This window comes from Lepidochelys kempii, chromosome 1 (genome assembly GCF_965140265.1).
Source record: "Lepidochelys kempii isolate rLepKem1 chromosome 1, rLepKem1.hap2, whole genome shotgun sequence".
NCBI lineage: Eukaryota > Metazoa > Chordata > Testudines > Cheloniidae > Lepidochelys > Lepidochelys kempii.
Genome location: NC_133256.1, coordinates 151,089,755 through 151,360,946, shown reverse-complemented (window position 1 = coordinate 151,360,946; position 271,192 = coordinate 151,089,755). Strand labels below are relative to the sequence as shown.

At 43.9% G+C, this 271,192-nt stretch overlaps 2 protein-coding genes across 2 annotated transcripts in view; one reads left to right on the top strand and one right to left on the bottom strand.

The window, feature by feature from the left end:
* Window positions 1-49,180: 49,180 nt before the first annotated feature.
* Window positions 49,181-242,433, bottom strand: TSPAN7 (tetraspanin 7). The gene is made up of 8 exons (XM_073358333.1): window positions 242,149-242,433; window positions 85,798-85,986; window positions 83,988-84,062; window positions 76,527-76,622; window positions 74,176-74,331; window positions 66,709-66,792; window positions 50,544-50,616; window positions 49,181-50,225 (listed from the first exon to the last, which is right to left on the bottom strand). The coding sequence occupies exons 1-7, from the start codon at window positions 242,227-242,229 to the stop codon at window positions 50,548-50,550; spliced, it is 750 nt and encodes a 249-aa protein (XP_073214434.1). The 5' UTR covers window positions 242,230-242,433; the 3' UTR covers window positions 49,181-50,225; window positions 50,544-50,547.
* A 22,356-nt stretch (window positions 242,434-264,789) lies between these two features.
* The window catches only part of LOC140905222 (protein mono-ADP-ribosyltransferase TIPARP-like), a 13,203-nt gene continuing 6,800 nt past the window's right edge, over window positions 264,790-271,192 (top strand). The window contains exons 1-3 of the mRNA XM_073328153.1: window positions 264,790-264,944; window positions 268,803-268,854; window positions 270,131-270,531. Of these exons, the coding sequence (XP_073184254.1) occupies window positions 264,790-264,944; window positions 268,803-268,854; window positions 270,131-270,531 (608 nt within the window). The remainder of the gene's footprint in view (window positions 264,945-268,802; window positions 268,855-270,130; window positions 270,532-271,192) is intronic.

Genomic DNA, 271,192 nt, shown 5'->3' with positions numbered 1-271,192 from the left:
CCCTCTCTGGTATTTATCCCTCTGATATATTTATAGAGAGCAATCATATCTCCCCTCAACCTTCTTTTAGTTAGGCTAAACAAGCCAAGCTCCCTGAGTCTCCTTTCATAAGACAAGTTTTCCATTCCTCGGATCATCCTAGTAGCCCTTCTCTGTACCTGTTCCAGTTTGAATTCATCCTTCTTAAACATGGGAGACCAGAACTGCACACAGTATTCCAGGTGAGGTCTCACCAGTGCCTTATATAACGGTACTAAAACCTCCTTATCCCTACTGGAAATACCTCTCCTGATGCATCCCAAGACGACATTAGCTTTTTTCACAGCCATATCACATTGGCAGCTCATAGTCAACCTATGATCAACCAATACTCCAAGGTCCTTTTCCTCCTCCGTTACTTCTAGTTGATGCGTCCCTAGCTTATAACTAAAATTCTTGTTATTAATCCCTAACTTAAATATGGTCAGCTAATTTTATATTTCTTCAGAATGTGTAGGCATGTGTCCAAGCCCTTGACTTTGGATAAATCTATAAAGAGGCCAAACTTCATTGGATAAAACACACAGTGCTTCATTTTTTTCTACTTCCTTATATTCTGATCGTTTTAATAGACAGTATAAACAGTCTCTTGCAGATATGCTATCATTTGATTATTGCAGCACTCCTGCATCAGAATGAAATAAGGAAGCATATGTTTATGACTTTAATAACATGCAATTATGAAGTACCTATAGGTACAGATATTGTATGTGTGTGCAATTCCTTCTTTCCTGCTGTTGGCAGAAGGTGATCCCATGCATTTGTGGCACAAAGTTTAATCCTCAGTATCATTTGTTTTAAATATTTATTCTTTAGGGTGAGACCAGTGTGATAGCTATGCGCTGCATTGAAATCTGGGAAACCCAGCTTGTTCCTGTCTTTATCTGACTCCTCAGTCCAGCAAGGGCTGGGAGCAATGAGGAAGCTCATGCATCCAGTATCTGGTGGTGCAGGTGTGCCTAACATCGCTGTACAGCAAAGACTCTTGGGTAGATAAGGAACATACTGATAGGGAGGGTGCAAAGGAAATCCTGTCCAAACCTCCTCAACTAGAAGGAGAATTCCTGTCATATAAGGTCTTGGTGGTGGGCATTAAAATGAAGGTATCTCAAGATTCCATGAAGATGCAAAGGATGCCAGAAGACAGAATAAATTCAATGTCTTGGTCATATCACCTTGTACTCTGAGCTAAAAAAAATTCTGAAGTTAAGCTTAGTGCGGTTTGTTAGTACTACAAGTTGCACAGCATCACATGTAAGGTGCCAAGAAAGTCTCTTAATTCCCAATGAAGTCAATGGGAGGTGAGGGTGCTCAGCACCTTGCAGGATCAGGGTCTTTCATTGGAGACGTCTAAGAAACAGCAGGATCTACTGGAGGTGGTGATATGCATAGTGCTAAAGATAACTATATGAGGCATGCTTCTGATGTCCTCTGCTCTCGTGACATTAATAGTTACATAACATTTTTCAATAATAGGCTGATAAGCTTGGTGTCTTGCTTGAATTTCAGTATAGACCACACACTAAGGCCAGTCTTAATTCCCTCTTCAATGGTAATCAAAGAAACAATCTTCATTAACAGTTTTGCCATATGCATGCCGGCACAAAATAGCAGTTATTGGCCCATTCCAACCCATGGCTACACTTCATCAGTCTTGAAGTAGTTCTGCTGCACAATGTTTGTAAAATAACATGAGGTTTTGTGGGAGAAAAGTGATTAAATATGTGCATGTACTGTATTCAAGTGTTGTATTTTTAGCCCTGGGAGTACCGCTTGGATTGGTTCTTCAATAGCAATATCTCATATGGCTTAGGCAATTGACTTTTTCTTGTAATCGGTTGTATATATTATGGATTATAGTTCAGTATAGCCAGGACCAGATTTAGGGGAAGGTGACCCAGGCCACCACCTAGATGCTGAGAGTGGAGAGTGCCAGGCTCGGGGTGTTGTTTTCGTTGGTAGCGACAAAAGGGAAAATAGATTGTTTGAAGTAAAATGTTTCTCTAACTAATTTTTCACTAACTTCCTAGAATGTTCTGGACCTTTGTAGAATCTCGTGGAACCTTCCAGACTTTCTGAAAACTACGTTTTCCTTGAACCTCCTACAATGTTGTCAGCCATGCCCTCATGGGTATATCAGGAGCAGGGCATCGTCGCTCAGTCAGTGAGATATAAGAACGAAGTGAGAGGCCAGCTGCGATATGTGAACCTTGTTTTATTTTATAATTGTAAAAGGGTACTTGTGTTTTAAGACTTGAAGAGTGTACGTAGTGACTAATAAAAGACATATTTAATGAGTCACCAGAGATACCGAACTCCTATCTATGCAACATATAAAAGCAATACTGTTACTTCTTTTGCCATGCTTAACATGTAATGTTTGATGACTTTCTAAGACTGTGGAACATAGACTTTTGCTCTCCCTTATACTGTCTGTTTTTCCCCCTGTAGAAAATAAAAGATGCCCCTGAAGAAGCCTTCAGGAGCTCAGTATGGGAAGCGAAAAGTTCAACTGCAATCTAGCAAGGGGCAAATTTGACGGGAAAATATCTGAAACAGAACAACATAGACTGGGCCTTGGGCAGTAGCGATTGTCCCAGTGCAGAAGAAATTGAGGAGCAGAGCATAAATGATATAAATCCTATTACTAAGGAATTAGCAGATTTACCTGAAGATAAGGAGTGGAAATGCGAGGAAAGTGATGGAGAATCATCCAGTTTTCCTGGCGGCGTAAAAGAGATCAGGGTTGGAAGGGACCTCAGGAAGTCATCTAGTTCAACCCCCTGCTCAAAGCAGGACCAATCCCCAATTTTTGCCCCAGATCCCTAAATGGCCCCCTCAAGGATTGAACTCACAACCCTGGGCTTAGCAGGCCAATGCTCAAACCACTGAGCTATCTGAGTGATGATAAAGAAAAATCTGGCTCACATGAAAAGGAGAGAAGCAGCAAAGAAGAATCAGCATCACACAATGACAGAAACAGCAGTGAGAAAAATTGCACACCACAAATCGATACATCAGATCCCACTTTATGGCCTGCAATCCTAAATTCTGCCGATATTCATTGTACAATTTTGAACGGGCTGGGCAAAATCAAGGAGATGATATTTCCAGTAAATAATCAGATCAGAAGTGACACTTTTCAAAGTCACACTGTGAAAGAGTGCTCGAGAATGGTGAGAAACTGAATCAGCATTGGCTAGTTTCCTCAAAATCAACTGACAAAGTGTTCTGGTTTTGTTTCAAAATATTTTATAAGAATGTCAAATCATTGCCTGAGCTTTCCAGGTACAATTACTGGCATAACTTAGCTGATACTCTGAAGCAACATGAAAAGTCACCCAGCCATTTTACGGCCCACTCCAAATGGATGGAGGTTGAATCCAGGCTCAAGCTGAATAAATGCCTAGATGCAGAAAACCAGCACATTATTAATGTAGAAACCCAGCACTTGAGGAACGTGCTCGAGCATCTGATCTCAACTACCCTCTTCCTTGCAAAGAATAATTTGGCTTTCTGGTGCTTGTTGGATAAGTTGTTCACTGAACATAACAATAATTTCCTTGGTTTGGTAGAACTTCTTGGGAAATACAGTGATATCATGTGTGAGCACTTATGTTGAGTAATTTGTAAAGAAGCTATGGATCATTACTGCAGCAAAACAATTCAAAATTAATTGATTGACCTTATGGCAAGGAAGGTATTCGATAAGATGTTAATGTGGCTTGGCAAAGAGAATTACTATGCCATAATAATGGACTGCACTTCCAACATTAGTCACAGTGAGAAGATATCATTTACAGTAAGATTCGTTGACTATTAGGATGGCTGTATCCAAATAAAGGAACGTTTTATCTGTTTCCAGTCTGTGGACAATTCTACTGGAAAAGACCTAACAGAACTGTTTAAGAACATTTTGAATGAGAATAAAATAAAGTTCAGGAGTGCCATGGTCCAGACTACAACAACGGTGCGAACATGAAGGGAAGAAACAGCGACATCCAGGCAAGGATCCTTGTGCTGAATCCAAGAGCTTCCTTCGTGCCTTGTGGTAAATCATGCATGCAGATCGTGCATCAAAGTCATGAAATGGGCTACAAATGCCATAAAAATAAGGTATTCAAAAGTTCAACAAATGGGGGGTGAGGGGGTGGGGAAAAACATTTCTCGCCTGGAGCGCCATTTGATCTAGGGCTGGCCCTGAATATAGTCAGCTGGTGCAGGTGAGGGGCTACTAAGTTTCATTCTGTTCCTATTTAATCTATATTTTTGGTCTCTGTGTACAGTTGTGGAATGATTACTTCACTTAGGGTGGCAGTGCAAATGTATACAGTTAACATGTCCATCTCATCCCGTCCCTTTGTAACCTGTTGTCAAGGTATACTAAACTCGGACCCAAGAAAGTTTGTTGCTTCAAATCCAAAATGACCATAAGGAAATTTAACATTATAAATGATGTCTCTTGGTGAGTTTCAGATCATCAGTACTGTAGTTTCAGGCACCGATGACCAAGGTCATGAGAAATCAGTTTAAAACGTGAAAGAAATTTGTGGACCAATTTGTCTGAGTCCTGCTGAAATCCAGGGGATAATTTGTATCTGTTCTACAGAGATTTAGCTACATCTCTTCTAGTTTTCACATAACTGTTTTTTATGCCTAATCCTTCAAGCTCTTTGTAAGGGGACTAGTTCGTATGCCAAGGCCTTATAGTATTATGCCCAAATTTGGAGAAAAAAAAGTGAGAATATTGCAATGCCTCTGTAACATAAAATAACTAATGCAGAGAAAACAAACAACAATAATTTAGCAACAAAGCACAATTAAATAACAATACTACAGTGTTTTCCTCAGGCAAAAATAATAAAAAATGTACTAGAATGTCCTTGGAGTTAGAAGCAGCATTAGGTACGCACACAACCCAAGGAGGTGGGGGCGTGGGAGTGGCCTCAAAAGTATGGGTCAGTGAGCAACATTTCACTTGTGTTGGTGGAGAGGAACAGAAGCTAAAGGTAACAGAGTGCAGAGTGTGGATGCACGGGGAGAAGTGACTCTGAAGAACGATCCTCCCAAGCTGATGGAAACCTCCATGTAAGATTCTGAGCAGGCTGGGGCTCCGTAGCTCAGAAAAGAATTGGGAATAGGGAACAGCTGTTCTCTGTGGCATGTCCCCCTTCCAAATCTCAACTGGAATGCATGCTGCTAGGAGAAGAATTAACATCAGCTCCATGATGTCCCTTCTCCATTGAAAACAACTGTAATGAGCACCAATAAAAATAAAAATATTTAGTTACATTGCAAAAGGTTTGTATGAAGAGCATTCCCTTTTGGTCTAATAAAGCATAGGCTGAGAGTCACTTGATTTTTGCATTCCTTGAGGAATTCTCAAATTAAATCTTGCAAGGGCGTCTTAACATTAAGATAGTGACGTGCTATCGTCATTTTGGATGTGCAATCAGCAAGTGGGAGCATTTTTGTAGCATCTCCTCCTAAAGAGGAAGCCAACTTTGTGGAGTGAAGGCAAAATCTCCTTCTGTTTTTATCCCAAATAGCCTTTAGTTAGTCATAATTTATTTTCAGGTACTGGAATCAATCTTAAACAGTGCTCAACCAGCATTACAAGGACAACAAAATAAAAATAATAATAAACATATTGCAGAACCAACATGCCATTTGCTGCCATCATATTGTTCACTGTTTGTGTGTTATAGCCCTTCTCCCACTTTGTGTCTTGTCTTGTCTATGTAGACTGCTCTTTAGGGCAGGGATTGGGGCTTAGTCTATATTTGTACAGTACCTGGCACTATGGGGCTTAGTTCTCAGATTGCCCTTAGGCACTGCCATAATAAGCATGATAATTAATAGTATGGATTGAGCCGGAGAGCGCAGAATTGCCCAGAGATTTTTCTCTTTTTCATACTAATATGAGTTTACAAACAAAAAATCCCTTGGGAAGAACAGACCCCAGTATTGAGCATGATCTACTCTTAGTTACACCAGCATAAATCAGGAGTAAATCCACAACATCAATGTTATTTCACTAGTATAAAATTAGTGCCGGGGAGAGGAGAACAAAGACCCTTGTTTTTAATTAGCAAAACCCTTATTTGCAGGGATTTGTTTCATTCTGGACCAAAACATGGCTTGCAAACTCGTAGCTCAAGGTTTAAGGCATTTTTTTGAAGAAGGAAAAAAAAATCAATTTGGCTGTTTTCAAGTCTCCCAAAGCAGGGATTCAGGAATCTGAGTTAATCTGAACGGGGTTTGTGGAGATTTCATCCAGCCTTTCCTTCCGGCCATCATTTAAATCCCCTCCTACCATCCTCCATGCAAGCTGCAACGGCATCATCATAATAACCCTATGACCGAGAGGGATGAGAGTCTCCACCGAGACTGTAATCTCACTCTAAACAGCTCTCTAGCGGATGCTCATGAGTGGTGATACATCATGCAATTTTCTCCTTTAGAGACTCAGAGTGTCACCTCCACTGTGATCCCTGCCCTGCCTGGCAGATGCCAGTAAGTGAGAGCCCAAAGTTAGCCTCAGACCAGCATTTCTTATGTGACTGTGCACTGATGCTGCATGGCAAAGCAATGCTGAGTCTGCAGGCCAGTGATTAATATTTCCATATTGGCTATTATGCATTTGCTGGAAGCATTTTCCATAACATTATTTTAATATCTTTATTATTTCCAATATAGATAACAACATACATTTGAGTCAGAACTGCACATTGTAATCACGCAAACATATGAAACAGGTAGTGTCATGCAGAGCTCTGTATTACCACCTATGCAGACTTGTATTTGTAATAATGTACACATGCTAACAAAAAAGCTATACATTTGACTTGATAAGGAACGTTATTGGCATAATAAGGAACGTTATTGGCATAATAGAATAATCCCCAATAGACCTGTGTATTTCCATAATGCTATTTAATATGCACAGATGCAAACTAATGCCCTGATGATGGTTTTTAGTGGGCAGATCTATCAAGTTCTCACACATTCAAATGCAATACTGTGGCTCTAAGAGAGGAACTAGCATGCAGCCTTGAATAGTGTGTAACTCCACACTAAAATGGTAACCCAAACACAGTTTACCCCACAGAATTTTTCCTTCATATAAAAATAAATGCAAACTATTGTATTTATATATTATTAACAGTTTGATACAAACCCATAGGCATCCGGAACTTAGAGCTGAGCCTCCCAAACTCATATATCATTGTGTCTTCTCTCCCTCTGTCTAAAAGCATGATAAGAATGGAATGTCAACCTCAGCTTTTAAGTGCCTGAACCACATGCTGCCCTCAGTCCTGCTCCCACGTTCCCCCTCCTCTTCCATTCATTTGATTTCATTGACATTATGTGGATGCCACCAGGGACAGCATTTGCACCCTCCCTTTCGTCAGTTTGTGTAATAACCTGAGCATTGTCTACACACAGGGTTTTGTATTTAATAATCTTCCCAGCTTAACTGTTTTCATCTGACTCTCCCTCCTGAACTGATAAATCTAAATTGCACATTTTTTGAACAGCTTAGCTTATATCTTGCAGGTATCCTTAAATGACTGCCTAGTCTCTTTTGTACTTGTCTAGCACCATCTACTGTAACTATATTATACTGTCTTCCCTTTCTTTCGAGACTGCACGTTTATGATTCCTTCAGGAGTGTGCACTGGGGCTAAGGTGTTCACGGCAAATCATGAAGTCTGAATCCATTTCAAAGGCCACATGCTCTTATGGTAGAGAAGCAAATGCAACATGCACCCATCCTGTATATAAAATGACCTGTATTTGTCAATTTAAAATCAGTTTAGGTGAGAAGAGCTTCTTAGATCTGCCAGTTTTCTAATGGCAAGTTCTGCTCCCTCCTCAGCAGCTAGAGAGGACAGCAGAACAAGAGGAGGGGAGCATCCCAATCAAGAGGTCAGCACCCTTTGTGCACCACATAGCCCAGATTCACTGAAAGCCACTGAGGCAGCCTGCACAAAAAGCTTTAAGAGCGGGGCAGGCAAGGCAGGGCACCACACAACAACAGATCTTCTGGCCACTGCCATCTACAATGGGGATGCTAGTTCAGCTGGGATTTATGCAATCTGGGAGCCTCAAAAGGAGCTGTAGAATGGGCCTGGAGGTGGGAGGAGTTTCCCCGCAAAAAATCCTGTCCACTGCTGTTCTGTAGGGTGTGGGATGGGGAGGAACTCCCCATAGAATCCTCCTTCGTGCCCAGCCCTACAATGCAGCATTGACACAGGGGACAAAATGTAGCTTTACATATTCTTATTACATTGTATTTTTGTAGGTGGATTTTGCACAGCAAAGGACTAGTACAGGTAGAAAGAGAACCGAAACCTCCTAGCTACTATGACTTTTATGGATTTGTATTATTATTATTTAGTGGCATCACAGTAACACCCAAAGGTCCCATCGTCCTAGGAGCTGTATGTTATGCAGCTTTCTTTTTAAAAATCTGATTAGCTAAAGAGTATCATTTCTTTGGATGGCAGATTTAAACTCATAATACCATTCAGTCTATTCCAGATATGGGAACTCCTGCATTATTAGTGGGATTTGTATAACAGCCAGAGCATAATATATGTCATATATGCCTGGTGTGTGCACTTTTCATGGTGAATACCATAAACATGCCTTACAGAACTCCATTCCCAAATCACCAGGGTAAATTATTTGTTTTGATGGTGAGTGAAATATTTAGTTTTCTATGATTATGATAATTGTAAAGGGTAGAAACTGAGGAGATTTAGTGATTCATCTGGTAAAATATCATGACAATTTTGCAAGGCTGCCATAAAGGTAGCTTATTAACCTGATAGTGTTTCTTGATGGTGTTCTAAAAAGAGCTAAACTATGCATGCATTCCAGCCAAATGTATGCATTTGTTCTGCTGCAATGTTTTATCGCTGTTAGTGAATTTATCCTACCGTCCCAGCATTCTGTAAGGGAATGATGCAAGAGACTGAAGACTACTCTCTCCAGGATTACCTTGCATTTGCTAGTCAAAAATTATTACAACAGCATTTTTATTTGCATGTGTGAAGCGTCTCTGGATTTTCAGTAAATTTGTCTTTCAAAGCTGATTTCTTTGTCCGTCATCACTGGCAGTTTACAAGTGTTTTTTTCAGTTGGGGATGCTGGAGCAAATGAAATAAACCCACAATAAAAATAATTTTGTCCAGGTGGTGCATAAATCAGATGAAGAACTCTCGTTCTACGTGGCAAATGTAAAACATATGCCATGTTATTTAAAGCTTAGCCTCTTTATTTGCCTGCATGACAAAAATCTACATATGTGGTAAAACTGATGTAGGCAAGCAATAAAAATATTAGGAATAAAATATGATGTAGGGAGTGACTCAAACAGAGCCACTTACAGGGTCATGGCCATTCTCCATTTCAAGTGGGCATGGAAATACAGTGAAGGTTATTCTTCTCTAGAGATGTGCAGATAATAAACACCTGCTACCCAGATCTATTCTTTCCTTTTAACTGTTGATGTATTGAATATTTCTGGAAATTGTGGACAAGCTAGTGTCAGGCGATGAGGACAAGGGTGGTCTAGCCTAGTGGGCAGAGCAGGTGTAGTGAACCAAGCGTCGGAACCAAGGACTAGGATCAGAGCCAGAGTCAGTAGTCAAAGGGTCATGATGGAGGGCAGGAACTGGATACCCGAGCCAACAGACAAGCCAGAGTTGGTAGTCAGATGCTGGAGCCAAGGGACAAACCGGAGGGCAGGAACTGGATACCAGAACTGAGTGTCAAGCTGGAGTCAGGAATCAGTCACAGGTCAAGCCGGAGGTCAGGAACTGGAGCAAGCAGCATAGCTGTCAAGGAAGGGTTCAAGGCAGGCGCAGGACAGAGGAAAGGCTGGGTGCAAAGCAGGAGCAGCAGGAACATGGTAACGCAGGAGAGCTGGCCTGCTGACCCCTCCAGCCAGTCAAGTTGCGTGGCCAGTCAGGCAACCTCCTGCAGGCCAGCTGTACTGATGAGACTGTCTGGAGACTAGATCTGCTGCAGGCCCTGATTCCTGACAGCCAGTGAGGAATACAAGGTGGTACCTAATGGTAAAAAGTGGGGCAGATAGAAAAATGTTGACAGATTACATGGGAGTCCTTCAGTAGGGTGTTCCAGTGTAGCTCTTCTTTCCCCCCTTCCTTTGTGTATGTGTAAGTTATTGTTCCAAAGCCAGGGCAGTCAGGGAAAATCTGAAAGTACATTCCCCACCACCACCACTGGCACTGAAGTAGATGCTTCTGAAGAAATGTTTTCAACAAGAAACATCTGAGTTCTCAAAGTATTGGGGAAACCAAAATCTGGGATTTTTTTTACATTGTATTTTTAAAATCATTTTCAGATTATATGTTATAAATCTACACTTTTAAATCCTTGTTTACATTCCACTGGTGACTGTCCAAACTGTGAATATCTGGTCCTGATCCAAATTCTCCCAAGGCTCAGTGCGGTTTTGGACCATTCCCATTTCTAAGCAGAAGACAGAAATAGCTTCAGTTCTGAGGCTCTTTCTTGACTGAAAATAAATTAGTGTTGAACGTCATAGTCGTTGGAGAACTTTGAGTCTGTGTCATCGCAAAGAGACTGAATTGATGAGATTTTCCCATGTAATTTAATAAAAATAATTGTCCAGAGCACTTGTCCAGTGTAAATTATGCTCCTTTTCTAGTCTCTCATACTTTCCTCCCTAATGTATGGGTGGAGCTTCATAGTTATGGGCTCTTGAGACACGCAAGGCATGAAGGAAATGGGGTTAGCACGAATCAAACCACACTGGTTGGAATGAGACACGTATTTATTTAGAAAAAGAGGAAATAAATTTTTTTAAAAATTAAAAGGTGAATTCATAAGGTAGAGCTGCCTGGGAACTGTGCTCTTTACATGTATGGTTTTAAATAAAAAAATGAGTGCTCACCCTAGCAACTGGAGCAACACACGGTTCAGTACTTCCATGACGCTGAACAGCTTATTAACCTAGAACCATAAAATCACTCACAATGACATTTAGTAACATGAAATGTCTGACATAAATCCACCAGTGTATGGAAACTCACAGCCAGAGAGCCTGTCGCTTACCCTCTTGTGTCTACAAACAGCAGGACACACAACATGGAAAGTGAGCAAGAGGCAAGGGGGCATCTAAAGGCTCCAAGAGAAGGCTGGGAGTTTGGAACGCAGGAGTTCTAATCCCAGCTCTGCCACCGACTCCCACTGGGGCCTTGTACAAGTCACTTTGGACCAGATTTTCAGGAGTTCAGCAACCCCAACGGGGGCTAGGTTTTCAAAAGAGCGCCACTTGTTGGGTGCTGAGTGCTTTGGAAATCTGGCTCTCATTGAGGTGTCTAACAGGGAGCTGACTTCTTTTAGAAATCCTGCTCCAATTGTGGGTTCTGAGCACGTGACAATATGCCCCTGAGCGCTTTTGAAAACAGGTATCTTAAGGTCTGATCCTGCAGCTTCGAGGGGGAGTTGTGGGTGCTCCCAGGATCAGACCCATGGAGAAAATAATACGGTGGGTGTGGGAGAGGCCTGATTAGTTAAATCCTGATCCTGCAAGCAAGCAGCTCCCATATAGAACCCCACTGGCTTCAGTTGCCCACAGGGAGCTTCTTGCAGGGCCTAGGCTTGACCAGTGCTTTGAAAATGTTAAGGCAATACTGTCCATGTGAAGTCTAGTCACGTTTCAAAACTCAGTTACAAAGGAGTTTCAGGTACTACACCTGGCCCTGAGTCCTCCTGGGAATTCTTGCAGTTTTACAATCTAATTTTTCATGCTTGAAGAAATACTTCTCTCTTCCTTGTTGCTGTGTGAAAGCCCCACACAAAAATCAGAGAAAAGGACTCAGGCGCCAATCTCCTGTGACCACACGTACACTTAACTTTAAGCATAGGGTGACCATATTTCCCAAAGGAAAAATGGGATACCGTGTGGGGCTGGCCCGAGCCCTCCCCGCACTGTGGGGTTGGCCTGAGCCACTCATCGGAGCCCCCCCACATGGGGCTGGCCCAAGCAGCTCGCTGGAGCCCACCTCCCCGCGCGGGGCGGGGCAGGCAAGGCTCGGGTGAGCAGTGATGCACATCTTAGACAGGGTAACCATATTTCCCAAAGGCTGGGACTGGTATTGCAGCTCACCCAAGCCCTGCCTGCCTCCCCGTGCAAGGCTGGGACTGGCATCACTCCTCGCGCAAGCAAGCCGTGCCTGCCCCCTGCCAGAACTTGCCTCTTGCCCTCCACTCCGCCACATGGGGCTGGCAATGCCGCTGCCCGCTGCCTCCTTCACCCCCGCACCCGCATGTTCCTCTGCATCCCACTTTTTTTGCCAAAAAAAAGGTCAGGACGGCCAGGACAGGGCTTAAAAGGGACTGTCCTGGCCAAAACGGAACATATGGTCACCCTGTTTAAGCATGTGAGTAGTCCCATGGAAATCAGTGAGATTACTCATGTGGAGAGCTGGCTAGAGGCAGGTAATTCCACTGTACAGAGGATTTTGCTAGTTCAAAATTTGGTTTCGTTCCAAATAAGAACAAACCCCCAGATTTTTGAAATTCTCCCTGAAAGAGGATGAAGCCATGGTAGTCCACACGGTGAGGTGTCCCAGAGCCACAGACCCTAGAAGTGCTGGGGTCCCCGGCCCTGGAACAATCTGTGTGCAGGCAGTCCCAGAGCTGTGGATATTAGAAGCTCTGTCTCTCCAACACCCTGCCAGGCATGTTGCTGAGGAGCCACGCAGGCAGGCTGGCAGGAAACCAGACAGGTTTTGAGGCCCACCCAGCCAGCAAGATTCCCTCAGAATCCTCCTGGCTTCCAGAGGAACTTCTCTGAAATCAAACTGTCTTCACAAAGGTTTTTGATTTTGACAAATCTACTAATTCCAATGAAAAAACTCTTTTGTCTGAGTTTTTCCAACCAGTCCTATTCAATTGCTTAAAATTAAAAGCTTGAAACTGCAAGATTGGTGCATTAGCAACTGTATGGAAAGGGGGAAATAGCAAAACTGACCATGCAGAAAGCACTACCAAAATACACAAAGTAAACTAACTGAAAAAATAGGGGAAAGTAAATGTACTTTCTAATGTCTTTCAGTTCTAGTAATCTTAGTTGTTATTGGTATAAATAAAAGGAGTACTTGTGGCACCTTAGAGACTAACAAATTTATTTGAGCATAAGCTTTCGTGAGCTACAGCTCACTTCATCGGATGCGTTCAGTGAAGGTGCCACAAGTACTCCTTTTCTTTTTGCAAATACAGACTAACACAGCTGCTACTCTGAAACCATTGGTAAAAATGACACAATGCATTTTCCGACAGATGTCTTATCTTTTAGTTGATGGTCTCTCTCTTTAAGTGCTAAAGCATTGTTATGTGGCAGTTTTAATGTAGCCAAATGGGGACTTGATTGAAATCAGTAGCCCCAATTTGCTTGTCGCTTATTTAAGCTTGATTTGAACCCAGGTTTTTAAAGGCTCCTGCACTACATCATTAGCACATCTCCTATAGCCAGCACACCTTTCTGTATTTCACATGCCTGAATTTTAAAAAAAAAAGTGCAATGTAAGATTTTTTGTTTTAAAGTGTTTAGCTCTCCACTCCTTCCATTATTAGACTGAACTAAAATATGACAGCTAAAAGGAGATTAAACACATAGGCACATCTACCTTGAGCAGAGGAAGCCTTTCATAACTCATACAGAGTTATTGGGCTTACCCACAATATTAGTGATAAAAATTGATTAGCCATTCCCACTTGTTTCATGGTCCATAGCTATTTTTTCATTGGTGCTATAAGTTGGTTTATACAGAGGGAAATAGTATTATTAAATAGCAGAGTATACACATAATATATTGTACTTACTAAGGGCCCCAAAACAGCTGAAAGCAGCATCTGTGTGCCTCCTGGCCCACAAAAGCAATCTGAATGCTCTGGACTTTGCATCTGCTAAGGTTACGCCTTGCTCTGAAGAGGAAGTCTCTCTTTAGTGAATGTGCACTGCCCAGTCAGGCTTTCTGCTGCCTCTCTATTCCCAGGGGGGAAGGTTTGTGACTCTGCCAGCCTGATCATCATATATACCATCACACTGAGCTCCAGGAATGGCACGTGCGGACACGCTGAGCAATGTCATGGTTCAGAGTGGTGAGAGGAAAAGGATTGACTAGTATATAACTAGGAAAAAATTTAAAGGAGCCACAGTCTGAAGTGATTGGGAATCTCCCTGGCTGAAATCTGTGTTTTGAAGGTACAGATGGGGCCAGAAGCTCACCTGCTTTCAAGGAAGCAAACTTCTTATTAGTCATCAAAGGAAGCAACTTGATGGCCATTAGAGGCCAGAGCCCTCCAAGATGCTCTTGTAATTGGAGGCGTGGGAAGGGGAGCCCCTCTCCCCCACATCCTGACTCTGAGCCTAGACTATTTTAAAAAGATCATGCTGTCTTTCCAAGAACAGCTCATTTTAAAGACTGAACTGGAATTTTTCTGTCTCCCCATCTGAACCTGCACAGGGGATGTTCTCAGGCACCACAACTGCAGGTGAAGTAGGGACATAGACTGTCCCAAGAACTAGGCATACTGGAGTGCCAAGTAGTGATTAGAAGCTTATTGGTATGTACTCTTCTCACCTTGACCCAAACAGCCCGCCAACTCCCTTCTAAGGAACGGATAGGATAAGGTATTGGCTCTTCACAGGCCAGTGTTTTCCTTGGTTAGACTTGTTCTAATTTAGACTTTGGCTAGTTTATTCAGGATGAGGTCTCAAAGACTCAGTTTTCTACATGTGTAACTCCTATTAGTGGAAAGGGTCATTCTGTGCACATAGGAAAGAGGGGAACAGGCTCCTAAAAGAAATTCCTAACTACTTGGCTCCATAGCTGATATCTTTTCTCACACAATAAACAAACACATCGATAGATGTAAAAGAAAAAGAGAAGGAATTTCATAACTCCCAAACCAAAATCTCTTCTTTATGTGAGGGAAGAAGAAAAGGCATGTCTTTATATACAGGCATTGATGTAAACTCTTTAGGGCACGGACTGTCTTTTTGTTCCATGTTTGTACAGGACTCTAGCACCGTGGGGCACTAATCCATGACTGGGGCTGCTAGGTGCTACCACAGTACAAATACATAATGATACTATCTATGTATACCTACATATTCAGCTTCATTGTTTTCTCATCTGAGTTGTGTAATCACAAGAGAACTTTGGATCTGAACTCTGCAGCTTGGACCAATCTCAAATTAACACATGTAATCATTTCCCTGCCATTACAGGAGCTTTCAGCATTGGTGGACCTCAGTTCCTCCTCTTTTCTGCCCGTAGCACCTAATGGCCTAGTCTCCTGTAGGTCTCATTTACTTGGTCTCATTTCGGTTGTTGGGTTTAGCGTGCTGGTGGTGCCCTGTGATTTACAGGAGGTCAGACTAGATGATCTGGTGGTCCCTTCTGGCCTTAAACTCTGTGACTAACACTCTATACCTAGGTGTTACTGGTTCAGCAGAATCCATCTGATATATGGGAAGTAAAAGGGATGGCAGTTGAAGAGGTGAGTGTTACAATACCTGGAGAAAACAGACAGCTGGAAAAGATCATTTTAGCAAAATTAAGACTTCATATATATATAAAACTATGTTTTATGGCCCCATGTATTTGTAAAGCGGGTATAAACTAGACTCCTGAAATAGATCAAGTTCAGACACAGATGTGAAAAATAACACTAGTTTGCCATCTAGTGTTGTAGGCTCATATTACAGTTAGTTAACCAATGTGTACCTCTATCAGACCAATCTGTTCTAAAACCAGTAATTCCCGACTACTACCTGCTACTCATTTTTAATGATTAAGGTTTAAAAGAAATCAAGGAGTTTTATAATATAGCAAGGATTATAGGGTCTTCATCTTTTTTACATTAATTTTCTTCAAATTTTATGTATCAGACATAGGTACCGGAACTAGGGGTGCTGGAGATGCGACCACACCCCCTGGCTTGAAGTGGTTTCTATCGTATACAGGGTTTCGAGTTTGGTTCAATGGCACTCAGCACCCCCACTATAAAACTTGTTCCAGCACCCCGGGTATTGTAATGGCTGGAAAACTCTACAAAAAGGAGCTGTATATTCTACTTGTCAATAGTGATGGGGAGGGAGTAAATCAGCAGTGGACACAAGCCATCTGTAGTTCATTTCAAAACCTTTCTCTAGCTGATTAGCTATCTCCGAAAAGTAGATATTTAGTGTCACTCAGCAATAGGGGGTGGTCTGATTTAGTGCTAAAATTGTGATGGAACAGTAGCCATTAGCTCAGCACCATTGCTTCCACGCAACATGGTTGGCAAATAAGTCTCCTATTTGTGAATGACAACATCACTTAAATATTGTCTTGGGAGTAAAGCTAGGTGACTAATTTTCAGTGACAGTGAGTAACATATTTGATCAGTTTTGACTTTTTTTTCTCCTTGACAATTGTCTCTGGGCAGATCATGGTTTTCTCATATTTATTCATTATTCTAAATTATTCACTGAATAATGTCACCGAATCACTCTTGGTCTCTAGATTGTGAATGAGCAATTTATTTATTGTATCTGATATTCCAGATTCAAAGTAGGTTGGCTAGTTTGGATTCAATGCGTAGATCACATGGCACTGATTCTCTTCTTCAAGTGAATGAGTATAACCCTGTAGTCAGTTTCTCTTTGTGAACAATCAAGTTTATGAATTCACAATTCACTTTCCACAAATATTCTCCAGTATTCACTTAGAATTTGCCGTTTCCACAGCCATTTGGGCTATAACATTTGTTTGCTAGAATATATCTGGATAGCAAATATACCCTGGAACCAGGGGTGTGGGCACAGCCAAAGCTAATTCGTTACAAAATAGGAATGAATATTTGATTATCACCCCACCCCAAATTCACCCTGCCCTACTTACCCAATCTCAGAAGCAGAAAGGGAGGAGACAAATGAATTTGACTACACCATGCAGAAATCCCTGTTTGCAGAGTTAAGAAGTCTTGTGATATGCAAACTGAAATTAACAGGAAAAAAAGGAGACAGATTTGGATTTGGAACCCCATTTACTGGGTTAGTGGAAATCTCTGACCTGGCATCCAGCCATATGAGCTTTGCAAGTAATTTTTGGCTACATATGCAGGCCTTGACTCTTCAGTTAGATCCATGCACACCCTGCAGAATCTTACTGAAGTTGCTGGGGTTCAGCATGAGCAGTGCACAAGAATCTGCCTGCATGGGTATAGTTGTGGTATTGGGGTCGTTGTCATTCAGAATAAAATACAAAAGCATAAGACAAGTGCAGAGAATGCTTAAGATAGAAGATAATTGGGCAAGTGTTATGTTTATGGCATACAAAGAGAGAATTTCAATTAACAAATATAAAATTCTCTTTCTGGAAGATCGCAATGTAACAGTACTTTATTTCTTAAAATCCAGAACCTTAACACAGAAGAACCAGAAAAGAGAGAGAGAGAGAAAGCAGGCTGCTCCCTAGAGCAGACAGGTACAACTCACCCCAACTTACTCTAGGCTGGCTCTTTGCAGAATGACTACTGAAAGACTCAAATTGCAGGCTTCCCTACAGAGCACTCTAGCCTGCAAGCAGGACCAGGAAAACTCCTGAAATTTATAGTGACTGATTACCATTTTAACTCGGTTTTAAATACGGCACAGTAAGCAAAAAGAAAATGTTTATGGCTTGAATAATGTGCTGAGGTATAGCCAAGGAAAAATGAAGAAGATGATTTAAAAAAATGGTGAAATGTATTCAAACCAGCTGCACCACCAAATCTCACCCAGTAGGGTAGCTAGAGGAGTAAATACCATGAATAGTAGGGTGGGTTAGCATAGGTTAAGTTACAATCCAGCATCATAACCTTTACTTAGTGGCTTAATGGTTCCGTGACTGAGGGGGAAAAAAACAGGGTTAGAGCAATGCGGTGCTCAGGGTTCTAAGCTCCATTATGCAGCAGCAGAAAGGGTAATGTCTTTGTGACGCTGTCTGCGTATTTTGACACCTGCATGACTATGGGGATAATACCAATAATAAAGTAATGATAATAACACGTTAACATTTTGCATAGCAGCTTTCATCTCAAAGGATCCCAAGGTTCTTTGCTAAAAGTATACACACTCTGTAGTTTTGCACACTTACAACACCTTTCATCCAAGGATCTCAGTGTGCATTGCCAGCTATATCCCTTCAGCGTAACGTAGTCCCCTGTAGGACAGGATAACAGCAACTGCATGGGTAAACAACAGTGGAGGACAGGGAATAGTGAGCTCCGGAATGTCCTTTGTCAGGTAAGCTCCTACTATTACAGAAAATGCCATGGTATCTTTAATATTCACACAGATAAGCAAGGACTTCATTTTTAAAGGTCTTATTCAAGAGGATTTGGTTAGACTAGAAAACCTAAGAACACTGTGTCGGCTAACGCACCCCAACTCTGGTCTCTTGTCATTGGCTATTTTAGTAATGCAGGGAGCTGAATTGGGATCACAGTTGTGCTGTACGTGCATAAATGCAGCAGTTGTTTTGATCAGCTGTGCAGTGAAGTGCAATCACATTGATTCTAGAAGATACAGCTCACACAAAACACTTGCGATCAAAACCAGACTCTGAACTGCCATTGAATCCTGACTGTGGCATTCAAAAGCAGAGAAAGTTGCCCTCAGAATGCTTTTAGAGGAATTACTGCTCTGCTGATTTTTAGGACAGGACCAGTTACCTTTTTAAATGTGTGTTTATACAAGTGTTTAGGTATGGGCCCGTGTGAAAGCATGCCTACAGAGAGAGTGAGAAAGATCCATGCCTTTTGCTTTATTTTTTATCATTACAGAGTCTAAATTTGTTGGGTCATTATCTGTTTTAAGGAGGTCGAGCCTCCGTTCATTACTCATCTGCCATCAGCATGTAGAGCTGCGCATTCCCTCTGCAGTGTGGTAAACATGCATAAGGAGCACCATAACACTTACTAATTAGTTTCCCTATACAGTATCTCATCAGGATTTTTTATTATTATTATTCTGACAGTGAGTATGTACAGAGAATGACTAACTACGCTGAGTTTGAGAAACATGATTAGGAAAGAAAAAATGCTTCCAAAAATTTCATTCTTCTTTATTTTTTTTATTTTTATTTTTTTTTGGCAGAGATTAACTGCAAGAATAACCACCCACAATTTTCTTGCATAACCTTGTGCAGGGGATGGGCTGCAGGCAATTAACCATGTATTTCCCACACTCCAGTTTTGGCCTTGTCTAACTTGGAAATAGTTAGACCAGTTCAATAATCGGTGGAGCATCATGATGTGTCAGCCTCGTAGACAAGGCCAGCGTGTGGGTCAGCATCAGGGCAGCCAAACAGATCATTGACATGGCTCTACTTCCCAAGCAAAGGCAACACATGGAGGGGTGTATGTGTGTGTGACGTGGTGTCACGTGCCTTACCAGATTTCTGCCAGGGTTTATGTGCTTTGCCCTGAACCCCGCAGCATATCACCAGAATCTTTAAATTGTGCACCCCCTCGCCCTGACTATCAACAGTTACGCGTTGTCTCTGCTTCCAGGGATTTCCCTACTCCCCCCGCTTCCCCCCCCCCCGAGTTACATGCAGTGTTGCCAATTTAGTGATTGTTTGGAAATTTGAATTGAAATTGAAACATTAATACACACTTTAAAAGCATATAAAGTGTATGATAAAATACGTGTATCTGAAAAAGTATAATAGATTTGAAAAGTATGAACATAGACTAGCTTCCTTGTACAGCTGTTGTTTTTTAAGACGTCAGTGCATTCATTTACATGATGTTGGCCAACCTAATAATTTCAAATTATGATTTGTAAGCAGTGTCTAAATGAGCTGTCCTTGACAGCTAGTGATGAGCTAGGGGCTGGGGGGAAAGGCTTCAGGACCAGATTGTATTTACATTCACACCTAATCTACCTAGGTATCCAGCAAACAGAGCTGTGTTGCTCAAGTGATAGATTTTGGCTGGGGTTCAAATCACTTGAATGCGTGTGTGTGTTGGGGGGGGTAAAGAAATGTTGTTATTCTTATTGTAGGAGTAAAGGGCAGTAGAACTGTACTTAGCCTGTGCTGATTGAGGGCATGAAGAGAGAGGGTGGCGACAGGTGTTTTGCTTGATGGTCTGCCTGAGTCACAAGTACTGTCTGACCTGCCCCTTTCCACTGTTTAAAGACAGAGCTGATTAGGCTCCGTAGATAGTCTTTTGTTGCGTTAAGTGACCACTACAGTGAAATCACTGATAATGAGGTCTAAGTGCTTAGACCTGCTGTGGAACAGTGTTTCTGTGGAAGAGACGGCCCAGTCTGCTCTAGCAGCGAGGTTCCCCCACTGAGAGCTCAGCTGAAATCACTGGGTGGAACGTCAAGAGACCAACTCGCAGAGGTCATAGTGGCAGCTGGCAGCAGAAGGTGACGGCGCAGGGCCATTGGCAACAGAGCGATGGAGTGAACAGTGGCACACTGAACAACAGTGGCCAGAGCAAACAGTGAACAGCTGGAGGAACGAGCAAGGTGCCTTCTTGCCCCGCACCTGGGAGGTGAACTCATGTGAAAGCAGCTCTGAACTCTGAGTCTCCACTGACCAAGGACAACACTGATGAGTGTTAATGAGGCTGTTAAGAATGCTGGAGACACAACACAGTTCATGGGAACAAACATGGCCATGGCATCATACTTTCTATTTAAGCAAAAGATACCCCAACACTACAAACTGGAGGCCAATGTTAAGTGCATTGTCACTTGTTCATCCTGAAGTTGAACACTGGTTCCGAACAAGACCAGCAAATGCTCACTATCTTTCTGCAAGAAACTCAACTGACTGGTTAGACGCATGTGGTGCAACAGTGAAAGACTCATCAGTTGAAAAAGTGAAGAACTCTCTCACCACATTCAAAAAATTTGCATACATGGCTGATGAATGCACCAGTGCAAATGGGCATCAAGTATTAAGTCATTGTGTACGTTATCTTGATGTCAGTGGTAGGCCAGTAGATGCATTTCTAGATGTTCAAGTTATAGACGACATATCGGCTGCATCTGTGACAATCCACATCTTAGAAGAGTTAAATGCTTGTCAGTGGGACCCCAAACAGATGGCTGCTTGTGCATTTGATGGAGCTGCAAACTTCTCTGGAAGACATGGTGGAGCACAAGCTTTGCTCAGAGAAAAGTGTAACCCTAATCTCCTACACACACTGCAGAAGCCATCTACTCCAGCTAGTACGAGCAGCAGACTCTTCCAAAGACATTTAAAAAGCTATAAATTTAATGTCTTCATTATCTTCTTTTTTCAGCAAGAGTCCAAAAAGATGGAATATCTTGGAAAATATAGAAGATACACTGGGACTGAAGTTCAAATTAGTCCAACCTGGGAAAAGCCTCTGGCTTTCTCCTGAGCGATACTTGGCTGTTGTCTTAAAATTACTCCAGCTATTATTACTGGCTTTGGAAAGTCTCTACCAAGATGGGATGGATCTAAGTAGTGAGGCTGGTGGATTACTTTTGCTACTACATTCAGAGAAGACTATTCTCGCTCTTGTAAGTCTACTATTGAAACCACTTGGGTGATTAAACAATGCCATCCAGGCATCTGCTACAACAGTAGTAGATCTTTGTCCAGCAATAGAAGCTACATTTGGATCAATCAGAGAGCTATCCATTGAAAAAGTACTGGAAGAAGCAAAGACTTCAGTCCAGAATTTGACTAATGAAGGCATTTATATTGAATCCTTCAGTGAAGAGGACAAGAAGTGTTTGTTAAGACACCTGAAAAAGTACACAGACTTGATTCTTAAAAATCGACAACAGCGATTTCTAGATTGTAGCTTTTACAGATCCTTGTCTTATAAAACACCGACAGTTGAGTGGAGTGAGGCACTACCAGCAATGGGGCTGCCATGTGCTCAGGACAGAATAGAGAATTTGAACACAGAGTGGAATATCATATGACGAATGAATGAAGGTTTGACTTCAACTTCTTTTTTATCATCGCTAGTGGCTCGACCCGATCTTTATGCTATGTTTCCTGGGCTGAAAGAACTAGGAATTCATCTCTTGCTACTCCCAGCCACAACAGCTACAGCTGAGCGTTCTTTTTCATCATTGAATAGAATTTTGTGTTTTGAAAGAAGTCACCTGCTGCTTGATCAAGTGAATGAACTAATGAGCATATCAATTGAAGGAATGGAAGTACTGGACACATGAGAAGCCACCAAAGATGAACGCGTTGCGTTCAAGAAGTTAATTAACAGAGTTGTGCAAAATTATATCAAGAAACCAAGAAGGATGTAGATGTAGTGCTTCATAGAAGGCTTGAGTAGCCAACTTTAATTTGTGTGATGATTTTAAAACATGAGTTAAATCTAATAAAATGGTCATGAAACATTTTTCAGTTTTTCCTATGGTGCCATACAGCCCACCTTCACCCTCACAGTCTCACCCCTCATCAGCCCTGACGCCCCCCACCCCCTTAAATTCGAACACCCCCCCCCCATTTCAATTCCTGGGAAAAACACTGTCTGCTTCCAAGTATAGTTAAGATCTTAAAGATAGATCTTATCATGTGAATAGCGAAGAGTAGGTGAGTTTGTATAGAGGCCAAAAATTGAAAGCAACCTATAAAAACATTAAAGGGAGAAAATAGTGGCACATCGTAGCAGGGTGGTCTGTCCCTTCAAGGGTCTGAGGAGCCAGGGAGCAGCAAGCTCTGGCATAAGGAGAAGCCCAGCAGGTATGTGTTGAGAACCAACTGATCTAGCTAAGCAGCAGCTAATGCCTGGCTCTGATTCCCAGCTGGAAGATGTAAGTAAGGACCCAGCTCTGTAAGAGAGGGAGGAGCAGGACAGAGAAACACCTTTCTGAGAAGCAGGAGGGAAGGCTGCAACAGGGCGGGTAGGGCCTGTAGTTCCCCTGAGGCTAAAGGAGGGCTGTGACCTTTGAGCTACTGTGGGGTGGAGGACCCTGCAGTTTAGGTAAAGATGGTTACTTTCCCGCATTTCTTGTGACTGTGCGGCGGAGGAATAACAGAGCCTGCACTGCAGGCTAAAACAGAGTTGGGTGTGGCTGCCTATTTCCTCCCCAAGCTGGTTGACAGGCCCACCAGACTACACACAGCTTTAGCCTTCACCGCATCTATAAAGAAACAATAAAAGTTACAACCCCCCCTCCCCACATACACTATATACCAACACCAGTCTCCCTAAACGACCCCCAAGTCTGTCTAAGTATTCTTGGGCCGGGCCCTTGCTACACCACTAAGGACTGCTCCAAGTTAAACCAGCTGCAGTGGCCTCAGAGGGGCTGGTGAGCCAGCCAAGGAGCTGGTAGAGCACTCCTGACTGTGTCAGCTCTCTGACACTCAAAGATTCCCCTCTGATGGGTGGGCGGGGAGAAAGATCATAGGTACAGGAACTAGGGTTGCGGGGGGTGCTACTGCACCCCCAGTTTTTGTGGTGGGTCCTGCCCACCACCCCACTCCCAGGGTCCCAGTGCTGCCCGGGGCTCCACACCTGGACCCACACCCGGGGTCCCGATTCCCAGCTGCAGGATCTGCACCTGGGGCTCTGTTCCCAGTGCCGCACACAGGGTCCTGGCTGTCGCTGGACCCACGTCCAGGGCTCTGCTCCCAGCCCCAAACATGGGGTCCCAGCTGCCACCAGACCCGCACCCTGGGGCTCTGCACATAGGATCCTGGCTTCCACCAGCCCTGTGCCCAGGACTCTGTTCCTGGCCCCACACCTGGGGGCTTAGCTCCTGGCTGTCACTAGCCCCATGCCCAGAGCTGTGTTCATGGCCCCGCACCTGGAGTCCTCACGCGGGGTCCTGGCTACTGCTGGCCCCGCACTGGGGGCTCTGCTCCCAGCCCTGCACGCTGGGTCCCAGCCTTGGCCCCCTTACCCGTGTCCACATTCCCCCCCAGGAGCCACAGTCCCACTCCTGGCCCCAGCTTTGGGGGAATGGGGGGGCACAGACAGGAGTAGGGTGGGTGAGGTAAAAAGTTTGGGGTGGGGACCACCGGCATTCAGCACCACCACTGTAGAAATTGTTCCAGCACCACTGGGGGTAGGGGGGCTGCTTTGGCTGTTTCTCTTCTCAGCTCAGCCCATATTGCTGGTGATAAAGCACATGATGCTTTATCAAGTTCACATGTGCTGCTTCTGCTTGTTCCAAATCATCTGATTGTGTCTCATCAAGCCAAACATACAATTTTGACAGGGCATCTGCAATTACTGGGTGACAGCCTAGCTGGAACTCCAGAGTTATTTCATGCTACTGTACTTTCGAAAGCAATCACTGTATCCCCGGTGGTGCTACTCCATGTCTTTTCTTGTTTATTGCAATCAGTGATTTATGGTCAGTTTCAGCTTTGCAGCTATGACTTTAAGAGAAAATCAAGAAACTTTCTGCAGCCACATGCATGGCCTAGCATCTCTTTCTCAGTTAGCAAAAATACATTCTCTATCATTGTTGTCACCCTCACAGCATACATTACAGGCAGCCACTCAATACTTATCTTTATAGCAATATGGCTCCCAACCTTCCTTTTGTTCCATCTGTGGAAAACTTGGTCTCTTTCAATGCATTGAAGAATTGCTGCACTGGCACTGATGTCAATACATACTTCAAATCCTTGTAGGCGCGCTCATGCTCAGGCTTCTGTGCCTGTTACATATCTGTGCCAAGGGACTTTCTTAGGTGAGTTGTTTGAGCTGCATAGTTGGGTGTGAACTTACTGACCTATTTCAACATGCCTTGCAATCTCTAGATTCCTTTGTTCACCTTTTTGGGTCTCTGCATGTTCAGTATTGCAGGAATCTTAGAGGCATCAGGCATCATTCCCTTTGTGGTCACTTTCTCTCCTCTCTGACTATTTAAGTTGTTTGGGATTGACATTTGACTCTGCTGGGTATAAGGTTATGGCCTCTTGCATGTGCCAATGCTCTCCATAGTTTGTGATGTTCAATAGCAGTGCTGTGCCTGTGTATTATGTCATCAGTGTGTACTTTCAAATCCTGTGAGACCTACTTGCACCTGGGACATTGTGCCATTAAATATTTTTAGGGCTGACATGTAAGCTGAAAGGGAATCTTAAGGAGCCATGTGGTGTATGGAAAGTGCACATCTGGGAGTTTTCCCTGACCAAAGGAACATGCCAAGTGCCTGTCATTGCACCTAATTTCCTGAAGAATATGACCTCTGCCTTTTTAGCAAACATTTCATTACTTACAGCCAAGTGGAAATGTTCCCTTTTAATGTTTTTGTGACACTCCTGGGGGTCAATGCAAGATATGATTCCATTCCTTTTTTCCCCTACAGTTCTAAGGCATGAACCCTGCCTTTTGGCTCTTAAAGTCTATGGACAAAGCCATCCGTTTTCACGTTTTGAACCTCTTCCTTTGGTCTATTTATTTAAGGCTTGTGGAACATTTCAGGTGGCACATAGAATGGGCGCTGTGTCCTCTTGTAACTGTATCTTGTATTTCACAAGGGGACACCTCTTTCCTGTAAACAAGTCTTCAAAAAGATGCAGTTAGTCCACTTGTGTCGGTTACTGACTTGTCACCACTTATTATTCTGACTGTTAATGGCCAAGCACCTCATAGAATCATAGAACCATAGAACTGGAAGGGGCCTCGAGAGGTCATCAAGTCTAGTCCCCTGCACCCATGGCAGGACTAAGTATTATCTAGACCATCCCTGACAGGTGTTTGTCCAACCTGCTCTTAAAAATCCCCAATGATGCAGAATCCACAACCTCCCTAGGCAATTTATTCCAGCGCTTAACCACTCTGGTTAGGAAGTTTTTCCTAATATCCAACCTAAACCGCCTTTGTGGCAATTTAAGCCCATTTCTTCTTGTCCTATCTTCAGAGGTTACGAAAAACAGTTTTTCCCCCTCCTCCTTCTAACAACCTTTGATGTATTTGAAAACTGTTATCATGTCCCCTCTCAGTCTTCTCTTCTCCACACTAAACAAACCCATTTTTTTTCAATCTTCCCTCATAGGTCACGTTTTCTAGACCTTTCATCATTTTTATTGCTCTTCTCTGGACTTTCTCCAATGTGTCCACATCTTTCCTGAAATATGGCGCCGAGAACGGGACACAATACTCCAGTTGAGGCCTAATCAGCATAGATTAGAGTGGAAGAATTACTTCTTGTGTCTTGCTTACAACACTCCTGCTAATATATCCCAGAATGGTGTTCACTTTTTTTGCAACAGTGTTACACTGTTGACTCATATTTAGCTTGTGGTCCACAATGACCCCCAGATCCCTTTCCTCAGTACTCCTTCCTAGGCAGTCATTTCCCATTTTATATGTGTGCAACTGATTGTTCCTTCCTAAGTGGAGTACTTTGCATTTGTCCTTATTGAATTTCATCATCATGTGTAAGCCCAAGACTGGTTGCTTTCCTGTGTGCACCACAACTCCTCCTCTTGTACTGGTTTGCCTTTATAGTTCAGTGACAGTTCAGACTTAGCCATGGCTGGAATTGTCCCCCACTGTTAACTCTTCACGTTTTATACTTTGAACCAAACCTCCTGTTTTGCACTATTACATTCTCTTGTGCTCCTGTGTCACTCTAGTCCTACATCACACAAAGACTATTTGTGCATTAGCCATATTGGAAAAGTTTGCAGTTTCTTTCTTCTTTGTGTTTATAACTGGTTCATCCCTTTCATTTGAGGAATCCTCACGTTCTATCTTTAGTGTCTGCACATTGTTGCAAAGTAGCTGCGCTTACTATGACTAAATGGTGGACATTTTCTACATGCACGCCAGCTGCCATATTGCTGACATTATTCCTTGTTCCTTTTCTGTTTTGATTTTCAGTGTGCTTTTTCCTTACTTGCTTAACTCTGGTGCTTACAGTTATGTGCTCTCTGCAACTCACTGGGGCCTTAATGTGCATTTCTGGTTGTTCTGTTTCTTGGCATAGGTATATTCCTTTTTTTCAGGCCCTTGTCCCTGAGTAGACTTTCCTAGACCTCTTTATTTTTGCAGCTCCAACTTATTTAGTCTTGAATGATGGAGCCTGAATACTCCAAATTAACAAGACTAGCTTTTTAATTTTAAGTTTATAAAAATACCCTCAATTATTTCTCCATTTTTCCCAGGTCCTTATCCAGAAAATATCTTTCGTAGGTAATTTCTTTAGGGACACATTGATCCTCAGACCTTCTCATGACTTCTTTAAAGCTTTCTTCCCTTCCTCATCGTCATTCACACTCTGGAATGCAGTATTTCGACACCCAGCCCCCGTAAAAAAAAAGTCATTTATTTTGTTGTTTTTCATCTTACTAGCTCTCTTATACACTTCAGATTGCTGTCTTAGTCTTTCCCCAGTCTCTTCAGCATTTCCTGTGATTTTTAAGGCAGGTGGAGAATTTGTGTGTTGTGGTTCCAGGGGTTTTGCGGCAGCCATTTTTCATTCACCCTGTCACCTTGCTGTGGTCAGTATCCCTTTTATCAGACAGTTGCAGTCTGGTTGCCCTTTTCCCAGATTCACCAGCAATCTGTGCCTCGCATTCCTGGTACCAAGTTATATTTCGATGATGCTGAAGACAGGCTTTAGAATAAGTCGTTCACTTAACTAACAACAAATAACTTCTAATGTAAATGGAGCACTGTTGCTGCCAGGGCCGGCTCTAGGCACCAGCAAAACAAGCAGGTGCTTGGGGCGGCACAGTTCTAGGGGCAGCATTCCGGCGCCGGCCATGCCGCCCCTAGAAATGTGCCCCCCCCCGCAGCCCCAGCTGGCCTCTGCTCCACCTCCGCCTGCTCCCCTGAGAACGCCGCCGCCGCCGCTCCCCTTCTCCCCCCTCCCTCCCAGGCTTGCCGCGCACCAAACAGCTGTTTGGCGCGGCCAGCCTGGGAGGGAGGGAGGACAAGCCACTCAGCAGCGCACGACCAAACCAGTTTTTTCTATTTAAAGGGCTCTTTACTCCGATTTCTGTACTCCATCTCGGCAAGTGGAGTAGCGCTCAAATCGAAATCGCACTTCTGCGTTACAGGTACTGTGGACGCAATTCGACATTATTGGACTCCGGGAGCTATGCCAGAATGCTCCCTTGTGACCGCTGGACAACACTCTGAACTCTGATGCACTAGCCAGGTAGGCAGTAAAAGCCCCAGGAATTTTTGAATTTCCTGTTTGGTCACCATCACCACTGGTGACCATCAGCACAGTCCACCATCACAGGCGACCATGCAGAGTCCACCATCACAGGCGACTACGCAGTCCCGGATTCGCAGATGAGCTCCAGCATGGTCCAAACAGGAGGTACTGGATCTCATTGCATGTTGCGGAGACGAATCTGTTATGGCAAAACTACATTCCAAAAAAAAGGAACGCAAATATGTACGCTAAAAGTCTCCAGGGCCATGACGGAAAGAGGCTACTCCAGGGACACAGAACAGTGTCGTACAAAAATCAAGGCGCTCAGGCAAGCGTACCAAAAAGCCAGGGAGGCGAACGGGCGCTCTGGGTCACAGCCCCATACATGCCGCTTCTACCGCATGCAATTATGGGGAGTGACTACAATATTACTTCCCCACTGTCCGTGGACACCTGCAAGGAGGGAGTAGCACAGAGCGAGGAGGAGGAGTTTTTGGAGGAGGAGGAGGAGGAGGACAGTGCACAGGCGGCAAGTGGGGAATCTGTTTTTCCCCCCTAGCCAGGAACTATTCTTAACGCTGGAGCCAATAGCCTCCCCCTACTCCCAAAGCATGCTCCTGGACCATGACCCTGGAGAGGGCACTTCTGGTGAGTGAGAGCTTGATCGGAGCCATGTGGTGGGGGGAAACCCAGCCGCGCTGGGCTGTTAGCGTTTAGTTTAAAGGGCACATCCCTTCTCAGAGCCTCATCGGAGCCCCGCGGTGGGTGGGAAGCGGGGGAGGGTGTTGTGTGAAGCGATCCTTCCAGATAGCTCGCAGGCTGCCTGCAAGCTGAATTCTGTTGCCTGGCCGCATGCGATGGCTTACTCACACCAAAGCGGCAGGCACTTCAGTATAAGAGGCAAAATGAGACCTTGTACAGAAAGAACATGTGCTGTGTACTGTGAATTGCCAGTTTCACTGAGAAACAGCATCCCCTTTGTTCTCTAAAATGTATCTTTTAAAATACTACCCTCCCTTTTTCTCCTCCTGCAGCAGGTGCAAATGTTTCAATGCAGCCCCTATCTACTCCGTCCCAGAGGCTGGTCCAGATTAGAAGGCAGAAAAAATGAACTCAGGATGACATGTTTGCCGAACTCATGCAGTCCTCCCGCACTGATAGGGCCCAGTTGAATGCGTGGAGACAAACAATTGCAGAATCACGTAAAGCATTACATGAATGCGAAGAGAGGAGGGACGTGCGCGATGAGAGCAGGCAGGATGCTATGGTCAAGCTCATGGGGGAGCAAACTGACATGCTCCGCTGTATGGTGAATCTAATGCGGGAAAGGCAGCAAGACCACAGACTACCACTACAGCCCCTGAATAACCACCCTCCCTCCTCCCCAAATTCCATAGCCTCCTCACCCAGACGCCCAAGAACACGGGGGGGAGGCTACGGGGACCCACGCAGTCAACCCCAGAGGATTGCACAAGCAGCAGAAAGCTGACATAGCCTAAATTTTGATTTGGTTTCTGGACTTGTCCTTCCCTCCTCCTCCACCCCCCTAACCCAATACCCCCCTCTGCCATCTAGCTTCTGATTTCTCTCAATGTTTTGTGCAAAAAATAATAAAGAACAGTTTTTAAACAATTGTGACTTTGTTTCTCTTAAAGTTATCCACCCCCTATATATATATGAAAGGAAATAAACACAACTCTCACACCGTACCCTGGCCAGTCATGAAACTGGTTTTCAAAACTTCTCTGATGTGCAGCACGCCCTGCTGTGATCTTCTAATTGCCCTGCTGTCTGGCTGTGTGAAACTGGCAGCCAGGTGAGTTGCCTCAACCTCCCACCCTGCCATAAATGTCTCCCCTTACTCTTACAGATACTGTGGAGCACACAACAAGCAGCAATTACAATTGGAATATTGGTTGTGCTGAGATCTAACTGAGTCAGTAAACTGCGCCAGTGCGCTTTCAAACGTCCAAATGCATATTCTACCACCATTCTGCACTTTGCTCAGCCTATAGTTGAACGTTCTCTGTCCAGGGTGCCTGCGTACGGCTTCATGAGCCAGGGCATTAAGGGGTAGGCTGGGTCCCCGAGGATAACTATAGGCATTTCAACATCCCCAACAGTAATTTTCTGGTCTGGGAAGTAAGTTCCTTCCTCCAGCTGTTCAAACAGACCAGAGTTCCTGAAGATGCGAGCGTCATGCACCTTTCCCAGCCATCCCACGCTGATGTCGGTGAAATGTCCCTTGTGATCCACCAGTGCTTGCAGCACCATGGAAAAGTACCCTTTGCGGTTTATGTACTGGCCTCCCCGGTGTTCCGGAGCCAAGATAGGGATATGCGTTCCGTCTATCGCCCCGCCGCAGTTAGGGAACCCCAGCGCATTGAAGCCATCCACAATGGTCTGCACATTTCCCAAAGTCACTACCCTTGATAGCGGCTGCTCAATGATTCCGTTGGCTACTTGCAGCACAGCAGCCCGCACAGTAGATTTTCCCACTCCAAACTGATTCCCAACTGACCAGTAGCTGTCGGGCGCTGCAAGCCTCCACAGGGCTATGGCCACTTGCTTCTCAACTGTGAGGGCTCCTCTCATTTTGGTGTCTTTGCACTTCAGGGCAGGGGACAGCAAGTCACAAAGTTCCATGAAAGTTTCTTAGCCACTGGGAATCATCCCATACCTGCAACACTATGCTGTCCCACAAGTCTGTGCTTGTTTCCTGGGCCCAGAATCGGTGTTCCACTGCACGAACCTGGCCCAACAGCACCATAATCTCCCAATCGCCACATGCTGTACCGTCTGTGTCCATGTCCTCCTCAGTATAGTAATCGCGCTGTCGTCACTTCCTCGCCCGGTTTTGCAGGTACTGCACATACTGCTGGATAATGCGCGAGGTATTTACAATGGTCAAAACTGCAGCGGAGATCTGATCGGGCTCCATGGCTGTGGCGCCTGCACGGGTAATCCTGGAAAAAGGGCGCGAAACGTAGGAGAGCAGAGTGGCAGCGGAAGCTGTGCTGTTTGGTTCACAGTAGCCAAACAAAGGCTGAAAATGGTTGTCTTCTGTGGCTTTCACAGAGGTGGGAGCCCAGGACAGACAACATGGAGAAGCTCGGAAGCGTGGCAATAGCGGGAGAGCAGACTTGGCGGTGGAAGCTGTGCTGCTCGGTTCATGATGCCGAGCAGAGTTGAGTTGGAGAGGTGGATTCATAGTAGCAGGAGAGCAGCGGTGCACCGTCTGCTGAAAGCAGTATGGCGTCTGCACACCAAAAAGGCACAAAACAATTGTCTGCCTTAGCTTTCTGATGACACACACCCAGGAACACCCGCGAGAATGTTTTTGCCCCATCATGCACTGGGAGCTTAACCCAGAATTCCAACGGGCGGCGGGGACTGCGGGAACTGTGGGGTAGCTACCCACAGTGCACCGCTCCGACATTCAATGCTAGCCTTGGTACTGTGGATGCAATCCACCGAATTCACACACTTTAGTGGGGACACAGAAGACCGAATGTATAAAATAGCTTCCGAAAATTCAAATAGAATAATTTCGAAATAATTTCATACCGTAGACATACCCTTAGACAATTTTATCCCAGGTATCTGAGGTGCACACACAGGAGTTCAAGTCCGATAGCCAGTGCCCTTTTAATGAACTGGAGATGCAATACACTTTCAGACAGCATGGTCACTGGGTAGGACTTATGCTGCTGTGGACTTCAGACACTTGGGATGTGCTTGTCTAACAGCAAGAAGATCCAAGACCCTGGGCTAGCGCATGTGCTCATTCCTAGCTGCTGAGAATTCTTCTTTAGCTCAAGCTGTAGAAACCTTTGGTTTTGGTGCTGAAGTCTCAGGGTTGAATCCTCACTGATGATAACAGAATCTACATGTGCATTTAATCATGACTCATTTACACATAGGCTCATTAGTCAGAACAAGATTTATACAGATGCCAGGTACAGCAAGAGGGAATGCTCTGTTCCCCCCATGGACTTTACTCTCTACAGGTGCCATTTAGATGAGAGGAGTACACCCACAAATGTTTAGCATCTAGTACAACTTGTTTTCTGTCACGGATTTTGCAAACCAATCAACAGGAATCAAAGTGGGATCAATTTCAGGTGATTGCACTTGTTTCCCATGGATTTCAGGGCTGACTTCATGACAGAATAATGAGGTATGACTGATGCCAATCACCACCTGTGAATGCCATTGCACATCCTTCCATGTGATTGAGCAGGCCCCGCAGCCCAAGGGAGCGAGAACAACTTTGATAAACTCAGGAGGTGAAACTGCAAGTACAACTGAGAAGCTTGAAAGGGAAGTGCCAGAAAGCAGAGTACATGCCACTACTTGTCACTTAGCAGAGACAAAAGTGTGTGCAACAAAGGCAACAACATTATCAGATTAGCAACACCTGCAACAAACAGAAATATATCTGTGAAGACAGGGGATCTGTCAGCTGTCAGTATGACAGCATTGTGAGTACCACGATACATTAAGTGGGATAAAGAGGTGGAGTTCTAACAGACGTAATTATAATGGTGTTGAAAGGGACACTATCAAAGCTAACAGACCTGAAATTAGATCTAACAGTCTTGTGTGTGGGCGAGCACCTAATGCAACACCATACTGGGCCTCAGCTCTGCCTGATGGCTCCATCCTTAAATCCCAGAGTGCCATTGAAACTGACAGACACCCTGCTCTTGAGTGCAGAACTCTGATATAGCTCACTATTCCACTTGCTCACAAGCAGGGAGTTGGCAAGATAAGAAGATGGTCATTGTGACAGGGAATATATCGGGGAGTGCCTAGCACAATGGGGCCATGATCCACCACGGAGTCACTTGTGTGAGTGGGACCCCAAAACAAGTAAAAAATATGCTTGACGCATATCTCCTATTACTTCTGCTGCTTTCCTCTGTGGGTGAGTGCCTCTCAGAAACACTTTATCTAATGTTTCAGCTGTGACTTCGACCTTAAGCTCTGAAGGTTAGACTACATTCATCACACAAAGCAAAGCATTGAAGTAATATGAATTGAACCTCCATCAAACACAGAGCATAACATGTAAAGGTGTGTGTGGTGCCACCTAAGTGTTGTGATGACACATGGTACATTAACACACACACACACACACACTTTCCTAGCAATACAGAACATCCAATACATAAAATGTCACATACGCATAGTTTAATCAAAGCATAGCATTTTATTTCTCTTTTTGACGTACACGTGGTAAAAATAAAATATAATATACAGAGTATTGACTTGTTGGGAAATCAGGGTAGTTCCACCAATCCACTCAAAAGAGAAAAGATACAAGCCACATGAGGGGCTGTTGTGTCTTACGCATCTCCTGCTTTAAAGACTTTACAGGCCAGTTCGTTAAACTGTTACTAATATACTCAGGTTCGTCAAGCACCTGCAAGCTGTTGTGCTGGCTGGGGAGCGTGCATTAGAAGCAGAGATGTGTAACCCAAATAATACACTTCCCAGGTGGCCCAAAGTTTGGCCCTTATTGAGGAATCAAAATATTTTGAACGTTAATTGGAAAAAAATTGGGGCCTGAGCATTTGGAATTTCATTGTGCATATGAACATGGGGCTAAATGGGTCTTGCCCATAGCTCTGAAGAACATTCTGGTCAGTCAGTAGCTGCATTTAGGCTCTCAGGGTCCAAATCTCCTCTAACTGGTGTAAATCAGAGAAATTCTACTGAAGTCAATGGAATTACACAGTGTAAAGCCAGGGGGACAGAATAAGGCCCTCTGCCATCTGACCAACACCACAGGACTCAGTCATTTTGGAATCAGTGCTCCCGCTTTCACTGTTCTAGGTATTAGTTGAGAGGGAGAGCACTTTCCTGCTACCACGCACGAGGCCAGATTCCACCGTGGCACCAGAAGGCACAGCTTCTGTGATCTGCTTATGGAAGGGCTGAAACTGAAAGCCTTTCATTAATGATTGTTGTGCATGCTTCACATTGTCAACCACACAGCAAAACCCCTATATTAACAAAGTAACAACCCAGAAATCCACTTACAGAAGCCTACTTATTTACTTGGGGAGTGGTGGAGAATCGTGGCTAGACAGAGAGGGAGGGCACTGTACTAGTTTCTCCATAGCTGGCTGCAGGACCAGTGCATGGGGTCAGTAACACCAGACGGATTCCGGCTAGAACTCATATCAAACCTCAGAATATAGCTGGGCTCTTTGGCACGCTCAGACAGTCAGGGCTGGCCTAGACAACACAAGGAAACTCCAACAGGGATATGGGTTGTATGAAATCATAGGACTGGAGGGTACCTCAAGAGGTCATTTAGTCCAGTCCCCTGCACTCATGGCAGCACTAAGTATTATCTAGACCATCCCTGACAGGTGTTTGTCTAACCTACTCTTAAAAATCTCCAGTGATGGAGATTCCACAACCTCTCTAGGCAATTTATTCCAGTGCTTAACCACCCTGACAGTTAGGAAGTTTTTCCTAATGTCCAACATAAGCCTCCCTTGCTGCAATTTAAGCCCATTGCTTCTTGTCCTATCCTCAGAGGTTAAGAAGAACAATTTTTCTCCCTCCTCCTTCTAACAACCGTTTACGTAATTGAAAACTGTTCTCTTGTCCCCTCTCAGTCTTCTGTTTTCCAGAGTAAACAAACCCAATTTTTTCAGTCTTCTCATAGGTCATGTTTTCTAGACCTTTCATCATTTTTGTTGCTCTTCTCTGGACTTTCTCCAATGTGTCCACATCTTTCCTGAAATGTGGCGCCGAGAACGGGACACAATACTCCAGTTGAGGCCTAATCAGCATAGAGTAGAGTGGAAGAATCACTTCTCGTGTCTTGCTTACAACACTCCTGCTAATACATCCCAGAATGATGTTCACTTTTTTTACAACAGCGTTACACTGTTGACTCATATTTAGCTTGTGGTCCACTATGACTCTCACGGCCCTTTCCGCAGTACTCCTTCCTAGGCAGTCATTTCCCATTTTGTATGTGTATCACTGATTGTTCCTTCCTAAGTGGAGTACTTTGCATTTGTCCTTATTGAATTTCATCCTGTTTACTTCAGACCATTTCTCCAGTTTGTCCACATCATTTTGAATTTTAATCCTGTCCTCCAAATCCCTTGCAACCTCGCCCAGCTTGGTATCAACCGCAGACTTTATAAGTGTCCTCTCTGTGCCAGTATCTAAATCACTGATGAAGATATTGAACAGAACCAGACCCAGAACTGATCCCTGTGGGACCCCACTTGTTATGCCCCTCCAGCATGACTGTGAACCACTGATAACTATTCTCTAGGAATGGTTTTCCAGTCAGTTCTGCACCCACCTTATAGTAGCTCCGCTAGGTTTCTTGCATTACTTGTCCTGAGAGTGGGTTAGATTAGAGTTTCCCCCCAGCCAATATTGGGTTTGCCTGACTCTTCTGAAATGTGCATGCACAACATGCCTTGCCCACCTAGTCGGAGGATTTTCAGGCACTTGAAGCACTTATCCCTGTGTCTAGCAATGATCTCAGGAATAGGGGCTCCTGGTTCTTCCCAAAGAGGAAGGGACTGCGTTAGGAGATGGAGCCAGGGGGAACAAAGTGACATCTGCAGTCATCACCTGTCCACACTGGGAATAGGCCAGTGCAAAATGTACAGTTTCATCTGAAGCTGAGCTAAAGACTCTTTTGCAGCTATTGCAGCTACCCATCATGCCCAACCTCTGGAAGGCTCCTGGGATGGCTGATGCGTGTAGATGGCATGATGCAAGCTTAAGGTGTTTCCAAGCACTTTGACAAGTCTAAGCTCAGTTACTTGCTGGACTAGCCTAGTTTGGGGTTTATTGCAGAGGAATGGCCACGCTGCTATCTTAGTTTAGTCCAAGAGAAAGAATTAACGTGGTTCCCGTCAGGCAGAGTTTTAAACTACCCTTCTGAGTACCACGTCAACAGGTTGCACACAGTGACAGCAGCAGCTGTTTGCTTTGGGGATGGTGACCAAAGCCCAGTGTCGGCAGCTCTGCTGCTACAGCCAACGCTGGTGCTTGCTGGGCCTGAAGTTGCAGTACACGTATAGCAACAACCCTTAGCCCAGAGAAGGACTGTTATTGAGCGTGGCATTGTTCCAGAGAGAGCTGCATGCTCCATTCTTTAAACAAACTTCAGTCAACCCAGCAGAGGACCAGCACAGTAAATAAATAAAATCTGAGCTACAGCTCAGGATCCTGGAGTTAGTCTGGCTTCTTTTGAGAGGCAGAGAGCAGCTCCTGTTGCTGCTGGGAGCTGGGCTTGAATTTCAGAGCAGTTCCTACCTTTTTATGCAGCCTTGTGCTACGTACGGTCCCTCCCCCTTGCCTTCTTCTGGTGGGCAAACTGAGGCACATGGAAATTACATGATTTGCCTAAAGATATGCTGGTAGCCATTAACAGCATCAGGCAAAAAGAACAAAGGCAGCCTCCTGCCTGCTCCTCTGGTCCTTGCTGTCAAGGCCTCCCTTGGAGATGCAGATGGAGCAATTCAAATTAAGCCAGGAGGAGCAGAGGAGGCATTAAGCGAATTGCTTATCAGCAGTCACACCCACGCTGGAAAGGCAGACAGCTGCTCCACTGGGCTATCGGCACAGCTAGGCATAACACCTGCATGTGCATAGAAGTTGTCTGAGTGCAGCTCTCAGCAGTGCAGTGACTGACATGCCTGCTGCGGGGATACATTTCTAACAGGCATTGTCTACCCTGGGATTGTGTTCAAGCATGATTTTTAATACTCCTGCTAGCTCACATGGTGCTGACCACAACTTTGTGGTCAGTGTAGACCAGGGGTGTCAGACAGGTATGGTTAAAACCTGCTCTAAGTAGGGTTAAACCGTCACTCGTTGACTCGAAGGTGAAACCCTGTTTAAACACAGCACCATTTCCTGATGTACATACGGCCTTCTAGAAGCTGGATGCGCTGTGATAAATATCCACCAGGCAGCACTGTTCTGGAGCAGGGGAGTCTCATCTTACCAGTTGCCTAAAGTCAGTCAGTGTCCTCTGCTATTGAAAACACATGACAATCTACTGCCATTCTCTCTCCCGTCAGCCTTCTGACCAGCTGGGCAATGATGTGCGAGGAACTGCACTGTTTATATGCATGGATCCTCTTTGTATCTGAAGTTATGGATATTGGCTATATACTTTTATCTCAAACATGTGTTCTGATGCCTGGGTGATACCGCTTCAGACAGATTTACATCAGGACTGGCCAACTATGTGTGATGGCCCGTTAAGGATACACAATTCTCACAGTGGGCCATTGAAGAGACTAAAACACACCCAATGACCCTTTGCTGGAGACATTTCAGAAAGCACTGACGAAATGGCTGCCCAGTGACTCATCATGTCATGTGACCCAAGGCTCCATCTTTGCCAGTAATTTTCCATGCACCTGGGCTGAAGGTATAAATGGGAGCCTGAGACATCATTTCTTTGGGTTCATTTCCTGCTTCACATCTCTGGACTGGATTTCTAACAAGGAAGCTTTGAACAAAGGGACTGAATGGCCTCTAACCAGTTTAGGTGATCTAGAGAGAGACTTTTTTACAAGATAGCAGATTTACCATCCCTGCTATGGTCCTGACCTGCAATCTCTGAAAATCAATTGTAATGTATATGATTCTTCAACCATTTGTTTATTCTCATCTTTCCTTTCCTTTTTACATGAATAAACCTTTAGCTTTGCATTATTAAAGGGTTGGCTACCAGCATGATTTTTGGGTAAGAGCTAAGTTATATATTGACCTGGTTAAAGGTCTGATCCCTTGGGATTGGAAGACCCAAATAGCTGATTAATCTGGTTTTCAGTAATCTCTCATAATAAAGTCCAGTTGTCTGAGTGGTGAGCCAAGGGCTGGACTCGGGTTTTAGCTCTTTGTTAACCAGTATGGTGATACAGAAGCTCACTCTTGTTACCGGCTTGGTAAACTCTAATGATAGAATAACCACCGGTTTGGGATGTGTTCCCTGTTTAATACAGCCTGTCCTATTTGGAATTCTTATCTATATCCCACACCAGGAAACGGTCACACCATCTGTAGAACAAATTATGTTTTCAGCTGTTGTCATTTATTTCAAAATTTTCTGACTGTAATAGAATATAAGTATATCCCTCTCTGTTAGGTGGGTGATAGGCAGGTTGTGGAACCATCACTGTAAATATCCACACCTTCAAATGCTTGTCATTCATAAAGACTCAGGCTCTGCAGCACAGTGGATTAGTTTCTGAAAGGAATAGGAAAGGGACCATTCCCTCACGCTCGTGCTGCCTGGTCACATCCCTATGCGCTGGCGCATTCTTCTCCTCAGGCTCCAAACTAGGAGCGCTGCTAACTGTGTCTGTCACTCTCCTCCTCCGTGCCAGTTTCTGCCATACTGTGGAGCACTTCATAGTAAGCACTGGAGAAAGGACACCGTCATGAGTTCTGTTTTGTACCTGTATTTTAATTTCCAGTCTGGGGGATATCATTTTCCCGGGGCCTGTAGATGTTTTATATTGTCATGACTGGTGTTTGTTACATGAATTGCATGTCTTGCTACTACTTAGCGCTCTTCCTCTTTCTTTGTTGTGCCCACCTGTTGTCCCCCATCTTATATTTATACTGCACTGTCTTTGGGACAGAGAGCATCTTTTAATTACGTGTGTGTACAGTATCTATCAGGATGGTGCCCTGAGGCCTAGTTGTCCATCACCTTTAGGCACTATTGCAATCCAAGTGAAGTAATAACATTTATCACTTGTTTGGCTGATTTACTCTGCTGGATGTCGCTTTGGAAGGTGGTGGCAGTGACTATTCGGTGCTTTAGTCTAGCTCGCTGATTCCTAACGAAAAACAAAACAAATTTTTAAAAAATGGCACCAAGCCGCCATCAACAACAGCAAGGGTTTAACTTAACTTTCAGCAGCCCACGCAGAGGACTTGGAGCTTTGGCTGAGTCATGACTCCTGGAGCAGGTCTGTGTGTATGTAACAGAGGCTGACTCTGAATGTCACTGAGTGGGAGGGGATGCGCTCTGGGAGGGAAATGCTTTTGATCTGTTCTTTCTTTTCTAGAGCTTTACTCTGACAAGGAACACTTGTTTATCCTGCGTCTTACACTGCCAAGGAGAAAGACGACAATCATGCTAAACATGAATGGGTTGTCAGAGAATACAGAACGTTCACCATACATAACGACTCTCAGCACGTGTGGAGTATCTTCCTGAGGCTGTTTCCCATCCCCCTTCTCAGCCCCATGAAAATAGAACTTTGCTGGAGAGAAACCTTTACAGGAACTGTGCTGTAAATTAGGGGATGTGATTTTTGTATGTACTTACATATAATAAAAAATGTCAAGCACCGTGTGATGGGGAAAACCCCATTGTCTCCTGTTGCTTTCCTGTCATTTAAATGAGCTGCATGCTCTGAGGGGTTTTCAGGGATTCCCATGTGTTATATAGAACCCCCTTGACCATGGCAGTTGAATGCACCCAAGTCAGGGGCAATTGACATGCCTGGGAGTTAGTCGCCTCACAGGCGTGTTTTACCGTACACATTTCACAGGTGAGAACATGGGCAACTGCACTGACTTCAGGGCTATTACATCCACTGACATCAGGGATGAATTAGGCTTTGCGACTTTTTGTGTGTGTTTTACTCCACCCACTTTTGAATTCACACTTAATGAATTAACAGTTCCTTTTATTACACTTAACCCATCTGAAATTATTAATGGCCCTTCATTCTGGAAGCAATTTCAGCCCATGTTCATTGCTGCAAGATTGCCTGTTTGTGATCATTTTGGAGCCTGCATTTTCACAATGCAGTTTTAGAATCACATTAATCTCAAATGGATTATTAGTGGGTTGACAATCCCTTAGGGTGCAATGAAAAGTATTCATTCATTCTCAGGGCAAGAGGGCTAATTACTTTTTTTTAAAAAAAATCTGTGCTAATTGCCAATAACTTTTTTTTTTAAACTGAATTGGTCCCGTAAAGCTATTTTTGATTTCCTTTTCATGCAGTAATGTCTGTAATTCTTAGTCAGAACAAGAAAAGGAATATCTAGGTGATTCAGTTTAGCAACAGGAACAAATCACAAATGGGGGAAAGCCAAGGAGGCTAAACTAATCTTCTTCTTAGGAAAGAGGGTTAGATATTGATCTGGTGCTAGACTTGACTTTCAAAATCACATCCCTTCAAGTTGCCTCAAATATAAATGGGCCAAATACTGCTCTCTCTATTCATGCCAGTTATTCGTAGACTTCAGTAGAACTCCATGCAACTAGGACTTAAGTGGTTTATAGGGCTTATATTGGCTCCCTGCACAGAGGTGACTTTGACCCCAGGTGAGTGATGGAAGACAGGTTTGGCCCTGTCGTTGCTGAAAGTTGTATCCAGGTAAATTGAGAAGGATGTGATGAAGTCAGGACTCACAGCTCAGATGACATACAGATGGATTCAATATATACTATTTGGAATAAGATGCGTATGGAGTATTTAAAGAGTAAGTTTGGCTACAATTAAAAAAAGATTCACAAAGAATTTTGGGCCTAGAAATACTAATAATCAATGAGAGCACGAATCAGTTTTCCTGATCAGATGATGATTTATTTACAAATTGGATTACAAAACGAATAATGGCGTACAATGGCCAGTCCAATCAAAGCATATGAACATCTGTGGTAGGACCTTGAAGAGTGGAAAACAGCAAGACTGTATGGGTTAGGTGACCATAAGTGGTGCAAAGGTCTTGTGCTGCCCCCCCTGCACAATGCTGATTTTCACTCTAGCTGAGCTGGGGTACTTTTGGGGATTAGCTTTTCACTGTGACAGCCAGTGACAGTCTATATCCTTATGTTCACCCCGTTACAGGATTATGATACATTTTGTACAAAGTATGCTAGCTGGGCCTTTGGTTTGACCTAGTATGGCCATTCTTCTCTTCTTATGTTCTCAACATATATGTCGACATATACACATCCAAGAGCTCCAAAATAGCAAGGAGTGTTCAGTGTCATTTAGGTGTATGAATAGCTGTGGCTGAAAGCAGAGCAACAGCTTTACTGCTGCTAATGCAGAGCAGAGCCCAAAGCTTAAAGCTTTTCCCCAGTTCCTACCTTTTCACGGCACGGATTGAATCAGTTTGCAGGAACCAAACATCTAAAACGACAATAGGACAATGAAAGCTGATCACCATAACACATTGGCTGTTTGTGGCAAAAATCAGCGCAATGTGATGTGCCAAAGGAGGAGCCAACTTATTTGTCTTCCAAATTTAGTCCAGCAGGTAGGAAGAGCCTGCAGAGACTTCACCGGATACTGCACATCTGTAGGAGGGAGCACGTTCTCTCCGTAAAAGGCAGCGTTGTAATCTATACATCCACGCATCAAGATCTAATTTTTATGATATATTTCCATATTGCAATAACTCTAAATCAGTGATGGTATAATTACAGTGTCCAGGTGAATCCTGAACTTCAAATGTGAAGTCATTCATTTACCACAGTGCTGACTACGTATTACACAACTCTGTGTGCATGGTACCGTGATTTGCTGTCTTTCAATTATTTTTAACTTGGTAATAAGCCAGCACAATCAGTGTCAAAATCACAGCCAGTATAATTATGGATTTCTCATTTTAGGAGTAACTGGCTGAAATAGGGAAAATTATCCACCTTGCTGCGGAACACAAACACTCAGAAGTGGCAACTGCTGTTGTTGAGAATTGTTAATGCCAATAATTCAAACATTACTCAGAGTGGTAGCCGTGTCAGTTTGTATCAGCAAAGACAACGAGGAGTCAGTCCTTGGGGCACCTTAAAGACTAACAAATTTATTTGGTCATAAGCTTTCGTGGGCTAAAACCCACTTCATCAGATGCAGTGGGTTTTAGCCCATGAAAACTTATGCCCAAATACAGTTGTTAGACTCTAAGGTGCCACAAGGACTCCTCGTTGTTTTTGTCAAATATTACTGACTCTCCAGCTTAGCGATCTTGGGACACTGACCCCCAAAGAGAGGCAGGTGGGCTTTGGCTCACTGGCAGATCTCACCATCCTTCCCCCGCAGCTGGCAGAGACTAGACGCAGAGGTTGGGAAGCCCTGCCACAGCTCATTAGCATACTGTTGTATCACCCCATTGTGCTAGGCACAGGACATATGCATAGTATGACCGTGTCTGCCCTGAAAAGCTACAGTGTAAACAGACACGGGGTCAGGGGAAACAGAGACACAGAAGTGAAGTGACTTGCCCAAGGTGTCACAGCTAGTTAGTGACCAAGCCAGAAGTAGAACCCCTGTTGCTGGTTCCCAGTCCAGTGTCTTGTCCCCTAGAGCAGTGATTCTCAACCCGTCCAGACTACTGTACCCCTTTCGGTTTCAATTCACCTCACTTAAAAATGACTTGCTTACAAAATCAGACATAAAAATACAGAAGTGCCACAGCGCATTATTACTGAAAAATTGCTTCCTTTCTCATTTTACCATATAATTATACAATAAATCAACTGGAATATAAATATTGTATTCACATTTCAGTGTATGGTATTTTGAGCAGCATAAGCAAGTCATTGTATGAAATTTTAGTTTGTACTGACGTCGCTAGAGCTTTTTATGTAGCCTGCTGTAAAACTAGGCAAATAGCTAGACGAGCTGATGCACCCCCTGGAAGATCTCTGCGTACTCCCAGGGGTACACGTACCTCTGCTTGAGAACCACAGTACTAATGGGCTGCAAACAGGTTCCATCCAGGCTTCCTCCCTGCCCTGATGATAGAGCTCCACTTTGACGCTGGTGTGAAGAAATGGTGGGCTAAACGGTGCGGAGAACCAATTCTTTCTGGCTAGACGTTGTGGGCCTGATCCTGCACTCCCGAGCCAGGCAGGACTGATTGCAATGGGAGCTTTGCCTGAATAAGGCCTGCAGGATTGGATCAAATGTTAAGCAATGCCGCTGGCAAAACCTATACATACAGGCTGTGTTCATCTGCACAGTCCAGCACTCACCCCAGGTCCCAGACAGTATCTCACTGCCTACAGTGAATGTAACTTGTTAAGATCAGCTGCTTTTCTGTAGCTGAAAATGTTTACACTAATATTAACCTCTGTAAAATACTCCAAGGCTTTCCCTTGAGGTGAAATTCACTCCTGTGCAGAGGGCCAGAGCAAGGTCCCTGCACTATTTAAGGCCCACGGGATCTCTCAAAGTAGGGTGCAAGTGGTGCATAGGGCTTGTGTTGGCCCTTTGCAGAGGCGTGTATTTCACACCCAAAGAGCAGCATGTAGGATCGGTGGACTCCTGCCTCGAGTCAGCTTAGATTTGTTTTAGTCTGTTATTTTTGAAGGAACAGCTTCTCATTATCTCCTTGATCCATCTGAAAATGGCACAGCTATTTTTATCATAGTTGCTCCGCTTGCAAAATAATTAATGGCCCTTTCATTTCCCCAGACTTTGCTGCTATGTTAAACTACAGCGAGATTATTGTAGCCTGGGAGGGACCTGCATTTACAAAATCATTTGGTTTTACTTTTACATTAATCAGAAATTGATTATTTCTCTGTTTCCTGCACTTTGCTCATCTGTGAAAAGGTTAGAGGCTGGGGCAGCATGTAGAATAAGCCCAGTACCAGATTTTGGAAAGAGAAGATATGTGCTGAAAGAACTCCGCCCACCGCCAGTAACAGGTTCCCCCAAGGAGGCCATAGACAGCCCAGTATGACACCTCCTCACCCAGACAAGCAGGATCTCTGGAGAGGCTGATGGTAGCCCAGCAACGCCCTCTTCCTCTTCGGAAAAAAAGCTTTGACTTAGCAAAGAGCTTAAGTGCTTATTTGAAGTGCGCTGTTAGCGAGGGATGGGATTACGCACAGGGTTAAAGTTAAGCGAATGCTTTGCTGAATTGGGATCAGAATTCAGATCCAGTTCGGTGGCCTGGCACCCCATCAGTCAGCTTCAGCATCTTGGCCCAAACAGCCCTTGATTGGTAGGAAATTTGAGAGGAGGCTGGTGAGACCCACTTCCTCCCCTAAGCAGGTGAATCACAGGGAAGATGTTTGCAGTCCAACCTCCCTTCTCCTTTGGGCAGACGAATCCTATTGCGGAGGGAGTGGTGGGGAGAGACTGGGACTGCTGGTGGGCCAAATCCCCTCTGGGATTCCTTCACTGCAAGCTGCGATGCCAGGCAGAGATGACCCTTAATTCAGCATCACCCTTCAATCAGAGCAAGAGAGGAAGACACAACTTGGACTGAAATGAACTTAAAAGGCCACCTGATGTGATTCTTTGTTGGTTCAAATTTCCTGCTTGATTAAAATACCCAATTGAGTGGGGGAGGGGTGTTGTAGAGAGACAGCCCATATTATTAGAGCTGTCTGAAGAAGAGCTTGTACTACTTACTTTCTTACAGCTGCTGTCCTGACTTCCATGGGAGTTTGCCTAGGATAAAAACAGCAGGGTCTGGCCTGATTCTCTAATCCTCTGTCTACCCAAAGTCCCATTGAATTCTAAGGGATGAGGTATGGAGGAGCTGTCCCCATAAATCATATGGCTGACAGACAAGGTAAAAAGTGCACTTCCTACTACATACATGAAGCAAAGCCACTAATATAACACCAGGCTTACTGCAAATTGGAAACAAATCAAGCATACACTACTGGGGCAGAGAGAAGGGAGAGGGGGCACAGAGGAAACCGTGCTTGTAAACAGCATTTCCATAGCCTGAAAAAAAATTCTCCCTCGAGGAGTTACATGAAAGCTGCCCAGCATTTATGCAGAAATTGTATTGGCATTCTTCACATTAATTAAACTGTGAACATTGTTCTGCTGCATAGCAGAGCAGAGAAGCAGTGGGCTGCTTTGGCAGAAAAGGAGCAGACTTCAGCATGCCAAACTCAGAGCTGTCAAAAGCCAAGGGAAGGCTCCAGCAAGGAAACTACTGTTCCTGCCAGAGAGAGACAGCTCCCCACAGACTGAGCCGAAGAATGACCTGTTCTCTGAAGGCAGCTGTTCATTTGCCCTTTTAGCTGGAGGTTCGGCAATACAGAACGGCACGGGCAATATAAATAAAAGGTGTTTTTTTAAAAAAAGGCATACCAATCAAAGATGGGGCCAAGCTGCAACGTTTGGATCTTGCGCTGAACTGTTTCAGGTTTGAATTTGGAGCACATAGCATTTATAATAGAAAAATCAATACAGGGAAACAAACGAGACAGCAAATATACAGCAGTCTAGTGACAGGGCCCAAACAAAAACGAGGACACCGATTCATCTTCCATGTACTGTGGAGTGTACAAGGAAAAGCAGACATCAATAACAAAGGAAAGTTGGTCTGCTTGCTGTTCTGGTCTTTATGCAAAATCCAGCTTTTAATTGATTGCCCTCAATTTGACCAAATGCACAGTCAGTCATTTCCAGTGTTTGATTTCCTACAGCTATGGCCAGGCCTGCCTGATGGGTCGTGAAGCTGCAAAGCACAGAATCCACGTACTGTTCTGGAGGAGAACAATGCATAGGCCCTTTCTCCTGAACCAGCACAGACCACAGACATCCAGCAAAACTGAGCAGAAGGCAACTTCACTGCAGGACAAATGTTAATGGTTAACCTGTTTAAATATACAGGTTTCTTCTCTCTCAATATTATATACACACATTTTAAATACCACAGTACAGAACATCAAGAATACATCAGATTTGTATTTAATTTTCTGTTTTTGGGGGTTGGAAGCCAGAAAACCCCCATTCTGGAAGCTCTTTCCTGGCTCTAGAGATGCAGTAATTTGCCAGCTAGGAAAGTGAACGGAACTACCTGTGTGAATGAGCCAAGCAGGATTTAGTCCTTAGCATAGTACTTAGTTTTATAGCCTCCAACATTAGCCAAGGTTACTAATGTCCATGCACATTGATGGATGTGAAAATGCTTATAACTCCTTCCCCCATGACTAATGCAAGTTTTCAGCTCTTCTGAGAAACGACTCGTCAATCTGACATTTCTCTGAAAGGTCTGAGCATATGAAAACAGAGGGCTACATTGAAAGTCTAAATGTAATCATAGCTATGGTGGACCCTTGTAATAACCAGTACCCCCATCTCAACACACACACACAGTTCCACCTACCTTAAAAAATAAAAATAAGACCAGAACCGAGCAGTAGCAGGGAAAGCAGCTGTTACTAGGGAAAGCGGCACATAACATCAGCTGGTGACAAATAAATCTTAACTTAGAAATTCTATTGTTTAGTGAGAGGTGTCAAATAAAGCAGGGCTGCAGCTGAGCACAACAGACTCTGCCGCCAGAAAGTGCAGACTGAGACTCAAGGCCAAGGCGTAGCTATTGGAGTTACACGCATCAGTCAAATACAGCAGGAGGGAGAGAGTGAAGATCAGCTTTATTCTCAGCAATGGATCGCATCAGTCAAAATAATGATCTGTGGCTGGAGACTGACACCAAGTTCTGCCCCGACCCTGCCACAAAGTGCAAGATCCCACCCCAATAAAGCTGAAGGTGCCAGTGGGCATTTAAGGTCTTTTTGGGTTTTGTTTCCTTTATGTATTCCTTCAGGCCTGTTCATTCGTCAGCACCACTGCTGTTGCCTTTAATTTTGGAGGAGAGAGCAGGGATCGCTGCAGCCAACATCAATACCCCTCAATGGATTTATTGGCAGCGAATGCTGAAAAGCAGCGCATGCTGCCAGAGACCGTGTATGCATGCACACACCCGAGCCGTCCTCGGGCTCCTCTGTCACCACTGGCTTGGAACCTGGTATCAGGGTCTGATCCCCAGGGCAGGCACCAGGGAAGGCAGTGTAATGAGCGGGAGTCTACAGGATTCTCCTGGAGATCTCACTAAAAACCTGCTTCGAATGGTGTATTCCATACTAATTAGAGAGTCTAGTGTCCCTGATGCTAAGGGGAAAGAAAACACAAGCAAGAGGCAGAAGGAGGGTCTGTATTCTGCCAAGGAGTCCTGGTGGTTGTGTTTATAGCAGCACCAGCGCTTTCATGAACTGTCAGAGCATACGTTTTACACATATGTCTCTTTAATCTAAGATCTGACCAGATGTTTCCTTATTCTTTCAGCTGAGGGGACGTGAAAACCAAAAATAATCCTCTGCACATGGACTTCAGTTTGTGGCATTTTGCAACTTGTTTGAGTAAAGCCGAATGTGTGTTATCTAGGTTCAAACTCAGCCCTTAACCGGCCTGCATGGCAGCTTTGAGACAAAAACCAGCTATATTTTTGCACTACCTGCAAGTCACTCAGTGGTGTTTTGTCTTACTGGAATTTAGTCGGAGCAAAAATGTTTTCATACCTGGGTGCATATGCAAGGTGCAGACAGCAAAGGCACGTGCAATTATGGGGCGTTGTGTATGCACACACAATACTGAATGGCTCTGCAGTTATTAAGCTTTACAGAAAGACAGGCCTTTATAGTTTAGAGAGACTGCTGTTCATTGCCGGGTATACAATGTAGGGTTGAGGCACTGTACAATTACTTCTTGTCTTTGATCGTACTTTTCAGAAAGGCTTGAAAGTTTATGCCCACATATTCTACAGGAGGGGTGGGCAAACTATGGCCCGGGGGCTGCATCTGGCCCTTCAGATGTTTTAATCCGGCCCTTGAGCTCCCGCCAGGGAGCAGGGTCCGAGGCTTGCCCCACTCCAGAGCTCCAGCCGGAGAGCGGGGTTGGGGGCTTGCCCCGCCCTGCATGTGCTGTGGCTCCACACAGCTCCCAGAAGCAGCGGCATGTCCCCCCCAAGTGCCCCCCCACAGCTCCCATTGGCCAGGAACCATGGCCAATGGGAGCTGCAGAGTTGGTGCCTGGGGACAGGGCAGCACACAGAGCCACCTGGCCGTGCCTCCACATAGGAGATGGAGGGGGACATGCTGCTGCTTCTGGGAGCTGCTTGAGGGAAATGCTGCCCGGAGCCTGGACCCATGACCCCCTCCCGCGCCCCAACCCCCTGCCCCAGCCCTGATTCTTCTTCTACCCTCCGAACCCTTCGGTCCCAGCCTGGAGCACCCTCCTGCACCCCCACCGCTCATCCCCACTCCAGAGCCTGCACCCCCAGCCAGAGCCCACCCCCCCACACACACCCCAACCCCTTGCCCCAGCCTAGAGCCCCTTGCCACACCCTGATCTCCTCATTTCTGGCCCAACCCCAGAGCCCGCACTCCCAGTCAGAACCCTCACCCCCCTCCTGCACCCCAACCTCCAGTTTTGTGAGCATTCATGGCCCCCCCCATACAATTTCCATACCCAGATGTGTCCCTCAGGCCAAAAAATTTGCCCACCCCTGTTCTATAGCTTTCCTCCTTCATTTTTCTTTTTTATCCAAGTAACAAAGGGGGCTAAATTCTCTTCTCAACTTACAGGTAAATTACTGACTTAGGGCCTGAACAAAAGCCTAGTGAAGTGAATGGGAGTCTTCCTATTGATTTCAGTAGGTTTTAGATTAACAGGGTTTAGTGCCCAATCCAAAGCACATTGTAATCAATGGAAAACTACCATTGACATATTCACATGGAGAGAGACCCTTCCAAGGCCGAGAGACAAGTGCATGTCTTTCCACAAATGCCGCAGAGTCCGTGCTATGCAAAAACAAATGTAAGGGAATGCTTAACATCATAATACCGTGCAATACAAAGGACCGGGATAATTGATCACTGTAGATTTTGTTACCAGCCACAAAAGGAGTAATTGTAAAGCAGAGGGTATGTATTCAGACCATAGAAAAACCTTCCACTTATTCCACAATTTGTTTCACCAAGAGTTTGAAACAATTCCAGCAACTACCTCTCTTCCAAGGCAATATCATTTTTGCCTCATAAGCAAATCACAAATTAAAATAAACATAATTCTAAATAATGATGCACTTTGTGTTTCACTTACACTTCTCCCTGAGAGTCGTGTTAGGACTGAAGAACAAAAGTGAAGCAGACAGAAATCTGTAATAGTTCCATTTATTAATACATATTTCACAAATACAATATCGACGCATTCTTGTTGGCATGCTAGACAGAGGCATTATTAAAAAAATCCCATTTTTTTAAAAAGGTTTTACACTTTTGCTCCCCCCCCCCCAAATATTTTGTATGCTTGTTTATGTTTTGTTTTGATAGATCTGATAATATATTTGGTGGCTGCAACGTCAATGGGAAAAAAAAGAAAGAATAAAAAAAAGGATGAAGGCCGCATTACAGCACAATTTGATTAGTTCATAGTTATCTAATAAAAAAATAAAAGAAGCAAAATTACTGCCTTCACAGTAAGCAACAACACAGCTTAATAACAGTATTACACAGGTTCAGAGGCAAACTGCACTAGACAAAGTCTACTGGCATACGCACTAGGCATACAACATTGAATAAGAATCAAAGATGTACTAGAACATCAGAAATAATAGTTCCCTTCAAGCACAACATTATAACATTATTTTTCAAGTATCTTTATGTTATGTTACTGATTTCTTGTGTTTTGGGGGAAGGGGGCATTTGTGGTGAGAAGATGGAAACCTTAGTAAAGCAGTAAACAAAACAAGAAACTAAGATTTAATAAAGCAAAAGAATATATATTGAATATACTGGTTTAAATGAATGTGTGCAACACTTATTAACCATGGTGAAAGGCTAATTTTGCCCTCCAGTCACTACATGCACAGCCTGATCGATGCTGTTAATGGATTACCATTGTTCACTTACAATGCAACTACTGTATGACCAAGAACATACATATAGTGCCATCATATGCAGAGCCTTTAAGATGGAGTGTACAGTACTGGATGCTGAATGGTTCAAGCTACTCTTGGTGGTGCAATAGTACTTGACGGAATGGTACTTCACCTGGTACGGAGTTTAGAAGATGGGGTGTGTGTGTGTACGCGCGTGTGTGTGAGCGAGCGAGAGTGTGTGCTCTAACATTCTTTAAAGTCTTCCTAGATGTCTGCAGTTCCTGATTTTGAGACAGGCTCTGTATTTCACACCTCTGAAAGACTAGGGAAGGAGAGAGAAAAAGAGATGAATTGTTTTAGCTGCTAACAAACTTCTCAACAGAACTTTCTCTTTTTTTAAAAATATATTTAGAGGTAACAAAATATTCATACATTATATGTTCAAGTGATGCTGCAATTCCCCTCTTTCCACCTGGCAAAATACTGGGGCGGAGGAAGGCAGAACCCACAACTATAGGCCCCGTTCTTGATAAAAACATAAAATACCCAAAATCTACTATAATGAACAAATGTACAGTAGCGCATGGCTACTGAAATACCTTGTGGACAGCACACTGTATACAAAGAGATCAAGGCTCACCTTGTTACACCATCTCATACTGATTGGCAGTGATAAATCGGGACAGACAGCATGCCAGCAGCATTCCAATCAACTATTCAAGGGAAGAAAAAAAACAGACAAGGAGTTAAGAGACATTGTGATACATAGTGACTTTGCCAAATGGAATCTTTGGTAACTTCTTTAGAAAACTGAAATGTGCTGTTACGTTATAGGAAAGCAAATGTTTACATTCCTAAGCTATTATGAGCCTCCAGAATTACTACCACATTTTAAGTGCAGCTCTAATCTGAAAAGTGGTGTAAAAATGGCACCTCCATGTTCATCAGATCTTCCTCCTGTTTGTAATCAGAGTCCTATCTGCTTACTTTGGCAACAAAGTATGTTTTCACTACCTTTTACTCCTATTTTCACTCCCCGGCCAGCAAAGCTGAGGGAGAGTGAGCTGAATCTTATTCTGGCATATGCATCAAGTTATTGACTGAATTCTAATGTCAGGGTCTCACTTGGTTATAGAATCATAGAACCATAGGTTAGAAAGGACCGCAAGGGTCATCTTGTCTAACCTCCTGCCAAGATGCAGGATTTGTTGTGTCTAATCATCCAAGACAGATGGCTATCAGCATCCTTTTGAAAACCACTAGTGACAGAGATTCCACAAGCTTCAAAAGCAGTCTGTTCCATTGTCTTACTGTTCTTACAGTTAGGAAGCTATTCCTGAGATTTAATCTAAATCTGCTATACTGTAGTTTGAACTCATTGTCTCTTGTCCTGCCCACTGTGGCAAGAGAGAACAACTTTTCTCCATCTATTTTATGGCAGCCTTTCAAGTATATGAAGCTATCATATCCCCCTCCCCTTAATCTCCTCTTTTCCAAATGAAACATACCCAGTTTCTTCAGCCTTTGCTCATATGGCTTGAGTTCCAACTCTTGGATCATCTTTGTCACTTGCTTCTGGATCCTTTCCAGTTTCTCTACATCCTTTCTATACATTGGTGACTGGAGTACTGGACACAAAATTCCAGCTGAGGCCTAACTAGCACCGAGTAGAGCAGTACTATCTGCTCCCGTGACTTGCATGATATGCTTTTTTGCAACAGCATCACATTGCTGATGTATGTTGAAGTTGTCAACCACCACAACTCCCAGATCCTTCTCAGCAGTGCTGCTGACAAGCCAGTTATCCCCCATTCTGTACTCGTGCATTTGGTTCTTCTTCCCTGGGTACAGCACCTTACCTTTGTCTTTGTTGATTTTCATTTTGTCGTCTATAGCCCAGTTCTTCAATTTCTCAAGATCCTTTTGAATTTAAGTTCTATCCCCTAAAGTGTTTGCAACCCCCTCCCCCCCACAGCTTTGTCATCTGCAGACTTGATCAGTTATGCTCCCTATACCTACGTCCAGGCCATTAATAAAGATGATAAATAACACTGGACCCAGAACAGATCCCTGTGCTTGTTACTGCTAATGAGCAACACCACTGAAAGATATGGGGGATTGGCATAGGGATAATGAAAGGCAGAATTTGGATGGCAGTATCTTTATTACTGATGATTCTGAGTAACCGGGACAGCAAGTAACTTGACTTCTAGATCCCACAGCGAGTACGTACAGCCGACACATTTTAATTAAACACACATTCTTAAACATGCATCTTTATTAAATAAGAGTCAGAGTTAAATGTGCGTTGAAGTGTGGTCCATCTAATGGCCCAAACCGACATTTCCCTTTCTTTACAAAAGTTATACAATTTGTGACTATACTCTGTCCTTGCCTCCGTGGGTCCCGCGTTTCCTGGCAGATTTTGCTAGCCTCAGAGGCTCACTGTAACCCTACACGTAACCCTTCTCTCTCTAGAGACAAGGGTCATAGTCTACTGAGCCATTTTCATCATAAGCCAGTGAGGGAGGTGAGGAGAAGTTATTCTTCCTTGCACAGTCTCTGTTGTCTCCCAGTCTCAGTGATTAATCAGGGGGCAAAGGTGGGGGGGGGGGGAAGCCCAGGCTGATCCTCTACTCCGGGCTCAAGCCCAGGGACTCTACTGGTATCAGCTATGGTAGCTGACCTTTTAGAAACATGACATGTACAATTCCCTGGGCTACTTCCCCCACAGCAGCCCTCATTCCTCAAGCTCCACTTCACCCTTACCTCAGGGCCTCCTTCCTTGTGCCTGATATGGTGTGTACTACTCAGTCTCTCCAACAGCGCAACTTCCTCCCACAGCTCCTGACATGCACACCCACCTGACTAACTGGGAGGCTTTTAACTAGTTTCAGCCAGCCCCTGATTGGCTTCAGGTGTCCCAATCAACCTAGCCTTCTCCCTGCCTTCTGGAAAGTTCTTAATTGGCCCCAGGTGTCTTAATTGACCTGGAGCAGCTGCCATTTCACTTATCCTGGTACCAGGGATTTGTTTAGCCTGGAGATAATATATCTATCTCCCGCTACTTTTCTATAGTCATCTGGCCTTGCCCCGTCACAAATTTCAAAAATAAATGTTAAGACATTTGGAAATGAAGAGCTGAAGATCTAGGTGCTTCTCACTGCCATGTAGTTCTTCAGCCACTCAGACTTTACTCAACGCAACAGTAAGTAACAAATTAGTAGGAGATTATTGGAAATGGATCCCTTGAATAGGAGTATTTTCCTGCATACACCAATCACATTAATAACCACACTTTTCACAGCTGTGGTGGTGGTCAATCAACTCTGAGCATATAAAGATTGTTACAGTTCATAACCACCTACAGAGGCAAAGAGACATAACTGCCTCTGCCGAAACATCAACCTTTTTACTTTGTTTCCAATAATTACAGACACACTTTTGCCAAAGAGTAGTGTCTCAAAACTGATCAATCTCATTCATTTGTGCCTGTTGGGGTATCCTGTAAGTTAGGGGCTCCATGAAGTTCCCTGTGCACATTTCCACCTACTGCATGTGAAGGATATCAGTGTAATGGATTTCAGAATGTGAACAAAACTTATTAGCAATGAAAGCCTTCCCTTCTTCCTTGAACCACATGGAGTGCACCCAGCTATCCCCTGGCTGGTTACCCTTCCAAACTAGCTCATTATTCTGTTTAAAAACTTACACTCAGGATTCTTAATTAGTTTACTACATAATTAATGCTCCCTGTATAGTGATCATTGCAACAACATTAATCTGTCCCACCAAGCTGATTGTTTAGTCCCTACACTACCCCAAACCTGTGTTACTTCCCACAGTGAGTATTTATAACCCCGGAGAATGAATGTATACACATATGCTTAAGAGCACTACCCCTCCCTAAATGTTGAAAATCTTGGGACGTCACTGTAAAAAGGACAACTCAGCAACGCATCCCTTACTTCATAGTGATGTCTGCTAATTTGGAATGTAAAACGTAGCAATATCAGCTTTCAGTCCAGTCATACTGTTCTAGTTGTCACAACATTTCATACTATTGGCATAAGCACATTTGGGTCGGCGAAAAACAGAAGCACATCAATCTGTACGCATGGCTAGATGAAATTCCCACCATCACCACCTTTTCCTATTTAAATGCTGGAGATATCGGAATCATATCCTATCAGGGCTCTAAGGAAATGCTGATTAGGACAGGTTGTGTCACAAACATGTGCTCTCTTATTAAGCAGAAAGACGTTTGGGCAAGACCCAGCAATCAGCAGTGCTGCTCGAGGAGTGTCTCACATTGTCGGGATTCGTTTTATAAAATGGCCTTAACTCCCATGAACTCCAACTAGTATAATGCATTTTTAGCATTAAGTGACCGTATCAATCTTAGCTCAGGTATAAACTAGACTGAATGCAGGTCATGGATAACACACCCAACATGGTCCTGATACAACCTCCAGTACTTGGTCTTTTTGGGTGGGATTTTGAAAATTAATGGGACTTGGCCATCCAAATCCCCTACTCAGCTTTGGAAATCCCACCCTACATCAACAACTCACCTTACTGACGCCATAACTATTAACTAGTATTTTTAGGCCCGTGTTAAAAGAGGGAGTTTAGGCTGTAGCTTGACCACTCAGTCAGGAGCCTTCCTTCCTTTGGGCAAATAGCGAGGTTGGCGTTATCTGGCTGTGCATTGTAGCTCAATACTCCAGTCACTATAGGGGTGATATTATCAACACAGCAGTTTGTAAAATCCTATTGGGAGTCCATCACGTGCTGCAGCTTTACCACTCCAAGGGCTGCTGAAGGTGGCCATTACTATTTCCTGCTGTGATTTTTGTTTTAACTCAGTCTCACTTTTTGGGAGTTGTACATGTGTTTCCCACAGGGTTATAGAAACGTTGACATAAAGAAGAGAACAAGATGTTCCCAGTGGGCTCTGGGTCATGGCTGTCCCTCCCATTACTTTTTAATGCCTGTGGTATTTCTGGGTTTATTTCTTTTTCCTCAGTTGACACACTAGTTCCTTCTGTGCTTTATTATCTTTTTCATTGTAATAACAATAAGTAACTCTGATCGTGTGTTCAGACCTATTTATTTTCACTAAACTAATTCCTCCCCAGACCCTAATCAGCTGCTCACTGATCTTTTAATGGCTAATTTTGCATGCACATCCAATTTTGCTATATTTTCCTGGTACCATGAGATGGATGTCATTTCCCCCCCCAGAGTTAGCTGTATCCAGAGTAAGCAAGAGTTGCTCTTTGAGAAATGGTTAAATTGCACATATTCATCAAATGCTTTTACAAGGTCTTAGACTACCACTGTGAGATCCTGCAATCGTCAGTGTGACTCTGGCACACCAGCTGCCAGCTTAGGCCAATGGGCTTACGTCTCAAATGAACGCTGACAAACGTATAGCTGGGATCAGCCTCCCTCACCTGTGTTGCTAAAATAGTTGTTAGAATTATAAGAATGTGTTTAGACTTTATGAAATGCTTGTAAGTGGCTGGATGCATTAATCTCATGTATATCATCTGCATCCCATGTTATCAGGTAATATTTAAGGGTTTGCTCTGTAACTGTAAATCACCAGACAGGGGAGGAGTATTAACCAGTGAGATGATGCAGATGATATAAGCATTAACCAGTGTGAAATACTAGTCTGCAACAGGAGGTGTTACCTTCTTCCCAACAGATAAGGCCCATCACCACTAGACGCACTATTGTGGATCATCAGAGGACAAAAGACTTTGTTGACTCTCCTCCCCCAATGCAGAGTTGTTCCTCCCATCAGCTGAACTGGCAGCTCAGAGAATTGGAATGGGATAAAAACCCTTAACAAGACGAAACTGCATCGCTATGCTGCTTGGACTCAAGTGCAAAGTTTTCTAGGCATAAGCAGGAGATCACCAGGGTTTAGCTTGGGTTAGCGCTAAGGGACAACTTATTATAGAAGTCTATCTTACTTTTGAAACTTAAGACGGTAACTCATTGGGGTGTGTGTGGATGTGGATGTGTGTATCTGCGTTAACCTTGTGAATAACTTTTCCTTTTCCTAGTTAATAAATCTTTAGATAGTTTGTTATAGGATTGGTTACAAGCATTGTCTTTGGTGTGAGATCTAGGATGCAACTGATCTGGGGTAAGTGACTGGTCCTTTGGGACTGGGAGTAACCTGAATATTACTGTGATTCTTGGCATAAGGGACCATCTATCACAAAGGCTGTCCTGCAGTGGCTCAATAGTGAGAGTACCAACCTCAGGGCAGACTGTTAAGAAGCAGGGATGTCCTATACTTAGTTTTCACCAATTAATTATTAGGTGTAAAGTCCTCAGGCACCAGAATAGCCTTAACATGGAGTCACAGACAGTCCCCTTGAATACGCTGATCTATCTCACCACCCAAGTGAGCCTACCTTTGAGATAGATGGTCCTTTAGACCAAGAATCACAGCAATATTCAGGTTACTCCCAAACCCAAAGGACCAGTCAATTGCACCTCAGATCTCACAACAAACACAATGCTTGTAGCCAATCCTATTATAAGCTATATAGAGATTTATTAAAAAGGAAACAAGACTTATTTACAAAGTTAAAGCAGGTAAACATACATACACAAATGAGTTACGATCTTAGGTTTCAAAAGGTAATAGAAGGTTCTATAATAAGCAAGATCTACATGTCCTTTAGGGATACTCCAAGCAAAGCAGCTGGAAATCCCTGGCTTACGCTTAGAAAACCTTGCCCCCAGAGTCCAAGCAGCAGCCCAACCCTCCTTGCAAGGGTTTCCCCCCCCCCCTTCCCTTCTGTGTGCTCTGAGCTGTGAACTTAACTGGTGGGAGGAATTCACTTGCATGACTCCTTCATGGTGGGGAAGACCAGAACAAATTCCTTTGTTCGCTTTAATGTTCCACAATAGTCCATGTGGTGTCAATGGGCCACATTGACTAGGATGGCTAGGATGTAACACATTGTTGTTGGCTAGGATGTAACACATTCTGTTGGAGACCAACACTGTACACTAGTTGATCTCTCTCTGCTGCCTGGTGATTTGCACAGTCACAAAGGCGCACAATACAAATACTTAAATATTACCTTACAATATGGGATACAGGTGCTATAAGTGAATTTAATGCATGCAGCAACTCACAAGCATTCAGTAAAGTGTAAACACAAAACACATTCTTATATCATCTTAATGCCAATTTTAACAATACTAAACATTTAGGTGAGCCAGACTGATTGCAACTATGTGATTGTCAGTGTTCAGCTGAGACATGGGGACCTTGGCATGAGTGCTGGCACCTGGTCTTCCAGAGTCACAAACCCCATGTCAAGTTGCTGAGTAGGTTCGATATTTGCTATTGTCATTTGCTATTGCCTCGGGATCAATGAAGAACAGGCCTCCATTGTGTGTAGCACTGTACATGCAGGGTGGTACACAGTTTCTGCCTCAAAGAGCTGACGATAGTAGATTTTATACCAGACTTGTGCATATCATCAAAAACAGGAGAGCCCCTTTATTGAATGAGGGAAGATTGGTGAGGTGTAATATCTTTTATCGAACCAACTTCTGTTGGTGGAAAAGACAAGCTTTTGAGCTCCACAGAGCTATTCTTCAGATCTTCTTTGTTTTATTGAATGGCAGTGGAAATACACAGATGTCACAAAGTCACCAACAGACCATTTTTCCTGTAGGCGATGGTGGTATATTGGTACCTGCTCCAGAATGCTGCTGATTGGCCAGGAACCCCCAAGCCATAATAATGAGAGTTCTAGCTGAACGGGGAGAGTAGGTAGTATATAATCTCTATTTAAAAACCTGTCTGATACTGAATTTGGGCCACAGATCACTATTGTAATCATCCCCCACCACAACCTTCTTCCTGCATTAGATTTCTGGGACGAAAGGGAGGGCAGGAGGAGGAGATGTCATTTTAAAGCAGAACGCTGACAAATAATATGCCATTAAACGTAGTAGACATCTCCAGGTCATCGATGAAGTTTGTTGTGTTTCAGAGATGGCATATGGACTTCCAGTAATGACAACGTTCAGCTTTACAATACTTCCCAGGATATGGTAATGTGTTTATACGAGATGAACATTTAAAGAGACAAATTTACTCAAATCCATCCTCCATAAAGCAACAGGTTGGCTTTCCACTGAAATTCAGATTACAAGTGTGTGCACCTTCTGACCTTCAGGCTATTGATTTCTCTTTGGCACTGCCTAAATGCTGTTTCATACCTTTAAGGGGTAATGTTACCATCACATAAACTCATGTATTTCACAGAGCATAGCATAAAAGGGGCAAGCCATTATATAAATGGACTTTGTACAGTGTCTCTGGATATTACTAAGATTTGTCCATACAAATGTCTCCACCTTTTCCATGATAACAAGTGTTACATTAACAAGTGTTAATGAGGAGAGGGCAGGAAAAAACAGAGAGAGACTAGAAAAAAAGAATTAAGGATTTTGAGTAAACAGTACAAAGAACATACGTGCTGGTATGGGATGCTAGAAAGATTTAATTGTCACTTACTTGGTCAATCATGGTTGTGCCATTTGGGAGCAATTTGGTTATCATAAACCAGCTAGTCAAAAAATCTTTATAAACCTCCACATCTTTACAGTCTACTTACACACTCTTTACCCACAGTACAACAAATAATAAACTAACTCAAACAGCAAACAAAAAACCAACAACCACCACAAAAAAACTCTTCCCCTTCTCACTGCATCTCCACACAAACCCTTTCCTCCACAAGAAACAGTCACATTTATCCACCTTAGGGTTGGTCTTCACTACGGAGCTAAATCTGCACTGCTGCCATCGATGTAGCGGCATTGATTTAGCAGGCCTAGTGAAGACCTGGGGGGTGGGATAGCTCAGTGGTTTGAGCATTGGCCTGCTAAACCCAGGGTTGTGAGTTCAATCCTTGAGGGGGCCATTTAGGGATTGGGGGCAAAAATTGGGGATTGGTCCTGCTTTGGGCAGGGGGTTGGACTAGATGACCTCCTGAAGTTCCTTCCAACCCTGATATTCTATGATTCTATGATTCTAAGACACACGCAATTGATGTGAGAGTGCTCTATCCTATCGATTTCTGTACTCCACTTCAACGAGAGGCGGAAGCAATGTCGGCGGGAGAGCGTCTCCCATTGACATAACAGCGTGGTCCCCACAGTAAGTAGATCTAAGCTAGGTTGACTTGAGTTACGCTACTAACATAACTCAAATTGTGTCGCTTAGATTGGGAGGAGTGGTAGATACACTGGAGTGGAGGGATAGGATACAGAAGGACCTAGACAAATTGGAGGATTGGGCCAAAAGAAATCTGATGAGGTTCAATAAGGATAAGTGCAGGGTCCTGCACTTAGGACGGAAGAACCCAATGCACAGCTACAGACTAGGGACCGAATGGCTAGGCAGCAGTTCTGCGGAAAAGGACCTAGGGGTGACAGTGGATGAGAAGCTGGATATGAGTCAGCAGTGTGCCCTTGTTGCCAAGAAGGCCAATGGCATTTTGGGATGTATAAGTAGGGGCATAGCGAGCAGATCGAGGGATGTGATCGTTCCCCTCTATTCGACGTTGGTGAGGCCTCATCTGGAGTACTGTGTCCAGTTTTGGGCCCCACACTTCAAGAAGGATGTGGATAAATTGGAGAGAGTCCAGCGAAGGGCAACAAAAATGATTAGGGGACTGGAACACATGACTTATGAGGAGAGGCTGAGGGAGCTGGGCTTGTTTAGCCTGCAGAAGAGAAGAATGAGGGGGGATTTGATAGCTGCTTTCAACTACCTGAAAGGGGGTTCCAAAGAGGATGGCTCTAGACTGTTCTCGATGGTAGCAGATGACAGAACGAGGAGTAATGGTCTCAAGTTGCAGTGGGGGAGGTTTAGATTGGATATTAGGAAAAACTTTTTCACTAAGAGGGTGGTGAAACACTGGAATGCGTTACCTAGGGAGGTAGTAGAATCTCCTTCCTTAGAGGTTTTTAAGGTCAGGCTTGACAAAGCCCTGGCTGGGATGATTTAACTGGGAATTGGTCCTGCTTTGAGCAGGGGGTTGGACTAGATGACCTTCTGGGGTCCCTTCCAACCCTGATATTCTATGATTCTATGATTCTATGACCGGCAGCTGTAGTGTAGACCAGGCCTTAGCTCCCACTGTTTCCCATCTTCTCCATAGTAATATGCTGTAGCTCTTATCTACTTCTTACTTACTTATTTATTACTTCTCTTTATACTCCCAGTTCTATGGTATTCAGCATTTTGAATAAGAATGTTCAAACAACACATAAATGTGCAAGTCCCAGGCTCCCATCTGAATTTGAATTTTACCCTATTCTTTATCTCCTTTTCTCCAGATTTTCTCCTGGCAGTGCCAAACATTTGCCCGGGATAAACCTCTGGTCTGGCCAAGGATAATCTGAAAAAGTTTGCAAATTGTTGGGAAACACTGAAAAATTTAAATCCTTCATGATGAAGAACGATCATTCTAGTGGTCAAAAAATCATCTGAACATGTGCAATTCAATGTGTGGTGTGTTCACATCTCTGCCATGTGGTTTCTAGTCTCATGTCCAAATCTATGTATAATCTGACCATTCAAGCCCAAGTGTAGCAACTTCCTAACAGTCTTGGTTACAAGGAATACACGATGACTTGTCTTACGTACTAGATCACAGGAGTGTTGTAAGGATTAATGGTCATAAAGTGATTTGAAGATGTAAAATGCTATAGCCTGTAAGTGTTCCCTGTTATTACAAAGTACAGAAACGGAACAATGATTTCACCTCTACTTGCAGGTTGGGTCTCTCTAGGTCATTTGTGCTGTTTCAGCCTCACAATGTGTCCCTATTTACGGCCATAAATACAAATTCAGTCCTGCGTTTGACTAGCCAGGGACTCAGCTGCTGGAGCTGATACTCCAGTTTTCTCCATGTGGAATGACACTTCACCTTTTAGCTCCTTGATTTCTCTTGCTGTGTTCTCAGTCCTCAGTGTTCTGGGCACACAGCTCTCCATGCTCTTCTGGAAAGGACTGAGTTTACCAATCATTGTGGCATTAGTTCTTCTGATTTCACTGGCTTCATCTAAGAATGTCTATGAAGTTTTCATGTCCTGGAGTGTTTCTGCCAAAAAACCTGTTCCTCTTCCTGACCAGCATCCATTCACAGCTGTTTCTACTCAGCCATTCTGTTCTTCTCAGACAGAGGAAGCTGTACACTCAAATCAGAATCAGGGTAATAGCTTTTACAGATTGTCCCTTTAAAAAGGGGTATTTTTATGAATGTACTTTTTAGAGCATTTAGGAATATTTTTTCAATATTTTCAAATCCAACAGAAACTCTGCTTTGAGTCTGACACATTGGCACTGAGCAAATTGACATTTCAAACATTTCTTATTCTCCTTAATGTATTTTCAGCCAGGCTGTGGCCCAGCTTTCTTGTCGGTGGGTGCAACTTCTGTCCCAAACATGAGCTATGGGCACAGATCTGAAGAGTTATGCCTCCACCTGAATTGTGCTCCCAGTCAGGTGCAACTACTCAACTTTCTGCTAGAAATTAAATTGCAAGTGCTAAAATATACGCACAAAGTGGATGCTGCACTGGATTAGAGGGAAACCAACCACAGACCCTTAAATGAATCGGTATTGTGCACTCTGAAGGATTGATTTTTAGTACGTGGACTGTACGCTGTCTCTGCATCCTGCAGAGAAGCTGGAACAATATGGCTCTAAAGCTGCACTACAATCCCCTCCTACTTAATGAGTAACTCAATGGTAATTCCAACCTGAAAAGGCTATCCCATGTCCTTTAAACCAACATCTGCACTGTAGTTTTCCACAGGCAAAAATCACTCCTCTTAAAGGCGACTTGGACAGTTTTTATTTTATGTTGTCCAGTGTATGGGGATCATTTTCATGAAGAGCACCTGCTAAACACAAGTTATTCCAGCTGAAAATCAACGTCAGACTTCGATTCCAAAAACAATTTGCTTTTTTAAAAATTATTATTTAAACCTCAACAAGCAAAGTCTGGGCTTCCCAATTGTGCAGACATCATCAGTCCCAAAGCAGCTTTTCAGACACTAATTGTGATTGAGAAATCATGCCAGAGTAATAAGACACATCATACCATTACATCAACTTTTTCCATTTCTGAGAACTGGTACATTCCTTATACTAGTCAACACCTAACAAATTATGCAAGGGAAAGGCCAGCACAACATGCTCTACTGCAGAAGAACAAAACAGTGCAACTTGCCTTTTACTTGATTAAAACTATTCTAAATAGAAACAGTGAAACCTCACCTAAAGCTGTATCTCTGCCTGCTACATTTCTGTTAGCCCTTCTTATCTGAAATCAGTCCAAGGATTCCCTTCTTATGTGGATCAAGCAAGACAGATTAATAAGTAAATGGTAACCAACTTTATTGTATTCTTCACATATTAGGCTACATTCAGCTGTCTGCTCCACCAGGCGTAGGGGCTAAGTGAGGTAGGGAGTCACTTCACACACACAAACAGGCCAGATAGACTCTACAGTGCACAAGTGTGGGCTGGGAAGTATGCCTGCCTGAGTGTCATGCCCCCACCTCCTTAATGGTGTAGGGGTGACGGCATGCTGGAAGTGAAGAATGTCTAGCCCCCCCAGTTGGCTGGAGTGGAGACTGCCATCAGCAACAAATACTTGCCAGCAACACATCAGGGTGCACTTTACACTTGCTTGGAGCAGCAGCAAAGTGCATTTCACATTGTGTTGCCTGCAGCCTGTCATGATAAATCCAGCCAGTGCTAGCATGATTCTCATTGCAGAGGATGCATTGGTCTGCATCTCTGTTCTTCTTTGCTGCCCTGTCCGATTCCATCAAAGACAGAATTTAGCCCATAAATTATGGATTGCCTATAGTAAATATCCAGACAGGTCAAAATTCTGACAAACAATCCCAGTTTGGCTTCTTTCTATATTGTCCTCCTAGCTGCAAACAACTTCCAGCCAAGTTAAAATGCTACATGTAAAAATACAGCACGCACTACAGATTCATTAAAGATGTGACTAGGCTAAAGCAAATTTGGTGATTTATACTTGGTCCAGATCCTTATCTATAAAATATCCTGCAATTTGCCTCAATCCTGTAGGGCTGAATAATCCAACATGTTACCTCCCGAGTCCTCAAACTCTTTTGGATGGATTTTTTAAAGATATCAGCACTGAACACAATTCTGACTACCTAAAACCAGATTCAGATAGAGTACAGAGAGCACTTTATAATGGTGCCATCAAGGTTAGGAACAAGAACAAGTTGACTACTACTGGTTGTCAAGAAGTGAAATACAGTAGTAACAAGTTAGTGTTATCACATCTTCTGGCTTCTTAAAGTTCTAATATCTGAGGGTTTGCTGTATGTCTGTTTGAAGGATGAGTCAATGCTTTGAGATGGTTCAGGTACAACTGACCATCAGCACAGAATGCAGAACCAAAGCATGAGGTTTCCTCACAATCAAGACTCAGACAAGAAAATGTTAGTGTGGTTCTTTAGCAAAGACATCATGGTCTTCTGGTGACAAAGAACAGACAGTAACATCCAAGAGAGAGTAGTCAGTCAGAAGTCTTAATCCAACTAACCCAATTCAGGCTACCTGAGCCTGGGTTTCTGTGGATAATGGATCTGCTAAAAGCTTTCCTCAATACTTGGAAGCAATTATACTAAAGAATTTAGAGATAGGCTCGATTCAGCAAAGCAATGAAACTTGTTAATAGGGATTTGACTAAAATAAAATCATAGAAACATTGCCCAATACGACAATATTCTAAACTAAATAATGCTCAAAAATACTGAAGCTTACAACCATGGCACAGTACAGAGAATTCTTTTTCTTGAACCAAAACATGTAGCCATGCATAAGTCACTCCTAACTTCACTCCCCCAGTTTTAACAAAGTCTGTTCACACTGTTGAACCTCTATAATGGACAGTCATACTCCCTGTTACAATTTGCCACAGAATGACAGGATGTGCAAGTCAAGCAAAGAAAAGAGAAAGGGGCTACACTGTAGTAAACTACAGTCAAAAGAGGAGAGTGTTGCTGGTCTTTTAGCAGATGAGAGCACGGTCTTCACCTGCAGCACATTGACTGAATTCATGTGTTTTAAGGTGAAGCAGAATAAACTCATATGGCACTTCCCATTTTCAAAGCAGTGCACAAATATTTTAAAATGTGGTGCCTCATGCCATCAAAAAGGTTTACACTTCTAAAAAGCCTGATGCTGGATTTTTCACATTAAATGACCAAAGCAAATGCCAGGTGTAATGATAACTTTCAAGTGTAGTGTTTACAGTCAACCTGCTCCGGGTCTAGAAGAGAGAAGGCAAATACTCGCTCAGATGGAAGTAGTTTAATCCCATGAATGTGCATGCACCTCACTGTCCTGTTTTGGAAATGGTTTGGCACTGGGCTTCTAAATGTGGTTTTCTTTCTCCTATTTCTGCACATTTTGAGGGGATTCTCACCATTCGAGGCAAGTGATTACTACAAAGAAGGATCAAGATTTTGTGGAAGATGCAGGTAGTATTCCTGGTTTTCACTGGTGTAAGCACCATAAGCAGCTTTCATAATTTAGAGCGGTCCCTAGGCTTCTTTTAACTAGTCTTTGCTCCTTTTCGACCCAAATAGCTAGTCAGAGTTTGGGCTCTGGGGATGTTCCAGCTGAAAGTAGAAACTGATGGAGTCTGGTATTTTCTTTGATGGAATCTTGTTTATTTACAAGGAATGCATAAAATCCTGCTTCTCTGAGTGCAGAAGGAACTGAGAACAAAATGAGCAGTTTCTTAGGGCATGGCTACACCTGCAGATGTAGAGCACTTTGAGTTAAACCAGACTTCGTAGAGCGCAGTAGGGAAAGCACTGCAGTCTGTCCACACTGACAGCTTCAAGCGCACTGGCATGGCCACATTTGCAGTGCTTGCAGCGGCATTGGGAGCAGTGCATTATGGGCAGCTGTCCCAGCATGCAAGTGACTGCAACGTGCTTTTCAAATGGGGGTTGGGGGTGGGGTGGAGTGTGACAGGGAGTGTGTTGTGTGTATGTGGGGGGAGAGAGAGAGTGGGTTTGGGGGGGCTGAGAGCATGTCAGCATGCTGTCTTGTAAATTCGGACAGCAGCAGACTCCCCTTCCCCCTGCCTCTCTCTCTGTCTCACATACAGCATTCCACACTGATGGCTTGCTTTGTCTCAGAGTAGATAAGCAGCCGGCTGTCAGAAACGGAGCTTTGAAAGGGCATATCTGCATTCCTGCAGCGATTCCAAAACAATGACAAGAGCGGCCACTTGACTTAAGGGGATTATGGGATGTTTCTGGAGGCCGATCAGAGCGAAGTAATGCAACACCTCGTTCATACTGACGCCCGGGCGTTGCAGCCGAGGCACATCAAATGTCATTCCACTTGCCGAGGTGGAGTACCAGAGTGCTCTAGCCGCAGAGTCAGAGCCCTCTATGTGCCTTGCCAGTGTGGATGGGTAGTGAGCGAGGGCACCCGGGGCTACTTTAATGCGCTGTAACTCGCAAGTGTAGCCAACCCCTTAGCTTACAGCCCCCAACCCTCTCGTCAACATCAGACTCAAAAGCTCTCTAGCTTTTTCCAGGGTCACACTGTACTTAGAGGACACTGCTTGGCTTTCTTGCCTCCCCCTCCCTCCCTCTCTGTACTTCTGTCCTCTCTTTCTGTGTGATCTCGACATGCAAATACCCTACCCAAAACAATATTCAGTCAAAAACTCCTGGGCAGGTTCACACGTACCTTTTGTTTTACATTGGAGCTTATGCTTACAGTAATGTTAATTGAAGGGTAAATTCATACCTATCAATCTCACTGGGGTTTTAACTCAACCCAAAATTTCACCCAGCTCACAACAATAAGTTAGAACTGTCACTAGGCTTCTTTAACCAATGTCAGGGCCAGGGCAGTTTGAAAGTCAGGGAGCCGTAGCCAGCTTCCTAGTGTTCCCTGAATCCTCCGCATGCCAAAATGTATCATGAAAAGTGTGGCTTTTAGACTGTGGTTTTGGCATCTTTCTCCTTACAGCTGTGCTGTTGTTTTGTAGCTAGGGAAACTGAACTCCTACGTTGATTTAAGGGGTCTCTCCTCACAAAAATCAAAAGGTTTTGTTTTTGTTTTTTTTAGACAAGTTAGCAGAATGAACAGAGTTTTAACAAAAAGAAAAGGAGTACTTGTGGCACCTTAGAGACTAACACGTTTGACAGTTACTTCTCTTCCACCCTGAACTTTTTTCTTTTTACAGTGAAGCTGAAATAAGCAAATAGTTTGGGTCACCACATAAAAACCAAACCAAAACAAACGAATTTAGCCTGGCTCATTCAAAAACTATGTTCTTATTTTAAAGATCTTTGAATTTTATAACAAGATCTTTAAAAAAGAAAGCCTGAAGAGTGAAAAGCCTATCCAACATAAGGATCAGCTATTTAGCTTTTGAGTTTTTTATGCTCCATTTAAAACAATGCTTTATTGGGTTAACCTCTGTTTGACCCAACAGAGGGACAAGTGATTTTCCTTGAGCTAGTCATTAGTTGAATCATAACTGCATATTCCCAAGGAGAAACTGCATTTAAGTTGAAAAAAGAAAATCAATGAACAGATGACCAAAGGACTAATAAGCATTCTAAGCTCTGTCCCTTATTATAATCCTTCCCTGAAGTCAGGGGAAGAAGAAAAGAGAGAAAAAACCCACCTAGTTCATGTAATATAATTGTATACCTGTGAGAATGCAATTCCAAAAGCCACTCCAGCTATGATTCCCATATTTGTCTCCATAAAACTGGTTACCAGATCATAACAGCCCTGTAAAACAAAGACAAACATAATCAGCCTTTAAGCGTGTGTGCCCCTTCCCCCATTTCATTTGGCTTCAGTCAGAAATTGGGTATTTTTATCATGACTTCCAACAACATTTTAACTTATTTAATAACTATTCCTGTTAAGTGATGAGTGTACCCAACAATCGTGAAGACAGAAGCAGTACGTTTTAGAAACAAATTTTCTCAAATGGGAAAGACATCTAATGTGATGCTGTAATAAATAAGACACTGCTGTATTAAGGAAAATCTTTTTGATACTAAAAAAAAAAAAAAGGCGGCCTCAATAGAGTTGATCTGAAAACAAAGCAGAACCTGACAAGTTACAGGCAGTAGAAATGAATCATGATTGCTGTGACAATTTGGGAATATATCTGTACAATTTATGAATTGTGTGAGAGATTACGAACCCTTATGAGTACGTCTATACTGCAATCAAAGACTCACGGCATGGCCATAGTTGGCCCGTGCCAGCTGACTTGGGTTCACAGGACTTGGTTTGCAGGGCTAAAAATGGCAGTGTAGACATTTGGGCTCCACCTGGAGTCTAGGCTCCAAAAAGCTGCAAGGGGGGTGGGGGGGGGTCTCTGAGCCTGGGCTCAAGCCCGACCTGGAACATCTACATTGCTATTTTTAGCCTCACAGCCCAAGTTCCGCAAGCCTGAGTCAATTGACCCAGGTTCTGACATTTGGCACTGCAGGTTTTTAACAATATTGCACTGTAGACGTATCTTATGTGCCTGTGTCAAGCTGCAAACTCCATTCTGAATGCCCAGCCTTTTGCCTTCGCTATGGTCTATTTGTCTCCACATTGATTAAGATGCCAAAGGCTGGTGGCAAAAGAACAATAGAGGATAGTTTACTCTAAGACCCTAAACTGCTGGAAATCTATTCACTCTTCTAGACAACAGACGGTCCCTACGCAGCAGAACTGGTTTAGTAGGGGGAAGTCACCTTGGCAATGAAATCACCTGGTAGGGATTTGTGTCCACAGGGGGAAGCTGGCATGGGTGTCACCTGGGCCAAAGGTTTCAAAAGGGCAGGGGCTGGTCTTCTGGGTGGGGAAGGGGCATTTTCTTCAGTTCAGTAGGGAGAAGCAACCCAGCACATACCACCTCCTGAAGCAGTGGACTCCCTACCTGCCTGGACCTAGATGGCCCCCCAAGGACTCACAAGAGAAGGGTGAACTAGTGAGGGACATTGCAGTTTAAGATGCTTATTGTTTGATACGAGCTGTTCTCTCCTCTGCTTTTATATGATTAAGTAAAAGCATACATGTGTTAGACTCTGTGCAGAGAGTGCCTCTCTGTGCTAACTACTCCACAACCGTTACATGCCCCTGAGAGTTACACAGTAACCAGAAGCTTCACACCTTTGAGGGGAGTTCTGGGAGAAGGGTGTGTTTAAGTAACTGGGGCATCCTGGGGGTCAGCGCTGGTGCTGGGGGTCAAGGGCATGTGGGCCGAAGAGCCCCATATCTGGGAAAGGGATGACAGACTGAGTTAGGGCTAGGAAATGTGCCAGACAGGCCAAGGGAGAAACTGGTGCTGCAACCTGATGAGGCTCCAGAAGCTTGAAACACCCATGGGATCCAGAGCAAACGAGGCCTTGATTCTGCTCATTGCAGTTCTAGTGCCTGGCCAGGAGGGGGCGCTTTAGCACCTGTAACACTAGCCTATTTCGGAACATGCTGCTGTTTAAAATAAGCATGGCTTGGATGTGTAGGGAGGTGTCCTGCCTGGCAGTGTCCCTCTAAAGGTACCAGGCATGGTCTGGAATGGTTTATTACTTTTAATATATGACAGTACTGAAGGTTTGGGGTTTTTTGGGGGGGCGGGGGGCGGTTCGACTGTTTCCTTGAGTTTTTTTTTTTTTTTTTTTTTTTTGAGAGGAAAAGAACAAACAAGCCCTCTCCCCCTTCAAATACACATTTCTGGTCTACAGTCCAGACCTCGATCCCATCAGAGCCACTCTCCCCCCACCTCAATACGTGGCCTTTAGAAGTTAGGGTAGGAGGCAGAGAATTTGCATGCATAGGATGTCCTTCTCCTGGACATGCTTTTGAGATCCGTCTCTCTTTCTCAATACATATATTTTCTTAAATTATTTTTTTCCAAAATGTGCTTGCAATTAGCTTTTCCAGTTTCAGGTATTTAAAGGAATCCAAGTCACTAACTGAAAACCACAGGAACAAAGAGTCCGTCTTTTCCCCCTGATACAAACCCCACCAAGCCACACACAAAACAATCCATCTTTTCTCCCCAAACCCAGCAAGAACTTACTCTCAAACTGAGGCCACTCGAAGCGGTATTTTAGGGTAGATGTTAGATCTGTGTCAGTTCTATAGGAAGCTGAGACAAGAGTGAAATTCTACTTGGCTCCCCTTTCTCAGTCTTGACTCCAGCACTGCCAGTGTGACATAGGCACAGACTCTGTGGGTGCTCCGCGGCTCAAGCACCCACAGGAAAAAAAAATAGGGGGTGCTTAGCACCCACCGGCCACAGTGGCTCCAGCCCGGGGTCTGGCTGCTGATCAGCTGTTGGGCAGTGGGGCCCCTGGGGCTGGCCGAGGATCAGAGGAGCTGGCAGGAGGTGCTCGGGAGGGGCCTTAAGAGCAGAAAGGACCTGGGTGGGTGGACCTCGGGGGAGGAGGTGGGGCGGAGCACCCACCAGGAAAAAATAAAAGTCAGTGCCTATGCGGTGTGATGAGTCTATTCATCATACAGATGCAAGTGAATAAACAGGCTCCAACCCTGCAAACTCTTAAGCATGTTCTTAGAGGATATCAGGGCCTTATACTGCACACTAGTGGTCAGAAGAAGAAGAAAATGCCCTTTGTTAAATGTAGGCCATTCATGACCTAGATTACATGATTTCTTGAACCTCTTTTGTAATATGAAATACATTTTTTTTTAATCCTCAGAGTAATGAAGTGGTAGATAAAGTTAAGAGTAACTCAAGAGCAGGGCAGCCATAAATCAGTTATGAGATGTTTCAACATACATATTAATCCCTAATTACATCTTGCAGCATTATACTATACATCATTTCAAGGTTACTCGTTTAACATATCAAGCAACTATGGTTGTATGTCCTAAATATTATGAAACGAGGCTAGATATTTCAAACAATTCTTTCATTCTGCCAAATGTGGCTTCATATTTTTCCAGGCTTTCCCAAAGGTTCACAAATCTATTCTGTTCAATAGCCAGCACAAGATGTAACAGCTAACAGTTATGGTAATTTGAGAGAGACTTTAAGTCTTACTTGTTAAAAAATTCATGCTAGTAAGATATCTTTACTCATTCTCCTTGTTTGTAGAATGGTTTTCCAGGACAGCATACTTTACTGTTTCTGGCAATTTATTGTATGATTATGATTTAAGTGCTCAGTCCTTGTTGTTCACACTCAGAACTGGTGCACCCTCAAGAGCGGTGCAGACATTACCAAACAAACCTGAAAAATTCGGTATATCATAATCATGCAGCTATTGTGCGTGTGTGTATGTGGGGGGGGAGAGAGAGCGCCACAGGGGAATCCTATTTAGCAACTATCACTTCATTTGCATCCCTATTCTTGTTCCTTTATTTTAGAGAAAAATAATGCTCAGCATTTGTTTGTAATGCACTTTGGTTAGCGAATCCTAATGACATCTCAGAGTTAGCCTCATTTAATAGATGAGGAACCAGACACAGAGATTTAGGGCTAAATTCATTCAGCATCACCATACCTAACTTTTAGGTGCCTAGGAAAAAAACACTGGGATTCCAAAGCCTGGGTTAGGCATGCAGGTTCCCTATAAAATGAATGGGGAGAGATACGTGCTTCAGAATGGTATTACAAAAGCCAGCGTGCTAGGTGGGGAGCAGCCTAAATTAGCCAATGGAAGAGAGGTGTCCCAAGCCCCGCCCTTCTTAGGAAGTTTAGTGCTTAAATCAGATTGCAGGGAGGCGCCTCCCTCTGTTTCGGATTTACAGCTGCCTTTCTTGGCATCAGGTGCCCATGCCTTTTTTTTCTTTTTTTTAAATATACAAGACGCTGTGGGGTGGGGGTGGAGACCTCTCTCATAACTTTTAGCCCAGTGGTAAGGGTAGTCACCTGAGATGTGGGAAACCCTTGGTTCAAGTCCCCCCTTTATCTCAGGGGGAGCAGGGATCTGCCACCTGTCAGGTGAGTATCCTGGCCACTGGGCTACAGGGTATTCTAAGGTGGGGCTCCCTCAGCTGTTCCACTGTGAATAAATCCTGAAGAAGTCATTTGGGTCAGAGAGAGAGAGAGAGAGAGAGAGAGAGAGCACAAGAAAGCACACACATGAGGATGATGCTGTAGCCTGGCAGAGCACTCACCTGGGAGGTGGGAGACCCAGGGTCCTGTCACCCTGCTCCAATGAATTTTTTAATGATTTATTCACAATGGAACAGGAGACGGGGAGACTGAGGGGGACCAACATCTAGAGAGCCTCAAGTACTCCTTTTCTTATATCCCAATGGCGAGGGCACTCACCTGACAAATGGCAGATCCCTGTTCAAATGCCTTCTTCCCCTCTGAGGTGGAGGTAGCAATTGAACCAGGGGTCTTCCCCACCTCAGGTAGGTACTCTAAACCCCTGGGCTAACAGTTGTGAGGGAGGCTGTCCTCTCCCTTCCCCTGCTGTTCTGTGCATGTCAGCATACAGGGCCCAATCCAGCAAGCGAGTTCTGAGCACACTTAACAGATCGGGCCCCACAGGCCAATCAGGTGGAGGAAGACATATCTTCTTTTCACGAATCGCTCTGTGACTTAAACGTCCGGACACCTACAGTGAGGCTGCATCGATGTGTTCGGATGGAGTAAAATAAGTGTCTAAAGAACTTTTCCTGGAAAAAGTCAGGCATTGAGAGAGTTTAGGCACCTACACGCAGATTTCAAACAGCTGGATGGGGGCTTTGTGAATTCCAGCAGAGTCTGATTCTGGAATCTAGGCACCTAAAGCGACAGTTACATGCCTAGGTCCTTTTGTGACTCTAGCCCTCAATGACTTCCCAAAGTCACTTAGCTAATCAGTAGCAGAGGTGGTAAACACAGTCCAGGAGTTTCTGACCTCCAGCCGCGTGGTCAGACCACTAGAATAGGCCTCCATTGGTAATTCATTTGTACTCTTTGTGATCTTTTAGTAACTTATTTTACTTAACCTTTTTTGAAGCCTGTTCCTATTACTGTTTTTTGAAGATGAGGGAAAAGACTGCATTTCAAATGTATTTAATCTGTGTGTGTGAGAGTATGAGAGAGAGGGAGAGAGACCTCTACAACAAAGGGACCTGTATGTCCCCAGTCCTGCAAAAAAAAAAAAAAAAAAAAAAAATACACAGACGAGTATCATAAATAAGGTTAAGATTTTATCACAGTTATTTTTAGTAAATGTCAGGTCACAGGCAATAACCAAAAATTCACGAAGCCTGCGACCTGTCTGTTCAGAGACCATCAAAGCTGTTCCTTCCCTGTAAGCTACAGTACTCGACCAGTCACAACTCCTTTTGCTTTGCTTTTGTTCCTATTCCCCTACCATCTCTCAGAAATAGCCCACCTTGTTCAAGTTTCTTTGAGCAACTCAAAGATCTGGGACAGCTCCCAAGCAGAGAGAGTTCTTTAAGTCTTTGATTTAAATGGCAACTGAAACCGATTTCTCAAATGTGGACAAGACCTTCAAACTATCTGTGGACAATTCTGTCAAAATAATCAAGTCAGCTACTTCAGAAATAGAGACTCTATGGGTAAGGGCTGGTTGAAAATAATAAAATTAAAGATAAAACAAAGACTGGACCTCTGTGAAGTGAGAGTGAATGCTGGTCTACATAGGGGGGCAGGTTAGGTCGGTATAACTACGTCACTCAGGGGTGAGGAGTTTTCATACCCCTGAGCGATGTAGTTATACCCAAGTAAGTATGTAGTGTAGACCAGGTCTCAGTCAGAATTCCTCCTGGTGCAGCTCAGCCCCACTGCACTTTCCCCTCCTCCCTGTCTACAAAACACAGAATCTGGCACTAATTAATGAGTGTAAATTAATGTCTCTGCAAATCATTTAAACTCAGCCAACACAGCAACATTACATTGATGGCAATTATTTCAAGTTTCACAATAGACTGACATCATCCCTGTTCCAAATCCATTAGCACTGATTGGCTCACATTAGGCTATTATGACTGAAGGATAGGTTAGTGGAAGCTAATCCAGTATTATCCTTCTTCTTGGTATGGACTGGAAAAACACTCTATTTGACTGTTTTACAAAGGCAGAGTCGTAAATGTGACTTCAGTCCCCATCTCCAAGTCCCTGATGGACATGCAGTTGAGTTACAGTACCAGCTGAAAAAGATTAAAATAGAACACAACCAACCATTTCTGCATTTTTCTGTTACATACAAATAATTTCTTGTGTTAACAGTTACACTGGAAATACACGAGAAATGACAAGAGAAATAAATCATGAAACGTACTGGGGCGAATTCATCTCTGCTGTAACCACCGAAGTCAATGGGGTTATATCAAGATTTAATTTTGCATCAGGATTATTCCCTTTATGAACAATTTATTACCTCTCTTGAAAATCTTATGCAAAAAGTCAACAGGAAAGAAATTCTGTGCCAGCAATGAATGTCCCCTTGCACAACACAGTAGTAGGGGTGTATTTTCTATATGTTGCATTGTTTCCCTTTTTCCCTCTTTTCTTCACATTTTCTGCATTTTTATTCTATTATTAATTTATTTGTTTTGCTTTCTCACTCACTCTCTCTCGATACTACTCTCCCAATCGTCTTTTTGAAGGTGAGGAGGGGGGGTCAATGTTAGCTCTGTTCTGCCTGCAGCAGTATAAATCCAATGAGATTAGAAGGGGCACAGCAAACATATCTCACTACCCCACAACGCTTCATGTCAATCATCCCTATTTTCTCTGTTTGGGCTAACTGTTAGCATCCAATGCCTGAAATTTCTGACAGAACACAAGTTTGGGGGGGGGGAGAGGGGGAAGTCAGTGAGAATGAGTACGGCTGATTGACATAAGTATCGAGGTCAGCTGCATCACTTCTGTGTATTTAAACAGTTTTGCCAGCTTTGCCTCTGTGCAAGATGCTGTACCTGACCAAATGTGATGGGAACGGGAAGTGAGTTCACATCCCACCGGTTGGGTTTCTGTGTCTGCTTGTTTCAGAAATGTCAATTTAAGCGTTTGGTGGCAAGCAGTGGGCAATCTTATTCACCTCTCCATTCCCAGTTTCAACACTCTTCATATCGCTAGGCAGAAACCGCACTTCAATGACACTATATGTAGTAATGTGCAAACTAATTCACCAGATGGTTGCATCTCAGTTGCCTTTGGCACACAGTGGCCTGTACCTTCTGGTTCACTTTAGTGGCAGCAACAGTCATATTGCGCAGATCCTGGGGATTGCAGTCACTGGCGTTCATGCAGCAGCTTGGGGGAATACCGTGTTCAAAGAAGTAAGGGCTCGTGCTCCAGTTGGTGTAGTTCTGAATGCCACAGCATCTTAGCTACAAAGAAAAAGTAGATAATAAAAGAAGCCAGTGTTAAAAGAAGCATAGGAATAATTTCAGATCTTACCTCTCACAGTGACGTCAGACCAAGGGTTCTCACTGAGACTTATTTTCCAAATAAGCCTGGGTCTGATTCTGCTCACACAGAAGTCAGTAGCTTAATTCCCACTTACTTCAGTGGGAACAGGATGGGGCTCTCTGCTTATACTGAAGAATGGAGTAGTTGAACTACTGACAAAAATAGGTAAGTTACCGTCAGCAAACACTACTATACTGGAGGACGGGGAGAAGGCCAACAATGTACCTATCTTTTAAAAAAGGTGCTAAGCATGATCCTGAGAAATCTAAATTGAAAAGCCTTCCCTTGGTAATAGGAAAAACATCTGAGAAAAATGAGAGAGTTATAAAGCATGTAGGGGGACCACAAAGAGAGACAAAGCAGTACAGGTTTAAAAGGGTGAATCAAGCCTCTCTAACTCATAAGACTTCGTTAAAAGAGTTAACAAAATAGCAAATAAAAGCAGAACTGTTGCGTTTATATTTTCAAAATGCTTTTGGAAGGGTGGGAGGTGTGTCCTATTCTAGTTTAAAAACTGGTAAAGCCTGTCAAAGATGAGGAATAATTGACAAATTCTCAGCGTGGCAAGATATTATAAGTGGGTGCCCTGTAGGACCAGTGCTACAGATGGAATGAACATTTTTCCATGATGGAAGAACTGACTGATGACGCAAAAGTATCTAGGTTAGTCAATAATGGGTAGGACCGGAAGTAACATTTAAACAGTATAACTCTGCATTCTGGTCACTTGATTTGGCTGCATTTATGTGGTATCCAGTATTAGTTTCAATTGTTTATCTCGCCCTGTTGTGATGTTTCCTCATGCAGAGCACTCTGGCTGGAAGGCTGTGGCAGTCTCCCACTTAACTGCCATAGAATCTTCTGTGGACCATGTAGTACATCCTGCTGCATTGTGACAGAATGGATTTCATGATTCCTGGGTGTCTAGTCTAGCCCCAAATATCTCAAGTGAGAGAAAAAGCACTGTCCTTTTGGTAATCTTGTTCCACTGCCAAATTCTTCTTATAATTAAAGCCTCACTTCCATTTTTAAAACCTGCTGCATCTTTTCCTCCACTATTGTTTATTCCGTCTTTGTTTTGGAAGGACAATAACCTGTTTGAAAACATCTCGTGGAGCAACTGTAGGCAGTCATATCTGTCCTTCACCGTCTTTTCTCCCAATGGAACATGCTCAGTTCTCTTAACCTTTCTTGATAGGTTTTATTTTCCAGGCCTTTCATTGTCTTTGTAAAGAGAACTGCTATAGGTTATCAGCTAAACAGGATGCTAGATTACCAAATCCTGATTAATCATGTTTGAATTTGTAAATCTTTATAATGCTACTGGCAGAGCCCCTTTAGAATAAGAACTGCTCACACTTTATGATCCCAACTAAACACCAAACAACTAAAGACTAGCACAAGGGCTTGTCTGCATTATAAAACTTGCATTGTGTTTAACTAAATAAATGTAAAATGAAGTTTCTACATTAAACTAGATCATCTTAAGTGTAATTTAGACTAGCTTAAATGAGTCCATATTAAGGGTTTGCCCCAGGATAACTAGATTGATTTTAAACTGATTATGTTACAAGGCTGTAAGTTTTCTAATACTGACCAAGCCCAAGATTCGGGGTGAACTAAACTGGTTTTACAAAGTAGCAGTTGTCAGCAGATGCCTGCTAGATGCCATGGCAATATAGTGTGTGAAATACTGTCTTCTGGTGGTGACTCTTTCTTCCAGGATACTGACAGTATGGTGTCCCAAACAAGAACAGAGCACCCTTGGATAGACTGGTTATTCTGTGGCTAGTAAATACCAAAGAGGCGATCCAGGCACCATTGAGGTCACCGGCAAAACTCCCACCCACTTGGAGCCAGCATTTCACCCCAGGTGTTCAGAATCCTGTCTCTCCATTCTAGGTATTGAATACTGGAACCAACACCCCGAAGGGCTAATCAGTAGCAGCTGTGGGTGTGGAAGGAATGCAGGCTGAAAATCGATGTAATCAGTTTAGCCCCTAAAACATAACTTACTACCACAGATGTTTGAGCCATTGGCAATTCATGTTTCGTGAGCAAACAAGAATAGATTTTGTTTACACCTTTTTACAAATAGCTATTTTAAACTTACACTCTGTTGTACGTCATCCACTGCGCGGCTTCGCTCATCATTGCCGTTGTAATTCTGGATAGCTTCAGTGTATGTCCTAAGGAAAGTGTCCTTGATCTAAGAGGAAGAAGCCAGAGAATGTGATATTTTATAATTGACCAGCATATGGAATGGGCATTTACATACACAAGCTTTCAGTCCGAGTCTTTCCAAAAAATTTACCCATTTCCAACCTTAGCAGGATAGCCAAATCAGAGCGAGTGTATGTTCCTTTTGCCACTCTTTCTGGAGTGTATATTCAGAGTCTAAAAAGCTCTCCTTTAACATTCACAAGTCCTTTTGATGGCATTTTAAGATTGCCACTTGCAACCATGGACTCTTTAAATAGATCACCAAATTGCTATATCTTTGAAAACAGCTGGGATGGATTGGGAGCTGCCCTGTGACAATTTATGAATACTATATGATAGTCTGGTTATTGGGGTGTTTACTGTATGAATATATTAGTTTAGCTCAGTCAGAAGGCTGACTTGAAAAACAAGCAGGATGGAAAAGCACAGCTCAAGACAGCCAACTCTCAGGAAAAACTTGAGTTGTTAAGGGACAATGTCAAAACTATTAGCTCTGATGATTTCATCTGTCTTGAGCCAACCTGCAAACAGGGGGCACCATTTAGGAGGGGCAGAGGGGAGCTTCATAAAGGAGCTCTGGCTCCTGGTTCATGTCCTAGCCCCAGGCAGAGCTCTTAACTGCCCTGCAGCCTGAGTGTGCAATGTGAGTTCATCAGGGGAGAGGGGCTGGTCTCAGCTCCTGCCCAGGGGCAGGGAGTCAGTATTTTGTTTACAAACAGAGGCAGGGTGATTTTAAGATAAGAAAGGGCTGGTAATTAAATTACGGATCTGGAAGTCCTTAGATGAGCTGGTAAAACAGGGATTCCTCTAGGGGAAGGGGGCCAGGGGAGAAGGAGGGTGTTGAAGAGAGAACGCAGGGGACTCAGACAGTGTTCCTTCTAATTTTTTATGTCCATGTGTGGAATGAATTTTATTATGTGCACCAATATGGAGGTGATGTGTGACACATGACCTTCATATTGGTGCACATAACAAAATTCATGTGGGGGGGCCGAGGGGTTTGGAGTGTGGGAGGGGGCTCAGGGCTGGAGCAGAGCGTAGAGGTGTGGGGGGGAAGGGTGAGGGCTCTGTGGTAGGGCCGGGGATGAGGGGTTTGGGGTGTGGGAGGGGGCTCTAGGCTGGGGCAGAGGGTTGGGATGTGGGGGGATGAGGGCTCTGGCTGGGGGTGCAGGCTCTGGGGTGGGGCTGGGGATGAGGGGTTCAGAGTGCAGGAGGGGGCGGAGGCTGGGGATGCGGGTGCGGGCTTTGGGGTGGGGCTGGAGACAAGGGATTTGGGGTGCAGGCTGCCCCGGGGCTGCGATGCCGTGAGAGGACTCCCCCCAGCCCACTCTCACTGCAGCAGCTCGGGCCGGGGAGGGGCTCATCTCTCCGGCAGCTCCGGTGGGCCTGGGCCAGGCCAGGCCAGGCCAGGCCAAGCCAAGGGAGGGACTCCTCTCCCCTGGCTGCAGCAAGTCCGGGGCAGGTCCATGCTGGGCCCGGAGAGGAGGGGCACCTCTCCCTGACGCAGCAGGTCCATGCTGGGGGAGAGGCATCAGGGCTTAATAGTCAGCTGTGCAGCTTAGAGGGAACTTAGGACTCAGAAGAAATACAGCCAAGCCCTCTGAGCCAAAGTCACATCAGAAAAGAGGGAAATGTGAGGGGGAGGAGTGAAAAGAAGGGGCCAAAACCCAGGGAAGGGATAGCAGTGGTATAGAGAAGTTCCCCCTCTGCCTGTGGTACCTATGTGGCCCCATCACCGTAGTATCTGAGCACCCCACAATGTTGAATTTCTCCTCACAACCCCTCGGTGAGGTAGAGCAGTGCTGTTATCCCCATTGTACAGATGGGGCACTGAGGCACATAGACTAAAGGCCAGATTTTCAAAGGTATTTAGGCACCTAGTGGGATTTTCAAAAGCACCTAGAAGTTTAGGTTCTTTGTAAATCCCACTAGCTGCCTCGCTGCATCTTTGGGTGCCTAAAACCTTTGAAACTCTGTTCCTAAGGCAGGGGCCTGAAATCATACAGGAAGTACATGGGGGGCGTAGAATCCAGGTCTCTAAGGGCCGACACCCTATTCACTGGACCAGCCGCTCTCTTTGCTGCATGCTGAGGATGGAGGGTAGGGGGGAAAAGAGGACTGATAGCTGGGAGCAAAACCAAGGCAGCCAGTTCTCTGAGACTCCAGGAAATGGTCCCAGGCAACTGGGAAGGATGTCATGTTGACAGCATGAAAAGCAGCACAGAGGTCAAGAAGGATGAAGAGAGAGAATGAGACTCAGATGAGAGATCACTTAACTGCAAAGGAGTGGCAGGTTCTGCCCCATGCTGGGCCATAGAGCAACAACTGCTGCGCAATTTTATATTGTAACTGAAAACCATTTTGTTCTGTCTTTTTTTTTCTGAGTTCGAGAAAAAGAAGGAATGAGAAAGCATCGTATAAATATCAGATATGATACATCAAATTCTGAGGGTTTCAGCTGTATTCAGGTCAATTCCAGAACAAAGAACAGTAAGTGCGTCCATAAAGTCGACTATTATTGTCATGATTTGTATTGTCCATAATATTGTATTATCGAGTCCCGAGCCTCTGTTTGCCAGAAGCTGGAAATGGGCGACAGGGGATGGGTCACTCGATTATTACTTGTTCTGTTCATTCCCTCTGGGGCACCTGGCATTGGCTGCTGTTGGAAGACAGAATACTGGGCTAGATGGACCATTGGTCTGACCCAGTATGGCCCTTCTTATGTTCTTATTCACTGACACCATCTGTGTGCGCAGCGTTGTTCAGAATATGCCAGAAAGCAAAGTCCCTGAGCCAATGCATATAAAATGTGTAGCCCTGGATAAGATGGCTCAGATATTTATGTATGAAGTGTATAATTAATGAGCACGTGTTATTATATATGAGTGGATTAGAAGTATTACCTGATTAAGGACTGGAAGATTTGACCCTCCAATTTTTTTCAAGAGAAAGAGCTGCCCAGAGCCCTTGTGCCTGTTTACTTTCCTTTCCTGTTTGCAGTGTGCTGATATACCTCAGAAGACTCCATTTTTTTCTCAGCTTTAAAATATGGAATTTTCTTGGTGTTTGGTTTTAAACATTCTCCTGTGAGAACTGCAACTCAAATCACTGTAGTGTTGTTCTTAAGAGCTTTCTGGAAAGTAACTAGTTTTTAAAACAGAAGTGAAAGCAGTGTTGCCAACTCATGATTTTGTCATGAGTCTAATGATAATTATTGTTTTCCTTAAAGCCCCAGCTCCTGAAGTCAAGTGGAGATGTGATGATTTCAACCTTCATTCTTAAAGAAAAAGTAAGTTTCTAGCCCTCATGGCTGTGGAGAAAGCTTCAAAATGTGACCCCAGTGCACCCTAAAGGCTCAAAAAGCAGAAGGCAAATTAAAAAAAAAAATCTATTATTTTTACATAATCTTGTGATTTTTAAGACAGTCTCATGATTTTTGGTGAGCCTGACTCATAATATTTAAACATTTGGGGTTAGCAATAATGTGAAAGTGACTTAAAAGCGTCAGTTTCATTCCTGTTTAAAGTCAGTTTCTAGTTTATTATTTGTGGTATGATAACACCCCTAAAGTCCCACATAGGTGCAGTATAAACTCATGGGACTTATTCTAGTAGAATGTTTCCAAAAGTTAAATGATCTATTCCAAGCTTAGTGAATAGCAAAAAGTAAGTAGCCTAAATTATATAAAATAAGCTAGATTTTTCTACAATTGTTTCAATTGTTATAGTCAAGAGTAAGAATATACTTTAACATTTTAAACCTAACTAGTGTCCCTTAAGTGATTTGACACAAGATGTCAGAACATGTTAGTATTAGCACTAACTGGGTCTAATATTTATTTAATTTTCTTTTTTATATAGAAATTCATGTTCCTGTCAGCTAATTTCTAAATTACTGTCTGCAAAAAACCCTACAGTTTTCAGGTGCCTATGTAGCCCCTGGGATCATGGTTAAAGTTGCCTTCCCCCCAATCTGAAATGACGCCCCACCCACAAAACCAGTTTGGACCAGGAAGGATCAAAGCTCGGAAGACAGAAGAACAAAAGAACTATAGCAGATTTTAAAAGGGACATTCTCTTTTAAGCAGCATGGACGGGGGGCGGTGGGGGAGGCTGTGTGAAGGGAGGGAGGAAAGTTATTCAAAGAGAAGAAGAGGGAAACTCAGGGAGCTGCTGGGAGAAGCTAGGCTTACTTAGGTTATCATCAGAGGATGGGGAGACTTTAGGTAAGATGTATATATGTGTACTCCTTGTTATTTTAAAACCCTGTCCTTCCAAAAGCCTTGTTTCTGCTGCTAAAATAAGCAATACTTTGCTTTCAGAAGGCTGTCTGATCACTGTACACCACTGGTCACCAACTCCCTAGAGGGAAGAACTGCAGTTGGATCATAGTTGGATCTGTTTAGTAAGCATGGTTGATACATACGTCCTGTAGCCCAGGGAGAGGTCTAAGAGTGGGAGAATTGCAGACTTCCATCTGGGACAGGTAAAGGCATGAGGTCTGACAGCGGCAGGGATGCATTCATAGAATCAGTGAGAGGACAGAGGTGCAGCTAGCTCTGCAACCAGGAGAAGATCACACTGTGCAAATGAGTTCATCTGCTAAACAGAGGAACGTGTCAAACAGCTGGAAGTGTGATGTGAGAAGCAAAAGCAAAAATGGAAGTGGAAATAGGGAGAGTACAGAGTATTAACTAGCTTTCAATTTTCTGCTTTATTTCCCCAAATTAATTACATGTTTAGGTTTGCAAGGGGATACTTTGAGGAGTAAGGGCCCATGGTATGAAAACCTAAAGGAGCGATTTGTGCCAATGTACAGGAGGGAAGGTGAAGTATAACCTGCCAGTTCTCTATTAGATAAAAATAGCTAGAGAGAAGAGGAATTCCACCTTCAATTTGCCTTTTGTGTGCCGGCAATATGAGGGAGGTGAGCTTTGTGCAGAAGTAGGGGGCATTAAAAGGCAATGCCAATCCCATTGCTTGGCAGCAGCACTGATTCATTGCAGCACTGGAGCCCTCTGGATAAGGAACTACTGCTCCCCAGGCTAGAGAAGTTCAGGAATGTCGCAGAGAACATGTGAACTGGGAGGCAAGCAGAGCCTGGTGGCAGATTCAGGAGGTTGCCTTTTTTTGATCTTGACAAAAGATTGCCCATCCTTCCCAGCAAAAAAGAACAGGCATTTCAAAATCAAATCGGGAACCATCTACAACTGGTGAAGGTAGACACAAGAAACATACGGGGGAAATATCACAGCCAAAAAGGACACTCTTTCAGCAGAACAGGGTACTAGAGGACTACATATGGCAAAGGGAAAAGAGACAGAAGGACAGAAATTACTCCTGGGGGAATTCTGCACCACTGCGCAAGCGCAGAATTAATGTCCCCCACATATTTCACCCCCCTCGCCCCCCAATAATTGATTCTGACAGGGTGGCAAAGGAAAATTGTAATTATACCTTTCACCCACCAGGTGCTGATGTGGCACCAGGAGAGAGGGCAGCTGGCTCATGGGCTGGAGCAGCCAGCCATGGAGAGGAAGGGGTCAGAGGCTGCCTTCCTCACAGCTTCCTGCCTATGGAGCCAGGTGAGGAGGCAAGGGATATGGGGACACACACACACACACAGACAGAATGGGGCACACTGCTTCTGGGGGGTCACAGGAGCTAGTAGAGTGATTACATTGAGTCTAGGGATTCAAATAATGTTTTAAAAAAGTAAACGTTTAAACTATTAAAATTGTACTGGTTAAACATTTAACCGTTAGGCTCCGCTGCAGCTCTGCGCGCCCGGGATCCTGCTGCTGGCCCCATGCCGGGGACTCCGTTCGCTGCCGACTCCGTGCCTGGGGCTCTGCTGCTGCCCTGCGCAGACCTGAGGGCATGGGGCCAGCAGCTGGGACCCTGGGCTGGCAGCCCGGACCCCAGGGGTGCGGGGGTGGGGTGGAGTGGTGCAGGACCCAACAACCCTCCAGGTTCACTCCCAGGCTCCTTCCCAGCAATTACTTCCCTCTCCCTCAGCTCCTCCATTATCCCTGGTTTCAGAGTAACAGCCGTGTTAGTCTGTATTTGCAAAAAGAAAAGGAGGACTTGTGGCACCTTAGAGACTAACCAATTTATTTGAGCATAAGGTTTTGTGAGCTACAGCTCACTTCATCGGATGCAAGACTAACACAGCTGTTACTCTGAAACCTGTCATTATGCAAGGCACTGCATTTAGCCGTATGGAGTGGAAATCTATCAACTGCATCCGATGAAGTGAGTTGTAGCTCACGAAACCTTATGCTCAAATAAATTGGTTAGTCTCTAAGGTGCCACAAGTACTCCTTTTCTTTTTCCATTATCCCTGACTCCCCCAAGCCTTTGAACTGCTTTTGAGGGGTGCGGGAAATATGTTTGTGTACTGTAGTTTAAATGAATTATTACTCAAAGTTCTGTGTTAATATGCCTAGTAAGGAATCTATTTTTCAACAAACATTTCCTGGATCTTTTTTGTTGTCTGCATTGTTACGGACATACTTGCTGACAGGTATTTTGAAATAAACTACCAAAATAAATGAAACTGGTGTGATTATAGTGTGTCATTTTGACAAATAAAAGATGCAGAATTTTAAAATATTGTGCATAGAATATTAATTTTTTTTGGTGCAGAATTTTTAATTTTTTGGCTCAGAATTCTCCTACGAGTAAGACGTGAGGAAGAGATACTATAAAGTTACTGTCCTGGTTCAGTTTAAAAGATGCATGAGATCCTGGGCTTAAAACAAAGACAGTTCTAGGTAAAATGGACAAAGTAACAATGCCGCCACAAATTCAGACTGTATTGTTCTCACAAGGCATCTTTCTAACTAGTTTCCTATCTCTAGCTATTTCTAGCCTCACTCTACTCTCAGGACAGTGGCACACTGGAAAAGAAAAAAACGTTTTACACAACATCAAGGAAACTAGTTTGGTTTGGCTTTGCAGTCTCAGAAATCCTCTCTGCATTACACAACCAAATGCCTCCCTGGCTGAAGTAGCTGTATCTAAGCAAAGTATTTAACCTATTTTGCAAACCTCAGCATATGTAACAGGGTAAAGAAGATCTTACAAGATGGACATATAAAGAAAGATAGCTCCAGAGTAAATATCAGACAGCTAAGACTCAAAGCTTTGGCTAAATCCCTTCATTTGGAATCATATCAATTTTTAGAGGGCTGCACGTATTACTGCCGAAAAATAGCTACATCACTCATGATGCATATGGAATTGCTGAAGTCAACAACCAGTATATTGTACATGTTCTGAGAGGCTTCAGCAAATCCTGCTTAGAGAGGCAGCGCCATTTATAACCTAAATTCATTTCCACTCACCTCATGGCGAAATACAAATCCTGAAATGCCAGCCACTAGCTCTGCCAGAAACACCAGGGACAAGAACATGGCATACTGAAAGCAAAGAAACAAGATAAAACACAAGTCAGAGTGAGGGGCAGAGTTGTGTCTGAACCTTTTAGTTCTTATGCAAACAATTCCGAGTTTAAGCTTCTGCCTCCAGATTTCCTCTAAAGACAGGAAAAAACTAATGTTTTTAGAGGGCGAGATATAGGACACCTTGCATGTGGTGTAACTACCAATAACTGCAGGACATTCTCCCATTATTAGGTTGTTTGATGTGCATAAAATGACATTTCTTGACAGTTGCACATTATATATATATATATATATATATATAGTTTAGTTAGTTAGTTAGTTAGTTAGTTAAACATACATTCACACTGCAGAGAGGTGGTTCCCATGTTGTTAAGGCCCTGATACTGCAGTGAGATGAATGCAGGCAGACTCTCTGTATGTGTGTGGAACTCCAGTGAAGTCAACAGGACTCTGCAAAGGTACCAGGGTTCACTTGCATACATTTCACTGCAGGATCGGGGTATATGGCCTGATTCAGCAAGATACATAAGTGCATGAGTAGTCCCATTGATTTCACTGGCAATAATCATAGGTACCAAGTGAATCAGGGCTGAAGTCTGGATTTAGAACCAAACTTTAGAAAAGCGAGGGAGCAAAAGAGAGGTTTCAGTTTAGGTCTGATTTTTTTCTACACATGAATAAATAACTGAGAAGACAAACAATGCAAAACAGGCTGTTCTAACAGGAAATTGCATCTTAATCTTCCGAACATCTCATCTCAACTGTCATGCAGAAAAGTTTGAAAAGTTGTTCAATGCTTGGGGTGGGGGAAGAAGAAGGGAGAACTGTTTTTAATGGAGGGCAAAGCAGCTAGGACTAGTAAGATAGGTCCTACAAACAATGCAGAACTCAAATATTTGCCTGTTTTCTTTTGAGGGGAGAAAGATGATTTAAAAATTTTTATACAGGTGTTCAAAATAAAGCTTCATGTTCAGAACAGTGACTGCCACAGTTAGCCCTGACAGTCAGAGGACGTATCTTTAGGGAAAAACACTAGCAGAAGATGCCGTCCTGTTATTCCCCCTGCTGCACTTCACTTTCACCACATATTAACCTGACCGTTACTATTTCCCCCCCCCCCCCGCCAATTACCACATATATTTTGTCCCTGAATGCTCTTATATAAGCGTAATGTCTAACTCACCTGTGCATTTTTTCCCTCCACCTACAGTTTCCTTACATTTTGAGATGCATTGGAAAGCTTATTGGAGTGAGGAAAACCCTGTGCTGCTTTTGAAATATGGACAGACATACTGCTGGGAGTTTACTTTTCTGGTGTCTACCTATTTTTATAGAGGTGAATACAGGATGCCAGAAATGAAAAGTTAGTGTGCATTAGACATCGAGGTATTCCCTACATTCCATGTTGTATTATTAAAAAGCACCCTGGGAAAAATCTGTTTCAAATTAGCTACAGAGCTGTGCCATTTTTTATGTTAATAAGTCTGTAATGATACATCTGGTTCCCTGGTAGCACTATTGCCATCACAGAGTCCTGTATACTGCAGAGAAGTCAGTGTGATTCATTGACTGGTTTCAGTGAAGCGATTTTTTTTTTTTTTAAAGCACGAGAGACACTTAGTGAACATTAAGGTCATTACAACCTTTCTGTTTGCCTCTGGTACAGTTAACATCTGTTTAAGCTTAATAAAAGCACATTGATTAAGCAATTTCCACGTATGCCACATGACAGTTCTTTTGATTTACTTACCAGTTTCAGCATCCATGGGCTGCCACGACAAGTGGCGAAACAGCCAAACAGGCCAAAGACAATAATTGTGGTACCAGTCCCAATAAGCACATAGGGGGCATTGGTAGAGTTTTCGGCAATGAGAGAGATATATGTGCCTAAAGTGAGCTTCCCCCAGACTCCAACGGCGAGAAGAATAACGCCTGTGATCTGCAAAACAAGAAGAGAAATATAGTCAGAGCCTATTAGAAAAAAACACCCAGGATCAGTGCAGGGCCATTTTGAACTGACTGACTTTCCACAGTGACAATTATTTTTTAGTATCTGGATATGTTCCATTAAGCCACCATTGCAGGTCAAAGGACTAAGCACCATCATGCTGACCATTGTCACAAGCAAAGAATACATCACGTCTACAAGGCCTTAGGTCGAAAGCTCAGCCATTTGAAATGTACAATATATTCCAAAACGTGCCCGAAGGAGAAGGTGAAACACCACTGCCACCAGAAATCAACATGAACCATTTCTACTGAACGTACTACATGCTTTGTGTACAAAGTTCTTTGAACAACTGAAATCAGCTATTTTTTGCCTCACTATGTGGATGTACACCTTTCAGTATTAGTCTTCCCAGCCTCAGAGACATGATGTCACTTTAGAGGAAGTGTGGAGGATTAGGGATAAGAAAATCAGGTAATCTTTCCTATTCAAGAAACTTTGCCACTGTGCTCTATGTTAGATGAAGTAAACAGTTTGACAGCAATTGGACACACAACTCTTCACCCACCACTTGCATTTGGAAACTCCCCACCCATCATGATCTTGACATAGTTTCAGAATCACCACATTATATAAAAAGAAAAGGAGTACTTGTGGCACCTTAGAGACTAACCAATTTATTTGAGCATAAGCTTTCATGAGCTACAGCTCACTGTATGCATCCAATGAAGTGAGCTGTAGCTCACGAAAGCTCATGCTCAAATAAATTGGTTAGTCTCTAAGGTGCCACAAGTCCTCCTTTTCTTTTTGCGAATACAGACTAACACGGCTGTTACTCTGAAACCACATTATATAATATTTCTAATACTGAAATGGATGCTAGAAGCAGGAGGCAGATATTGCATGTTCTCTGCTGACATCTAGTGGACAGTAAGGAAAATTGATGGCTTTCTACACCCTTCCCCCTCAACATCAACACAGTTTTTTTTTCTGAGTGGACTAAACTGAATCGCAAACACGTAAGGCAATGAGTTTGTTTTATAAATAAGGCAAACATCACTTTTTCAGAAAACTTGGGAAAAAAGGCATTAAACCAGACACATCTATTATCTGCATTTTACAGGAATCACTCAAATATTAGCTTAACGCGAACATATAATGTACATCAGAACTGATATCACAATGCTTGAAGTCTGCATGTGTGTCATCATCTTAACTGTGTGGCCCAAAGGCAGACTGTGAGAACCTGCTATGTGGGCTTTAGCTCTGCAAACCCTTTCTCCTAGATCTACCAGAGTTACTCTAGCATTCCCTAAACCACTGTGTGAGGATCCAACCCTTTCAGCTATCGCCACTCTAGACACCATCTCTAGGGACTAGGAAAGTTAGCACAGAGACTGGGGTGGATATTAAGAAGGTTCTGGAATCAGGTTCTCCCTCTTCCCCCTTCAGTGTTCTCTGTCTTAGAAGATTTGTTAGGTTACTCTGGCATTTGCTTAGAAGCTTTTAGGCCAGTACAGTCATGCCCTATTTCCCCAAAGAGACTTCCATTCATTTTTTTGCTGCACCAAAAAACAAGTCAGCCATTTTGAGAGAGATCCCTCCCCACTACCATGTGACGGGGCAATACTGAAGAGAAAAGTGAGGCAGCTTCTTGATGTGTCATTTAGGCTGACTGAAAGCAGACCGCCTAGGGCACATTATTCTCATTTCCTGTCCCAGTCGTTTTGCTAGTCCTACTACAGTGTAGCAGCAGGACAAAGAAGTGTTCTTTGGTTCTACCTGCAGCTGAGGAAGCAAAGATGTAGCAATGCAGAATCAGGAAGCTATCCAGATACAGCACTTCCTGTCCTGGAGGTTGAGCTATGCTGGGCGAAGCTGTTCAGTAATAAGAAGCACATCTGAGGAACATCAGTGGGAAGGACTGTGTACAAACTGGGTGGAGGGTAAGGGGAAAGGAAAAGAATAGAAGAGGGGGAAGAGACAATAAAGGGTGATGAGGAGGAAAGACCACAGGAAAAACAGAAGACAACAAAAATAAAACAGAGAAACAAAAATAAGAGGGAGGAAAGGTGGTGGCAGAGATAAACAAACAAAGCATCCTGAGCACCTCTGGTATGTCACAGAGCAATCCCATTTTAAACTTCCTCCTCTTGGCATCTCTCCTTCCACTCCCTTCCTGTTACCCAGTGTTTCACAACCATTTGACAGCTGAGCCTCTTTAGGAAAATGAAAACAATGGTGTTTCCCCACCCCCCGCTTTGCCGTATGCTATTAAAGACCTACCCATCTTAATGTAAACATCTCCCATGCCCCTTCCTCTCTCCAGCAGCTATGCCTTTGCACCCCCGCACACTCTGGGAAACAAACAACTCCTCTCCTGTCTTACACATTTTGAGTAAGTCAGTTGTTAACCATGTTGACATTGAAAGTATCCTCATGGACATCCAACTCAGCATCCACTGAAATTACCAGGGCAAGTTCACACTTCACAGTTTTTGTTTCAGGCTGCCTGCCATCTCAGGCAGGTGCCTTTGCATTTGCTGCATGTGCTTCACGGCTGGAGGGTTTGCTTTCTGACCACAACAGCGAGGGACCTCCTTTTTTTCCTTTTCCAGTGAAAGCAGAGATTCTGAAGAACAAGAAGGGCTTGTCTGTGCCCATCTGGTTAATTCTACATATCCCCCTTCCCTTAAGGAGGTGCGGTGGAGGGGCTGAGTGGGGAAGGGTGTGGGGATGCAGTGTGGGTAGGGCTGCAGGCAGAAGAGGCAGGACAGGGAGTTAGCCTCCCCCCAGAGGAAGCTTCCTCCGCTGCCCATGCCTCACACATTTGGAAACACTGTCTCTGCCCACCCAGAGAGATTCCCTGTGCTATGCCTTAGGCGGTTAAGCACACTCCACCTTGTGTTATAGCTTCCCTTGCTCCCCCTCAATCTACCTCACCAAATAACCCAGCCCTCTCCTGTACACGCCACAAACCTGACTCAAGCGTTCGATGGAAACTGGGCCTGGCAGAATCCACTGCTGCAAGCACACAGTGTGCAGGAACAACAGGTACTGGCTAAATCACACACATGCAACATTTGGAAGATGGTAAGCTGTGCGGGGAAAGCCTGTCTTTGTATGTGCTGGAACAGCACTCAGCACAAATGCACCCCGGCTTCTGACTGGGACCTCTAGTTGCTACTATAATATAAATATGAAATAACTATACAACTTTCAAACTTCTGCTGCAAAAAAATCCACAGGAATTATTCATTCAGAAGTATCTCTGTAGCTGCCTTTTGCCTACAATGGCCCCTGGTTGCCTTGGGCACATGGGTCTTTGCCATTATTACCTAGCTGGGGCTACAAAATTTGCTTCACAGAAACACCTCCAATCTGCTTCTGCACTGGAGCTCATCAGTGTCAAGGAAACACATCAATCTCCTCTTGTTTTTCATGACCCCCACCCAAATCTCTCTTCTGAGTCACCACCATGGGTTTTGAAATGTCTCTTATCCCTTTCAAAGACAGATACCAGCAGAGATGTACCCTCTCCTGCCCACTCTGAAGGTAAAAGCACACTTCTGTTCATCTTTCACATGGCTCGTTAAAAAAGTATTGATTATCTAATCTTGTACCAGATCAATCGACAATTTAACGTCAAACAATTACCATCTGGTGGTATAAATTACTGCAGACAACTAATATCAATTTAAGTTTCTCCCCTCCCTCACCTATTTTTCCACCCATTTCTAGGGAAGAAAAAATCTCTCCCCCCACTTCTGTCCATAGGTTTTTTCCAGTCAGCTCAAATTAAGAAGTTAAATGCCAGAAAAGGGTTGGGGAGCATGGAAACTGAAAGAATGGACTCTGCCATCCAGCTAGGCAACAGGACTGTTCTTGCTCCCACTGATGTCAATGGGAGCGTTGCCATTGTCCTTAAGAGGAGCAGGATTGGGCCTCCCTGCCAAGGATGCTTTCTGTTTGAGAGAGACCACGAGACTTATGATACAGAGAAGTTTTAACTACATTTTTATTCAGCTATTTGAAGACAATTAACAACCCTTTAGTACTGCTCGTTTATAGTCTAAGTCTGTTTATACCTTAGAGAGGCATGCTACATTAGGGCTTACTACATTACAGTATATTCAGAGTTAGAAACAAAAGAGCCATGATGACTACTAATGCTTTGTTCTGCTTATTACTTATTAGTAAAATATTGCTTGACATGGGTTTCAAAAACACACCCCAGAACAGGCAGGGAGACATAGAATCCTATAAACCACCATTATCAATTTCACACTGAGAGGGAAAGAGTGAAGGATGTTTCACACCAATGTGCCCATGGTATACCTGGAGTTTCATCACTAGGAGCAAATTATAAACTATTAAGGGAAAAAGAAGGAAGCTCTCTCTGCAGATACTTCAATGATCAATATTCAATTGAACAGGAGTGAAAGTATGACTGACTCCTAATTCTACCCACAAACAATCTCAAGGTTTATTCTTATTTCTAGCCCTCTGTTCTAGCTTGTAACGTTCCATCCTGTAATTAGGTCCAAATGTCTTTTCTTTTTTTCCTTTTTTTTCTTTTTTGAGGAAAGGGGGATGCAGGGGGATCAGGACATTGCTAAGCTTCTGGCTTGAAATGCAACAATGCTGTGGGACCTTGCTATTGATTGTAATTGTGCATGCAAGATGTCTGTACTTTCAATCTTCATTCTGTTTACACACTGCACTTAGCCAGGCAGATATGTATTGTCCTACACCTTCCTCTCCATATTTCCTCCTCCCAGCAGGGTCAGAAACAGGCATGGCACCACAGACGTCGACCTGATTAATGAAGCAGTTCCCTCGTCTGATCTGAAACCGCCCCATCAGCCTAATTCTATATCCAGCTTGACCTATGTGTCAGGCTCAATAGACTAGAGCACGGTGATGTGTGTCCATCCGTAAAGGCTGAAAAATAAACATTTTGTTGAAAATACATAATCTGTTAGTTTGGCCCTTTGGTTTTTCCCAGGTCTGTGACCCCTGCCTTACTATGGGCATTCTGCTTAATCCAAGCCCTTCTCAGTAAACTTCAGGGTAACATCAGAGGCTAAATATACCTTAATCAAGACTTACTATGAAACAATTTTATATGAACCATGTAAGTTTACCTCCTACCAATTTCCTGAATCTTTTCCAGGGGGTGAGGTTGGTAGATGCTAAGTCTGGCAGAATATAGCTCACAACTCTGATTCTGTTGCTTTAGTTTTAGAAGCAGAGTTGCCCCGTAGTGAATTAATCTAGGTTAGCAAAGCTACTTAACAAGAGATTAGCTGATCTGAATGCAATACCACTTTGCAATAATTTTAAAGGACAGATGTCTCCTTTGTGTATTTCAATTTTAAACTGAGAGCAGTGCAGTTCAAGGTGGTCTGCTTTGTTCAGTTCATTCCATTTTTTCATGAGAAAACCTCAACTTTGCTATCCAGATTCTGCCAGCGTGATAGCGTTATGATGAAATTACCTTTTTATTACTAAGGGCTTTCTTAGACTACAAGTTCCTTCGAGGAGGGGCCATGTCTAACGGTGTACAACAATGATATGAGCCTGAATGCAGTCCCTGGGCTTTGCCATAAACATTAATACAAAAGGCTATGCAATAAGCGCCTTAAAGCAATGGTCTGTCTTTTCATCTATTTGTAAAATGCCATGCACACCTACCATATGGCACTGTATAAATAATTTAAAGGCACAGTCAGGATGTTTTCTGAGACCAGGGGTGCAAGTATAGCTTTCACAACAAGTGTCACTGACCTTGTTCTTTACTACTATAGTTATAGCATACAAGAGCCTTAGAAACATGAAGGCATTTAAAAGTGACCTCAGAGAGGAAACAGCACAAATATGTACATTAGGAAATAATCTAAATGGTTGAAATTCTTTTATTAATACCCGTAGATCGTGCAATTCATGTCCCCTCTTTCTTGCTTTTCTCTATTGAGCATTAGCTGATATTATGGGAGCTCCAAGCAAACCTTCACTGTCCGGGGGCTGTGAATCACAGATTAGAAAATGTGTTTGAAATTGATCTGTGCATTCCTCTGTAGCACACAGCCTTCCCTGGAACCTGGGTCTCCCTGGTTTGCAGATCAACAGAGACAGAGAAGGACAGACTGTGCAACCAGACAGGCTTTACAGAAGAATCTCAGAGCCAGCCCTGTGAATGGTACAGCTATAGAAAACGGATGTTGTGCTATAGGGGACAATGAGTTCCTGTAGATATTGTCTCTTACATTTGGGCAAATTGGTTAACCTCCCTGTGCCTGGTTCCTTGATAACACCATCTACCAGATGGGTTTTATTTGGCTTACATGTCTGTAAATGCTTTGAAATCCTCAGCTGAAAGGTCCTGTACAAGTAGAATTCTTCTCTCCTGTCATTCAAAAGCTACCACAGCATTAAGGATCTTCTGTGTATCCTCAGCAAATACAAGCAACTCTTACTGTGACCTAACATTCTTTAAATTTCAAACCCCTCTGCTATTTTATGCAGGAAAATTTAAAAATTATCTGATAATCATAAACACAAGTGCTTATTGACTCATCTCTTTACTCCTTGATGTGCTGAAGGGTTGAACTGTGTTCACAGCTACCTGTGAACTTTGCAGGGTTCTGCTCATTACGAAAGGAGGGGCTATGAGTAGCTATACTTTACATTTAAAGATAAACAAACATAGTTCATGAGGGGAACAAGTACATCTGGTCACTTGAGACACCCACCCTTCCTCTGTATATTCTTCTCCCAGAGTAGCTCAGGTCACGATCAAGTCAATCGTCATGATAAACCGTGGCAGAGGTACAGATCTGATCAATATGTCTTCCATTCAAGGCTGTCATGGGGCCAGTGACCTTTCAGGAAGGATCAAGGCCTAACTGGCCCCATGACGACCCTGTGGACTACACCTGGGAGCAATCAGGTGTTCCAGGTGGCACCCGTTAGCTCACAGTAATGGAGCAGCTGAGCTAGAAAGCAGTTGCTAGAACAGTACAAAGGAGGAAGTTGAGTAGAGGAAGGAAGAGAAAGGGAAGGCTCTCTGGAGATGGTCTGCAATTGTTGCAAGCTGGGAGGAACCCACCAGATGTACAGTAGGCCTCTGTGGGGGCAAACCCTGAACAAGTACTTGCAGTTGACAGTAAGAGCTCCAAAAAGCTGGCAGGGTCCTCGGGGAAGGGAGACAATGGGTAGCACCTGCGATTAGGCACGGGGAAGAGAGCTGACAGGGGTCTCCAGACCAGAAAGTCCTACAGTTTTGAAACTGGCTCCTGAGAAGGGAGTAGGAAGGTGAAGATCACTGAAGGAGAGATTCCACATGAGAGGAAGGAGAAGAGTTCTCTCCCTGGGGGAACCCAGGCAAAGCAGTGCAGACTCCTATGGGGGGAAGCCCTGAGTTAGGGCATAGTGATAACTGGGGGAGTTGTAAACTAGAGCCTACAGCAGACTGGGAAAAACTCATAGGGAGCAGATTAAGCTCCAGTGGGGGGGAGCTGGTATTGAGAAATGAGAGTAGGGAGACCCCAGAGGTAAGCCGCTAGCGTCCTAGGCGAAGGGAGGCAGTGTGGAGAATGCTGCTTGAGAAAAAGCTATTAGTTTGTCCCAAGAGGGGCAGAAGCAGATATCATTTGGATCTCTTTGGGTTGGACTTACAGCTGGACATTTCATTATCCCAGAAGGGGTTTGGGCTTTGTGACCTGGCCAGACGGCTGACCCACAGAAGAGCCAGCAAGAGGCAGACGGCCATCAGGAGGTGCTGGAGCAGAAGATAATGGCAAAACCATGCCCTGATGCAAGGGGCGCACTAAGGGCTAGTGTGCCCCCATCAGAGACAAATGTTTTAGGACTGATGTGTCAGGACAGATACAGGGCAAGTAGTACTAACCTTTCAGGTTTTAGAATCCACCTCCTACTAACTTTCAAGATGAGCCAAGATCTGCTTCCCAGAATAGTTATATTTAAACATCTTTAAAAAGTCTATATACACAGAGCAACAAAGCTACACTCACTTTATCAGCTAACTACTAAAAGCATAACTTGGCTTCCTCACGGGCCTGCTAAGAGTTTCAAGATTTTCCCTGGAGATAGCATGATGACTACAGCCCCAGTATTAATAAGGTGACATAATTAGCAGTAGGATGATAAAAACCAGGTCTGTGCCTTTCATCCATGTAATAAAGAATTCAGGTGGCCGGAACCAAAAAAAGCTTCTGTCAATTTGTATTTACTGTGGCAGCTTTGCTTAAACAAATAAAGCATCATCCATCACCCCTGCCTTCAGAACACAAACAAATCGACTATTTTGAATGGCTGCAGAAGACACTAGCAGGAAAGGAAAGATCCGGTCTTGCTCTCTATCTGCCGAACCTGAAATTATTCAGAACCCAAGAGTTTGCTTGAGACTGCCTTTTAAAAGAGGACAACAGGGAAAGTGGTCCCTGGATCATTTGCGGGTAGTCTGCAGAGAGCTAGCTGGTTCAATAGGTCTGATCAACAGCCCACTGAAGTAAATGCAAAGATTCCCTCTGTCTTCATTGAGTTTTGGATTAGGCCAACGGTGCTAAACCTTGTTTCCAGTTGCTAAGTCACAGTATAAAGTTAAAAGTACATTTTAATATTTTCCTAAAATTACTTTTCCATGTAAGCAATTGCTGTTATTGCCAGAGACTGTAAGCTCTTTAGGGCACGCAGTGTTTTTTGTTAGCTGTTTGTACAGCGCCTAGCACAACGGGGGTCTTGGTCAATGACAAGGGCTCCTCGGTGCTACAGTAATACAAATAATAAATAATACAGTCAAAGGAAGAGGCGGTAGTTCATGTGATCATGAATGGGAGAGAAAAAATCCACAGGGCAATCTTTCTGTTAAAGTGTAGTCCACTCTAATAAAGAGTCTGAGAACCCCTAACTTGACCTACGTAAAGTGTTGCCTTCAGTTTTGGAAAGAAGCTCTGATCACTGTTTGACCAGTAAGATGAGGGATTTCCTTATGCTAATGACTAGAGCTCTGGGAACACTGCAACTACATGGGGAAAAAAATTACCCCAGCTTTTGCAGTTTCATTTCTTTTGATCTAAGAACCAAGTGATAAAATGTATAATTAATCTTCAGACTATAGAGTAAAGGAAATACAGGTTTAGCTTATCCAAGTCATGACTCAGATGAGAAGCATATTTTTAAAAGACTGTATATATGAGGGTGAGTGGGGGAGGATGTATACATAAAGTGTGGCTCTTGAAGGAATTTTTGCTCATTATTTATGACTATACTTTCATTTTCTTTTGGCAAAATTCTAACATGTCAGAACTAGAAAGAGGTATTCATAGTTAAAGTTTGCAGAGTTAAGAACAACTTGAGAAATTCAAACTATTGTCGTGGGCAATTTTAAGACTTAGAAATATTCAGCCAACTACTGAGATTAGCTGGATCTTATAAACCACAGTTGGAAGTTTTCAAGAGGAAAGCAGGGAGAATCCCTTTTGACCACATCAGATAACTTTAACTAGGCCAGCCACATACATATAGCAATTCCTAAAGCAATGTGGAAACCCGTATCTTTTATGGCAGCGATAGCTTGGATTTATGGCACTCTATGGATCACGACTGTTCATTAGAGTGCTACAGATGCCCTAGAATCCTTATTGCATCAATAACAGCTACTGATGTCAATACACATTTCCGGTTGACCAGTGAAAGCACAACCTTTCAGAGCGCAGTTCATCAAAGCGAAGAGAAAAGACAATGTCAATTAACATGAGAGGAAAGGGCTAGTTTAGAAGATACAAAACACTATTAACTGCATAAGTAGAACAAACTAGGTAGTCACCTATCCTCTTTCACATGTCTATGGTCACCCTCCACAGAAATGGTTTGGGAAGACAATTCTTCCCTGGAACATTGGAAGTTACAATTCCTCCAGTAGATCCTTTGATTCTCCCTCCTGGTCACTGCTCACACATCACAATGAATGAAAGCTTCTTGTTCTCTCAACGAATCCTGTATACTCCACAGTACCAAGAAAACCACATTAGTGTCAAGAAAAGGAGTACTTGTACTGAATGCATCCGATGAAGTGAGCTGTAGCTCACGAAAACTTATGCTCAAATAAATTTGTTAGTCTCCTAGGTGCCACAAGTCCTCCTTTTCTTTTTGCGGATACAGACTAACATGGCTGCTACTCTGAAACCTAGAAATTGACTGATAGCCAAGTTTCATTTGTAGTCCTGTGATTCCTCACAAGGCTCCTGGGCATTCACACAGATGTTCAATCAGCCTGTTAAGTCCAGGGGAAAACTACAGTTTGCTGTTGTGACAACCACAGCATTCCTATATTATTATTATTTACTATTTGTATTATCATAGCACGTAGGAGCCCTAGTCATGGACCAGGACCCTATTGTGCTAGGTGCTGTACAAACACAGAATAAAAAGACAGTCCTTGCACCAGACAGCTTACGTTCTAGGCAAGAGACAACAAACAGCTGGATAGACAGACCGACCGATGAGGGAGTACAACAATGAGACAATACGGGGCAGCATAATAACGTGCTGGTCCCAGCATACCAACAGCCTAACTGCTGTCAAGTTTTTTTTTAGGCTTCAGGGCCACAGAGAGTTTTAAGGAGAGATTTAAAGGAGGATAATGCTTTAACTTTTGTAGAGATCAGGACCAGCATAATCCAGCCCCTTTGACCCTTCTTCCATGCAACTAGCATCAACTTTCTGAAATGTGGACGTGTAATATTGATCCGGGCATCCATTTACTATGCAATAACTTATAATGCCTAATGAAGTCCATTCGCACCCTCCTCATGGGTGGCATGTATATAACTACTGGGGAAACCTGGCCAAATCTCAGTCACTCATGCCTTCTATTTCAGGGTACTCTGACATTAGCTACGAAGTCCATGCTCCCAAGCGAAGTGTGTTTTTTGGTTCACTCCCTACCACATATTTCCATCTAGACCACAATCAGTTTCCAGTTCTGTTTTGTCATCTCCTCACACACCACTCTAACAAATCTGTTGTGTGAACAGTAGCATACCTACTTCCTACTGACAAATATGAACCATTAACATTACCAACATCTTTCTAAAGACCTCTGAGGCTGATGCTAGGCAACAGGATAGCGCAACACATTAGCAGTGAATAGATGTCACTGCAAAGCAAAGAACTTGATTGCATGTTAATTTTACCAGAAGGTTGAATACACACATCCTGTAGGTTGATTGCTGTGAAGAACTACTCTGGGATGAACAACTGTTCTCCCCCTCAGAAGATGGTGGACCTGAAAAATGACCAGAGTTCCTGGGCAGCTGTGTATTTGATTCACTGGCAGCAGCAAGCTTGGCTGAGATAAATCAGCGGCACTGCTATGGGTACCTGCACGGCCCCACAGTATGCCAACATTTTTATGGCTGACTTAGAACAATGCTTCCTCAGCTCTCGTCCCCTAATGCCCCTACTCTAATTGCGCTACATTGATGATATCTTCATCATCTGGACCCATGGAAAAGAAGCCCTTGAGGAATTCCACCATGATTTCAACAATTTCCATCCCACCATCACCCTCAGCCTGGACCAGTCCACACAAGAGATCCACTTCCTGGACACTGTGGTGCTAATAAGCGATGATCAAATAAACACCACCCTATACCGGAAACTTACTGACCGCTATGCCTACCTACATGCCTCCAGCTTTCATCCAGACCACACCACAAGACCCATTGTCTACAGCCAAGCTCTATGATACAACCACATTTGCTCCAACCCCTCAGACAGAGACAAACACCTATAAAATCTCTACCAAGCATTCTTACAACTACAAGACCCACCTGCTGAAGTGAAGAAACAGACTGACAGAGCCAGAAGAGTACCCAGAAGTCACCTACTACAGGACAGGCCCAACAAAGAAAATAACAGAACGCCACTAGCCATCACCTTCAGCCCCCAACTAAAACCTCTCCAACGCATCATCAAGGATCTACAACCTATCCTGAAGGACGATCCCTCACACTCTCAGATCCTGGGAGACAGGCCAGTCCTTGCTTACAGACAGCCCCCCAACCTGAAGCAAATACTCACCAGCAACCACACACCACACAACAGAACCACTAACCCAGGAACCTATCCTTGCAACATAGCCCGTTGCCAACTGTGCCCACATATCTATTCAGGGGACACCATCACAGGGCCTAATAACATCAGCCACACTATCAGAGGCTCGTTCACCTGCACATCTACCAATGTGATATATGCCATCATGTGCCAGCAATGCCCCTCTGCCACGTACATTGGCCTAACTGGACAGTCTCTACATAAAAGAATAAATGGACACAAATCAGACGTCCAGAATTATAACATTCAAAAACCAGTCGGAGGACACTTCACTCTCTTTGGTCACTCAATTTGAGCAGGGGGTTGGACTAGATGACCTCCTGAGGTCCCTTCCAACCCTGATATTCTATGATTACAGACCTAAAAGTGGCAATTCTTCAACAAAAAAACTTCAAAAACAGACTCCAATGAGAGACTGCTGAATTGGAATTAATTTGCACCTTAAGTGATCACTCTTGTTACAGTCTGTATGGTAACACCCATTGTTTCATGTTCTCTGTGTATATAAAATCTCCCCACTGTATTTTCCACTACATGCATCCGATGAAGTGAGCTGTAGCTCACGAAAGCTTATGCTCGAATAAATTTGTTAGTCTCTAAGGTGCCACAAGTACTCCTTTTCTTTTTATGGATACAGACTAACACAGCTGCTACTCTGAAACCTGAGATAAATATTGAAATTCCACGTGGTCCTGAATTAGTACTGTGATTGTTACAGAATAAAACTATTTGTACCTGCCACAACGATCTCCTATCTATAGTTAAAATAGAGGAATAAGAATTAGACAGAAACCATGTTTATACCCAATATATGCAAGAAAAATATAATCTGTGTCGTTACTGGTATAACTTTCACAACGTGTCAGGGGAAGTCTGATTCATCTGTGTTCAGAGCTAGGCTAGTTTATATAGCCAACCTTTCAGAATGATAGGATTTTTTTTTTAGTGCTAATTGTTTGTTTGTTACAAGCTCTTTCCAATGCTCGAAAATTGCCCTGCTCTCACCACACAGAGTTCCATGTAATCTATTTTGATGAATAGGCTTTCTGGATGTATTTCCAGGAAGAGGTGCTTTATTTGGCCTCTTAAATGTACAACACTCTATTTACCCCCCTGCCCTTAAATGTAGCTGCTGTGAAAGGTGCTTGTAAAACAAGCATTAAGAGCTTGAATAAAACCAGAGATAAAGTTTAACTCTTACCTAAAACAACCTACACTATCTTGTCTTGGGTGTGAAATCTGTGGCAGCTCAAAGTACAGCAACAGCCAATGAAACATTGGGACAGTAAAAGCATTTTTCATCTTCATGCTAGGTGAAGATTTTTTGAAGCAGTCGTAACAGTTTATTTTAAATAATTGCTCAATAGGGAAGATATCAAACCTATTGAGATATACACAGAGGGAAAGCCTGTGAGCTGCTACCTTTGTGATGCTGTGTTCCACACTAACAACTGTGAGGCCCAAATACTTTCTCCTCCTCAGAAAAGGTAACCATTGATGCTAATTAACAGAGGAGAAAGAAGAAAAGGAGTTAAAGATTTATTAAAAATAAGGGCAAAGACCACTAATTCCCACAAAAAGCGTTGCAGCAAGAGAAGGTAGTTGTTAGTTTTTATACACTTTTTTTGGCAGCTGCCCAGCAACAATCATTCCTTCAATCTTGCTTTAACACAAGGGTAGCAGGGTAACAACCACCATTTTGGATACATGGGTCACACAGTGCTTACCGATTGAGACCCTGGGCTGCAGCTCTCCCAAGGCTGCTCCTTTTTGCCTGCCAACATAACATGTTGCTTCAAGCACTGACCCCTTTGCTGGCCTGCTCATTGAAGTTCTTATCTCACACTCCTTTGTGGGCTGATACACTCCATTATTCCTGCTGGGCCCTCGGCCTGTCTTTTTTTGCCCAGAGCTCCATATGTGAAAATTTAGACTTCAAGGACTGTGCCAGGCTTCATTACAAGTGTGGGAGGCCCCCCAGTCCCTTAATCAACAATCTGTCAAAACTGGCATCGCTTTCACCAACAATCCATTAAAGCACATAAACTGCATGAAAACAATGTAAAGCGAGAAAGTTTCTCCGTACCTAAAATTTCATCGTAAATAAAATAAGCTTGATGCCTTTTGAAGGAATCAGTTAGATGGTTTTAAATTGAAAAGCAATTGCTTCCCTCTCTAACCTGCTCACCACCAGAAAACCCCCCAATGCATCACAAAGTGCAGAGTTGATGAGATTTGTCCAACGTTTTGTGGTAGTCTATATTACAGACACAGCACCTGAATAAACTATTTATTAGAAAGGAACTTGTGTAACCAAATGCATCAGTGGTGCTTAACCAGCCTGTGACTCACCTCTCCCATGTAGCTGGGACCTATCTAGGACTCTTCCCATGTAGCTACATGGGAAGGGCACGATAGTTGCAATCCCCTGACACCCTTTCACAAGCCCCAGGTTGAGATCTATGGAACAGAGAGTCACACAAATATTAAAAGCCTTTGTTTCTGCAGCAGTATAGCATAGGAAGTCTCTACCTCTTAAACAGTCCAGTATCCAAAAGTACCACAGAAGCACTGAACAGTCTCTTTCAGGATCCAAAGGAACTCCATTAGCAAATTGTTTTCTTGAGTATTGTTTCACTGGGCTTATTATCATTATTAATGGATTTTTATTCTGGATTTCTAGTACAAGACAAGTCACAGGGCCATATTCAATGTAAATACTGGTGTCCCCTTTCCATACCATGGAAGTTTGTTAACATCTGTGGACACCCCAAGACTTCCTCAACATAGAAACCAGATATTAGATCTGGCCCTCATTTTGAGGTAGCCTTTTTCCTGGGGGAAAAACATTCATAATCTATGTTCGTCAAGAATTTAAAACAATATACACGAATGGGTATTTATTAATAACTACAAGGTCGCAATTTCATTGCTCCTGTTGCTGAGTTCACTGCACACACCAGGGGCTCCTGGTTGGCTGGCTGGCAGGAAATCAGACAGACAAGCCAGCCAGCTGGCCTGCCTGACTTTCAATGAAAATTTTGTCTAAATTGACACGTTCATGCAGAACGCTTCATGACATGTCACGTGGTACATTGAGATTCTGACCAATCAGAGCTGTCCCATGGAAAACATTCCATTGGAAAATATCCAGCCATTCTACCCTTAACTATGTGTCTCTCACCACTCCAAAGGCTCTGCATGCCTCCCATTGCTCCCTCCTCAGCATACAGAAGCTTCTCAATGGGATTGTGACATAAGAGGAAAATCACCCAGTCTTGCCCTGCCTCCCTAATTCCCCGCCTCCCTAATGTGATTGTGACCTAAGAGGTAAATCAGCCAAATACCTGATTTTAGTGGAAATCAGGCTTTTCCAACTTTCTGATTGTCATCAAAATCAACAGAGTTCTTCCCATTGATACCTAGAACATTACCTGAAATTTTGAATTGATCAAATGCAGTCTTTGAAAGTTATCACATTACAGACAAACAGAGAAATGCCAGAGAGCGTTGAGTAAAACTATTTAGATTTTTTAAAGACACACACAAAGAATAGCAATAACTAACAAAAAGGCATTGTGCTTTAGCTTTATAGGATCCAGACAGAATTGTATTCCAGCACCTGTAAGGAGAAACTTTCAACTAGGCTTTGAATTCTAATCAATTGAAACCAATATGCACTGAAATACGCAAGATACTCAGTTTCCAAATGGATGAAAAGAGAAAGATGCCTGAGCAATATCTATTTATTTTAAAAGCACCACAAACCACCAGTTATTAATGATCAGAATCCCTCATTTCTGGGCTGATACAGAGGAACTCCATTAGTAAAAATAAATGTGAAAGAAGAAGGAAGGGGTAAATTTTGAAAGTGTGTGTGATTGTTAGCTATAAGACTCACTGGTGCTATCACTGGAAAGCAAAACAATATACACTGCTTTAAAAATAAAATATAACCCTAAATAAGATCATTTTTTGTATCTAAAAAGTCGTGGGCAGAACATTTGTTGCTCAGGAGAAAAGGAATTACTGCCTTAAACTGGTCAAGAGAAATAAAAGCTTGATGCATCTCCTATCCACTGAGATTTAATTTGGGGCAAATGCAAAATAATGGATATAGGAGGTCTTATATATGGAAGACTTAAAGTTGATCATTTACAATGGCGAAGACAGAAGTACAACAGTAACTGCTAGTTTATTTCCCTACATAATTCATGTCCTCCTGTTTGTTAGAGATGAGAGTGACTTAATTCTGCTCCATTTCTCCCCAAGCCCTGGCAAAAAGCCTGTACCTGAGAGGTGCTGAGTGCATACGACACACTGACTTCAACAGCAGTTGCGAGTGCTCAGCATCGCTCAGGAACAGGCCCTTCATCTGCAGGACCTAGGAGTGAGAGAGGTCAAATTAATCAATCAGAATCTCATTCTACCATTAATTTTTCTGTTTGATTTCATATTGTCAAACTTTGTGCCTCTTTTACATTGTGGAATGGACACAAAACACATTAGTTTCAAAAGAGATCTACAGTTGTGGATAAGGGCTACAGCAAGAAAAAGGTGTCTGTTTCTGGCCCCTTTAGCTCACTGCTTACTGCACTTCTCCTCAATTCTGGTGTCTTGTAGGCTTTTAGGTTTGTGGTCTCAGCACAGTTGACTTGAATTTTTCCTCATCAAAACAGAACAGAGAAAGTCAGGAGAATGACGCTTGAACTAATACAATCCATCTTTGCTCAATTTCAACTGTATAGTGATGTCATCATACGGGTTTAGTAGCTGGGGGAAGTTGAAGAAAAGATGACACAGATAATTAGATGTACCATTCATTTCTCAGAGGGGGGAAACTTTATTTGAAAATGTCATTGTCAAGCATGACAGTCCCACAAATGTAAACCATCTTAAAATATAGAGACACAATTAAAAATAACTGTCTTCCTGCTCCTGAAAAGTTTATCCTCCTCCCAAAATAACAATGATCAAATTCCAAATGTCTCTGCTGTGCAATCTGCCAAACAACTGAAGGTGCTGGCTCTATACACTCCACTGTTAGCCTGTCGGCTCCACTCTTGAGCGTGAGCAAAGTACTGAAATTAACAAAAATCCTCTCCCTCTGAACTTCAATGCCCATGCCTATTCGCATGTAGAAAGAAAGCAGATGGGTAGGAGAGGGATCTTGCAACCTGGAGACACATGCAAACCAAAACACAGCTGTTGGTTCTAATTTTAAGTCTAGTGGACTTCCCTAGATCTAAAGTATGACCCTGGTCACCCTTCCTTAAGCATTAACAGCTGCTGGAATTAATTAGCAGACTAGTGAGAAAACAAAAGTGGCATTCATTCTTCATTTGGAAGAGGGCACCATTTTCACGCCTTTCCTTTTCCTTACGACAAAGATTCCTCACCTGAAGACCATTCCCCTCCTCTGCCAAGTAGAAGTGGTAAGGTCACTATTACAGTAAGTGTGGAAGGGCCCAAAATTAAAATGAAGAGTAACAATGCAGAATTCTGAATAAAGCCATGCCAATAGCTGCAGCTCCATGTCAGAATGCCTATTATGCTTCTGGTTTTGAAGAGACTTTATTTAGAATGTTGGTTTTGAAGAAAATGACTGCAGAACATAAACTAAAGACAGACAATGCACATTGCAGAAACCTGTCTTTGCCTTCAGAAAGGGTTAAACACTGTTAATATGAAGTGAAAGTAAAGTTTTTCTTACATAAGCCAGCACCTTTTTTCTCACCATAATCATACCAAGAACTGGTCAGAAAATCTTGACAAAAGCAAACTTGCAATGAAAAACAAACAAATGCTTTTGCAAACATCCTTCCCATCCTTTTTCCACTCACTGTAATCATACTGTACCTAACTCAGATGCTAAGACAGAAGTTGAAAGTTGACCTTTATGAGTTATTACACATTTCCGGATGCTGTCAATATATCAGGCCTGTCTGGCCCTTACACTTTTGACACCAGAACAGCACTTAGTATATCTACTTAGCTGTAATTGGTCACAAGAAGGCTAAAGATGTGGGAAATGTATTGATGTACTGAGTATAATATGTTCAACACAGAGTGCAGATGACCACCTTTTAGCTGTCAGCAGATTACGTCAACTTCCATTCAGTTGTAGATCTCACCAAAGTTATCCATGCCTTTATCATATCCAGATAGATTACTCTATTTGAGACTACAGCTGAAACTTCAGCTACTGCAGAATGTGTCATCCCAATCCATTTCTAGATGGAAGTCAATGAGTCAGGAAAAACTCCTCCATAAGCACAGTATTACCTAGTTGTTCCATTCCCCTCCATCTCCTACCCACACAATCTCTTAACCTCAGCCTCACTCCACCTCCCCTGCATGCTCCCTTCCTTGCTTCCCTCCTTTTTCTCCCTGCTCCCCTTACTCCCCGCCCTACAATAGCCCCTCTTCCTTTGTGTTTCTAACTAATCTCCTCCTACATAAACCCTACCCAAAAGGCTTAAATAACAAAAGCAAGTTTGTGACACTAACACGATGATTGCAAGACATCACATTGTTCACTCTACGTGAATGTTATATCTTATTCCCCTACACTTTGTCTGTCGTGTCTTTTAGACTGTGATCTCTTATTTGATATTTGTACAGTGCCAAAGCACAATGGGGCACAGTTCTTGGTTTGTCCCTAGAGACTTCTGTAATAGGAAGTGTATTTGGCTTATCTTGCACATTCCTCGGCATCATCTGGTACTGGCCCCATCAGAGACTGGATTACGGGCTAAATGGACCACTGGTCTCATTCAACATGGCAGTTGTGCACCTCTATCCTTGGATTTTAGCCTTGCAACAAGGATGTCAACTAGTGCAAACTGTGATCGGGATTTTAGTTATGTGGTCATATGTCCACAAGGAAAGAGACTGAGACCATCAATTCATTTAATCTATGTCAGCAAACATCTATCAGATAGGATGGCTTTTGGACACTAGTGATCAAGTCTGGAATAGAAAGAGTGATTTAGAGGGGAAACAACATCTTCCATTTCTGCTCCTCTTAGCTGTCCGGTTCTCCATTAATTGTTTAAACATTATGTTTTGTAATATGCTATTCTCTCTTACTAGTATTCTATTCAGCAATTAACAAGATCTGTAATATGTCACTTAGAATAATATTAGTATTTTCTGGGGTTAAAATGTGGTTCTGGTTAAAAATATGAAAAGGAAACAAAACTAATACAGTCTTCTAATGAATATTAGAAAAACTGTCATTGATAAAACAAACTGCTAGACTACACAACTGTGACGCTCTGTACCTCGGGGGAACACCCAGCACCACCATGTTCATCCTTGTAAAATGATTGTGTGGTATCCAATGCAAAGTTTGTCATGTTGGGCGTCTTCATAAGGCTCATGATGCACTGAGCACTGTTGTTATAGTAATTGTTACAGGCTATAATTCCATGTATATAGTTATGAGGCTGAAAATGTACCCCAATGGCTTAAAATAAGCCCAGGCAAAAACTCTAAGAGCAGAGAGGCAGTTCACACCTCCACAGGGCATGGACGGAACAAACCCAGCTCAGCCTCACAGAACAAAGGACACTGGCCTAGGCAGCATCAAAAGAATCTGTTCGAATGAGTCACCGCCTTTCCTTTGGTCAGTATGGGACTGCGATGAGGTAATACTTACCTGACTCTGAAGGGGGGAAGGCAAAGCCAAGAGGGAAGAAAGGACATGATAAAAAGGAGAGACATTTGCCATGCTTTTCCTCTCTTTTCCACCTTCATCTACAGACACCACACCAAGCAACTGAAGTGCTGATCAAAGCGCAGAGCCTGGCTGAAGAGCAACCAGCCAGCCTGTGGTGAGAAGCATCTAAATTTGTAAGGGCACTGAAAGTGTTAAGAGCAGCTTAGAATGCATTTTGTTTTTATTTCATAAAACAGTGATTTAGAGGGAAAACAACATCTGACCAAATCTGACTTGTTATGCTTTGACTTATAATCACTTAAAATGTATCTCTGTAGATAATAAATCTGTTTGTTTATTCTACCTGAAGCAGTGCATTTGGTTTGAAGTGTGTCAGAGACTTCCCTTGGGATAACAAACCTGGTACATATCAATTTATTTATTAAATCGACAAACTTATATAAGCTTGCAGAGGATAACTGGACACTGCAAGACGGAGGTTCCTAGGGTTGTGTTTGGGACTGGAGATATTGGCTAGTGTCATTAGGTTGCACAATCCAAGGAGCAGCTTACATGCCAGAGGCGGTGCGTGAACAGCCCAGGAGTGGGGGCTCTCACAACAGAGCAGGGTAAGGCTGGCTCCCAGAGTCAAGGATCAGAGTGACCTAGCAGATCATTGGTCTGGATAACACCAGTAGGGAATGTCACAACACTACCTACTGTAGGTCTGATCTTTGCACTCAGGGTGAGTGCAGCACCAGTGAGAATATAGTAACTTGGACAGGACTTGGCAGAGCGGCTGCTCACAGCTGGGGTAGGCTAAACTGGGTGCTCAAATCCAGGTGCTGATCACCCAAGCTAATCGTGCAGTGAAGACATACTGTAATTGTAGATCTGGTGAAATAAGATTCTTCTACAGGGAATCAAAATACATTAATTAAATACATTACTCTTAAAGAGAGATTCATATAGAAGAGAGATTCAGCCTTTGATCTCACTTGGGCCTCTAGGCACCAACATAATACAAAGTATAACAGTAAATGGTAATTTTCATATGACAAAAATCAGTTTCAGGCTATTTCAACCAGCATTCTGAAGACAAATCACTGGAAATCTTTGTAAAATTAAGTTCTTCATATTGAGGTTTACACAAACTATTCCATTAAATTTGAGAAAATGTATTGTTGTATGGTCTAGTCACCACTTTTAAAGTCAGCTGAAAACAAAAATAGGAGCACTTTAGTTACAAATGATATGCAAAAATATATTTCTTGTGGGGATTTTCATTACTAATTTCATGAAACTTTTTAGCTTTAATATGTATAAACAAATGTCTAAGGAAAAGAACTCTCAGATTGGAAATATCAAAGGGCATATTCCAGATCTGCAAACAAAAATGGGTAATTAGAGAGATAAGATGCCTTCAGCATCATTAGTTTGTGAAGCACAAATTAGAACCCTGAAGTCACTAGTGCTTTCTGAATACTGATCCACCACATAAAACACCAGTGTGCATGTAAATTACAGTCTAATAGCTATTTGTGAAGAAGTTGTATAGTAGCATGCAGCTACCTGAATTAAAACCAGAGCAGTCAACAGCCAGTCAGCTTCAGATTGTGTTTGTGGGGATGGATGCTTGCTTCCAACTGGCAGTTAAGCCATTTATGATTAAATCTGGTCAGCAGACACAGTGTCCCTACTATGCTTAAATCCATGACAACCAAGAACACATACTTCAAACCAGCTGTTAGCCACACGTCACCTGTTTGTCTAAACAACAATAAAATTGGAACCTGGCCCCACCTTCCCCCTGCCCATAACTCATTTGCCCAGCTATACTTAGAGGCAGCACATGATTGTATTGTTCCGTTGTAGGAATCAGATATCATATCCATGTAACTCCTGCATTCAAATAATACAGGGCTTGTGGAGTGGTTTATGGCACAAAAGCAACTTTGTCATCACAGGCTGTTTATGTATTTTTCAGACTTCAAGCTATTTTAAAAAAAGTTCATCTTTCTCCTGCCTTCATCTGATATTCTTCTTTGCTTGAAATATAATAAAACAACTCAGTGGAACAGATGTACACTGATAGCACAGAGTAATCTTCTGATGCTTGGAACTGCCTCTTTCTAGTGCCATCACTGAGGCCCCTCAAGGAAGAGTAAGACAGAAAACACCTGCTGCCTTTTCTTTTCACAGTCCTTGTCATTGTTGTTTCCATTCCTGCTCCACTATTTTAAAGTAGAGGCTGGATATTTTCATTCATGTTACAACATGAACATTTTAGATATTGGAAGGCACATACAAATATAAACATGATTAAAGAAAATAATTACATGCTTCTGAACATATCAAATGCAAATCCTAGCAAATCTTTATAGATTAAAGACTAATTCAGCGAAGTATTTAAGCACATGCTTAAATCCATCCTCAAATAGCAAAGCACTTAAGCATATGCTTAACGGCAAGCACATTAAGTCCCATTGACTTCAATAGGACATAAGCACATGCCTAATGCTTTGTTGAATAGAGATGGTCTGCCGAATGAAAGCCTAAAGGAAGGAATCACGTCCTAAACACCTCTTCCCCCTCGCTCAGCCCATTCAACACAGACACTTATGTAGTCTCTGTGGAAAAACGATACACCGGACTGAATGCACACTCAGCACAGTACAAGATTAATGCTAATGGGGTCCTGATGAAGCAAACCATAAAAACAAAGCCAAAGAGCTTTGATAAGCTTATCAGAACCCCACATGAGAATTACGGTCCACAACAAACGAGTTCAGTAGTGACTTCCTTGGCAAACATCCAGCCCAACTCCTGATCACAGAGGGGTATCTGAAACATTGCCAGAGGTCCAGTTGCTGTCCAGTGCTTTTTTCAATAACTCTGCTGGAGCATCGTTGCTCTGTTGTGGCACTGAGACTTGTAAGTTGCTTAGCTATACAGTCAGATATCTTGGCATTCTTGTGGCTGCTGTTAAGGCAGGACTGGATCGACTCCTCTCCCCAGATCTCAAGGAAATCCATAAGCTCTGCCTGGATCGACATGGATGTACAAAGCATGGCTGCTGTAATGCTGAGAAGGGCATGCAACTCTACGAGTGTATCAACACAAATGGGGGTACTCCTGGTTGTGTGCCATCACTTAAATGGGGGAAGTGACATCTAATCAACATGACCCCAGAGCAGTTGAGGGCACACAGGTAAACAGGCAGGTCAATCCAGGTGCCAAGCAATGCAAAAGTAATGCTAGCAGCAGCAAAGTTAATCTGAAATACAAATGCATCCATACAAACCTTCTTCCATACAGATTCATCCTGAAATGAACATAATACATTTTGAAGGTGGGTTATCCAATTTGCAAGAAGTGGCCAGTTAATTTGGAGTAAGAATTTTGTCATGTGGACACAGGGTATTTTAATTCAAACCTCCCCTGCCAAAAGTTAGCATGAACCCTCTTCGTCTCCTCTGTAGACAAGCCCTCAAACTCCCTAAGAGGCGGTCTGGTTAAAAACAAACATTTTAAACAGATTTAATTGCATTTGCTATAAACTTCATTTTATATTATTAAAATAAACCATTGTAACAGTCTAGCTTACTTTTAATCTCTCATACCATTTATGTTTTGCATTTCTCTTAGCTGGGACAAAGAAAAGAAGAAGTCACTTTCAGTTTTGTTTATTGTCTATTTGTAATCAATTTCAAATTCTGGTTCTCACACTCTAACATTATCCTTCAATTTTTGGATTGCAGACATTCAGGGGGATGTTAGTTTGGGTAACAAAACCTGTTCACTGGAATTTTTTAAAATGAACTTGTATATGTTTTTTGTAAAAAAATATTTTTACCAAATCTGAATAGCAACTCAAATTTGATCGGACATTATCCCTTTAAGCGTCACTTATAGGGAAGGCCCTGCTGTTTTAAATCTCTTGGATTCAGAGATTAATTAGTGAGGAAAATGTGCTATAAAATGGCGGTGATATTAAGTGGTTCAATTTAGCCAAGTATATTAATGCACAGCATTAGTGAGGAGAATGTAAAAGATGTGGGTTAGGTGTAAGTCTTTAAGGCTGTTAAGAATTTACCATGCACAGCCCTCAATATCATCTTCCTGATAGTTACTTTTTTCCCCTCCCCTCTTCTTTTTTTGTATTCTTTATATTTCTAGCCACTGGCACTGTCAAGTTGCCCAAGAATACTCTGTGCTCCCATATCCCTCAAAGGGCCCATATTGCGGTGATCTTCTCTCCATTAGGAAGCTGCTCTCCAGCCAGGCAACATCCATTCGCCAGAGGTCACTGGAGTGACTGAGTTCTCCACCACCCCTCAAAGCAGAGTGCACTGTTCTCCAAACAGGGTGAAACTCTGGCCCCCATGTGTGGTTCTGCCATTAGCTCCCTGGGGCAGATCTAGAGATTTAACATTTTAACGTAGCAATAAGCAGCATCTTTGTACCACCATGCTTTCTGCTGCTAGTTGCTCCGGGATAGCTATTAACCAAAGGAGTTGTACTCCTTGTGGTCTGTCAGGTTGTGATCGGCTGTAATTACTGCGGCCGCTCAGTGCTGGAGTACATAACACCTAAGGGCCAAGTAGTGTACCAAGGGTACTGCTACTTGGAGGCAACCCCTGTCAGTGCTTCAGCAGCTAGACTTCGTAGGTGCTGTCCTGGATGAGTTCCAGTAACCACTCAGATGCATGGCTCAGGGAAAGGGTATTTTACTAGGCCTAGCAGGAAAGGGAAAGGTTGCAGATACAGGAGGCACAGAGCCTTAAACAGTTACATTTCAAAGTGAGCAATAGTGGCAAATGTTTGTTGGGCCCCAGGGGCAGACCAATCAAGAGTCAGGGCTCTTCAGGCCTAGTGCGTGGGATGCCCTCTCCAGTCCAGTCTCTATTCTAGCATATAGGAGCTTGCAGGGTTCCAGGTCAGGCTATGTGTCTCTCCTTGGGACTCCTCTGCATTGGCTCCCTGACCAGTCATAGCTGGTCCCATGCAGACCTGCACCTGGCTGTAGAATCCAGCACCCTCAGAGGCCTGTTCTACAGGTGGCTTTGTGTACGGTTCCTGGGGATTCCTCTCTGCATCCACCTTCTCTGCAGTTCCTGGCTAGCCATGCTACTCCCCAACATAGCGTGGTAGACAGCCACGTCCAGGTGCAGGAGCTTTTCCCTTTCCTGGCCAAGAGGAAGGGGATATCCAGTGGGGGAGAAAGCTGATGAGAGTCTGCTTAGCAGATCCATCATACTACCTTGTGAATGATACTGGCTGCACTGTTCTATACAAATGAAACCTTAGGGGGTATATTGCCTGACGTATGTTAAAGTTGTCCTCTCCTCCACTACTCTCTTGAGTATTTTTCTCCCTCTTCACCACCATAGCCCCTCCAGTAGTAGCCACTAGTTTCACCTTCAGACCTCCATGAAACTTTACAAGCACTTGCCTAAATTGCAAATACTGAAAGAAGGCAGAAAGAAACCCCAGTTCTGCACTACATTGTGCAAAGGAGCCCATGTTGCTGTCAAAGCCAGGACAGACTTATTGTCCATAATCAGCATCAACACTATTAGTATTCAGCGAATGTTCATTAAAGCCAGCACAATATATTATCCCTCACACACTCAGCATAGCAACAGATTGGTGAGCATGAGAAGTGCAGAACCAGAACTTCCATAAGCAACAAAAGGAGGGGGAAACCCCCCCAACATTCTGGTGCTTAGCCTAAATGTAATTATAACAGACTTAACAGCTCATCTGCCATTTGGGGGACTAGCTAACCATGGAATGCCGGAAGTCACCTGTTATAAGTTTGAAAGACAAATTGCGATACAAATCAAAGCGCCATGTGTGTGCACAACATTACAAAGATTCCAGCTACCATATTTTAGAGAAAGATAGAACGAACACGCAAGTTATATAGGCACAGAAAAACAAAAGAACATCTAAGTCAGTAATTCACCACTGTGAGTCAGCCTCACTGCCTGTTTCACAGGATAAGATTGCAAGCTGCTTGCAGGAAAATAGATGAGACACAAACTACCATCTTAAACAATTCAGTGCTTCATTTTGTGCAAGCATGCCTAGAAAGAGAAACAGAGTTATTGCTCTTCTCAGACTCTTTCCTCCTGCTGTTTAATGCAGGGCTTCAGTCAGGAGATAGGCACGGGTGAAATGGTGCTCTCTCAGGCTCAGTACCTAATTTGTGGCAGGACACAGAATGTTTGGGGGCAGCGCAGAGCCCTAATACCTTGTATAGATTTGGTGTTTATACTTGTTACTGATCTTCATATACTCAAGAAAGAAGCTCCATAAGAAACTGTTCCTTAAATAAAAAACAGGCAGAGAATAAACTTTGCTTGCTGGTATGTCAATCATATGTCCATAGACTATATCTGGTTCATCAACAGCGGTGTGTATTTCCCATAGCACACGGATGTTGACCAGAGAGTTTTAAGAACCTACTGTGGCACCTGCAACTCCTCAGTGTATTGTACTGTATGCCACATTCAGTATTTGTAACTCATTCCACCCTATAAAAGCTGATGGCTCTGGAAGGATGACACTGCCTGGTCCATATTTCCTAAGGATGTCACGGACTGCAGCTTATCAAGTTGTCGACAGCCACAACTCAAAGACAAACAAATCTCTGTCTTTCGGACAGGTTTAATCTCTGGATTTATTGACGACAAAACACCAAAGACTTTCCTTGAGGAGGAAGATTAAATTTAATTTTACTTTTTTGGTTTTTTTAAACAAATATTTAGGCGAGCCTAGACATACCATGTCCAGCTGTTCAACTCACCTATATTCATCCTTCCCTCCTCTTCCTAACTTCCCTACAGTGTTTTTTTTAAAATTAAAAAATGGAATTTGTAGTTGCTTAATAAGGAACTGAAAGTTATACTAGACCTTACACTAGTGTAACTTTCCACATATGTGTATTCAGTTCAAGACCAGTATGAAAGCAGCGCTGCTACACCAAAGGAGCAGTGATCATTCTGAAGGTCTAATACTGTATCACATGAAACAACAGGAATAGAGACCAATTCTGTATACCGTTTGTAAACGGATATTGCCATGGCATGAAAAGCTTCTCTCTTCTCACCCTAGCAAGTTACAAGTCATCAGGCCTTAAATTAACATTCTTGCAGTCATGCTGCACCTCTTTCAAACACACCCTTTGAATTCCCACAATTATAGCAGTATGGTGTCATGGATCCACAGGATCGGTGGTAGAGACCCAGCTTTGGAACAGTCTCTAGAAGGAACCCCTTCACTGTCCCTGAGCAGCTCCGGGTCTCACTCTTCGTCGATGGTAAGCCCTGGGACTTAACTACCTCCTTAGACTGGACCTCTGGACCTTCAGCACTCCTGCTTCACACCATGAGCTCCGTCCAGCAAGTTCAACTGAGACAGACTCCTGATGGAGAATTATACACTCTTCAGGGGTTAATGCACTAACCAAGCATTTGCAATGACACTCGCACAGCACTGTCAAAACAGTTGGTTTGTTAGTTCACTGGAACACAGCATAGGAAGTCCTTAGGGTAGTACAGAGAATGGACCATACAAAGCATGGCCCATTTTGGTTAGCCCAGAGCCCAGCCATGCTGTAGCGAACCCCTTGGTTCAAGCTCTGTCTGTCTCTCCATCTGACTTCCTTTGTCAGACTCCAGGTGAGAGCCCTGACTTCTTCCAGCAGCCATCTCTTATCCCCCACCTCACACAGTCTAGTCCTTTCTTCTCCACTGGGGAATGCTGCTAAGTTTCCCTGCTGAGAGGTGGGGAAATCCAAATCCCTCTGGGTCATTGGTTGCTAGTTGGCAATGTCCTGGTAACTGGATTTGCTACTCTCTTTTCAAATACTCCATTGATATGGGGACCAAGCCCAAAACAGACAGGCGACACCTGCACACATTTCTCTTAGGGCATGGCTACACTTGCAGATGTAGAGCACTTTGAGTTAAACCAGCCTTCATAGAGCGCAGAAGGGAAAGCGCTGCAGTCTGTCCACACTGACAGCTTCAAGCGCACTGGCATGGCCACATTTGCGGCATTTGCAGCGACATTGGGAGCGGTGCATTATGGGCAGCTGTCCCAGCATGCAAGTGACTGCAATGTGCTTTTCAAATGGGGAAGGGGTGGGGTGGAGTGTGACAGGGAGTGTGTTGTGTATATGTGGGGGGAGAGAGAGTGGGTTTTGCGGGGCTGAGAGCATGTCAGCATGCTGTCTTGTAAGTTCAGACAGCAGCAGACCCCCTCATCCCCCTGCCTCTCTCTCTCTCACACACAGCATTCCACACTAATGGCTTGCTTTGTCTCAGAGCAGATAAGCAGCCGGCTGTCAGAAACGGAGCTCTCAAAGGGCCTTTCCACATTCCTACAGTGATTCAAAAACAATGAGAAGAGTGGCCACTTGACTTAAGGGGATTATGGGACATTTCCAGAGGCTGATCAGAGCGCAGTAAAGCAACACCTTGTTCACACTGGCGCTGTGGTGCTCCAGCGGGGGCGCAGCAAATGTTATTCCACTCGCCGAGGTGGAGTACCAATAGTGCTGTAGCTGCGGAGTCAGAGCCCTCTATGTGCCTAGCCAGTGTGGACAAGTAGTGAGCTAGTGGATCCGGGGCTCCTTTATTGCGCTGTAACTCGCAAGTGTAGCCAAGCCCTTAGCCTACCCTGAAAGCAGACAGTTCCTTTCCACCCACACAGGGTAATAATGCAGCACAGAGGCACAAACAGGACTCCAAAATATTCCCACTTTGTCACACATGGTTTATACCATAAAGAAACCTTTGAATCCAAACTTTCAAATAGTTTAAAGAAGTACACTTCTAATTCTAGTGAGATATCAGCCACTATAAAATCACATGGGAATTCAAATAGAAAAAAATGCAAGACAATCAGAATAATATGATTTGAAAAAAGGGGTGCCATATTCATTTTTGAAGTATTTTTGCTGATTCAGTATTTGCTTTGGTAAAGCATCTTGATACTTCCACACAAAAGCTAAATAAAATTTATTAACATTTGTACTTCCTTTATGGAGGAAGGAGTGAAAAACACCCAAGGGAAAAAAAAAGTATATATCCATCCAGCATCTGAGTAGGATCACAAGCCCTGGTGTCAGCAAATGCAACTCTATGGACTGCTGTGGTGTTATACTCACACTGGGGCTGAATTTGGAGGGGAGAGACAGTCTAGTCCAGTGCTGAGGCTTTTGATAGATTCAACACATTATTCAGGGTGGGGGGAAACCTGAAGTGTGTGTGTGTGGGGGGGGGGGTGGGGTGGTGGTGACAAAGTGGGTAACTATTCAGATGTAATTCTGTTTCTCTAAAGATAACATGTTTCCAGAGTTCCTATGCTGGGGTCTCAGCTCTCCAGCATGAGACAGGTGAGAACTCACCTGGCTTTCAAATATTATTGCCCCTTTAAAGGCACAAGCAGGTAAGTCTGTTTAGCAATCAATAGGTCTGTACCCTAGTACTGTCCTTCCATCTCCTCATTCCAGTTTATTTCTTTAATGAGCAGGAAGCTAAGCGCTCCCCAAATTCTAAGTATAACAAATGCCCAGAGAATATTCACATGATACGACAAGGCCATCAGGAAAAAAAGACATTAAAAATGTTGATTCCCCTCCCCACCCCCCAACTCCCATCCCTTTCAATGCTGAGAGGAGAATTAGTCGGGTCCCAATCAAATGATATCTACAGAGAAGCAAAACAATACACCAGCAATGATCCCTTCTGTAAAGATATCATATTGACAGGATTCTAGCTCTTGGAAATTAAAAAGCTTCACAAACACAAAGATTCTTCAATCATGGAAGAACAAACAACAGAACAGTAGGAGACAGTTTCTTACACCCAGGAGAACTGTACACATTTCTCGAACTGCCACCCACAATAACAGGTGATAGAAATCTTGAATAGGTTTCTATTCAACCAGAAGCAGGGGCCCCTGTGGTATTTAAGGTGAGGGAAACATAAGGTTTGTATTTCCAGTCAAATATTCAGAAGGAAACGAATTTGTGCATTAGCACAAATTCAGACCTTGAAGCATTTGCTTGTCAAGTGGTCTGCAAGACTTGACAACAGCATACACTGTAAAAATCATCAGGGAAGAGCCAATTTAATAAAAAGTCTGCAAGAACAACTTCCCTGGGGAAAAAAGGTTCAGGAGAGGAAGATCCCCCAGGAGAACAATACCCTCTCCACCTAATATTTAGGCTAAGCCCCCACACAAATAAAAAAAAAAGATGGCTTCCACTGTAAAAAAATATTCTCAATAACTCCCTGTAACAGGGTGGCACCCACCTCTCGCGAGCACCCTGTGACTGAGTGTGTATGCCTGCACTCTCTCAGTTTGCGGTGACCCCACCAGTGGTTTCTCAGGCAGGTTTCCAATGACTCAGCCCTCCGGCTGAGTCTCTCACACAGACTGTATGTGAAACAAACAGACCCCTTCTGGGGTATACAGTCCACCATGGGCCTAACCCAGTACCCCTCTGTTGGCATATCTGTAGCCCTCCCTAGGCTCAGTCTTTAAATAGTTCTGGCCCTGGTATGGGGCCATACTCCCAGGTCTTACTCCCTGGAGATACTGTCTTCCTGCAGCCCTCCCTGAGCTCAGTCCTAATTCAGTCCCGCAACCCCTTTTGAGCTAGGCTTCAAATAGTCCTTCAAACCTAGAATGGGGCCATGCCCCCAGGGCTTCCTCTCTGGAGACTCTTCACCCTTTCTGGCTTCAGCTTTTCTTTTCAGTGCCAGCAGCCAGCCAGGAGCTCCCTCTTGCTCTCCTGGTCCCTGACAGCAACTGATCTGTCCATGGTCCTGCTACTCCTTCAGCCAGCCAGGAACACAGTCCTCACTTCTCCAGCTACAGGCAACTGATTGTCTCTAGCTCTGCAGCTCCTTTTAAAGGGCCCTCCTGGGCCCTGATTGGCTTCTCCCTGCAGGCTCTCTCATTGGTTGCTTCCCCCCAACCAGTTAAAGGTCTGTTCTGGCTGTTGCTTCCCCCCCAACCAGTTAAAGGTCTGTGTGCCCACGGCTGAACAGGGGGCAGATTCTGCTCTAAAGAACACAGGGGTATATGCCTTAGAGGGGGTCCAGGAGAAAGACGTTAAGAAGGAATGTGGGGGAGTACAGGAGTGTCTCCCCACTTATTACAGGGAAGGGTTTGCACAGGAGAAATTTGCTGGATCTGCATCTGCACGCCCAGGCACCATACCTGTGGCTCAGGTTTTAAGAGGGAACTGTGTAACTGACCTCCCAGAGGGGAGCAACCACACAGATGACCTCTGGGAAACAAAGAGGGTGTGACCGAGAGTACCCCAATCCAGGTTCCACTACTGCAAAATGGTTTTCCTGTTGTACTTGTGAAAATTAACTCTGTCCCTTTAAGGGAGGGTGGGGGGTGTCTTCCAAGCATTCCAGTGTCAGTGAATATGCTAATGAACCATCTGACAAAAGGGCGGAGACAACCACCTCCCGGGCACGTAACCCCTCCCAACAGCTATGCATCAAACACCGGGTGATGGGGGTGGGTAACTCAAAGGAATCCCGGGGTGGGGGGTTCACCTGGGATTAACTCTGGAGAGAAAATGCAAATCCACAGGGGGTAGGCCAGTGACATACAAGGTCCCCACACACCCTTTCCTTGCCAGAACCCCAAAGACATTCCTGAAGTAAGAACCTTTACTGAGGGGATAAGAAATACAATAAATGCTGGACAAACTGATCTGTTTAGACTGAAGACATGGTATGATAATTATACTTGGAAGCACCTCTCTGTCATGAATTTGCTCGTAATTTTACGTCTCTTACTATACTCTCTTTGGGTTAAGGCAAAAAATTTGATACTGGTGGTATATACTTTAAAAATATGTAACATGCATGGTTTTTGGAAAAATATTTGGTACAGACTAGGAGTGGTAACAAGAAAGTCCTATAAGAATACTGCTTCTCAGCTAGTATTTGTAAACAGGCTTAGATCTTGGCACAGCAGAAAATGCATGACCAATCTAGACTACTGGGTGGAAGGGGAAACTGAGGCACATCGCCTCATGGCATTGGTGGCTAAATGCCAAGACACTTCCACTTTAAAAGATAGTGATATCTCCATTGTGTTCACAATGCTACACACCAAAATGTTTTCAGATAACCTGGGAACAGAAACCCAGAACTTTGCAAAAGCACCTATGGATGAAATTACAGTGCTTGGTAACACTTGGAGATTGTGAACATTAAAAGGAAGAAAAAAATGGTAGCAGATGCCCTGTCTAGAAAAGAGGAAATTGGGCATACTGCCTCTGCATTGGTCAGTGACCAATCTTCTGTCAGTAATCTCAGAGAGGAGGTGTGACGTTACACTCCATATTCTTTATGGAAATATGCTTATGATATGGATATGACGTAAGTAAGATGTACTTTATGCAAGATGGTTCAGGTAAGATATCATTAGAAAGATTATGATTTACTGAATGTGATTATCCAGTTTGTATGCCTGGATCACGTCTGTTTCTGACTATGTATCTGTATTTCAAATGCGTTACTTTGGGTGTCACCCCCAACTAGCCCTTCAGGTTAAACAGTGAGAAAGCCGGACAGTGCTAATGGCCCATTAGCAAAGACAATGGACTATAAAAGAGTTTAGGCTTCCTATGGACACTGGAGACAGCCTAAGAACAATGGCGGCCACAGCCCTGCCGAGACATGGGTTCGAGTCACCTGGTACTGGACACCCCTCCTCCCCTTTTGGAATGCCAGTGTTTTTCCACTAGAAGACAAAGGGTTCCCGCCTTACACAAGAGCTATATAAGGCAGGGGAGTGACATCATTGTGGTTCTCCTCTTCCTCCCCACCCAAAGAGACACTGAGAAACACCTGGAAGCAAGAACTGAACTGGGGGCAGAAGGGTTGAGCCCAAGCTGGAAGGGCATCTAGCTTGTGAGTAATACTAACTGAGGTCTCAAGCTGCAGACCAGGTGAGCTGCCTTTCAAGACTTTCTGTAATCTACCTGTGATGATATTTAGGGTGAGAAATCACATTTTGTAACCTACTTCTTCAGGGAATCAAGCTTAGTTTGCGTGATTTGTTTTATTTGCTTAGTAAATTTGCTCAGTGCTTTGTTCTGTTTGCTATCCCTTTAACCACTTAAAATTCACCTTTTTAGTGAATAAACTTATTTCTTGTTTACAATATAACACTGTTTGTACATTTCATAATTGGGGGGAGGGATAAGAGGCTGTGCATACCTTCCTCCACACTGAGGGAGGAGGCTGATTTCATAATATACCTTTTGATCTGCACTCCAAGGGAGGTGAACACCTCAGTGCTGGGGCAAGTCCTTTAAGCGGAGTCTTCCCAGAGCGGATCTCAGTGTCTTGTGTCGTTCTGCAGTTGCGTGTGGCCCTGCTTGTGTGTGTGCTGGAGGAGGCTCGATCGCCTGGCTCAGCAAGACAGGTAAAAAGGGTGCCCAGGCTGGTAGAACAGGCAGGCTCAGTGGTATCCCAGCACATCAGGCGGCATCTTAACGGGGGGGCAACCCATCACAATAATAATGATAATGATGTCGGGAGGAGGGGTGGGCAGGGGTTCTAAGAAAACAGTCCCTTATTTTTGAAATACAATGTTGGCAACCCTACATTCTTGCTATCTTTCCTTCACATCGAAACAGTTTGCAGTTGTGCACTTAATACTATCTTCTGCCAGCTGACACTGCCAGCTGTCCTGTACTCCTCCTTTTTTCCTTACATTTTCTTCCCATGAGACCTTATCTATCAGTTCTCAGAGTTTGTTAAAATCTGCTTTTTTGAAGTCCATTGTCCTTATTCTGCTGCTCTCACTCCTTCCTTTCCTTTGAATCATGAAATCCATCTTTTCATGATCACTTTCACCCACATTGCCCTCCACCTTCAGTGTCACCAGAATCAAATTACAGCATGACGGCACTGTGTGCGCCGTTAACCGTAATACAGAATAAAAATGTATATTTCAACATTCCCTTATAGTCTTTTTTAGGGAAGTTTCATGGGACCCTTTTCACTCCAAAAGTTATATCAACATGGCAGCTTCATACTCGCCTCCCTCCCCCCGCAACATGTCTCTCTTTTAAGAGAGCAAAATGAAGGAACTACAGTGAGTACAAATACTAGCTCAAACCTCATGTGGCAGAAAAGGTACTTGACCACTCCAGCAGATTTATGTGATTCTGTAAGGTGCCTAAACTCCATGGTGATGGGTGCAATCCAAGTTCTTAAATGGTTACAGCTGATGCAGTTTCGTCTATGTTTTCTCCTTTCCTCTTAAGGATTTCATTTTATTCGTCCTGTCCTACTTTGATTTTTCTCTCCACCATTATGCCCATGGCTAGAGGTTGTTTTTCAAAACATGTAACACACTTTAAGAAAAGGAGGACTTGTGGCACCTTAGAGACTAACCCATTTATTTGAGCATGAGCTTTCGTGAGCTACAGCTCACTTCATCGGATGCATGCCGTGGAAACTGCAGCAGACTTTATATATACACAGAGAATATGAAACAATACCTCCTCCCACCCCATTGTCCAGCTGGTAATAGCTTATCTAAAGTGATCACCAGGTGGGCCATTTCCAGCACAAATCCAGGTTTTCTCACCCTCCGCCCCCCCACACAAATTCACTCTCCTGCTGGTGATAGCCCATCCAAAGTGACAACTCTTTACACAATGTGCATGATAATAAAGTTGGGCCATTTCCTGCACAAATCCAGGTTCTCTCACCCCCTCACCCCCCTCCCAAAAACCACACACACAAACTCACTATCCTGTTGGTAATAGCTCATCCAAAGTGACCATTCTCCCTACAATGTGCATAATTAAGGTGGGCCATTTCCAGCACAAATCCAGGTTTTCTCACATCCCCAACACCCCCATACACACACAAACTCACTCTCCTGCTGGTAAAACCCCTTCAAAACTGACCACTCTCCAAGTTTAAATCCAAGTTAAACCAGAACATCTGGGGGGGGGGGGTAGGAAAAAACAAGAGGAAATAGGCTACCTTGCATAATGACTTAGCCACTCCCAGTCTCTATTTAAGCCTAAATTAATAGTATCCAATTTGCAAATGAATTCCAATTCAGCAGTTTCTCGCTGGAGTCTGGATTTGAAGTTTTTTTTGTTTTAAGATAGCGACCTTCATGTCTGTGATTGCGTGACCAGAGAGATTGAAGTGTTCTCCGACTGGTTTATGAATGTTATAATTCTTGACATCTGATTGTATGGGGGTGGGGGGTATGTGAGAAAACCTGGATTTGTGCTGGAAATGGCCCACCTTAATTATGCACATTGTAGGGAGAATGGTCACTTTGGATGAGCTATTACCAACAGGATAGTGAGTTTGTGTGTGTGGTTTTTGGGAGGAGGGTGAGGGGGTGAGAGAACCTGGATTTGTGCAGGAAATGGCCCAACTTTATTATCATGCACATTGTGTAAAGAGTTGTCACTTTGGATGGGCTATCACCAGCAGGAGAGTGAATCTGTGTGGGGGGGTGGAGGGTGAGAAAACCTGGATTTGTGCTGGAAATGGCCCACCTGGTGATCACTTTAGATAAGCTATTACCAGCTGGACAGTGGGGTGGGAGGAGGTATTTTTTCATATTCTCTGTGTATATATAAAGTCTGCTACAGTTTCCACGGCATGCATCCGATGAAGTGAGCTGTAGCTCACGAAAGCTCATGCTCAAATAAATTGGTTAGTCTCTAAGGTGCCACAAGTCCTCCTTTTCTTTTTGCGAATACAGACTAACACTGCTGTTACTCTGAAACCTAACACACTTTAAAACACCTCTTAGCACCTACTGCAGACAAAGTGATGTTTCAAAATGCATGGTCTCACCTAGGGTTAGCAATGACCCGCTAACACATTTTTAAATGCCACTGTTTTGTTTCCATTAGCTGCTAAAGGAGTTTTTTAAATGTCTTAGTAAGCACATTAGCTAACATGTTTGCTAAACAAACCTCCTTTTCCTACGGCAATGTTTGCCCATAGAGCAACCACAGAATGAACCCACTTTTTACATCACATTTATTGCAAAAGGCCATCAGTCCCAGAGCAAAGACATTATTTTATGGTTTTCAGAATTATTTTAATTTAGGTTTTAAGAATGTTCAGTCTTTTAATCTGTCTGTTTTATTGCTTTGTGCGTCTCGGTGTTTTGTTGAAGTGGCTAAGGCCATTATCAGACAGGTGCTATAAAATGAAAATGTAGTTCTGTTTTATGACTTTAATAAAACAGTGACAGCATTACTACAGTACAATCTATCACTTTACACCAGGACCCCAGATAGGGTCCTTCCAAAAGGATGCAAGTCCATGAGCTCCTGTCCAGCTCGTTTTATTTTATTTTTTTTATTTTTGGTGTTTTATTTTTGGTGTGTGAATTCACAGCTCATGAAACGTGACAGATTGCCCGCCCTGGAGACTACGAAGCCTTCCATTAATCCACAGAACAGGTACAGCCGCCTGGGCAGCAGCAGTAGTGCAAGGCAGTTAGGGCCTTGGGAACTAGCTCCATCCTGATTGGTTGAGATCATCTTTAGGAAAGAGAAGACAGCTCAGATTCTCCATCCATTCCATATTTGTCCTTTTCTGCTGAGACTGACAACAAAGCTGTGCCAATGGCAGTGGGCATTTCTGTGATCGCTACCGGGAAATGGAGTGAGACCACATGCTAATTTTATTACACTTGAGCCCCAATTTTATTAACTCCATTTTATCTGAAATGTCTGTGTGCCCCCTTGAGGATTGGTTGTGCACAATAGGTTCTATTATACTGGGCTTTTCTTTTGGAAAGGTCACATTTCTTTCCTGCCTAAACTCCTCGTCTTTTTTTTCCTCCCCATTTATTTTGCACACCGTGCTGTAGTGAGCTACATCTGCTTTGCATTATGGATTGGACTCTATACATTAAGTCCAGCATATCTGATTTCTTCTGATGAATCGTTTCAGTTGAACAATTTGTTCCCCTCACTGCAAACACATATACCACCTCCACAACTACAACTTCCAAACACTGGCAGCAAAGCGTTTGAGGAAGAAAACCGAATTCACAAATCAAATGCTGAGGAGGAGGTTTGGACTGACTCATTATTTGTTCCCACGTCACAAGAAACCATATCTGTCCCACAAAGATTCTGTCACTGTGGCTTTGCAGAAATAGCTGCCTGACATGTTGCTCTTTTTCCACAGACAATCCCTACTGCCCTTGAGATTACAGAGGTCAGCCAGACGCTGCTCTTTTTAATACCCACTTGTATATCGACAGAGCTAACACCTGCCCAGAATCTCAGAAAGGCAGGCACCGCCAGGAATTAAAGGGAGGGGGAAGAAAGCAGTCCAAACTCAGATTCTCTGGTTTTATGACCTCTTCCACCAGTTTGCTCCTGGAGGGCACCAGTGCATGCCCTGTATGTAGCCATTTAACATTTTAAGAATTTGATTACTCCTATTATACGTATACCTTTTTAATTGTTCTTTAAAAACTGCAACTAAACACAACTCAAACAGATGCAAACACCTACAAAGTAAGTATTCTAGGAATTGAGGGTTAACTCAAATAAGTAAGGAACTGGTTTTGGGGAGGCAGGGGTAGGACTAGAGAAAAGGTGAGGAGAGCAGTGAGACTAAGACTACGGCGACACTGGAGAGCTTACAGCAGCAGAGCTGCAGCTGTGCCTCTATAAGCTCTCTAATGTAGCCGCTTCTAAGCCAATGGGAGTTCTCTCATCGGCTTAACTCAGTACACCTCTACCCCGACATAACGCGGGTTCGCATACAACGCGGTAAAGCTCCGACACGCTGCTCTGAGCAGCGTGTTAAGGGTGTCGGGCCGGGGTGAGGGGTTGGATAAGGGGCAGAGGGTCTTGAGGGCGGTCAGGAGCTCCCCCTGCAGGGTCTGGGAGGCAGGAGCTGTGGGGGGGCACTTTTGGGGGCCCCACAGTCCCAGAGTGGCCTGGAGGATTAGCGGAGGGCCGGGAGCAGCCTGCTCCACTGCCCTCGCCCCAGCCGTGTTGCTTAGGGGAGGGGGTTTGGGGGAAGGGATCCCCCCTGCACTCACCAGCAGTGGCGGAAATGGAGCAGCCCAGCCCCAGCCCGCTCCACTCCACCAGCTCCCAGCCATGGCGCTTCGCTTCCCGCCGCCGGTGAGAGCGGGGGGTGTCCTTTTCCAAACCTCCCCGCACTCACCAGCGGCGGGAAGTGGAGCGCCGTGGCTGGGAGGTGGTGGAGCAGAGCGGGCTGGGGCTGTGTTGCTCTGCTTTCCGCCGCTGCCAGTGAGTGCCTGTCAGGGGGCAGGGGGTGTGGATAGGGGTCGGAGCAGTCAGGAGACAGGGAGCAGGGAAGTTGGGTAGGGGGTGGGGTCCTGGAGGCTGATTAGGGATGGGGGTCTCTGGAGGGGGCAGTCAGGGAACAAGGGGGGGGGGCAAAGCAAGTTTGATATAACACGGTCTCACCTATAACATGGTGAGATTTTTTTGTCTCCCGAGAACTGCATTATATTGGGGTAGAGGCGTAGTTCTCAAACTTTTGTACTGCTGACCCCTTTTACATACAAAGCCTTTGAGTGAGACCTCCCTTATAAATTAAAAACACTTTTTATGTATTTAACACTATTATAAATGTTGGAGGCAAAGCAGGGTTTGGGGTGGAGATTGACAGCTCACGACCCCCCATGTAATACCCTTGAGACCCCTTGGGGGTCATGACCCCCAGTTTGAGATCCCCTAGCTTAACTACTCCAGCCCCAGTGTCAGGGTTCCTTGCCCACTCTGAACTCTAGGATACAGATGTGGGGACCTACATGAAAGACCCCCTAAGCTTATTCTTATCAGCTTAGGTTAAGAACTTCCCCAAGGTAAAAACTTTGCCTTGTCCTTGAACAGTATGCTGCCACCACCAAGCGTTTTAAACAAAGAAAAGGGAAAGAGCCCACTTGGAGACGTCTTCCCCCAAAATATCCCCCCAACCCTACACACACCCTTTCCTGGGGAGGCTTGAGAATAATATTCTAACCAATTGGTTCCAAAATCATCAAAGACCCAAACCCCTGGATCTTGGAACAATGGAAAAATCAGTCAGGTTCTTAAAAGGATTTTATAAAGGTAAAAATCATCTCTGTAAAATCAGGATGGAAAATACTTTACAGGGTATTCAGATTCAAAACATGGAGGATCCCCCTCTGGGCAAAACCTTAAAGTTACAGAAAACAGGAATAAACCTCCCTTTTAGGACAGGGAAAATTCACATAAAACAAAAGATAAACTAATCTGCCTTGCCTGGCTTACCTATCCTGGTTGCAGTATTGGAGACTTGGATTAGGATGGGTTGGAGAAGATGGATTTCTGTCTGGCCTCTCTCAGTCCCAAGAGAGAACAACCATGTAAACAAAGAGCACAAACAAAAGCCTTTCCCCCGCAAGATTTGAAAGTATCTTGTCCCCTTATTGGTCCTTTGGGTCAGGTGCCGGCCAGGTTAGCTGAGCTTCTTAACGCTTTACAGGTAACAGGATGTTGCCTCTGGCCAGGAGGGATTTTATAACACTGTATACAGAAAGGTGGTTACCCTTCCCTTTATATTTATGACACCCCGTGAGCAGCAGTAGCTATGTTAGCGGGAAAAGCTCTCTACTGGCGCTTAGCTTGGTGTAACTTAAGTCGCTTGGGGAGGCGTGGCGTTTTCATACCCCCGAGTGACAAATTATACCACAATAAGTGCTAGTGTAGACTGGGCCTAGGAGGACCTGCCAGCAGGGAAGTTCCTTTTCAGTAGTTTAGCTGAATTGCTATGTATTAAAGTCCCAGAAATGTTAATGGGATTTGCAAACATGTCAGTGAGAGAACAGACCCATACACGGTTAAGTATTTCAGACCCATACACGGTTAAGTATTTCACACTGTCAGCCATTCTATACAGAAGCACTGAAACGCTCCTTCCTCTTCTTGCGAGTCTAAGAGAAAAACATTGGCAACTGTCCACATCTGCAAACCAATAGCTGTATTTGGATATGAAGCAACCCTATCAGCAGGCAGTTACTCTCAGGGTGAAAAGGTGACTGCACTCCAAGTTAGAGGGGTAGAAAGGTAATGGTGGGGCAGCTACAAACAAGGGATCACATTAGGAGGAAAACTTCTCTCTCAACATGCTCCTAGCCCTGCAAAGTTTGGTATGGTATCACAGTGCTATTGTGATAATGGCCCAATAGCATCCCATTTTGTTTTAAAATCCCTCTCCAAAAGGACAAGCCATCTCAACATCTGACCTTCCCCATCTACAAATATTATTTCAGACAGTTTATAATCTGTATTTAAAAGAGCAATTTTCTGTTGCAGCCACAGAAAAAAATAAGTGCGTGCTCTCTCTCTCTCTCTAAATCCCTGGCACCTGATGGAAAATTTCAAGTCCCTGCTTCAAAGCATGGAGCTGCTAGAATTTCTTGAAGAAAAGGTTGCTGTGTGTGTGTGTGTGTGTGTGTGTGTGTGTGTGTGTGTGTGTGTGTGTGTGTGTGTGTGTGTGTGTGATAGTTAGCATGGAAAATGTCAGCCTAAATGGTTAAAGTTTGGCAAAGTTATTAGCAACTGTAAACGAGGTGTTATAATGGAAAGTGTTGGGCAACCATAACAGGCTGCCCTACAAGTTCCACTAATAATACACAAAATATACAACTCAAACTCCCTTTAAAGAAGAGTCAGGTACGCTTGGACAGCTGTAAACAGCCACCTATAAGCTTTATATCTATCTCAGGTTATCAGAGAGACCAATTCACACCTTATAGCTCATCAGAGGCGCCAACTCCATGGGTGCTCCAGGGCTGGAGCCCCCCTGAAAGAAAATAGTGGATGCTCAGCACCCACCAGCTTTTCGGCAGCAGGTGCTGGGGGGAGGGGTGGAGCAGGGGCAGAGCAGGGGTGGACCGAGGGTGGGGCCTTGGAGGAAGGGGTAGAGCATCCACCCAGAAAAATGAAAGTCAGAGCTGTGTAGCTCATTGTAACAAATTCATCTGGGATGCTAGTTACATAGGTTCCCAGGTTAGACCTCTAAGAATCAATACCAACTTTAAAACCCACACTTTCAAATTAACAGCTATGCAAAATATTCTGCTTTAATTTTAGACATAGTTCAATCAAGTAAGTGTTATGTGCAGGTATAGAAAAAGCTGTCCAGTTACATAGTATTTAAGATTTTTCTAATAATAGAATAGAAATTTCTTAGGACAAAGGAAAGATGGGGGACAGAAGTAATACTGACTCTGTAAAATTACACTAATTTATCAGAAATAATTATGACAACAGCCATTACTCTATGTCATTTGAAAAGCCCTTAGGAAAAGTCCATGAATAAAAACATTACATTACCAAGTAAAGGGGATTATTATGGAAATCCTTAATGGTGTTGGGAAAAAGGTAGGAAGGATCATTCGCTTAGCATTAAAAGACAAAACAGGAAACATGGTATGCATTACAAGGGCAAAGTTAAGGCTGTCTGTGTGTTGCATTTCTATCTGATCATGTCACTTATTAAAAGGTTTGAATAAACATTGTGTATTCCATATATTGTTGGCTGTCAGTTGTATATTCAGCAGGACTTAACTGTTGATTCCTGGATTTTTATGTTTGTGATCTTGGCTGCTTATCTTGAGCAGCTTTAACTGTTACACAGCCTACTCGTTTTGGCTTTACGAATTATGGGTAAAAATTTTTGAAGTTCACAAGCGACTTTTGTGCCTAAACTTTTATGGGACTTAGATGCCCAAATCACTTGGTTCTTTTGAAAGTTTCATCCTATACACACAGAATATGGCTGCATTAAAAAGTCAACATTTCACAACACTTGCCACATAATCGTCTCCAATATTCCACAAGGTATTTCCTATTCTAAGCAAAGGGAATGCTGCAATATCTCAGACAGGCTGTGCATCAACAGTCTGCTGATGTATACTTGGGTGTGTTGTCAGGTATTAGACTAAAAAGCAAGGGTTGAGATTTTGCAATCCTGCTCCAGGATTTAGTCATACAGCTCCCCTTGAAATTAATTAAATCACCTAGTCAGTTTTGAAAATCTCAGCCCAGCTGCTTTCCACCACCTGAAAAGTGCTCCACCAGTCTATGGATGCAGCAGTTTTCACTATCACCTGTGGACCACTAATATTCCCCAAAGAACCATCAAAAGGTCCAGGAAGCTGCTTCTGTCACAGCACTGAAGGATTTATCACCTTTCAAGCAATAATACTTCCTGCTAGTTGTAGCCCAGGCCAGGATCTGCCCTCTACAAACTCTCGTGTGCAGTCCTCCTGGCTGAATTGTCCTACTTTCATTCAAGGTATATTTGCTATAAGTTCTTTAACAGCTGACACATTAAAAATGGATTGTGGGTATGAGGATCATCTTCAAACAACCTTACCAAACTTATTTTCAATTTGCCTCCTTAGTATTGTCCTCTTCCATGGAACCAAGCACTGTACATTGCTGTAGGCAAGACGTGGGACTGAAAAGGGTGACTCAGAAAGAGTGATCAATCCAAAAGAGTAATTCACTCTTTGCACTGAAGGTTTGAGAATCATTGCACTTGTACTAGGCCTGGCATGTCATGATATCAGACGATGACTCATTTAATTTTTTTTATTACCTCATTAGAATCAACCAGTTCTTAAAATAAAATTGGCATACGAGTTAACCAAATACATTTTCAATCAAAACAAACAATGCTGTTTATTTTTATTTATTTATTTTAGGAGGAGGACAAAACAGTGTTTTATTTTAGTCAAATCACACCACTTTTCTTTTTTAAACTGTTGTCAAAGTGTACCTACAATTTTCAATTACAGATCCTCTTTTCTGAAGGTTTGCTGGGAACATTACAACCTGCCTCCTTCGAACAACTGAAATAATCCCGCACTAGTATTCCAATTTTAAAAAAAAAAAATCCATTCCAGCAAATAGTAAGAATACATGAAGTTACAGTCAACCAGACAGTTAAAAGGACAGCCATGGAGTCTTCAACAGTTTATTAGAAAGAATGTAGACATTTTTAAAAAAATCCCCTCTGCTCTTAACACAGATTGAGGTTTTTTCAGTCTTGTAATAAACTGGTCAACCAAATGCAATTTTGGGTTGCATTAACAGAGGCATAGCATGCAAGTCCCAGGAGGTGATCGTACAGCTCTACTCAGCGTCGGTTAGGCCTCAGCTGAAGTACTGTGTCCAATTTGGTCACCACTGTATAGAAAGAATGTAGAGAACATGGAAAGGAGGCGAGCGACAAAGATGATCAAAAGCATGGAATGAAAGCCATATGAGCAAAGGCTGAAGGAATTGGGTATGTTTCGTTTGGAAAAGAGGAGATTAAGTGGGGACGTATAGTGGTCTTCAAATACTTGAAAGGCTGCCATTAAAAAGATGGAGAAAAGTAGTTCTCTCTTGCCACAGAGGGCAGGACAAGAGGCAGTGGGTTCAAACTACAGCATAGCAGATTTAGATTGAATCACAGGAAAAATTTCCTAATTGTAAGAACAGTAGGACACTGGAACAGACTATCTAGGAAGGTTGTGGAATCTGCTTCACTGTTGGTTTTCAAGAGGAGGCTCGATCACCATCTGTCCTGGACGGGCGGCGGGTATCGTAGGCACAGGAAGGTGTTGCCTTCCCAAACAACCTGACGCTCCTTCTTCCCCCCACCCATGCTCCATCCCCAGGCCCCAGCCTGCCTGCTGTTCCCTGGGCAGGCAGGCTGGGGGCCATGATGCGCCCTGGAGCCACACCGCACCAGGCCACCCATCCTCCTGGCGCTGGGGCCGGGGCCGCGCCACCTGCCTAGTGCTGGGACATTGGGGTCAGGCCCAGTGGTGTGGCCCGGGGAGGCTGGGGCATGCCAGCCAGGGGTCAGGCCAGGCGGCGTGACCCGGGGCCACACTGCCCGGCTCCCTGGTGCTCCGGGGTCTGGGGGCGCTAGCCTGGGGCATTAGCCAGCGGCCACAATATGTGGGGGGGGCAGGGCTGGGGGCGCTGGGCAGGGACCAGCAGCCACAGTGGGGGCTGGGGGCTAGCGTCCCCAAGCCAGGGGTTCACCCACTGCCCATGGTCCTGGATGGTTTAGGCACAACGAATCCTGCATCTTGGCAGGGGGTTAGACTAGATGATCCTTGTGCTCCCTTCTAACCCTATGATTCTAACAAAAAAAGCAGACAAACCATCAGATGGATTTCCTTCTTTTTTAAACTAGAACTAAGAATGAACTATAGTTCTGCTAGGGTACACCACACTTTTTGTTCCAATTTAGATTTTTCTTCAAGTTTAAATTCACCAATATTTTTTCTTCTTACAATTCTTTAATACAAACTAATATAATACATCTCTAAAATAGATCACATTTTCCCAAAAGGTTTTCAGTTATTTAGCAAATATAGCACAGTATGTAAAAAAAAAATGTAAAAAAAAAATACTTTAAAAGGATGAACAAGTAGGCAAAAAAACCCCAGTGCTCCTACAAGGAAGACAATGTTTATAATATCACATCTTCTACAAAATAACCTGAAGACTTTAGTAATTGCTCCCACATGTGTACATGTATGCTAGAATGTATGCAGAATAGGTAGTCTGTACACTGCTGAAACCCGAAGGGTATTTACACAACTAAAAGCAAGCTGTCAAGTCATGCAGTTTATACCAATTAAGATGGACATATTTTGGAATTCATCTGCTGGAGAATGCCCTCTCAATGCTGAGTATCCTTACTTTTGCAACAACAGTGCTAAAATGAATTAAAAAAACAAAGATACACCCAAAAAATCAGCTATAGCTTTCACAGGACCCTCCTTAATGAACTGAGACAAATTCAGCCTTTATTTACACCTATTCTACACAACGAGATTGAAGACAAGTACAACCACACTAGTAGTCAACCTGATAGGATCTAAAACATTCTTCACAGTCCTCTCCGAGATCATCATTAGAAATGACAGTGCCCTGACGTGTGGGTGTGTGTCACACAATAAACGACTTTTCAAATAGGTACGAGAGGGCCATCCTGGTCTACTTCATACCTAAACCCCTGCTCTTCTGCAACTGGAAATCCGCAACTGGGTAGTCACCATGTTGGTGCTTGGCTACGTTGACCATCCTTACCCTACAGCTGTGAAATCTGTTAAAAACAGAGCAGTATGAGGCTGACGATTTCAAAGCCCCAATCCTGCAAAGACTTACATACACACTTGAAGTTAAACACCCAAGTAGATGCCACCCAACCAAAGGGAACTACCATGTGCTTAAAGATAAGTACTGTACGTGCATGGAGTCTTTGCAGGATCAAGGCCCAAATATCTGATGCAGCTCTCCTCAACTAGAAAAAAGGAGACCAGGGAACAGGCTGTACCTTGCAACACTTGGTAAATCCAATTAGGGATGGCCTACATGGCAGCTCTATAACTAACATGACTAAGGCAAAATCCCGGCACGCAGTGCTAGTACACAAAGGAAGTAAACTAAGCACTATGTTACAGTACTTTCAGCTTCACTGGAAACAGGAATAATAAAAAGCCCATATTTGCACTACTGCAGAAGAGAAATATGCCAAGGAAGCAATTTTGTTTTCAAGCTTCCACCGAAATGCTGCAATTAATGAAGAGCAAAAGATAAATATAACAAGTAGGCATTAAAAAGCCATGCAATGTATTTTAGAACAGCAATGAATACTAATGCTTTAAACCATGTCTCCTGTTTAAAGATCAAAGAAAAAAATCACCTCTCCCTCAAAAAACAAGATTCAATTTTGAAGGGGAGACTGCTCAGTGGATAATCCAATATTAGTCTATTTACTGGCATTCAAAGATTTACCTTACTACCCTTCACGTTCACTTTAAGGCAATGTAATATTGGAAGCATTATACAAATAAAGTTTTACTCAGTTTGATATATGTCGTGAAATTCAAGTTTCTAGTATTGTTGCCTGTTATTCTTGCTGAAAGCTCCATCTATGATCTTAAGAGAGACTAGTTTTGTGCACCATCTTTCTTGGTCAATGCAAGAAAATGTATGACTGCATCAAATGAATGTATTAAAAGTTGTGCATAAGCAACATTCATTCCTGGGGATTGTCACTTTCAGACCACACTTATAATACACTATGTTACCTCATCAGCTTTTATCACACGGCAGTGATGGGTTGCACAAAGAGCAAGAGCACTAAGTCTAGTTCAAGTTGGACTTAGGCCTGGCTCCCAAAGAATATTATTTGCAAACAAAACCTATGTTTAGTGGCAGTTAAAGCTGCAGCACAACACATCCCATCCACCTAAAACCTTTCAGCCATGGGAAAAAAATTAAGGAAACAGACTTGTGCATTTCTTTCCACCTTCATACTGCCTTCAACACAGTCATTAACACAGAGCCGTGCTCTGTATGACTTTCACTTCCATCTCCAAAAAGAAAAGGAGTACTTGAGGCACCTTAGCGACTAACAAATTTATTGAATGCATCCGATGAAGTGAGCTGTAGCTCACGAAAGCTCATGCTCAAATAAATTGGTTAGTCTCTAAGGTGCCATAAGTCCTCCTTTTCTTTTTGCGAATGCAGACTAACACGGCTGCTACTCTGAAACTTCCATCTCCAGTAGATACTCAGAAGCGATACATACCTCAATGAATCAAATTGCTAATACAAAACCTCAACAGTGACCTCATGCTTTTATATCAACTATATCAATAGATCCACAAATCTGACTCTCATCTTCCATGCATTTGGCATGTTATTCTGCATTAACGCTGGTGAGGTCAGTCAGGGAGAAGAGGCGTTGCACCTTCCTGCGGATTATGGGGAGAAACTGCACCTAATGAGCAAGAGAGGCCTGACATGCCTCAGTAAATTCTTGGGTCAGTAACATTTTATCTCCATTTAAAAGTTACTAAAGGAGATCAACCCTTTACATGTAGAAGAGATGACATAACCTGTCAGCTGGAGGGTGCTTCTGTGAAGGAGTCTGTCATCACGCCCTTCTTGAAACTGCTCTTTAGTCTCATGGACTTTCAGATACTGGATACAACCTGAAGAAGCTGCGGCAGTAGAGTGCACATAACGCATTACACCAGTGTGACATCCCCCGAGGTATAATCTGGACTGTTGAACTGCAGTGTCCCTTTAACTCTCCAGCCCAGGGTGCCTTTTACATAGCTTTGCTAATGACAAGGAGCCACTCCAGGCTCTGCTCACACACAGCCATTAGTACGTAAAGTGCTTCTGAGCAAAGTTAAATGAATGCTTGCCCAGTTGCTCATGAACTACATACAAGGTGATACCAGCAAATTCTTAGCCCAGCCTTGCACTGCAAGAAATGTACGTATTGTGCTGTCAATGCAAGCTCATTAATGGTTTGTCATTTCGTCAAAGGAAATGATTATGCACCAGTCTTTGTTAATCTGAGTAGAGAGTCTCCAAACACTTCAACCCAAAACAGTAAAACAAGTGTATTAACTAGAGAAAGACAGATTTTCAAGTGATTAAAAGTGATAAGTCATAAAGATCAGAATTGGTTACAAAACAAATAGAAGATAAACATGGAAGCTATTTCCTAAGTTTTACCAAGGCTAATAGTTCTAAAAGCAAAACAAGTTGTTGTAGAACTGATAAATGAAATTGTTTTTAATTGTTCACTTTGTATAAGTTCATAAGCAAAGTTTTATGAATGAAACAACATTCATTCATAAAACTGGTTTCCCCAATAACTGGCTAATTGAGTTTCACTTTCAATTGCTGCTTAATTCACTGAAACTTACACTGTTTCAACATTGTAACTTCTGTTCACTGTTTGCCATTCCGTACACTTGTCCATATTGTAACTCAAACTCCATTTTAACTTGTCCCAAACTCCATTTTAAAATGCTCACTCCATTTTTTAAAAGCTTGCTGCAACCTTCATTTTTGCAAAACCCTGCTGTAATCTTATTAGTTTAGTTTAGATGCATGAATGAGGTATGAATGGATGATGGAATCAACCTCCACCCCACCTGTCCTGATTAAATAAAGTGTAAACACCAACAGCTGAAGATGCAGACAACAGCCCTGACAAAGCAAGAAGAGTCCACCCTAAAAAGAAAGAACAAAAGTACAATTGAAGAAACATCAAAGCCAGGTCCCAGGCTGAAAGTCATGTCTGCAATTAACAGGTGATCAATCACACCGAACCCAGAGGCAGCGTGACACAGGAAGACCTATCGACTCTGGATTCAAACTAAAGCCTACAAAAAGGATGGGTGAGACGGAAGACTTTGGAGGGTAACATTCTGCTGCCAACATGGAAGGGCATTGGTGTATGCCCAACAGAGACCTGGCTCTTCCCTGTGCCCAGCTTTCCTGGCCAGTTAGCCGCGACAAGCTACGAACCCAAGCCACAGACTCAAGCTACATTCAGGACTGGTAACTATGATAACAACCTTGCAGAACCTGTGTGTGTATGAATGAATGTGTGAATAAATATGAAATTGAATGGAATGTTATAGCTATAACTAACTACTTACAATGATTCTTTCTGTATTCACAATAAATGTGGCATTTTGCTTTATCCCCTTTAATAAGATCCTGCTGGTTTTTATTTTATTGGTATAACATTGTCTCACTCAAAAGTTTTCAACAGTCTGTACAGGCTGAAAAATCCTCCAGGTCAGGACCACTCCCCTCCCCCCCAGTTCCAAAAGCTTCCTTTTTAGTTTCAAGTGAACTTGCTGCCATGAGTAGAGATGGGGGAGAAAAGGGGTGACCAGGGGCCTTCCCCCCCAATTCTTTTATCCTGACCCTTTTCACTGGAAAAGTCCTTGCTGGGTCATGAAGTCAGGTAGTTCCATGGTGTGCATGAGCTGCCAACTATTCTTCAGGTGAATTGTAAATTTCTTGTTTGCAGCTCCCCTATTGGTGAATCTCCGATTAAACAGGAAATGACCTTTTAACACCTAGCTGGCATGCCAGTGTGTCTTTGTCTTTGAGAAAATGGTCTGAGCGCATTACCTAGTACTACAGTACATTTCAGTAACAAACAGCAATGAGGTTCAGTAGATTATATGTTTTCAAGTGATATCTCACAAGGCATACTTTGTACAAAATATATGCTCATCATATAAAAGTGGTGAACATGGGGTACAGGGTGTCACAGCCAGCAGATGTGCCTATTGCTCTCTCCCTTCACTGGCAATATGAAGCATACCTTTCAACCTACAAACATGCCACTTGGGAAACCTCCAACCATGACTGCTATCACCTTGGCCAACCCCAAGGACTGAACCAATGACTTAATGAGCTAAGAGCATGAGTTTTAACGGCTTGTGCTAAAGAGCCAGGCTCACAACCTTACAGCTGTCACAAACACACAGACTCAGATCCTTTGTGAATCAGGCACAGAGGGGGAAGCATAACTCACTGCTCAGTGGGTTACATAAGCACAATGTGACATGACTGAAAGTAAAGTACAAAATCTGTTTGAAGAAGTATTTCTAATTTATGAATCACATGTTACCACACCACTCCCCACACGCATGAGGAGGAGGGTTTGAGAACCCCTTGATCTTCAGCTTCCTAGCTGAGGTTTTTACTATTGGAGCTACGGGAACAATTACTAACTCCCTGCTATACCAGCCACTGAAGGAGGGATTGTATTACACAACTGGGGTGGAGCGGAGGTTGAGCACCCCCCCTGGGAACAGAGGAAGTCGGCACCTATGCTTCCCCCGCTTCCCCTAAGGAGTAAATGAAGACATTCTCACCACAGCTCATCAGCTCTCAACTTAAAATTCAGTGGCTTCACCTTGGTACGCAAAATTACCCTTATGTCTGAAAAGTTATAAAACACTTTCTAGATGAACACTCCTGGTGTATAACCGATATGGTAGGAATCAGCACACCGGGAGCAATAATGAGGCCAAAGAACAGGTCTCAGAATGTTTCCGATTTCTTGCAAAAGGGTTACAAAGAAGAGTCAGACAATCCAGTGAAAAACTACCGAAACGGGGTGATTTTTGAACTCTTGTTCCTCTCTCTGTATCAACACATTTTTCATCAAACCACCATAAAAATTCAAATAGTGCTCAGGGTTTATTTTCCAGTAGTGATGACCTGCAGCTTTGCCACTCAAGTTTATGATTGTATGCAAGGTCTGAGTGAGGGTGGGTGAGCATGTGTGTGTTGTGCAGATAGATTTTTGTCAGTTTGTGCACGTGGCAGATGAGAGTTGTGTGCTGCGGAGAGGGGCTGTGTGTGTTTGGGGTTATTGTGGATGCTGGTTGTGGTGTTGTGTGGATGACTGTGTTGTGCTGGGGGATTTTGTGTTGATTTGTGCAGGTGGTGAATGAGAGGCTGTGCTGCAGTGAGGGGCTGTATGTGTTTGGGGTTACTTTGGGTGCTGGTTGGGTTGTTATGTGGGTGGTTTGAAGAACTGTGGCAGTTGGGCCAAATAATCCACCATCTGTGCAGGCTCCTGCATACAACCAATGAAATTATTGGATGCAAATTAGCTGCAGAGTAAGAGTGGTGATTGGTTGAGTTATCTCTGACAGCCCAATGATCCAGGACTCTTGGCATGACATAGATACATGCCTTAGTGTCACACGGGTGTAATCTGTAATATCAAAATGGCTGAGAGCTGAAACATTGGACAGTAACAGACTGTGAATCCCAGTGGTGACTGAACCTGGTGATATTCTGAACAAAGAGAGACCTCAACCATGTTTATAGTTGTTTCCATCACTTCACTTGGACTCAGATATTCTAAGCGCTTCAGAGTGACACACAGAGTGACATTCCTGAAATCACATATATTTTGTTTTTTTCCATTTCAATGAGATTATTACAAAATGAAGGTTTAAAGCACCTGCTAAAACTGAACTCTGTAACATGACCTTAACAATGGTGCATTTATCGCAGTAGAATGATTTTACATTTTTATAGCATTTCATGTTTACAGCACTGTACAGACATTAACACATTAGTCAGTGCATCACCTCTGGGAGGTATCCCCATTTAATAAACAGATAAACTGATACAGAAAGGTGCAACGACTCACCTGAGGCCACAGAGCGAGCCAGCGACAGACCTGAGATCACAACTCAGGATCTCCTGATTCCCAGCTCAGTGCTCATTCCTCTAGGCTACCCTTCCACATTGCCAATGCTTGTGCTAAACCTGTTCTGTGTCAAAGGAGAAGACTTCAGTCTTCACATCTGTCAGCACAGTACCTTTCACAAGGATTAATTTCACGATATATAATTTTTAAAAAAGTTTCTCCCCTTCCCCCCCAAAAAAAGAAATTATTTTTGGAAGTGTGATTTCCTTCTACTCTCAGCCATATTACCCTCTATACATCTTCCCGCCTCCTCTCCCACACACGTGTCTGATTCAATCACATTAGTTCTAAAGTTTTGCACTCAATTCTTCTCATTGCATCCATGACAAATTTAAACTAGAGTAAAGAGACTGTTCAATGCCCTGCTCTTCCCACTAACAAAAAGAAAAACTATGGATGGGAGCTAGATCCAGATGAACAACCAAATGCCAGGGTAAGAAAATTTGTCCCACAGCTCCACCATTTTGGACAGATGGAGCCATTAAAAAACGTCATCTGTGAAAACTGGCGTCTAAGTGGCATAAACACACACACGAAAATCAACACTGTAAAATGCTACTAACACAGTAACTGAGTTTTTGGCCTGCTACACTCAGAAGCTTGGGCTCAAAACAGTCTCAGAGGAGGCACAAGCCTCAATTCTGAGGCGGCCAGCAAAAGTTGGATGAGTTTAATGTAGCAGGTTTGTTAACTTCTCCCACAGAAGATGTGTCGACTTTCATCACAGAATAGTTTCTCTGGGCTCAGTGAGAGCCAATCATAAAGGGTCACAAAAAACATTCAGGTTTGAAAACCTAGAAGAGGTCCAGGAAACCAAAATGATTTGTCATCACTAAAACCTTCTAGCACAGCCTAAATGTGACAAAATGGGAACTGGTCCTAGCTAGGACAGTCATTCCTTTTCTGTAAAAGGGACGAGTGCAGAAACTCAGCAGTATGCCTTCAGTAAAGCCAAGCTGAATGACCCATGTGGTTATATAATGTTATGTGTTTAGATTATACAACACATATAATAGGCAGTGGGATCCAAAAATACCATACGTTAATCGTAACATCCCATGAAGAATTTAAATGCACATAAACTGGGAAATGAGAAAGTTAAGAGTTCCCATAGTCAATTTAAACTGCACACATTGTACGAATACATTGGGCTACTAGCTACAGGTAAATGCAGACCAAAATTGAATGTGCACTATGGGCTTTTACAGAAACGTGGGCTTTTGCACATGCAAATACTGAAAGAATGGGCATGTGAAGGACAGAAAGGCTGAATGAAGGAGGGACATGGAAAAGAATTTTAAACGAGCAAAAAAAAGGGGTTGGAGAAAAAGGGGCAAGAAAAAATCAGAAAAAAATGTTTTACCGAAGACCAATGGCTAAAATGTATCATTTTCTGGGAGTAACTTTTTGGTGTTTTTTTTAACACTCAGAGAGATAAAGGGAAGCATTTTAGACAATCCCTGCCATCTTTCTGTCTCTCATCTCCGGGCTGGGCTGCTGCGCCTCTCCATTCCCGTATTCTCCTCTTTGCAGGTCATTAGGATGTAATCTTCAGGGCATGTCTGCTGGACATTTGGGACCTTTGGCTAAAAGTTCAGCTGCTAATGCTGGCCCATAATACAGGGGTAGTCTATGGATATTGATGGAGAGGCCCTCATGCCTTCCAAGGAGGAAAACTACCCCCTCTGTTAGCCCTACTTCCACTAAAAAGCTCCTAGGAATTGGGGGTCCCAGTACAGTCCCCCACAGTTCAACCCTGCCTGACAAGTTAATGCCAGAGTTCTCTGCTCGGTTTTTAAATGCTGTTACACTCTTCCGCCACCGATTATTACTCCGTGAAATAGGGAGAAGGTGTTCCAACAGCAGGAAGCCAATTCAATTAGCAGTTTAGATGACTGGAAAATGATTTGGCATCATTTGGAAAGCCATCTCACAGCACTGCATTGTTTTAGAATTTGCTTACAAAGTAATTGCTTCCTCAGGCCTCTGAGATTTGGATACCTTCCTCATTTCATAGAAAAGATTGCTCACATTTTTCCTTATTAAAACATATTTTCCTAAATATTCTTCGTGCCCTTCCTCCAGTCTTCCTCACCATCACCAAAAGGGTTCATATTTAAAACACATTGATTGAGAACCAACTAGGGACAGAGCTCTTCTTGATCTGCTGCTCACAAACAGGGAAGAATTCGTAGGGGAAGCAAAAGTAGATGGGAACCTGGGAGGCAGCGAGCATGAGATGGTCAAGTTCAGGATCCTGACACAAGGAAGAAAGGAGAGCAGCAGAATATGGACCCTGAACTTCAGAAAAACAGATTTTGACTCCCTTAGGGAACTGATGGGTAGGATCCCCTGGGAGAATAACATGAGAGGGAAAGGAGTCCAGGAGAGCTGGCTGTATTTTAAAGAATCCTTACTGAGGTTACAGGAACAAATCATCCAGATAAGTAAAAAGAATAGTAAATATGGCAGGTGACCAGCTTGGCTTAACAGTAAAGTCCTTGCTGATCTTAAACACAAAAGAGAAGCTTACAAGAAGTGGAAGATTGGACAAATGACCAGGGAGGAGTATAAAAATATTGCTCAGGCATGCAGGAGGGAAATCAGGAAGGCCAAATCACACTTGGAGTTGCAGCTAGCAAGAGATGTTAAGAGTTACAAGAAGGGTTTCTTCAGGTATGTTAGCAACAAGAAGAAAGTCAAGGAAAGTGTGGGCCCCTTACTGAATGAGGGAGGCAACCTAGTGACAGAGGATGTGGAAAAAGCTAATATACTCAATGCTTTTTTTGCCTCTGTCTTCATGAACAAGGTCAGCTCCCAGACTGGGCTGACTGGGCAGCACAGTATGGGGAGGAGGTGACCAGCCCTCTGTGGGGAAAGAAGTGGTTCAGGACTATCTAGAAAAGCTGGAAGAGCACAAGTCTATGGGGCCAGATGTGCTGCATCCGAGAGCGCTGAAGGAGTTGGCGGATGCGATTGCAGAGCTATTGGCCATTATCTTTGAAAACTCATGGCAATCAGGGGAGGTCCCGGACGACTGGAAAAAGGCTCATGTAGTGCCCATCTTTAAAAAAGGGATGGAGGATGATCCGGGGAACTACAGGCCAGTCAGCCTCACCTCAGTCCCTAGAAAAATCATGGAGCAGGTCCTCAAGGAATCAATTCTGAAGCACTTCGAGGAGAGGAAAGTGATCAGGAACAGTCAGCATGGATTCACCAAGAGCAAGTCATGCCTGACTAATCTAATTGCCTTCTATGATGAGATAACTGGCTCTGTGGATGAGGGGAAAGCGGTGGACATGTTGTTCCTTGACTTTAGCAAAGCTTTTGGTACGGTCTCCCACAGTATTCTTGCCAGCAAGTTAAAGAAGCATGGGCTGGATGAATGGACTAGAAGGTGGATAGAAAGCTGGCTAGATCATCGGGCTCAACAGATAGTGATCAATGGCTCCATGTCTAGTTGGCAGCTGGTAACAAGTGTCGGTCCTGGGGCCGGTTTTGTTCAATATCTTCATTAATGATCTGGAGGATGGCGTGGACTGCACTCTCAGCAAGTCTGCAGATGACACTAAACTGTGAGGAGTGGTAGATACACTGGAGGGCAGGGATAGGATACAGAGGGACCTAGACAAATTAGAGGATTGGGCCAAAAGAAATCTGATGAGGTTCAACAAAGACAAGTGCAGAGTCCTACACTTCGGAAGGAAGAATCCCATGTACTGCTACAGACTATTGACCGAGTGGCTAGGCAGCATTCTGCAAAAAAAGAGGTTACAGTGGACAAGAAGCTGGATATGAGTGAACAGTGTGCCCTTGTTGCCAAGAAGGCCAATGGCATTTTGGACTGTATAAGTAGGGGCATTGCCAGCAGATCAAGGGACTGTGATCATTCCCCTCTATTTGACATTGGTGAGGCCTCATCTGGGGTACTGTGTCCAGTTTTGGGCCCCACATTACAAGAAGGATGTGGAAAAATTGGAAAGCATCCAGCATAGGACAACAAAAATGATTAGGGGTCTGGAACACATGACTTATGAGGAGAGGCTGAGGGAACTGGAACTGTTTAGTATGCAGAAGAGAAGAATGAGGGGGAATTTGATAGCTGCTTTCAACTACCTGAAAGGGGGTTCCAAAGAGGATGGCTCTAGACTGTTCTCAGTGGTAGCAGATGACAGAACAAGGAGTAATGGTCTCAAGTTGCAGTGGGGGAGGTTTAGGTTGGATATTAGGAAAAACTTTTTCACTAGGAGGGTGGTGAACCACTGGAGTGAAACCTTCCCTTGAGGTTTTTAATGTCAGGCTTGACAAAGCCCTGGCTGGGATGATTTAGTTGGGGATTGGTCCTGCTTTGAGCAGGGGGTTGGACTAGATGACCTCCTGAGGTCCCATCCAACCCTCATATTCTATGATTCTATAAGACAGTTTAATTTTCTTTAAAATAAAAGAGCCATTACATGTGCTTTATTGAAGAATCACTGTATTTAGCATATTGATTTCATAGGGATGCACTGGTGTGGTATTAAAATACCACTTTAGAGGTATTAAAATGATCTGAAGCCATGCTCCAGCTTAGCCCTCCACTGAAATATTGTCCCTCTCACAGGAATATTGTTAAGGCTCTCTTTCTCATATGCTGTAGGGACTGCACATGTAGGGCCAAATTATACCCGGATACATTCTGTCCTGTGCAAATCCACTGCAGTCAATGGAACTATAGAGTGTGTTAAGTCAGAACAAAATGTGGCTGATGGTTTGAAAGAATACTGCCTGGTCAATTTTGCCCCAAAATTTAGGTTTTTAAGGGTTTTAAGAAACAAATTCTCACAGATGCCAAGATCAATTTTTTCTAATTCAAATAAATTTAAATAAAACACATTTCCCTGCAGTGTCAGCAACCCAAACATTACAGTTTTTGCATTATTAGCAGAACAAAGCTGAAAGTGTAACTGATTAGGAACTGACAAGCCTATTTTCATTGTCAATGCTGACAAAATGCAGACAAAGTGAATTAGATTCTTAAAGTTGGTTCAGTCTTAATCTAGAGTGCTACCAGCTATGTGAAAAGAATCGAGGAGTACTTGTGGCACCTTAGAGACTAACAAATTTATTTGGGCATAAGCTTTCGTGGGCTAAACCCACTTCATCAGATGCATGCAGTGGAAAATACAGTAGATAGATAGATAGATAGATAGATAGATAGATAGATAGATAGATAGATAGATAGATAAACATGAAAAAATGGGGGTTGCCATACCAACTCTATCGAGACTGATCAATTAAGGTGGGCTATCATCACCAGGAGAAAAAAAACTTTCGTAGTGATAATCAGGATGGCCCATTTCAAACAGTTGACAAGAAGGTGTGAGTAACAGTAGGGGAAAAATTAGCATGGGGAAATAGTTTTTACTTTGTGTAGTGACCCATCCACTCCCAGTCTTTACTCAAGCCTTATTTAATGGCATCCAGTTTGCAAATTAATTCCAGTTCTGCAGTTTCTTGTTGGAGTCAGTTTTTGAAGGTTTTTTGTTGAAAAATTGCAACTTTTAGGTCTCCAATTGAGTGTCCAGGGAGGTTGAAGTATTCTCTGACTGGTTTTTGAATGTTATAATTCTTGATGTCTGATTTGTGTCCATTTATTCTTTTGCATAGAGACTGTCCGGTTTGGCCAATGTAAATGGCAGAGGGGCATTGCTGGCACATATCACATTGGTAGATGTGCAGGTGAATGAGCCCCTGATGGTGTGGCTGATGTGATTAGGTCCTATGATGATGTCCCTTGAATAGATATGTGGACACAGCTGGCAACAAGCTTTGTTGCAAGGACAGGTTCCTGGGTTAGTGTTTTTGCTGTGTGGTGTGTGGTTGCTGGTGAGTATTTGCTTAGGTTGGGGGATGTCTGTAAGCGAGGACTGGCCTGTCTCCCAAGATCTATGAGAGTGAGGGATCATCCTTTAGAACACGAATGGCAAAAATCAGACCCTTAGCAAGAAACTCTCTTTAATGTGTCATTTTTAATCTGATGATGTCCCATTAAAAATAATCAATAGTAAAATTTTTCCCGTCAAAATTACAAGCCAAATATTTTAAAACAAATACTCAAGATGATGAGCATTAACTTTCAGGGAATGGTCAACTGTGTGCATCTGTAGCTACATCACCTATTACCTTTCAATGGTGACAAAACAGTGTTTATTAGTTGAAACAGAAGTAGGTTTTTTTAAACAGAAACTATTTTTCAGTTTAGCTTAAATTACTATCAATTTTCATATGTGAGTTCAACAAAAGGAACATGCAATAAGGATTTGATATACACAGATTCAGGCATTACTAACTATTGGCCACCAAGTTTAGTACTCTTGTAAACTGTGCTCAGATTACACAGCTTTGAGTATCTATGACAACTTTTAGACATCAAAGTTGTAGAAGAAGGATTCCCATGCTATGGTGCAAGAGTTAGCTGTCACAAACAGGACATGGGCACGTTGACCTAGGAGGTAGGATCAGGAGTCAGGCCTGCAGGTAGGAGCAGGAATAGGACCTGGTGGTTGGAGGAGGAGTCAGAGTTGAGAGTCAGGCCAGGTGTCCGAGCCAGAGCCAGAGCTAGAAACCAAAAGTTGAGCCTAAAACTGGAACCACAATCAGGAATCAGAGATGGAGTCTGAAGGAGGGAACAAAAGCGGTGTCTGTTGTAGCACCAGGCCAAATTCTGCCAAGTTGCTCATACAGCTTCCTGGAACTCCCTCCATGCTCAAATAGCATGCCTAGACCAATCAGAAGCCACAGGAGTTGATGCCAATCAGGTTTTCACTTCCTGTGTTGCTTAGTCCCCCCATGGTTTATATTGCATTGATCACAGCTCTGCCAAGTGGCAGTGTGGACAAATTATTCACCTAGAGCCCTGCAAACTCATGTTCTAGTCCTCTGAATCCTTGCAGTCAAAAATGCTATTGAATATGGATTAAGACAGCAAGTTCTAACCTTTTCAGTTTTGTCCCTGGGAGACCTGTGTAGAGTTGCCAGGTGTCTGGTTTTCAACTGGAACGTCCAGTTGAAAAGGGACCCTGCTGACCGGGCTGTTAAAAGTCTAGTCGGCGGCACAGTGGGGCTAAGTCAGGCTCCCTGGCTCCACGTGCCTCCCAGAGGCAGCCGGTATGTCCCTGCGGCCCCTAGGCAGAGGGCGAGGCCAGGGAGGCTTCACACATTGCCCCCACCTTGAGTGCTGGCTCCGCAGCTCCCACTGGCTGAGAACCTTGGCCAGTGGGAGCTGTGGGGACGGTGCCTGTGGATGGGGGTGGCACATGGAACCTCCCTCTCCTGCACCACAACCCCCTCATCCTTGGCCCCACCTCAGAGCCTGCATCCCCAGCTGGAGCCCTCCCCCCCCACCACAGTACCCGCACCCCAACCCCCTGTCCCAGTCCTGAGCCCCCCTAGACACTCCAACCCCTCATCCTTGGCCCCACCTCAGAGCCTGCATCCCTAGCCCAGAGCCCCCTCCCTCATCCTGAACCCCTCATTTCTGGCCCCACCTCAGAGCCTCCACCTCCAGCTGGAGCCCTCACCCCGGCCTTGCAGCCCAACTCCCTGCCCCAGCCCGGAGCCCCCTCCCACATCCCAAAACCCTCATCCATGGCTTCACCCCAGAGCTCGCACCCAGCTTGAGCCTTCATCTCCTCTTGCACCCCAAATGAATGAGTGAGCGAGGGTGGGGGAGAGCAAATGATGGAGGGGTGTGTGTGGAGTGAGTGGGGGCAGGGCTCAGGGGCGGGGCAAGGTTGTTTGGTTTTCTGCAATCAGAAAGTTGGCAACCCTAGACTTGTGGCCCTCACCAGACAGTACCGCTCAGACTAGACCAAGGACCTCCTGAGGCCAAACGTGTCAGGAGCAACTCCACTCTATTTTGCTTGCAGCCATGGTCAAAGAGACACCGCACAAATCCTTTTGATGACCTCCTCAGTTGAAATCACAGACTTTTTTGTTTAGAGTCATGGTGGCCTACACTAGGCCTCCCCTAGCCTCAAAATGGTTCATACAAACACCGGAGCAAGGAAGGTCAAAGGTTATTTACCAGTCCTGCTCCAACTCCTCTTTCCTAATCTTGGGTTCTTATGTGGCTCTGAGGAATAACCAGGATGAAAATTAGAGCTAGCAGGAAAATGAAATTTTGCCATCAGGAAATAATTGTTTTCCTATAAGAAAATTTTAAAAATTAAGGAAGTGTAAAAAGTGGGGGTTTCCATCAGAAAAAGTCAAAGTGTTACTTTTACTCACCTAAACAGAGAGAGTGCTAAAAACTGAAAGTATTACATCCCCTTTCTCCCCACCCACATTTTTGGAGAAAAAAATTTAAATCAGAAAAGGAGGGCATTTTCCCACAATTTTGAAACTAAACATTTTGAAAATACAAAAATATCTCAAAAGTTTTTCTCTGAATTATTTGTTTTGAAATATTTTTGAAAAAACAAAACACAAAAACCCCCATTTTTTCATGCAACTACATTTTTCAACCAAAAAAATACCTCTATTATCAAAAAATGTTGTCCAGGTCTAGTTAAAATATATTTACTGGCAGAGTTCAAGAGGATCACATGCTATCATGAAACAATACTCTCAAAATATTGTTGCAACTTATTACACTGGTATCTAAGTTGCATGCTTACTTTGCTTAAGGCATCTGTAGAATAAGTGAAGCTGAATACTTTTTAAAAATACAGAATAACTATTTGATGTTAAAGGACAATACCAAGGTATTCCATTATAGGTTTTTTTCACTACAGTTTAGCAAACAAAAATTTATTTTCATATAACAGTACCATTCAAGTATATGGTGAGTGGAAAGCACTTTGTGGAAAGACATGAATTTCTGCCAAACTTAAACTTTTATACTTAAAAAAAAAAATTGAGTTTCTAGCCCTTTTGTCTGGAAGGAAAACCCACCAAATGTGGATTAAATATAAACCAACTTCCTGTTTATTATATACTTATTAGCAATAATCAAATACGGAAGATGGAGCCCCCAATCTTGATTCAAAGACGGCACCTTGGTAGAAATCCCAGCACCCTCCTTCATGCTCAGCACCTGGGGAATGCTAGGAAGCAGAGTTTTCTATCCAATTTTGCACTGGACCTCAACTAATGCCTTGCCTTCCCTCCCCACTTCATCATCTTTTCAGCCTACTTCTGGCTTATAAAAGTTTAGTATTCTACCTAGTAGATGTCTGGTAAATTTCCAACTTCTGGCTCAGGGATCCAAAAGCATACAGCCCACGGACTGAATCCAATGTGTATGACATGAACAGATTCTTCAGAATCTAATTTTTTTTTCTAAAGTAAGTTTCTAGCCCCTAGCTGCAGATATAATCTTCCAAATTTAATCAGTGTAACCCTATGTTATGATGTCTCTCTGAGCTTGCAGACAGACTGAAACAATGATTCAGAAATGTGAATTCCTATGTCCCCTATAAAGAAAAGGAGTACTTGTGGCACCTTAGAGACTAACCAATTTATTTGAGCATGAGCTTTCGTGAGCTACAGCTCACTTCATCGGCATGCATCCGATGAAGTGAGCTGTAGCTCAAGAAAGCTCATGCTCAAATAAATTGGTTAGTCTCTAAGGTGCCACAAGTACTCCTTTTCTTTTTGCGAATACAGACTAACACGGCTGTTACTCTGAAATATGTCCCCTATTAATCTCACTCGAGGAGGATGGGGAAGGAAGAGAAACAAAGAGCAGAAATAGTGGTGGGCCTCAGAGGGAAAATCCACTTCCTTTGAGTAGGCCATGCAACACTGAGGCACTGAACAAATAATAACTAGATGTTTAGTTACTGCATAAAGGTCATATTCTCCCTTTAAACTCCTACTGAGTTCAGCAGGCCTACCTCAAACAGACTTCTGCTTCTCACTTCAGAACTCCCAGAATGCCATGCATACTGCAAATATGCATTTACCAAATATTAGCCACCAGGTGACACTTTAATAATCTTATCACGGTGGTTATGTAAACGTGATTATATATCTAAGGGGATTTTCAAAAGTACCTAGGTGTCTAAATATCTTTAAAAATCTGGTCCCACAGCAACATTACACATTTCTGAAAATTCTCAAACTTATATTAGTTTGTATGTTTTCTTTCATTTGGAAAATATTAGCAATCCCTTTCCTCACATCCACCGGCCTGTATTCATATTTCATTTAATTAGTTTAGGATACTATGCCCAAATAGTCAATCTTTCAAGCCTCCATTCTTGTAACATATAGACAATTAACTTAAGATGAATTTTTAGCACAGATGTATTATGGGAAACACCAGAGTGGACTTTTACTGGACCAAATATACCCATTAAAAACACACTGCAAAGAACATAAGATCAGCGACATTTTGACCCCCAGGCCTTCAGGAATAATCTGTACTTCCTGCTCACAAAACACTGGGTGGGTGTTGAGCAGATTTTGACCAGATGGCTGGGGAGCATCCTTTTTGGCACTGAGCCATCATATTGTTTTCTAACAGTTGTTTTTAAAATTTTTACAGACTTATAATCCATGCTTGCTGGAAACTCAAATATATAAATAAAAATAAGATGACATTATAGTCATGAGAGGTTATTCTGTATCACAGTTTTGTCTTGTCATTGTTCCATTACCACCCATGAGCCAATGCAACATTCCCCTTTGTCCCCCCAGATTACTACTGTGAACGAGAGGCTTGACATATGGTTTTCCATGATGTAATATAAAAAAAATACATGTTGCGTGTTTCTATGAGAGCTAATATTAACATATCTTTTCTAGCTGTGGAGCTATAAAATTGCTGTGTAGATGTTTGGGTTCGGGCTGGAGCCCAGGCTCTGGGACCCTGCAAGCGGGGAGGGCTCCAGAGCTCAGGCTCCAGCCCTCACCCGAAATGTCTACACTGCAATTGTATAGCCCTGCAGCCTGAGGCCCACAAGCCCAAGGCAGTGGTGGGTGTTTTGTTGCAGTGTAGGCATACCCTAAGAGAGTCGATTATTGTAAGTTAACACATATATTTTTATAAATCTAATTCTATATATAAGGTCTATACAGACATTAGAGCAGCCAGACGTCCAGAAATGTATATTTAATCTCTAAATCTGGCTAAACCATTGCTACTGTATATAGTATTCTATTATCTAGTCCCCTTGCCTCATTTTTAAAGCCATTATTCACTCCATAGCTTTTCATTATCTTCCTCTTAACTCAGTGTGATCAGTTAAGTTCCAGTACATGAACACATTCTCCATAAGAATGGAAAATCCAAAATAGCCAAATCACTGGCTGGTATTTACATGTAAAGCAGTAAATCTTAGAAGAAGAAAATTAAAACTACATCAATTCATACTTTGCATTAACTGGATCAGACATCTCCCTTCCCCCAAAAGCTTAACTGATGGCAGTAACATTTAATCTCTTTTGCTGATGAATGCTTATTTCATTGGGCTCAGTGTACTGTTCCTCGAAGTTTCTCAATTATTAAATATCTTTTGCCTGGTTGGTTTTAGGCTTAAATTCAAGTCAATAATAATTGAATACAATGCAATTATTACATGCAAGTCTGAACCAAGTTTAACTATTTAACATACATACTACAGCAAATAAAGTTTATATTTGAGCAAAAGTAATTGGGATAGAATTTTCCTCCATTACTTCAGTGCAAAAGTAAAAGACAGACCATATAGCATTTCTAAAGTTCTATTGGCATCAGACACCCACAGCAGCCCCACAAAAACTCAGGAGTACAACATCCCACCTAATATATTTAAAAGCTGAGAAACAGTTTTACCCAAAATAAAAATAAAAAGCCCACTAAATCTAAACGTTTTGTCCAGTTGTTTTTACCAAATGATAATCAAGTCTAGCTCTTAATGTATTAAGAGGGCTTAAATTCCTGCCTGGTCTCTGCCTCCTGCTTTGAAAATGTGCACATTTTCATCCTTCACTCCTGCCTTAGCTTTCAAGTAGATTGATTTGTTCTACAAGCACCTTCGGGTTGCAATAGGAAACAGCCAAAAGGGTTTGCACAGCAACGTACAAGTTCTGAAAATAGATTACTAAGGAGCCACTGAGTCTGTTCTCTCCATTCTCTGCCTCCTCTTTCTTCTCTCCCACCACCTGTTAAAAACACGTCAATTCTAAAAACAAAACAAACAAACAAGTTTTATAACATCTAAGTCTAGCATCCTGCCCAGTCCTCTTGGAGTTCTTCACTTTGATAAATGGGCCAGAGGAGGAATGGGGTGGTGGGAGAGGGGTGTGGGCTGGTTCCACACAGGGCAATGGCTGCAGAAGAGGGGCCTGCCTACAGTTCCAGCAGATCTCTTGACCTCTGCTTCCAATCGCCAAAATTAGAGAACAACAGAGAGCCCCAAAGTGCAGGTGCCACATCAGTGACGTCCATGTTTTTTCTGTGGATGCTGGCTCCCAAAAATCTGAAGAAAAAAAATGGAAAACCCCAACTTTCCCCATCATTAAAGTGAAAAAATATTTCACAATAGCAGTAAATTCTGGCCTTATGAGTTGAGTTAGAACACAAGTAGGCCATCAGATGCCTTCAGTTTCCCCTCAAGGACATGGTACTATCCCTACTCATCCTTACTGGACTGACAAAGGTCAATGTTTTGGGCCTCGTCTCTTAAAAACTGAATAGGGTCCTGCGGAATGAGGTCCTATAGCAATATTCTGTGAGCTAGTTGGGCACTTGGTGGTGGCCCGCAGCTACTCAATCTCAGAGACGACCCATGCCTGCCGATAGTGCGGGGGCAGAGTGAGGGCAGCCAGCTTCAACAGTGTTACCTAGCATGCTCAGTCTGTGTCAGCATGCTCAGTAAAAGCCAAGCAGCAAATCGGGGGGTGGGGGGAGGCGTGACCCTGCCTGCACCCCCTACTCCCCCACATGTCTCCTCTGCCCAAGCTACACTGGAACATTATGGGGAGTAAATCCGCATCATCTGCATTTCCATCAGGTCTCAAAGTCAGTTTACATAAAGGAGAGAGGTGCCCACATGCAGAATCTTCCCTCCCTGAGGAGGGGAAAGAGATTCCAACCCATCTCTCCCCACCAACCCAGGTCAGGTCAGCAGAAAGGGTGGAAAAACTGGACAAAGAAAATTACCTCCTCCCGCCCCAACACGCACGCACAGTCCCGTAGCAGTGGTGATGCAATTCACAAGGTTGAAAGGAGCGAGAGTGCAGGAAGGAAAAGCTCCCTCCTTCTCCCAACAGCCAAAGGAAGAAGGAAAGACAAAACCCTCTCACCAGCTTGGGGGAGGGTGGGCGGGGAGGAGTGTCCATGGTTAGCAGGGAATGCTAGAACAGTGGCTCTGGAACAGGATCCTTTCTCAGGCACCATTCCATCCCCCTGCCTCACTCAAGCTGCTGGGACTTGCTGGATCCTTACAGAAGAGAGCAATATGATTTGTATACCACTGAATAAATTCCTCATTTCCCTTTCCAGACATCCTAAGTGACAGTCTTTCCTCTTATCACAGCAAAGCACATTAGCCGAATGAACATCACCCAAGGCAACTGTATCTTTTAAGAGGAGTCTGCATCAGAGTAACTAGCTTTGGGGGCACAGTCAAGCAGTTATAAAATAGCTCTGGGCTGACGGAAAGCAACCAGAATGCTCAGGCCCTGCCCCACTGCGGACTGCAGGCCTTACTGGGAAACAGCACCTGATGGCAGAGTAGAGCAAGAAAGTTTCCTCTCTAGCTGTACAGGTAAGAGAGCAGCTCAGTGCATGTTAAAATGACATGTAACCATACAATCATTTGCATCACTAATCAATCAGTCTCCTTGATCCTTTTATATCAGATGGCCTAGGGGCCATTTTACATTGTGGCAAAGTGTTTGGAGAAAACAATATACCAATTCATCTAGCACATAATGTTGTTATTCCAAACAACAGGTTCTGTCTGACTTTGTCAGATCTCAATTCTACCTTTCCACTAAGAGTTCAGTTCTAAGATCACAGTATTAGGGCCCTGAATTAAATCAAATCTGTAGTTTAACAAGCATGCTTAACACAGTACACCTCTTGTCAAGCTAAAACCTGATGCAGAAATCCAATGGCTTTGAGATCAGAATGTATCTTTGCAGGCAAAAGAGCTGCCGGGGTAGCAAGATCAGCTGCCAGGGTGGGATTCATGTCAGAAACATGTACAAGCAGGACACAGTGTCTAACCAATGAAAAAAAGAATTATGTTTTTGTTGTTGTTTAGGGTTGTGGGTTTTTTTTGTTTTGTTTTTTTTTTTTAAGATCCAGTCCTATTTTTAAGCCCTTAACCTAGGTGAAGCAATTCAACCCTCCCCTATGGCTTGAGCTCTTCCTGCTGTCTGAACTGGTATTTTTAGAGGCTACATTTCTTCCATGACCAAAATCACTTCAGTTTCTGATCAAATACATTTTGTACTCTTACTCCCAGAGCCAGAGTCAGAGAGTTGGAAAATGATGAGTCAAGCCTGAAACTCCTGCTTCGAAGGGTTTACTTTTGGGAGCAAGGTCAGTCCAGCTCTTCCCTTACTTCTGAGCTCTTCCCATGGCAAGAAAACGTGCTGTGATTCTGCTCCTAGCAGGGTGCGGCTGCTGGACCCACCTCCCCATTGCGCATAGTCTCAGCTGTGACCCTAAATTCGTTCCTTGGCACTGGAGCACCGGCTTGAATACTCCTGCAGCACTTTCCTCTCTGTAGTTTCTTATACTGCCTTGAACACACCCTGTGACGAGACTGCGGTAAGTCAACCTAGGCTACGTCGACTCCAGTTATGTTATTCACATAGGTGGAGTAGCGTAACTGAGGTCGACTTACCCCTGGAGTGAAGGCAAGCCCTAAGATCTGGTCTACACTAGTGGGGGGGAATCGATCTAAGATACACAACTTCAGCTACGAGAATAGCGTAGCTGAAGTCGACGTATCTTAGATCGACTTAGAATCACTTATTTTGCATCCTCGCGGCACGGGATCGACAGCCGCCACTTCCCCGTCGACTCCGCTTCCACCTCGCACCGTGGTGGAGTTCCGGAGTCGACGGCAGAGTGATCGGGGATCGATTTATCACATCTACACTAGACGCGATAGATCGATCACTACCCGCTGATCCGGCAGGTAGTGTAGACGTCTCCTAAGTGTCCACACCAGGAGTTAATCAGGAAGAGTGATTTCTGAATACTCCCCATGGAGACAAGCCTTATATTTCTTCAGCCAGTTCTCCAATCCTCATCCACCACCGAGAGATGTTGTAGAGAGGCCTCTCTAAAGCCAAGTCTCCTGAAGCTACCCCACTGCCACCCAACCAAAAGAAGTGTTGACAGCAGCAAAGAGGAAGAAGCATAGTAAACTAGACAAGTTAGAATAACTACAGAATGAGAAAGTGCAACTGCTCAGTCCTCATCCATTCTGTCTGCAGCCAGTTCCACTTGGGAAGAACTTCTGCATTAGCAAGGGAAAAAGGCAGAGAGAGAAAAAAGAGGCACAAGAGCACAGAAAATGAAGAGTGATAAAGTAACAAAGATAGATAGGAAGACAGAAGGGATAGGAAACAACAGCTGAAAATCCTAACAAAATACCCTACAATTTTTCTAGCCAAATTTTCATAGCCTCTCGCTAAAGCTCTAAATTTAGTTATTTACTTCTACTTTTTTTTTTAATAGAGAGAGTTATAGAAAGAAAAACATTGGCACAGAGATTATATTTACCTCTACCCTTCCTTAAAATCTCAAAGCAGAGAGAAATGGTCTTGCGAATTTATAACAAATACAATCAAGAGTTACATACTATTAAATATTTTTTCTTTCAAGACCTATAGTTGTTTCTGCAGTTACTGTGTAAATGTCTAGACAATCTTTACTTTATGGCACTGGACTACAAAATTTCAACCATATCTGCACTCCCACCCCCTGTGCGCGTGCTCTCTCTCTCACACACACACTCTCACAAATAAGTTGATGTACCTATTATTAAGTAGTCCTCAATTACTACTGTCATAATACAAACTGAAGCCTAAGGGACGTTTACAACCTTTTAAATTATTGAACCGTACAAAATTCAAGGAGGCGAGAGCATGAATGGACAAGGTAACCTTTCCATTTCAAACAATAAACCAAAGATCAGACTTTTGTAAAAAACAAAAAACAACACCCTTCCCCCCGAAAAAACCCACCTATATTCATGCATAAAAAACCTGCTGCCTGTAAAGACAAGGGTCTGGTTTACAGGCCATGAAAGCCTGGAAGATTAGCGATAAGATCGATAATCTACCTTTAAACCACTATGTCACCATTTTGTCTTCTGAACTCTCTGTATGTATTGTAGGACACGAGCCACCCATTGGTCTGACATCCTCTGATTGAAAGCTAGCTCCACTGTGGTGTGTAAGCACAAAGGGTGATTTAACATAATAATAAGACCACTTGCATTTAGGTTTAGATTCTCCAGTCTGCTATATTGCACAAAATAGCCTTAAAGCAGCCAGAGATGGTGAATAGCAAATTTCTCCTCTTCAGGGGAGCTCTATATTAACATAGCCAGCTCCCTGCACCAGCCACCTTCCCCCAGAAAAAGGAGACCCACTGGAGGGAGCATAAGGTGTTCCAGTGGTGGGTCAAGGACCTCTAACAAACCCTTTACCAAACAGAATTTCAATAAATCAAAAAGGGAGAAGAGCCAGAGACTCCATGAGGTCCACTAAGAAGTCCACAATGCCAACCTGTTTTACATAGAAGGCACTCAGAGACTATGGTTAGGGGAGGCAGTACAAAACCCTAAATTAGGTGATAGTGTGTAGTGTTTACATATTGAAAGCTCTGTACAACATTGATTAATCCTCACAACGCCTTTGTGAGTGAAGTATTGTCAGCCCCATTCTCCAGATGGGGAAACTGGCAGAGAAACAAAGTTCACATAGCAAGTCAACAGCAAAGCTAAGACGACTAGAACTCAGGCTTTCCTACTGTGTGCTCAGTGAAATATCTGCCTTCAAAAGGATGGTGAAGACCTAGATCCCACACTTGACCTTCTTTAGCAATTAGAATTTGATAGGGTCCTAAATAAATGATTTAGGCACAACCTACTTCTCCCTTACAGACACAATAAAAAGCACAGCTTGCATAAGCCACAAAACACATCCTGGCTCTGCAGCAGCAGTCACCAAACTCACTTCCCCAGAGGCCAGAGCTTCGCAAAAAGCAATCAATGCTGGCTCACTTTGGACACTTTTGCTCTGTTAGTGAGTCTCAAATAGTGTTCTGTGCACCACTGATGGTTGTCAAAGAGCTGACTAGTCTCTAAATGGAAAGAGACATTATTAGCCTGGACAGGGGCTAAATTAAGGTGCGGGGGGGTGGGGGAGGAGAGGGAAATCAGTGATGGGATCCTTCCCAAGCTCGGGCCACGACCCAAACTCCTCTCACTGACAATGCCCCTCATCACAGGCTGTGCAGAGCTTGACAATATGATTGCCTGTGCTGTGATGAGCAGTAAACTACAGGCATCTGTGTTGAGATTAAGTCATCTTGATTGGGCTTTAGAGTTAATACTCCACTGAGATTAAATGGAGCAGGTCACCTCTCACATAAGGGCCAGGAAAGGTAGAGGGCCGTGGCAGTTCAGCAAGCTCATACACCGCCTCTGCCTCCGGAGAGTTCCATTTTGTGCTTCGGAATCTAAGCTTCTGTTAAAGAAAAAAAACCAAAAACCAGATAGAGTTTCCTTTTACAAGGAAAAAACAAGTAAGAAAATGTATAGTTCAGGCAATCTGTCTTTACACAATAAGCTACAATGGACTCCTCATGTGCAATCCAGGCTGCCTGCCTCCACACCACAGACAGACTCCAAATTCTTTCAAATTTGGTTAAAAAAAGAAAACCTGTTGAAGAGTGAGAAAATGATGAGGATAAGATAGGAGAGAATTAGAGAGGAACATCTACAGAGTTGTCCAAAACAGTGGTTTGCAACCAGGAGTACGCATATCCCTGGGAGCACACAGAGATCTTCCAGGGGGGTCCATCAACTCAACTAGATATTTGCCAATTTTTACAACAGGCTACTTAAAAAGCACTAGCAAAGTTAGTACAAACTAAACTTTCATAGAGAGAATGACTTGTTTATACTGCTCCATATATCATACCCTGAAATGTAAGTACATTATTTATATTCCAATTGATTTATTTTAAAATGATATGGTAAAAATAAGAACGGAAGCAATTTTTCTTCTGCATTTTTATGTCCTATTGTGTAAGCGAGTAGTTTAAGTGAGGTGAAACTTGGGGGCACGCAAGACAAATCAGACTCCTGAAAGGGGTACAGTTGTCTGGAAAGATTGAAAAGGCAGTGGTCTAAAAAGAGTAAGCTCAGGGGAGGACAGAAATAAGAGTTTGCCAATATTTGCAAGATAACATTATAAGAAGGAAGGGAATTACTTCCCAGTCTTGTCATATGACAGGATGTGGTGGGATAGTCAAACTAAAGGAAGGCAAAGTTTTGCTTAAATCCAGAAAATGGTCTTAAAATAGTAAAACCAATGGGCACTGGAAAAGACTGCCAAGAGAGGAGGTTGTGGTGCCATCAGCACAGATGTTCACAAGGGACAGTAAGAGAGGATGTTAGTGGGTACAATGAAGTTAGCAGACTGGCAAAATGAATGGTTGCAAACTGGCTGACCCAGGTGTTTTGGTCCTGACTAAAAATTCACGTAACCTAAACTTTCTAAATCTGCCACTTCTAATAAGGGGAGATAAGCAGAGGTTGGGGGAGGCAAGGAGAAGGGACAGCTCTATTTCCTCAGGCTGTAATGTCCTCAGACCTAGTGGGCTCCCCTTGCATGAGTGGTCCTGGATGACTGATAGATCCATGTATGTCAGGCTTCCGAGGTGGCAATCCACATGCACCATCTTTCGGGTATGCAGGAAAGCACACTAAAGTGCATGCTGTTGGCTGGAGTGTTTGGGCAGCAAATGCCAGGGGGAGTTGTTATTTGTTAAATACACAAAGAGCGACAGTCTAGGTAAGCTCAAGATTTAAATTTTCCCTTCAAATATATTATTTTGTATAGATCTAGAGTCAAAGAATTTTTCCTTTAAGGGTGCCACGAGTGCTAGGACAGGAATATTGGTGGATTACGGCATGGGAAGGTTGTGCACGTCTCCAGCAAACAATTTCTTTTCTATACCTTTCCAAAGCAAGCACTTTCAAGGCAAACGGCATTCTAATGAGCTCAAGCAACCTTGCTGCTTCCTTCTCTGCCTGCCTCAACAGCCCTACTGGAAGAGTCTTGCCCTCATAGTTAGGGCATGGCTCCATCAGCCAGGGCAGCACAAAGAGGAAGGACTGTCCTCTGAGATAAAACAACTGCACAGATATGTTACTGCTATTCCTGCAGTGCTGGAGAACAGTATCCTCATCTGTCCCTGAACAAGCAGGAGTTTTTTAAAAAAATACTTTGGCATCATGAACCTTGCCAGGTGCCAGCCCCTGTTCACATCTACTAAGGGCCGTACCAAAATTCACAGTCCATTTTGGACAATTTCAGAGTCCTAGGGTTTTAAAAATCATACGTTTCATGATTTCAGCTATTGAAATCTGAAATTCCAGGGTGTTGTAATTGTAGGGTCCTGACCCCAAAAGGAGTTGTGGGGAGGTCGCAAGTTTATTGTAAGGGGGGGGGGTTGCTGTGCTGCTACCCTTACTGCTGCCCTGCTGCTGGCGGGGCGCTGCCTTCAGAGCTGGGCGGCCGGAGAGCGGCGGCTGGTGGTCGGGAGCCCGGCTCTGAAGGCAGCGCCCCACCAGCAGCGCAGAAGTAAGGGAGGCAGGGTATGGTATTGCCCCCCTTCCGACTGTGCTGCTGCTGGTGGGGCGCGGCTTTCAGAGCTGGGCTCCCGACCACCAGCCGCCGCTCTCCGGCCGCCCAGCTCTGAAGGCAGCGCAGAAGTGAGGGTGGCAATACCATGGCCCCCCTAAAATAACCTTGTGAGCCCCCTTGCAACTCCCTTTCGGGTCAGGACCTCCAACTTGAAAAACACTGATCTCCCCTGTGAAATGTGTATAGTATAGGGTAAAAGCACACAAAAGACCAGATTTCACAGTGGGAGACCAGATTTTACGGTCTGTGACATGTTTTTCATGGCTGTGAATGTAGTAGGACCCTACTTATGGTGGTAGCACTTTCTGGCCTAATTAGAGGGAGCAAAGAATTGAGATGTCTCCTATTAATAGCCCCAGCACTCTTGGGGTACCTTAGTAGGATGCAGAGCTCTCCGTTATTTCAGGGACACAGGTGAGTTTGATCCCAGGGGTCTGCAGCAATTACTGGAGCGGCGCACAGCAGTGAAGCAGGGCATCCCCTGCTGTGATCTTCCCCACACCAGAGAGCTGTCAGGATGAGCAGTCTGTATTCATGGCCACTTTCCAGAGCGCTATGGCAATGCTCTCGTCCAAAGAGACAGCAGCTCTCCAAGGGCTTTTTTTCTGCTGTAAGGCAGCTGCCAGCTCCACACACCAAAAATAAAATGTAGGCTTGGGCCTCTGCAAGCACCTCAGCCAGACCCTGCCAGTCACAATAGCCACAATGCTGTTGCACCAGCTGAGCCTGGCGTGGCCCACACTCTGCTCTATTTGCAGGTCAGTTCTGCAGTGCAGATGGATAGAAACCTCTGCATTTGCCTCTGCTTCTTTTTCAGGACCTATCTGAGATTCCTCCGGGAACTGTTACCATTTCTGCCCTGCCCTGCTTCCAGGCTGTCAAGCTGCAAACTCCATAAGCTGGAGGATGCAGCAATCTGCCATGCCAGGAAAGTCATAGTGATGAATAAATGGCAACTGTGTCTGAGAACTATGGGATTTGTGTAAGAACTCCTACACTCCTAGGTAGAAAGGGAATGGGATTGGGGAAAAATAAAATAAAGATACCCATAGACCTTGGTGAAAACAGCTGCTGAGAACATCCCACAATGCACTCACAAAAACTGGTTAGGCAGTATGGCAGGTGCAAGAACACAGTTGCTATAGCAGAAATACTCCTGCAAGGCCACAAATCAAATTCTCTTTCTTGAAACCAGTCAGTTTAACTATGCCACGAACAAGCTGCAAAATCAGAGTCGTAGATGCCATATGGCAGGATCTTTATTCTACTGCAGGAGATTAGGGAGGGAAATAACACTGATGTAATCTACCAATAGTCCTTTTTTAAAAAAAAATTCAGTTACTTTAACACTTGACCACAGCAAACCACCTGAGAGGGTCTGGTTACTTCATTTTCACCAAATAGGATGTTGGGTTAGTATCTTTAGCTTTGGAAAGGTAAGTTTTTAGTTTCAAGTACATTGCTTAAAAACACCAACTGAAATAGGAATGTACATTCACACAAAAATAAGCACTGTCTAGTTTAACATTCCCACTGATGCCTCATTATTTTCATCAGTTGATACCTTCTCATCATAAATTCCAGGGGGAAGCAGACAATAGAAAACAAATTACTTAGAGGCAAACTCTCCTCTGCTGTGCATGCCTGTTAGCCAGCTTTTTGTATTACACAGGCAGTGCAGAGTTGTTCTTCACTGAAGAACAGCCTCATTTGTTAGAGATCCTGCACTGGGATGCCTTGAATATCAATGGGACTTTGTTTACATGTTCAGCAGCCACACAACGGTCCAGCCTCTGAGCTAGAATTGCAACATGCTCTTGTGCTGCTGCAGCTGTGACACAAAGAGGTGCCTTTAATATCTATTTTATATGCATTGCTCCCAGTCTGGTTTTATTCAGTGAGGGGCAGCCAACAGGGCAGAGGATTGGAATGGAAAAGAGTCAGTTCTTCATAGCAAAAGCAAATAATTCCTTTTACAGGAGAACAGTGATAGTGTAATCTTGTTTCCAGACTTACTGCAACAGCCATTCTGTCAGAGCTGACTAGTAAACCTCTGGGACTTTAATTGGTTGGGGATAGGAAATCTCTGAGGTAAAATAACCTTGCCCTCACCCATTCTGAAACATATCAGACACATTTTCCTACAGGCCAAGAAAGTCCTAATGAAATTTCACTGACAGCATGTTTAACGTGAGATACACACAAACTGTGTAATCCAAGCCCAACATTTAATTCCTAGAGTTAAATTCATGAACACAGGGTGGTAGGAGAGCTGTGGCCTGTTTAGACCCCCTCTCTGTGTAATGGTGGCTTTGTTTCAGGAGCAAGGCCATTCCAAGATATTGTGCTATGAGCCAAGTTGGTTTTGATCCTACAAAGTCACGCAAGCTTCAAAATCTGATGCCTGTAAATTCCCTTGGTAAAATCCTTAATCACATGCAACGTGTTACCCTGTTCTGCCAGCAGATGTCAGATGGCAATTGAAAAAATTTTGTTGCCATTGTCTCAACTCCAAAGATGCTATTACTAGGGGTAGATAGCAGATGAATATTAATGAACACCATCTCTATGGAGGTGAAGCCTGAACTACCCTAACCCTATCTGCTGCATACTGCACAACTTATCACAGCACTAATATCTGACATGCTTTGTTGCATGCATCCTCAAAAAATGAGCAACAGATTTTATTCAAATGAAAATATGCAGAAAAAAAACAGCATGTTTTTCTGAAGCTGTATGCAGTGTAGCTATAGGTGTGCTCATCCCAGGATATTAGAAAGACAAGGTGGATGAGGTGATAACTTCTGTTGGTGAAAGAGACACGCTTAGGAGCCAAACAGTTACACAATCTGTTCCATCTTGCCTTTAGCTGTGAAGAAGAGCTCTGTGTGGCTGGAAAACTTCTCTCTCTCTCTCTCTCTCTCTCTCATCTACAGAAGTTGGTCCAATAAAAGATATGACCTCACCCACCTTGTTTTTCTGAAGCTGGATATTTAGAAGAAAAATCCCATGTTAATACAACATCTTAAAAGGCACACAGCTCAGAAAGATCTAAGTTCAACCTTGCCTTGTGCAGATCCCTCACTGACTATCACTACATGTGCCATTAACTTATACCCCTTAATTATAGCTTTTGCTGACAGCAAACACAACATCTTTCTCTCTCCAAATCCTATGCTAATGATGGACAAAGTGATGGGACAAACGACTGTTTACCCACCCAACTATTTCTCTCCTGTTGAGTTTAAGAGATAACAAAGTCCTACAGAATGGTTTGTGATTATATTATATAAACAGGAAATACATGACGGTGAAGCCCAGCACATATAAGAATATAAGACTGGCCATACTGGGTCAGACTGGTGGTCCATCTAGCCCCATACCCTGTTTTCTGACAGTGGCCAGTGCCACATGCTTCAGAGGGAATGAACAGATCAGGGCAAGGATTGAATGATCCATCCCCCATCATCCAGTCCCAGCTTCTGGCAGGCAAAAGTTTAGGGACACCCAAAGCATGGGGGTTGTGTTCCTGACAATTAAACCGGCTGCCTATTAAAGGTATGTTTTTCACAATTTGAAATGCAACATTACTCCCAAGTGGTGAGGCCACGATTCAGTTATGTAGGTCAATCTCAGACAAATGCCAATAAACTCTTTATGCAACAACACGCCACCATGTGTTTTATGCATGCCACATACATTGAAGAACAAATATTTTAGGAATGTTTTAGAGATCTTTTTAAAAAAGCGTTACTGGGAATTATTTTTATCCTTCCCCGTAATTTCTACTGTACAGAGTGCAGTGGATGCTAGAAAACTCTCTCAGAATGACCTAAATAGCTTTTCTTCATATGAAAATGTAATGACCTTAAAGTCAGATATCTTAGGTCCTGACCAAAGTTAGAGGTAAGTTCATCAAGTTGCACTGGGAAGCTGGGAATCTCCCCTTTCCAACAGTATAATGGTCACTTAGTATATTTCTAACATATAGGAAGCACCCTGATAACATACTTTCAAGGTGTTACATAACTGTATCTAGAAAACCTGTCATAGGCTGAGGACTGAATCTTGCCCATCATAGGCCTTGGGTATTGGTATTTGGAAGTCAAGGAGAAGAAACATTTATCTGCGAGGTTGATACAAAAAATGGCTGCTGTTTGAAGCTCTGCAGGGGGTTGAAATGAGTCCTGGAGAGGTATATTAGCAGGCAAAGAGCAGGTTATGTGGTCTGTGATGTGTGACTAATTATCACAGATATAAGTTCCACACATGGTGTGCAATTTTATGTGCACATACAAACACGCGCACACACTTTTTAGGGTTTATTAGAATTTACAAGTTGTACTAGAAACTGTCAGTATGCATGCTTCAGCACAGACAGTGCAAAATTCCTCATACCACTGTACCAGCATCTGATGGAAGAGAAATATGGGTTGGTGTAGTGGGGTGGCTTCCCCATCCTGGAGAACAAGGGATAAAAGCAGCCCCAGAGAGGGCTGTGGCTGGGAAATGGAGTGAGAACAGCTGGGGGAAGCTGATGGAGTAGCTGACCACAGGTGTGGCCAGCTTAATTAGAGCCCAGCTGGCCCTTATAAGAGGGCTGGGGGCCAGAAGCTGGAGGAGTCTCTCTCCAGCCCTGGAGGGAGAAGGGCTAGCTGCCTGAGAGGAAGGAGTAGTGCTGGGGAATAGAGCAAGGGATCTGGGGAGCTCCAGCCTGGTAAAACCCCTTGCCAATGATGAGTGATCATTACACTGCAGTCTGCCCCAGTGAGTGGGAGCTAGATGATGACTGGCAGTAGCCACTGAGGTAAGGTGGGTTTAGAGGGTTGGGGGTTCGTTCCCCTGGGATGGGAGACCTAGAGCAAGGGGGTACTGCTGGGGCAGAACCCTGAGGTAAATGGCACCGGGGTCCAGGAGGGACACGGGGCCAGTGGCAGACTAGACACCAGCCAGGAGGAGGCGCTCCATATGCTGGACTGCTAATTTCCAAGACGACCAGCAGGAAGTGCTGCACTAGTGAGTCTTCGCTTCACTACAGCTGAAAATATAGCTGATGTCCTGGAAAGCGCAAGTGTAAGTCAGAAGTTGGAACAATGGATATCAGTAATGCAACTGAATGGAAAAACTTTTCTACCCAGAGCATGTGTGTTGAATACAAGAGATTAACAGTTATGTGAGTAACAGACGTGGGTGCCGACTTCAGTTAAAGTAAAGCTACAGTTTTCTTCCTAACCCCTCTCTGAGGCAATGACAACAGGAGATGTGATGCTTTGGAGTGTTGCCTGCAATACAGACCACAAAAGCATTTACAGAAGAACCTTGATTTTACAAACAGCCATCTTGCGACTGACCAGTTAGTCAAACCATTTTTCCCCCAACGAGGACCCACAAAACGAAAGTGATGCTGAAGATCAAGTTGACATCCCTTCACATTTGGATGCCTTCAGTGCATTGGAAATTTCTTTGAATGGTTTGAAGGATTAGAAGAAAACCATGCAGTGCCCCATACTTCAATCTATGCATCACATCTGCTCCAATTTTGAGATGTTCAGTGTTATGAACCTTTTTATTTTGAACAACTCCTCACTCCCCAGTTAGTTAGTAGGGATCCTGTGTGGTAACCAATGCTGCAGAAGCGCTACTGGATGAGCAAGACACTATGTATGGAACGTTACATAAAGTACACAGCACAGTACAGTGAAGTCTTTTGGAAAACCTGAGAATTGAAGGCTTCCATAAATGAGACAGTCGCGTCCTTTTTTAATATTCCCCTAAAAAAAACAAACCAAAACCAACCACAGGTAATTCCTGCAAAATGAAATTCTCCATGAAGTGATGTACCTGGCTGTTATGTGTTATGAATGCTGCAACAAATTTGGAGTAGAGTAGTACAATAATATGCCAGGTACATTTTCACTACAATACAATATTGATCAACATTTGTCCTCAAATTTCACAGTTAGCCTTTGGCCCTTCTGGGATACTCTCTTCCAGATAGGTAGCAGAGGCTAGTATTGTGGTTTCATTACTTGATGCCCATTTCTTCCTATGGTCATCGTCTTGTGCCAGTCAGGTTGTCCCCTCTATGAATAACATTTGCAAAATCCTCTCTGAACTCTATCCAGTTCCTTGTTTGAGCACAAGACAGTGACTGCCTGAGGGCCAATAAAACCGAACCCCATTGTATTAATGCATAGCTGTACTTTCCAAAAACTTGCTTTGCATTCAGAGCTAATGTAGCAACATTATTTTACTGCGTCGTCTTTATAACCTTATCTTGTCATTGCATGCTTCCCAAGGGGTTTCAATGAACAGCTTTTTGTGGAAGAGTTTAAGATCTTGAAGGAGCAGCACAAATCTACTCTTCAGTGAACTCCCAGAGATTCGCTGTGTTCTTATCCAGACTATGTGCACAGTGACTGATTTGAAGGGGTATGTGGCTAAAGCAGAGACAGCTCTTGTCTTAAACACCGTGAGACCCATGAGGCCTGAAGCGTTCATTTGATTCCCTCTTTAAAGTTGGTCCTGATGATAGCACCTAAGTTACTCTGATTCTCTCAAAGGTGGAGTTTAAACAAAACTCTGGAAAGCAGAGGGAGTAGCTCCTTCCGTTCCAAATGTGAGGCAGTGAATCTCAATTCCTAAAGCTATTTGGAGAAAAAATGAAATAAAAACACCTGCTTTTACCACAAAGACTGAATTTTCAATTATCCCCCCCAACTGCTCAATATCCACTATGCTTGAAACAGCTGTCTGTCCAGCCCTGTATCCAATACACAGCAGGCTGATTGTGACATACAATTGCAAACACACAAGGAGCTCAGGTTTGGAACTTTTACCAGACAGTTGCTACTGATTATTATTAAATACTTTCATTACTGTACCCCTAGGAGCCCTTATCATGGATCAGTACCTCACTGTGTTAAGCGCTGTGCATATATAGAACAAAAATATGGTCTTTGCCCTCAAAAGACGTTACAATTTATGGAACATGGCCAAAATTAGTTGGGTTAGGAGCCCAGGCTTGCTGGCTGGCAAGTCCCAGACTCCTCTTTGTGATCCATAGCCCTGGAGTGCTGTTCAGCAAGGAAGAAGATGGGAGCCTTCATTCCTCCTTCGAGGAGTTATGCCATACATATTTAAAAAATAAGAAATCTCCAGCAAAATGCTTGTTTTTTGGAATCCTTTATGCCGCAAATCCTAAGGTGAAGTAAATGACTTTTCTGTTGGGAGGGTGAGAAAGGAATATTTAGCCAGCTCTTGGCCTCTCCATTCCATAAATTGGAAACAGTCTGTTACTGACTTTCCGTATTTATTATCTGTATTATCATAGCATGTAGAAACCCAAGTTGCAGATCAGAGACTGATTGTGCTAGGCACTGTACACAGAACATAGAACAGAGACATTCCCTGCCCCAGAGAACTTATACAGGAGATAGACCTAACTGGGGAGAAGGGAAGAGTGACATGGAGAGGAGATGAGAGGGAGTGGCAGATGACTTGTAATACACCATTCCAAACAGGAACATGCCTTCTACTTCCAAAGAAAACCTAGTCACCTATTTTTAAGACAGGCAAACTACAAACATCTGAATCTTTGCCCAGGTCTACACTAGGACTTTAGGTCGAATTTAGCAGCGTTAAATCGATGTAAACCTGCACCCGTCCACACAATGAAGCCCTTTATTTCGACTTAAAGGGCTCTTAAAATCGATTTCCTTACTCCACCCCTGACAAGTGGATTAGCGCTTAAATCGACGTTGCCGGCTCGAATTTGGGGTACTGTGGACACAATTGGATGGTACTGGCCTCCGGGAGCTATCCCAGAGTGTTCCATTATGACCGCTCTGGACAGCACTCTCAACTCAGATGCACTGGCCAGGTAGACAGGAAAAGAACCGTGAACTTTTGAATCTCATTTCCTGTTTGGCCAGTGTGGAAAGCTGCAGGTGACCATGCAGAGCTCATCAGCACAGGTGACCATGATGGAGTCCCAGAATCGCAAAAGAGCTCCAGCATGGACCGAACGGGAGGTACGGGATCTGATCGCTGTTTGGGGAGAGGAATCCGTGCTATCAGAACTAGGTTCCAGTTTTCGAAATGCCAAAACCTTTGTCAAAATCTCCCAGGGCATGAAGGACAGAGGCCATAACAGGGACCCGAAGCAGTGCCACGTGAAACTGAAGGAGCTGAGGCAAGCCTACCAGAAAACCAGAGAGGCTAACAGCCGCTCTGGGTCAGAGCCCCAAACATGCCGCTTCTATGATGAGCTGCATGCCATTTTAGGGGGTTCAGCCATCACTACCCCAGCCGTGTTGTTTGACTCCTTCAATGGAGATGGAGGCAATACGGAAGCAGGTTTTGGGGACGAAGAAGATGATGATGAGGAGGAGGTTGTAGATAGCTCACAGCAAGCAAGCGGAGAAACCGGTTTTCCCGACAGCCAGGAACTGTTTCTCACCCTAGACCTGGAGCCAGTACCCCCCGAACCCACCCAAGGCTGCCTCCTGGACCCAGCAGGCGGAGAAGGGACCTCTGGTGAGCGTACCTTTTAAAATACTATACATGGTTTAAAAGCAAGCATGTGAAAGGATTACTTTGCCCTGGCATTTGCGGTTCTCCTAGATGTAGTCCTAAAGCCTTTGCAAAAGGTTTCTGGGGAGGGCAGCCTTATTGCGTCCTTCATGGTAGGACACTTTACCACTCCAGGCCAGTAACACGTACTCGGGAATCATTGTAGAACAAAGCATTGCAGTGTATGTTTGCTGGCATTCAAACAACATCCGTTCTTTATCTCTCTGTGTTATCCTCAGGAGAGTGAGATATAATTCATGGTCACCTGGTTGAAATAGAGTGCTTTTCTTCAGGGGACACTCAGAGGAGCCCGTTCCTGCTGGGCTGTTTGCCTGTGGCTAAACAGAAATGTTCCCCGCTGTTAGCCACAGGGAGGGGGGAAGGTTGAGGGGGTAGTCACGCGGTGGGAGGAGGCAAAATGCGACCTTGTAACAAAAGCACATGTGCTATGTATGTAATGTTAACAGCAAGGTTTACCCTGAAAGAGTGTAGCCACTGTTTTATAAAATGTGTCTTTTTAAATACCGCTGTCCCTTTTTTTTTCTCCACCAGCTGCATGTGTTTCAATGATCACAGGATCTTCTCCTTCCCAGAGGCTAGTGAAGCTTAGAAAGAAAAAAAAACGCACTCGCGATGAAATGTTCTCCGAGCTCATGCTGTCCTCCCACACTGACAGAGCACAGACGAATGCGTGGAGGCAAATAATGTCAGAGTGCAGGAAAGCACAAAATGACCGGGAGGAGAGGTGGCGGGCTGAAGAGAGTAAGTGGCGGGCTGAAGACAGGGCTGAAGCTCAAATGTGGCGGCAGCGTGATGAGAGGAGGCAGGATTCAATGCTGAGGCTGCTGCAGGACCAAACCAGTATGCTCCAGTGTATGGTTGAGCTGCAGCAAAGGCAGCTGGAGCACAGACTGCCACTGCAGCCCCTCTGTAACCAACCGCCCTCCTCCCCAAGTTCCATAGCCTCCACACCCAGACGCCCAAGAACGCGGTGGGGGGGCCTCCGGCCAACCAGCCACTCCACCACAGAGGATGGCCCCCAACAAAGAAGGCTGTCATTCAATAAATTTTAAAGTTGTAAACTTTTAAAGTGCTGTGCGGCATTTTCCTTCCCTCCTCCACCACCCCTCCTGGGCTACCTTGGTAGTCATCTCCCTATTTGTGTGATGAATGAATAAAGAATGCATGAATGTGAAGCAACAATGACTTTATTGCCTCTGCAAGCGGTGATTGAAGGGAGGAGGGGCGGGTGGTTAGCTTACAGGGAAGTAGAGTGAACCAAGGGGCGGGGGGTTTCATCAAGGAGAAACAAACAGAACTTTCACACCGTAGCCTGGCCAGTCATGAAACTGGTTTTCAAAGCTTCTCTGATGCGTACCACGCCCTCCTGTGCTCTTCTAACCGCCCTGGTGTCTGGCTGCGCGTAACCAGCAGCCAGGCGATTTGCCTCAACCTCCCACCCCGCCATAAACGTCTCCCCCTTACTCTCACAGATATTGTGGAGCACACAGCAAGCAGTAATAACAGTGGGAATATTGGTTTTGCTGAGGTCTAAGCGAGTCAGTAAACTGCGCCAGCGCGCCTTTAAACGTCCAAATGCACATTCTACCACCATTCTGCACTTGCTCAGCCTGTAGTTGAACAGCTCCTGACTACTATCCAGGCTGCCTGTGTACGGCTTCATGAGCCATGGCATTAAGGGGTAGGCTGGGTCCCCAAGGATACATATAGGCATTTCAACATCCCCAACAGTTATTTTCTGGTCTGGGAAGAAAGTCCCTTCCTGCAGCTTTTGAAACAGACCAGAGTTCCTGAAGATGCGAGCGTCATGCACCTTTCCCGGCCATCCCACGTTGATGTTGGTGAAACGTCCCTTGTGATCCACCAGAGCTTGCAGCACTATCGAAAAGTACCCCTTGCGGTTTATGTACTCGCCGGCTTGGTGCTCCGGTGCCAAGATAGGGATATGGGTTCCGTCTATAGCCCCACCACAGTTAGGGAATCCCATTGCAGCAAAGCCATCCACTATGACCTGCACATTTCCCAGGGTCACTACCCTTGATATCAGCAGATCTTTGATTGCGTGGGCTACTTGCATCACAGCAGCCCCCACAGTAGATTTGCCCACTCCAAATTGATTCCCAACTGACCGGTAGCTGTCTGGCGTTGCAAGCTTCCACAGGGCTATCGCCACTCGCTTCTCAACTGTGAGGGCTGCTCTCATCTTGGTATTCATGCGCCTCAGGGCAGGGGAAAGCAAGTCACAAAGTTCCATGAAAGTGCCCTTACGCATGCGAAAGTTTCGCAGCCACTAGGAATCGTCCCAGACCTGCAACACTATGCGGTCCCACCAGTCTGTGCTTGTTTCCCGAGCCCAGAATTGGCGTTCCACAGCATGAACCTGCCCCATTAGCACCAAGATGCATGCATTGGCAGGGCCCATGCTTTCAGAGAAATCTGTGTCCATGTCCTGATCACTCACGTGACCGCGCTGACGTCGCCTCCTCGCCCGGTATCACTTTCCCAGGTTCTGGTGCTGCATATACTGCTGGATAATGCGTGTGGTGTTTAATGTGCTCCTAATTGCCAAAGTGAGCTGAGCAGCCTCCATGCTTGCCTTGGTATGGCGTCCGCACAGAAAAAAGGCGCGGAACGATTGTCTGCCGTTGCTCTGACGGAGGGAGGGGCGACTGACGACACGGCTTACAGGGTTGGCTTCAGGGAGCTAAAATCAACAAAGGGGGTGTCTTTACATCTAGGAGTATTTCAGGCAGGACTTCACGGAGGGTTCCAATAAGAAATGGTGCACCTAAGTTATCGTTCTTATTGGAACAAGAAGGTTAGCCTGGCCTCTGATTGATACATGGCTAGATTTACCTCGCTGCACCTTCTCTGTGAGTGACTGCAGTGTGACCTAGAAGAATGAGTCCCCTAGACAGGGGAGGGGGGGAAGCAAATGAGTACAAAACAAATCTGGTCTATTTCTTGTTTTGATCCACTCCATCTATCTTTTACATCTTTGGCTGGCAGCAGACGGTGCAGAAGGACTGCATGCCATCCACATCTCATGGCTGCTCGGCAGAAGATGGTACAGTACGACTGCTAGCAGTCCGTATCGCCTGCCCGCTCACCAAAAGACGGTTCAATAGGACTGACTGCAGGACTAAAGAGAATGACCTGGTCAAGTCACTCCAAATTTAGTCCCTGCGCCCATGTCTGCCCAGGCGCTCCCAGCTGACGTGGCCAGGAGCACCTCGGACATGACGATGACGGCTACCAGTCGTACTGTACCGTCTGCTGCCACAAGGCAAGGGGTTGTTGCTACTGTGTAGCAATGCCGTACCGCGTCTGCCAGCACCCAGGAGACATAGGGTGACGGTTACCTGAGCGGGCTCCATGCTTGCCGTGGTATGGCGTCTGCACAGGTAACTCAGGAAAAAAGGCGCGAAACGATTGTCTGCCCTTGCTTTCACGGAGGGAGGGAGGGAACGGGGGCCTGACGATATGTACCCAGAACCACCCGCGACAATGTTTTAGCCCCATCAGGCATTGGGATCTCAACCCAGAATTCCAATGGGCAGCGGAGACTGCGGGAACTGTGGGATAGCTACCCACAGTGCAACGCTCCGGAAGTCGACTCTAGCCTCGGTACTGTGGAAGCGCTCCGCCGAGTTAATGCACTTAATGCACTTAGAGCATTTTCTGTGGGGGGACACACACTCGAATATATAAAACCGATTTCTAAAAAACCAACTTCTATAAATTCGACCTTATTCCGTAGTGTAGACATACCCTTTGTTGGATATATAAATGCTTCTGGGCTCCGATACCATAAAATACAGAAACCACCACCATAATATGGAGGGCATCTGACTTGACCTTGACAGATAAATATTCACCAGTCCACATAACAAAGATGATAAAATAAACCCAATCTCCACCCGCAGCTGATCAGGCTTTGCAACATTCCAGGAAAGTTAATTGATCTGGCCTCTAATAGAACAAGGACAAAGAGAGTTTCAAAGTCAAGGAGCCTTAGCGGAACCAGCAACTCAATCCTGTTAAAGAGGGTATCTTTTCAGATCCATACTGCTGCAGTATGGAACAAGGTCAGAGTGATCTCTCAGGTAACCAGGTGCCTTACAGATTAATTTCAACCCTGTGTTTTCTTCCCAGAAGTCTACTGGAAGCCAGTGTAGAACCTTGACCACTGGCATCGCGGACATAGTGGCATAAAACATGCTTAATAAAGTCATTCTTCTATCACTTTTCCCAGCTAGCTGGGGTCAGGTCACTGGATCAGTCTTTTCCAGGCTTGCTGGTCCAAGGCTGGATCTCTATCCATTCCATCCTCCCATACACAGTCCATCCACCATTTTCTTGGCCATCCTTTTTTTCTCCACTTATGAACTCCAGTCTCAAATGCCTTCCTAACAGGATTCCCTTCATCCATCCTTCGTACCTGCCCATACCGTCTCAGCCTCCTCTCTTACAACTTCTGATTCTGCAGACCTTGGTCTCAACCCCAATGACATTAGTCCACATATGGTCCATTAATATCTCCCCTCTCATTCCCCTCAAACACCTAATTTCAATGGCTTTAAGTCTTCTCAAGTGCACCTTTTGGTGACTCATGTCTCTGATCCATATGGAATAGCTGGTCTTACCACAGTTTTGTATGGTTATCCCTTAAGTAGTCTGGGCATCCATTTTATCATAAATCCCCCCATCTACTTTGTTCCAGACTTCCCCCATGCTCAGCAACCTTGTGTGTTGTTCTCTGTTGATTTCTCCATTTGCTGCTAACCAGCACTCCAAGGTACTTAAACACAATAATCTGATTTAGGCACTGACTCTCAATGTTGATATTCATCTGTCTATAAAACAGGCATAGTAAAAATTAGTCTCTAAGGTGCCACAAGTACTCCTGTTCTTTTTGCGGATACAGACTAGCATGGCTGCTATTCTGAAACCTGTCATATTTGGCATCAGCATCAGTTTCTGTAGGTGTAGCACTAAGCAAAGTATTATAGCCATTTTAATTTTGAAGTGACAGGCACAGATAAGCATGGCAAGGTCCATGTTGGACAGAGAGGGTCACATTCTTCCAATCAGGCACAGGTTGGGGGGAGGGGGAAAGAAAAGTGCTCTTGGCCACAACTGTTATTTGGGTACCTAGGAGCAGCCCAGGATCTAACCGCATACCTCAAAGAATCGTCAAAATCATTTTCATTATGGACCTTCCAACCCCAACAGCAGCCCCTAGAAACATTCAGAATTAAGGTTTATTTGATAACATTTTAGCCCTTGGAGTTCTGGCATCCCCTAGAAGTGGCTAAAGGGACACAGTGATATAGTATATGGCTACAGTCTCCAAAGGATTTTGTATCAGTTTAAGTTTTATTATTAAATTCATGAATTATTATAAAATGAGCAGGAGCGCATATGAACTACAAAATAAGACAGCTTACTGTTTTATCACACTTACAGAACCCAGGGAGTTCTAAGATCAATTCACTATAAGATTACAAAATTAAAAATACAAAAATCAACCTAAATCCATTTTTTAAAGGATCTCTGAATTAAAATGCTACTGGATCATTTTTTCCAAATGCTTTTGTAAACAGTAACAGGAACGTCACAATTTCAGGATGACTGCACCTATATCCCGCCCCCCGTGGTCCCAGGAGGGCACCCACATAAGGTTTCCAGCTCTCATCCGTCACCTTCTTGGGTGGAACTGGAGTCCCATATCTCTCTCCCTCCTGACCAGGGTTTTATGACTGCACAGCTCCCTGCTTTATGCTGAAATATGCCCAGCTAGCCACTCTGCCTTGAGGCCAGCGCCTGTGCTGTGCTCTCTCCGGGAGAGCTATGAACAGTGTGCTGCCAGGAGCTACAAATTACCACACAGCTCCTTCTGAGCAAACACATTTATTCTTAAGGTTAAACCATTACAGAGTAAACATAAAAACAATAAAAGTTCCTATACACAGGCAAAAAGCTTACCAGAGGTCATCCACCATCTTATTGGGCCTTGGTAGGCCAAATACTCGGCTTTCCAACCCTTCCACAAGGATTGGGGCCCACCTTTGGGCAAAAGGTCCGGTCAGTTTGCTGGATCAGAAGATGGCACTGAGTCAGTTTAAAAACACAGCTTTTATAAACAAAAAGCCCTTTCTTTGTTTTGCAAGACTTTGGAGACCCAGTTTGAACCAGAATGTGCCTTGGAGACCCAGTTTGAACCCTAAACCTCCCCAGGGATGTAACCTCTCTGTAGGTGTTTAAAAGGTGAGTGATTCACCTTCAAAACCCCCCACTAGTTTTAGTTTCTGGAGGAACTGTGGTAACCCTCCCCGATGGAGTAGAACACATACCTGGTCCACAGTAATACATAAATAGGCTTGGAAGAATTCGATTTTTATTTGTAAATATCAATTTCATCATACACCGAAACCAATGAAGAAATATTCCCATTAATAATAATCTAAATTTACAGACGGGAAAAGAAAGAAAAATGCTGCCTGAGAACTTAACAGAGTTCGATTTAAAGATATTTGCTTTGTTTATTTTGACATCTGATGTTGACAGTTCATGTTTTAATGGTTATAAATCATTAAACTGACTAGATTTCATGGTGGCCTTGGGGCCCTTCATTCTGCTGATGAAGCTGCTGTCAGGTAGCTCAGCAAGGACTGCAAATGGTAAAAGAAGAAGAATGGTTATAAAGCTTTAATTTTTTGAATCTCAGTGTCTACTGTCATTAAATAATTGTCTGACACCCCCTCAGAATTTCCCACAACCAGGAAAATTTTAAATTGACAAAAAATGGAAAAAGGGATGCTTAAAAATAGATAGATACTACCAATGAAACTATAAAAGAAAAAATAAAATTCTGCCAAGCCTATACATAAACGTAATACAATACGTTTCCCACAGACACACAACATGCAGTTGCAATATCTGTCACAACGAAAATATTAAAGTAATTTTAAAAAAAAACCTCACACACTCCACCTCTACTTGCATGTGGCTACTTTTAAGTATTCAATCTCCCAGACAGAAGTAAACAGTTATGCACTGCCACCCAGCTAATTATAGAACTGGTTTCATTATCATGACCCTGCAGAGGGGCCTGTGTGAAGAGAGACAGTTCTACTACAAATTCACCAACAGGATTCTAAAAACGACAAGCTTTCATCTGCTTAAATTTCATAATCACTACTTAATTACTGAAGGCTGTGCAGGAAATAAATCAGACAGACAACCTCTCTCTTCCCAGGTATACATCACACATATCCAAAAACAGCAGCCGATTTCTACTTCTTCTAGTCCCAGGTCTTAGTAATAGTGCTTCTCTGTCAGTGGATATTGACAAACAAGACTGCGGGTTTTCCGTGAAATACCGAGTTAGTACATCTTGCTGTAACAATACTTGTCTATCCTTGAAATGAACCTATTTGAAGTGTATTTGCCAGAGAAAGCACATCCACAGCTGTTGAAGTTGGCAGGGCACTTTTGTGAAGCCCTTGCTATAAACAGCAGCAGTTGTACATGATTTTACATAAGATAGCTGGCATCTAGTTTAGTGGTTGAATTTCAAGGTCCTAAACCCTTTACATGTCTTATTTTGGGGGTGAGGGGAAAGCAGGTTATAAATATATTACTCCTCTCTATTTGCCATTGCTGATACTCCACCAAAATGCAGGATTGATTAAAATCTCCATAAGAGACTACAGTGAAATTATTACCTACTCAAACTGTTATCTCTAATCTGAAGGAAGTAAGGACTTCCCACAGACAGAGTACTGGTCTACAGTGAGTCAAGATCATTGAAAGAAGCAGTAATACCGATTTCCACCTCTTAAAATATGTTTATTGGCATTTTATCCTTCCCAGAGACTTTCCTTCTCATGATTAGCAGTGATTTATGGAGATGTTCTGATAACGGTTCACGTTTTATTGGAAATATTCCAGCCCACTAGCCTGTACTACGGAATGATTTACTACAAAGTGCGGTGTGTAGCTAGCGAGTTCCTAACCATTAAGAGTTCCTTATGTTTCCCAGGTATAGTCTTAGCAAGGTTTTAGTCTTATTTGGTACACCGCACATGGTGTGTGGAAATGGAAGGGCAGTCTTCCAATCCAAGTATATCAGGACCATATCACAAAACTAATACTGGGGGCAGGATTGCTCCACCAATATTTCTAATGGTTATGTGATCAATACTACGTCAGGCTGATAGAGAGCTTAGATGGCTGGAGGTAAAGACTAAACTCAAACCAAATCTAGGGAGATGATTAAAAGCAGTGCTAAATCAATTTCAGAAGGCCATATGGGAGGGAAATGGGAGGAAAAAAGAGAAAAAAATACAGCTCTGCATAAAGTACCCAGGCATATCATGGATTTAGCTACTTTCCAATCGACTTCCCATTTAATGCAAGCCACATCTCTACCTACCATTAGGGATGGCAATGGCACCTAAAGCAAATGTAATCAAAGTTGCTATAACTGATTGTGTACTATAAGTACCTCAGTCATTAAGAGTAAAAACACATCCAGCCCATATGCCACACTCCTCATTCGAGTCCTCACCGCAGGGGTCTAACCATTGTATCACTGCAGACATCTACTATGATTACAAGTGACACCTAAAATTACTATAAATGGGAGGTTAGTGGAAAAGATGATCTATTTTTCAGGGATTATTTTTACTTTGTGCATTGGATGGCACCGTGCATACACTCAGGTTCCCTCTTTCCCCTTCTGCCGCATCGAAGACCCATAGCACAGAGAGCAAAGGAAGATTTATTTTAAAATAATGGGAATGTTCTATTCTAAAAAACACAAAGATTGGCAAAGGACAGAGGCAGGTGAAGCACCCAAAACTACTCTGAACTCACTTTGGAAATGTACTAGCTTTCAAGTAGATAGCGCCCCCCTTAACACAGGTCCATTTCTAACAGGGCCTTTGGATATCCGACATTTCCAAATTCCATTGTCTTACCCTTTACAGTTCGGAGGGGAGGGGGTTAGCTGGCCCTCAATATCTAAAATACTTAAAATCTCAAACCAAGACAACGGGCCGTATTTAGATTTAGTTTCTACCAGTTATTGGCATATTTAGGTTTCTGAATTACTTACTTCCCTGGATGAGGGTTGCCTGGAATTAAGATTTCCAGACACATAGGCTGTCTACATGAGCACTTTGTGGGAAATCTCTCACTGCTGTATGTCCACCATAGTAATAACAGTAGAAGAGCCAGTATTAACATGGCACAGTGCCATAGATCAGATCCAAGCAGGGTGAGAGGACAGAGTGCTGGAAAAAAAAAAAAAGCCCTCTAGTACCCTGTGTACAAAAGTGCTCCTACCACGGCTACTACTAGTACAGCTGCACAGATGATAATGCAACCATGGGAGAATTACTGAAAAATACTAGTGTAGACAAGACTGTAGACACTGAGTAGGACTAGATTAGACCATTTGGAGGAAACAGGCCTCTCAAAAGGTAAACACTTAAAAAGATTAACTAATCTTATAGTTCTGTTACATGCATTAAGTTTGAGAGCACTCAACTGTAACAAATTAAATTTTAAAGATATAGGTTCAACATCAGGCAATAAGATTGCATACAACAATTAATACCTTTGTAACACCAACCACTGTTTGCCTGTAAATTAACTCAACAGATTCTGTTGCCATTTAGCCTTTTGGTCAGTCAATGTGCTGAGTGGGAAGCACCATTTTACTGGTAAGTCTAAGAGATGGAAGTATGCAGTGCAAAATTTCCGTTGTCATTACTGTGCTAATAATGCATCAGTTTAATTTTGTTTCAGTTAGGCCCAGGGAAGCAAATTCCATTATGGACAGCTGTAGAGTTAAATTCTGAGAAGCTGCACACAATTTTGGTCAGACCCCATTGCTTTTTGAAAGGTGCAGAATCCTTTACAGATTTCAAAGGCGCACATTAGATAGCCAGCTACTAAAATGTACAACCTTGGGATAAACTTTGATTCTTAAGTCTCTTTTCAATTGGATTGTTACTTTACAGAAACCTCGCTCACAGAACGAAGCAGAGCTGCAACCGAGGCAGTTGTAAGAATATGCCGTCTTTAATTTGTGCCTTTGTTACATATTGGCAGGAGTCATGCAATTTATTGGAACATTTAATTGCTTAAAATACAACCTATCCAGAAATGGGCAGTTACAGCACTAACTCACTCCACATCAATACTTCAGGTCACCAGGGGGAAATCTTTACATCAGTCACACATGAGATTTCAGATGGATTTAAAAATTCTCTTAAAATACAAGGTGGCGGATGTGTCCCTACCTGACCGAGAGGCATAACCTTCCAATATGCTCCAGGGTCCTTACTGAGCTTTACTCAAAGGGGATATCCTCACATTTTTTATGGTCAAACTGGAGCCCATACCTCTGGAACTGTTTCCCTAATACAATGAAGGAGACTGACACTGGGGAGTACGGCATGTTATGTTCTTACTGAAACATTAAATCTGCCTTGCTTATTATGAGTAGGAGTGGTGTATGTTTCTGGATCTATTTAATTTGAGCTCAGCACTTCACCTACGTGAAGTAAGTATGTACATAAAGAATGTGAAAGAAAGATAGATTCAAAATGCAGAGTTAAGGCTGAAACTCCCAGCATATGTCTACACTGCAATGACACACCCATGGCCCGTGTCAGCTGACTCAGGATCATGGGGCTCAGGCTATAAAACAGCAGTGTAGATGTCCGGGCTTGGGCTGGAACACGGGCTCTGGGATCTCACAATCGGGAGTGGGTCCCAGAGCCCAGGCTCCAGCTCAAACCTGAACATCTACACTGCAATTTTATTGCCCCGCGTCACAAGCCCCACGAGCTCAAGTCAGCTGACATGGGCCAGCTGCTGGTGTTTTATTGCGGTGTAGACAGCCCCAGAGTGTCACAGCCAAATACAAGGTGGAACAGATATTTAGCAAAAGCAGTTAAGTGGCCCATTAACATGCTGCAGGCATAGGACAAAAAAAAAGGGGGGGAGGTTAATTGTTTACAGATTGTTGCAATAAAACCTAAATCCAGTGTCTTTATTAAGACCATAATTTTTAGTGTCTAGCGAAGTTATGCATGTAAGCGATCAGGCTCATCTTTTGAAGGTGTTGTGCAGGTTTCCTTTGAGGATGAGGACTGTAAGGTCAGATATAGAATGATGGTTTTGTAAAAAGTGTTCACTCACAGGTGATATGGTGTTTTTATATTTGATCATCTTTCTCTGAGAGTTCATTTGAGAGTGTAATGTTGTTACTGAAGCATTTATTGCAACATTTTTCAAATTTCGGGTCGCGACCTAGTACTGGGTCGCGGCATGTCAGGCATTGGGTCGCTCTGGTCAGCACCGCCGACCAGGACATTAAAAGTCCCGTTAGCGGTGCTGCCTAGCTAAGGCAGGCTAGTGCCTTCCTGTTCCAACACCACGCTGCGCCCTGAAAGCGGCCAGCAGCAGGTCTGGCTTCTAGGCAGGGGGCCCATGGGGCTCCGCGCACTGCCCCCATCCCGAGCACCTGCTCCACACTCCCATTGGCCAGCAACCGGCCAATGGGAACGGGGCGGCGGGGGTGCCTGTGGGCGAGAGTCGGACCTACTGCTGGCTGCTTACGGGGCGCAGCGTGGTCTGCGGTGCCAGAACAGGCAGGAAGCCTGCCTCTGTACCCCGGCTGTGCTGCTGACTGGGAGCTGCTGGAGGTAAGTCCATGCCCCAACCCCCTGCCCTGATCCCCCCCAAACCTGGAACCCTTTCCTGCACCCCAAACCCCTCATTCCCAGCCCCACCCTAGAGCCTGCATCCCCAGCCCAGAGCCCTGACCCTCTCCTGCACTCCAATCCCCTGTCCCAGCCCTGAGCCCCCCTAGAGCCCCTCCTGCACCCCAAACCCCTCATCCCCAGCCCCACCCCAGACCCTGCACCTTCAGCCCAGAGCCCTGACTCCCTCCTGCACCTCAACCCCCTGCCCCAGCCCAGAGCCCCCTCCCACACCTTGAACCCCTCATTCCCAGCCCTACCCCACAGCCCTCACCCCCCATCCCAAACCCCTCTGTCCCAGCCCTGAGCCCCTCCCACACCCCAAACCCCTCTGCCCCAGCTCCATTGGGTTGCGGACATCAATAATGTTCTTCAATTGGGTCCCCAGAAAAGAAGTTGAAAGCCACTGATGTGGTGAACTTCATCCAGTGCACTAAATGTTGTGTTTGACAGGTGTAGAACCCAAGGATCCTGAAAGATGTTGTGTGGGGGGCACTGACCATTGCAGCAGTGGCAATATGTCTGCAGGTTTTGCATCTGTTGTTTTGGCAGGATCTGGTGCTACTTTGAGTTGATGGGTCCTGGTCTGTGGGGAGTTTGCTTCTGACGATGAGCTTGGCAAAATTGTGGGGGGTGGCGCTTGAAGGCTAGAAGAGGGGGTTTGGGAAAGATTTCTTTCAGAATGTGGTCCCCATTGAGTATAAGATGTAATTGTTTAACAATACCCCGTTCCAGTGTGGGGTGGTGGGTGATAACTAAGGGTGTGCGGTCGGAGCAGGTTTTTTCCTGTGTTGAAACAGGTTCTCTCCACGTATTTGGATGACCTGTTCCATGAGGCAATTTACTTCTCTGGTAGACTGTCCTTGTTTGGTGAAGGCAGTATTAAGTGTGTTAAGGTGTGTATCCCCAAATGTCTCCTCAGGGCATATTCTGTGCTGAGGACCTGGCTGTAGATAACAGATTTCTTGGTGGTTTGGGTTTATTAATATGGTCAATTAGCTTTCTGCATAGTTCAGAATTTATCAGATCAATTACTTCCTCGCAATCATACTTCTACTTAGCATTTACAGGGTCCTTTACATGCTGTGCTCAAAGAATCACACTAACTTATTTACCAGTGAAATGCCCTTGTGAATATGGTGGTGTTATCTCCAATTTAAACCAGGTGTCTGACTCATAATTGGCAGCAAAGATAATGGAAGCAGATGTTTGTGGAAGAAGCAACTAGAGAGATACTGTGCTAATACCAGTTTCAAATGTGAACTATATAAAAGGAAAATGTACCTGTGCTTACCTGAAACTTTCTTGTGAGTAACAACATCCATAGATCTATTGCAATCAGCTTGGGGGCAGAACCAGGTCCAAGAGCCACTAGGAGCAGGGGAATGCCCTGCCCCCTGAAGTTCTCTCTAATTAATGCAGCTCCCACAGCCAGGAAAATTCCATTCTACTTTCCTAAATTACATAGTACAGTAACTATACTTTGAAGAAAAAGCACAACAATTTCTCCTACTACAGGGCATGGGAATAATTTCTCCCTCAATTTCCATCTCTATTCTGGATGATCCACTTGTTTCCAGGATAGGCCAGACCTGTGGACCTTATTACTTGAGGAAAGAAAATTTTCAAGTAAGCACAGATGAATTTTCCTATTCCTTATTAAGTTAAGGTCCACAGAGCCAATAAAATGGGATTCTCAGAGCAGTGCTACTCCAGGCAATCCTTTCAACATGGACATACACAATTAGCTAAATTATACATCCTCTATCTTCCCCTGGGCACTGAGGTATGGAGAAAGCTTCTACCAAATATGGCACTAGCTAAAGTCTGGATGTCCTGTATGTAAAACTTGGTGAATGTATGTGTTGCTTTACTGAATTTATGTATGGACATGTGGCCACCCAGCAGATCTCATTGCAGGAGACAAGATTTCTCTGCCATGAGACTGTCAGTACTCCTAAGGACTGGATTTTTATACTAGTCAGAAGGAAGGATATTTCTTCAATTTACTTTGGGAATGAGAACTATGACAGAGATAAGGACCACTTGTCTGAATTAAAAAGTAAAATACTAGAAATCACCTGAGAAAGCTGTCAAATTCATAAAGTCATCTGATTGGCAGATATAGTGAGGTTTACTTTAACAGGTCAGAAGAATGACGACACCCACCACAGAGGTTCAATCTGGATAGTGCTGCAATGACCAGAATGATGTTCCAAGGTTGTGGTCTACGACCTTGTATAGCTCAAATCAGGACTGTTGCCCAAAGGAGATACTTAATGTTGGGCATTACACAAAACTTCCTTTACTTGAACACAATGAGAACATTAGAGACTTGACCTTTAGCTTGGACACCTCCATACGTTATCAAGCCATGTTTCACTTGTTTAATATGGTAGTTAATCTATGGACTTTGCCTCAGTTAGCAGAATAAGTACTATTTGTTGACTTCTTTCTAGGGTCCAGGAGAGCAGTAATCACTCCATTCAAGTATCCATTTTGAACCTGTCTGATTCTGGCTGGAGAATTGGCTTTGCAATAGCAGACCTCATCTGTAAGAGAGAGACATTAGAAGCTCTGACGCTGGATTAATCAGGCCTGAGAACCTTACCCTCTTCAGCCAGAAAGGCATAAATAGCATCACTGCCATACTATCCTTTAAATCATCTGTATGGTTCTGGGGACCAGCGGGAAGGCATACAAAGAGATTGCCCAGCTTTGAGAGAGATCCTCCATCAATTTGTATTCCAGGTTCTGACATACAGACAGGTCACCGGGCACTTTATTGCTATTTCCAGGTGCAAAGAGGTCAAATCACCAGGCTAACAAATTGTCTTACGATGAGTGAGGATATGTATGTGTCCATTCTGTCTAATCCAACTTCTGTCATGTAAGCCTTGATACTGTTCTTCCCCTTACTGGGCATTGTGCATGGAGATAGGAAACTCTGTTCTCCCCAGGACAGGAGAAGTTGATTGTCTCTCTCAGGAAGGACTGATCAAGTTTTTCCTAGTTTATTTATGAAAATCCCATCAGACACATTGACCATCATGACCAATACAAGCCTGTTATCCCTGGAAGGAGCAGTGTTCCAAGACTTCAAAAAGATCATTGGGTTCTAACCAATGGATGCTGTGATCTCTCGCCTTCTGGTACCTATTCCCTGGATTGAACTGGGACCCCTGTGAGCCATCTCCATTAACCGCAGCTGGCATCTGACATAAGGACCACTTTACTTAGCTCAATAATGGGTGGATCTCTTTGAAAAAATCTCTTTGCCACTAACTGAGGAGGCCAAGAACAGACAATGGGACTTTGGACCTCTGCCAACAGATGTGGGAGAGTGAAATAGGGAGAGGACTCCAGGAGTTACTGGATAGGACTCGTGTGTACTCTGGTTCATTGAAGCATGTCTGCGCCTGAGATCACTATTTCCAAAAAGCTTCAACAAGAACCTGATTTTTATTTCTGTGACATCACTTTTTTTTTTAATAGCTTCTTCATCTTCTGTTAACATTCTTCTGAGATGAGACCTTGTATCTGATAGTATTCATCCTCAGGTCAGATTGATGGTGGACTTCCTTCACACCATGTGTCTGTGTTTATCATGAACCTACCATACTCCTCAACCATATCACTAGGCGTGCTTGTTTCAACTTTCTCCGTACAGAGCCTTGATCAGAAAAACTGTCCAGGAAGACAGAAAAAGTGAATTTTTTTCTCCCTAAAAACCAATATTTAATATTACCACAGCCCTGGAAGAAATACTGGGAGGCCTAGCCATCTCAAATGGTGATGGCTGAAGATGTGAAAAATAAAAATAAAAATAAAGTTGCCGTCCATATGCATAATGGACGTATTGTCATCTGTAATACTGTAAAATGGGAAAGTGAAGATACGCCTCCTTTAGGAATTTATGCAGATGCTTCAAGTGGAGTCATACTCTGTTCGCTATTTTCTGAGGCTAGAAATAGGATGGGGAGCAGGTAGTATTTCTCCAGTCTGAAGTAAAAGATGGACAATTTCATTCCTGTCCTGTCAGCAGGAGCAGCATTAACAGTTTTGCCAGCCAGGGTGCAAAGCACTTTCAGTGTTCCAACCCCCAGCACCAGGCAGCTGGGCAACCAAGAAAGAAAGAAAGAAAAAAAAAAATAGGCCGGCCAGTCAGAGCCTGGAGAGAGGAAAAAAGAAGTGCCACAGCAGCACGGTGTCCCCTGGAATTTGGAACCCCGGGCACCCATCCTGCTTGCCCACCCCTAAAACCCGCCCTGCCTGGCATTCCACGGGTTGCTTGAGATGGGGAATGGGACAAGGCCGTCCTGTGATGCCTGCACAGCTCATAAGGTACCCCTACTGGACAATGCCCAGTAATCTCATCTTGACCAAAGCTGTAGGTAGCTATTTGTTCCCAAACTGAAAGAACCTAGCACCGGTCACCAATGTAACTCCAGACAGGCTATTTGGGAGTCCTGCATATAGCTCTGAGGCCACAGAGAACAGCTGCTGACCTCATGCCTCAGCACCGTGCACTTGTTCGACCTACCATGTGCAAAGTTTTATTTTCTCCTATGGTACATCAGGGACAGTCCCAACTTGCCATATGACCTGTATTCCTTTCTATAATGTCAGGCAAGAGCCAGGATGGTAAACCTACTTTCCCAATGACTCCAAAGACTCCCAGCTTTCCACAAAGTTTCACATGGAATCATTAAGATAGCTGGGAAATGATCTGCCTGACTGATGTCAAGGACCAAAGCCCTATATACATGCATGAACCAGCTTAGTATCCCACTACCTTATTCTATTTGTTTGTTTGTTTGTTTGTAGGGAGAAGCCATTAGGCCATGGGATTTTAGGTTGAGAGGGACCACACTTGCAGTACTGGCCACCCATGTTAGCACTCCTTGTGACAGTGTGCAGAAGCACTTAGGGGGTCAGATGATGGGGGGGTATTTATTTTATTTTTGGTGGGTCAGATGCCACCTGAGTTTTCATGCCTAAAAGAGGGAGAGCTAAGGTGATGTCTGCCTGGACTGGGCTGGCTAAGAAGGGGAGGAGTAAAAATCTCTTTCCTTTCCCCCCACACACTGTTTGAATTGACTCCCTTACCATCAGGGAAGATGCACCTCACTGACCTTCAGTAGCGATACCAGTTTGAATTTTAACTGATGCACGTTGAGGAACCCTCTGGCCCTACAAAATGGATACCTGGGGAACTGGAAAGAAGTAAGTGGGGGGCCCAGAGGCCCCTTATCGTTTGACTGTCCTCTTACATCTTAGCTGCTGTCCCTCTCATCGCTCCGTGGCCAGCTGTGGGGGAAAGGAAGGAAGTGGTGATAGAGGCCAGCCATGGAAACCTACAACAAACTGGAAACAGCCTCTACGTTAGGGCCTGATGCCCCACAGCAGCAGCTGGAACAACAGCCCAATACTCTCCCAAACTTTTAGGTGTAGCAAGAAATCCTCGTCCTCCTATTGTATCTTCACAGGGATGTACAGATACATAGCTTGACCAGGGCAGCTGCAGGCCTCCTAAGGAGATGGAGGTATGGGAATTGCTTGCCCCTGAGGCTGGCTATTCCAATCCTGCCTGCCTCCTTTCCTGCTGGGGAGAGGGCAACATCACCGGTCCTCGCTTTGGGTGGGAGACCTCGTGCATGCTGCCCACAGAGCCGACCATGCTCCCCAACAAGACATTTGATTGCTGGGGAGAGGGGCAGCAGACACAGGCCTTTCCTTTTGCCTTTGTCTTTTCGCAGCCCAGCTCTCTAAATGCTTCAGAAGGGAAACGGAACGGAGGGGAGAAACTTCCCAAAAATCAAATGCAGCCTAGGGACACAGCAGGGAATTAGACATATTTTGAGCCAAACAGATGGAGGGCACTTGAAATAAAATTTAAAACTTTCCCCAGAAAAGCTCTTCAACCAGGCAGGTCTGGCTAAACCACCGGCCACTGTAGAGGCATGTAAAACTGGAGGGAACTTCAAGGGAGAGGACATTCCCCTGCTTCCAGTGACTGACAGATCTGGTTCTGTCCCCAGGCTGCAAGCAGGCTGAAATACCTATTATAATGGATCTGCTATGATGAAGAATTAGTATTTTTCTATTGTATAAAAATCCCACATATTTTGTAAAACTAAAATGGTACTAGTATCACATAAAAAGTATTCTTTTATTTTTGCAGAAAAAGGCTTTAGTCTACATGCAGACTTTAGACTACTTTAACCCCTGTGCATAAAATTACAGAAGATGAAGCAGCTCAAGTCAAGTAGGGGATCAGGAGTACAGGAAACGCTCCACAGAGGATGTGGCTATAGTGCCAAGAAAACAGGACTCATAATTTACCGCCAGGACCCACTAGGGCAGCTCCACCGGTGGAAGATGTATTGTGGACAGGGCTCAGTCACTTTGTCCCCCATGTTATCTTAACACTAGACCATGCTGTCACAGGCCCAGTCAAGCACCCCCTCTTAGCCACTCACATGACTGCTGTGAGGGGGCCCAGCTCTGGATCTGCAGGTGTTTTAAGCCTCCTACTCTGCATGGAGTCCTGGCACTGTCCCTGGATGGGGGTCCTAGGCCCATTCTCAGAGTACACAGAGTCTGTCTAGCACCCCTTCCTGAGAGCTCAGACAACATGGTCCCTCTGCCCAGTCTCTGGGACCACTTCCGACTCCCTCTGTAGCTTAAACACCCCCTCTCCCAGAACTCTACCCATAGCCGTGAGCCTTCTGGTTTACCTATTCAAGGGGCCATGTGGTACAGCATATAATGCAGCAACACTTTGCATAATATTTTAAACACACCATTGCACTTCGCTTAAGCACTAGAAATGCAGAGAATACAGATCATACAGAAAACAGACACCCTGAATGCAATGGCTCTCTCTCTAGCTCACCCTTCCCTGGGGGGGGATTGTCTGGGTGCAGGTAGTCGGGGCAAGCTTCTGCAGCAGCTTCCCTCATCTTGAGACAGTGACAATGGTTAAAGACCCTGAACAGAACAGATCCTGCCCTTTTATAATCTTCCAGTCCCCTCCGTCAGGTGACTTCTATATCCGCCTCCCCATTGTGATCTCAGGGACCTGTATCAAGTGACTTCATTGCCAGGCAACCCCTTCCCCTGACAAACCAGTTCGCCTGGGTGGGAGCCAGAAGGGTGTCTATGGTGTTTGTATTAGAAAAGGGGACCATTTTGAGCTAGTGACCCTCTATTATCAGCCCTCCTTAGAATTTCAGTCCAACGTGAAGATAAAAGCACAATGGAGAAGACAACATTCAAAAAGAAGTTGACATCTTGGTAAAGATACAAACACAGCTCATAATCTCACACGGAATTCATAAATTGTACAGACAGATTCCCCCAAATCACCACAAATGCTGTCTACACCATGCATCCATAAACCAACTATTTGAAACAAACAATCACAGAGCTTCAAATAAATTAAAACAGGATGTTTCAAACCCATTTTATAAGTAGCTTATCCCCACTTGTTCCATCTCTGTACCCTTAATCCCATCCTGTTGTTTAGGATTCTCCTTCTATACACACTGCTGTTCAGCACTTGTGCATTAGTTAACATATGTTGAGTCATTGTTTAAAAAAATATCTGGTGTTAAAGACCCACACACAAATTTAGGTACAATGGCATTTTTATTCAATTTCAAATAGAGTTTCATTTTATATCTTAGCGTCTTGACTTCTGTAATATACTGTTAGACACGAGAGAAATAGGAGGTGATTCAGTCACTATCAAGGGGTTGTATATGCAACATGACTACGTCTAAAGTAGCTCTTTCCGCCAAGGTGTGAAAACAGCATTGACCAACTCCGTCACTAGAGTATTTTTCTGCTCTTCTTACAGGATATTTGCAAAGGTGCCACAACACACACATGGGGTAAAAGGATGCATTTGGGAATGGATTTTGCAGAATTTCCAATGTGCAGTTGCATCTAATGCATTTATTTTGGTCTGATTTTGAACTCTTGGACCTCATCCAGTCTAGGAAAAACAAGGTTGTTTTTCATAAGTCATGATAACTAACTCCATCTGAACCATCACCATTTAGGTCTTAGTGTAGATGCAATTTAACAACTTTAAACCTGGGTTTACTGACAGACGGGGAGATATTGAGCACCGAAATCTATGCTTATCTCCATTTTCACATTCACTTTGTAGTTCACTTTTTACAGAAAAAGGGGTCGGTTCTGGGGCCGGTTTTGTTCAATATCTTCATAAATGATCTGGAGGATGGTGTGGATTGCACTCTCAGCAAATTTGAGGATGATACTAAACTGGGAGGAGTGGTAGATATGCTGGAGGGCAGGGATAGGATACAGAGGGACCTAGACAAATTGGAGGATTGGGCCAAAAGAAATCTGATGAGGTTCAATAAGGATAAGTGCAGGGTCCTGCACTTAGGACGGAAGAACCCAATGCACAGCTGCAGACTAGGGACCGAATGGCTAGGCAGCAGTTCGGCAGAAAAGGACCTAGGGGTGACAGTGGACGAGAAGCTGGATATGAGTCAGCAATGTGCCCTTGTTGCCAAGAAGGCCAATGACATTTTGGGATGTATAAGTAGGGGCATAGCGAGCAGATCGAGGGACGTGATCGTCCCCCTCTATTCGACATTGGTGAGGCCTCATCTGGAGTACTGTGTCCAGTTTTGGGCCCCACACTACAAGAAGGATGTGGATAAATTGCAAAGAGTCCAGCGAAGGGCAACAAAAATGATTAGGGGTCTGGAACACATGACTTATGAGGAGAGGCTGAGGGAACTGGTATTGTTTAGTCTGCGGAAGAGAAGAATTATAGAATCATAGAATATCAGGGTTGGAAGGGACCCCAGAAGGTCATCTAGTCCAACCCCCTGCTCAAAGCAGGACCAATTCCCAGTTAAATCATCCCAGCCAGGGCTTTGTCAAGCCTGACCTTAAAAACCTCTAAGGAAGGAGATTCTACCACCTCCCTAGGTAACGCATTCCAGGGTTTCACCACCCTCCTAGTGAAAAAGTTTTTCCTAATATCCAATCTAAACCTCCCCCACTGCAACTTGAGACCATTACTCCTCGTTCTGTCATCTGCTACCATTGAGAACAGTCTAGAGCCATCCTCTTTGGAACCCCCTTTCAGGTAGTTGAAAGCAGCTATCAAATCCCCCCTCATTCTTCTCTTCTGCAGGCTAAACAATCCCAGCTCCCTCAGCCTCTCCTCATAAGTCATGTGTTCTAGACCCCTAATCATTTTTGTTGCCCTTCGCTGGACTCTCTCCAATTTATCCACATCCTTCTTGTAGTGTGGGGCCCAAAACTGGACACAGTACTCCAGATGAGGCCTCACCAATGTCGAATAGAGGGGAACGATCACGTCCCTCGATCTGCTCGCTATGCCCCTACTTATACATCCCAAAATGCCATTGGCCTTCTTGGCAACAAGGGCACATTGCTGACTCATATCCAGCTTCTCGTCCACTGTCACCCCTAGGTCCTTTTCCGCAGAACTGCTGCCTAGCCATTCGGTCCCTAGTCTGTAGCTGTGCATTGGATTCTTCCATCCTAAGTGCAGGACCCTGCACTTATCCTTATTGAACCTCATCAGATTTCTTTTGGCCCAATCCTCCAATTTGTCTAGGTCCTTCTGTATCCTATCCCTCCCCTCCAGCGTATCTACCACTCCTCACAGTTTAGTATCATCCGCAAATTTGCTGACAGTGCAATCCACACCATCCTCCAGATCATTTATGAAGATATTGAACAAAACCAGCCCCGGGACCGACCCTTGGGGCACTCCATTTGATACCGGCTGCCAACTAGACATGGAGCCATTGATCACTACCCGTTGAGCCCGACAATCTAGCCAGCTTTCTACCCACCTTATAGTGCATTCATCCAGCCCATACTTCCTTAACTTGCTGACAAGAATACTGTGGGAGACCGTGTCAAAAGAATGAGGGGGGATTTGATAGCTGCTTTCAACTACCTGAGAGGTGGTTCCAGAGAGGATGGTTCTAGACTATTCTCAGTGGTGGAAGAGGACAGGACAAGGAGTAATGGTCTCAAGTTGGAGTGGAGGAGGTTTAGGTTGGATATTAGGAAAAACTTTTTCACTAGGAGGGTGGTGAAATACTGGAATGCGTTGCCTAGGGAGGTGGTGGAATCTCCTTCCTTAGAAGTTTTTACGGTCAGGCTTGACAAAGCCCTGGCTGGGATGATTTAATTGGGGATGGGTCCTGCTTTTGAGCAGGGGGTTGGACTAGATGACCTCCTGAGGTCCCTTCCAACCCTGATATTCTATGATTCTATGAACTCCCGCCCCCATCCCCCAATTCTTTGGAACTACCAGCAAACCAAAAATTCTGTTATTCGTACAGCTCTACTAGGGAGGGCCTTTGGATTTTCACAGGAGAGGAGATCCGTCAGCTGGAGGAATGAGGGACAACAGACAAATGTTATATATACATATCGATGTACAGAAAAATACATTTATCGTTGTGAATTGAAAGTGGAATTACCTTGTCCCTGATGGGGTTCAATCCCATCTATAAATACTTATAAGCTACCCCAGGCAGGTGAACATTTTTGTTCTTGGCTCACGAAGATACTTCAGAGAGGGGTTTTTTTTCACCTTTGGAACGTGCCAGTGGGCTGGTATTTGCACAGGATTTCTCTGGAGGAGAATAACTTTGCACATCTTCCCCTTCCTCCCGTACTTCAAAGAAAATATGCGCCTGACTTTCCATACACAGCACTTTATGTAGTCAATTAAACCAATGTAAAGTGGTGAGGGTAAAATGCTACTAAGTCAGATCGGTACCACTTTACAACCATTTTCCATTGATGTAAGTGACTGCATAAGGTGGAGGGGAACAGAATCAGGCCTGGATACTTTTCTCCTCCCCACCAGCAAATTGCTAAGTATTTTGGAGTTTGCTCAAAAGATATCATCTGGGCTTCCTGCACCTGCCAGTACTGCCTCAATGCACAGGGCTTTCGGATATCATTCCAGGAAGTTCTGTATCAATTTCAAAAGAACATATGTTCCAGGAGTGATGTTACAGCAAAAGCAATGCTGTGTCAGCATTCAGGAAACTGGAACTATCAGCCACCACAAAACACACATGGGGGACAACTGCATTTAAAGCACATGTGGGGAATACCATTTTACAATTTCTGCAGCGTTTGATGATCAATACAAAATGCAAAAGAAGCAGGAGCCTAATAGGAAGGTGTTGAACAATTTGAAGGCAAACTTAATCAATATCCTGGAAATTTCTCTCTCTCTCTCTCTCTGGGAAGTTCACCACTGTCCCCTGTGTGCAGAGTGAGGTCATGAAGGTACAAATGATGTTGGCTGCCTTTACATTATCTACACCAGTGACCCCATAGTTGCCACCACCAGGCAAGATACAGTCTGGTAGGTAATGCTAAGGGAAAAAGTCTAGTGTAGACAAAGCTATTACAGGAAGACATTAAAGGACCAACACCACGAAGTCCCAAATGTAGAGTCTTCCAGATAAGATCTGGCTTAGGAATTGCTCTTTCAGCTTAATGCAACGGTATCTAGAAACAACACATCCAACAGCCCAAAAGGTCCATATTTTCCCAAACAACTGAAACAGCTGTTTCTTTAAGTACTACATTAGGCCCTATCCCCACAATACACTTCACACAGGAGGATCCCTGTGCCTGCATTAAAATCACTACACAGTAAGAGCCATCACAATAGTAAGCATTATCGTGTGGATCGTGTCAATTTTTAATATGCAGATTTCTCATTCCTAATGTTGTATTTCATATCCTATAAAGCTGTTAGTTTTTAAGTCACATCTGCAGTTGTTCACACCCAAACATACGTGCTACAGCAACAGCTGTATTACAAACAGAAGGGCCTGGGAGTTCACTGAAGCAAACCAGCCACACCACTGATAAAGGGGATAAAAGATCTTGTAAGGAGTGCAGTCTGGCTCTAGCTTTTCCACAGTAACTCAGCCACCTGATCAGAATACAAATGAAGATGATCATTCTCAAACCAGAACAATGTCTCACTCTGTTCAGTCCCCTTTGTAGTCATCTGGTCGGTTCACAGCATAGACACAGTGCATTCATTGTCATAGATATCAGAACACACTGATTACAAACCCAATGAGAGGGAGACCCACAGAAAAACAGCAGACCTTCGAGTCTGAAGTTTCTTGCCTAGAGCAGTAGATACAGATATTGTGCATGTCATAAAATAGAGTATCACTGACTTCCTGTTCAAAAAAGCATTTCTTCATGCTTTAATCACCATTCTCTGCTAAAATGTCATTCTAGAATTGTCTAAGATTGCCTCCCTTCTCTTCAGCTTCTCCACTGGTAAGAGAGTCACAACAGTCATCCATAGTCATGACGTATTCACAAATATTCAGTAGTTTTACAAAGCAATGACCCTAACAGAGCCGAGTTCATTTTTTCCTGCTTCAAAAAAAAAAAAAAAATCTATCGCAAGTACTGATTGAGTAGGCCTGCTACTAGAAAATTACCCCTAATTTGACTCTATTTACAATGCCAGACATTCTGGAGAAATTGAGTTAAGCGGGGATGGATTTTGTTGTTTATTGTTTCATTTCCGGGGTGAGGAAATGTAATTGTTTTTGCGAAATGTTTGCATTTGTAATTTCTTTTTAAACACGTTATAAATTGAAAAAATAGGTAGATCTAGAACTACCATATGAGCACAAAACTGTTAATGCAAAAAACCAGCAGAACATCTTAAGAAATATAAAAGGCATCGTTCTCATATCAGCCATAGCTCTGATTCCTTGTACGTAGACTTCAATGGGAGCTGGCTCTGACATGACACAAGAACTCAAACTTTGAATTTTTTATTGTTTGTAAAAATGAATTCCCATCTATCTCATTCTGTGAACACAAATATTTACCAGTTTTGCTTTTGAGTTTAATAAAGCATTTCAGCTCATACAAAGTATCTGTTTGAACACTAAATATGTGATTCTTGTTTTGCATGCAGTAGGGCTGTGTGCCCAAGAGTGCACTGTGAAGCGTGACAAATCTGAGACTGGAGGCACCAGAGAAGAGCAGAAATGGAAGAACACTTTCTGACACCATTTCGGAAGCAGAAAATAAAAAGAGCTGTCCGTGGAGTATCTACAGGAGAAGAATGGCTTGTCAGGATTCAAGGAGAATCCAGAAGGCTCACATGCAGATGAATACCTTGGGATAACCAAACTGTGGGCAGGAGTTATTGTCTATGAAGAAAATAGACTGGGCATGCACAATCCACTTGTCTTAAGTCTAATTTTCTTCAGACTCTGCAGTTATATAATCTTTAATGAGGAAGGTATTCCTTACTAAGTTTGATATTTAAATAAAAACAATACAGCATAAAAAAAGGCATGTGGAAAAAAATCTCTGGTAGAAGCACCACTTTTTTTCTGGGTTGAAATTACTTAAAACTAAAAGGTGGAGCAGTTTTGCTGGACTTTCCAAGCAAAATAAATAACCACTAACTCTGGCTTTAGAGCAATCCTTGGAAAAAAGTCTTCCCAGGACAGTTACTTTGAGAAAGTTATAAGCCACTGGAAAAAACCTTACAAAAATATTTTTGTACACTATCAAAATGTGGCTTACTGTTCTACATTTAAAACACTATTTTTAACACTGCTGCTGAAATAAAGTTGTAAACTTACCAATAAATATATGTAAGTAAATGTCAACAGGAAAAAATGCACCTTTTTTGGTTAGCTGTGCTGCCATTGCATTTATCAAATGCAGACAGTTCTTGGACAATTGCACAAAGAGTTATGATTGGAGCAGATGGCCCGAGGGCAAATATATTAGGAACATTGCTAACAACAGTTGGGGAAAGGAAAGTTATGTGCACCTGAGTGCCTAAAATCAGGCATCTCAGAGCATATCCTCAGCTTATGTAAATTATCATTGGGCCACTCACTATGTTAAAGTAATGACAATTTATACCAGTTAAGGATCTGCCCCTTAAATCCTTATTTAAGGATCTACCAGGAGGCCTGATTTATATTAGCACCAAGCTTGCACTGAAATCAACTGGAGATGCAGGATCTCAATACACCATTCTATTTAGGTATTGAAATATGTATTTAAGTGCCTAATTATAATTCCTAGAACAAGAAGCACTAATCAGCTTCAACATTAAAACAAACACAGAGCCCTACATCCTTCAGTCATCTTTCAAATCACGTGACTCAGACTGCAAACTCATTGGGGGCAGAGGCTGCCATCGTCTATATATCCGTACAGTGCACAATGGGGCCCAAACCTGACTGAGGCATCTTGGCACTATCACAATATAAAAGGTTAAATAATAATCATCTATTTGGATTGTGAGGAGGGAGATAGAAAAGAATTATTCTAACTTCTCTCTCATCACTTCTCCCTATTCAACTATAGTTCTCTATACTGCTTTACAAATACACACACACACACACGTTTTTACAAATTATATTTTGCTCCAGAGCTGCAGAGCGAATAAAAAAAAAGAGTTCAATTGCACCACAATATATCCTGAACAAGTGGCAAAGAGTCCTGTGGCACCTTAGAGACTAACAGATGTATTGGAGCATAAGCATAAGCATAATGTATTGAATTCAGCCCACGAAAGCTTATGCTCCAATACGTCTGTTAGTCTATAAGGTGCCACAGGACTCTTTGCCGCTTTTACAGATCCAGACTAACACGGCTGCCCCTCTGACACTTGATATCCTGAACAGTTTTTATTGGACTCGCATGGGGCAAAACATACACAAAGGGTCAACTGTGTATCTTAGCTTAGTCCAAGACTTTACATTAGAAATTATCTCTGTGAAAAGATGTGTGGCAGTTCTTTCCTGCTGCAAGCCAAGACGGAGAAAATGATTATATATAGCATATGAAATGTTTCCTTTGGCAGTAGTTAAGAAGACACTATTTATCCTGTTCACGGCTCCTGCATAATAAAGTGAGTAACTGAACAGTATTTTATGAAGTTTACTGGGTCACATTTCTCCTGGAGCAAGGCCAGAATTCCCATTATTTGCCCATACTGGATGCACATACTACCAGCCTCTCACTGGTCTCAGTCCTCTCTTTTCAACGACTGGTGGTGGTGGTGCCTGAAAATTAAAACATGAACTGTGAAATTTTTTAATATCTAGCATAAAATATGCATGACGAGACTTCTTAGGGCACACAATGAAACAGTGCTAGCCTCGATTCTTGAAGGGTTGAAAGGAGCAAGGAAGGAGAGCCTTCTCTCTAGCATCGACAAGCCAAAACAACACACATTTTTACCTAAAAGGCTGAGGAAGCAGGGGAAAAGTGGTAAAGCGCAGGAAAGGTGTGGCATACCGGGGTGCAATCCACACCAGTGACAGGCTGTGTCACCCCTGCCCTGAAACCTTGGGTGTCTTACAATACCTTGCTGGTAGTAGCTTTCACCTGGGCCACTCACAAAACAGCCTTCCAGCATGCAAGTCATACCCTGAGTGTCTGTGTGTAAATGCAGTGTGCCAGCAACACTTGGATTACACTGTGGCTCTCACCAGCCTTGGTTATACTGAAGGGCGACCCCAATACACTCCCAGTCCCAGACTTTCCCGCCCAGAAATGTAAGTCTTGTACTGCCCAGCCCTCTCCTGGACAGTCCAAATATATTAAGTCTATTATTCCTTTAAAGAAATAATATACACCAGTTTACCACCTTAAATGGAGTTACCCAGACACTAACTTAAACACATGGGATTAGATAAAATCATAAAAATAAGTTTATTAATTACAAAGAAATAGATTTTAAGTGAGTACAAGCACTGAGACACAAAAATCAGAAATGGTTACAAGTAGGGTTGTCAGCTTGGTAATATTTAAAAAACAGACACTCCAGCAAGAGTGCTGGAACCTCTCCTGCCCCGCCTCTTCCCCCAAGGCCTCCCCATCCACTCCTCTTGCCCCTCTCCCTGTCGCTCACTGCTTTTCCCTCTCCCACCTCCCTGCCCAGGTCGGGAGGGACTCACCTACTGAACCAGGGTTGGGAGATGCAGCCGCCCAATGCAGATAGGAGGCGGCGCCGGTGGAGTAGGGGCTGGCACAGGTGATGACCCAGCACCTGCCCACCTCCCCTACCCACAGTAACTGGAATTTGGGTGTCCAATCAGTAGATCTGATCAGACACTGACAGGTTCCTAGCCAATGAGAGCTGCGGAGCTGGTGCTTGCAGGAGGGGCATAGCGTGGAGCCCCCCTGACCGCTCCTGCACCTAGGAGCCGGAGGGACATGCTGGCCACTTCCCAGGATCCACCTGAGGTCAGTGCTCCCTGGACCCCGCACCCCCCCCCCCCGCACCCCTGCCCTAGCCCTGAGCCCTATCCTGCACCCAAATTCCCTCCTGGAGCCCACACCCTGCACCCCCTCCCCCAGCCCTGAGCCACCTCCTGCTCCAAAACTCTCCACCCCTCACCCCTCCGCTCCCAGAGCCCACAGTCCAACCCCCTGCCCCAGTCTGGTGAAAATAAAGGCGTGACAGAGGGAGGGGGGATGGAGTGAGTGGGGGCGGGGCCTCAGAGAAGGGGAGGGGCAGGGGTGTTCAGTTTTCTGCAATCAAAATTGGCAACCCTAATTACTGACCAAACTTTCAGGTCAGGACCCCTCCCCCAGAGTCCAACAGCTGTTTCTTTTGTCTTCTCAGGTTCAGAGAAATGAGATAGGCCAGGCAGGTGTGGGTATCTCAGGGTGTTTGCCCCTCCTTATTATAGTTTCAGTCCCTCTTGGGAAAGCATTTCCAGCTCAAAACCAAGAGACACAGGGTCTAGTAGAGGAAGGAGACTTCACCCTGTTTCTTTGCTAAGATGCAGACCTTTGTCCCAGCTCCCCTTTCTTGCCAACAAATGGCACTTGATAGGTGATGCCCCATCAGCTTTGTTGACACCTGGCTGGGGCCTCAGCTTGCCCTTTGTCTTTGAGAAACTGGTTTAGCCACTACCCAGACTTATCTGGAAAGTACACTTCAGTCGTGATTTCAGCTTATGTTCATAACTTTACATATAATGTTGCTACATGCATTTTACCATATTACTGATCAGCAAGTTATGAGTTTTCAAATGATACCTCAGCAAGGCATGCCGATTACAATGGTATGTAGGCTAGGAATACAGGGGTGCATTCGTCACAGAAAGGTATAAGAGCTTGATTATGCAAAACTTAAAAGTAGTGTCATTGAAGTCAAGGGGACTAATCACATGAGGAAGGACTACTCCAGTGAGTAAGGCTTTGCACCACAGTGCACTAAGTTAAGGATAGCTTATGTTCCCCAACTAAATGCGTGTGTTTCCAGGGCTGATAGCTTCTTTAATCGGGGCATCAAACATGCCAAAAAGCATGTGACATTGGATGCCATGGGCAAAAAAATTCTGCAGCAGCATCTGGCTAGCAGGAGTCCAATGCCTCGTAACAGTTTATAACATGGAGCTACAATATAACTGGCTCAACAGAGAATCATTCAAACGGTGCAACTCTAACAGCTACACCATCAGTGTCTCAGACCTTGTAAGTCAGCAACTGTATTTATGAAGCAATATACCCTTTTGGAAAGGAAAACAATTAGTAACAGATTAAAGCGACAGAAATTCTCCCCAGTCCCCCTGAGGTTGACATTGTACTTTTTAAAAACTGTACAGAACAGTATTCAGGCTGGAGTGGAGGGAAAAGACGTTCCATTCATTGAAGAATTGGCAACATTCCCCCATGGGAGAAGGGGAGGAAAAAACAGCCTCTCATTCAGCTATGAAACACCAGTCTTCCAGCCAGAACATCCCAATTTACACCATTCTCTGGATATCTTGGGTTGAAAGACATTACTGAGAGAAGGTACAATATGGCTCATTCAGGAGTGCTTTGCATTTCAACAGCCAAGTCGAGGAGTATTTTGTGTGGGGCCTCTGCTGGCCAAATTAGTTTTCCCTCCTACACTGTGAGTATGGTAGCATTCAGTGCAGAAGAATCAGTGAGCGGCCTCTTGGCAGACAAATTGTGCGTGCGAAAGGTAAACCCACTAATGCGTGCCGCATACAGACATGCGGGATTTGTGTTTTCAAAGTTCTGCCGACGGTTTTATCTCACAGTTCCCACAGAGTCTAATGGAAGTCATGAAGCGACACCACGGGCAATGCCTTGAAAATTTCTTTCATGTTGTCTAGACTAAAGTATTGGTGGATCATTCAGAAAGTCTGCCCAAGAGACTCATTTGCGGCAATTTTAAAAATCACTTCATACCTAAAAGCTGGAAGAGAGGGGAATGGGTAGAAGTGTGCGCATGGTGGGAGAGGAGCAAAAGGCCTAATAGCAGTGCTATGATCCCCGTTTCCTTAGTTTCTGCCCCACGCTGTAAATTACTGTTATTAATATGACCAATATATTCAATTAATTGGATCATTTCCTTTTAAACTGGTGAGATCCTCCTTTCATAGAGGCCAGAAAAATTCTAGCAGAACCCCCCCCCCCTTTTTTTTATTTATTTTTTTTTTTAAGTAAAGAAAGCGTTAATAGTTGGTGACTGTACTGAGGGAGCTGCTTGCATGTTACTCAGAGAAAATTCTACACAAGTATATTTTGTTTATTCTGCCATATAGGGAGCAAGAATTGGGTGTGCAAACACTTGTCAAACACCTCACCCAACGTAAGAAAGGCGACTTTGCAAGGTTCCGTTTCGGAGTGTCTGAGAAAGTCTGAAAGCCACACACAGAGGCAGGCAGTGGAGCAAGATCCTGTCTACAGTGACCTTTGGAACCACTGCCCAGACCCTGCAGGATGCTGAGTGCTCCCTTTCCCCGCTGAGATCACTGGCAGGCAGAGACTCACCCATTAACATCTTTCTACAAAAGGCTTTACTCAGATGCAGTTATTCCTACCATAGTTCTATTAGGGTTTATCCAGTGGTGCCACAGGTACTTCCAGAACACAGTCCATTACCTTACTGCAGCACCTTCCTAATGGCCTATGAAAAGCTTCAGCAGATGCTTTTCTGCTGAGAAAGGAGTCCAAGTGGGGCCTTCAAGCTAGACTTCATTTTGAGAGAACACACTGGGAATGGCACCAGCATTAAGGGACAGGCAGTTCTCCAAGGGAATTACGGAAGCCTACCAGGTGGTTATTGGCATTTCTCCAACAATTCCCCTGGTCTTCCTGGTTGTTTTTCGAAATCTCCCAGGACTCACTACTGCTGGGACTTGTGTCAAGAACTGCAGGATACATGTTCAGAGAGCAGTGAGACTGGAACTACGTACAACAACTCTAGTGTGGACACAGTGCAAAACCCAAACCCTTAGGGCGAGTATAGACCCTGCACTATTGGTGGTTATAACACTATCCAACTTGTTCAAATAGCAACAGTTCAATTCTCGAGTGCAAACATGGCCTCTGTGAGCCAAGAGACCTGTGTCAATAAACTAAGACTGGGAAAGAGAAATTGATACAGTTCTAACATGGCTCTTGCCCACAAATATAACCTCCTCGACACTGGTCAGGGAAACCATGCCAAAATTCGTCTACCGACTACATTTAAATTCAGTTTTAACATACACATTTGTGTACGGACTTAGACAATTAAAAAAATGAAGGCTGTGACACCTCACCAATTGGCAATGTTCAACTGATAAGTGATGACTCGGTCAAGCTGGCACTGAAGAACAAGCAGATGGGTCACAATTAACAACCACACTTTACAATCTCTCAAGTAGGCTTAACAGTTTCCCCAATAACTGAGGTCACAGCATGAGAGCCTTTTCCTCTCTTTTACTCTAGGTTTCCATCAGAAGTGAGCTCTATTGACTCCACTGCTCAGGTCTTTTTTTAGCAACTGGATCCTGTGACATACTTGTTGATAGCTGCTGAGTTTGTTCCCCTTTCAGTCACTTCTAGCAGTGCCTGTCTCTACTCAGCAGCTGTGATTTACAGAAGAGGCTGTTCACTTGCCTCTCCTTCAGCAGAATAAGTTCTTCTGATTGTACCTGGTAACAGATTTTGGGAGTTTGCAATTAGTCAAGTTCCCCTTGGGAGAGATATCAGTGGCCCTTGGTCTCAAGACCCTACTTACCTTGCACAGATGTGGCAACAACTGCACATAGCCAACTCCATTTGCAAAAACCTCAGCTAAAACATGGAGTTATGCGCTATAGCCAATAAAACATTCTCTTCTTTCTCACACCTGATCTCTGTCTCTCTGCTTTCAACTCCTCCGTTCCTCCTTCCTCCCTGCACTTTTTACCTTGGAAACCATTTAGCAAGTAGTCAGGAGCCCTTAGCCATATGCCAAACCCAGGCCCCGCTCCATGCAGACAAGAGTGTGTGTGTAAGCTACACAATCCACTCTACAAGTAGCTGGGTGCAGGTGCTGTAGCCAGTCCACATGGAGGTTCCTTGGGCCGGGAGCCCTCTGTTTAACTCTTTCAATGGGGAATTTCATACTGAGTAATTGTCATTAATTTAGAATATCCATGTTACTAGCACTTTTGCCCCCGGGGGTAAAAGCAAAAACATCAAAAGGGATGGCTTCCACTCTGCTCTGGGATAAGGGACAGAGAGCAGAATGTTGCAGGGATTTAGAGGACAAGATGAAGGACAGCTAAATCCTGTTTACTCAATCACCTTCCCATGCACAGTCATAACTGGAAAAGATTCCCAGAGTAGAAGAACCCACTGAGAGAGGAGGAGAAAGAATGAAGTTCCCATCCTCCTCCTTCAGGAACTCCATTTCCAAAGGTCCTTAAAGATACACAGAAAGGACAGCAACAAGAACCTCCACATCTTACCCTACTGCATCCTTCCTATGCTCAGAATCACATAGGCCTGGAGAAGAAAAATAATATTTTATCCCAAGGAACGACCACCCTCTCACAGTTAGCTTAAAGCAATACCACTATCAAGAAATTTCTGAGAACTATGTGCTGTTATTTGTGTTACTGTAGCACCTAGGAGTCCCAGTCATGGACCAAAACTTCCCGTGTGCTAGGCGATGTACAAACACAGAACCACAAGAGAGTCTTTGTCCCAAGGAGCTTAACATCATTGTCCTTCTCGCTGGCAACGATCGCACATTATGAAGATTAAGAATCAGCCAAGGAACATGTGACACACTGATACTGTAGATACCAAATGGACTCTACAGAAAAGCTGGTTTGAGAGACAGGGGTGCTTCACCATTTTTCAACCACTATTGAGAAGCGCTGAAACAAGGGGGCTTGCTAGGTCACGTCAAGCTGTGTTACCGAAACCCTAGAGAGTTTTGCAGTAAAATGCAAAATTCTGCCTGGCAGAGTATCCTCGTCATTAAATGCTGCTAGTATTGCAGTATGCATGTGCCATCAATGGACTTCAGGCCCGACTGGCCACCTAGGTCCCCTCTCACCAGACCACATTACAGACAAAAAATACTTCTATCTAGACATTTTAGCATTATTTCAGCACTCCCTCTTTCTTCACACCACCCTCCGATATGCTCTTCTCTCCCCTCTGAACAGCTTCTGAGCCAAGCTTTCCTTTAATATTAAACAAATTACACTGAGAAAGTCATGAATGATTCCAAAGAAGTGGGAAAAAATGTCTGTTTTCTGACAGCAACTTCAGTTATTTCCTCTTGTGGGGCGGGGGGAAGCCCTCAATACATTTGGGATAGTAAGATTATTTGGACCAAGATTTAATAAAACCATCAACACTGGGAGATTAAAGATGTCACTAAGTAATATTTAAATCAAATGGGAAAAGTAAATGTGAATACTTTAAAGCACAACAGCATCAAAAGGAAAAAAACATTTGTCTGTAATTTCATCTCATGATTCCTTTAAGAGACACAAACTATTACTTAAGCGTGTACAGAATTATTCTTCCCGTGAAGACTCAGAAATATAGGTTACTTATTCTCTTGAAACGCCAATCATTACGACACGCACCACCGCATTTTTTACTATTTTAGAATAAAAAGTGAAACCTTCATTTGCATTCAAAAAAAAAAAAGACCAATGTATGGACTGAGTATACTGCAAGAATCGGATATTCTACCTGAATAGTGCTACACGGCACTACATTAGCACTTCAAATCTGCATGTTATCCCCTCCTGGAACACTTGCTCTGGTTATTCCTCAGCTGATGTATTATTCCATCCACCCCTTTTAGATCCATCTCCTCAGCATCTGTTTTATCACTGCTTCCATTCGCAAAGCAGAATCTAGACAATAGCTCTCAGTGACTCCAGGGGATTGTGACACTGTGCTTTTTAGCTACACTAACACCCTCTCTCTTGTTTCACTTGGAAGTAACAGCTTTGAACACCAGTCTACCCTTAAGATGCTAGCCACCTGATGTATTGAGAAATTACATGTTAAAATTATTACACAGCCCTATCATTTGACTCATCTCCCAATCCCAGAACATGTCATGCATGGTCACATCATGGTGCTCTTTATCTCACTATCTGATGGGAAATACTGGGCCCCTGTGGTTTAAGAAAACTAGTTTCTCTTTGTTACATAGTGCATATAAAATAATTGTAGTGTGTCTCTCTTGACCTCCCATTATAAAAACCAAAACAGATGTGGCCAGCCCTGCTTGGAATTTAATTTTCTACCTGAATTTCACTGAAGGTCGGGGGGAGGGGGAATCACTTAGTTAATTCTCAAAACCCCCAGCCGTATCACAGGCCTTGCTTTCGATATAAGAAATGAAACCTTCAACATTGAACCCAGCATGAAAACACAGCTAGTTTTTACAGTAAATAAATAAAAACAACCTATTTTGATTCCCCTTTTCAAGCTCCCGCCACGAGCCAGCAGAGACTCTATTCAAAACCAACTGAGAAGATCTACTTTTGTATTGGAACACCGTCAGTCAATCATTCGAGTTCAATACACATGAATCGAACAACCCTCCCGCCCCCCCCCCCTTTTTTTGCTTGCTTTTTAAAGAGCACAGTCAGAATCTAGAGATACCAGATATCTGCTTGGAACCAATCTCAAGGTCAGGGCTTCTTTTAAGAATAAATTTATTTGGAAAGTGATGAGTTTGTTCTATTACAGTCTAAGCATCTTTGCTACATACAGAAATATAGGAGTGTCAAGTGATGAAAGGAGTTCCCTTTGGTAAGAATCACAGTGACTGATGAAATATTAATTAAGCTCTTTATGTGTGACAGTCTAAAAAGGACTTTGAATAATACATTGCGAGCAACAGTACATCATCAGTGGCTTTTTTTTTTAATGATAGACATAGCTCCCATTTTAAAAATTCACAACTATAAACTGGAAGGGGAAGAAGTTTCTGGTGGGTTGGAATTATCCACCGATGCATCATCATTTGGGGGACAAGACAATTAATAAAACAATGGTACAGTGCTAAACAGTGCACACAGCTGAAAGTATATGAGTAGAAAGAGTCACATTCTGAAAGACAGTATTCTGCTTCTCAGACAGAGACCACACGATCAGTAAGTAAAGAAGCAGGACTTGTGGCACCTTAGAGACTCACAAATTTATTTGAGCATAAGCTTTCATGAGCCAGCTCATAAAAGCTTATGCTCAAATCAATTTGAGAGTCTCTAAGGTGCCACAAGTACTCCTTTTCTTTTTGCGAATACAGACTAACACGGCTGCTACTCTGAAACCTAAAGAAGCAGTGCTTCACACAATTCTGGGACATCCCAAAAATACTCTTCCCCTTTCAGTTTCCAGAAAAGCCTCTTCAAGCTACCCTGCAACAAGCATGCTCTGGCAACAATACAATTATTTACTACTGCAGACAAAAGGATCGATGTCCCCCCAGGCAACTTATGAAATTCTGAAAACTAGCACTTAATATCATTATAGTGGTCTTTGGCTTACAAATCAAAGGGAAACAACGGGAGGAAATGTGGTGATAACAGGGACAAGGTGAAAACCAAAACATCTGGAGCCTGGTGAGCCGCAGCATTAATTGGAAATTTTGGGTCCTTCAGCTTTCAGATTATATAAACCCTCCACCCCCTTAGCACACACACGTTTAGAAGCAGCATATTAAACAGCAGCCTGCCTTACAGCTAGTAAACTGCTTGGTGTGTTTTGGTTTTAAGTGTTTATATAAATGGCAACATGACCTGCTTTTCCAATGACTGACAACCAAAGATGTTCTATAATTGGCTTTGTAACAAGTCATCCAGAAGGTGACATAAGTACTTCCAATCCAAGATGTTTTCTACGTCTCCCTGACACTCTCCCTTCTCCTCTGCAGTCAGAATATCATCATTTATTTATATTTGGAATATATTATGGTAGTGCCCAAAGGCCCTAATTAGAATCATGGTCTCCTTTGTGCCAGGCACAGTCTCACATGAACAAGTTTGGTCCCTGCCTAGAAAAGCTTACAATCCAAAAGACAACCACAAAAGGTGGAGAAAAGTGATATAACACAGAAGCCAAGTGATTGGGGAGGAGGGGGAGGGGATAAGACCCTTATAATTTCCAGTTCTTTTATTTACCCCTTTATTTTCTATTATGGCACAGGGATGTGGTAAAGGTGTAATGGAAGGAAGAGATGAATAAATCAAAGCAAGAAAGTGGGGAGGGGGAGGAGGAAGGAAGGAGAAAAGGGATGATTGAGAGGAGGAGACAGAAGAGAGGATGAGGCAGAGGGAGTATGATGGGTTGAAATAAGCAATAGGGAAACAATAAAATAACATCCAGGTTTCAAACTGTAAAAGTCTTCTGCCATCAATGACATTGGGGCTGTGAAGGTGTCACACCCACCTGGTGCTGATGCTTCCAGAAGCTGCTCTACCTCTGGGAGGTCCTTTGCTTTCCTTAGCCCACACGGCTACATGAGTGGGATCACTGGGCCATTTCGCCTTGCCCTCCAGATAGGGATTTCCATCCCTGATGATAATCTGGGAGGGGGAGAAAGGAAGAGGGACATGGAGCCCAGAGGGGCCTCTCCCCACCCAGCCAATGCTGGTGAAGTACTTGCTGTTCCTGGAAAATGGCTCAATCACAAGTGCTCCTACTCTGCTGTTCCCAGCTCTAGTGACCCCAAAGGAGTTGTTGCCCCTTGTCTAGAACCTGGGGGACACAGAATGTAAGAACACATCATTCTCTGCCTCCAGAAAGGCAGGGTGCTGATTTGTGCACAGTTTCTATACTATTACGTTATATAGAGAGATGGTGCGAATATGGGTAATACACACAAAATCTACAAAGGAATGTTAAAGTTTTGACAGAAAAAACATGAAATTCAGATCCAAAAGGGATTGGAGGGTAATATCGCATGAGCATGACATAGTACCACTCCGTGGGTTGGTGTTTTGTTTTTCAAATGGCGTTTAGGCTTGTTGGTTATACCAGTAGCCACTCATTCAGTGTTACCACAAGCAGATTTCCCACTCACCAGCCCATGTCTATGTAATATATATATATATACACACACACAAGACTGCTGGACATTCCCATGCTAAGAGACAGCTCATCTACCCAGAAAGAGATAATACTGTCTACAGGAGGTCATTTGATGATCAAAGGGCAAAGGAGCTTTTTTATACTTTGGATTACAGCCAAATTTCTACTCTAACAGCTATTCCTCTGTTTGTCCAATGTCATACTGATTTGATCTGCATCCATTGCACCACCATTTACATTCCTGCATAGTGCCAGCAGCACATTCCATGAAATGGCTACTTCCACTCCACTCTTTAATTTTCTTTTTAACGCTAAGTAATTCTTTTTCCAGCTAACTGCTGAATGTAATTAGGACAAATGCATTGCAAGGGCAACGGAAAACAGATTAGATCCAAAAAATGATCTGCAGGACTTTCCAGACTGCAGAGCCTTTGTGACTCTGCATGCCAAGTACGTCACACAGCTGCCATCCAATCATAGGTGTGCAGGAGGGATAGCCTGTCATACTTAAAAGGCAAAGTAAATAACCAGGGCCTCGTTATAAATGCACTACAAGTCTATGCTATGGCTGGCAAAGGATGGATTTAGCATGGCTGCCTTATTGAGCACTTTTATCAATCTCCACAGCACAGACCTCAACACAATTCCTACTGGCTTCTGTAGATGCAGATTGCTCTTCTGTCAAACATTCAGAGCTTCCCACTTCTTGTCAGTGCTGAAACAGACAAAGCCAACATATGAACACACAATGCTTTAGTAACTTCAGGAGTCTGATTCTCTCCTAAACATGTGCTAGTGACTCCCCTTAGGTGTTAAATGGAGTAACATCATGGGGAGAACCTGCATCCAAAGCACTGAAACAGAATAAGACAGCCCCGGAAGAGCAAACTATAGGACTTCATGCTTAACGTCCCTTCTACAGACGGGTTGCACTCATAGTTCATACAGGAGATCACTAACAGGATGAAAGGAGACTCATTAGCCAACAGAGTCATAAGGGCCATCCAAAGATGTGGCTGGGTATATGAATAGTAGCTCCTTCTCTCCTGCAGGGCTGAAATAGGAACATTCTGCTCCAACATGCCTCCATTCAATGCAATAGCAAAAGTGCTGAGCCAGGAGCCACGGCCGCCTTATTCTAATAACCAACGCTTGTTGCTTGTGTTCAAGCAAACACACAAATGCACAAGCACTTCAGATTCCCCCAGAATCAATCCAAAAATGTGCTCAAAAAGAGACAGACAGTGACTTATCAACTCCTCTTCTCTTGTGAGTGCTGCCTGGCTGCTCTCAGCTGTGCAGTGGAAATGCAGAGAGACTTTGCTATAGAAGCACTGCCAGTTACCACTAGAATACAAGGATGTCTCCGACATACGTAATATGCTATTTCATAGTTTAATGTGTCTCAGTAACAGCGTCTGAAGCAAGTAATGCTGCAGGTTTTTCCTCTATCAAAAAGACTTACTGCATCAGCAAACAAAGTTATATGGGGGGAATTCTTTCCATTTTTCTAGATGAATAATCTTTCATGCATTGTTTACTAGAATGCAATGCTTAGTTGATTTTGCTGTTTTTATTTTGCTCTCTCTCTCCCCCAATGTTCTACTGTATTAAAAAAATAATATTAATAATGTTAAATAATATAAATAATAATGTTTAATAATGTTAAAATCTCTAGCTGTTCTGAAGAATTTAATGGAGTGTGTTCAAGTTCCATTGTCCATTAACAGTTTCAGTGAAATCCAAGTAATGAATATCTTAAATTATGAGTTGGTTAAGTATCCACTACATAAAACTATTTAAAAGTACAGATGTTTACAATGTTCTCCTAGAATAATCCCATGATTCCGTTGCCAGCTTCAAAATTAGTGAGAGGGTGTCAGGTGAGAAGTTCGTGGACCAGTGGTGATGAGCCTAGCCAAAAGATCAATCTTATGGTGTTGAAGTAACTGGAATATTAAAGCCCTACTTCCACCTGCAGTGAAATTCCTCAACAACTCCCCAGTATGCGTTTCTTCTTGGTAGACAGGCCCATCATCTATTCAGTGTTCAGATCCCACCTTTCTCAGATGTCTGGCTGGTGGGTTTGCTCAAATGCTCAGGGTCTAACTGGTCACCAAATTCAGGAAGGAATTTTACCCAAGTCAGATTCACACAGACCCTGAGGGAGTTTTCACCTTCCTTTTCAGCATGGGGCATGAGCCACTTGCTGATTTGAATTAGAGTAAGTGGTGGATTCTCTGTAACGTGAAGTCTTTAAATCAAGACTTGAGGACTTCAGTATCTCAGCCAAAGGGGACTACTGCAGGAGTGAGAGGGTGAGGTTCTGTGGCCTGAAATGAGAAGGCAGTCAGACTACATTATCAGGATGGTCCCTTCTGGCCTTAAAGTCTAGGACTCTAAGAGGAATCACCTCTGCAATTTCTATTTACCTGGAAGGCTAGCCTATGAATGGTTGAAAATTGTCATAGAGAGACTCCCTTCTGGTCTAACTCCAGCCACACTTTAACTTATGATACACAGGCAGATCTTTGAAAGTGAATGTTAAAAAATATTATACTCAGAGTAGATTTTTAATCATATGTTTTAACGAAAAGCTAGAAAATAGTTTAATTTAGGAACTTATGTTTGGTTTACAGCCCTTCCCTCCATTCCTTGACTGATGTGTGAGGTAATATAGAATAGGCATCATACAGAGTGTCTCAGAAGAGTATAAACTAGTACACTGCTTTGACTGGGAGATCTCGTTGTATGCTGAAGAGCCATCTTGTAACAGGAGAAAGAGACCAGAATCCTGCAGCTGACTGGAGAGGGGATGTGGTGGAAAAGCAAGGACCCAACACACTGGCTCCTAGGAAAAAGGAGTTTCAAACTGAAGGAGAGGAGCAGAAGGCTCCTAACAAGTTAAGTGGCTACTTCTCAGGAACAGAGCTGAAAACAGGATTGCAGAATCAAAAAACAAAAAGCTGGAAGTAGCCTTCAATGCCTTGAGCAGCCAGGCCTGGAACACCAGCAGCAGATGGCTCCTTCCTCTGCCTACCTCCCAGAGGAGCCAGCAGCAGCATGCCCAGCAGGCCTCAGGTGTCTCAAGGGGAGTAAGAAAGCCGGCAGAGAACAGGCTCTTGCTGCTTGGCATAAAAGCAATTTATAACTTCATATACATTCAAGGGTAACTTGGATCACTCCCCACCCACACACCCCTGCCTCATTCCTCCACTCAAACCCCAACAATATGACTCTAGTCTCACCTCTAACTTCACAAGCTAGACTATTCCAGGAGATGGCAGAGAGTGGGGAAAAGGGATAGTTACGTAATTCAACTACTTATCTGAAAAAGGCATCCTAAAGGATTTCATTCCTGGTTCTCAGCTCCCGAGTGAGTGAGAGGGAGACAGATCCCCTTGAGCTATTAAAGTGATGTGGTACCTAAGGAAATATAGGAATTGCCATACCAGAACAAAGCAGAGCAGTGGCTCATGTACCCTGTCATTGACAGTGACCAATACCATGGGCTGCAGAGCAAGGTGCAATATATCCTCAAATAGGTAGTTATGGAATAAGTTGCTCAATAGGCCTGATTAACCTAGCATTGAACCTTCTTAACCTCTTCAGACATTTGTTTATGCCCTGAAGGGCGATGGTTTAGAAGGTAGTTCTCAGACTTTCCAAACTACTGTACCCCTTTCAGGAGTCCATTGTCTTGTGTACCCACAAGTTTCACCTCACTTAAAAACTACTTGCTTACAAAATCAGACATAAAAACACAAAAGTGTCACAGCACACTAGTACTGAAAAATTGCTCATGTTCTCATTTTTACCATATAATCATAAAATAAATTAATTGGAATATAAATATTGTATGTGTATGGTATATAGAGCAGCATAAACAAGTCATTGTCTGTATGAAATATTAGTTTGTACTGACTTCACTAGTGCTTTTTATGTAGCCTTTTGTAAAACTAGGCAAATATCTAGAGGAGTTGATGTGCCCCCTGGAAGACCTCTGTGTACCCACATGGGTACACATACTCCTTGGTGAGAACCACTCCCTTCCAAACTTGTGTGTGGGTTTTTCAGCTTGGAAAAGAGACAACTAAGGGGCAATATGATAGAGGTCTATAAAATTTTGACTGGCATGGAGAAAGTGAATAAGTAAATGTTACTCACTCGTTCACATAACGCAAGAACCAGGGGTCACCCTATGATATTAATAGGCAGCTGGCTTAAAACAAACAAAAGGAAGCACTTCTTCACACAATGCACAGTCAACCTGTGGAACTCATTGCCAGGGGATGTTGTGAAGGCCAAAACTATAAATGGGTTAAAAAAAATTAAATATGTTTATGGAGGATAGATCCATCAATGGCTATTCACCATGATGGACAGGGATGCAACACCATGTTCTTGCAGCTGTTGTAATTTACTTTTAAATTCTCATTTCTGTAACTCTGTGTTATTATCCAAATAAATGTCCACCCATTTCTGAATCCTGATGAGTTGTTCTGAATAATATCTTGTGGCAAGAAGGGAAGCGGAGGAATGCAAGCCACACCTAGCCTACTCTATTTGTGGCTATGTGCCCCTCCTGAGAGCCTTCTTCTTATTCTCTGATGAGAAGGAAGCAAGGGGCTCCCAAGGAAAAGATAGCCAATCACAAAATGAGTGAAAGAAATTAATGTCTCAAGAAGGCAGAGCAATAACTGTGACAGATATAACAATAACCTAGACAAACCTTATGGAATTAAGATATGCATTATTGAATTACGTTCAATGCCTTAGGGGTCCATTGTATTAAAAATGCAATTGTTTGTGTGTTAATGTGCAACTGTATGTAACTTCAGGGATGCTAATGAAATTCCTCTGGTTATCAGCTCTTGGAAGCGAACCCTGGAGCGGCTGTCTAGTTCAAACTGGGTTCTCCAGGGACCAACAAACAAAGAAAGGATTTTTGGAAAAATAGCCTGGTTTTTAACAGGCTCAGGGCCTTCTTCCTGATGCAGCAAACAGGCAGGACCCCTGGTTCACACATGGCCCCATCTCTTAGGGAAGGATCGGAAGGACTTGGCCTACTGAGGCCCCCTAAGACTGTGCTAGCTCTGGGCTGAAATTCTGACGAACTTGAAACCACAAGGAAACTCCTTGGGTGGAGTTTTGAAGGACTGCTCCTGACGGAGCCCACATTAAGGTTGGGGTGATCACTGGAAAGCTTAGCAGCACTCATGCAGGTTCTTTTATTGCTTTAAACATTTCATCTGTAGCTTTTACATTAAGAATAAAATAGGCTTGATTAGGCAGCTCTGTGTGGTACTTTCTATTGGTCTCTGAAGAGAAAGTAAGCTGGCCTGCTTAGGCAGAGTCTCTTGCTGGGATACCAAAATATAGTCAGGGAACTGTGCAATCTAGAAATACCCTGATCAGAAGGGAGTCAGATGTGTCTCCATTCAAGAGAGTGGATGGCCAGGAGAGCCTGAAGCCTAGCATAGTTGGGGAGTACAGATGCAACTGACTGTTACAAGAACATCGAACCATGAATTAAACACCACGTCAAAAAAGTTCCCCTCCAAACAGAGGAGATTAGTTAGATCCTGTGACATGATATTTTTAAATAAGCAGCTCCGTTCTCTAAAGGTACCTTCAGTGCAGGACACAGCAAGTCGATTGAGAGCAATCACAGAAGAAAGAATGCAACCACCACAGGTGCAACACACAGTAAGAGCAAGTGTAATATCAATAATTTAAACAATCAATATTAATAAATGAATAAGATACCTTCCAACATGTAAATATTTCACTTCAGTACAGTACAACACACTTCAATAGTCTGTAAGACGCAGCCACAAAAACAAGAAGCCCAAACATTTGCACATCTTAAATAACAGACATACAAAATTTGGCCTTCCTGTTTCAAAAATGGTGTCCTTAGAATTGAGAGACAGGAGTAGGATTCCTCCCTAAAGACTGAATCCAAAGCAATATTGCTTTGCAAATATATGGAACAAGAACCATATAATAACTACCTTGCAGATGCCTGAAGTGGCAAACTCCCTGAGGCAAGTAGAAGCAGCCACGGCACCTCAGATCAAAAGAGCCTTGAAGTAGCCTTCCAGCTTCAGCCAAGTTAGGTTAGAGCAGTGGTCTTCAACCCGAGAGACGCAGACTATGTCTAAGATTTCCAAAGGGCTCCGCAAATGATAAAAGGTTGAAAACCACTGAGTCACAGCAGCAAGAGGTGCAATCAACCATTTAGACATGGCCCTCTTAGTGACAACATTACCCAGGGAATTGATGTCATATGAACAAGGGCTTTAGTCCGCTCAAAGCAGAACCCCAAGGACCTTCTTATGTCAAACCTGTGGGAAAGAGCTTCACCAGAGTGCGACAGGTGAACATGGGAAGAATGTTGGCAGAACAACAGGCTCATTACAGTGCAATTCTGAAATCACCCTGGAAAGGAAATACTGGGAATTCTCAGCTCCACTTTGTCCTTGTAAAACTTTTTAGAAGGTCACTGGAGTCTGAAAGTCACTTATTCTACAAGCTGAAGTTATTGCCACAAGGAAAATGACCTTCCAGGTAAGAAAGTTGAACTCACAGGTGGCTCAAAGAGAGTTTTCATCAGCTTTAGGACAACATTAATCCTATGATGCAGGGTTTCTTTTTTAATGCAGATAGGATGGTTTCAAAAGCATCTAGCCCCAGTTAATTTGACAAGAGGTTGTAGAGGCAGTGATTTGCATTCAGCTAGTTCTTGATTGGCCAATATGGCTTCCACATGAACCACATGGAGTTTGGCTTTAAACTTAACTCAAACACATAGAAAAAGTAGTCAAGCAGTTTTTTGGTGGCTTTTCTTTAGCTCCCCTAAAGCCAGAGTCCACATCAGCCAGTTCACACAACACTGCAAACTTTTTTTGCTTACAGTTGTAAGTCCCTCTGTCTTTGAAGAGCCCACGACAGAATTAATCACATGCTTGGTAACATCGTAACTATGCCGCACTATGCTGTCAGGAGCCAAGCTTCCAGGGAGAGGAGGTCCTGGACTGGGATGGAGCAGGTTCCTTTATTCTGAGTGATCATCCAAGGCCAGGCTCTCAGCCTGGCTGGACCAGCTTTGGCCCTCTGAAATAGAGCCAGAAATTGTACTTCTCTTGGCCTCTACAGACTCATTTGGACCAATGAGCCTTGTCTCCCCTGAGCTTTGCCAAGACTTTTGAGAACCGAAAGACAAACAGAAGATCATACAGGTTTAAAACAAACATAAGGAACTACTTCTTTGCACAACACACAGTCAGGCTGCGGAACTCATTGCCAGGGAATGTTGTGAAGGCCACAGTATAACTGAATTAAAAAAAGAATTAGATACATTTGTGGAGAATATGTCCATTAATGGCTATTACCCAAGATGGTCAGGGACACAACCCCATGTTCTGGAACAGAAGCTGGGACTGGATGACAGGCGATGGATCACTCTATAAATTGCTTTGTTCTGTTCCTTCCCTCTGAAGCATTTGGCATTGGCCACTGTCAGAAGACAGGATACTGGGCTACATGGACCACTATCAGTGCCTGCCCATTAATATCTTACCTCCACTATGAAACAAATACATCTTGTATTTGTAAATGTGATATCATAGCATAAACAAAGTAAGTTGTAGTTTTAACACATTTTAGTTGCTTGAGATAAATTCTTGGGCTCCGCCTACCATTTACTCGACCGACTAACAAATTAAAAACTACAACTTGCCTTTTCTACACTAGAACATGAACACTTATTAGCTAACATGTTAAAGATACATTTTCCCTAATGTGGGCATTGGCCTAATGCTGCCATTTAGGAACATGAAACCTTACGGGTATGTCTATCTACACTGCAATTAAAAACCCACGGCTGGCTCTTGCCAGCTGACTCATGCTCACAGGGCTCAGACAGGTTGTTTAATTGCAGTATAGACATTCAGGCTCAGGCTGGAGCCAAGGGTCTAGGACCCTATGAGGGGGGAAAGGCCCAGAGCTCAAGCTCTAACCCGAGCGCAAATGTCTACACCGCAATTAAACAGTCCCTTAGTCTGAGTTCCATAAGCCCAAATCAGCTGACCCAGGCCAGCCACAGGATTTTAACTGCAGTGTAGACATACCCTAAGGGATTAGAGAGTCCTGTCTGCCTTCTGCTAAAAGAGGCAAGGCCCAGAAATAAGAATCCCACAGAGATTGGATTTTTAGAGAAGATCAATTACCTGATGCAGTAACCCTGTTTAGCGTGTGTTCTTCTCTAGCATATAAGTACCTTAGTATATGACCATGGTTAGTAGGGAGAAAAAAAAATGATCTGAAAATTTCTATGACTAATACTTCCATTTTTCCTTCTTCAGCTTTGCATTAGCTGTAATATTTTAAGGTTATCGTGTGGTGTAGCATAAATGAAAGCAAGATTACATAATGGAACTGAATGTTCTATATAGTTAGTTTCTCAAAGCAGTACTTTGATTACAGGATAAAGCAAGGAGGGGAAAAAACAGCAAATACAGCAGTTTTGAACAAGAAGGGGTATAATTTTAATACTAGGGATACAGCTCAGCATAAACCACATATAAAACCAGCATAATTTTATTTTAAGGGTTATGCTGAAACTCAGAATGCAGAATGCTAAAAAGCATATTTCTAAATAATGTTCCAGGGCTTCAGTGCCAGCCATGTTTCCTGCTGTGAAACAAGCATCCATATTCTGTTTGATAACACTAAGACTCCAAACACTTCCTAGATAACACTGGTTCCCGCTTTCATGATCCTCACTGTCCTTGCTAAGTAGTAATAGATGGCTGAGAAGCCCTTCCTAAGATTAATATCACTTCTGGGAAGAGGGGAAGACTGCTGGCAAAAGGTACTAAAAGGTCTCATCTACACTAGGAAAACCAGGACCCAGAGTTCTCCCAATAGTAATGGCAAAGACTAATTTAAACCGGACTCACTGATAAAAAATATTCCTATATTGGTTACACTACAACACAATACCATTGAGCTGCATCTATGGGAAACAGGAACATTTATTTGTGCTTACCTGAAAGTTTCCTTTCTTCATGTAATAAGGTCCACAAGTGTGAAGTGGGGAATCGCCTCTCACAAAACTGGGCAACATCTCTGCCTTCCCACCTTTTCCATTGTTCCCCAGGACCATACAAAGACATGGAGGAGAGAATGCCAGTGATAAAGGTTTATGCCTTTGAGGATGAAAAAGCAATGGCACTGAGGCCTGATTAACCTAGCACTGGACCTTTTGAGATCTCTACCTCACAGAGGTGGCCTGCTATTACAAAAAAGACAATATTCCATCCAGGACCAGACAGGTCCAAAATACATATTTGGATAAAGCAATTATTGGTCTCACAGATCCTAGAAAGGAGTCAACAAGTAGAACATACCCTGCTGGCTGCTACAAACTTCATAGCTTAACTACTATGTGAAGTCAGCGAACCATAGTCTTGAGTTCTGCTCTCTTGCAGGTGTATAAGAGTGTACAAGCAAAAAGGTCAAAGCTCTGGAGTCTAACATTCTCAGAGTGTACACCAAAAGAAAGTTTTATACACATCTCAACATGTTTTGTACACATCTTCCTCTGGGCAATCACTTAATTTAATCTAAACTCTTATCCAATCATTTATTCTAGTGCCACAAGATCATATAACACAACCTTGGGATCTCCTTCTGCTCCTTACAGCTCTACCCAGATGGAACCCCTACAGGCAGGGTCATTATACTTCCTATCCATTAAAGTAGACTTCCTGCGAGCAACTCTCTCCAGTCAGAGGAGGTCCTGAAGTTGGTAGCTTTCTTGGATGAGACCTCATTGTATTTTTAATTTAGACAAATGGTCTTCACAACGGTCACAATACTCATTCCCCAAGTAAATTCAAGAAATATTCTTCCTTGTGACAAGCATGAGAGTCCAGTCCTTAGGAGCACTGATGGATTCAGGGGACAGATTTTGTAATGACGTCAACTAGGCAGCCGCATGGTCATCAGTATATTAATTCACCAGATTCTATAGACTGGTTACCCAGTCTTTAGCCAATGCCATTTTCTTTCTCTCTCTCTCTTTTTTTTTTTTTGGCAGAAGTCTTCTCCACACCTTGGTGCCCAGAGGAAAATGGAGGATATATAAAACATACCTAATTTTGGTTGTCCATATTTAAAGATGATCTGCTTCCTGCCCAAGAAGCACACTGCTATGAAAATCCTTTTGTAATGAATCTCTGGACTTTAGCATGACGAAAAACAGAAAAAGTTTACCAATGCTTATTTGAAAGTTTCCTGTCTTTGAGTAATAAGGTCCATGGATGTGGCCTCCTACAGACAAACAGATCATCCAGAATAGAGATGGAAACGGACATCTAAAGAGCCAGGTTTATTTCACTGGGGGAAAATCCCTCATGCGCTGTGGTCGGAGAAATCATTGTGCTTTCCCCTCTTCCCCCCAGTCAAAGCATAGTTAGCACAATCCTCCATTTGGGAAAGCGGAATGGAATTTTCCTTGCTATGAGAGCTGTCTCAACTGTCTGAACTTCAAGAGGCAGGGCATTTCCCTGCTACCAGTGACTGTCAAGCCTGGGTCTGTCCCCAGGCTGCAAGCAGGCTGACGTAACCATTGTAGCAAATCTGTGGACCTTAGCACAAAGAAGAATTACGGACCCCAATTTGCACAGAGGAGATGCAACCAAACTCTGTGCCTGGAAGCCTCCTTCTAGAAGCAGCATTTATTACACCTCCCACATGCCTCACCCCAACCTACCTCCAAAGCTCGGATTACATTATACAACAGTTGAAATAGAAACTTTATTTCAACTAGTTCAGCAATTTACATAAGATCCCCATCAAACTCCATCAGGATGGATGGCATAAGCTAATAATCGTTAAAGCAGGGGACCTGAAAGCCAGACTTGACTCCTGTTCCAAGCTCTGCCATTGACTTGTTCTGTGGCATTGGGCACCTTATTTAACCCCTCTGCCATGTTTTCCTCCACTGTAAAATGAGGATACTATTTGATTATCTCATCAGGCTGATTTGGGGATTAATGTTGGCTGAGTAATATGAATTCAACACTACTTTATAGTGCAGAATACTGGGGAATGAGAAAGTATGACATGTCCAAACTGTCTTCATTCCATACAACCTGCCTCAGAAAAATCCTCCGTATCTTTTGGCCCAGAACAATCTCAAACCAAGATCTATTGACACAGGGCAGGGCGCTGGAGATGGATCGGTCATGTGCTTCAGATGAAAACTGATTCCATCACCGGAGTAGCAATAAGATGGACACCCGAAGGCAAGCGAAAACGAGGCTGCCCAAAAACAACATGGCGAAGAGCTGTGGAAGCTGAGCTGAAAAACCTGGGACACAGCTGGGGAGCCATTGAAAGACTTGCCAGAAATAGACAGGAGTGGAGGAGCTTCGTCATAGCCCTAAACTCCAGAGGCGTAATAGGAACATGATGATGAGTAGTATGAAGATTAAGTACTTTGCTCCTTCAATACACCATGCTACTTAAAGAACAAAATGATTAAACAGAAAAAGAGTTCTGTTTGATACTCAATGTCATTTGGTAAAGCTTAATGTCCTACCTCCGCCCTCCCCAGCTGAGTTAATCTCAGAATGTTCACTCTACCATGTGCTCACGTTAAAAATCTTGGCTGATTATAATATTCAGCGTTTATTCACTACCCTGTTGAGTCACACAGGTGTGATCACACTGCCTCATCAGAGAGCTATAGACTGTAAGCCTTTCCACACTGATGTTTCTGATTTTAAGTTTCATTTAGTCTGAATCAGACACTTTTCTAAAAGTAAAAAGAAAAGGAGGACTTGTGGCACCTTAGAGACTAACAAATTTATTTGAGAGTAAGCTTTCATGAGCGTAAGCCATACAGACTGTAACAAGAGTGATCAGGAAAGGTGAGCTATTACCAGCAGGAGAGTGGGGCCCACCTTGATTATCACTACAGAAGTCCCCCGTCCCCCCACCCCACTCTCCTGCTGGTAATAGCTCACCTTTCCTGATCACTCTTGTTACAGTCTGTATGGTAACACCCATTGTTTCATGTTCTCTATGTAAAATCTCCCCACTGTATTTTCCACTGTATGCATCCGATGAAGTGAGCTGTAGCTCATGAAAGCTTATGCTCAAATAAATTTGTTAGTCTCTAAAGTGCCACAAGGACTCCTTTTCTTTTTGCGGATACAGACTAACATGGCTGCTACTCTGAAACTTTTCTAAAAGTGTAACATTATCTTAAAAAGTGTTTATACTTTTTTCAGGGTCCATTTAAGATGAAGCGGAACTGCCACTCTAGAAAACTGCATATCTTCTTGCAGAACGACACCATGCTGTGAATCAGGAGACTTAGGTGCAGCCAAAAATAATATATAGGCAGGGGACAGACGTTAATATTTTTCTCAGCTTCCATAGGGGAAGAATAAACTATTTCAACCATGCTGAAACATTCAACATAAGTACTATAGCCTGATGACTAGAGCAGGGAACTGGGAATCAAGGCTCTCAATCCCATTTCTAACTGCCACTAATTATTGTGAGTCCATCTGCAAGTCACAACCTTCCTGATTCAATTTACCATGAGTTAAGCATATAAGTAACTAAACATTTAGCATGTGGAAGAAAATCTTGATATAACAAGACTCAGGGTACGTGGTGGGGCAATGTGCATTAAGGAGGCATGATTTCTAAAACTCACTAACTGCAGATTAATTGGTCCATGTCCTGCTACTGTGCATCAGAGGTTCCCTAGTGCAATTTAATGTAGTGCTGTCTGAAGGAGCACTACATTAAAGTACATTTGGGAATGTTTAGTGCAAACCTACAGGGTCAACACAGACCAACTAACGTGCAGGACTTTAGTGCACTTTAGAAATCACACGCAGATACACCACAGTAGCCCAAAGTGTAGACAAACCCTCCATAAATTAAGAAACACTAATAATGTTAAAAATAAAAAGACGCTTACCCTTCAGTGTCACTGCTTTAACCAATACTAAATTCTTCTAATGCAATGAAACACCCACCCTTCCCATATTTTAAGAGCATGACCCTCTTCTCCCCACGTTTTCTACAAATATTCCCTAAGATGACTAAATGAAAATGCAATTTGCTGCCACTAAGTGTATGATTTAGACTTCTGAACATAGAGGACAATTCATTCTTACCAGACAATTATTTATAATTACAGATTTATTTATATTAAAAGTCATCAGAAGTACTGAAGTGCAAAAGTTAAAGTTTCAGCAATGTCAGCCTGTTTTATACTTGGTATGGTATTTTCTGTTTTTATTACATGTATAGTCAAATATATTTTATGAAATCTACACTGTAAAACATGCAGGTTGTGCATTGTGGTTTGGTTACAAGAACTCCAACAGATATGTTATTTTCTAACTTTGGAAGGCTTTTTTTAATCCTCTGCATCCTTTACATCCCATTAATAAAAGTTTCACATATAATATAGCTTCTTTTTATATTGTGTTCCTGAGCCAATTAAAACAAGTAGGGTATGCAACAAATGATTGTTGGAGATATCACCTGCATATTTTCTGGGACTAGCTCTCACCTTTAGCAACATTTTTCAATGACTTCAGATGCAGTAGTCACTAAGTGGCAGCAAGGGATTTCAATTGAGTTTATTTAATTGCATCTTTAAACACTGGAGGAGGAGAGTCAAATAGCATTTAAGATCCTTAAACAGAGTCCTCATCATCTGTTTCCCCCACCCTAGCTACTACTGCCCCCACATAGCAAGTTAGCTTTAAGTTATGGCAACCGCATTACGTGTCTATAAAATATTGGTCAACAATTGGGGCATATTAAGTAAAGCTCTGCTGTCCTTTAGTCATACACTAAAGATAAAGTTTCTTTACCTCTGCACTCAAAACTTAACTGCATTTTTAACTCAAACCAGCCAAAATTGATCATTTTAGCAAAGTAGGTGTGTCTGTGCAAATAAGGTCTGCTCATGAAGTCTTTTCCTCCAATTCACCAACAGATGTCAGGAGAAAGTTCATTCAGAGCACTGGCATACATCTGTATACCCTGAAGACTATCATATCTTGAAATAAAGATCAGGGTTGTTTTATAGAATAATATATTCTAGAAACATCTAAAAATGTAGCTAACACAGTTACTCAGTCAATTTAATCATTTAACTTAAAAAAGGCCTCACAACTTTTATGCCAGGGTTTCAATCCACTGTGATTTTCTTTTCTTTTTTTACTGAGTATAACTTATACAATGGAATACCTCTAAATTTAAAGGGCATTTACCAGAAACCACTATAATTGGGAAGAATTTTAAAATTCAACATTAAAACTTTACTCTTATGCATACTTTCAAGCCATTAACAATATTAAAATACTGGCTATGTCAACAATGGAAATTAGGCATTGTTGACCAGTTTTTCTCACTGTTTTATCACCTTTTCAACATTTGATGAGTTGTGCACCCAAACTTGAGCCTCTGCAGCAATAACATTTGCTTTCTGAAAGCACATTGGCTCCGTATTACGTGTCTATAAAATATTGGTGAACAAAAAGAGTATAATATGAAATTACATTTTAAGAAGGATAAACCATCTGAGACTGATAATGAAGATATGCGGGTAGACCAATCCTTCTCCATCTGAAACTGCTGAACACCTGAAAACATTCATTCTGTTCTTCTTGTACTACTCCTGTTGGTTGTCACGCAGACATACCAAAATACAGTCTAATCTAGTTTCCCCGTGTTTTTCCTCGCACATTGTGAATTCAAATATCCAACTTCATACAATGTGGGTTTGTTTTTTTGCGATCTTCAGATTTGATTCAAACAAAGAGTACATTTGTCCTGCATGCCACAGAATACCCCTTTTTCCCCTTTGCATCACTTTCTTCTCACCACACAAAATAAAGTCTGTTGTGCTCGCCCATTGACTAACAAAAGCTGGACATATTTTATTTTTATTTTAAATCTACAGTGAAGATGATTCTAACTGAAGCTTCATTTCCTTGGCTAAATAGCTTCCAAGGGATCTAGGATTGTTTGTCACATTCAATATATAATTTTGCAGGTTCTTCAATGGCATTTAAATCCCTTATTTATTTTTAGAGGAAGAAAAAAGTTACTTGCACTTAATAATGTTAGCTTCTAAATGGCCCTAATTAGGCTTTGAATGTTAGGTGCCACTGAAGTGAATTGCATACAAGAAGGTTAAGTTCCACTTTGTTTCCAGCCAAACAATAGCAGAAAAAGTTCTCTATTCTTTTTCATCCTGACTGTTTATCTTTTTGTTGCACTGATAATACTTGACATTTTGGCTTTGTTTTCTGTTGTTGTTTTGGCTTTGTTTGATTTTTGTTGTTGTTTAGAAAACATTCAGACCTGACAGAATATTATGAAATACAGAAAGTGTGGAATATCCCTCTGAAATTGCAACATCTGAATTTTTTTCTCTGTATCTGAAATTTGTTTTTACCCTCAATGTTAAAGTAGTTTTTCAGATATTGGCTGTGTGTGTTTCAATAAGGTATTTATAATGTCCTTCACATAAACTCTCCCTTCCTGACATTGCAAACCCAAGGCCTTTTCTAGACTAAGATTTGCAAGGTGTTAGCTAATGCATATTATCCATCCATACATCTTAGTTTACATAAGGCCTGGGACAGGGCCATATAGGACAGGTCATATAGAACAGGGAGAATGTGCACTGGGATATTACAAAGCGGGCAGGGGCGTAAACAGGATTGCTAAAAAAAACAGGACCATCTACTCCAGAAATTTTCAATTGCTTATCAGTTTCATTTTTACTGTATTCCAACAAACCAAACAAAGGTTCTAGTCCCCAAAGAGGACTACGTCCATACCAAGTTTCTGACTTCATCAGTTTTTAATGTAGACCTATAATCAAAAGTTTATTTACAATTCCCTCCTGCCCTCTTTATTTATATATCTACACAGGGAAAAGTACTCTCTCACTCTCCTGTAGCCCAAAAAGGGCTTCTCTAAGCTTCAAGCTGTTTTCAGGCAGAGAACAAGTTTGGAAAACTCTGCCCCAAACCTGAACGTTCTTGAAAACTATCAGTGCGTGAAATTGAAGCATTAAATGGAAATTTCTGAAACCCTAACTCTAGTGAGTACTGACAGGTACTTGCTATAAGAAGGATTTCTAGTGTGCTAAAGGGATACACTAGCAACCTATCTCTCTCGGTGAGCAATTGTATGTATACCCTCCTTGAGGTGTTGTATACAATTTTCTACCCACATACGATTATTTGTACTGTGGTAGTGCCCAGAAGCCCCAGTCAGGAACAGGTGCCTGAACTTTTTTCCGCACACGGTCCCAAGACCTGGGCTTACGTAGGTCCTCCTTTTACACGCACAGAAGTGTTTAAGAACTATGCGCCTGTGAAGTCAGCACAGAACCAACCACTTTCTAGCTTTAGGCAGAGGTAATTTCCCTCTTTTTTATATTGACAGCATTCCACTCTCTCTCTCCTTCTCCCTCAGCTCCAGTACAAATGCATACATGCACCCTGTCATAAATATAAAGGGAAGGGTAACCACCTTTCTGTATACAGTGCTGTAAAATCCCTCCTGGCCAGAGGCAGAACCTTTCACCTGTAAAGGGTTAAGAAGCTCAGCTAACCTGGCCGGCACCTGACCCAAAGGACCAATAAGGGGACAAGATACTTTCAAATCTTGGGGGAGAAAGGCTTTTGTTTTGTGCTCTTTGTTTACGTGGTTGTTCTCTCTTGGGACTGAGAGAGGCCAGACAGAAATCCATCTTCTCCAACCCATCCTAATCCAAGTCTCCAATACTGCAACCAGGATAGGTAAGCCAGGCAAGGCGGATTAGTTTATCTTTTGTTTTATATGAATTTTCCCTGTCTTAAGGAGGTTTATTCCTGTTTTCTGTAACTTTAAGGTTTTGCCCAGAGGGGGATCCTCTGTGTTTTGAATCTGAATACCCTGTAAAATATTTTCCATCCTGATTTTACAGAGGTGATTTTTACCTTTCTTTTTTTTGAAAATAAAATCCTTCTTTTAAGAACCTGACTGATTTTTCCATTGTTCCAAGATCCAGGGGTTTGGGTCTTTAATGGTTTTGGAACCAACTGGTTAGGATATTATTCTCAAGCCTCCCCAGGAAAGGGTGTGTGTAGGGTTGGGGGGATATTTTGGGGGAAGACGTCTCCAAGTGGGCTCTTTCCCTTTTCTTTGTTTAAAACGCTTGGTGGTGGCAGCATACTGTTCAAGGACAAGGCAAAGTTTTTACCTTGGGGAAGTTTTTAACCTAAGCTGCTAAGAATAAGCTTAGGGTGTCTTTCATGCTGGTCCCCACATCTGTACCCTAGAGTTCAGAGTGGGGAAGGAACGCTGACACACCCTATCCTTTCCATTAGCTCCACCATGGCTTCTTTGGACAGCTTCCCAAGATTCACAGCCATTTGCCGATTAAGCCCACCACCTCACTATTCAGATGCTCACTCTCCAGCAATGGGTGTGTTCCACTCTCTCATTGACAGAAGTTTAAAATTCCCTTTTTTGTTAGCCAGTGCTAACAAAAACTAAAACAGATGAATTAATTATTTCTTCAATTATTACAATTCAGTCCAGCAATTCAGGGTTTTTTTTAGGATTTAAAATTTGTTCCAAAAAACTACAGGACAGAGCATTTGAAAAACCTCCTGCAGAACACTAAAAGGAGATTACAGCAAAATTCACATTAATGGCATCATCTATTTTTTTTATTATAGCTTCTATTCCCAGAACTCAAAAAATAGCTCTGCTATGAAATAACTAATCTGATAAATCATGAACATGCTATGCTTCCTACTTTGCCTCTGAATTCCTTTGCTACAAGATAAAATGTAAGTGCTTTCTTCCCATAGCCCCAAAATTCTAATGAAAGCACGTACTAACTGGTGCAAGAATCAGCCATCCACCCATCACCATAAAATGCAAGGTTAAAAAGGAAAATCTATTCTGTAGAAGGATGTAAAGGTGATCTCTTTAATCTTGTGAGGTGCTCACATACTGTAGTAATGAGCACTTTGGCAATTCCTGTAATTAAATACAAATGTTCCTGCAGTATTGTCACTGATCCCTGACCACTTGTAGCCTCCTGTGTGGTCCTTCAACTTGAATGTTCTCTTAAGGTTCCAGCATTCAGGCCTGCCACCCGCTGAAGTCAATGGGAGTTTTGCCATTGACTTCAATTGATGCGGACCTGGGTTCTCAGGCCCCAATCCTGCAATGAGTTCCACATGGGCAAACCTCTATGCCAACAAAGAACCACAAAGAAATCAAATAGCATCCCTGCATGATTGAGGGCATGGTTTGTACAACTGTACCTGCATAACCAGCCCTTCTACTTACTCACTCACTCATTCATTTGAACACAAAAATCCAAAGACACTAGAAGTCATGGGCATTTTTCAAAGTTAAAGAGACACAGAACCTATGATGGCAGCAGACAGAGACATTCATCCTTACCTACAGCAGAAGAAAAGACTAGCTATGTAAACAATGTAAAGACTATGTAATCCCGTCACATAACTGCAGTCCTGCAAACGTTTAGTTGAGAGCAGTCTCACAGAGTTCAACAGGACTACTCATGTGCATAAGTGAAGGGTTAGGGCCACAGAGGCATTGCAAGAATTTATAATTAACAAGAGAGAAGATTTCTTGGCACACAATGTTGAAGATTTTTTTGTTGTTGAATATAGTTTAACACAAGATACTATGGAATAAAACCAAAAATTTTGTGCATCTGAAATGTAATTATATCTTATGAGTACATTTGTATAAGCTTCTGAAGTTAGCCTAGGGGATCAAGAGCGGATGGGTTTTTTCACCCTTCCCTCCATATTATTTATTCATGAAGTATTGTAACATTTTGCAGGATAAAGGGAAGAGTCACAAAATTTAACTATCTTCCTCAGAAAAATGCTTTAAAATACATAAAATTTCAATAGATTTATATACTAGTCTTAAGACAAATAATTAAAGGAGTTAGTCAACTGGGAAACACTTTATAGGCAACCAGTGGGAACCAGTTTCCAGTTTTAGTTGCTGAATAAAATATACAAAATAAAGGCTTCAACACATGCATCATTTTAAAGTTACTTCTCTCTCCATTCCCTGCTACTGAAGGTAAATGCAGTGCTGTACTCTTGCAATTACCTGTACCTTCTCCTTGTACCACTGAAGTATGAGGATACCTTCTCTTTGTACCACTTGGAGTATGAGGATACAAATAAAACTGTTTTTCCCTCATTCCAATTTTTTCCCCAAGAGATTTTAAAAAATTGGCTCTTTGGAGTGGGAATGGGAGCTGACTAGAAGTTAGTACCTGAAATTGTTCATTTGTCTGTCTTTAAGTTTTACTGATAACCTTTAAGCCCTATATAAAAAAAGAATACTCAGCATTAAGTCTGACAACCTGTTTTTAAATTTCACCCTGACTTGCCTCCTATTTGCTTGCGAAACAATGCCTATCATTTCCAAGTGGTCAGGAAAAATCTGGACTCAAGGAGTGGACTGTTTTCTTCTTGGAAGAGAACAAAGTAGATACAGACTGAGCATATTCTTTCCTAGACTTGTTTTTTGTATTATTTACAGTATAAACAGAGCTCATTATTGCTTTGACTGGAATGAATGTTAAACAGTAAAAGCACCAGCTAAACGTACAACTGTTCTCCAGAAAGCAGCTGTGTTCAATCCTTCAGCAAACCAGCAGTCTCTTTTTCAACTATCCCAACTCCTGTACAACCAAATGTCTCAAACTCTTCCCAAATACAAATCAACACCCTGTAAAAGCATGGGCTTGAGCGATCACTCATTCACCCCTCTGCTCCACCTAAAATCCATGCATCACTCAAGAAAAGTTATCACCATCAAACAGGTCCATGTAGGGTTGTCCAACTTCAGGAAGAGGGGAATTTGCCATTTAAAAAATAAGTGGGGAGGGGGGGTGAGTGGACAGGTTTTCATTCTGTCTCTCAGGCAAGAGGTGCAGTAAATACCCAATCAATTAGTAACCACAGTTAAATGATAAACAGAGACTAAGTATTAGACTATTAACTCAGCTAATCAGCACCTTGGAACATTTCAAATAAGATTTACTTCTGTTATTATATTCATATTTTATAACGCTTTTATAATCATTATCAGAATTTGAGTGAATGTCACTAGCGTGAAAGCTATTCAAAGGCAAATCTGTATCTACCCCATATTATGTAAGTTAACCAATCTTCTGAGACCAGTTCCCTGCCAAGGAAGAGACCCATATGAGGTAAGAAGGTACAACAGGGTAGAAAGAGAGAGTGAGCACCTGGCTTATGCCTGAAACATCTTCAGTAAGTTTAAGTCAGTCTCCATGTTTTAGTTCAACAGTTTTTTAGTAATTAACTAAGAATACATTTGTTTGAAATAACTATAGGGTTTGTTACACAACATAGCTAATCTTAACTAACACCTTTATTTTTTCTATTAACGGATGCCATTAAAGAGGTTATGCTGGGATACTTCCCTTTTGCTTGAACTATAATTAAGGTTTTGAGACCATACCTTTAATAACAGCAGTATCAAGCAAAGCTGGATGCATACCACATAGCAGTGAATTTAAAAAGCAAGCTCTGGGGTTGTTTTTAACCCACTAAACATTTAAAAAAATGTTTATTTAATCAGTAGAATTCCTCCTAGGCTGCACTCACAAGAAAACACCATTATCTTTAATCTTTCATATATGTTAGCAACTATATGGAGTGCATGTCTAAACAATGATACACTTTAAACCATCCGTGAAAGTGTTCAAAGACAAAAACAGAGTTTGACGGGGGTGGGGAGGTTTGTTTGAGTTTTGTTTTATTTTTAGCTGTAATTTCTTCAGAATTCAGATAACCAACTCAGGCCTTGTCTACACTGGCAAATTTCTGCACAGTAAAGCAGCTTTCTGCGGTGTAACTCCCGAGGTGTACACGCTGCCAAGCCTCTCAGTGCACAGAAACTGCACCGTTGCAGCGCTGTAAAAAACCACCCCGAAGAGAGGCGTACAGCTGTCTGCGCTGAGGCTACAGTGCCATGGTGCCAGTGTAGACACTCTGGTCGATTACTGGCCTCCGGGAGGTATCCCACAATGCCTGTTCTCGCCTCTCTGGTCATCGGTTTGAACTCTACTGCCCTGCCCTCAAGTGACCAACCGTGAGCCCCACCCCTTAAGTTCCTTGGGAATTTTGAAAGTCCCCTTCCTGTTTGCTCGGTGACACGTGCAGTGGTCTCAGCACATCTTTCCAGGTGGCTATGCCTACTCCACGCACCAGGCGATCCTCCGCTTGGAGCAATGCCGAGCTGCTAGACATCACCAGCATTTGGGGAGAGGAGGCTGTCCTGTCCCAGCTGCGCTCCAGCCACAGGAATTTTGATACCTATGGACAGATTTCACAATGCATGACAGAAAGGGGCCATGACTGGGACACACTGCAGTGCAGGGTCAAAGTGAAGGAGCTGTGGAACATCTACCACAAGGCGTGGGAAGCAAACGGCCGCTCTGGTGCTGCGCCCACAAGCTGCCGGTTCTACAAAGAGCTGGACACGATACTCAGTGGCAACCCCACCTCCACTGCGAAGGCCACTGTTGATACTTCAGTGGCTCACGTGCCAGTTGAGAGTGGACCAACCCAGGAGGAAGAAATCTTGGATCAGAAGAGGAATAAAGACCCAGAGGCAGAGGATGACTCAGAGGTCAGAGATGCATGCAGCCAGTAGCTCTTCTCCACCCCGGAGGAGGCTAGCCAGTCACAATGTTGGAGCCTGGCAATACACAAACAGGAGAGGAGGCCCCTGGTAAGTGGCTTTGATTTTGGGAATTGCTGAAGCGAGTTGCTGGGGGCAGGAGGGTTGCAGAAAGCTGGCTTATGTCTGTATGATGCACGTACCACCACATGCCTAGTCTGAGTGGCTGAACAGGGTGTTGATTGACTCCCTCACTTCATGGGAATCTGCCTAAAAGATCTCCACGAAACTTTCATGGAGATACTGGGCAATCCGCTGCTGCAGGTTCCTTGGCAGAGCTGCTTTGTTTCTTGTCCCATTAACGGTAACTTTCTCGTGCCACTCTGCTGTAATGGGGGGGAGGGGGGCCGAGCCATTGCTGCATACAGGAAGCCACATAAGAGCCAGGGCAGAAGCCACAGTCTTGGAGAAGATCCTCCCTTGATTCCCTGCTCACCCTCAGTAGCGAGATATCTTCCATAATGAACACAGCCTGTGGAAAATGTGGGGACAGTGATGATTATAAGGCCCCCCTATAGTGCTGGCTCTCCCCAAGAGCCATGTGCCCAGTGTACAGTACAGTCCTGGAACACTGATTTTCCCCTGCCCTGCGGTTACTCACCATTCTGGGGGTCTTGTGGCTCATGTGTGCTTGCCTGGGGTCAGCCAGTTAGTGACAGGTATGTGAAGAGTGGCTGTGTGTTAAATCACTGAATCAGTGGTCTGTGTGTTGCAAACAATACTGCTTCTGTAAAATGTTGCATTTTGGCTTCACAGATGTGACCTTGGGAGCCCAGCCTCCCTCTTCGTTATCGCCGGCTGAACGGCTGCACAGAATTAGAAAGCGGCCACGAAGAACTACAGAGGACTTTCTGCATGTCATGATGCACGCCGCGGCCGAAAACAAGAATTGAAGGAGTGGCGGGACAGCGAGAAGAGAGACCGAAAGGAGAACGTAGCACGCCAGAATGAAGCGACTCTTTAAAGTTTATGGAGCGCCAAATGGACACACTCCAGGCACTACTAGCACTGCAAACCGAGCAGCTCTGCGCCCGCCCTCCCCTTCAGCCGCTGTCACAAAACTCTTTCCCATGCGCCCCCCAGACCCCGGCAACACACTCTTATCAACCTCCTGGCTCCAGTCTGTACCTGCTGCATTCCACTCCTCCCCCATCACAGGCCAGCCCTGCCGACTCCCAGTACCCACTGCACTCAACACCCGTCCCTCTGCAGTTTAGCCCTGCTGAAGTACAGTACCCGCTGCACTGTACTCCAAAGGAGAAGGTTGCATATGATACCTGGACATATACAAATCTTTAACTGTCCCAGGACTTCACCTCCTCCTGGGACCCTCCCTTCTCCAATCCCCCTCAGTCTTGATGTGTTTTTTTGTTTCTCTCTCCCCTCTGGTGGTTGTTTTTTAATAGAAGAATTTTTTTGGTTTGAAAGCACTCTTTATTCCATTAATTGAAAGCAAACAGAGCCCTGCAAAGCAACAGGCAATTTTCTTAAACCTTCGTCTGTACCAATCACAATCATCTCCTAGCATTACATGCACTGCACTCCTGAGCATAACAACAAATATTACTGGCTTTCAGCTTCAAATTGCTGCCTCAGGGCATCCCTGATCCTTATGACTCCGCACTGTACCCCTCTAATAGCCCTAGTCTCTGGCTGTTCAAATTCAGCCTCCAGGCACTGAACCTCAGCAGTCCAGCCCCGAGTGAAGCTTTCACTCTTCCCTTCACAAATAGCATGGAGCGCACAGCATGCAGCTACAAGCATAGGAATGTTGTCATCGGCCAAGTCCAGACTCCCATATATGCAGCGCCAGCAGGCCTTTAAATGGCCCAAAGCACACTCAACAGTCATTCTGCATTTGCTCAGCCTTTTGTTGAACCACTCCTTGCTGCTGTCAAGGTGCCCCCTGTATGGCTTCATAAGCCATGGCATTAAGGGACATTTCAACTTCCCTTACAGTGATCTTCTGGTCTGGGAAGAAAGTCCCTGTCTGCAGCTTCCTGAACAACAGGTCAATATTCCAAAAGATGCGTACGTCATGCACCTTTCCGGACCAGCCTATGTTAATGTCTGTGAAACGCCCACCGTGATCCACAAGCACCTTGAGAACCATTGAGAAATACCCCTTCCGATTAATGTACTCAGTGGCTAGGTGGTCTGGTGCCAGAATTGGAATACGCATGCCATCTATCACACCTCTATAGTTAGGGAAACCAATTTGTGCAAAGCGATCCACAATGTCACGCACGTTACCCAGGGTCACAGTCTTTTGGAGCAGGATATGATTAATAGCCCTGCACACTTCCGTCAATATGAGTCCACCGGTCGACTTTCCCACTCCGAACTGGTTAGCAACTGATAGGTAGCAGTCTGAAATAGCCAGCTTCCACAGTGCAATTGCCACACGCTTCTCCAATGGCAAGGTAGCTCTCATTCTCGTGTCCTTGCACTGCAGGGCTGGGTCGAGCTCATCACACAGTCCCATGAATGTGGTTTTCCTTATCCAAAAATTCTGCAGCCACTGCTCATCATCCCAGATGTGCATGACAATGTGATCCCACCACTCAGTGCTTGTTTCCCGAGCCCAAAAGCGGCGTTTCACTGTGGTCAGCACCTCCGTGAATGCCACAAGCAATGTCGTGTTGTAGCTACTACGTGTGGCGAGATTAATGTCGAAACGCTCTTGCCTTTGTAGTTTAAGGAATAACTCCACTGCTGCTCGAGCGAGCGGCATACTGGTCAACAGTGCGGGATCCATTCCTGCAGACCGAAGAGGGAGAGCGCGCAGTACACAAACCCTTGAAAGACAGTGCCAAATGTGGACGGAAGCACAGGGATTGCTGGGATGCAAAGCAATGCATTACAGGGCGTTGGGACAGGACACAGGATGCCCCACGACCACCTCCGGCTTCCTACTACTCTTAGCAGCGGAGGAGGAAGAGATGCTCTGTGGGATAGCTGCCCAGAGTGCACCACTCCGAATACCGCTGCAAGTGCTGCAAGTGTGAACAGGCAATTGCGCAGGCAGCTGACAGTGTGAACACACAACAGCAGTTTCCCTTCAGCGTTCTCTGAGCAGCAATGTGACTGCCAGCGATGTAACTCTGCCAGTGTAGACATAACCTGAATATCTGCAGGATGACTCCTTTCCAGAAAGGTGGCTAATGCAGCGAACACACCGCCACCATAAAGTACTAGAATCTTAATTATAGGGGACGTGAATGCATTTTCTAGATTATTTTCTTCTTTAAAACTACCTGAAGGATATTTTTAAAACTGCAGCAGTAAGCAATATAAGAAGCAGTCTACGAGGGAAAAAAACGGGTTTTGGGAGAAAACTGTTGATTCCAGTAACCCTATTAGACATTCACAAAAAAAAAAAAAAAGACGTAATGGCACTAATAATTCAAAGGCGCACACTATTACAACAGCAACGTTAATTAACTATAATACAGTTTGTGCTGCTGTATTGGAGGATAGATCAGTAATTGCATTATAAATTCTATTCCCACTGTTTGTCTTAGGGGCTAGTCTACACTGGCAGCACTTCAACGTGGCTTGTGTGGTCGCGGCAGAGCGCTGGGAGAGCTGTCCCAGCGCTCTAAAAAAACCACCTCCACGAGGGGCGTAGCTACCAGCGCTGTCTACTCTGGCACTTTACAGCTCCAAAACTTGCTGTGCTCAGGGGGTGTTTTTTCACAACCCTGAGCGAGAAAGTTGCAGCACTGTAAGTTGCCAGTGTAGACAAGCCCTTAGACTTGTTTCAGTGAAAGTTTCATGCATTTACAATTTTAGTACCTCAGAGAGAGATTTGCTACTGCTCTGACATTAATATGACTACATTTTGAAGAGAAAATTATACAAGTTTGTAACAGAGTACAGGGCTTTAAATTGCCTGTATGATCATATGGTTTGCACCAAGATGGACTGATTAAATCAAAGTGATTTAAATCACAAATTTTAATCATGATTTAAATCAGCAAATTGGCAATCTTGATTTAAATCATCGGCGTTAATCTTATTTTGCATTTGTACTTTTAAACTATTTTCCTAAATAAAAGGTTGATTCCCATTGGTTGGTAACCATTAAAAGATGTTGATTTGCAACTAAATACAGCTTTTGAACTAAATTTGGTTCTTCTTTTTGCTAACCAGGAAGATACACTATATCTATACACATTTATTTAAGCAATTTTGTAGCTTAATTTACATTTATTCAGATTCTTCATTTTTCACTTTTTTAATTTATGTTAGAAAAGGGTAAATGACAACTTATTTACTAGATTTTTTTTCCCGCTTGTGATTTCTCTCAAGCTGTATTTTGATAGAAACTAAAATTCAATTAAAATACACCAAAACACCTTTTTTTAAAAAAAAAGTTAATAGAAACTACCTTAAATGTGCCAGACACAAGAAAAAAAAGTTTATCAAAACATATTTTGTATTTAAAACTAACTGATTTATTGAACAAAGGAAGTATTATCTGTAGTTAGTGAATTGAAATGATAGTTTTAGTACAGGGATGGGCAAACTTTTTGGCCTGAGGGCAACATCTGGGAATAGAAATTGTAGGGCCATGAATGCTCACAAAACTGGGGTGCGGTGTGGGAGGGGGTGAGGGCTCTGGTTGGGGGTGCGGGCTGCAAGGTGGGGCCAGAAATGAGGAGTTCAGGGTGCAGAAGGGGGCTCCGGGGCTGGGGCGGAGGGGTGGGGGTGAGGGCTCCAGCTGGGGGTGCGGGCTCAGGGGTGGGGCTGGGGATGAGGATTTTTGGGTGTAGGAGGGTGCTCCAGGCTGGGACCAAGGTGTTTGGAGGGTGAGAGGGGGGATCAGGGCGGGGCCGGGGGTTGAGGCATGGGGGGGTGAGGGCTCCAGCTGGGTGCAGGGTCTGGGGTAGGGCTGGGGATGAGGGGTTTGGGGTGCAGGAGGGTGCTCCAAACTGGGATCAAGGAGTTCAGAGGGCAGGAGGAGGGGAGGGGGTTGGTGTGCAGGGGGAGGCTCAGTGGTGCAAGCTCCAGGCGGCGCTTACCTCAAGCGGCTCCCAGAAGCAGCGGCATGCCCCTCCTCCGGCTCCTACGCGGCTCCATGTGCTGCCACAGTTCTCCAGCCAATGGGAGCTTCGGAGGTGGTGCTTGGGGCCGGGGCAGCATGCAGAGCAGACCTCCTGGCTGCCCCTTCACATAAGAGCCAGAGCAGAGCCATGCCGCTGCTTCCGGGAGCTCCCCAGCTGGAGCGCCGGAGTGGGGCAAGCCCTATACCCTGCTCCCCAGCGGGAGTTCGAGGGCTGGATTAAAATGGCTGGTGGGCCGTAGTTTGCCCACCCCTGTTTTAGTACCATGTCCTTCGATATTTTAGAACTAGTAGGTCTCACCTCTCACACCTAGTTTTTATTCATAGATTGGAAGACGAAAACAAGCTTTCCTGCTTTTTAACTCCAATCAGCTTTTTAACTTTGAATGAACTAGTCACTGAAGTGACCTTGTTAAATAAAATAAAATGAAAAAATACTCTCTTTGTAACTGCAGAAGAGTCTATTGCTGTCAAAATCTGGTTTAGCACTTCAGCAAATTCTGATTCCAGGTGCTTAGCCAGTGGCTACTACCAGGTTCAATGATCTGACTTTCTTTAAAACTTGGCAATAAGCAGCAAACATATACTGTTGTCATAATTTAAAATAGGTTCATTTTTAAAAAGTAAACCTGTATTTAATTTTAAATAAAATCCATTTTTAAATGATTTTTATCTAACCTGCTTCGCACAGCCTTAAAAGCTGTCCCTGCAATTTTAGCTCTCCCTATCATGGGTTCTCAAACTAGGGGTCAGGACCCTTCAAGAGGTCATGGGGGGTCACGAGCTGTCGGCCTCCACCACAAACTCCACTTTGCATCCAACATTTATAAAGGTGTTAAATATAAAGGTGTTCTTAATTTATAACGAGGGTGACACTCAAAGGCTTGCTATTTCATAGAATCATAGAATAACAGGGTTGGAAGGGACCTCAGGAGGTCATCTAGTCCAACCCCCTCCTCAAAACAGGACCAATCCCCAACTAAATCATCCCAGCCAGGGCTTTGTCAAGCCTGACATTAAAAACCTCAAAGGAAGGTTTCACTCCAGTGCTTCACCACCCTCCTAGTGAAAAAGTTTTTCCTAATATCCAACCTAAACCTCCCCCACTGCAACTTGAGACCATTACTCCTTGTTCTGTCATCTGCTACCACAGAGAACAGTAGTATATAAATCCATCCTCTTTAGAACCCCCTTTCAGGTAGTTGAAAGCAGCTATCAAATTCCCCCTCATTCTTCTCTTCTGCATACTAAACAATCCCAGTTCCCTCAACCTCTCCTCATAAGTCATGTGTTCCAGACCCCTAATCATTTTTGTTGCCCTCCACTGGACGCTCTCCAATTTTTCCACATCCTTCTTTTAGTGTGGGGCCCAAAACTGGACACAGTACTCCAGATGAGGCCTCACCAATGTCGAATAGAGGGGAATGATCACATCCCTCGATCTGCTGGCAATGCCCCTACTTATATAGCTCAAAATGCCGTTAGCCTTCTTGGCAACAAGGGCACTGTTGACTCATATCCAGCTTCTCATCCACTGTAATCCCTAGGTCCTTTTCTGTAGAACTGCTGCCAAGCCATTCGGTCCCTAGTCTATACCATTCAGTCCCTAGTCTGTAGCAGTGCATGGGATTCTGCACTTGTCCTTGTTGAACCTCATCAGATTTCTTTTGGCCCAATCCTTTAATTTGTCTAGGGCCCTCTGTATCCTATCCCTACCCTCCAGCATATCTACCACTCCTCCCAGCTTAGTGTCATCTGCAGACTTGCTGAGGGTGCAGTCCACGCTATCCTCCAGATCATTAAAGAAGATATTGAACAAAACCGGCCCCAGAACCGACCCTTGGGGCACTCTGCTTGATACCGGCTGCCAACTAGACATGGAGCCATTGATCACTACACGTTGAGCCCAACGATCTAGCCAGCTTTCTATCCACCTTATAGTCCATTCATCCAGCCCATACTTCTTTAACTTGCTGGCAAGAAAGGGGTCACCAGTACACAAGCTTGAGAACGATTGCCCTAGACCAGAGGTGGGCAAACTATGGCTCGTGGGCCACATCCGACGTGCGGGACCGTCCTGCCCAGCCCCTGAGCTCCCGGACGGGGAGGCTAGTCCCCAGCCCCTCCCCCACCGTTCCTCCTCCCCCGCAGCCTCATTGCGCTGCGCCACCGGCACTCTGGCCCACTGCTCCTGCCGGGCAGGGCGGTGGCGTGGCTGAGAGTTCTTGCCACTCTGAGTGCCGTGGTAAGAGGCAGGAGGTCCCAGGGGGAAGTCAGGGGACAGGGGGAGGTTGGATGATGCGGAGGGTCTGGGGAGGGAGCAGTCAGGGGATGGGAAGCAGGGGGCTTGGATAGGGGGTGGAGTCCCGGGGGACGGTCAGGGGTGGGGGTGTGGATAGGGGACGGTTAGGGGACAAGGAGCAGGGGGGGGTTGGAGCATTGGGGGTTCTGAGGGGAGCAGTTAGGGGGTGAGAAGTGGGAGGGGGCAGAGGCCAGGCTGTTTGGGGAGGAACAGCCTTCCCTACCCGGCCCGCCATAAAGTTTCGCAACCCGGATGTGGCCCTTGAGCCAAAAAGTTTGCACACCCCTGCCGTAGACGGAGGAATCCTTCTCAGCAGCTGAATTCAGAACAAGGAGGGGACTTTGACTCCACCCCTGCTCACTGCTTCTGCTAATTTCCATACTAGATGGAGCTAGAAAGCCGCTCCCTTTCTCCATCCACTGACCTATTTTGCTAAGAAGCTTAGGGGATGTGCTCCTGCTTCATCTTATAGAAGTCTGTCTCCTCCTTCCCCTTACACCAAAGAGGCTCAAACCTTTTCATAGCATGGCCCACATTAGAATACAGAGGACTGCTTGGTAAGCACCTACCCCTCCCATTCAAGATCATGTAACATTCCTGTGGCGACTAGAGCATTTTCCTACATCGAAAACTAACATGAGGAAAGTAATGTATTTTTAGCTGTTTTTTAATGCAATTTAGCAACTGGGAGTAAGGAGAAGCCAGCCAGCACCATGTGACCAGTTTGAGGACTTCTGCCCTAAACACAAGAGCAGCTATCTGCTCAATCATCAGGCCTTAGACATGCTGTTGTATTGGGATCCATTAATGCTGGGGGTGGGGAGAAGGTTGATTTTTCAAGTAACCAAAATTTAAAAAATCGGTCCACTCCAAGTGAAGTATCTTTGTCTCAATTTTAGGCCTGCTCTACAGTATGCGGTTATTTCAGAATTAGCCGAGTTACCTCGAAATAAAACTGGTTCCGTCCACAAAACCAAACCAGTTTTTTCAATTTAAAGGACTCTTTACTCTGATTTCTATACTCCACCTTGGCAAGTGGAGTAGCGCTCAAATCGAGATCGCACTTCTGGGTTATAGGTACTGTGGACACAATTCGATGTTATTGGCCTCCAGGAGCTATGCCAGAATGCTCCCTTGTGACAGCTCTGGACAACACTCTGAACTCTGATGCACTAGCCAGGTAGGCAGTAAAAGCCCCAGGAACTTTTGAATTTCCTGTTTGGTCACCATCAGCACAGTCCACCATCACAGGCGACCATGCAGAGTCCACCATCTCAAGAGACCATGCAGTCCCGGATTCGCAGACGAGCTCCAGCATAGTCCAAATGGAAGGTACTGGATCTCATTGCATGTTGGGGAGACAAATCTGTTATGGCAGAACTATGTTCCAAAAAAAGGAACACAAATGCGTACACTAAAGTCTCCAGGGCCATGACGGAAAGAGGCTACTCCAGGGACACAGAACAGTGTCATACAAAAATCAAGGCGCTCAGGCAAGAGTACCAAAAAGCCAGGGAGGTGAACAGGCGTTCTAGGTCATAGCCCCGTACATGCCACTTCTACCGTGAGCTGCATGCAATTATGGGGAGTGATGACAATATTACTCCCCCACTGTCCGTGGACACCTGCAATGGGGGAGTAGCATGGAGTGAGGAGGAAGAGTTTTTGGAGGACAAAGAGGAGGAGAAGGACAGTGCACAGGTGGCAAGTGAGGAATCTGTTTTTCCCCCCTAGCCAGGAACTATTCTTAACGCTGGAGCCAATAGCCTCCCCCTACTCCCAAAGCATGTTTGTGGACCATGACCCTGGAGAAGGCACTTCTGGTGAGTGAGAGCTTGATCGGAGCCATGCGGTGGGGGGAAACCCAGCCACGCTGGGCTGTTCGCGTTTAGTTTAAAGGGCTCATCCCTTCTCAGAGCCTCATCGGAGCCCCGCAGTGGGTGGGGAGCGGGGAAGGGTGTTGTGTGAAGCGATCCCCCCAGATAGCCCGCAGGCTGCCTGCAAGCTGAATTCTGTTGCCTGGCCGCTGCCTGCAAGCTGAATTCTGTTGCCTGGCCGCATGTGATGGCTTACTCACACCAAAGCAGCAGGCCTTCAGTATAAGAGGCAAAATGAGACCTTGTACAGAAAGAACATGTGCTGTGTACTGTGAACTGCATGTTTCACTGAGAAACAGTGTCCCCTTTGTTCTCTGAAATGTATCTTTTAAAATACTACCCTCCCTTTTTCTCCTCCTGCAGCAGGTGCAAATGTTTCAACGCAGCCCCTGTCTACTCCGTCCCAGAGGCTGGTCCAGATTAGAAGGCAGAAAAAACAAACTCGGGACGACATGTTTGCCGAACTCATGCAGTCCTCCCGCACTGATAGGGCCCAATTGAATGCGTGGAGGCAAACAATTGTGGAGTCACGTAAAGCTTTACATGAATACGGAGAGAGGAGGAACGTGTGCGATGAGAGCAGGCAGGATGCCATGGTCAAGCTCATGGGGAAGCAAACTGACATGCTCTACTTTATGGTGGATCTAATGCGGGAAAGGCAGCAAGACCACAGACTGCCGCTGCAGCCCCTGAATAACCACCCTCCCTCCTCCCCAAGTTCCATAGCCTCCTCACCCAGATGCCCAAAAACACAGGGTGGGGAGTCTACGGGGACCCACACAGTCAAACCCAGAGGACTGCACAAGCAGCAGAAAGCTGGCATATCCTAAATTTTGATTTGGTTTCTGGACTTGTTCTTCCCTCCTCCTCCACCCCCCTAACCCAATACCCCCATCCCCCGTCTAGCTTCTGATTTCTCTCGTACCCTGGCCAGTCATGAAACTAGCTTTCAAAGCTTCTCTGATGTGCAGAGCGCCCTGCTGCAATCTTCTAATTGCCCTGTTGTCTCACTGTGTGAAACTGGCAGCCAGATGAGTTGCCTCAACCACCCACCCTGCCATAAATGTCTCCCCCTTACTCTCACAGATATTGTGGAGCACACAACAAGCAGAAATTACAATTGGAATATTGGTTGCACTGAGATCTAACCGAGTCAGTAAACTGCGCCAGCGTGCTTTCAAAACGTCCAAACACACATTCTACCACCATTCTGCACTTTGCTCAGCCTATAGCTGAACTGCTCCTTACTACTGTCCAGGGTGCCTGTGTACGGCTTCATGAGCCATGGCATTAAGGGGTAGGCTGTGTCCCCGAGGATAACTATAGGCATTTCAACATCCCCAACAGTAACTTTCTGGTCTGGGAAGTAAGTTCCTTCCTCCAGCTGTTCAAACAGACCAGAGTTCCTGAAGATGCGAGCGTCATGCACCTTTCCTGGCCATCCCACAAGGGACGTTTCACCGACATCATTGTGATCCACCAGTCTTTGCAGCACCACAGAAAAGTACCCTTTGCGGTTTATGTACTGGCCGCCCCGGTGTTCCGGAGCCAAGATAGGGATATGCATTTCATCTATCGCCCCGCCGCAGTTAGGGAACCCCAGCGCATTGAAGCCATCCACAATGGTCTGCACATTTCCCAAAGTCACTACCCTTGATAGCAGCTGGTCAATGATTGTGTTGGCTACTTGCAGCACAGCAGCCCCCACAGTAGATTTCCCCACTCCAAACTGATTCCCAACTGACCAGTAGCTGTCGGGCGCTGCAAGCCTCCACAGGGCTATGGCCACTTGCTTCTCAACTGTGAGGGTAACTCTCATTTTGGTGTCTTTGCGCTTCAGGGCAGGGGACTATAAGTCACAAAGTTCCATGAAAGTGGCCCTACACATATGAAAGTTTCTCAGCCACTGGGAATCATCCCATACCTGTAACACTATGCTGTCCCACAAGTCTGTGCTTGTTTCCTGGGCCCTGAATCAGCGTTCCACAGCACGAACCTGGCCCAACAGCACCATAATCTCCCAATCGCCACATGCCGTACCGTCTGTGTCCATGTCCTCCTCAGTATAGTAATCGCGCTGTCATCACTTCCTCGCCCGGTTTTGCAGGTACTGCACATACTGCTGGATAATGCGCAAGGTATTTACAATTGTCAAAACTGCAGTGGAGATCTGATCGGGCTCCATGGCTGTGGCGCCTGCACGGGTAATCCTGGAAAAAGGGCGCGAAACGTAGGAGAGCAGAGTGGCAGCGGAAGCTGTGCTGTTTGGTTCACAGTAGCCAAACAAAGGCTGAAAATGGTTGTCTTCTGTGGCTTTCACAGAGGTGGGAGCCCAGGACAGACAACATGGAGAAGCTCGGAAGCTTGGCAATAGCGGGAGAGCAGACTTGGCGGCGGAAGCTGTGCTGCTCGGTTCATGATGCCGAGCAGAGTTGAGTTGGAGAGGTGGATTCATAGTAGGAGAGCAGCGGTGCACCGTCTGCTGAAAGCAGTATGGCGTCTGCACACCAAAAAGGCACAAAACGATTGTCTGCCTTAGCTTTCTGATGACACACACCCAGAAACACCCGCAAGAATGCTTTTGCCCCATGATGCACTGGGAGCTTAACCCAGAATTCCAATGGGTGGTGGGGACTGCAGGAACTGTGGAATAGCTACCCACAGTGCACCGCTCCGACATTCGATGCTAGCCTTGGTACGGTGGACGCAATCCGCCGAATTCACACACTTTAGTGGGGACACAGAAAACCAAATGTATAAAATAGCTTCCGAAAATTCGAATAGAATAATTTCGAAATAATTTCGTATTGTAGACGTACCCTTAGAAAGTGTATTAAAACCTGGTTTAGTTCTATGAAAGGTAAATGTTAATCTATTTGAAATATCTCATCCATTGAAGTTGGTTGCTCTTCCATTCAATGGTCCATATTTTAAACATACTTTTATGAGCACCAGGTTTGCAAGGATTTATTTTCTGCTTCCGTATTTTTTTTTTTTTTTTCAAAACAGGGCTTGCCTTCAAGCTTGGGATGCCAAGAGTTTCCACTTTTCTGTAGTGTTCTTTTCAGAATGGTATCAAATGAGTTTACTTGTTTCAAGTGTTAACTCAAGGGTCACAGATTTTGCACCTTTAAAATGTAATAAACTTTGAGCAATAGACAAAACCTTGTCTTTCACAGCAAAGTAACCTGAACACAACCAATCCCCATTTTCTTAAGACTCCCTCCCAAAAGACAAAGACAAAGAAAGACTGGACCGGTAATTGTTTTATTTGGGTGATGCCCAAATGCACTGCAAAGGTTTTGGAATGCTATCATATTAGGAGCATACATTTAAACATACAACAATTTAAGACACAAGTTAATAAATGGATACCTAGAGAATTCTCTCCTCTACAGAAAATCCATTTTGAATTCTAATGCAAAACCTTTTAAACCAGAAAATATTGAATTTCTTTGCAATCTACTTGTACAGAAACTTGAAAGGAGAAAAATAAAGGTAGATAATAGAACAGTATGGCTTTTTGCTACTTTTTCTGAAACTGGTGCTTGCACTGTAGAATCCTGATTAGGAAAGATGTGGTTGTTGAATTTTTATTACAACTTCCCTTACAGACTAAAACCAGTAACCCTAGGCATTCAAATTACTATGAATAAGAATACATATAAGCACATAAGATTTTTAATCTCTGCTTTTGAAGTTTTCTGCCATGCTCACATATTTACAGAAAAGGGGGTTGGGGGAGGAAGCTATCAAAAAGTCAACATTATTAAGTAAAACTGATTTGGAAATGAGTGGGCTAGATACAGTATGAAATCAGAGTAAAGTAACTCTTCATTAACACCCTGCAGCTCTGCTATTGTTAAGGCAGCAGTCTCACTCAGTGTTTCTACTAGAAACCCTGATTTTCAGGCACCTATCCCATCAATAAAGCTTGCTCTAGAATTAAATTTAGAAAATAGTCACTCACAGAGGGAACATTTTGGATATTTGATGTCTTTAAAAAAGGAAATTCTATTAAGAGACCTTTTTGAACGTTGTACTTCATATGAGTATCAAAAAAGTGTATTGGTTTTAGCCAACTGGTTTCTGCCCCCCAATGGGTAATAACATCCCTGCCAGTCATCTGAAGGGGTCCCCACACATTTCCCCTTCTCTCCATTGCTCCCTTCCTCAAGGTTTTACACTACAACCCCCATGTTCATAGCTACAATAGACCAGGCAGCTCATCAAAAGCCAGACGGACTGACTGCAGTTGGGTGATACAGGACTTTCCTCCTCATGAGTTCAGCACCCTGCCTCACAGTCATCTGAGGGAGGCTTTTATTAAAATAAAAGTTTGCAAACCATTCATTCATAACATTGGCCTATTTGCTTGTGACAGTGAAATAAAAATCTCAGATATGCACTTTAGAAAAGTAGCTGGTTTTCGTATTTATTATGTCTTCAGACCCATGGATTGAAACTACCTGAAAGGGGGTTCCAAAGAGGATGGCTCTAGACTGTTCTCAATGGTAGCAGATGACAGAACGAGGAGTAATGGTCTCAAGTTGCAGTGGGGGAGGTTTAGATTGGATATTAGGAAAAACTTTTTCACTAAGAGGGTGGTGAAACACTGGAATGCGTTACCTAGGGAGGTGGTAGAATCTCCTTCCTTAGAGGTTTTTAAGGTCAGGCTTGACAAAGCCCTGGCTGGGATGATTTAACTGGGAATTGGTCCTGCTTTGAGCAGGGGGTTGGACTAGATGACCTTCTGGGGTCCCTTCCAACCCTGATATTCTATGATTCTATGATTCTATGGATTGAAACTGGGGCCAGTTCTCTGATCTACTTGGGCCTCTATGCTACTCCACTGGCATAAAGGTATGAAAATGGCACCCCAGGAAATACCCCAACATAAGATGGTTCCCTGGATGCACAAAGTTGTCCCAATGGCTCTATACTGCAGCATCCAACATGCTGTTGAGAGGGAGGGGATGTGGCCATAACACACTATCTTCTTGATATTTTGACAATAGGCCAATTCTGCTCTAATTTATACCAGCAGCCAAACCAAGCTTAGTTTTTACCCTCCCTGAGTTCCTAGGCCAAGTGAAGAGCAGAGCAATGAATAATCAGGTTCTGTGATGGGTGCTCTGTCTCTTTAGTAGACTGTCTGGGGTTTGTTTTCCCCTTTGAGATTCAGTTCTGCTCAACCCAGGTTTTCTACTCTTGTGTGACGCGTGTGTGTGTGTAAGTGAATGTGATGCCAATGAAGTTGGAAGAGTAGTAGATTTTTGTTTATTGTTGCAGTATTCTCTCTTTCGTTATTCTTTCTATCCTCCCCAAGAAACAAGGAAGAAGGGAAACAGACAAATGCATACTCTTGTTTAAATGTTGGAGACTGTCCAGTTTCTAATGCCTGGAAGACTCATATTAGCCAAACCCTGTTGGGGGCAGAGATGCTACTGGTTAGCAAATGGGAATCGAAGGACTTGTTTAGATAAGAGAAAATTGGTATAACCTCCCCTCCTCCCCTGGTGTAGACACAAATGGGGCAAAAAGGATCTTACCAGCAGGACATACGCCAAAAAAATATTTACTGGGGATAAATCACATAGCTGCATGGCTGGTGTTACACCCTTGTAATGAGTCTACTCTGGAGGTTTGCACCAATATAGTTAGATCTGGGTTTAGTTTTGTTTCTTTTTATTCTGGGGACTAACACAATCTTTTTTGTTGTTGTTCAAATCTGACTCGCCTGGATCACTATTTTTCTTTACAAGCCAACCCAGTTGCCTAGTCTCTATCACAGGCCTGCAGATTTTTTTAAACGGGATTAGTGCTCATGAAATGTGCTGGCTCGACTGGCCTGCAGATTTAAGTCTTTTGTTTATCCAGAGCACACGGATAACAGAGACCTAGTGGTTACCATTATAAAGGCAACATTTGAAAAGGTATTCACCAGGGATTTTGCAGTTATTCCCTAATTGTATAGGGGGAAAGGTATTCTCTTAGATCCTACTGTGTGATAATTGCTGGGAAGAACAACTTTTTCATTTATGACAACAGTACAAACTTCATCTATTTGCCTGAGCCCTGAGCAGAAGGAACTACTTGTAGGCATGAGAGAATAATTCAGTGTTACTGCCCATTTAAATCACCAGGCCCTTCGGTTGTGGGTGCCACCAAAATTGCCAAACAATGTTAACAAAGGTGGTGGGTTTTAACATGGACGCTACCATAACAATGGGTTAGCAGATTAAATTCAGTGGGGAGGAGTCTTTTGAATGAAGCATATAAATTAACATAAGAAAAATGATGTGCACTTTGAAAATGCAGAGTATTAGTTATGTGCTCATGGTTATTACTGTGAATGGGCAATTTCTATTTAGAATATAGCAAGTGGAATGATGTAACATCTAGTTACTGTATTTCAAAGAGACTGCATATTACAGAGTTATTAAAATGGTAATATACACTAAGCTTGTATTAATATGAAGTGACAAGCATGTTTCAGCATATTGCGTCAATGAAGTTCAGATTAAAATCTCTACTAGTACTCAGTGGGGCCATTATACTGTATCATCACCATGTACCATTAAAGAGAGTCTTTAATCTGCAGATCACTGCCAGGATATGCTGCTCATGTCAGCGATCTGCTGAGTAAAAGATCAGGTTGCTATGAAAATATCAACCCCATGGGTATGTTTAAAAATCCAGGGCCCCCATTACTCAATCATTATACCTCATTAATGTATCTGGGTCAAAAAGAATTAGTTGCACGATTCTGAATTTGGTTATAAACACATGACAGACACCATGACACAGATAAAGTCAGAAAACATGCCACTGGCTTTTGTTAGGAATCTAGCCTGACCAAGTACCCACTATGTTTTTAATTTCAATAAATATTTTTAAATTACCAGTTTATTTTCACACAAGACATTTGCTTTTCTGAGTAGCTGCAAGCTAAACCAGAAACACAAACTTGAAGGGAACGGTCAGAGAAAACCCACAGAGTAAAATCACAGAGAAATGCTTTTCTTTCCCCCACCTTATACACACTCCACAATGGAGGCATGGTGGCCAGCAACACCCAACAGGTTTGCAGTTCCTCACCACCAATATCAGCATTGCAAGTTATGCAGTATCAGCATAAGAGATTTGCAAGGGTGACAAAAAAGAAAACATGGTTGTTGAAATGTCTTATACCTGTGCATAGCTGCCCTGCTTCAACAGCAGGAGATTGGCTTCAGATAAGGTACAAACCATGGGAAAGTGCAGTCGCTTCACCAGACATGCACTGCTAAAAAACTGAAATGTACAAATATGATTTATTCTCTACATGGCATAAGCTTTCTGTAACACAGAGATAACAACTCCTGTGAATGAGTGCAACAATAAAGTTGATCATGCTAAATGCACACGGCACTTACCAAAAATCTGATTTGAGGGGTGGGCAGTAGAGGGAAGATTGGTGAGCAGCCTCCAAAATACACTGGGTACCAGCCAAAAAGGGGCTGACAGCTTTTTTACAGAAACCCATAACGTGCTACTGACTTTAAAATAGCAAACAAAGCCCAACCTTATAAAATTCCTACCTGCTCCTTCCCATGATATTTCATATTACATTCCTCTTCACAAATGGGCTGTGCATACTTCAGAAGGGAGATGGAGAACCAACAGGGCTGTACCGCTATGGTTAAAGCATCCCATTCCCCCTGTACCGGTGCAGCACGCACCAAGCATCTCATGTATAAACACCAGGTTAGTCTGCAACGAGGGCCCCGCTAGTCAATATCATGTTTTTGGCCCCAGGCTGCCATTCAGAAGCCCCTTTGGTAATAAGCAGGGATACCCAGCTCCCTTTGCACAGGGGCAGCAGCTGGGTCCCCACCTCCCTGTGTATGTTTGGCAGGCGACGGAGGGGGGCGGGGGAGTGAAGCTGTCATGAACGTGTGGCCAGCAGCCTAGGAGAGGCTACAGAAAGGCATAGGGCTACATTTCTAACAGCAGGGAAATCACAGTGGGAGCAAACTTCAGATCCGAGATGCAGCTTATTGCATGTAACTACCCCACCAGCGCAGCCTGCTGCCCTGAGACACAAGGATACCGAGAGAGGGAACCAGCAAGGCACAGAACGACAGACACACGCCGCCCCAGTAACTCGCTCGCTCGCTGCGTTTGTTCCTGTGGGGCGGCGGGGGGGGGGGGGTTCAGCCCAAACAAAAACAAAAAATCTGGGACCAATCCGAATATGCCCCCAACGGGCAAGTCAATGACTCCCTAGGACGCGGAGCCGAGGGAGGCGCCGGGCACCTTGCAGGAGGAGAGCCCACCCGGGCGTTTGCGCAGCGAACCCGAGCGGCAGCTGCGGCTGCGGCTCCCCGCGCAACGCACCCAATATAACCCCCCTGGCCCCGCACGGCCCCGGTGCGGGGGGCTCACGCCGCGCCCCCAGCCCGCACTCACCCAGAAGACGAAGGAGTAGATGATGAGCAGGGTTTTCAGACACGTTATCACGGGTTTGGTCTCCATTCTCCTCGATGCCATACTACTGAGGGCCCGGCTGCTGGGGAAGGGGAGGGGGCGGGGAAGGGGGGGGCTCAGCGCTCGGCTCGCTCCAGCCTGCGGCTTATCCGCGCCGCCTGCCCCGCTCGCCGCTCAGTCACGGCGCCGCCGCCCGCCCCGCCTCCTGCCCGAGCCCAGCATTGTGGAGTCACAGCCGCCGCCGGGAGCGCGGCGCGCTGCCTGCCCAGCCCAGCCCAGCCCAGCCCAGCCCGGCGCGGGAGGGAGGGAGCGAGCCGCACACGCGCCCCCTGCTGCTGGGCCCGGCCCCTGCCGCCAGGCTCGGGGAACGCGCCGCTGCGCGGTCCCCGCCCCAGCCCGTTAACCCTGCGCCTGGTCTCCCCGGCCGCGGGACGCTACCTGGGCAGGGGCGCCGGAATTCCGCCGCATGAAATCCCACCCGGACAAGTGCCGGGCACCGGGGTGAGCTCCAGCCAAGGCTCTTCACGGAACTGGCACATGAACTTGCAAGCCCAAGAGCAAGGATTTCTAAGGAATCCATATACTCAGGGTTCGTACCGTCGGGCGGCAGGGATTGCAAATATGTACATTGTGTTTGTATATTATAGTCTAGTAGCTATATTTAAGAAAGGGAAAAAAGTGATTCAGGAAATCACAGGTGCCGCCTTCCAACTTTCCCTGGGGGGGCTCAACCCCCCACTCAGCCCCCCGGCCCCACCCCCAAGGCCCCACCTACAGTTGACAGGTATCCCGTTTTGGACCAGAATGGCCCGTCGAAAAGGGACCCTAGCGGCTCCGGTCAGCACCACTGACCGGGCCCTTAAAAGTCCAGTCGGCTGCACAGCAGAGCTACGGCAGGCTCCCTGCCGGCCGTGGCTTGGTGCGGCTCCTGGAAGCAGCAGTATGTCCCCCCTCCAGCTCCTACACATAGGGGCAGCTTGGGGGCTCCACACGCTGTCCCCGAACCAAGTGCCAGCTCTGCAGCTCCCATTGGCCGGGAACCACAGACAATGGGAGCTGCAGGAGCAGCGCCTGCAGACTGGGCAGCGTGCAGAGCCACCTGGCCGCACCTCCATGTAGGAGCCAGAGGAGGGACATGCAGCTGCTACCAGGAGCTGCTTGAGGTAAGTACCACCTGGAGCCTACAACTGCTCCCATGCCCCAACCCCCTACCTCAGTCCTGATTCCCCTCCCGCCCTTCAAACCCCTTGGTCCCTTGGTCCCAGCCTCACACGAGCATCCTCCTGCACCCCAAATCCCTCATCCTCAGCCTCACACAAGAGTCTGAACCCCCAGCCCATACCCCCTTCCCCACCCCTGCCTCAGCCCAGTGCCCCCTCCCATATTCTGAACCCCTTGGCTCCACCTCCCAAGCCCGGAGCACTCTCCTACACCCCAAACCCCTCTTCCCCAGCCCCACCAGAGTGGCTGCAGAGTGGCTGCACCACCAGCCAGAGACCTCACACCCCCCACATTCCAACAGCCTGCCCCAGCCCGGAGCCCCCTCCCACACTCCAAACCCCTCAGCCCCAGCCCAGAGCCCCCTCCTGTACCCCAAATCCCTCATCCCTGTCCCCACCCCAGAGCCCGCACCCCCAACTGGAGCCCTCACCCCCCTCCCACAGCCCAACCTCCTGCCCCAGCCCAGAGTCCCCTCCCACACTCCAAACTCCTCAGCCCCAGCGTGAAGCCCCTTCCTGCACCCCAAATCCCTTATCCCTGACCCCACCCCAAAGCCCTCACCCCCTCCCACATCCCAACCCACTGCCTCAGCTCGGAGCCCCCTCCCGCACCCTGAACTCCTAATTTCTGGCCCCACCTCGGACCCCGCACCCTCAGCTGGAGCCCTCCTTCACCCCAGCAGTCTGAGCCAGCCCATGGAAAATGAGCAAGTGAGAGTGGGAAGGGCCTTGGAGGAGGGGCAAAGTTTATGACTTTTGTACATAATTCCACATTTCTAAGGGGCAAAATTTATGACTTTTGTACATAATTCCACATTTCTAAGTTCAACTTTCCTGATAAAGAGATTGCACTACAGTATTTATATTAGCTGAATTGAAATATACTATTTCTTTTATTTTTACAGTGCAAATATTTGTAATAAAAATAAATATAATATGAGCACTGTACACTTTGAGTTCTGTGTTGTAACTGATATCAATATATTTGAAAAAGTAAAAAAATCCATATTTAAACAATAATAGAATACTATTTATATAACAGCATGATTAATTGCACGATTAATTAATTTTTTTAATCGTGTGATTAACTGCAATTAAATTTTAATCGCTTGACAGCCCTACTTTAAATCAAGATTTAAGGACTTCAGTAACTCAACCAGAGATTATGGGCCTATTACAAGAGGAGCAGGGTGAGGTTCTTGTGGTCTGCAATGTTCAGGAGGTCAGACTAGATGATCACAATGGTCCCTTCTGGCCTTAAAGTCTATGAGTCTACTTCACTTAGGCAGGAAAAATCAAATGCACAACTACAAAATTGGGAATAACTGGCTAGGTAGTAGTGCTGCTGAAAAGGATCTGGGAGTTCTAGCAGATCACAAATTGAATATGAATCAATGAAGAGATGCAGTTGCAAAAGGCTAATGTTTTGGGGTGTGTTAACATGAGTTGTTGTATGTAAGACAAGGGAGGTATTTGTCCCACTCTCCTCAGCAGGAAAACTGTGTCCAATTCTGGGCACCACACTGTAGGGAAGATGGGGACAAATTGGGGAGAGTCCTGAGGATAGCAACAAAAATGATAAAGATTTAGAAAACCTGACCTTTGAGTAAAGGTTAGAAAAACTGGGCATTGTTAGTCTTGAGAAAAGAAGACTGAGGGGGGACCTTATCACAGTCTTCAAATGTGTGAAAGGCTCTCATAAAGAGGACTGTGATCAATTGTTCTCCATGTTTAATGAAGGTAGGACAAGAAGTAATGGGCTTAATCAGAAGCAAGGGAGATTTAGGTTAGATATTAGGAGAAACTTTCTAACTATAAGGACAGTTAAGCTCTGCAATGGGCTTCCAAGGGAGGTTATGGAATCCCCATCTGTCATAAAAATAAAGAGAAGGGTAACTACCTTTCTGTATACAGTGCTATAAAATCCCTCCTGGCCAGAGGCAGAACCTTTCACCTGTAAAGGGTTAAGAAGCTAAGATAACCTCGCTGGCACCTGACCAAAATGACCAATGAGGAGACAAGATACTTTCAAAGCTGGAGGGGGAGGGAGGAAGGAGACAAAGGGTCTGTCTGTCTGTGTGATGCTTTTGCCGGGAACAGATCAGGAATGCAGTCTCAGAAACTCTGTTAAGTTAGTAAGTAATCTAACTAGAAATGTGATAGATTTCCTTTTGTTTAATGGTTGGTAAAATAAGCTGTGCTGAATGGAATGTATATTCCTGTTTTTGTGTCTTTTTGTAACTTAAGGTTTTGCCTAGAGGGATTCTCTATGTTTTGAACCTGATTATCCTGTAAGGTATTTACCATCCTGATTTTACAGAGGTGATTCTTTTACCTTTTCTTTAATTAAAATTCTTCTTTTAAGAACCTGATTGATTTTTTCATTGTTCTTAAGATCCAAAGGTTTGCATCTGTGTTCACTTGTACAAACTGGTGAGGATTTTTATCAAGCCTTCCCCAGGAAAGGGGGTGTAAGGCTTGGGGGGATATTTTGGGGAAAGACATCTCCAACTGGTCTCTTTCCCTGTTCTTTGTTTAACACGCTTGGTGGTGGCAGCATATGGTTCAAGAACAAGGCAAAGTTTGTAGTCTGGGAAAGTTTAACCTAAGCTGGTACGAATAAGCTTAGGGGGTCTTTCATGCAGGTCCCCACATCTGTACCCTAGAGTTCAGAGTGGGGAAGGAACCTTGACACCATCAATGAAGGTTTTTAAGAATTGGTTGGACAAACACCTGTCAGGGATGGTCTAGGTTTACGTGGTCCTGCCTCAGCCCAGAGGGCTGGACTTGATGACTTCTCCAGGTCCCTTCCAGTCCTGAATGTCACCGATTCTATAAGCAAAAATATCCTTCCTTTCTACCAAACATCCAAGTATATGGGCCTATATGGATATAGACCAAAACTAGAACCTGAAATTGAAACTTCTTTGCTTTAGTTTTGGGGGAGGAGGAAAATTTATTCAAATTCCTAGTCCCTAGTGTTTTCCATCCACTCGGCCCTAAAACCAGAAGGGGCCTATTTTCCGGTTCTGGTGTGTGGATGCAAGTAAAATCTCTCAATTTTGCCCTAAAATTGCAGATATTTTGCAAAAACAGATGATCTCACAAGATTCTGTAATTCAAGATGGCAGATATCTCATCAGTTCAGCTGATATAAGATTTTTCCCATTTTGGAATTAAATCTTAAAAAAACAGCTCATGAAGTTTGAGAGTTGCTGCATCCAAATTCAAACTTTTGCCCTGATTCAGCGTCCTGGCACTCAACCCTGCAGTGGTGGGTGAACGGGCAGTGTGAGCACTGGCTCCAGCCATCCAGAGTCCCTGGCCGCAGGCCGGCAAGCCCCAGCCCAGGGACCCAGCCACAGGGGGGGAAGAGCCGCAGTCTGTGCCGGGAAAAGCAGGAGGGGGCCTGGGGGCAGAGCGTGGGCAGAGCCACACAAGGCTGTTTGTGGAGGCTTAGCCTCTCCTGGCCTTTTGATACCCACCACCCATGGGCTAACTTACAACAGAAATAAAATAGTTAGGTTTTTAAGCAGCATCCTGTTTCCAGGCCTTCCAGGTGTAGTTCAGCAATAGATGCAATGGGAAGGTGTTAATTCAGACCTCATGGTTCAGGGAACAATGTTAGAAAGAGAAAACAGCCACTATATGTGTGTGTTTGTAAAACAGAAAGATTTTGCAATGAAGGATGCAGCAAGAGTTTTACTGGGTTTAAGTTTATGACTTTAGAAGCTGCTCATTTTAATGGATAGCACACTGCTCCCGGAACACAATGAGGGCATTTAAACAAGGATTGGAGGGAGAGTTCTGCATGAGTTACTGATTTTTTTTTTGATGTTTTTATCACTTTTCTGGAAAACTGATATGACAGGTGCATAAATCTTTATTGAACTGGACCATTAAAATGTAAATAAGTGTGGTTTCTGCAAATAAAATATATACTGATGCTAACAATTGTTATAAATATTCACTGTACAAAAATTATAAAAAGAGGATCTTTGTCAGAGAATAAAGAAACAAGGAATTGAAAGACTTATCTTTATTTCCTGGTCCTAGACAGGGGTCAGGGCTACAAAAGGTTTATATTCCTGTCACATGACAGGGGTAAGTATCTACTGAATCCAATGACTACTATTATACCTCTCACAAACAAACACAAACACACACTTTCTTTTTTCTAATCAAATGCAAAGTAAAGATAATATCAACCAAAACGAGACAAAAAAAACCAGCCAATTAATAAAACACACAGAGAGATGTTTCCGGCGGAGGCCAGGTTTACAAAAGGTTATGGCCAAAATTTTAAAAAGTAGCCATTGATTTGGGGTGTCTCTGTTTTGGGGGACCCAACTTGAGATTCCTTAGGTGCCTCAACCTGGGCACCTAAAATTGAGACACCTCAAATCAGTGGCCACATTTGAAAAGTTTAGCCCAAATCCCAGTCAAAGGGCAGGGCTCAGTAACCACACTATGTCAAGTGGTTACTGGTACAGAGAGAGTGCTACCCTCCCCTGCTCCCTGGGATTCTGTATAGGATTTCCCACTGCAGAATTTTGAGGGTTCCAGCTGCTCTTCACAGAAACATGAACATATTGGTTCAGACCAGGTTCAAGAGGGTGCAGCAGAGAAAGGAAGAGCTTGTGATACAAAGGGTCAGCCTCAAGTGACTGAGACCTCATTTGATCCTCAAACTGACATGAAATTGTAACTGCAAGGGCAAAACCCTGCTGGAAGGCTGTGACTTACCCATCCTCCACATGGAGGTTTTGGTAACACCTGGTAAGCTTTGGCATGCATGTAGACTGTTTATTGTTTTATTATGTTTTCTCTGTCATGCTTTTGTCTAAAATAAACGTACTGTGCTCTGTGAAAGCTGGCTGGTCACTGGTACTCACGCTGTCATAGTCCCTAGGAGAAAACAGAACAGCAAGCAGGGTCAGACCTGCTGGCATAGTCACGGTGACTTGCAGGGAAACAGCAAGCCTACATCCCCCATCTGGCGGGAGAACATCTCTGACGGCTGGAGGCCTGAGACCTAACAGGGCTCCCAAGATTAGATCACAGAGGGGGCAGAGAAGCACTTAACCCTGTGCCAAACTGTGACAAAGGCTGCAGACCTGAATCTGCCTATATCATGTATTAAAATATGGAAGGTGTACTAATACAGCAAACATTTTCAGGTTTAAAGGGAATTAAGAGTATGAGTCCTAACCTGGAGCCACGGCATGCATGCATTGAGGATTCATGCTAAATATCTGCAATTATTTGATCTTATTTTGGCAGGGTTAGGAATGCAAAACATTTGCTGAATGAAGTCACAGTAGGCATTTTGTTCAAGCAAAATAAATCTTTAGTGTTATAATCTATTCTCCCCACCCTGCCCCGTGGCGTAAGGCAAAGTAATTGCTCTTATTTATATACCTATTGTCAATAAAAGAGCATTTTTACAAAATGAATACATTTTTAGTTATATTTTCTGAAAAGCGCATCTTTAACATATCATGTCTATTTTCAGGGAGTTCTGCTGAGAACTCCACTACCCATGAGCTCACTTTTGTTCATATTGTGTAGAAAACAGTCACTTTTACAAAAAAAAGATTTTGTACTCCAAGTTTCAGTCCTGAGAAACTTTCATCCCTGAGTTAAAAACCCTGACCAGTGGTTTAAAGGAGGGATGCTTCCTTCTCTTTCTTCTGTGCTTGAGGCTACCACTATTTTTTGGGAGATTAAATAAAAGTTTGCTGGAAAAAAGGGGTAGAAGGATGTAAACATCAATTATAGCTGGCATAATAAAGCCTAGCACCTTTCAGGTCACTTGGCTCTCCTCATGCCCACGCAAGCCCTTTCTAGCTGCCCTGTGGCACTGTTTATGGTAAAAGATTGCAACCTCTGCTGTCCTTGACAGGGTACTCAAGTTTATAATCCACTCCTGACTCAGCCTCCCCTGAGATCAGGGTTCACTTTCTCTCCATGTTGCCTGCCAGTGATTGTCCCCAACTAACAGTATCTATGACCTAGTTCAGCCTCTCTCCAACAAAAGTCATTTTTATTGGCAAGACACAGAAAACAAAGAGCAAATCACAAATAAAAGTTGATAACAGTTTTGCTGCAGTAATTTGTCCCTGGACAAGCCTAGCCAGCCCCAAATCTTAGTTACATACACACCTATGAGCTACAATTTATTATTTATCAAAGCAGAGACCTTGCAGAACAGCCAATCCTTTATGTGACTCACAGCTGCCTTGATGCAGGTCACTCTCTCAGCTCCAAGCCCCAAAGTCTGTGTTACAAGGAAGTGTCAGGTTTCATATGTTCCTAAGGAAATCCAAGGTTACACAGCAAATCTCAAAGAATTATTTGGCTCAAGAGCGACCCCGTAAATAGCCAAACAGCCCTAGCGAAGCCAATGGAGTTGCACCCATATACAGCAAGAGTTGAATTTGACCTATGATCCTGTGTCCTGTAGCAGGGAGATGAGGAAGCAAATTTAGACTTTGTGCAAATTCGTTGACTTCAGTGGAGTTACACTAGGGCTGCCTTTGGCCTGCAAGATTTACGCAGGTCACAGCACTATTGTGGGATGACATTGTTCTTGGATCAATAGACGATGACACAGTTCATTTCTTTCTGTTACGTTAGCTTTTGTTTCTAGAGCTGCCAATTAATTTTCCTTTCTTAAAACTCAGTTACAGTGCATTTCTGTTTCTTTTCCTTGGTGAGCACAACATTGCTCCTGAGTAAGAGGTGGGGCAACTCTACACCGCCTCACCGAGAAGTGCTCTGGAACGCATTGCACTGCTGGGAGAGCAATTCCTCCTACAGCTCCTGATGTATATAGCCGCTATGTAGGGTTGCCAACTTTCTAAGAGCAGAAAATCCTTGCCCCAGCCCTGCCCTGCTCCTTCCCCAAGCCCCCCCTCCCGCCCCCGCTCACTCCATCCACCCTTGTTCAGTCTCCCACACCATCGCTCACTAGCCTATTTTCACTAGGCTGGAGCAGGGGGTTGGGGTGCGGGACGGGCTGAGCGCTCTGGCTGGGGGTCCGAGCTCCTGAGTGGGGCCAGAAATGAGGGATTCAGGGTGCGGGAGGGAGCTCCAGCCGGGGGCCGGGGGATAGGGGTGCAGGAGAGGATGCAGGCTCCAGGAGGGAGTTTGGGTGCAGGAGGGGACTCAAGGCTAGGGCAGGAGGTTGGGGTGCAGGAGAGGGTTTGGGATGCGGATTCCAGGTGACGCTGACCTCAGACGGCTCCCAGGAAGCTGCCTGATGTCTGGCTCCTAAGCGGAGGAGCCAGGGGGCTCTGCACACTGTCCCCGCCCGGAGGTCCTACCCCCACAGCTCCCATCGGCTGCAGTTCCCGGCCAATGGGACCTGCGGAGCTGGACATAAGGCAGCTTCTGGGAGCCGTGCAGAGCCAGGTAGGGAGCCTGCCTGCACTGCCAACCAGACTTTTAACAGCCTAGTCAGTGCTGAACAGAGCTGCCATGGTCCCTTTTTGACCAGGTGTTCCAGTCGAAAACTGGACACCTGGTCCACTGCTATGCCACTCATAGGACGGTCGAGTACGAGCTCCTCCCTCCCCACCCACCCCACCCACTGCTTGCCAGTTCAGAAGAGAGCTGGAGACAGGGCCCTGTCTTTTCCTCACCCTTCTCTGCTTCTTTTGCAGATGTTAGTGCCCTCATGGACACTAGCTCTAAGCAGCTCTTGTGCTCAAGGAAGTGCAGCAGCCATAGCTGCGGCCAGCTGCTACACAGGAGGCACAAGGGTGGGAAGATCTCTTTGAATTATTTCCCTTCAGAGCACCCACACAGCATTCAGCCTATCAGTTACACTGAAAATGATGTGCATTTAATAGTATGTTTTCCCCTCATTTCTTTTGGTTTAAGGGATACGTCCATAGTGTTTTCTTAAAAGATTGGCATAAAGTCTCATTAGCCCTTCTGACTGCCTGTGACACTTTTACAAAATGTTTCATTATCATGCTAATGGAAAGCATCCCCTTTGCAGGTAACCCAATAGAAATACGTCTGTGACGAAGCATAACTATCACAATGATAAGAATAAGAATTGATAAGAATTATTCAGTCAGCTCTGCAGATGGTCAAGCATAGCGTTCCCTCTAATTTTTTATGTCCATGTGCGGAATGAATTTTGTTATGTGCAACAATATGGAAGTGATGTGTGGTGGGAGTGGGGCTGAGGGGTTCGGATTGTGGGAGGGGGCTCAGGGCTGGGGCAGAGGGTTGGGGGGTGTGTGGGGGTGAGGGCTGTAGCTATGGGTGTGGGCTCTGGGGTGGGGCCAGGGATAAAGGATTTGGGGTGCAGGAGGGGGCTCGGGGCTAGGGCAGAGGGTTGGGGTATGGGAAGGTAAGGGCTCTGGCTGGGGGTGCGGGCTCTGGGGTGGTCTGGGGATGAGGGGTTTGGGACTCCACCTAGCCCTCCCTCGCCACAGCAGCCTGGGGCCAGGGGAGAGGTGCCTCTCCTCATCCGCAGCAGCTCCAAGGATGGGGCTGGGGGAGAGGCATCTCCCCCAGCCTACCTGACCCTTGATAGCCTGCTACGCAGCCAGGCAGCTTAGAGGGAACTTTGTCAAGCAATGTCCTGTGAATAAAACTGGTTGTGAATTTTTACATCAATTAATTATTCACAAATAATTGTTTTCGGTATTCAATCAGCTATGAACATAGCTCACATCAAAGACAGCTTGTCCAGCACTGTTGTCAGCTTATGTTTTTTTACTCTATGCTTTAACATCTCCCTCCAAATTTCTGAATTTTGTGGTTTTTGATTTAAATGGAGAATTTCCTTTCTGATTTGCTATATTGTTTGAAAAAACTAGTAATCTAGCTTGTGTGACATCCACCAGGCCCTCCTGTGTAGGCGGAGGCCCTGTATTTCTTTAACTGCTCTGGTTTATTTATGTCCGTTTTTAATAAATTTTCTCTTCCAGTTGTCTCTTGTACCTGTTTCGCTGGCTAACGGGATATAAATTACCTTAATACATCAAAACTGTTTTGCTCTGTTTCAGTTTTACTTACTTGGTTTCCAGATATTGTTTTGCCAGAAGCTGGGAATGGGTGACAGGGGATGGATCACTTGATGATTACCTGTTCTGTTCATTCCCTCTGGGGCACCTGGCATTGGCCACTGTCAAAAGACAGGATACTGGGCTAGATGGACCTTTGGTCTGACCCAGTATGGCTGTTCTTATGTTCACAGGGCCTGATTACCCACTCCATCAAACCAGCTTTACCCCAGTAACTACACTGACTTCCAGGTGGTTACATCAGTAACTGATTGGAAAATCAAATTTGTCTGAATTAATATAGTCTTTTGTAATGGGTATTGAAAGTCTGCTATAATGAATGTTAGATTTAACACCTGGAATGTGAGAGGTATCAAGACCCTGGTTAAATATTTAAAATGCTATGGGAGCTGACAGTATCAAGATACAGGTTGCAATTCTGCAAGATGACTCATAGAATTATAGAATCATAGAATATCAGGGTTGGAAGGGACCTCAGGAGGTCATCTAGTCCAACCCCCTGCTCAAAGCAGGACCAATCCTAGCCAGGGCTTTGTCAAGCCTGACCTTAAAAACTTCTAAGGAAGGAGATTCTACCACCTCCCTAGGTAACGCATTCCAGTGTTTCACCACCCTCCTGGTGAAAAAGCTTTTCCTAATATCCAACCTAAACCTCCCCCACTGCAACTTGAGACTCCTTGAGTAATGACTCCTTGTCCTATCATCTTCTACCACTGAGAATAGTCTAGAACCACCCTCTTTGGAACCACCTCTCAGGTACTTGAAAGCAGCTATCAAATCCCCCCTCATTCTTCTCTTCTGCAGACTAAACTATCCCAGTTCCCTCAGCCTCTCCTCATAAGTCATGTGTTCCAGACCCCTAATCATTTTTGTTGCCCTTCGCTGGACTCTCTCCAATTTATCCACATCCTTCTTGTAGTGTGGGGCCCAAAACTGGACACAGTACTCCAGATGAGGCCTCACCAATGTCAAATAGAGGGGAATGATCACGTCCCTCGATCTGCTGGCTCTGCCCCTACTTATATATCCCAAAATGCCATTGGCCTTCTTGGCAACAAGGGCACACTGTTGACTCATATCCAGCTTCTCGTCCACTGTCACCCCTAGGTCCTTTTCCGCAGAACTGCTGCCTAGCCATTCGGTCCCTAGTCTGTAGCGGTGCATTGGATTCTTCCGTCCTAAGTGCAGGACTCTGCACTTATCCTTGTTGAACCTCATCAGATTTCTTTTGGCCCAATCCTCCAATTTGTCTAGGTCCCTCTGTATCCTATCCCTACCTACCACCGTATCTGCCACTCCTCCTAGTTTAGTATCACCCGCAAATTTGCTGAGAGTGCAATCCACACCATCCTCCAGATCATTTATGAAGATATTGAACAAAACCGGCCCCAGGACTGACCCTTGGGGCACTCCACTTGATACCGGCTGCCATCTAGATATGGAGCCATTGATCACTACCCGTTGAGCCCGACAATCTAGCCAACTTTCTACCCACTTTATAGTGCATTCATCCAGCCCATACTTCTTTAACTTGCTGACAAGAATACTGTGGGAGACCATGTCAAAAGCTTTGGTAAAGTCAAGGAACAACACGTCCACTGCTTTCCCTTCATGCACAGAACCAGTAATCTCATCATAGAAGGCGATTAGATTAGTCAGGCATGACCTTCCCTTGGTGAATCCATGCTGACTGTTCCTGATCACTTTCCTCTCGTGTAAGTGCTTCAGGATTGATTCTTTGAGGACCTGCTCCATGATTTTTCAGGGGACTGAGGTGAGGCTGACTGGCCTGTAGTTCCCAGGATCCTCCTTCTTCCCTTTTTTAAAGATGGGCACTACATTAGCCTTTTTCCAGTCATCCGGGACTTCCCCCGATCGCCATGCGTTTTCAAAGATAATGGCCAATGGCTCTGCAATCACAGCCGCCAACTCCTTTAGCACTCTCGGATGCAACGCATCCGGCCCCATGGACTTGTGCACATCCAGCTTTTCTAAATAGTCCCTAACCACTTCTTTCTCCACAGAGGGCTGGCCACCTACTCCCCATGCTGTGTTGCCCAGCGCAGCAGTCTGGGAGCTGACCTTGTTCGTGAAGACAGAGGCAAAAAAAGCATTGAGTACATTAGCTTTTTCCACATCCTCTGTCACTAGGTTGCCTCCCTCATTCAGTAAGGGGCCCACACTTTCCTTGGCTTTCTTCTTGTTGCCAACATACCTGAAGAAACCCTTCTTGTTACTCTTAACATCTCTTGCTAGCTGCAGCTCCAGGTGGGATTTGGCCCTCCTGATGTCATTTCTACATGCCCGAACAACATTTTTATACTCTTCCCTGGTCATTTGTCCAATCTTCCACTTCTTGTAAGCTTCTTTTTTATGTTTAAGATCCGCAAGGATTTCACTGTTGTAACCCTTCTGCCAGTCAGAGTTGGCAGCAACAAGGGCCGGGTTCAATATCTAGGGGATCCATTCCAATAACACAATGCAAACCGGCTCGAGCCCCCACCCAGTGACCTGGGACAAATATATACCACCCCCGCTGGGCGCTTCCAAGAGGCAATACTTCCCCTCTCGCAAGCACATAGTCTGAGAGTAGCAAAAAGCCTTTTAATAACAGAGAGAAACAATGTGGCATTATGTTGGGGAAACACCACCAACAGGATTCATAACACAACCCATGAGCAAAAAACCCACCCCAAGCAAATTGGGGCATGCCCCTTTCCCTTTGGTTCTTGAGTCCAGCAACCCCAAATCACCCAAAGTCCCAAAAGTCCAATGACCCAAAAGTCTCTGTCCCTGGTCAGGGCAGCCCCAGAGTTCGAAAGTTTATCTGCGGAGCTTTACCTCCCAACCTGGGTGGAAATGGGACGGGGGTAAGAGGCACCTTACGTGATCTGAAGCTGACCGCCCCACAGCTCCATAGGCCTCCGCTCCGCTCTGCCAGCTGCCCCACAAACTCCTTCGCTCAGCTCCACAGTCCACAAGCAGCTCCCGCCGTCCTACAAACTGCTCCACCAGCCTGTCCACAAGGCACTCCAGCCGTCCCGCAAACTGCTCCACAATATATCTTCAGGCTCCCCCACTACTTAACACAACGCTCAGTGATTTCAGCTCTTCGTCAGTTCAGCTCTTTGGTGAATTCAGCTTGTAGTAGGGGAGCCTCAGTGCTGGTGCACCCTTGGCCCAAAGTGAGCTCAGCAGCCTGTAACTAGACTCCTAATGGAATCAAAATTAGCTCTGATATTCCACAGTGGAGAGAGGAGGAAGTGCAGTTAGCATGTAAGGCCCTCACCAAGGGGCCCATGCCACCAAGTATTAATACTTGTCCCCAGACTCTCTCCCTTCACAGAGTTTTAAAACCCATGACCCTTGCCTAGCGAGTGCTACTTAGTTGATGGTGAGTCCCTCCATCATAACAAAAGGCCAAGTACAGTTCCAAGCACAGTTCCCATAATCAGCGTAACAATAATTTATTCTTTCTGCCCCAATAAAAGAGACACTGGGGATCCCACAGCAGCCAAAGTGACCATTTGGGCAGCTATGGCCTCATTCTAGGCGGGGTGGGTGTGCCTATGCAAATGAGATCGGCTCCTGAAGTTCTTTTCCACAACTTGCCACACCTCACCACCAGATGTCAGGGTGGAGCTCATCCTGACACTGCTTACATGTAGATTTGTCCCATCTCCGGTCAGACAGCCCCTGTGCTGTTAATGAGGACAATAGGCCCAGAGAAGGAGAGCAGTCAACAGGAACAGAGGGAAACCTTCCCATAATTGGGACCCTCCTTCCAGATGATGTTGGGGTATCCTCTCGCACTGAGGTTACCTCTCCGGTGGAGAGAACTCCAGTCATTAGGAAAAGGCAGGTGTTAGTAATGGGAGATTCGATCATTAGAAACATAGATAGCTGGGTTTGTGATGACCGGGAGAACCGTATGGTGACTTGCCTGCCTGGTGCAAAGGTTGCAGATCTCTCGAGGCATCTAGATAGACTTATGCAAAGTGCTGGGAAGGAGCCGGTGGTTGTGGTACATGTAGGTACCAATGACGTAGGAAAGGGTAGGAGAGACGTCCTGGAGGCCAAATTTAGGCTGCTAGGAAAGAGACTGAAATCCAGGACCTCTATGGTGGCATTCTCAGAAATGCTTCCAGTTCCACGCACAGGGTCAGGTAGGCAGGCAGAGCTTCAGAGTCTCCATGCGTGGATGAGACTATGGTGTAGAGAGGAGGGGTTTAGATTTATTAGGAACTGGGGAAACTTTTCGGATAGGGGGAGCCTGCTTATACAGGAAGGATGGGCTCCACCTAAACCAAAGTGGATCCAGACTGCTGGCGCTTCACATTAAAAAGATTGCAGAGCAGTTTTTAAACTAAGCGATGGGGGAAAGCCGATTGCTGCAGAGGCGCACGTGGATCGGACAGAGACTTCTCTTAGAGGAGAGTCTATTGATAGAGATTCTCTAGGTTTTAGTCAGGAGGAGGGGATGGAAGAGGATAAAGTATGGGCCAGATCAGACAAGAAACATTCACATAAAGAATCTGACACATCAGAAAAGAGCAGACAAATAAACAGTGACAAGTTTTTAAAGTGCTTGTACAAAAATGCTAGAAGTCTAAATAATAAGATGGGTGAACTACAGTGCCTTGTGTAAAAGGAGGATATTGATATAATAGACATCACAGAAACCTGCTGGAGTGAGGACAAACAATGGGACACAATCATTCTGGGGTACAAAATATATCGGAAGAACAGAACAGGTCGTGCGGGTGGGGGAGTGGCACTATATGTGAAAGAAAATGTAAACTCAAATGAAATAAAAATCTTAAATGAATCCACATGTTCCATAGAATCTCTATGGATCGTAATTCCATACTCTAATAAGAATATAACAGTAGGGATCTATTATCGACAGTGATAGTGACGATTAAATACTAAGGGAGAATAGAGAGGCATCAAAATAAAAATCTCAATAATAGTGGGGTATTTCAATTATCCCCATATTGATTGGGTACATGTCACCTCAGGACGAAATGCAGAGACAAAATTTCTCAATACTTTAAATGACTGCTTCTTGGAGCAGCCGGTACAGGAACCCACAAGGGGAGAGGCAACTCTCGATCTAGTCCTGAGTGGAGTGTAGGATCTGGTCCAAGAGGTAACTATAACAGGTCCACTTGGAAATAGTGACCATAATATAATAACATTTAACATTCCTGTGGTGGGAAGAACACCTCAACAGCCCAACACTGGGGCATTTAATTTCAGAAAAGGGAAATATGCAAAAATGAGGAGGTTAGTTAAATAGAAATTAAAAGTTACAATGACGAGAGTGAAAGGACGCAAGCTGCAAGGACGCTTTTCAAAGACACCATAAGAGAGGCTCAACTTAAATGTATACCCCAAATTAAAAAACACAGTAAAAGAACTACAAAAGAGCCATTGTGACTTAACAACCATGTAAAAGAAGCAGTGAGAGATAAAAAGGCATTTTTTAAAAAGTGGAAGTCAAAACCTAGTGAGATAAATAGAAAGGAGCATAAACACTGCCAAATTAAATGTAAAAATGTAATAAGAAAAGCCAAAAAGGAGTTTGAAGAACAGCTAGCCAAAAACTCAAAAGGTAATAAACTGTTTTTTTAAGTACATCAGAAGCAGAAAGCCTTCTAAACAACCAGTGGGGCCCCTGGACGATCGAGATACAAAAGGAGCACTTAAAGATGATAAAGTCATTGCAGAGAAACTAAATGAATTCTTTGCTTCAGTCTTCACAGCCGAGGATGTTAGGGAGATTCCCAAACCTGAGCCATCTTTTGTAGGTGACAAATCTGAAGAATTGTCACAGATTGAAGTGTCACTAGAGGAGGTTTTGGAATTAATTGAGAAACTTAACAGTAACAAGTCACCGGGACCAGATGGCATTCACCCAAAAGTTCTAAAAGAACTCAAATGTGAAATTGTGGAACTATTAACTATGGTTTGTAACCTGTCCTTTAAATCAGCTACTGTACCCAGTGACCTGAAGAGAGCTAATATAACGCAAATATTTAAGAAGGGCTCTAGAGGTGATCCTGGCAATTACAGACTGGTAAGCCTAACGACAGTACCGGGCAAATTAGTTGAAACAATAGTAAAGAATAAAATTGTCAGACACATAGAAGAACATAAATTGTGCAAAAGTCAACATGGTTTCTGTAAAGGGAGATCATGTCTTACTAATCTATTAGAGTTCTTTGAGGGGGTCAACAAACATGTGGACAAGGGGGATCCAGTGGACATAGTGTACTTAGATTTCCAGAAAGCCTTTGACAAGGTCCCTCACCAAAGGCTCTTACGTAAATTAAGTTGTCATGGGATAAGAGGGAAGATCCTTTCATGGATTGAGAACTGCTTAAAAGACAGGGAACAAAGAGTAGGAATAAATGGTAAATTTTCAGAATGGAGAGGGGTAACAAGTGGTGTTCCCCAAGGGTCAGTCCTAGGACCAATCCTATTCAACTTATTCATAAATGATCTGGAGAAAGGGGTAAACAGTGAGGTGGCAGAGTTTGCAGATGATACTAAACTGCTCAAGATAGTTAAGACCAAAGCACACTGTGAAGAACTTCAAAAAGATCTCACAAAACTAAGTGATTGGGCAACAAAATGGCAAATGAAATTTAATGTGGATAAATGTAAAGCAATGCACACTGGAAAAAATAACCCCAACTATACATACAATATAATGGGGGCTAATTTAGCTACAACTAATCAGGAGAAAGATCTTGGAGTCATCGTGGATAGTTCTCTGAAGACGTCCATGTAGTGTGCAGCGGCAGTCAAAAAAGCAAACGGGATGTTAGGAATCGTTTAAAAAGGGATAGAGAATAAGATGGAGAATATCTTATTGTCCTTATATAAATCCATAGTAAGCTCATATCTTGAATACTGCGTACAGATGTGATCCCCTCATCTCAAAAAAGATATACTGGCATTAGAAACGGTTCAGAAAAGGGCAACTAAAATGATTAGGGATTTGGAACGGGTCCCATATGAGGAGAGATTAAAGAGGCTAGGACTTTTCAGCTTGGAAAAGAGGAGACTAAGGGGGGATATGATAGAGGTATATGAAATCATGAGTTGTGTGGAGAAAGTGAATAAGGAAAAGTTATTTACTTGTTCCCATAATATAAGAACTAGGGGCCACCAAATGAAATTAATGGGGTAGCAGGTTTAAAACAAATAAAAGGAAGTTCTTCTTCACTCAGCACACAGTCATCCTGTGGAACTCCTTGCCTGAGGAGCTTGTGAAGGCTAGGACTATAACAGGGTTTAAAAGAGAACTGGATAAATTCATGGAGGTTAAGTCCATTAATGGCTATTAGCCAGGACGGGTAAGGAATGGTGTCCCTAGCCTCTGTTTGTCAGAGGGTGGAGATGGATGGTAGGAGAGAGATCACTAGATCATTACCTGTTGTGACCCAGAGGGAGTGAATCTCTGGCATTGGCCACTGTCAGTAAACAGGATACTGGGCTGGATGGACCTTTGGTTTGACCCAGTATGGCCATTCTTATGTTCTTAAGGCTGTCCTCACTGGACCCCTGGGAACTTTCAAAGAACTACAACTGCAGAGGATCAATCTTTTGTCTTGTGCACCCTTTTTTCCCCTTCAAACTCATAAAAGAATCTAGAATGGCTTGTGTAATTCTACAGTGGTGTGCATATGTGTGAGCACAGCTGGAGAGTAGAGAAGACGTTTTTACAAGGCCAAGTGGTATATTAAATGGTTTGACTGTAATGCATTTGTTTCAGGGAGCAGGCAATGAATTTCTGTACTCACCCTTCCCAGAAGGCATGGCTTCTGATGAGAAGGGATAAAACTCTTTTTTTAAAATACAGCAGTATCAGAAGGGAAAATAGGAAAAAAGGTCCATCAATGGTTATATAGGTCCATCAATAGCTATTAGCCAGGATGGGCAGGGATGGTGTCCCTAACCTCTGTTTGCCAGAAGTTGGGAATGGGTGACAGGGGATGAATCACTTGATGATTACCTGTTCTGTTCATTCCCTCTGGGGCATCTGGCATTGGCCACTGTTGGAAGACAGGATACTGGGCTAGATGGACCTTTGGTCTGATCCAGTATGGCCATTCTTATGTTCTTATATCCAGAAATCTCATGTGAGAACTGATTATCTACTTGGCTCAGCTGAAAACAAACACAATAAGAAAATTGCAAATGTAAAATTAATTGGAAGGATGTAGGGCTGAGGGTATCTGTTCAAAGTATTTGCAGAGTGCCCTTTGCCATAGTATTAAGATAATGGCAAGTGAAACCTGTTGGATTTTAATCTAGTGCCTGTAAGGAGCATAATTGTTTCCATCCAGCTGCTTAGTTCACTAAATCAGTGTTATGGAATGAGTGAAATGGGGGAGGAAGTTACTTTAAAAACATTGTCAAAACTGTTTGAATCACAAATGAGATTCAACATGGATCAGTTTCAAGTTTTGGGTGACAGTTCATGTCAGTTCTTACGTTATATGAAGCAGTTTGCTTGTCTTTAAAAAAGAGATCTAATTTTTAAATAAAATAATCTGAAAAACAGGATCTAAATTGCTCTAGAGAGAGAGCAGGCACATGCAGGTACTCACCTGGGCACAGATAATGAGCTATAAAGTGGTATTTAAGAGTTTCTCAATTATATATTATTATGCTACTAGGACAATTCAGTTGGGACTAATTCCTAGATCTTGGTATGATGTTGAACTCTTATTACATTTGGGAGGATAGATTTTAGACAGTCAGTAGTTACCCATTTCGTTCAGTCAGATTTTGGACAGCACACTGAGTAGTTATCAATTTCTCCCTCCACCCAAAAACAAACAAACGTTGTTCTTCGGCAATAGAATAGAGCTGTGAATGGAGGTGGTTCAATAGGGTGTCTGATCAGAAACTGAGGAGGGGCAGGAATTGGAGGACTGCCATGCCCAAGAACGGACACCTTATTCCATGTTCTAGGACTGGATGTGCAAATTTTCTCTAGGCAAGGGACTTTTCAACAGATCACATATCCCTTCTCCTCCCCACAGCTGCTCATGCTGTAATAACCACAGATAAGTCAGTTGTATTTGTGCTGAAATTGTTGGCCGTCTCAGTTGCCTGGTCTCCCCCTCCCTCCTAACAACTTCACTAAGCCAGTGTGCTAAGGGTTGCCTTCAGTCTTCTGTGCCCCCTTGTGGCAAAACCTGGAGACACAATAAGACTGCTTTGGTTTTCCTCCTCTGATGGATCTCTTGCTTCTAGCCTGCTGGTTGGTCTTTTGTCACAACCTCTGCCCTCCAACTGGGTTGCTGGTAGTCCTTTCCCCTTTTGGGGGTTGTAAAGAGTTCAGTACCTCAGCAGGTCAGTCATGCTAAGTGAAGGTGTATAGTCCCTGGCCTCTTTGATTGTGGCCTGCTTGTTCGTGGCCTTAATAAAACCTCTTGTTGGGTTTGGTAGGGGAAACCATGCTCGCTCACTCATTCTCTTGGTTTCAGGCTAGAAACCCCGTATACGGTTGTTGGGGCCAATTTCTTCCAACCTCTTACTATTTCCTTGGCCTGCTTCCAACTGTGCTCCTCTTTTAGGCCATTTTTCAGGTTCACATCCTGTGATCCTCTCCTCCAGAGGGTCTGGTTGCCCGGGTGGCTTCTCATCACACTAGTCTGTTGCTGAAAGCTCCTGCTCTTGGTGGCTCCTGAGCCTCTCTAACTCTTACTAAGCCATATTTCAAACCACTCTTATGGTTTCCCTCCTTAAGGCCAGAGTTCCCATAGCCCTCTTCCTGGAGCTGGAGCTCTGCTCAAACCATCAGAATCTCCCTCCTTCAGGCAGGAGTCTCCCCTAGCCCTCTTTCCAGGGCTAGGGTTGTATTTTAGACAGTCCCTCTGTCTACCTCCTTCAGGGAGGAGTCACCCAAGTCTCTTTTTCGGAGCTAGACTAGTGACTTAGGCCAGTTGTAGAGCCTTGGTCTGTTTCTCCTTCAGCGCTAGCCTTTACTCCACAATTAGTTCCCAAGCCCCGAGGGTTCGGCAGTCTGGCCTTCTTCTGTTGATGCCTGCATTGCTAGGAGAGAGAGGCAGCATATGTGCTGGTCCCATTCCTAAAGCTCATCCCAAATGGCTGGAGGAGAGGGGAGCCTTGCCCTGCCAACTCTGCAAGAGTCCTGGTCCAGGCGCTTGAAGAGATAATAATGGGATTCCACCCACACACTACTTATTCCTTGGACCGTTTCCTGTCTCCCAATAGATCCTTGGCCTTTGCATATTAGACCTGACAAAATCTTAAAGGGCCACAGTACATGATGGGGTGGGCTGCCCCACCAGGCACCACTACCTTTAAGGTGGCAGATCACCCCATCACACACGTGTACAGAGGGGTGGGCATCCCACCACTTCTAGCACTAATTCCTATAGTCCTGTAGCATATGCTTCATTGGGTACTGACTCTTGTATCTTCATAAATAAAAGCTTCCCTCCCCCAGCATTTTTATGCACAAATAGTGTAACCACAATGTTTGCAGAAAAACAAATTAAAAAGGATACAAACCTGACCAAAAAAAAATCACCAGTCAGATTTTGCACAAATATTTGTGAATACATTTTCCCACTATTTCCTCAGCTGTACTCCAGATATAATTGGCTAGCTGTCAGTCTGGGTGACCAAAGAATATTTACAGGCTCCAAGTGAAACATGTCTAGCCCTGCTGGGTGAGCAGGATGGTGGGAAAGATACAGAGACATGCGGATGGGCATTAAAAACAGGATGAGGAAGAGGAGAGATGGATATGCTTCTAGTACACTTAGATAACAGAGCGGTAACACTAGTAAATGCTCACCAAAAGTATTTCAAGTTTCATTTAAAAATAAATAAGTAAAATCTGACCCAAGGCTCAAAAAGTATTAATATTAATAAGCAGCAATTTAAATTGAGCAAGTGGCAATAAAAACGATATCTTACACAGCATAGCCTGTTTTGAAACTGTCTTCTGGCCAAATATCCCAGGAGACATTAACTTAGAATTGGAGTCTGATTCTTTCAGCATCTGAGATTGGAAATGAGCATCCCAGAAGCACTGAAAGCTGCTCAGCATTCAAGGAGCAGAAGTCAAATGGAAAGTCTGCACCACCTCCTTTTGATTCAACTATGCAGCAATGCTAACAGACAAAAAAATTCAACAGCTTGCCTGCTTTTATGAATCCTTTCTTTATATGACTCTGTGTGTGCACTTCTATGTACAGATAGTTATATATGCAGACAATGATTGAGAATGAAAGAAAAAAAGTGCTCCCCACGGAAAAGTCTAGAGCATTCTGGTGCCAGTCAGGACTTCTTAAAAGAGACACAAATAAGACTCAGCTACTCAGCTGTTGACATGACTGCAAAAAAGGCAGCTAGGGCTACAACTGGTAAAAAGGAGTGTGATGGCTTTGGAGCTGCCCATAATAATTTATTAATACTGTATCTTGATTGGGCTATTGTGTTTTGCACTTCATACACATATTGTGTTAAGTCATTAGCAACATTGTCAGGAAAAGTTGCCTAGGAAAGGGAAGGGAAATCCAGATATGCCACTCTTCAAACACTTGAGGGACAATACAGAACCATTGGCCATAATGCACTGGCTAGATCGCCGATTGGGCTTGCTAAACAAGTTTCTCCAGGAATGTCTCAGCCCCTGTTGTGGGGGAAGAGATCAGAGTCTGAGAAGGGTTTAAAGACAGAGAGCTGGTCTACACTGAAAACAGACATTGGCATAGCTACGTCTCTCAGGGGTGTGAAAAATCCATACCCCTCAGAGACGTAACTATGCCGATCTAACCTCTGCTATAGACAAAGCAGCTGGGTCGATGGAAGAATTCATCTGTTGACCTAGCTACCACCTCTTGGGGAAGAGGATTAACTACAGTGATGGGAGAACCCCTTCCATTGCTGTAGTGCTTTGGTGTAGACACTCACTATAGTAGTGCAGCTGCAGCTATGACCTTGTAGCGCTGTAAGTGTAGACATAGTCTTAGACATTCTCCTGAAGATGTTAGATGATTAAAGAGGAGACTGAGCCAGAGACTTCTGGGAAATAGTCTGAGCCCTAGATTCCAGGGAGAAAGAGGTCTGGAGTTAGATATGCTACTAAATCCTTTAAGTAAGACAGAGGCATACACACTGTTTCATGATTTTTAAAATCCTTTTCTCTTGTTGTGCTGTGTTCCTACTGTTAAGATTAAACTATACTTTGTTTTAAGAAGGCTGTTTGGGGTTACCATTTCTCACAGCTCCCAAAGGGAAGAACGATAGGTACTGAGTCCAGTTGGACCTGCTGAGTAATCACAGTTAGTATTTAAGGTATGGGGTCTGGTCTGAGAGTGGGAAAATCCCATCATTCTGCCCCAGAGACTGAAGACCTGAAGGAGTACATTCAGAAGAGACCAGAAGAGGGGACAGAGGAGCAGCCAGCCCTCAGCTTTGGCAAGGAGCTTAACAAAGAATTGATAAAGCAAAGGTAAATTCTTCCAAAAGAAAAACACACCACTCTACATTAGTTTGCATTATATCAAGAGATCACTTGATCATTACCTGTTAGGTTTTACTCCCTCTGGGGCACCTGGCATTGGCCACTGTGGGCAGACAGGATACTGGGCTGGATGGACCTTTGGTCTGACCCAGTATGGCCATTCTTATGTTCTTATGTTATCTCCATTGGCTATTTCTTATGGCTTTAGTGACAGGTATGGATCATGAAGAATAATTTTTCTTATTTCAGTTTATGCCATTTCATTACCAAGCCAAACTGGAGTAATTCATACAAGAATTCACAATATATTATCTCCTCTGAGCTGTTCAGAGTTGAACTAGATTGTACAAACAAATTCCATGTATGCAGTTTTACTGTTTAGATCAACACCAATACCCTACAGAATGCTGCTAGTAGTAATTTAATGTCACTATAAAATTAGGAAGCCCAATTCTGCCCTCTGCTTTGCATGCATAGCTCCCATCTAAATTAATTGGAACCCCACCCCCTGCAAGTTCAATGTCAGAACAGAATTTGGCCAGGAAAGATGATACAGATTGTTAACACCGAAATCAAAATATCAGTATCACTTGCAGGAAATGAGCTCAGAATTACACCTTAATGCTAGGCTCGCTGCCTGTATAAACCATTTTCAATTTTAAGAAAGTGAAAGTGTAAATTTTGTCGTAGCAATAATGATAAAAATAGTTTTGAAATAGAAACATTTGGGTTGGCAGGTACCCCATGTCATCTAGATAATCTTGCAGGGTGATGGGTACATTTTATTATTTCTAAACTATCTATAGAAGATGGGAGTCTAGCTTTAGGGCTTGGACCAGCAAACACTTATTCTTGTAAGCATTCCTGTTGAACTCAATGAGACTTTAGAGGCATTATCTTGGCCCTATTGAAACCAAGGGAAGTTTTGCCACTAACTTCAATGGGGTCAGAATTTTACCCCTCATGCATAAAGTTACTCATGTGTATATTTATGGGCTCTAGGCCTTGGTAGTTTGTCCCATCATTGCTTAATAGTTCTTGTAGTTAAAGTAAATCCAAATAAAATTTAACGTAGACTTGAGCTGCAGCAGGGAAAACCTAAGTACTTCTTGTTCTGTCCTCTAGAACAGGCGATGGTAACTGATCCCTGTCCCCTTCACAGAGTGGCAGCTGTGATCCAGTAAACTGAGCTTGGGACTGGGAGACAGGGGACCCGATTTCCCATGGTCCTGCACCTCATGCAGCTATTTAAATCCGTGTGAGGTGGGTATAAAGCTCTACCATTCTGGCTTGGTAGCATTTTATACTGGTGTAAATATCTACACCTGGTGTAGGGCAAGGGGTAATTTTCTAATCCTGGTTCTGGCATTAACTTGCTGGATGCTATTGGAGAGACGAGGTAGGTGAGGTAATCTGTTTTCACTTATTCTCTTGTCCTTATTTTCCTCATCTATAAAGTGGGGATAATACTTAGTTACACACTTCACAGGGGTGTTTGAAGGACTAATTAGTTACTGTTTGCCTAATGCTTGGAAAATATAAAGTGCTGTATAAGTGCAAAGTATTTGAATCCCTGTTTGTATGTGCAGACCATGATGGCTGCTCTCAGTTTTCTTTTGTCTAGACAGAAAATACAACCAGTTCTCGTAATCCACAGAATACAGCAGTATTCAAGGAAAGAGTAGTTCTCAAAAAGTCTGGAAGGGTTCATGAGATTCTACAAAGGCCCAGAACATTCTAGGAAGTTAGTGAAAAATGAATCCACATACAGAATACCTAAGACATTTTACTTCAAACATTCTATTTTCCCTTTTGTTGCTAACAAAAATAACACCCTGAGACCAGCGCCCCCTAAGCCTGGCATCCCAGGCAGTTGTCTGGGTCGCCTGCCTCTAAATCTGACCCCGCTTCCAAGTGAAAAATGAGGCCATGCTCATGGCTTAACAGGATGAACCTTTCCTACTCTGTTTATCCAGTTATCTGTACTGGCTGGTGACAAGGAGTGATGGGGCCATGACCCTATTTTCTCCCTGCCTTTTTTGTGCTGGCTAGCACCTTCAGAACACTAAGAGGAAGCGGCCTGTACCCTGAAGGAAGCACAAAGAATGCAACTGTGCCTGACGACTGAGTGGGTTGTTCTGATCAATAAGTATGGTAAAACCCACTATGTGCAAGGTGCTTTCCGAACACTCAGAAAGAATGGCTTCTGCTCTGAAGAGCTCCCTCACTGTCTACCAGGAGGAGGGTGTGAAAGGCAGGGGGAGTCTTCTTGCAATCTCCCTCCTGCCCGTATGCACAGGAGTGAGGCACAATATAGCCTTAAAACTCCTGGGCAAGATTTTAAAAGATGGGTGCCTAATGTTAAGCTCCTAAATCCATAGTTAGGCGTCTAATGAAGAAGCTCCTGGTTTTTTTGATCAGATGTTCTGAAGGTTAAATCTAAAGAACTTATTAAATGTTTTCAGTGCCTATTCCTTTTTCTTGAGACATTTTAATTGGCTTAGTTTTGGAGAGGCTGTGGAGAAATGGGTTTCCATCTGACTGTTTGGGGGCAGTGCCCACTGATTCAGGACTTTGGGGACAAGTGGTTGCCATTTTATGTACCTCTCAGGTCCCCAGCAGACATACATTGCCAATCCCTATGCCCAAAGAGAGTGGAGTGAAACCTAGGAGTCCATTATTAATTATTGCTGTTGGAGCGCTGTGTGTGAGTGAACCTAGGAATCTCCTGTTGTGGATCAGTGTGTTTATGATGGAATAGGGAGAGGACTGCAAACTTTCTAGACTCTTTCGCAGACTGACATTCATGCTACATAAAGGAATGGAACAGAGAGATGATACTGGACCCCATAAAGTCCCTGTTGGCTCTGGCAGCATCCCTTTCTGTGGGGCTGGGGCAGGGAGAGAGGAGCGCAGAATGTTTAGCTGTCAGGTCAGTTTGTCTTGCTTAAACTGTGTGTGTGTGAGAGAGAGACCATGATCCTGCGCTGATCCATGCATGACTCCTCAAAGCCAGCTAGCCCCAAAAGTAAATGATTGGGGTTGAAAAATGTGGCAGGGGAGAAGGATTGAAATCGGGATAAGGCCAAGCTACCCTGAGACTGGATTCTCGCTCTCAACCCAAGGGAGGGGGGGGTCCCTGCAGGGCAGGCTCAAGATCCATTTTGGGGGCAGTGTCTGTGAGTGTGCTGGGGAAGGTGAAGCTTACAGCCCTCCATGGCGGAGGCAGTATCTCGCCCCTGCAGGGGAGTGCTCAGAGTGTTGCTGGGCAGCCTGGAATGCTGGGGCTGGCAGTTTAACTGACAGATGGGGCTGGCAGTTTAACTGACAGATGGGATTGCCTTGTGCACCCCATGCACAGAGAGCAGGCCGAGTGAGCGTGGCTGGAGCTGACCCCCCGTTGCTCCCCCCTCCCACAAGCTTAAGGGAGGAGGTGACTATAACAGGCTGGCAGCATTTGCCTGTAATAACCCATTAGCCAGTGTGGAGCCTTAGTGGGTTCTTGTGATTTGCTGAGGCAGGGGTCGCATTACCCAGCCTGCTGACAAGGGAGGGAGGTGGGAGTGGCTCTTTGGGGAGACAGGATCCAGGGCTGAGCAGCAGTGAGGGAAAAGCCCTTAAGGCAGCTAAGACTAAGGAGGAGCCAGCTTGCTGGATATTTCTGAGAGCAGGAGGGGTGAGCGTGACTGGAGCTGATGCATGCATCACTCCCCGACCCAGCACAACCCGGTGTTAACATCCTGACATGTTACAGAGGGGCCCGTCCTTCGTTGGCCTAAAGCAGTGCAACTCACTGGCCCACCAGAGATACCCTAAGATTAACTCCCCTTTTTGCTCCCATTGCAGAGGGGTCCCATCCTTGCAGGGCACGGCCAGGAGGGAGTGGGATGACGCTCAGGCGAGAGGCTTCCACCGAGGCCTGGTCTACTCCTAAAACATAGGATGACCTAGCTACGCTGCTTAGGGGTGTGAAAAATCCACACCCTGAGAAACATGATTAAACCAACCTATGCCCCACAGTAGTCTAGACAGATGGAAGAATTCTTCCATCAACCTAGCTACCACCTCTCGAGGGGGTGGATTTACCACAATGACGGAAAAATCCCTTCCATTGCTGTAACAAGTGTCTGCACCACTGCGCTATGGCAGCGTAGCTGCAGCACCCGAGCTGTGTTGCTGTAGCACTTGTAGTGTAGACATACCCTGAGAGACTAGTGTGTGTTTGGAACCCCAGCAAGTAACCTGTGTTTGCACCATACGGCCCCAAAGGGGTCCTGTTCCAGAAGCCATTTGGATGGGTCTGAAGGGATGATTTGTAACCTGACTCAATAAGATCCTAGCTATTGTGGGGACGGCTGCCGTATTACATACATAACATAAAGGGGCAGATTGTAGTCAAATAGATATTCACTGTGGGCGGTGTGTATGTAAGAATCCCAGGAGGAGAGGGAGGAATACTCTGGATATAGCATTATGGACCTGGAAGTGAATCCTAGGAGTGAGGTCCTGTTGAGGGAGCAGGGTGGATGTTGGAAGGATGAAACCCTGGAAAATGGGAACCTATTGGGAGATTAGTGCGAAGCCCACAGAGAATGATGGAAGCAGCATGCATGTGCGTGCGCGTGCCTGCCTGCAGGGATGAATCAGAAATGGGAGGAGGTCCTATTAGGGGAAAGCTGCACAGAGGGGGCATCATTTTGGAGGAGCAAGAAGGGTGCTGTGAGAGTAAAGTCCAGGTTTCCACTGGGAGAGAAGCTTTTTGCTCTGTGTTTGTGCAGCACCTAGCAAAATGGAGTCCTCGTCCATGTCTAAGCTCCTAGGTGTTATGGTAATACAAATAAAAATAAATCAATTTGAGGAGAGAAATGCTAGTGCTGGGGGTTGAAGGTCAGAAAATAATGATTTATCTTAGGGAAGAGTGTGTGTAAGCTGAAGGGAAAGGCAGGAAAGTGAGGTCTTACTGGGCTTTCACAGTGTATTATTGTGTGCAGGTGTGTGAATGAAGTCCAGCTGCGAGAAAGCTGGATGTGAACTGTGGTTAATCCAGGCGATGTCTGGGAAACAATTGTGTATGTTATGGGGGAGGGGGAAAGAGGATGGGGAATTTGAAGCCCAGGGCACTGCATCAGAACAGCTCACTACTTATTCAGCTTCACTTTCTTTGTTTCTCACAGGAATTGTTCTTCGAAAAGGTTCTGCTCCAATTGTTCATAGACCTCTACTGCTTCAGCCAAAGTGAAGCCAGTTCCACTGAACTCACTCCACTCCATGTCCACAATATGCAGTACGGAGATGATTCCAAAAGCCATTTGGTAGCTCCAGAGCAGCTCGAGGATGAGAATGGGATCCAGTTTCATATCCACCAGGCAAACGGCATCAGGATCTGTGACCGCTTCCTGCTTGGTCTCTGCAAAGAAGGGGAGAGATGCCAGCTTCACCACACATGCTACCCTTACCACTGGCAGGTGATGCGGAAGAAGAAAGGAGTGTGGCAGAGCGTGAATGAATCAGCTCAGCAGCACCTGGAGAAACTTTATAGTAATGTAAATGACTCACTAGTTACACTGGTGGAAAAGTAAGTGACAGGAAGACTCCAGACCCAACTTCTCCCAGAAGGCAACTCTCAGCTGATCTTGTCCCAGACAACCCCCCATTTCCCCCCCACCCCACCTCCCACCCCCAACTGGAAGTGCACAGCGGTGCTTTAGAAGTAGAAAGTTCATAACTACTCCAGTCATTCCCTCTTCCAGCAGCGGGAGCTTATGGAATAGTGCAGGAGCACTAATTCTAGGGAGATCATAGCTAAAGCTAAGATTTTGTCATGGTTATTTTTAGTAAAAGTCATGGACAGGTCATGGGCAATAAACAAAAATTTATGGAACCTGTGACCTGTCTGTGACTTTTGGCAGCTCCATGGTTCCCCCACCACTGTGGTGGGTGGGAGCTGCAGGGCTCCCCTCCCTCCTCCCGCTTGAGGCTGTTGCCAGTCGCTGGAACCCTGAGGAGGGTCCCCTGAGAAGGCTGTCACCTATCTCTGGAACCCTGCCAAGGCCCTGCTAGCTGCCAGCTCCTGTCCCCCAGCCCCAGGGGCTGAAGCAGAAAATGTCACAAAGGTCTCTGGAAGTCACAGATTCCGTGACTTCCATTACAGAAATGACATGACATTAATGATAGCTACTCCAATCTCAGCCTTTCCCAGCTACAGGTGCAATATGGTACAGGGCGACTGTCTGTAG

Bases quoted from the DNA above. Each gene is read 5' to 3' on its own strand.
- TSPAN7 (XM_073358333.1), bottom strand. From the start codon at position 242,229: ATGGCATCGAGGAGAATGGAGACCAAACCCGTGATAACGTGTCTGAAA. The intron at 76,623-83,987 runs GTGAGTGGAAAT...TCTTCCTCTTAG, and splicing joins GATTTGTATTTCGCCATGAG to ATCAAGGACACTTTCCTTAG. The intron at 66,793-74,175 runs GTACAGGCCACT...TTTGTTTTACAG, and splicing joins CCACTAAAGTGAACCAGAAG to GGCTGTTATGATCTGGTAAC.